Raw genomic sequence first — 288,358 nt, 5'->3', positions numbered from 1 at the left:
ACAGTTTTGAAATTCTACTCATCAAATCAGTCAGACACTAACAACAACAACAACGACAATATAAGAATTGTTACGTTTTGTTGTTCTATTTTGAGATAGTCTACCGTGATTCCGAATTAAAAACGATTATGAAATTCTTATATATTAAAATGCGATCTACGTGAATTTCATAAAAACTACATGATTGATACATAAAACTTCAGAAATAATCACTCACACGACAAGAGTGAGGTAAATAGTCTGGAACTCTAACAATTATAGAGCTTGGAAGCTCTATGGGTCGATCCAAATTACCGCATCAGCAAAAGAATCGAACTAATGTCGTAAGAATGGTAATTATAAAAAGTTAGCATTGAAAGTGTCGTTTGAAAAGAGGTGATGAAAAGTTTTTTGAAATAATACTACGATTCAAGATCTAAATTAAGATGAAGTGTGAATGCGTCTGAGCTATTGTGAACAATGTTGTTGTTTACGAAAAGCGAATGTCCGACTTTTTAACCGGCTTGGTAGACACCTAGGGGAGTTGGAAAACCCTGATCCCAAACCAATGGTGCACATGAGCTCCAGGATTATAAGGAAGCAAATGTTGTATGAACCTATTATTGGTCACCAACTACCATGGAACTGCATCTCGTAACGTTGCTCGACTGCCTTATAGATTAGACCCCTAGATCAAAGGCTCAGGAACTGGCTTCCTAAGAAAACCACCTGCGCAGGTTTGGTACCTCAGTCAGTACTCCAGCCCTCACACTAATCGAATGACGGAGTGTGGCACATATATATGTTTGTTGCCTCCTTGTACCAATGTTTATGTGTTTAAATAAATAAATCTTCCAACCCGTTTATGAACTAGTTGACATAACTCGTCGAGGTAGGCAGTTCATGCATCAGCACAAATTCATAATATGACATATTACTTAACAATACTATTCTCTCTCTTTGTTATATATAGATATTTATTTATTTACATTGTAGGATATCATCAGTCAGAAAAAGAGGAAAGGGAAAGCAAAGGATAATAGCAATAGTGATGATATGTTACAAGATGATGATGATGCTGATATAAGTATGCTTTTTTTAACATTATTGTCATATTCATCTTTGAAATATTAATACAGTGATGCTTTTAGTAATTATCACTTGCAAATATCCAATATTATAGAGTGAATTTTGCTATCAAATCTTAAACCTTATTGGGTATAGTTTAAACTTGATCAACAAATAATTCACTCATTACTACCACTAAACTAGAGTATTGTTCTTTTCAACGAAATCATTTACTTAAGCTGTATACTCATATATATAATTAGATGAAAAATATATCTATAGAAGGATAGAAAAAGTTACATCATAAATTGATTCGAAACTAAATATCAAATAAGGTTACGTACTAATCAAGGGATAAAGATGAAAATAACTGATGGGTCAGATAATTGTTCAATTGACAGATATAAAGAAAGAACGACAAACATAAATGGCATAATAATAATAATAATAATAATAATAATCAAGCAAACTTCAATGAGGTAATAATAATAACTGATTAGAGGTTAAAATTGTAAAACAATGATTTTAAAACATCAATAATAATCAAATAAAAGTGAAGAAAAGAGAAAAACCCGAAATATAACGATAAAGCAAATTAGGGTCAAGGAAGGATGAGAGATTGGACGAATCGTTTCTGCATGCAAAGTTCGTGGATTGCTAATGCTTCGGCGGTGCATTTGGTCAGTCTCTGTTATAACCTCTGTACATCCTTGGTGGTTCACCTTTATATATTTACTATCATAAGTTTTCATACATATTTGATATATGACTAGCAGTGGGATCCAGGATGCACTTTGTGTTCTATTTAGAACTCATCAGATGGATGCAACTTTAATCTTTACTAACACACCTCGATACCCGTTAAACACATGTTATAGTGGCTACTTAGAGTCAGTAGTTCAGTGAGTAACATATTAGTATTTAAAGTAAAAGACACAGAGCTCGAGTCTCTGTATGAACAGGGACACAGATTTAACAGACGCACCCAGTTGACGAGTCGCAAACGGTATGAAATAAAAGTCCTGAATTCAACTGCTTATCAAATACTGAATATATAATATATAACCTTGTTTAAGGAAACATACGATTGCCTGGTAACACAATCTCACTTCCGATATTTTCTCTTACTACCAGTGTGATAGCTGTGATTAACCATCAATTCACCTATCTGTATGTATATGCATATTCATTTATTATTATGAACGTTTCGCATAATTACATTTGTCGTGAATTTGCATATACGATCAGGTAGATAGATAATTTTTTTAAAAAAGATACATTAATCATTTCAAACACTTATCGGTTAAATTCATGAATTCTTATAGCATTGAATTATTCAAATTATAGTAATAAACAATAAAGTTATTTTCATTTAAACAAACCCTAATTGTTACACATCAATTCTATTTTTATATTACACTCTATAGTTGGATTCCATAAGATAGTAGTGAATGGAATCAAATTCTTTGAGATTCTATTAGATAGGGGTCAGAATTGAAGTTACTAAATATCATTATATGTGTATGTTTTGATATACTATATCGATTTTCTCTTATAAATCAACAATAAAAGAGAAAACAATATGAAAATTATAGCTAGTTTGGAAATATACGCGGACAACACAATTTTTGGTGTTCGAAGTAGGTATCCACTAGATAAGATGTCGCGGACTGATTAGAATTGAACTTGTTCACCATTGTATACTGGTTTAGTGATGTGCCTAATCACCGCTAACATAAATATAACTAACAAAACATGTCATCAGTGTATAAAATCATTGACTGTTAGTTTGAACCATGTTGATAGATGCAGACTACTTGGTTGGAATTGGCCAAATAAGGGTATTTAGTGTCTATAGATATTGAGTAACATAGTTCAGTTGCTTTCACTCTTTGTCTTCCTCTCGATCTTGAATTTTAGCATTCCTTCATACATACCGTTCCATTCCGGTCTTTTAGAATTATATTCTCGATGTTCAGGTTTTTTTTCACTACCATTTTTACTAAATCATTTCAAACTCATTTGATTATGACTGGCTGACACAGTATCCAATTACATGAGTGTGAATAATTTCATATATTCCCTCTCAATTTTTAAGTGTTATTATAACTATTATTATTGTCTTACTCCCTTCTTTTGGAGGGGGTGTTGTTTACGAATTTGAGAAGACGAAAAGCAAATGTCCGGCGCATATGTATTTGGTGCATCCTTGTACCAATGTTTATGTGTTTAAATAAATCAATTTTTATCGAAAATCATAATGTTAAGTGATCGTTTCGTTGGGGTTTTTTTTCATTATAAATCTTTAGTATTTCAATCTCTTAGTCCAAATAATACGGTTACATTTACCATCACAGATAAATAACCATCGTTTTTTTATTGTATAGACAATTCATTCCATCTGTGAATATCAAATACTATGTACACACATATGTACACAACTGCTTAATGAGAAAGATTTGTATGATGTACAACAGTTGGCTTTTTTTAAACTTGTAAATCACTGTCATTAGATTAATGTATTCTGATTACAGATGTTTTCATTGATGTAATCATCTTATGAGATAAATAATTATGAAATGTTAAAGTATACCATTCAGTACTATTCTCCTCCTACTGTATGGGAAACACATAAGTTTAGTTGAACCGTATGTTCATATTGTTTTGTTCTGGAATTGATAAATTCAAGAAAGCTCGTATGCTCATTTACATATATGAATTTCTGTGATTTAATATGTACTGTTGTGTTCATGTTTGTGTTAGAATGGGACTAGTATTGAGAAAATTGTGACTATTTTTTTATTGTTTCACTAGTAAGATAACTTAATTGTTGCGTTTCTTTACTTCGCTTATTGTAACCTTTTGGGGAGGGGCCTGTTAACTGTCACCATACGTTGTACTATACCTTAGTTGTTGCTAATTGACTATGTATGTGCCGTTTGCTTCGTCCTCTACCACTTATGGTATGGTTGTGTTCAGAGTATGATTTCTTATTTGGTGTGCTCTATGGTCAATCATTTCAAGTATATAATTGTATAGGTTTTGAGCTATGACTGAATTGGGTACAATAGAGAAATAATGAACTTTTTGCCTTCATCTTTTGATTGATCACTGGGTTAGAAGGAACTTGAAGACGAATAATTGCCAAGTTTTGTCTCTTATTCATTGGTCAGTACGTCAATTGATAAATAGAAAATCATTAGTCCTATGTTTCAATGCCAATGTTTATTATTAGAATAAAAGGTATTGATCACTTAGTTGATTTTATAGATTTCATTAAAATCATGAAACTCGATCATCTCCGTAACCTTATACTGAGACATTTTATAAATGCTGAATATTAAATCGAAGTTTCTAGTTAAGAAAAGGTGTAATCACACTTGTAAAGACTTAAAAATTAATCTAAAGTTTCCGTTTCATAAATAAAGATCATGGAGAAATTTATTTCGGTAGAGTTTCACCCTCGGAACTGGATGATTTAATTATGAAGCTTTAATTGCTCTTCTGGATAAAAAAGGACTTCAGGTGCTGATGTTGTTGTTCAGAAGAACTATTAAAACTTCACAATTAAACCACTCAGTCTAGAGAATGAAACCACCAAAATCGTAAATAGAATTTTGTGTTTTTTTGTAAGCTCTCATAGGAAAGGTTGTTTATTTTAACATCATGTTTGTTTGTTTGTACTTTTGATATTCACTAAAACTTCTAGTTTTTATGAGAAAACAAATTTGACAACAGCATTGATCATGGATTAACATCATCTGGAAGCTATTGCGTAATAGTATCGAGCGCTAGTGAACTGCCCTTTGTTTTACTCATCAATCAATGATTATTACCACTTTAGCGTTTAAATTTATAAATACGTTATTAGTATTCCACTTTTTTAGTTAACATATATATACTAAGACTTTGACAATTAATATAATCAGATGAAACACTTTTTCTTTCATCATAGGTGAATTACTTTCAATCCACGCATAAATCTACTTATTATCATAGTACGAAAACCTAGTTATAATTGACCACAGAAATGAGTTGTTCCACAATACTAACTAGTCCGTGAATACATTACGTATACAATAGTTTTAAGATATAACGAAAGAAGGAAATCAATAAATTGACCATCGTTTGTCTACGTTCACGTTAAATTGTTCATTAACATTTAGAAATAGGTCACCATATCTTATCACAATTAATCGAAATTAGTCTATCTATCACACGAGTATAAATTGATCCAATTATACATTTAAACACTATTACAAATCAACTTTGATTCTGTCGATTTTTATAAACCTACTCAAGGTAAAAGAGAAGAAGAGAAAAAAGACAACAAAAAAGAATTTGTAATTTATAGAAACCACCACCATATTAAATTGATAGAACTCTATAAAGAAAAAAAATTTGGAAAGGAAACAAATACTGGAAAGTACAATGGGCTAACTGGGAAAGAGAGAGAGAAAGAAAGCAAGAAAATTGACTGGAAATTTTCTAATCCATTCATTCAATCCCAAATAAATAACTACTAACAGCAATACATAAGCAAATTAAAATGGAAATCAGCTGTTTTTAACTATTTCTTTACTGGTTTCTGATTGGTTATTTCAATTTATATATGTAGATAGTATTACATATTGATTAGAATAGAATAAATGGTTATGATAATTTTTGTTGTTGTTTAAATATATATCGTTCATAGTAAATGTATGCATATTGACTAGTTCATTGTTTAGGAAATATGTCACTGTTCTATTTTTACATAATCTATCATTGATTACATTGATGAGTAACAGGATATAAAGTTTTATTGTGGTTGAATAAATAAAAATATTGAATGAATATTTAACACTATTCCTGAGTTGAGTATTTTAGACAACTCTCTCTGTGTTTAGTCATGTTGATTTGTGAAGAGTTAATCACATTTTATACTGTTATTAATTATTACGTCTAGTGTTATATGTTCACGAATAATAATGATAATTCAATCGATGTTTTGGTCTTGAATTACTATCTTCAGTCATTAAGCTTTAGGGCCGCGACTAAATCATTTAGGGCCATAAAGCTGGGTAACACAAGTTCGAATCACACAGGAAGCATCAGTTCCCTCAAAATCAGTACTATGTAAGAAAATACTCCTAAATTTTATTCACATTCAAATGTTTAAATGATTCCTAAATATTTGACTGAACAAGTATTCATAGTTGACAACCCCAGACTAAAACATATTATGTGCTCACTAGTGACTAGCTTCAAGAGGGAATTCTTAGAGTTCTATTGTGAAGCCCTGACCAGTGGAGTTCGGGTGTGTCAAGTGTGAGGCAGTTACCCATCGAAGATAATGGTAGATGGTGGCGCGACACTATGGATTGATCGGAGTTAGACATCAACTCCGATAGATACTTGCCCAGTGGTCTAGAGTTTAAGTGTTGGCGCACGAGACAGAAGGTTCTGGGTTCGACTCCCGTTTGTATGGTCATGCATTCCCAATGCTGAGGAGTCCCGTACTAGATCAAAACGAATGTCTGGTGCTTTCGCGTTTTCAATGGTGGTGTAACTTAGATATGTTCATGATTTCAACGACATTGTCATTGTTGTTTGATAAATGAATCAACCAATAAACGAATGACAAATCTCATTACTTATTATCAACATTATTTATAATGGTCATGTGCCATCTTGTTTTCATCAACGTATTCTGAAAAAAGATACAATATAATATTTCCATCATGGTTATTTGGTGAATTTGATAGATGCGGAAAGGAGAGTATTTCGTTTGTTGTGAGTATTAAAAAAAAAAAAAAACCAAAACCACAACATAACATTTATGTTTAAGAAGTGTTGTCAGTTTGCAATACTATTTCCAAGGTCTACGTCGACTTTAATTGATTATCTAGTCTTTGGTGGTGGTTAAATTTCATTGATGTGGCCACATATCTAGTCGTCGACTTCCTCAGACTACTGGTCACATTGCAGATTGATCAATAAAATCCGATGACCGAAATGGATAAAATTAGGCACTACTAAGTGCTCACTTTTTTATTAATACCTTTGCTATAGATCAGTCGCAATATTAATGGCTCTGGGGTAGCATTTCCAACTGGGATGTTGAGTTATATGGGTTCGAATCCGCTAAAAGCATTAATTACCTCGAAACTCCAGGTACTCCTTATTGTAGAGTTTCAACTGGCACAAAACTTAGATCCAATATTTTCTTCTGACTCTCTCAAACCACCTAAAAGGAGCCATGTTTTTGCATAATAAGTCTTCTCTTCATGATTTGTTATTTTCCAGATTTGATTTATTTAATTTTGACTGACATTATTAGGTTGTAGATCGGTAAACTTTGCTGAACACAGAACACTTGTAATACAGAAATTTAATTCAATTTCTGGATTCGTAACACCATGTGTATTATAGACCGAGTTGCAATAGTTACATAAGATCATCTGTAAAGACCAGTCAGATTCAAAAATTACACCAACTTCTGTAATCTCCTGAAAGTACTGCTAGTTACCAAATGTATCAAGAATATTCTTGTACTTCGCAGTTTCTGTCTCTACTTATTAACAAATCATTGATACGAATATGTCAATGTTCACGTGCATTACATATATTGCGTTATTTTTGTTATTGTTGAAAGTTTCATAAAAATGTTAACATAGTAACCTTTTGAAACCTCAAGTTTATTTATTTCAATTTTTAATCAAGGACTCGTTATTTGAAAGAGTTTAAATACTACCAGTGTGTATTGTTGTGCTTCCTATGAATTTAAACCACTTGACAAATACTACAATGTCACGTCTGATGGTTTTCACTATTCTACTGATTCATACTATGAAATTGATATTAGTCCAAGTTGATGAATACTGGAGATACATTCATCCATTCTCATATAATTATATATTGCTTTCCACAACTTCAAAGTTGTATGTGTATTTTCTAGAATTTTAATAGTAAAAACGTCGTATAATGCTTACATCTCACCCTAGAATTATTTGACTAATGACAGTTTTTCTAATGTATCGAAGTAGTCTTTTAATGTCCTCACATTCATTTTAATTTCACTATTTGTAATTCAGCACAACTTAAGGTGCCTGACGAAATCTCGGTAGGGATTCCGAAAGTTTGACTGACTTTTATTAACATGAGTCACTTGTGAAGCGTTAGCGAGATGTTTGTTATTGGGAGTACATATTTACTAGTCTATGACTTTCAGGTTTCTTGATAAACAGCGGCTAAATTCCTTGAAATTAATTAAATCATCATATTCACGCGTTTTGTTTTGATAATGTAACGTGAGTTTTTGTAACAAATATGTATGTAAGTGTTTTGGGTTTACCATACTGACAATAACTTGACTGTTATTTATAGTTTAATGGCATAAATAAAGTTAAGTAAATAGTGATTAATGATACTGTGATATTAACAAAATATTTGACCTGAATGAGGGCAGTCAATTCACAATATATAACACAATCACTATCAGTGATAACAATCTAGCATAATGTTATGTCCGAACATAGACTAAAGAAATGGTAACTCCCAGAACTAATTTATGGACTATATATATATATATATATATATATATATATATATATATATATATATATATATATATATATATATATATAATATGATTAGTAGTTGTTTATAGCATGATCATTAAACATTTTCCTAGTTCACTAGCTGCTCATACCCATTGGATAATTTCATTCACATATGTTCTCCTATTTAAAAACACTGATCATACCAATCCAATAATTTTTCTGGTTTATTTAGTATGTATGTAGCACGCAGTGTTGATGATGACAGTTAGCTAACTACCTGTCCTCCATTTATCCACGTTCATTTTAATTAAAACCTTTGCTTTTATTGAAATACTCAACTCATTATTAAGACAAGCTAAACCCACTGTATGTGGTTTAATTGTGGGTTCTAATCAACGTGTGGGAAGTAGCTTTAAAATATGATAACATCTTTCTCTTAGAATAAATTATTTCTAGACTAGACCCTTTAATGCTCTGGTGACTCCCAGAGTGGGAAGAGTCTGCCCTTCTCACTTGAAATGTTCCTATACAGCCATATGTTTATATCCTCTCCCAATAAACTCTTCACTGTTTTCTCTCAGAAGGGTGTTTTTGCAAAGTAAGAGGATAGAAAGCAGATACCTAGCGCCTAAACTAGACTTTTTAATACACAGAGTCTGTCTAGGGTAGATGGAAAACGCTGATTTCAAACCAATGCTGTACATGAACTCCAGAATCTTAAGGAAATGAGAGCGTATGTTTGATCGCCGGCTTCCATACGACTACTTCTCCTTATTCTGATCTGCCATTTTTAGGGCTAGACTTGTTAGTTAAAGATTCAGGAAGTGACTCTTTAAGAAAATCTTTTGCTTCGGTTCAGTCATCTGAGCATTATCCCAGAATGATGCACAGGTAGTTTTAAATAAGTTTTATAAGTATTACTGTAGTTTGTACTTGATAACTTTGAATAAATTGAGCACTAGGTAAATTGTTAGTAATCAATATAATTATATATTTTTTTAGATCTCAATCAGTAGAAGTTCTCATTTCTAACGTTTCGTAACTTAATGTAGGTCACTTATTCAGAGAATAAATAAATGACCAACTTGGACTATTTATTTAAATAACCGTATATCTAATTCTCTTTACTTCTCACACTAGTAAAAAACACGAGACATTTCACTAATATCACAGTTTTTCACATTCACTAAAATATAAACAAGTGTATGTATCTCAATAAAAATCATCTTTGACCGAAATGATATGTTATTAATATGACCAAACTTATTTTGATGGAACTAAAATTATTCTGCTTTGCTTCCTTTGTATCCTTTAAACTTTTATTAATTCAGTTTGAATGTTGACTGATTCTCTGAAGAAGCAAGGAGACGTCAGAAAATCAATTTATTATTATTACTGAATGTAAATAGAGTTAATTTATAAAAAGAAGCTAAACAGTGGGTTAGTAAGTGGTGAGTTTTATTACTGAGTGGTGGCTAGTGTCATGTTTATCTACTCTTTTAGTACTGTATTGAATCCTTGCAGTGTAAACACTAGTCTAAGTGATTTGATATTGTGTGTACTACATTGAGGGCATTAGTTTGTTGGAGGTAAACGTTAGTGACGTGTGCCAACAATCATGGAAGATCCCTTCTCACTCTGACTGCCTCCAACAACCCAACAGATAAGTTCATTTTTATTGTCTTCTGTCATCTCATCTCATTGTTCACAATACAGAGTTTAATGTTTAACTTATGGACACAAATCAAATTCTTCAATTTCTTTTAGTGAGGATCCAATTTTTTCCCCTATCTTTTAGTGAAATGAATAAAGTATATACATAATTTTGGTAAATAGTGACATACTCATTTTCATAGATGCGAATATAATTTTTGTGGCATTTGGTTATTCAAGGCCTTCAAAATACTGGTCGATTGTAGTAAAATCAATGTAATCGGTGAACAAAAACAAAAATGAACAATTAAAGTTACGAACTTCTATTGTCTGTCAATCAACTGTAAAGTATAATACTAATTGGATTCTTTTTTTCTAATCTTTTTGCACAATCAACTAACACGACTTCAATCACAAATATGTATAACTCAAATGTTTATTAGAAATTAAAGAATATTAATCGTATAGACATGTAACTTTAATTCGGGTAATATCAAGACTGTTCAGTTTACATCTTTATCACATTTGAACAACATAACACAATTCATTTTTAATTTTTCTACTTATTGCGTTTGTCTTATAAAATCAACTACTTCAGATAGTCCAAATTTGGAATACCTTTTATCAAGTTTTAAATAGAACAGCAATATAAACTTAATTCCAAATAATAGGCAGATATTTAATAATTCATGTCCTATAATCCTATTCATTAGTAATAAAACTATAATCGACTTTGAAAGAACTAGTAATCTAGATTATGTTGACTTGTCATATAGGTAATATTCAAATTATAGTGAAATTAATCTATCCTGTAACTCTAGATATGACATTTTTTGATAGATTTATTTTGAAACGTTTCAAATTCGACATGAATCCAGCTTCCTTGTTTCTTAACATTCATCATCAGAATATATCTGTAATCTTGTGGAACCTCATGTCCCCCAAATGCCCCAGTACAGTCGAGGGGCGAGAGAGTTACCTCTCCCCCTCGAAATACTCTGAAATGGCTACTGTTAAGGAAGTCCTACTGATTGCCTTCCCTGTAGGCGAGGGTATTGTTTACGAAATTGAGAGGACGATAAGCGAATGTTCAGCACTTTAACCGAGTTAGTGGATATGAAGAATTCTCCCAGAAGAGTTGGGACACCCTGGTCCCAAACTGATCGTGCACATGGCCTCCAGGATCCTGAGCAGAACAAAAGGCGTATGAACCTATTGTTAGTCACCGGCTACTATGGTACTGCATCTCATAACGTTGCTCTACTGCCTTATGGATTAGACTTCTAGGTCAAAAGTTTGGGGTGTGGGGCTCCCTATGAAAGCCACCTGCTTCGGTTTGGTCTCCCGGTCAGTATCCCAGCCCACACGCAAAATTAATAATAACTAGCGTGGCCCATATATATATTGATGCCCAATGTGTACCAAGGTATATGTATTTAAATAAAATAACGGATAGAAGAATCTCATATCCATTAAAAGATTTTATTCTTGCTATCTAATAAATCACTGCATATATATTGACTATAAGTAATCTATATCTCATCTATCACCTCCATTATATATTCAAATTGCTTTAATCCTCCGCTCTGTTAAACGATTTTATGTATCAAGTTGAGGAATGCAATCATCAATTCATGTAGAAATATACTTCTGTTATGTTTGTTAGCTTTTTGATTTATTCTATGAAGCAAATAAAAAGATTTCAATAATTTTAAAACTACACCATGATGTCAGATAAGCCATAATCTTTCTCCCTAAATCTCATGTAGAAGTTTTTTTTTAAAAGAGTATACTTGATATCAGTGTAAAGGGTTTGTGTATATTTTTTATTTCATAGTTTAGATGTGCTCACTGATGGCTAATTTCCGTCGGTAATTCTGGCAGTTCTAATGAGAAGTCTTTATAAGTAGAGTCCAACTATTTTGAATGTTATGGAGTTACCCACTAGTAATGGTATCGGGAGACGACTATTCAATATCTTAAACTGACTTAATTTAGACATTTAAGCCATTGAAGGTCGACTTAGTGGTCTAAAGCTTAAGCACTCCATTATAGACCGAAATATCCTGGCCTTGACCCCCAATGGGTTCATATATAAGCACTACCGAGTCATATGCTAGGACCAAACGACTGTCCAGTACTTCCTAATTCCCAATCGTTATCTAACTAAGATCAGTTCGTGATGTAAGCTATAATATTAATGTCACCGAGAGATCTTAAATTTAATTAAGAAACCTGATAATAAGTTGTTAATTATGATTGAAATTTGTCGACTCGTTTTCTAGTTGCATAAGTAAACACATAAAAACCAGTGATCCATAGAGGACAACGGATAGTTTAAGGTCTTTAACAGTACATACTCACTACCGTGTATGATTTCCTAGCTGATATCAATTCATAATGTAAATTCTACGTTCATCGTTTGTTTCACAAACCGTCGATTTTTGAATACTCCATGAGACTGCACGACTAACATAACTAGTTTTTATGACAATATGAAGAGTACTATTTTTTCTTCTGAAACACGTGTCTTCACAGGTAATGTCGACACAGAAGAAGATGATATCATCTTATCGGAAGATCCAATCTATTCAACAGATCATATTATGAATGTAAATTTGAAAGTGAGTGGGATTTTACTTTTAAATATAATGGAATTGTATATTTATGTGTCATAAATATGAGAAAACGTTTATTTTACTGGTTTCAAAGGTCACATAAATTTCATTACTTAAGTTATATTGATTGAAATAAGAAAATGTGTAATGAACCCTTTATTTTGTCAACAATCCGAAACACAAAACTCAACGATTGTGAGATTAACACGTAATCATTGTTGTTGACCTGTTAACTCAATTCCAGTAAAACATTAGAACGATGACATTAGGTTAACGGATTCAAAATCAACTGTGATATTGATTTTTTCCATTGTAGTCATCGTTTGGTGTATAGTTTATAGTTTACTTCTATGTAGGTATTATTATCAACAATAATCAGCTGTATAACCTTGAACTTGGCGTACACACTGTGTTCACCTGTTTATATATATATATATATATATAAAAGGGAAAAAGCAAGGTCTTCAAATACAACACGGAGAACACCAACCTAATCACACTTGGTGCAGGAACTCTGGAAGAAGTGAAAAGTTTCATGTACCTAAACAACATCGATGAACAAGGAGGATCTGATGCAAATGTGAAGTCACAATCGTCAGTACGAACGTTAAGTTAGTTCTACTGTACTGGGCTGAAACCTGGAGAACTACCATAACCATCATCGAAAAAGTACAAGTATTTATAAACAACTGTCTACTTAAGATGCTCAATATCCGTTGGCCGGATACCATCAGTAACAACCTATTGGGAGAGAAAACAAACGAGCTCCCAACTGAAGAAGAAATTAAGAAAAAACGCTGGAAGCGGATAAAACGTACATTGAGGAAATCACCAAACTGCATTACGAGGCAAGTGCTAACTTGGAATTGTGAAAGGTCACGGAAAAGAGGATGGTCTAAGAACACACTGCGTCAGGAATTGGAAGCAGATGTGAAAAGGATGAATAACAACTGGAGAGGATTGCCCAGGACATAGTCTGATGGAGAATGCTAGTGGGCGGCCTATGCTCCTTCACGAGGGGTATCAGGCGTGTGTTAAGATGATGAAAGTTTATTTACCTTGTAAAATCTTGCATTTTATCCTACAAAATTTGAACTTTTAGCTTACTTATTTATGTATACGTAAATGATGATTGAAATTGAGTCATAACAGAGCTTAGAAGTAAGCGACCTCTGATTTATCAACTCAACAACCTATAGTTGAAATTCGCGCTATCTATTACTAATCAAATTTGATCAGTTTGATTACAATTAGTACTTGGTTATGTACTGTGTAATTTCGGATACCTAGACCATTACGCATATCTGTTCTTAAATTATTATTCAGTTCTCATGAAATTGACAGAAAAAAACACAAACTGTTATATTTGTATTCGTTACAGATTGGTCGCAATTTATTTTATTATTACTAACTTATCAACCAGGTACAGTTCCGTATACTTGGCTTTGAACCAAGTACTACTACCACTGGGTTTCGCAAAATTAAATAGGTGCAGTGAGGTTCAAACTTGCTACTTAGTGGCTGAAAAATGGACGACATAGTTACTGAGCCACCAGGTATCACTAGATATTTGTTTCTTTCTAGTACGGGACTCCTTATCGGTGCACACTCAGAACTTTCAAGTCTGGAAGCGAATAAAAAACCACTGCAAAAATTTTATCGGCATCGAATTGTGCGAGCCCAACTTCAATCAATTTATGGTATGACGCAACGATTACATTTCAAATCGAACAATTCAATCTCAACCTAATAGTTTGAATGTATAAACGTTCTCCTCAACACCTGAGCATTCTAGGTTGGATCACTGATGGGGTTTTAAATGGACAACCATTGAGAAGATCCATATTCGGGTGAAACACTTATATTATGTTCACTAATTTTCAATAGTACTCTAAAAATGAGATCAGTCTGGTGATATTCTTATAACTTGTTCCGTATGTCTTATTAACGTACAACGTAATGATACCACCAATTAGAGAACAATGAATTATCGACCGGACCAATAACACATACGATCTGTACGAGCAGTCTAGAGTCTTTATCGGTCCTGATTCCCGTCTAGCTCTACTTGTTAAGTGCAGAACACCAATCTCAGCCTCTGCAATATGAATCATTTATTTCAAACATACTGGGTTTATATACAAAACTAAACAGACCACATTGTACCATAAAATAGAAAATAACATTTGTACAACATTTAGCCAAAAAATAGCTGTGACTGTGAGAGATAGTAATTGATAGACAGGACATAACTCAAGAATAGTAAATGATATAATAATAGTTCATAGGTCAAAATAAAGCTTAGAATAAGAAGAACACAAATATGAATAGTTTAATTATTTAACAATTATACAATAAGAAATATACGTATAGTATTGACCCATAAATGGATCTCAATGGTTACCATTCATTATTCTCATTAGGATATCACAGATACTAACACAGATTACAGCAACAACAACAAACAAAAAAAACCAACCTTGATTAAACCATTTCAACACTAATACTGTTATATTTATATAGAACTTGGTATATTTGCTTCTTTTTTTCTTCTCTCTCATAAGAGTTAATCAATAAAAGTTCCGCTTAAAAGAGAAAAAAACAAAAAAAAAAGATTATTAAAATTTAATTATATTTTTCTATAAATTTGTTCATAATTGTTTTATCTAGAAAAGAAAAAAAAAGCTTATTTTTATTGATTTTTTAGAAAATTATTCTTGTTGTTGTCCATATTAAAATGTTGATAGGTTTCTCTTTTTAAAAACTCCTAATGAACTTATTATGTAAGTGTAGAATATGTTAGATTATAGCTTGAATCTTTGTTGAATACATTCACTATAGTTAAAATGACTTGACAATCAATTAGAAAAATGTATATAAGACTCTTAGCCCTTAAATGCCCTGGTACAGTCGAGAGTGGAGAGAGCCAGTTCGACCTCCTCGAAATACTCTCATATAGTTATGCGTATTCAGCTACTGTCAAGGGAAGTCCTATTGACTGCCTTCTGTAGGCGAGGGTTTTGTTTGTGAAATTGAGAGGATGAAAAGTGAATGTTCAGTGTTTTAACCGATTTGTTGAATATGAATGTGATAAATGTTCTAATTGAATGCTAGATTTTGCTTCTTAAGCTTTTCTAGTAACCCCTAGGCTAAATATAAACGGCGATTTGAACATGAGAGAAAAGGCACGAAATATGTAAGAAACACTTTACTCCAAACGTTCGTTTATGTACAGAAAATCTAGGGTTTTTATAGTACCTTAGATGTCCTTGGGTTTCCCGAAAATTCTGGAATGCTACTAAACATAGTAGCAGTATGGGTAATCATCCAATCAGCAACTCGACATGGGACATTTTCACTTTCTAAATGTTTCTGTCAAAACTTCTAGTGAACACTGATACTTCTCAGTGTTTTCAGAGCCTTTCATGGCTTTTTTAAGGAGTTTTCTGGATCTCCCCAACAGAACGATCCACCTAGAGGAGTTGGAAAACTTTGATTCCAAACCAACGGTGAACATGGGCTCCAGGATCCTGAGCAGAGCAAAAGGCGTATGAATCCTTTATTGATCGGGCTGTGGCCTTTTAAGAAAACCACCTGCTTCGTTTGGGCACCCTGTCAGTATCCCAGCCCTCACACAAATTGAATGATTTATGTTGCGTATATTTATTTAGTGCCTCCTTGTACCAATGTTTATGTGTTGAAATAAATAAAATAAAAGACCTAGCTTATCTACTTTATTTATGAATTTGTAGATATTCACCCAACAATATCAATCTCTGGGTGCCTTGTCAATGTATTTTATTTTGAGTACTTCGATATTATTGTTAGTTCATATACATACATAAACAAGGCATAAGATAACACTGATACGCGCTACCTCCATAGCAACATGTGTAGTTGGAAAATCTACTTTTCATGGGCTGTATTTATATCATTCAAACCTAAACTAGCTAAGCTCATTTTAATATGTCCCTACCTGGATCACCATAGTAAATTGTGGATAAATAATGGGTTGTATATATTACAATTTCTAATTTATGAAATACGACTCTCCGGATATTCATAGTCTCTTTATACTCCGGATGACTGATTGGTAAAGTGTTCATTATGATCAGACTAGACCGTAAAATACATTATACTCAAAGATGAATTTTTCAACCTATACATGATTTCCGAAGTACATCAACTTTGACAGTAACTATAGCTCTTCGTCATATTCAATAGATTACTACGTCTAGAACTCTTGGAATTCCGGGATGACCTGTATAACATTTAGATTAGTCAGTGACTCTCTTATAACTGCCAATAAATCAGAACAAAAACAGTTCAAATATAGTAGCGGTACTATATAAACACAAAGTTACCGTATAAGATGTACAAAATACTTAGATTTTCTTATTCACACAGTCCAACTCGTACTTCAAAAAGTTGATACAATCAAAACTGCAAGTTATGAAGTAAACAAAACATCAAGAACCACAGAACTAATTGCTTGTCCAAGAGAAAAAAGACTACTGATAAACTAAAAACATAATTCTATCGTCAAATGATAGATCAATTCAATCAGCTTAAGCAGTAACAATCAAGCACAAAATGAATCAATATTACAGCCGCTAAAGTATATGGTTGGATTTTAAAAAAATTAATACAGTCAGTAAAAAAAGTCATATAATGGAAGTGTGATATATTGAGAAAATTGTAATTGGACATAGAAATTGATAATAATAATAATCTTGGCGAGACTATAATTTATGGATGAACCAATCAGTTATAAGATAATAGATCTCGGATTTCGGTGCGAGATTCACTCATCTATTTGGCTAAATAGAGTTTTAACATTATAGCTGATTTCAGTTCGTGATGAAAATCCTAAATCTTATTTCTAACTTTAACCATCAACTGTAAATCATAATTATAATTCCTCACACTGGTTTATAACCTTCATTTGGTCCTAGTTATTGAGTGGACACTATCAAGGTCACTTAAGCGTTGCTCAAAGGTCGTCCATAAATTATAAGTTCACCATAATCTTATCTAGAACCAAGAATCAATAGCGTACACAGAAATGATACGATCGAGAAGAGTAACTTTACATCAAAGTTAAAGCAAAACATGATTGTTACTTGGATTATATACATCAAGTATTCTATGAATCTATGCTTGAATTTGTTAAGTTTTAAGTAAAAATAAACTGATAATTTGAAATTAGGCATCATTTTTAAATGAACATCAATGATGCCCAAATTATTGACACTTGAATTTCAACATTCAAATATCAATAATATCACGAATTCTTAAAATTGATCTACTTTCTTTCTTTCTTTCTCTTTTTTCTTTTTTGTTAAAAAAAAAACAAAGGAATTTCTATGTAATTTCCTATCTGATTTATCTCACCAAATTTATTATAATGAATTTAGTCGATATCATACATCATTGGAGTTGACAACACTTCAACGAATTGGTATTTTACCTCAAAACAATGAATAAATAGAAGAGAGAGTGAGTGAATGAGTAAAGATGAAACGGGGGAAAAAGTGTTTTCAGAAATAACTATTTTTTTTTAATGCTTTTTCTTTAAACAAAAAAACTATTTGAATAATTGATGAATTCCTTAATTTGTTTATGATCAATTGGTGTTTCTATAATACAATATGAATCTGTTGTTCATCAATCAATCGTTGTTTATTGAATTATTGTAAGTTGTTGTTTATGTTTTATAAGAATAGTTAACGTATAAAAATTAAAATAGGCTTATTATAACTTGTTTGTTTAAAGTGATTTTCTGGAAATCTCTATATCAGAAATGTTATGCTATGTTTGAAGCGATTACGAGTTCACGTTGTCTGAGAATGGAACGAAGATTCTGTGACGAAAGACCAATAAGCTAGCTGTTCTGATGCGTCCCACCTCGGCTAACTAGAGAGAGAGAAATCGAAGTTCGAAACGGGGAAGTATATTCCGCAAGCACCAGTGACAACAACAAGCACAAATCAAACGTATATATATACAGCATAAAACTGTCCTTAGCAAGCGTTACAAAATAGCGTACTGAAAGACATAACAGACCAATGGCATCTAAGATTTTCCCAAGTAGGAAATACGATATGAAGGTGAAAAGAGCGCTTTTGGCACGAAAACAAAGAAAGTCAAATTTTCAAAATAAAATTACAAATATAAAGTATTTACCAAGTGAGTTCTGGGAACCTAACATACCCAACATGTTATAATATAAAAAGGAATAAGTCATTGAAAGAGTTGAGAAAAAGAGTTTAGAGTATTTGGGCGACATTTCATCACTTAGGTAGTAGTTCTCAAAAAGTTTAAAATCAAACATATAAATATACATAAAATGCTCAATGTTTTTCTTGCTATTTAGATCGTATATAACACATAGTTTAACCCTATTCGTAAATCCTGACACTTGAATCTTACCCCATGATCTTAACATTAAATGTTCAACCCTAACCAAGAATAATGTTAAAGGCTGCTAAAAATCTACACATGTCCTTATACATTTATGGAGGATAGATAATCTATACCTAACTGAATTCATTTCTGTCATTATTTACGATTTACAAATAGAATAACCTGTTGAAAACGTCAGTGGATTTATTTGTTGCTTGCATTATCATAATATTCTTGTATTTTCTGGAAATTGTTGGTTTACTGAAGCTTTATTTCCAATTTTTTCACAACTTCTCTAGTCTATGTAATAAGTTGGAACAGTTGCCAGTTGTCAACAGTATCTCGGTAACTCTTGTTTTTAATAGTCATCACTTTCCTCCGTTACTAAATTGACAATTAGTCCTTTTGCCTATCCCTACTTATTATTTTCGTATAAAAAAAAAAATCTAGAATGAGCCTGTGGATCGGTTGATACAAATGATGTTATCAGTATTTACCTTATTTCTTGAAGTCATGAAACCTAGATTTAGAGATTACTCATCTTGTATGATGTGTTTTTCCTACATCGAACTCTACTTGATGTCAGACTTGATGAACAATATTGTTCTTGTCATAATTTTGACGAATTTGTAATTGGTTCTTTTTTTTCGACCCTCTGTCCCTCATTCAATAGGATCATTTAGTCTGCTTAACTTACACCTCACGCCTGTTTAGATAGCTGATGCTGGTAATAGATTCGTAGGAAAGAGTAAAGATATTTTACTATCAATATGGTTTGTTTCCGTCCACCTAATCAAATACAATGTCTTATGTTCAATTGTTTATACTAGTCAATTAAATGAAGGTCAAATTTCTATTGAATTACAATTGTAAAATGTCGATAATCCTCTGCTATGTATTTTAGGTCAATAAAGTATTTATAAAACTTTGAAGATAAGGGGTTACTGAACTGTTTGTTTGTTGTCGAAATAATCGATTATTCACAAATCATTGTGAACTATTTGAAGGTTCTATGTTAGCTATTATAGAATATGGTTAACTTTCTCCAACTCTATTTTATTACGAAATAGAAGGATACGTCCACACAAAATGTTCTACATGTGGTTATAGAATCGGAGATATCATTTGATGTTATAAGATAAAACCTAATCATCTGATACTTAGATACAAACATATTGATTACTGATAAAACTATATGATATATGTATGGAGACAATTTGTGTGGTCGCGCTGGCTTACGGTTTTAGTTTTGCTTTTTTTTCTGTTTTATTTAACATTTATTGATTTTTTTTTATCATTAACTTATAATGATATTGTCGCCTTTAATTCAATAAATTCACCAATTTCATTCAATCATTGTATTCTTAATAGATTGTTTCCTCTTTCTAATTGTTGTCTCTAATTCCCCGCCTCCCCCCCTCTCCTATATTGTCGAAACTATCTAATGATTCATTTGTTAATCAATTATTATTATTATTCTTCAATCTAAATTATACTTTAAAAACTTCCCTCAATTAGACATATGCATGTTAATAGGGGAAAAACATTTTTTCTCCTCACATTAATTCATATGAATAATTAATTATTACTACTTTTGAAAATGAAATTATGGGAAGAAGAAAAAGAAAAGGAGATAAAATACGTGTCTGGGAATATTTTTCAGTTCAATATCGAGTGTACAATATCAAGTATTGTCAGACAGTTTCCTGTTTATTTTAGTAAGGTGAATGTTACATGTACAGTTAAAATTTACACTGAGGATTTTATTTCATACTTTCATTTTGTCTGTTTTCTTCAGTTGATCAGTTGAAATGCATTGAAATGGTGTATATTCATGAAGAAAAAGATGTATGTAGATTGTTTTAAGTAGTTAAAATGAAGTCCTTAGTGGGAATCATTCTTCCATTTGATTAATGAATGGAAAGAAAACTCCCAGAAATGCTTGATACTACATACTTGTCTGAACATTACTGAACGGATGATTATCTTCACAAAAATATTTATTCTATATTGTTGTTTTTTTTATTGAGATCATGAATCGATTGCTGTTAGACCATCATTAATAGCCTGTAAGCATTGGACGGTCGTTTCATCCTAGTATAGGACTACTCAATTGATGAGTCTTAAATTGTGAAAAACATTAAAATCATATCTTTTCACTGACCTTCATAATTTTGATTAATTACAAAAGGTGAAGATTATCATATTGATGAATCTAGTCGAACGTGGTATAGGATGGAATGTGTGCGTGTGCATATCCCGGCCGTTTCTACCTTGATGTGGTGTTCAGTCTTGCCTGTTGTGATGAACCAACCGAGCTATATTGGCTGGAACAATCGTTTCTCAGGGTCCTACCCTGTCAGACAGATCGTTCAAACAGCGGCAAGACTATAAGCAGCAAACCCAAGGTCTGAGGGCGAAGTCGTACTGCTGACTGTACAGAGGTGTGACGGCAGTAAAGTGTTTCCTTCAAACAACCAGCATAACAGCGATGCTGGGGTTAGAAAAGGTCGACCCTAAAAATGTACACCTTGCCTTATCCCACAGATATCCGTCTCCAGCGGTAAGGTCTTAACAAGTACAGAGCTAACACGAAAATTGCCCACAAAACGGTCGTGTGTGACCGACCTCAAGCAGTTGTCCTTTTGGCACTACAGTCACTCTCACAGGTCACTATGACCACCTTTAATCCAATTTCCTTTTCTGGTACCTTCAGAACTCTCCCACAATGTGGGCAACTGAGAAGTGATAACCGCTCTTACACCTCTAATAGCAGTGTGTATATGGCCTTCTCTCATATAATTTTTACTGTTCACTAGACTGTACATTTCATAACTTTTCTCAAACCTATGCTGACAACTTCTTTATAATGAAATTGACTTAAATTCATTTAAAAATGTAATTTATATGATTAGCTCTTTTAAGAGATAAAAACAAAACAATTAAAAGTTAAACAGACAAAAAAATGATGATAAGTATTATACAAAATATGTTTCACTGATCTCTAATAAAACAATATTGATCATTTATTAAATAAAAATCAAATAAACCAATCATAGATACATTAGATAAGATGAAAATGAAAAGAGAAGAATCCATAGAGAAATATATTCAGTAAAACCAGCCTGTTGTTTTGTTTGTTTGCTTTTTTCTAATCATAAATTGTAAAACATTGAGAAAATTAGATATATATGAGTTACAAACTGATATAATCTCTAATTGAATACTGTAAATTGAGTCATAGATTACGATTGGTATTAGAATCGTACATTTAAAGCAAAGTTGGTTCACTATCCTAGTTTTTTTTTACTTAACGTCATCTTAGATGTCCTTTTGAGGCACTATGCTCCCCTTATCTGGATTTTCATGTGTTGGGGATGTTAAATCCTCAGAACTCACTTGGTAAATGCTTTATTTTTGTAATTCTGTTTTAGAAATTTGAATTGTTTTGTTTTCGCGCTAAAAGCGCTCATTTTCACTTTCATATTTTATTTTCCACTTGGAAGGGACTTTAATGCTATTGGTTCGTTATCTCTTTTAGTATGCTATTTTGTACCGTTTTTTATGCTGTATATATACGCTTGATTTGCGCTTTTTTTCATGCTTCTGGCTGCTTGTGGAATATATTTCCTTCTTACGAACTTGGACTCTGATCGTAGGTGTCTTCTAAACACTGCTATCGTATCGTGAAACGACTGAGTGGTCAGTGCTGAGATTAAGCATGCGATACTTAGCATAAATTTTTAGTTGATGAGATACTGTATCTTCATCGACTTGAGGTTGTTAGGATATATGCTTAATCACGGTCTACCTCAACAGGCGTTGTTTACTGGTGTAGAAGTACGTTGGAAGGGAACTAGGGGCTCTAAAACAAGATATCATTTTATGGAGTCATTGGATATTCGTGGGAGCTACGTTCGTCGATGCAGACTAACTGGTTAGGGTCCGCACAACTATTGTGACCAGAGGTCGACATTGCCTGGAACTAGTGATCACGTAGATGCACATACTCTTCCTCTAGATCTTCGATCCTAATGTTCATCTATACGTACTTTTCTTCTCGAACCATACTTTAGTGTATAATTGTGCTCACGGTCAGTGCTATTACTATTATTTCGTGTCGCTTGCTATTCATCTTGCTTATTTCATTTCGTTTTGTTGATTTGGCTTAGGCATGTGCCGGGCTGAATGACAAAGGGCGCTGGATAGCCACCTTATCCTGGTTTTAAACTATTCAATAGTGCGTATTCATAAACACACTTAAAATCGAACCTACGACATATAGTTTAGCCAACACAAGGTCACATAGTCTCGGGTCATTAGTTCGAATTTTGAACTGCAACCAATTTTTTGACATAGTATAATCTTCATTCATTGTTTTCGGTAAATAGCTCGCTCGTTTTTGACTTAATTAGCTCTACAAATTATTTCTTACTAGAACCTTGTAGAATTCATATCGAAAGTAGTCATTAGTGTAAATACGATTAACAATTGCTGTCTAACTATGGCCAGTTGGCGATGTAAACTATAAAGTACATCAAACATTCTACGCCAATAAATATATGATTAGTGTTGAGAGTATTTATCCGAAAAATACACAAGGTCTCTGCAAAACAATCTCAAGTACAAATATTTCTTAAAAATAAGCGTTTAACATTTTCTGAATTCAGAAAAAATATCTACATTGTTTTTACATTATCATGGTGATTGGATATACAGTGGGAGTAAAACCCTCCAAAAAAATATGATCAAATATAACAAATAATAGTTGATTCCTGTAAACAACCGGCATTCCTAAAACCAGTTTGAAAATAAACGACCAACTGTCTAAATAAAAGAGAGTGAATAGAATTCTTATAACTATAGCTCTCTCAAATCTCTTGATGAATATTCAAGTTGAAAATAATGGTAAGTAGTGTTGGAAACGAACAGAACCTACGGACAAGCTGTATAGAAACTTTTTCAGACAAGGTAACCAGTGATATGTTGATACGATGATTAGGAAATAAAATTTAAGCTCGGTTACTCTAACAGATTTGTTTTGGTCGTTTTTATTTGTAAGAAAAACTAGAAAAGGGGACAAACATTCTTTACTAACAAACGCTTTTAAGCATATTATTCCGATATCCAATTTTGGCTCGATAGAAATACATGGAAAAGATTATAACCCTATTAGTTAGATTTGCAATGGACTGTACACTCAAAAATATCTGCCAAGACTTTCTGCAGTTTAAAAGTTGCATTTTAATTCAGAAATAGACTTTGTAATATCGTCTTCCGATGAAGAGAAATTCAAAAGAACAAATGGTATTCATTCAGCTACAGCGTAGGACCAGGCACATATATGCATCGGTTCAAGGTTCCATATCGCATTAGCACAGCAAGATAAACACTGGATTCATAGAAGTAGTTCATTCAATGATGATAATATTTAAAAGATAAGGATATAGTATACGAAAGAATTAATACGGAATATTCATTACCATTATTTGACTTTGTCGAGTGTTTCCTCGAAATTCTGAGTTCCAGGAAGTGATCTGTTTTGGAATCTCCTACCTAGATTCTAGTATGTAGATAAAATCAACGTTAATAAGACGTCACCTTATTTAAGATATTCTGTATATTGCACTTATCCAGTATGAAAGTCTATGGAGCGAAGGCACACTTGGCTAGTATGTTGCAATCTACGGTAGTGAACTTCGAAGAAAAGTTGAAAATGCTTCATACACTTGTCGACCTATTTGTACAAGACTAAAGAAGGCATTTTTTAAAAAACAATCGTCTACTTCATCATAACAAGAATTAAAGCTGTAGAGCTAATTACTGTCAGTTGAAATTGTGTAGATTTTCATTCTAAGGCCGCGTTGAACTACTATGCTACTTATCAATATCAAGACATTGGATCTCGAACAAATTACTCCATACATATATCTGTTCGTTGTTCACTGTCCTTTTGTCAGTTTAAAAAACTGTACACAATTATTTTATGGAAAACAGAAATAAGAATTAACAGGTCTTGGAAAATTACTGATTATCATATAACATTCTTATCACTATGCACTTTAGATTACTCACAGAGAAAACGTATCGAATGTAGATAAAGAATGAGTTATTATTTTTCGAATTAACTTGAAACACATGTACATTAAACAAATCTAAATTCTATGATACATTTATAATAGATATCAGTTGAAATAATTGAACAGCTTCTACGAGAAATTTTATTTAAGAGATCGTTATTATTAGTATTATTAACCAATAAATTAGAAAACCAGGCTACCCTTGTTATAAAACAGAATGAAGACAAGGTTTATTACATTGATTTCTTGTTTCTCGTATACACAGAATGAAAAAAAAAACCAAGATAAGTGGTAATAACCTTTCAGAAACAAATTAACATACAAGAAACGGAAACAAACAAGAAGAGTTGATATGCACAATTGATATCTAATAACACATGATATAAGAGACAAATTATAGAGATAAAGAAAACTTGGAAACAAAACGCTGATAATGGTGATAATATATGAATGTATATAAAATGATAATACTGTACGAAGTACCACAAATAAACGAATGAGAAAGAAGACAGAAATAAATATGAGAGTACATAAAGTATTAAATAGGGCAGGATAAGTTTCACACATTGGTATATTGAAGGTCAGAAAGAACACGGGGGCTATAAACAGCATGTTGTCATCAAGTAAATTGCTTTTGCATACATACATATTTTATATATAAATATATTGTAGGTGATTAGTAGATTTATATTTCTGCAAACAGTAAGGTTACAGTAAAAGGATCGGACATACATACATATGTATTCTGGAATGATACGGTTGAAATATGAACTATAAAGACTGACTGGAAAACTAGAACAATGACGTAGAATGAGAGAAATTCCGGTTTGAAACCATGTATATATATTATTTGAGCGCTATTTGTTTTTTATTGTTGTCTACAGGCTTTTAACAATTGAGCACAATTACTCACTTAACACAAAAGGACTATTAAAAGGGTTTTAGACAGTGGAAAATACAGTTATCATTGATACTTTAACCATGTACCGGATGATTGCATTCGACGAATTTTGGATCTGACAGCTGTAGCTGTTCTTGTTTCTTTCAATCGTGAAGAAGCTATACGAGATCGAACTTCACTAAGAGAAGGCAGTGTACCGCATACACCATTAGGTTTAGGATTTCCATGGAAGAACTCTTTAAAAAGTCGGCTAATTAATCTGGTCTCCCAATCTGCAAATAATCGACTACCTCCGATATCTTCTTGTCCACGTTTTCGGTTATTCTCATTGACATACTCAGGAATATTTCTAACGGAAGGAAAGACATTACAGGCTTCTTGACTAGGTCTCTGGGATGAAGAAAATTGATGATTATTGGATGTTTGTTGATTCGGACAATGATTCGGGAAGGTGTGATACCTAGGTTGGGGATCCGGAACAGCGTGTGTCTGATGCTGGTGCCGAAACTGACTTGTATGGGAAGGAAAGAATCGGACCATGGCTTGTTGTTCTTCGGGTGTAAATGGTAATCTAGTTAAGTAAGTTCGACCAGGAGGGGGAGTTAATTCACGATCATCGTCTATGTGAGAACGAACAGGAATGGGATAGGGTACATGAGACCGACCAGAGGCATCGCACACATTATTTAGATTCCAAGGAAGATGATTCACCCACCGTTGAATATGCATCATTCTCTCCTGACAAAAAATACAAGATTGGGCAAATGAAAAGAATGACATCCAAAACATATATTCTGATAACAAAGTGAAATACTCAATAGACAATGATCAGAAACATTAAAATGGTAAGGATATGAAGTCATTTATAGAGACTACGTGAAAAAGAAACATGTAGATATGATAACACAGTTAAGTAAGCCTGACACAACGTAACAAAACACAATCAACAGAAACAGTATGAAAACTTTGTATAAAGCTAGAAAATCCCGTCTAAGGTTAACACATTATTTTTGAGAAAAATGACTTATTTTTCAAAGCAAAACCAACATGTATCTGTGATACATACGAAGTAAGACGTTATAACAGATGGTATATGGAATAATTACGATGATTGCCCTTGCAATCTGTCGAAATGTGCTGGTACGGTGAAGGGTTGGGAAATTTCGCTCTCCCTCTCGAAATACTCTCACATAACCACGCATATACAGCCACTGACATGGTAGTCCTACTCATCGCCTTCTCGCAGCAGAGGCGTCGTTTGCGAAATTGGGAGGACGAAAAGCGAATGTTTGGAGCTTTAACCTGGTTGGTGGATATGGAGGTTCCACCTAAGGGAGTTGGAAAACCCTAATTCCCAAACAATGGTGCACATGAGTTCCAGGATCCTGACCTGAACAAAAGGTTGGATAAGAGAATTACGGGGTAGCAATCAGAGAATCGGATAAATGTTCTTGATTCATATAAACAGTTAAGCTTATAATAGATGTAAATAATAATCAAATGAATGAGGTGTAGTTCATATTGATAATGTTAATAATTCACTTAGTAATCCTAATTTGTCGGTTTGGGCACCCGGGCAGTATCACAGCCCACACACAAATTGATGAACTCTTTATGCCTATGGAAATTACCTTTCTCGCTTTGAAAAACAAACAATTGATTCAGATTATTATCATTACAATTATTGTCATTATTAATACTATTATTATTGCTACTATTATTGTCAGTATTGTTATTATTATTATTATTATTATTATTATTATTTTCCACATTATTCACCCTCTTTTATACTTATACAGCGGCTCGTCTTTGGTGGAAATTCGACTGTATCTAAACGCTCTCGAGTCACTGTCCGGTTGAAAATTGTATGTTACCACCGAATACGAGGACTGAAGCAGTTTTTCTGAAACCACGTGCACCATTCAAACTGGCTACCTTCAACGTTCGCACATTTATGCAGGTCGGACAACACATAGGGCTGGCTATGTCTTTAGAAAGTCTTAATATTGATGTTTGTTGTCTATCCGAGACCCGTATTCAAGACTCTGGCGAAGTACTACAAATTCGATCTCCATCTGTCGCTTCGAAAAGCTTGTTTTACGTGCGCTTATCCGGGGACCCTGTGGCATCTTCGTCTGGTATTGCTGGCGTTGGTGTCGCACTAAGCGCTAGAGCTGAGGCAGCACTAGTCGATTGGATCCCCATTAACAGTCGGTTATGTGCTGTTAGATTAGAAAATTCCATCAAAGTGAGAAGAAATCGGCGTGAGAAACGATGTCTTTTCGTCATCTCCGCCTATGCCCCGACAGATTGCAGCCCGGATGCAATCAAGGATGAGTTTTACCACCAGTTATCAGTTCTTCTCCAGAAAGTGCGTTCGACAGATATTGTAGTACTAGCCGGAGACTTGAATGCCCAGGTCGGGCGTCTAGGCACAGAAGAGAGTCGTTTAGGTGGCCGATGGGGACTCGTTGGTCGCAGGTCAGATAACGGGGACCGTCTACTGCAACTTTGCACAGACCACAACCTGTTTCTGGCTAGCACTAACTTTCGGCACAGTCATCGCCGATGTGCCACCTGGCGTCCTCCCTCTGCATCTCAAGCCTGGGCTCAGATTGATCACATTGCGATCAGCTACCGCTGGCGTGGTTGTGTACAAGATTGCCGCTCCTTTTGGAGTACCTATCTGGACTCTGACCATGCCTTGGTCTGCGCCAATCTTGCCTTACTTTTCAGTGGCCAACGAAGTGACCACCACCAAAAGATTGATGTTAGCAAGCTGGTTGCAACTTCTGTTGCAAGTAAGTATCGAACCGAGCTAGCCTCTAGGCTAGCTACCACTCCACCGAAAAGTATAGATGAGCATTGGTTGCAATTGCATGACGCCATGAAAATGGCGGGAACAGTCAGTTGTGGGTTTGCGAAACGTCCCGCTTTTAAGCACTGGGTTTCTCCAGGTTCCTTACAACTCATTGAAGCCCGTCGGTCTACTCCGGGTGACCGTGAGTTTGACCATAAACGAAGGATGTTACGTAAGGAAATTGGGCAAAGCTTGCGTAAGGACCGAGAAGCCTGGTGGTCGATACGTGCTAATGAGCTGGAAGCAGCAGCTGCATCTGGTAACTACCGGAAGCTCTTCCAGCTCATCCGAGCCACTGGCAGCAAGAAGTCTGGTGTGAGTGAAACAATCTGCGAGGATGATGGGATGCCAATCACTAACATCCATCGACGTCTTGGACGATGGGCAGAATTTTTCGAAGGGCAGTTCAACTGGCCTGCTGCTCCGGCAACATCGGTCAGACTGTCCTGCCCTCCATGGCCGGTGACGACTGATCCACCAAATGAGGAGGAAGTCCGCAAGGAACTCCAACTCTTGAAGCGTTACAAATCACCTGGCCCAGATGACTTACCTCCGGCTCTTTTTAAAGATGGTGGTGACTTTTTGACTAAGGAATTGACGACGTTGCTTACAAAGGTCTGGGAGCTCGAGAGTGTACCAACGTCATGGAATGAGTCGATAGTTGTCCCTATCTTTAAAAAGGGTTCACGTCGTTCCTGTAACAACTATCGGGGATAAGTTTACTTCCGATTGCGTCCAAGCTATTGGCTTCCGTCATTCTTCGTAGGTTGTTCAAAACCCGAGAAAGATTGACTCGCGAGGAGCAGGCTGGGTTTCGTTCTGGTCGAGGATGTATTGATCATATCTTCACCCTCCGCCAAATGTTAGAACACCGCCATACTTTTCAAAGGCCAACAATCGTAGTGTTTCTTGACATCAGAGCTGCCTTCGATTCGTTGGACAGGACTGTTCTCTGGGATTGTCTATTGAAGAAGGGTGTGCCTGAGAAGTTTATTAACATCCTAAAAGCCCTATATAAAAACACCTCAGGCAGAGTGAGGGCATACAACCACCTCTCTCCATTGTTCCATTCGAGCAGTGGGGTTAGGCAGGGTTGCCCAATCTCACCATTCCTCTTCAACTTTGCCATCGATGACATTCTGGAAACAGCTCTGATGAATGTAAGTAATGGTGGTGTGGATCTGTTGCCTGGAGAAAGACTTCTCGACCTTGAGTATGCGGACGATATTGTCTTACTGTGCGATAATGCCCAAGGCATGCAATCCGCACTTAATCAGTTGGCAATCAGTGTCCGTAGGTATGGTATGTGCTTTGCACCTTCGAAGTGCAAAGTACTTCTACAAGACTGGCAGGATTCTAATCCTGTACTCACCCTGAATGGTGAGCAGATAGACGTAGTTGAGAAGTTCGTGTATCTGGGTAGCTGCATAAGTGCTGGTGGGGATGCGAGTGATGAGATCAATGCACGAATAGTGAAAGCCAGAGCGGCTTATGCCAATCTGGGCCACCTTTGGCGCCTTCGTGATGTTAGTCTGGCTGTAAAAGGCCGGATCTACAACGCGTCGGTGAGAGCAGTTTTGCTCTATGCTTGTGAAACCTGGTCTCTCCAAGTTGAGGACGTTAGACGACTCTCTGTGTTCGATCATCGTTGTCTCCGAAGGATTGCTGACATTCAGTGGCAACACCATGTCAGTAATGCAGAGGTTCGACATCGTGTGTTCGGGAACAGAGATGATAATGCAATCGATGTCACCATCTTGAAACACCGACTTCGGTGGCTTGGACATGTTCTCCGAATGTCGTCCCAGAGAATTCCACGTGGTGCATTATTTGCCGACTCTGGGACTAGTTGGAAGAAGCGGAGAGGTGGTCAGTGCATGACATGGTGTCGTGGTATGAAAGAAAGCTGCAAAGGACTGGCTTCTGTTGGTCCTTCACGACTCCCTGGTTGGGGTCTGAGAGATGGTGCTACACAGTGGCTAGAGACGTTATCAGATATGGCTCAGAATAGAAGCCAGTGGCGATCCTGCTGTAACCTTCTTTTACTTTCTCCATAAAAAGTGGTTGTGTCTCCTTTACCTGAAAGATTTCTTCTGATTGTACCTTTTCGTTCCCTCGTTACTACCACACTACCTTACTCCAATCTCTTCGTCATTGTTCTCTTTTTCTTTTGCGCTCCTTAGTTTTTCTTTTCTACTTCTCTTCGAATTCTCATTGTTTTGTGTGGCGCATATATATTGGCGCTCTCTTGTACCAATATTCATGTGTTCAAATAATAAATAAATAAATTTCAGTTACAAACACATGACAATTGAAAACTATGGATACTGATTTCACACGGAGATCCCGGAAACTTTATAAATAAATGAACATGAACAAATAAAGATGGGATTTCTTTTCTAAGGATTTCACGATTATTATTAAACCATAAAGTGAAGTTTTTGGCATGATTATCTAGAAATATATCCGTAAATATCAGTTCTCGATAATCCAGTGTATTAATATCTAACAGTCAACACGTAAACTGGTTAATCTAAAAAGATTAAAAAACCCATCGTCAACACGAGAGAGCAAATACACTCAGAAGCGATCGAGAGTATAATATTCAACTACGTATATTTTTAATAAGTTCACACACACCAGCTAAATAAGGGATGGAAAATGATAATAAAAACTATCTAAGTAGAAAAGTGTGTCGACGGTGATAACTTCCTACATTAATCTATACAACAAAAACCGCAGACTTTTTTTCTAATTGATAATGAAAACAAACTCACCGATTCTTTAGGTTTTGGTGGGAGATAAATAGTGCACTGATCGTTAGTATCCAATGGGATGTTAGCTGTTGTCGTAATAGGGGGGATAGTACAATTTGCTGACAGTGCAGAAGCATCACGTTTACATCCAGTTGCAATTGGACCAAGTGGTTCTGTGAAAACTGGTAGATCCATATCCTGGTTTCCATTTGAACGTGAGTGACGAGGCATAGTGACGATTACAGGTGTAATGATATTTGAACAGTGATCTCCAGAGCTCAATTGATGACGACTTTGAGTGTCAACACTTTGACAAGTTGGAAATAATGCAAAATGAGAGTGGGTTAGTGACTGTTTGGGACTCAGTACTCTTCTGATTGGCACAGACAATCCAAAAACTTGTGCGAAATGTTGGGTTTGAGCAGATTGAGTAGAGGAGGATGGACAATAATCACCAGTGACTGCAAACCATGGTAAAGTAGGATTTTGAACCAGCTATGGAAAGAAAATTAAAAAAAAACGATAGTACGACAAGGGTAGTTGTAAGGAGGCACGAAACCAAAAAACATATGTGAATATCCTGATTTGTGACTGTCCTTGGTCAACAAAATGTATATTAACACTGTTTTTTGCAATCAAATACAATACAACACAAGATAGTGAAGTAAACATACATAATCATATAGTCACCTCTGGATTATGAACTACCAAAAAAGTGTCGGCAACCATGACATTTTCAGAAAGAGGAAGTTACAGTGATGTAAGTCACAAATGAAGTACTTGAGAATGAGGTGAAGCAGATAAACTTAGACTTCCCAATTGTAAATGACAAGAGCATTCAATACACCAAAATGAAAAACTTCTCAATTAAGGTTTTAGTTTCAGTAAACTTGTTGAGTAATAGTTACTAACAAGTAACTATACCAACCTTTATAGTTAGTCAGCCCAATCCACAAGTCTTCTTAGTTCTACCTCCCCTCAGTTTATCTAGAATAGCATGTTGATGTGGAACTAAAGACTGAAGATGATCAGTAAACCGATTTTTGACGCTAGCATCTCATATACGAACAGATGATAGTACAGGTATATACATAGAAGTCATCGACAAACACAGATATCGGTACATGTTTACTTGTGTTATTGTCAATTATTTGTTAAATTTGCATCGTATTATTTTATATTACGAAAGTTTATTATACAAACGTTCGATGAACCTTAAAATAGACTTCAGTAAACTGCAGTTGGAAATATCCAGTTTATTGGGGTTACGACCACGAGCAAAGGAAAACAGTCAGATAATTTAGGTTCCAGTAAGTTGTTTTAGGTAGTTTTCAGTTCACTGTAACAAATATATACATCAACAGCCCAGCCAAAAGCAAATATTTGCTTTAATTTTCATAATGTGTAATACACAACAAACTTCTTATACTAGTAATAGGGGATAATAGAACCATTATTCTTAGGAAAACGAGAAATAGAATACGGAAGTAAAATGATCGACATAAAGAACAAGACAAAGAATAAATACATTTATTTCATTGAGACAAGCTTCAAATGAATTTACCTACCCCTTAACCGCGAAATATAGATAACTTGTACAATAGGGAGATCTATAAGACCTCCATACGCGGCTCACACTAGCAGTCAACAACCTTTAGTTATTTATTTGTTCAAACACAAACACTGGTACAAGGAGTCACCAAATACATATGCGCCACATAAATCATTCGATTTGTGTGTGGGCCGTGATACTCCCCGGGTGCCCAGACCGAAGCAGGTGGTTTTCTTAGGGGGCCACACTCCGAGTCTTCGACCTAAATGTCTAATCCACAAGGCAGTGGAGCAACGTTACGAGATGCGGTACCATGGTAGCAGGTGACTAACAATAGGTTCATACGCCTTTTGTTCAGGTCAGGATCCTGGAACTCATGTGCACCATTGTTTGGGAATTAGGGTTTTCCAACTCCCTTAGGTGGAACCTCCATATCCACCAACCAGGTTAAAGCTCCAAACATTCGCTTTTCGTCCTCCCAATTTCGCAAACGACGCCTCTGCTGTGAGAAGGCAATAAGTAGGACTTCTCTGTCAGTGGCTGTATACGTGTGGTTATGTGAGAGTATTTCGAGAGGGAGAGCGGACTTTCCCGACTCTCGGCCGCACCAGGGTATTTCGACAGACTCCAAAGCCAGTTAAATGGTACGCTGCAGCTAAATCCGTAAAACCCATGTCTTATCCCAATAGTTGAATGATTCCCATATACAGAACTAGTCCGAACATTGTTTACTGTGTTGCATACGGCGTTTCGGATATACTTATAATCGAATACTTGTGATTTATATATTTTATCCACTTCAATCTTTCATATTGGTAGGGTAAAAGATAGATCACTTCTGTGAAATAAACGTTTGGTTAGCGGGGAGATAACTTGTCCAAAATAAGAAAAACTAGTTAATTATGTGAAAGTTCCTACAAGCCCCAAATATTGGGAAACCAGGCATACTCAATATACCATAGCACTTGTATATTACACGGAGATAGCACTAACAGCTGATTTGAAGAATAATCGACCCTGAGGAATCTATGTGCTAGTGCAGGGACTATATACAAGTTTGCATACTTGATGAACGTGGAAGTGTATAATATACCAACGACTTACATATGAGTTGAAAATGCCAAAAAGGCAATATGAATCAAATACAAAAGTAATACTTCCAGTGGAGACATCTTTAAAACAAAAGTTTTGGTCAACAAATAGAGGCCTAAATCCTAACTTGAATTCGAAACGAACCCATTATTTCACAACTGATGAAATACAAAGCTCGTTTGAAGTATAATAAAGTACTTCTTCAATACATTACACAAGAGAATGGGTGGATACATGAATCTGGACTTTAGTACTGAATCATTTTACATTTATTACTTGTCTAATTAAACGAACCCCTGAATACGATCTGAGGTTAAATAAAAATCATTCTTGTCATCTTGAAAACTAAAGTAACTGATGGGAGCATTTTAGAACTTATCACGAATATACTCAAACTGAGGAAGGAAATTAGCATTACAATACAAAAACTGGAAACGTAATCAAGAATCTAAATGTGAGAAAACACCAGTTCAGACTTCAAAACGAAAAATTTACAACCTTTTTGAGAACATTAAAGTCCTAATAACATAATAAAGATGAATCAGAAAACCAGTTTGGATAGAGTTCTAAAGCTTTAATGGAGAAGAATGTATTTTTAAAGTTTCAGTGAGTGAATTTGAAGTAAGTTCAACACTTCGCCTGTCAACCTAGTTCAAACATCATCAAGGAATTATAATCAAACATCAAAATTACCATTAGTGTCTCATATCAACTCGGCGCCCAAATATAGCGAAACTATTCGATCAAATTAAGACGGAAGTTCTCATATAGTCCTAAAAGCTGTTAGTCTTCACAAGTAAGATCAACAGCTTTATTCATTATGCAAAGGACCCTAACAATCTAATTCGCTGTTACGTAGTACACTACGCTTTATTCTTAAACGCTTACAACTGGCGGTGATAGAGTTCAGTGATACAAAATAGTTGGGAAACAGTATGTGTAATACTGTAGAAAACGACTTTTCTTCCCTTCTAGAAAACCGATCCAATATCCAAAAGTTTTACCAGCTTTACAGATTTTTACGATATTCCTTACTAGAACCACCGGAGATCGGGGTCATGTTTGGTTTTCGTTACGGAAATAGTACAGTTTGTCATCAATTTTACGACCACCCTACTGCATACCTAACATCAAAAGACAAAATCTCACCATTACTATTGACAACCAGCGAAAGTTGAGGGCCCCATGACAGGAACATGGAAACAACCAACGCTGTTGAGAGAAATGATGTCCAGCATGAAGAACTCAGTAATGGACTGAGGTAGTCCTCATTTTAAAAATTGATGAGATTATGCCCTCTCGAGCACAGTGTAGTTAATACTTGCAAAAACCAAAGCTTTAATCCAAAACACAGGGTCAAACAGCACGAAACAACAGGGAGCGTTGCTGATCGAATAGCTCAAACAAATCTGAGACATTCGGTCTTATAGTTAACATAATAGTTGTCAAAAGTTATGATAACCTTATGATAAAAATACACATCTGGAGTACCTAACTATTTCAGGGTTTAAGGTATCGTTCGAAACAGCTGGGTTTACGCGCTTTTTACAAAAGTTATGGAACGTCACGAATTCAACTTTTACTTAGCTAACTTTTTACTGAAATTATTAAGTTGTCTCAATCTCACATTCGTGGTTTTGCTTACTTTAGTTGGTTGCTGTCATTCTTAGCTTGGTCGGTTCTCTCCAGAGTTATATACTACACATATTTGATCATAAACTAAACAATGAGGCCATTTCTGGTTACGCGTTCAGCTTTCGTAAATGATGAAGACTAGTTTTTAGAGACTGAGAGCCATAGTAGGGAATTACCCGATAAAAAACCTGTTCATTTTAGTGAAGAGGGCCTGGATACTGAAGTAGGGATGAACAACGTCGAATATCAACGCGTCATGGGGGCGCATGGACTAGGACAAAGGAACTAAAATATCGAGAGGCTGACGGATTTGTGTGATTTCACGAGCATGGTTATAGATGATACTGTTTTTCACCTAAAAACGCACACACAAAGCTACACGGGTTCCGTCTGACTACTGTAGTGACTTACTTTTATGCGATTGGTTTAATGGAAACAATTATTATTATAACCAGTTGTACCACGGATTGTTTTACCATACTTGTTTGTTTGACTGTACCAAAACACATACATTCTTCCTTCCATTGATTGTGACTGCATGAATTCGGTTACGCTCAGTAACCACACATGTACTCCTTTGGCACTATCTCGGTATTCTTTGTATACCACAAGATCGCCAACAAATGAATCCCGACTACAGCCATCAACTGCCTTTTGATATTTGGCCTACAAGGGATCTTATCGGTTAACTGGCACGTAGTCTTCCTGTAGTGGTGATCATAATCAACCGCGACACAAAGAACTGAAACGTCAACAGGCCAGAGGGCTCTTGGACCCAAGAAACACTAGAATAAAGGGTGAATCCCTGTAGACAATCTGTACAAGATTCAAGGAAGTGAAAACCAGACTACAAACGTCTCTGACAGCTGAACAACTGTAAAGGAAAACGAGGGTTAGACTGTAAATACAGAAGTAAGCAAATGAGGGACAATGGCATCGAAACAGATTATTAGAGAATTCTGAAGAGCGCTTCAACTGGCCAGAACCACTGGATTCATCAGGCACTGGATCAGCATTTGAAGGCCCTTCCAGTGATAGCGCCTCATAAAAATGCTCTACATTCTCTTTGCAAATATTTAAGAGAAGCAAAAACTACCAACCAGCTAGAAGAGAGAACACTCTAAAAATATACCAAAGTAGATCTCGGAAACCAGAAGAAATACTGCTAACAGTAACTGGAACAGTTTTCAACTGTGCCGTTGAACTGAACAAATCTCTAGTAGACACCCAACTTAGTGATCACTAGGCTGGATTCCGTAAAGATCAATTGTGTGCCAACCAAATTGCTACACTGCGGATTCCCATCAAAAAATCCATTGAATGGAACTCGTCATTACACATCAACCTCCTTCACGATGTAAAAGCATTCGACAGCGTGTATAGGAAAACCCTGTGCAACTTCCTTCGACACTGTGGTGTACCTGGGACGATTGTCGTCATACGAAATTCATACGACGGACTACATTGCAAACTCGTGAATGGAGGACAGCTGATAGATGTATTCTAAGTGAAGACCAGTGTCGAACAAGGCTGTTTACTCTCACCTCTTCTTTTTCTTCTAGTGGTCGACTGAATTGTGAAAACAACCACATACCAGAGGAAGAACGATTAGCAGAGGGCAATAAAGATGCAACAGTGTAACTTTGACTTAGCATACGACTAAACCCTGATATTCCATACGTAACAACAAATTAAGATGGGGATAATTTGAGTAACGGTGGCTCATGAGTCAGTATGCCTTAACGTTCCTATGTTAAAAAACAAGATTTGAAGTGCAACACAACAAGTAACAACAAAATCACACAATATGGAGAAGTTCTTGAAGAGATGGAAATCTATAAATACCTGAGTAGCACCATTGAAAAGCATAAAAAGGAGAAACGAGGGCTGTATTCTAACTATTAAAGAACTTTTGGAACTCAGAAGAACTATCAGGCAGCAGAAAAATAAAATTAAAAGAAAAACATCCGGAGTATATTTGCTAGGTAAGGTATTATAGAACTTTTATACTTTTGCTTGAGTGCATGGATTTTAATGTAATTACGTCTCGTTCTACCAGAAGATATACAAGGAGAAAGACAAGAGTGAAGTGGAAGGTTAGTATCTGATAAAATAACACCTGCCAGGAGTTTGCATGACTTTAGATGTCTATCCACAACCATATTAATTATGACCTCGAAAGATTCACCACACATCTTGCTAACTGCCTTCAGCACTCTTCGCAATACAGCAAAGTCTTTTCTCAAAAGCCCGGGAAAGAATAATGGAGAACAGTAAAGAATAATAGGTAATATGTAAGAATTGACAAATTGTAAGAGTAAATGACGAGTAATCCCAAGAGCATGCAATCTCTTTATGTAGTGAGTCAGACGGAAAACCTTCTTCGATAACAATAAAACGCGAAGTGAGAAGGGTTAGTCGTGGAGAGAAGAGAGTTATTAGGTGTAGGAAAGATTTGATTGCGACCAACTTCGTCTTGTGTGCTGTTACGAGTATGAGGGCTGGTATCACTTCCCGGTTGCCCACACCGTGGAAGGGTATATTTTGAGGAGCCTGGAAAAGAAGGTAGATTAGGACCCAAGGGACAACCGCTTGAGGTCGGTCACGCACGGACGTTTTGTGTGTGAAGTTTTTAACGTGTTAGCTCCGTTCTTCAAAGGGCCTTACCACCGGAGACGGAGATCTTTCAGATAAGGTGAGATGTGACATATTTTATTATCTTCATCTTTCTTCACATTTTTGCTGTGAGATTAGATGAGAAGGATCTGTTAAACATAGTCGTGAAGGGATAACATAGGACGTCAGCACATTTTTTAAAAAGGTTTGGGATACCATCAGGTCCTAAACATTGGGATGAATTAAGCGATTGGAGATATCTTCGGACATCAGTTTCAGTGAAACTAGAAACCCAGCTATTCTTTAAACCTGTGGATGAAGGGGGCATCACATCAGGTGACTGACGTAAAAAAAGACTTATTTAAGTCACAAACATTCAGCTGGTTATTGCTCCTAATCTGTCCGTCACTTGTAAGTTCTTTAAAGAGTTTTCACATACTTGGAGAGTTTTTGCAAGACAAGAGTTTTTGAATAAACATACAGTTGAGACGTCTAATCTCTAGGTTTATCAGACCATTTAGCTTACGAACTTCATTAGAGTTTTTCCCCTTGTACATTTTTTCTTTCATCCTCCGTAGTCGTTTTAGTTGTCAAGATGTAAGTCGATCAAAACTTACAAAAATGGTTTCAGTGGGGCGAAAAGTATCAAAACAGAATTTAAGGTAACAGGTGACAACATCGGTAGTGATTTTCAGTGAGTCATCTGTAAATAATTCCCAGTTAGTCGTATGAAACATATTTTTCCGATTCCGGATATTTTCTTCTGGTTAATTCCTATATTCGACTTTCCTGGTTTGATGCAAGAGTGTACTCTTTCCATGCTTTCCATATACTTTAGGTAGAACACGAATTATACAGTGATCCGAGCTAGACAATTGAGCACGTTTACGAGTCACATATATACCCACATCATTAATGAAAACAAAGTCTAAATGAGCATCCAAACGAGTAGGAAAATCTACTACATTCTGGTGACCTAGTGACGTAAGGAAGCTACATTCACATGAATTGAAATCACTACATACAACTGAAAGTGAATCACTGAAAGCAGTAACAGCGAACTCAGTGAATTCAGCGAAAACAGACAGCGCAGATGATGTGCAGTCTGGAGTCACGTAGACATTGGTAACATAAACATATTTGTATTTATTCAGATGCTTCGGACGACACCTTAGAGTTAGACAGTCGATAAAGTCATTTTAAAACTTGAAACACGCAAACGAAGATCGACACCAGTTCACGTCTACAAACGTAGCTACACCGCCGCCACACCATTTTTATTGCTTGATCGATCCTGACGATAAATTTTGAAATCACGTAGTGAAACTAGGCAGTTGTCCTGTAGATCATTTAACCAGGATTCTTGAATTGTGGTGACACCACAATTACGATACATATTTTCACTTAGTAGGAATCGCAGATCATCCACTTGTTGATTAGTGATCGGCAGTTAGAATTTAGCAGCTCGGGAATCGACATATGATTAATGTTCATTTTCTTTAACGCATATTCCCAACCACCGCGGTTTCTTTTATAGTACTTTTTTGTAACTTGTGCAGCGAAAGGTTGTAGGCTTTCCATAAACGCGCCTGCATAGGTTATGCGATTAATGGACATAACGAGACGTTAGGACAAAATGAAAAAACAGATAACCTGTTGAAATAATTAGATGGCAGAAACAGGTAGCCTAGATATTCAAGCAAGCCGCCGGCTAATTGAGGGTGTTAAAAGTCTCAGTGAGGCTGTTGCCAGAATGTAAATGGGTCGGAGAACCAGGATCAGGTCACCACAACGACCGAGACCGAAGTCACAAAACAGGTCACAAATGTCCAGACAATCTGGGCAATTCCATTGGTATCACTGGAAATTTGGTGTCAGCTCAAGCAAGTGCATGCAATCATTCGCCTGGCCTAAATAGAATACCAAGAACATGGTAAACGAATAAGCCATACCCAGGTTTCGACGAATGAGGAGAGGCCCTTAAACAGTCGCTTGTTTTATGTTAGAGATAGAAACTCTGGCTTGAACATCTTGGCAGATACTGGCGCTGCTCTTAGTATCATCCTTTGAAATAAAACTGAGCTGGGTCGAGAAACATCCCCAGTTACACTTCAAGCTACCAATAAAACCAAAATTGCGACATTTGGGCGGAAAACTTTAACACTAAATTTCGGGTTCATGAGTCAATTCCCCTGGGTTTTCAATGTAACCGATTTAGATCTGGCAGCACTGAAGATGAACTTTCTGGAGAGATACAAATTTCCAGTTGACACTAAAAAAGGCTCTTAACACTGAAAGAAACTTAGAATTACACGAGAGGCAAATAAAGTTACATTTCATCTCTCAGCTTGATACAAACTCCTCCAGTAACAACTGCGAAATTCCAAGATATACTCGCGGAATTTCCAAAATTAACTAGACCAAACCCACAGCTTTCCAAACACAAATTACAAGCAAGTCATACTGTCAAAACCGAAGGTGCACCTGTGTTTGCAAGACCCAGGAGACAAGCACCAGATAAGCTCAAAATTTCTAGAGCTGAATTTGAGTACTTGCTACAACTGGGTATTATCAGTCCCTTTGATAGTCAATAGGAATCCCCTTTACATATGGTCTCAAAGAAAAAGGAAGGAGACTGGCGACCGTGTGGGAACTACAGGGCCCTCAACCAAAGAAATCGTACCAGATAGGTACCCAATACCGCATATCCAAGATTTCACAAACAGTTTACAGGGTATGAACATATTTACTTAAACTGACTTAGTCAGGGCATATCATAATATCCCGGTGGATCACGAAGTCATCCCTAAAACAGCTATTATTACACCTTTCGGCCTGTTCGAGTTTGTACGCATGCCATTCGGCCTGAGGAATGCAGCACAAAAAAATTCAAAGATTCATAGATAACCTACTTCCAGTTGCTCCATTTGCACGGGGGTATATAGACAATTTGCTTATTGCCAGCCTCGATTTACAATCACACGAACAGCATGTACGAGCAGTGTTAAAACGGCCGGATGAAAATGGAATGGACATGCATCAAAGTAAGTTTATTTTTGGTGTTCGATCTTCACAATTTCTTGGGCACACAATAAGCCCGAAAGGGATTACGCCTATCAAAGAAGAAGTGGAAAACATTAAAAAAATACCCCTTACATAGTTCTCTAACACAACTTAGAAGTTTCCTAGGTTTAATTAACTTTTATCGCAGATTCGTACCCGGTTGTGCACAGCTAATAAAACCCCTGACAAATTTACTTAAAGGGAAACCAAAAGAATTCAAGCTCACTTTTGAGGCTGTTGAGGCTATCAAACAGCTAAAAGATAAACTGGCCCAAGCATCTACGTTGATGTATCCGAATTCTCCTTCCTCACTTGCTTTGATGATGAACGATTCGGAAAAAAATAGTAGGCGGTGCCCTTAACCAACTGGTTAAAAAGCCTAATTGCTTTCTTCCCAAAAAGACTCCAGCAGAGACATGGTATTCTACCTTCGGGAGAGAAATTCTTGTAATCTATCTGGTCATTAGACATTTCCAAGACAAGGCAGGGAATTCATAGTTTTACGGACCACAAACCACTAACGAATGCATCGAAAGCGAGATTCGATAAATACTTACCTTGAGAAGTACAACACCTTGACTATATATCACACTTCACAAGTGATATCCGACATGTCAAAAGTCAGGAAAACCAGGAGGCAGATGCATTATCTCGACTAGAAATGAATGTGATACAACAGTCTACAGTAAACTTCGAGACATTGAGAGACAGACAAGAAGAGGATCAAGAATTACTAAACCTACCCACAACAAACAAGTCTAGTCTCAAACTAAGGCAGTTACCATCGCCTACTTACGGTATTCTAATTTACTGTGACACGATCGATGTAATGCCACAACCTTTTGTCCCAAAAGTATGTGAAAACTAATATTTAGTAACTTTCATTCTTTATCTCATCCTCGTGCAAAATATTCGGCTAAGCTAACCAGTGCCAGATACATATGGCCAAGTTTACAGGAGGATGTACACAAATGGGTTAGAGAGTGTTTGACATGCCAACAATTAAAGGTTAATTGTCACACAAATTCACCTCTAGGTGTTTTCTTGCAACCAGATGTTCGTTTTTCCCATGTGCACGCCAACTTAGTAAGCCCTTTATTGTGTATGAATGGTTTTAATTATCCGTTTACATGTACAGATCAGTTCACGAGATTCCCTAAAGCCATACCAATAATGGACATCACAGCTGAAACAGTGGTCCAGGTCTTCATGCAAGGGGGGAAAGCACGAGAAATCCATCGCTCTTCCGAAACCTGGATTTTCGAAAACCAGGTACCAAATATCGTAAGGGGATACACTTTGTGCATGCATATGTATATGAATTTCTTGAGTCTGGACTTACGCAGTCGTGCATGTGAGTATATACAAAGAGACAGTGCCGGGCTCGATCACAGAGAGTGAATATGACAGTCTGCTTCAGTCAAAAAGGCCTAACCAGGTTTGTGAACAAAAGAAGTGAATAGCAAATATTGGTAAAACGAGTGGTGACGATCTGCCTTTCCATAGGAGCGCGTATACTAATGTGTATGCCATAAGATGAGCAAAAACCTATGTGTTGCCAATATGGATGTACCCGTCTAAGGCACAACGGCCAGGAGCTGGAACAGTTTTCCCTCAAAAACACATACTAGTGACGTGGTGTGTTTGCTTTGAAGAACAGCACGTCTCAACGGAAGAGCCAACTTGACTTACCTTAAGAGGCTTAACCAAACTAATTGGATCTGGGTCGGTACCACACGTTTTAAACGATAAGTTTGTTAGTAACATCTCTTATTATTTTTTCACCTAGGGATGATCATCTTAGAGGGCCTTTTTAGAAAGTTGAGAAATCGAAACATTCGGCTCTTCTGAACTCTTCTTGCAACCAACAAGATTCCTGTCTAGCGATGTAGCTCCAGAAATCCTACTGGTTTGAGACAAACACAGGTGGATGCAGTCAAGACCTTAGCCACCCTTAGCTTTATCCAGAGACGATTTAGCGACTTTTCTTCAGAGCTATTTCAGGCAGTATTCAAAATTTACATCAGGCTACATCTAGAAACTTACGACGTTGCAGCACGTCTTCTCAAAATCAGAGCTGGGATTCTTTTGAACAAGTTCAAAAATGCATCGCTAGTGTGTTGAAGATTAGAAACAAATCATATTAAGGCCGTCTTAGTTACCCAATATCGTTTTTGTTAGTCCCTGGAAGAGTACGAGACGACCTGATAATGGCTTACCGAATACTAAGTGCTTCTGAGTACACGAACTGAGGATATACCACCTGAGTTTGACTAATGTACCTCAAGAAGCAGTTCAAGACGAATGGCATATCAGAAAGGCGGCTTCCAGACAATATAACACTTGTCTTTAATAGGAGCCAACTCCAACTAGAAGTTTCTCTCAGTAAATAGCTGTCAGAGGAGGCATGGTAGACAAGTATTCATAGATGGTTAATCATAATTCTCCTAACGTAATGTAACATTTAGATGTATTTGAATTATTGTGCGAGCTAGCTTTCCTCGAATCAGCGCAATTTAAGCCATAAAGGACTAGGTGAGCACAAACAAACGTATTGTACCCGGAATTCGAAACCAGATAGTCACCAAGTACAAAAAAATCAATAGTTCTTACAAACACCACAAGTAGCTGTACCTGTGGAGATATGACTGACAAGCTTATTTTGTAAGTAGTTTTTAATATTATTTGTATTTGTTTGTCAATTTTTCACTGTATGTACATTTATCATTAAATGACTGTACATGTTGTTTTAGTCAATGACCTTGAAGATACTTTCCGTTGAGCTACTACATAGCGTGACATATTCGTGCTGGTTAACAAATACATTACTACTCACGCATTCCTCGTTCTATCTTCATTTGTGATTGAGTTAATGGAAGTCTAAATCAAATACTATCTACATTTATAGACTATAATCGTAATATATCACATCCTACGTTGGACTATATCGCTAGAGAGTTCACCAACCCGCTCAGAGTCATCAAGCATTTATAATTGTGGATTCACATTACTGGACTTAATCAGAACACGCAACGTTTGGGCAATTTAAGTAACGTCCTTAATTATTATTGTATTTGTAACATTTAACTTGTATATATTAATATTACTATTGATTGTTATTAACTTTGTTGATACCTTTTGCGTTTATGTATTGTCTGGTCCACCACAATTATTTGTTGAGCCTCGATTATTTTTTTATAGACATTTACTATATATATCTACATAATTTATTATTATTATTAATTGGCACGACACCATTTTTTTGTTTTTGGCATTATGAACTCTCCTAATAAACTTATCGATATAGGTAGCCCATCAACCAACCCATTTCATTCATCACAGCCAGAAGATAATGTTTTAAACTCAATCATTGCTATTTCTGAACTAAGATTACCAACGTACGGTGTTAATAATCCCAGGATCTGGTTTGCACAGGTTGAGGCATTATTTTTGTCGAGAGGTATACGCTCGCAAGCGACAAAATATGCATACATCGTTGGAGCACTACCCATAGAAGTGGCAGCAGAAGTCGGAGACCTGATAGATAACGTACCAGAGACGGACCCCTATGACAAAATAAAAGCCGCAGTAATCCACCGTACTTCGCAGTCTGATGAAAAACGCTTACAGCAACTACTCATCGCATGCGAGTTAGGGGACAAAAGACCTTCACAGTTGCTTAGACATATGAGACAACTGGCAGGCTCCTACAAATTAGACGAGACGCTGCTTAAGCAAATGTGGTTACAAAGGTTACCACGTAATGTTAGACAAATTCTCAGTATTTCAGGAACTTCTGTCACTCTTGACGATTTAGCTGATATGGCTGATAAGATGATGGAAATATATCCCGATAGTCGGGGAATTAACGCAGTACAACCCTCTAGTAGAGACGCTATGAACCCTCCTCTTGACATTCAGCAACAAATAGCACACTTAACACAGCAGCTAGCATCACTGCAGGTGACTATTTCCACCATCCATTCTCGACGCCCCAGATCTACGTCCAGAAGGAGATCAGTATCCAGACATCGTCTTAGGTCACTTAAGCGGGCAGCCGGAATTTGTTGGTATCATTCGAATTATGGTGAGAAAGCACGTCGTTGCACAAAACCGTGCAACTTCATGACAAGCAAGCCAGACCATCAGGGAAACGAAGTGGCCAGACAGCAATAGCGGCAGCTGTTACTGGCCAACATGTCAGCCACCTCTTCCACATCAGGGATCGTATTTCTGGCTCAGACTTCTTAGTCGATACTGGAGCAGAAATCAGCATCATCCCACTCCATCTCTCACGCAGACAACATACGACAAGCACTAAATTGTCCTTAGTAGCGGCTAATGAATCAATTATCAAAACGTACGGTGAGCAATCACTTGTATTAGATCTCAGGCTCCGCAGAAGATTCACATGGGTATTCATAGTTGCTCAAGTCAAACGACCCATCCTCGGGGCCGATTTTCTTAGTGCGTACAACCTGTTAGTAGATATGACCAACAAGAGATTAATCGACGTAAACACACGTTTACAGGTAAATGGTACACTCTCCAACGACAACGAAATCCATGGTGTTCGAATAATGAAGCCTGTGAACAACGTTTTCAACGACATCCTGTCAGAATACGAGTGCATCACAAAATCAGATTATCAAAAGGAATGTAACCCACATCAGGTGCAACACCACATCATTACCACCAGCCCACCTATTAGCGCCAGGGCGAGGAGACTACCACCAAGCAAGTTGCAAGTAGCTAAAAGAGAATTCGAACATATGATGCAGCTTGGTATTATCAGACCATCCAACAGCCCATGGGCCTCGCCGTTACACATGGTACCAAAGAAGGACCAAGATTGGCGTCCGTGTGGTGACTATCGACGATTAAACAATCAAACCATTCCCGACAAGTACCCAATTCCGCATATACACGATTTTTCATTAAACCTACACGGTAAATGCATTTTTTCGAAGCTCGACCTGGTGCGAGCATATCACCAAATTCCAATGGCACCGGAAGACATTGAGAAAACAGCCATAATAACACCTTTTGGTTTGTTTGAGTTTCTAAGGATGCCATTCGGATTAAAAAACGCTGCGCAGACATTCCAACGCTTCATGGATAACGTAACAAGAGGCCTTGATTTCGTGTTTGCCTACATCGACGATGTTCTGATTGCAAGCTCATCTTTAGAAGAGCACATCCAACATGTCCACATCCTTTTTGATCGTTTTAAAAAACATGGCGTCGTCATCAATCCTTCGAAATGCATATTCGCAGTCCCAGCCTTAGAGTTTTTGGGACATTACATCGACTCACAAGGGATCAAACCACTTCAGACGAAAGTTGAAGATATTACTAACTACCCCGAACCAACCTCGGTTAAGTCATTACGACGCTTCCTCGGTATGTGTAATTTTTATCGCCGCTTCTTACCACGTTGTGCTGAAGTATTACAGCCATTAACCGATCTGTTGAAAGCCGACAAAAAAGGCACGAAGAGAGAGAAGAATCAAACATTCAACCTATTTCTTGATGCCAAAACAGCGTTTGAAAAAGCAAAGTCGATGATAGCTAATGCCACCATGCCACAACATCTAAATACTGACCCCACAACCCACTTAACTCTGTGTACGGATGCATCTCAAAAAGCCGTCGGGGCAATATTACAACAACAGGTAAACAATATGACTACTCCCATAGCGTTTTTCTCCAAAAGACTGTCACCAGCCCAGGAACGCTATAGTACTTTTGGACGGGAGTTACTTGCTATCTACTTAGCCGTTAAACACTTTAACTTCTTACTACAAGGACGAACTTTCACCATCATGACCGATCACAAACCTTTATGTTACTCATTCCACACATCGTACGACCGACGTTCACCTCGCGAAGCACGACAACTGGATTACATCTCCCAGTTTACGACAGATATCCAATTTGTCAAAGGACATACCAACGTCGTAGCTGACGCATTGTCACGTAAGGACGTAAATACCCTGTTACGTAAACAAGACATCGATCTAGAAACCATCGCAAAACTACAAACAGACGATGCAGATTTGAAGGCCTGCCAGGAGAAGTCTAACTTGAACCTTAAACCAGTACCCATCCCTTTCTCAAATACATCTATCATTTGCGATGTTTCAACGGGTAACAATCGCCCTTTTGTACCTCTAGCATGTCGTCGACAAGTATTTCGTCAACTGCATGACCTTTCTCACCCAGGAATCAGAGCCACAATCAAATCGGTTACTGAGCGTTTTGTGTGGCCAAAAATCAATTCAGATATAAAACGATGGACGCGAAGCTGCCTACAGTGTCAACGCTGCAAGATTCAGAAGCACACGATCAGTCCAGTTGGCAAGTATCCCCTGCCGGAAAAACGTTTTCAACATATCCACTTAGACATAGTTGGTCCATTGCCACCATCTAATTCATTCACGCACATTCTCACTGCGGTGGACAGGTTCACAAGATGGGCCATAGCATGCCCTATTGCTGATACTTCTGCAGAAACAGTAGCCGGCGTATTCCTTGACCGTTGGATAGCGAATTACGGAGTACCCTCTATCGCCACTACCGACCATGGTCCCCAGTTTCAGTCTATCTTATTTCAGGAATTCACAAGACTTCTGGGCGTAAACCACATCAAAACAACAGCCTATCACCCAGCAGCTAACGGCTTGGTCGAAAGATTTCACCGCCAATTGAAAAGCTCGCTGATGGCACAAGATGATACGACAAAATGGAGTGACGCATTACCACTTGTACTCCTGGGTATCCGTTCAACTATAAAGGAAGATATAAGTTGTACAGCCGCTGAGCTAGTTTACGGTACAACCCTTACATTACCAGGTCAACTAGTGGACCCAAACACTTTAACACCAACGGACCCAAGTCGTTTTGCTAGCCAACTGCTGCAAACCATGCAACGAATCAAAGCCATACCGCCTCGTGAACATAACAATCGAATACAACTCAACAGAAATCTAGAAACATGCAAATTTGTCTTTGTTCGAGTTGATGCTGTTAAAAAGCCATTGAAACAACCTTATGAAGGACCATATCAAGTAATTAAAAGAACGACCAAACACTTCATAATCAACAAGTGTGGAAAGAAAGAGACTATTGCTATCGATAGAATAAAGCCTGCTTTCTACGAAGCACAGCACGACAAAGAACATACTACTTCACTGAACCAACCCCGTCCAGCAACCACCACTACAGCAGACATGGAAGAAAAACTGAGTATCAAACCTACTTGCTTAACGCGCTCAGGCTGAGCTGTAAAAAACCCAAACGCTATGTACATTTCGCTGAATAAAAAAAATCTAAACAAACAATTACTGATGTACTATACCATTATACTCAACCGATTTTTCCCAACAAAATCTATGATTTTTTTTCTTTTTTTTACAGTGTACATAATTAACCATATTTTTTCCCCACAATTATTCGTTTTGTCACATTTTTTTATAAAAAAAATTTGTTACAATAATAAACGAGTAAACTCTATTTAATTATTCATTTGTTGTACACACACACAAAAAAAAATAAGCAGTTCATTTTTTTGGGTTCAGTAACAGTTCTGTACATTATTATCATTGTTAGCAAACCAAGATTTTAAATGACGGTATTCTCATTACTTTTGTTTGTCATGCTATGCCACATCACCGCTATTTTCACGCAATAACACACTGTATATAATTAACGTACATGTCATACGCATCTCCACATTGTTAATTGGTTATTATTGTAAATATTATTTTTTTTTTTGTATAAAATTTTTCTTATTGTTATTGTAACCAGTGTTACCTCCGGACACTCTGGGGGGAGCTATATGGAGATATGACTGACAAGCTTATTTTGTAAGTAGTTTTTAATATTATTTGTATTTGTTTGTCAATTTTTCACTGTATGTACATTTATCATTAAATGACTGTACATGTTGTTTTAGTCAATGACCTTGAAGATACTTTCCGTTGAGCTACTACATAGCGTGACATATTCGTGCTGGTTAACAAATACATTACTACTCACGCATTCCTCGTTCTATCTTCATTTGTGATTGAGTTAATGGAAGTCTAAATCAAATACTATCTACTGTAGCGGTAAATAAATCCCCAAAATAAATAGCTCTGTAAGTTTTCGACATTGGATGCTGACCATATGTTTTGGTGGACTCATCTAGCTGAAGGCGCTCGGTCAAGCATCCACACCAGATCACGTGTGGTAACGCCGTGCTCAACATCAACCGCAATCGCTAGCCAGATTAGATCAGAGAATTCCGATATATTGGTCATCGCCAAATATACTCTTCCGATCTCCTTGACTCTGTCTTTTGATTTCTCTGGGCGGGAACGAAATATATTAGAAGGTGTTACTGGTAGAAGCGTTGTCAAACACTGAATACCTGTGACATCATCATTGGTGAGACTGACGTGATCTGGTACACCTTGTTGCTACTGTGAGTCTGTTCCTTTTTGGGATTTTTATATATCATTGCCTTATTTTTTATTTTTTAAACATTGTGATTTTTTTTCGTGTTTTTTCTTGGATATATATATTTCCCCCTCGTTCATTATCGTACTTCATACTTCATCATGACTGAACAGACAGCCAAAGTACTCAAGCTTAAGACTTTGTCCCCACCTTCGTTTCAACTGATGCCTTTCTGGCCCGACAACATCGAAACCTGGTTCTGCCACGCAGAAGCCGACTTCCTTGAGCACGGCGTGATCGACACACGTGCACAATTCCTCGCAGTAGTCAAGGCACTACCGCGCGAATTCAAAAGGTACGTAACACCTAGTATGTTTACTAGTGATATTTCCGAACCTTACGAAATCTTGAAACGTTCGATTCTTAAACGAGGAGACCTAACCGATCGACAAAGGTTAGATCAACTCTTCAATAACATCGACCTGCAACACGGTTCTGCGACGGACATGTTGCAACGGATGAGAGAGGTTATAGGCTCAAGAACTTTCGACGAAGATCTATTCTTGTCAAAACTTCTACAACAGGTGCAAGCAGTTCTGGTCTCGTTTCAGAACAACGCCTTAGACGAGCTAGCTGCATCTGCCGACCGCATTTTAGAAATTACGAAATCTTCTACTACAGAGGTTTTTCAGTCAAAAAAGCCTCAAACGACTCAGAATGACATAACCGAGTTATGTCATACACTCACGCGTTATCTTAGTCTTCGTACCGACCGTAAGAGATCGCGCACACCACGTAGAGGCATTTCATGTAAGCGATCTGTCTCTAGACCACGTAAGACGGATAACCCCGACTGGTGCTGGTATCATAATCAGTATGGAAAGTCTTCCAGAAATTGCAGAAAACCCTGCAATTTTCCCAACACGAAACCGACTGACTTAAAAAACAACTCGGGAAACTTCCAAGCCGGCACGCGTTAACGGCAACCGTAGCCGGCGAACATAGCCGTCTGTTATACGTCACAGATGTGGCAACGAGAGTTCGCTACCTCGTCGACACTGGCGCAGAACTTAGCGTCCTCCCAGCGAATTCCAACGACCGACTTCACGAATTGACTCTAAACTTACAGGCGGCAAACGGAAAACCGATCGCTACGTATGGCAAAAGGTACGTTTACCTTAACGTGGGTTTACGCAAACCCATTCACTGGATCTTCGTTGTTGCTGATGTTTATGTGCCAATCATTGGTATGGATCTTCTACAACACCATAATCTGATCATCGACACGCGCAAACGGAGGCTAGTAGACGGAAACACTAATTTGTCCGTTTGCGTAACTTCTTTTACTGGTTGTAGAGTATCCCCAGTCACAGTTAAACATATGATAGACCCACTCTATCAACCACTACTCGATAAGTACCCTGGGATACAACAAACTCAACCGAAACTACCGTGTGTAACCAGCAACGTTACACATCACATCACGACTACAGGACCACCTGTATTCTCTAAAGCACGACGACTAGCTCCCAAAAAGCTAAGGTTAGCGAAAAACAAGTTCGACCATATGATAGACTTAGGAATCATACGACCGTCAAGTAGCCCATATGCATCTCCGTTGCACATGGTCCCTAAAAAGGACAGCAACGATTGGCGTCCAACTGGTGACTATCGGCGATTGAACGCGAAAACCATTCCCGATCGTTACCCGTTGCCTCACATTCACGATTTGACAGCTACCTTGAAAGGTACAACTGTCTTTTCGAAAATCGACTTGGTTAAAGCGTATAACCAAATCCCTATGGCTACTGACGACATACCGAAAACAGCTATCATAACTCCTTCGGACTCTATGAATTTTTGCGAATGCCTTTCGGTCTAAGAAATGCTGCTCAAACATTCCAAAGATTCATAGACGACGTTATTCGAGGTCTCAACTTCGTACACGCGTATGTTGACGACTGTCTAATCGCAAGCCCGGACAGAGAAACACATCTCAAGCATCTGGATCTTGTTTTCGAACGATTACAAAAACATGGCATTACTGTAAACGTTCAGAAATGCCAATTCGGAACCGACTCGTTAGACTTTCTGGGACACACTATAGATGCTCAAGGTATCCGACCCCTTAGAACCAAAGTGGCGGCCATTCTGGATTACCCAGAACCGACCACCGTCAAGCAATTACGCACGTTTAACGGCCTGGTAAGTTTCTATAGACGCTTCATACCGAGATGCGCATTACTTATGAAACCTCTGACCGACCAACCTCGTGGAGATGCGAAATCCATTAATTTAGACGACACCGCACGAAAAGCATTCTCCACAGTTAAGGAACTGATCGCTAAAGCAACAATGCTTGCACACCAGGACACCCGAGCACCCATTAGCATCGCAGTAGACGCATCCGAATCGGCAATCGGAGGAGTCTTACAACAATGGGTTAACAACTCCTGGCAACCCTTGACATTTTTCTCTAGAAGGTTGCTAGACACCGAATCGAGGTACAGCACATTCGGTAGGGAACTCCTAGCTACTTATTGTGCTGTACGGCATTTCCAACACTATATCGAAGGCCGTGAATTCACTCTTTTCACGGACCATAAACCGCTCACTTCCTCGTTAAGCTCTCCTTCAGACAAGTACTCTCCCCGTGAGTCTAGACAACTGGACTACATTTCGCAGTTTACTTCAGATATTCAACACATCTCTGGAGCAAACAATGTAGTTGCAGACGCCTTATCTCGTATAACTTCCTTGAACAGTTTCCAAGGAATCGACCTTCTTAAACTCGCTGAGCTTCAAAAAGAAGACAGTGATCTTCAGCACGAGTTATCGTCCACAACACTTAAACTACGCATCAAACAGATGGGAACAGGTAAGGAAACCTTACTTTGTGACACATCTACAGGTAGGGATCGCCCAATCGTGCTGAAACATTATCGACGCAATGTCTTCAACACATTGCACAAACTTTCTCATCCAGGTGTTCGTGCAACCATCAACCTTATAGCAGAACGGTTTTGCTGGCCTGGCATGAATAAAGACGTGAGGGAGTGGGCACGCTCCTGTGTAAGCTGCCAAAAATCTAAGGTTATCAGACACAATAAGTGTCTCCGAGGCTCATTTAAAACTCCCGATGCTCGTTTCGACCATGTTCACCTGGATTTAGTAGGACCTTTATCAGATTCAAATGGATACTCTTATCTCTTAACCTGCGTAGACCGTTTCACTCGATGGCCAGAAACAGTACCCATCAAGGATATCACTGCTGAAACAGTGGCCCGCACCTTCGTCGAACGATGGGTAGCAAATTTCGGCTGCCCTTCAACCATCACTACAGACCGCGGACGTCAGTTTGAATCTGATCTTTTCCGTCGTCTGACCACACTTTTAGGAACCACTCGCTTCCGAACGACTGCCTACCACCCACAAGCAAACGGGTTGGTAGAACGCTTTCACCGACAACTAAAAGCTTCACTGTCAGCTGCAAACGTTTCACAGTGGACCGACGCTCTTCCACTCGTCTTACTAGGTATCCGCAATGCAGTGAAAGCTGACATTGGATACACTGCGGCTCAACTCGTTTATGGAACGACACTTCGACTTCCAGGAGAATTCGTGGATCCTTCATCCTCTTCAATGAACATGGATCTAACCTCCTACACGAACAGGCTTACAAACGCAATGCGTTCAGTTAAACCTGCTTCCACTCGACCTCAATCAACTGATGTTTTCGTCCAACCTGACTTACGATATAGTACACACGTTTTCGTTCGTCGAGACTCGCATCGATGACCATTCGAATCAGCATACGAAGGACCCTTCAAAGTTCTTCAACGTGAATCTAAGTACTATATAGTCGATAAGAACGGAACAAACGATAGCATCAGCATCGATCGCTTAAAAGCAGCGTATTTAGAAGGAAATCCTATCTACGTGGATTTTCCTTCGATACAATCGAACGACACGACTCCGACACTTATAATACCTCATCCGACAACCAACACACACGATGATACTTCGACAGTATCCGAAAATAAACTTAAAACGACGCGTTCTGGAAGAAGGGTGAGATTTCCAGAACATTTAAACGACTATTGCACGTAAGGCACTTCTCGACATTTTATATTATTTTAAAAAAGAAACAATTTTAATATGCTTATATATTTTTATTTCTATTTAAAAAAAACAAAACAAAAAAAAACAATTTTTTTTAACGCTATTACGTGTTCATGAGTTTATTTTCCATTTTTTTTCCGCCGACATTGTGTTTTTACGCACATACGAGTGTATTTCGACATGCACTTACACTTTCTTTTTTCTTTTCCAGGACGGCTGGAAAAGAACGATGACGTTTATGAGGATCCGAAATTTTCATTGTACATTTTCTTTTTTTACTATGTTGTACCTCCGTCCCATATAGTAAGGAAAGACGACCAGACGCTGCTAAATTTAGTAAGCTATCAGAAGAGTGTTTACCAACGACAAACTTGTTGGGTTTAAACTTCTGGCTGGCCACGTCTTAGGGTGGTCACTGCCCCACTAAGGGGGGAGTGATCTGTAGCGGTAAATAAATCCCCAAAATAAATAGCTCTGTAAGTTTTCGACATTGGATGCTGACCATATGTTTTAGTGGACTCATCTAGCTGAAGGCGCTCGGTCAAGCATCCACACCAGATCACGTGTGGTAACGCCGTGCTCAACATCAACCGCAATCGCTAGCCAGATTAGATCAGAGAATTCCGATATATTGGTCATCGCCAAATATACTCTTCCGATCTCCTTGACTCTGTCTTTTGATTTCTCTGGGCGGGAACGAAATATATTAGAAGGTGTTACTGGTAGAAGCGTTGTCAAACACTGAATATCTGTGACATCATCACTACATTTATAGACTATAATCGTAATATATCACATCCTACGTTGGACTATATCGCTAGAGAGTTCACCAACCCGCTCAGAGTCATCAAGCATTTATAATTGTGGATTCACATTACTGGACTTAATCAGAACACGCAACGTTTGGGCAATTTAAGTAACGTCCTTAATTATTATTGTATTTGTAACATTTAACTTGTATATATTAATATTACTATTGATTGTTATTAACTTTGTTGATACCTTTTGCGTTTATATATTGTCTGGTCCACCACATACCTAACACATGTTTCGTACCTTCTCATTCCTGTCAACAATATCCCTATTATTATTATCATCATCATTATCGCCATCATTTTTGTCTCTACCATAATTACTACCACTATTATGAACCCTACTCACACGTTTGCGGAAAAATTGTATTTACGGATTCTGAGTTATCTTTTCTTTGCTTTCATACAATCTAGCTTTTTAACTCTTCAAGTCGCAAGTAGACAACCTTCTGTCCAGTAATGTAGCGGTTGCTTGTTTGAACAACCCTAGTGTCTTAGAACAAATAGATTCATTAAATCAAAGATATGTAAAATCCTAGTTGTCTATCATAAACTCTAGGATTAGCTCAATAAAAACTCTGAACATGTGTTATCGGCACTTTTCATTAATATGTTTACATTAATGCAGATCCTGTGGGTAACAGTTGGCTTGTGACCCCAGTTCCTTGCCATTGAATGATGAAGACAGAAAGTACATGGAAGTTTGTGTACAATGTGCAAGTAGTTGCGTTACTGTAGTTTTGGCTCAGCTTTCGAAGAGTAGGTATGGGCGGTCAATGTACATATATTTAATCCACAGTGCCCTGTTACACAGCGTGATTCATTTCTTTATTTGTATGCGTTTTGTTGGAGATTTAAAGCCATTTCCCTTGCTTCATATAGCGGTAAGACTATAATATGTGGACAACCTTGGAATGACGTTTTGTCTCAAACATTAAGGACTTCACTTTACTCTCAATTATTAAAAAAACAAAATTTGATCAGTAATGTCAAACTGTTTTAGTGGGGATGCAGTTCATTAGTATAGTGGATCAGTTACTCAAGTTTGAACCCTTATCTAGTTTCTAAGATTGTGTTGGTCAAGTAGTATCACTGGTTGCTACTTAGTATTTAGCTGGTGATTTTATGCAATAATGTGTGGCTATTTAGTTGCATTATACAAGCCTGAAAGTTTGTGTGCGCCTAATTGGATGATAAAGAGTTTGGTACAGCATTGGGACAGAAAGATAAAGGAAACAGATTTAGCTTGGTTTAACCTAGTGCACACTGATGCAACTAATCTATGTCTGTATATTTGTTATATTTACTGACAATTTCAGGACAATTTTGGTGCTTTGGTTCGTTGATTATAATAATGTACCAACCACTAAAATTGAAATCGAGGGACCACACCATTCGCAAAGTTTTCCCAGATTTCTGTAGTCATAAGAAATTTCGGTGAAACTCTACTTTATGGACGACCTTTGAACGAATTTTTAAGTGACCTTGAGAACATTAGCCAATCAGTAAAGAGTTAGTATAAAGTAAAAATATATTGTAAAAAAGTGATGAATTACAATGGATATTCTTCTTTTACATGATTTAAGAACTTGTTGAGGTTTGATAAAGGTTCAGAAGTTTTGAAATCATAGTGCATGCGGTATAAGAACTCGTCCATATGACTCCATAATAATCGTCCCCTGGAGCCGTGGTAGGGTCTTTAAAAATACTTCAGCCTAGACCACATGCCCTCAATGTTGTTTGTATGGACCCCCGTCGTTGGATCAACAAAATGACGTTTGTGCACCACAACATGATGCACAAAACCAAGTCTGGAGAGGCATCTATACGCTTTCCAATCATCGGTATAGCCGCAGCTAATGTTACTTGAGACTTTATGATCCAATTTGCAACGATTATCATGGTTTGTCTTAGCCTTAACCGTGACCGGGCAAAAAAAGTGCCAGTTCGAGCAGATTTTTTTCTCCAACATATAGTACAACGACATACAATGTCATCGCGGCAGTCTGCACATCGTGCTGCGGTCATTTAATTGCCGCAGTCACAGACACAGGAATTTCTTAACAGTGCCATCTGCTGTAGTCTCCCAACGATCACCAATTCTCTAAAATCTGCTGTAAAACGATCGAATGTGAGCATCTCGCACTGAACTTAGCGCCGTGACCTTGAAATTCCTTAAACGCTTCTGATTGGCTCGTCCATAAATTAGAGTCCTACCGAAATTTCCATTGCTTTTACTTATTAGAGGCTTCCATATATCCTAGGCCACCAAACAAATATATATTTAAGAACGGCTTTATTGCAAAGTGTTGATTAGTAAACCAGTTTCATTAGACAAGTGGAAACTTTTGTTTACACACGTAAAAAGTTTTATAGCTTTAAAATTGGCAGTCGTCTGCGTTATCGACTTCCTCAAAGGACAGCATTCACCATTTCTCCACCTGTCTCGGAAAGCATGGAAAACAAGACTATTAGTGTCAGTGAAAAGTCGGTATTTCGATACACCAGTTTGGTCCTAGCCATATTGTATTTTTTCATTTTTCAGTCGTTATCCATATTATTGGTGAAGGATAGTAATACCACACAGGTCCTCAAGTTAGAGCTCGTACCTGTGGCTTTTTACTTAAAAGGCATCAACACATATTTTACTTCATTTCTCTTTGATTTTACCACACGAGTCTTTAGATATTTTAGCGGGATACATATTAGATTAAAGCACGTTCCATGTAGTATAGTGTTGGGGCACGCTGCTTGGCTACTTCTTATCCAATGAGCGCTAGTGGATACTTAGAGAAGACTCCAGGATCTTTTCATGTAAAAATTATAAATATACTAACGTTTTTCTCATTGTGATTCCTACTTCATTTAACCCTTTCACTTGGGATATAATTACGTTCCTGTTCAATCGTGTTCTGATTTGGAGACTTATCGAGTGAAGTAGTGTCCGAGATTACTAAGCAATGAGAGTAGCTGGGTCGTAATAAGAGAATTACAACAAGATTTATTCCAAATAACCTTAAAAATATTTTATTGGGTAACCAAATTTTATTTAGTTTCAGGGATATATATTATCAGCCTCATAATATTTGTATTACATGTTCCAAAATTTACTGTAACTGGATAATAGGGTGTTTTGAATTGACGTATTCTAGTAACATCCAAGTTTGTAGTCCTAATTTTATTAATTTTAATCCTTAAACTAACTAATGACAATTTTATTCCAGAAAGTATCATGTATGTATACATGATTGGTAGAAAAGTAATATTAACTGAAGCGAAATCTGGTAAACGATCCAATCGCCAGATTAAGGAATGATTTTGTAAGGTTTTATTTTAGAAATGACGAGTTTTCTAGATTTCTTGAATATTTATATCTGTACACATCTAGTGCGTACCTTCTTAATTTACTGTTACTGTATATAGTAGTCGTAACTGGTTTCCTCTTATTCTTGGTTTACAGAAGTCTACTGAAACGTTTTTGGCAATATTTGATCTGAGATATGTTGTTTTGTGCTCTAGCTCTACAAGAGTCCTGTTCACATGGAACGTAATTTTTACTAAACATACCCAGAATTTATATATGTGATCATATTATCCCAAATTTTTCGATTCTGGGTTCTAGAAATGAAAGGTCATTCCAATTCAACGTTGCCTCCGGGATCAGTTCTAATACAGTCTGGTCAGGCCATTTCTCAGACTTCTGGCATAGCTGCTCTCCAAACTAACAGTGTCACAAGTGGTCCACAGAATCTCCAAGTGTGGACTCCGTCACCATCTGGAGCTATTACGGTTTCGGGTATCCCATCATCAAGGAGTTCTGCCAACTTGGTTACTCTCCCCTCTGGCCAGACTGTATTGATGGCCAATTTGGTAACAACGGCTACCACAGCACCGATTTCTCTTTCAACATCTTCAATTGCTAAACAACAAATCCAAGTTCCAACGGGTCTTCCACCTGGTGGGCCCATTGTCATATCTAATCCCAATTCTGCTGGTCCACTTGCTACACAGCTCACGAATCCCACTGTCATACAAGGTCCTAACGGTCAAATGTCAGTGGCATTACCAGGTGGCATAATAAGTAGCAATACATTAAACTCATTCAATAGTTCATCCACTGCCTTTGTTTCAAGCACATTGGGAAACATATCTACCGATCAACCTGTACATATCGCTCAGATTGTTGATAATCATTTGCGTCCAGGAACGGCTTGTTTCACAACAAATGCTGGCTTTCAGGGAATAACACCTATGAATCAAGTACTTTTGGACTCAACAAGTTTTAATCTTGGCAGTGCTCAAACACAAAACAAGTTGATTAATATGTCGTCCATCAGACCTCCTGGACTTGTGTCTTCTCCCATGCAACCAGTTCACCCTGGTAATTCGTTCGCTGCAGCTGGAAATATTCCTAGAGGTTTGTCTGTCAACCTTTCTTCTGACATCACAAATTCGCAGTCAAAACCATCAGTTTCTCAACCAGTCATTGTCTCTACTTCAAATTTGCCTGTTCAAGAAGCAGCTATATATCCAGTTCAAGAAGAATGCTCATCGGCAATGCAAAATGGTACTCCTACTTCGGGTCCAGTTACAACATCTGTGGTTGATGTTAGCTCAACTAACAATCCATCTATTTCAACTGCTGGAGTTACTGTCGTCGAAATACCTTGCTCACCTGAAAATGGTCAAACAAATCTCAACTCAAAGTGCATCACTGATGAGCAAACCAATTCCGTTTTCACATCAAGTTCCTTATCTGAGTTGTTAACTGAATTTGAACCTCATTTACAACTAGATCCTGATGTTGAAGAGGTATGTTACTAATTATTTTATTCCTTGCCTTTTACCTATACAAGACAGGAATATAACCATATTCTGATATTATGTCTTTCTAGTTAAAAATTTTAGTTGTTAAGTCTTCACCGTCGTTTTGTACAAAATCGTGAGCTTTTTAATTATTTTAAAAACACTGGATCAGTTCGTTTTGCCGACCTTAATTGTCCTCATTCGTTCTTAGTCTTTTTGACTTTGGTCAATGGATTAAGATGGCTGTAAAATGTATATCACATGTGTCCAGTTACCGTCTACCTCGTCGAGAAATGTTGGCTGATGTAAGAATAACTTGGAAAAAAGGTAGGAGGGTTTAGTATTGGTGAGTAGTAAGAGAACAAACACAGTTTAAAGAGTTCATATAATTCAGTTCCTTATCATTTCATTTCCTGAAACGGACAGGTCAATAAAAGACAATAACTAAGCACTCATACAGGTTCAAATTTTCTTGATGCTTCACCACTGTTTTTATTTGTGCTCATGTTATGATTTCTCTTATTACGACCCAGCTACTCTCATTGCTTAGTAATCTCGGACACTACTTCACTCGATAAGTCTCCAAATCAGAACACGATTGAACAGGAACGTAATTATATCCCAAGTGAAAGGGTTAAATGAAGTAGGAATCACAATGAGAAAAACGTTAGTATATTTATAATTTTTACATGAAAAGATCCTGGAGTCTTCTCTAAGTATCCACTAGCGCTCATTGGATAAGAAGTAGCCAAGCAGCGTGCCCCAACACTATACTACATGGAACGTGCTTTAATCCAATCTGTATGTCGCTAACAACTCTATTAGCCAACTGTAGCTGAAAAGTTACTAAGGCTACAAACCGTTTACACGATACTCAACCTTGGCTGATAATATCACGTAGATATATGTATGATCCAAGTTAGAAGTTAAATACTTTGTATGAAATACTTTCTAAATGCCTTTGTTGTGGGACTTGGAATCATGATATTCTCTTATGATACATTTCAAAGTTTTGAGTTATAACAAGTCTCTGATAATTATTGTTATCAATATTTATGTTCTCTCGTTAACCTTTAGAAATATTGTAGTGAAGTTGAAATGATACACCATTGATCCTGAAGTAGTATTTTCTGTGTTTATCGAGTAATATAGATTTTAGATTTTAGTAGTAAACCCACCAACATAATTTAGTGAAATCACTCTGTTGTTAGTACCTCCATATAAACTGTTATGAAGAACTCTTTCAAAAAAATATTAGATCAAAATACGCAAGCGAACAGTATTTTCGTTTAGATCTTCATCAGAATTTACTCTAATATATAGTAATCCATTTATATGCATATATGAAACGTAGTAAGTCAATCATAACAATTTATGAGTCAGTGATAATGAAAAGCATTAAATAACTAATCATAATAAGTAGAGAGTATAAGCATGATAGTAAATATAAGAACAGTATGACATGAACAAATATGTATCGACATAGGTAGTAGGCAAAAGCTTGAAAAAAAGGACTTACTAAAATGGTAATTATTAGAATTTATTTATCTGAACACATAAATATTGGTACAAAGGGTTACCGAATACATATGCACCACACAGGTTATTTGATTTATGTGAGGGCTAAGATACTCCCCGGGTGCCCAGACCGAAGCAGGTGGTTTTCTTAGGGGGCCACACTCCGAGTCTTCGACCTAAATGTCTAATCCACAAGGCAGTGGAGCAACGTTACGAGATGCGGTACCATGGTAGCAGGTGACTAACAGTAGGTTCATACGCCTTTTGTTCAGGTCAGGATCCTGGAACTCATGTGCACCATTGTTTGGGAATTAGGGTTTTCCAACTCCCTTAGGTGAAACCTCCATATCCACCAACCAGGTTAAAGCTCCAAACATTCGCTTTTCATCCTCTCAATTCCGCAAACGACGCCTCTGCTGCGAGAAGGCAATAAGTAGGACTTCTCTGTCAGTGGCTGTATACGTGTGGTTATGTGAGAGTATTTCGAGAGGGAGAGCGGACTTTCCCGACTCTCGGTCGTACCAGGGCATTTGCGGGCAATCATTATAATTACACAATAAGAAATGTATATGAATAATCAGATTAAACGTATGAGTAAGTACAATAAACATTTGAAAGTTAACAATTTTGTTTTTTTCTTAGATCAGTATTTTTTTGTGTTACCTTTTTATCCCACTTTCTTTCTCCGTAGGTTATAACTAATTTAGCTAATGAATTCATTGTAAATTGTGCAGAAAAAGCTCAACAACTTGCTTCACATAGGGGTATATCAAATGTTGAGGCAAAAGATGTTGTATTTTGTATGGGTAGGTTTTTGTTTTTTTTTTATAAATTTTAATATTTGTTATTATCATCTGATTGTATAGTTGGATTATATAATTCAACTATTTATAGTTTCCTAATATACAATTAATAATAACATACACTCTTAAATAGAGTGAGACTACAAGTATAGGGGTTGTGGAGATTATTAAGTTTTTGATTGAGATCATGAACCGATTGATGTTAGACCGCCGTTGGAAACCTGGAAGCACTGGATGGCCGTTTCATCCTATTGCAGGACTCCTCAGCAGTGCGCAACCATCCCGCTCGCGGGATTCCATGTTTCCAACGGTGGTCTAACATCAATCGGTTCATGATCTCAATCAAGAAAGACTTCTCGACCTTGAGTATGCGGATGATATTGTCTTACTGTGCGATAATGCCCAAGGCATGCAATCCGCACTTAATCAGTCGGCAATCAGTGTCCGTAGGTATGGTATGTGCTTTGCACCTTCGAAGTGCAAAGTACTTCTACAAGACTGGCAGGATTCTAATCCTGTACTCACCCTGAATGGTGAGCAGATAGAAGTAGTCGAGAAGTTCGTGTATCTGGGTAGCTGCATAAGTGCTGGTGGGGATGTGAGTGATGAGATCAATGCACGAATAGTGAAAGCCAGAGCGGCTTATGCCAATCTGGGCCATCTTTGGCGCCTTCGTGATGTTAGTCTGGCTGTAAAAGGCCGGATCTACAACGCGTCGGTGAGAGCAGTTTTGCTCTATGCTTGTGAAACCTGGTCTCTCCGAGTTGAGGACGTTAGACGACTCTCTGTGTTCGATCATCGTTGTCTCCGAAGGATTGCTGACATTCAGTGGCAACACCATGTCAGTAATGCAGAGGTTCGACATCGTGTGTTCGGGAACAGAGATGATAATGCAATCGATGTCACCATCTTGAAACACCGACTTCGGTGGCTTGGACATGTTCTCCGAATGTCGTCCCAGAGAATTCCACGTGGTGCATTATTTGCCGACTCTGGGACTAGTTGGAAGAAGCGGAGAGGTGGTCAGTGCATGACATGGTGTCGTGGTATGAAAGAAAGCTGCAAAGGACTGGCTTCTGTTGGTCCTTCACGACTCCCTGGTTGGGGTCTGAGAGATGGTGCTACACAGTAGCTAGAGACGTTATCAGATATGGCTCAGGATAGAAGCCAGTGGCGATCCTGCTGTAACCTTTTACTTTCTTCATAAAAAGTGGTTGTGCCTCCCTTAACTGAAAGATTTCTTCTGATTGTACCTTTCCGTTCCCTCATTATTACTATACTACCTTACACCAACCTCTTCGTTATTGTTCTTTTTTTCACGCTCCTCATCTTCTTTTCCTTCTCTTCAAATTCTCATTGTTTTGTGTGGCGCATATATATTGGCGCTCTCTTGTACCAATATTTATGTGTTCAAATAAATAAATAAATAACAAGTATTCTTATATGGTTAAATATGTGAAAAAAATCGTAAAAGACATTTGATAAAATGACGCTTTATGAAGATACAATTTAAGCTACTGAATTTGGTTTGAAGCTCATGGTTACAAAGTAGTTTTGAGTATGACAAAACCCTTTCAAAAACTAGTATACTACAGTGTTTGCCAAACTTCATGGATAATAATGTAGTATTTTTCAAATTATCAGAAAGAAAGTCACTGGAAGTTTTGATATTTGTTTGGGGATATTTAGTATATGGTAACACTGAATTTATTCATCTAATAACATAACAATATAAACAGTTGTACTTCAGAAAGTTTTGACTTCTCGAATACCCGTTTTGTTATAATAAGTCTGAATTAGCTGGGAAATAGATGTAGGATGATGGTATCCAAGAGTAGTTAGGAGTCATAACGAGTTCACGCAAGCTATATCTGCCGGATTCTTTGGTGTTCTTAGTATTTTTTCTACCTAAGATTGCAACATGTATCCAGTCGAAAGTGGGCGACCTCTCCATCGCTTGCTCGAACATCAACTAGCGACCAAACGCCATGATCTATCTTCGCATGTGGACAATTTTGAACATACATTCGACTAGGAAAATGTTGAAATCCTAAATAGAGGGAACAGTAAAAACACCAAAGAATTTTTAGAAGTTTGGTACTCATGTCAGTTAACAATTGACAAACATTTAAATTGATCCAATTTATCAACCAATCAAAAAATTGATGGACAACTATAGGACCAATAACCAGATCAAAGCGAGAGACAGTCAAAGTAAGGATGTAAACAATGGTAGATGAATAATCTAAAATAACCATTTAAGATTGAGGTTGACAGGACAGACTGTTAGTCATATGTGGAGAAATTGGAATACTTCACTTCTACCTGAAGTTTGTACTGATAATGCTGTTCAGCGGAACAATGTAAGCTCTACGATCAAAACATCCAGCTAAGAAAACGAATCCCTACCAATAAAATTTAACACACTTGCAAAATCCCGTTTAATTATAAGTATACATTCATAATTTAGCTTCTTTTCTTCTTCGTCCCAAGTTTAGAACGCGATTGGAATGTTATTGTCCCGGGTTTTGCTACTGAGGAACGAATTGTACGTAAAAGTTTCACAACTGAAGCACATAGACAGCGCTTAGCTTTAATTAAAAAACAAATTAAAAAAATGTGAATATATATATCTCTTTGTACATTCAAAATTCTCCTGTTTTTTACGTCTCCCCTCTGTATTACACTTATATTTATTTAATTCTGCCTTTTGTTGACTTTTACTTCTTTAGTGGGGAAAACTATTTCCTTTTTAAATAAAAAGATTATTCAACGTAAATTAAATTGTTTTATATCATGGTAATTATTATGTAGTTTATTTTGGGTGACAGATTTCATTTCTTTAAATTGATATGTTACAAAATACCTGATTGGTATTGAATTACTCTTATGTACCATGGTCTAATACGTTTTCCAAGCTAGAAAATACGATCAAAATTATTTGTATGAACCAGTTTTTGTTTTTCAAATCAACATTAAACAACTGTAAATTATCTTTAAATTAAATAAGATAATTTAGTAAATGTCAACAAATTGATGGTATTTTATTAACTGGATAACTAAGCGGGAAGTTTAGCATTTCATCCTACCCAATCATAAACAACGTAGAACCTAACACATGTGAATAAGTCAGTCATCTACAACGTGGGATCAGGCACATATATGCATCGGTTTAAGTTGTCACACCTCATTAACACAACAAGATGAGCACCAAAGTCATAGAAGTAGTTATTTCAATGGTAATAATATATAAAAGAAAGGTTGTGTATAAAAATATAATACAGGAAGAAAGAAAGGATAAAGTAATTCCAATCTCACGGTTTAAGGGAAGACAAGAAGTTTATACAACCACGCCATTGTGATGGATTCTGAGCCACGTCACCTAGAGCCTCCAACCATTGGTTACGATAGTCACGCGGACCCCAACCAAGTAGTCTGCATCTACCAACATGGCTCAGACTGGAAGTTAGTGACTTCAAGGACTGATGCCACATTTTGGCTTGGCTGCCCACATGTGAATTACCCTTAGTTGACACACCATATCGTGATATCGAGACGTTATCAAGATGAATACCAAAGTAGTAGAAATAGCAGTAACAATAGTAGTGAAAAAGATTACAAATGGACAAGATGATTGGAGAAGAACGAATACATGTGTGGGATAAAAAGATAATTTATCTAAAGCAAGACAAAGAGTGGGTGAATCTGTTCGATTTAGACCGTCGGTTGCGATGATTGCGTAGATCCTGATCATATAGTCCGCATCTGTCAACAGGGTTCAATCCAAATGACTTCATGGGTTAATGCCACGTGATTTGGGTATTTCTAACTCCTCAGCAAAGCCCATTTACAACCCCGCGAGGAATCGAACTCGAGGTTGAGACCTCAAGAGGAGTGCTTAACCTAAAGGTTAGACCGCTGAGTCGTTATCCACTAACTTACATTTCTAATTTTAATCAAACTTAGGTTTTGGTTGATTACCATTGATATTGTTTATCTCATACTCGACATGGTTGAAGTCTACTGGTCACAGCTCCTTCGGAGTTTACCTCTTGAAGTTAGTCACAACTAAGTACATAATATTTCTTACTATAGTGTTGCGAAGACTGTTGAATTCGACTCAGATTCGCCAATCTACATGATTTGTCCATTGAAATTAAATATTTCCCAACTCTTAATTATGTAAAAAAGTGGTAGCAGTTTGCTTCGTATTAATCTAGGAGTGGAATGTAATTTCTATGTTTTGTTCACTCTTCCTCGAAGTTATGGAGTAGTGACTTAGTGGTTAAGGTGTTCGATTTTCAGCAACCAGATCTCAGGTTCGAACGTTGACCCACCTAGTACGCTTTGGACAACTGGGTAATATCATTAACTCCTAATATTAGTGTAGCTCATAACCAAGTGAGTCAGCCCGCCTTATGATTGCCACCACACTATTTCAATTTCTTTGGTATACATCTTGCTAATTTCATCTCGTCGTGCCAATATGATATGGCAACTTGAGTTAACGTAAGCTGATCATGACTCGCTGACTTTTATAGTACTGTTAATATTACTCCCACTCCTTAATTTTGTACCTTGGTAATACTTTCCGTCCTACTGATGTGAAGTGTAGCAACTTAGACTGGCACTCGTCAGAAAAAGCATGCCAAGTACAGCTTGCCGTAAACTTGTTTAAAAAACGCAACATAAAATAAGTTTGTTCTTTCAGATATCCTTTCTATACAAAAGAAAAATGAAACAATAGAATATTCAAGTTATTTAGATGAAATTTTTTATAATTACCAGCTGTATGGCATATCAAGTATAAGTTTCCTTCATCAAAATGATTCATCTCGAAAGTCATAAAAGTTGACAACCAAAGGTAACGAACGTGAAGGTGTAAGAATAGTACGAATAATGACTATATGCCTCTTTATTTTAATGTAATTATCTGTATATGGTTCTCAATACAATGCATAATGATATTAGTTCAAGTGGATATTTTCCACCGTTGACGACTGTACTTTATTATGAATTCAGGCATTTAATTTTTTATAAATTTATTGCTTATTGAAACACATTCTCTACTTTAATTATTATCATTGGTACTACTACTGCCTCGTTGATTTCAACTTGCTGTGGTCACCTGGGACGACGTAAATTTGTATCCAGTTCTTGGAAAATAATCAAAGATGAGGGCGGAACTATTGAAGATAAGCTCTGAGATCAGTATGTTTGTTAAGTAGGAAAACGTTCAGAAGCACATCTGGATAGACGAGGTGGAGTCAAAATTGTTTTTTATAGTCAACGTTGACATTCACACACAGCAGGCTGTTCAATTCAAAAAATATATTCAATCATAGTCAACCCCAGCCATTCATAAAACTTACCTACTGGACATATATACGTACATCCAGTGAAAGCAATTCAGCGATCTAAGCTGAACATTACTCGACTGAAATTAGTAGGTAAATTGTTAGGAATTTAATTCATAGAAAGCAAGATACGTCAGGCTTTAGTTGAAAAACACCATTTAGCATCAAATCTCAATAAGAGTCATGTGTGAAAAAAGCATGATGAACTAATATGTCGGGGCCACGTTTTATCAAACTATGGTTATTAGGTCCACGAAGTGGTTTTTATTTACTGATCATCAAATAACGGCTAAAAAATGTTACACATTTCGAGATTATGACAACTAGTTAGTATTGATTAATAATACTGAGAATCTAGCACACGAACTGATACGTGATTACTAAACTTCGTTTAATTAGAGCGGTAGCTTAGTGAGTAGAACATTCAACTTCAACCACTGATCTAAAATTCGATTCAGCAGTACCACTAGACATGATATAGAATGCAAAGTTTGAAAGTGAGTTAGTAAATCCGAACATATATGAGTTGTAAGCACATGACACTAAACAAGTACTGAGGATTGAATCTTCATGTACGGAATAGATTAAGTTAGTGAAGACGAAACCACCATCTGTGAGCTGCGCTGTCCATTAGAATGCTCTACTTCCCCTAGTAAGATATAGTTTCTGAGTAGACTAGCGAATAAGAACAGGTTTTGCATATACGACTAACTTCGTCAATATACCAAAACAACAATCGTCACTAAGTGACTATTGAAAACCAACTAACTAGGATTTCCTGACCACTATATCTTTCGGTCTAGATGAAAACAGTAAAATCTCGAGTAATTCTAGACTTACTGGTTTAAACTAGAACACACCATGAAGCTGAACAGACTGCGAAAACCCTACACATGGACAACAGACACCCTAATTTTACGTGTAATGTTTATTGTAGAAATTTAGTACACATACAATGGCTTAGTGCATTATCACAAATCCCGAATAGCTCATGACACTACTAATAATAACAAAATCCAGAAATGAGCATCCAAACGTGTTTCACAGTTGATAATCTGTTACCTAGGTAATAAACCATGCAAGCTTCCATGGTTTCACTTGAATAAAAACCAACAGCAGAATACAAAGGCCTATAGCTCATTCTTCGGTTTAGACATTGTTAGGTATACTCCAAAAGATCAAAATGGATATAAAGTAGCAGTAGTACTTATATGACGATAATATACAATAAAGTGTAGTTAGTGTTACAAGTTCGGTAATCAAAAGCTGACTAGTTTGCTGCTCATTAGCGCTTCCAAAGTCACACTGGACCAGTGGATTCTGATGCATACGTATACCTAGGATGGACCCTGGGAGGACTATAAGCCAGACTCCGCCAGAAAATCCACCTGTTGGAACTAGTTAAGGCTAGAATATTTTTTGGAACTCAACAACAGACACAATGCTTTTATATTGAGTTATTGTAAGATGAGTAATCTTTAAAACACGACCACAAACTCACAGATCCATATTAAACAACTATCCTTTGACATCTACTGTATAAATGAAATGAAGATCGTACCATGGCAACCTGCAATATGGTTAAGATTTATTTACATACGTTGATTGAGAATATTGTGCAATCATTTCCAGATTAAACAATATGTAGTAGATGTTTACCCTATATTTGCAAGGCGAAGGTTAGTGCAATATATTTACAACATTAAATTGCACAAACATCCCCCTCACAAACATGGACCACAACACAAGCGGCTTGCCGCTTTTTCCTGCCGGTACATGTAAACAACATCAATGACCAGAGTTGCGAAGTCAACATGAAATTTTAATGTTTCGAAAACAAAATAAGTAGTTCGAAGACAATTAATGGATTTGACTTCACCTTGATGTTATTTATTCCGAAATATTGGATTTTTGATTTTCACATAGTGGCTTATAACTTGCCAAATGATGTTCAGATCTATAGTTGTGTTTAGCCAGTGGACTGTTCAAATGGTTTTGGACGGAATAGAAGAAGCTTTCGCTTAACAGGCTTCCTCATCTGATAGTATTGGATCACCGACACCTCCAGGTAGGTACCTAGGTATATTAAGGACAGAAGAAGAAAAGGAAATGAAAGTTTGTAAATTCTAGTAAGATACTGTCCTTAGTCCTTACGAATATGTCAAGTGTTTTCTTAAAAGACTCCTGAAGATTAGCTTGGACTAGCTCGACAGGCAGCGAATTTCCGCATCTGACTACTCTTAAGGAGTAGAAGTTGTTTCTACAGTCTGTTATGTTGTGTTGTCTCCAGTTTCTGGAGGTTATCCCCTAAGTTTGTGTTGAGACTAAGCTTAGGTAGCTGTTTAAGGGGATGTTCAGAAGTATTTAGGATACTATAAGCCATTACTAGATCACCTCTAAGATGTTTGTACTCTAATGGCTAGATGTTCAGTGGTAGGAGGCGCTGCTCATAAGGTTTCAATTCGAGTCCCGTTCCAGGGATCTGTCCCAGAGTCTATATGCGCCTCGGGAAAATCAAGTTTTAGACTGAACCACTAATACATTAGGCAATAGGTCGCTGATCTTTAGACAGTTCATTGAATAGCTCCGACTTCAAAGATGTCCAACAGCGATTAATGAATTACATACCATGGATAGGCTCGTGTGGCAGGGGTCTCACTCTGTTTATCCAAATTATCCCTATTAACAAAATTCGATAATTACCACACGACTGTTTTGTGCTGTCAATGAAGTGTCTACAACGGCTGTATACCATTTACGGGTGACTAACGTTTGGTATGAACCAGTAGATTAAACTTCGACGTATGTTTGGAAGTCACACTATCATCGTCCAACTTGAGTAGACCTTGATCGTTCACAAAGATCACCTACGTGAGTGATACAAGGTCGAATTTATATTGCATGTGTTTTGCAACCTCAAGACCAGCTCAGAAAAATCCTCTCCCCTGTGGCGTCAATGCCTCCTGAACTACAGCGTTATGTTTTTAAATGTTGATTGTTATGGTCGGAAAGTGTACCTAAGAAGGAGAGGCAGTCTGCAAATCCCAACAATAAAATCGCTCTGCAGAACCGGAGGACTGCTTGTTCTTTGGGATCCTTGTCCGAGCTTGTGGAAAATCCTCCTTATTACGTAGCTGTATGAAACTTGTAGTATGTTTTCTAGAAAATGTACGGCAAAACATTTTCTTTGGTAACAGAAGTTGTCGAGTAGTAACTATTATTTGACTTTCTTTAATACCCATAAAGTTAAAGTGGTCTCTAAGCCTTTCGTTGAAGGATTTAGCTGATGGTGCCATCAATATACGTTCCAGGATGGAATTCCATGACTTACTGATTAAAACCACAAAAACCTTTTACGCGTTTTTATGCAGGCTATTTTACGTTCTTTCATGGACGTTTTCTCAGGTGTCGTTTAGTACTTAAGCCTATCAATGGTTTATTCAAGTAGAAAAAGCTAAGAGTCATACGGTTCATCCCATTCATATCCCCGTAGTCTTCTTATACTACACTAGCTGCATATTAAGAACCTCCAGTAGAGCCCTTCAAGGTTTGTCTTCACTGTGATCAACCTCTAAGTCGCCCTTTTTTGAAGTTCTCAGAAGAGCAATATCTCTCTTAAGAAGTGGAATATACAGAAAGATTTTCCTAAGATAAATGTTGAAAACAGATTCGAATAACTCTAGAGTCAGACCGACTGTAGTAAAAATAAACCCGGAAAATGAGCATACTGTATTCATTTCAGAATACCGATAGGAAGTTAGTGATGGTCAGGTCATTTAACTGGTTGAACTATGATATTGGAATATCACATGAAGTCCATGGTGGGTGAATTTTCACTGCTGCATTTATTGTTATATAGGGGAAGGAGGCTATCAACAGTACGATTTTGTGTTTTACATAAATCTTCATGAAGATTCATGGCATCATGTTGTTTAAGTACCCCCTTCCAGATTCAACGATTACTTGGGTAAAAACGGATTTGAGAATCAAAAGAGTTAAGACGACTATTAATTGAATAATTGAGCCTTTTGGCACATCAATTGTTATAGTTGGCTAGTCTGATGGTAAACCACGACAACTTATAATAACCGTGTAGATGACCCAAAACCCACATCACCGTTGCGCCCGTAGAACTCTGTCTCTGTGATAGGATGTGGTAGTCAACCTCGATGAATGAACTGGACACGTCTAAGGTACCAGCATTCACCGTATAATCGTTTTCCAATGAGGTGATCTAACTTCTCTAATAAGTGACTAGGTTTGTATTACAATATGTACAAGGTTTAAGTGATGCTGAGAACCAGAGAAAATAGAGTAACTGAGAAGGCAGTTTCGGAGTGGACTTCAGTATTAGAGAGAACAAAGAAGTTAGATGGTAGTAATCAGGTTCTCCCCTTTGTGTACCGATATGACCATTCCATCTCTCCAGTCAGAAGGTAGTTTATCTTTGACTGGGACCACTTAGATGTAGTAGCAGGAGGGAAGCAATGATGGTTCACCCCTTCTTCGGATGCCATCTAAGCTTGTAGGTGTACTTAAGTCAGAACATCTTTCATGCTCTTTGATTTTAAGAGGTTCAAAATCCGCAAGCCAGAGTTAATGAACTGACACTACTGACCGAAAATATGTAAATTGGAATTCCTTAGCCGACAGTTCAAAAACCACATTTTAGGGGCTGTGAACTGCTTAGAAGTCCTGATTCAGAACATCATAACTGATGTGTGTTTTCTTATCTACAAAGTTTCGTAGAAACTTGCTGTCACTCTACAGATTTCTTTTATATAAAAATCGATGAGTCACTTCATCCCATTTGGCTTTCTGAGTATACACATACTTTTTACCACGACCAATCATCACTTTCATTGCTATGTGCTTATTGCTGATGAGATTACAAGTACAATACCTCAATCGGGAGGACGGAAGAACTGGTTTAATGTACACCTGTTGCAAAAGCGAGTGGTTATCTTATCTCAGTAGCTAAGTGGGTCACACGATGGTGTTTGAAGCTGGGTTGGAGTCCCCGAGTGAATATTAACCCTGAGATGCATGTTCATTCAGATGATGAGTCCCTAATAGAACGAACCTCCCACCCTGGATTCTAATGCTAACCACATCCCAACTATTCGATACTTTTTTTAGTTTCATGTTTCACTTGTCGGCATTCGTTTTTACTGATCACATTCAGATATTGCGTTATATTGTACTATTTACCAAGTAACTGACCATTAAGATTTTTTACTTACATATAGAGATGGTCTACCTCATTCCTGGCCTTAGACGATAATGGTTAGGAATCTATACTTACTTAGAATAGTCTATTAATCATGTAAGTGAGATATGTTCTCTGTAAATTATTTTATTTCGTTACATTAGTCATTCATTTCGATGTCCTGACTCACGAATAGTCTGAATTCCCTCACGGTCAGTTTAGAAGTTGATCAAGTTTGATATTATTAATAAGTTTTGCCTGATACTTCTACCATGTATACCATAATATAGACCAAAATGAATGCTGTAGCCCTCCTGATTGTAAATGTGAATAATCTGTGGGAAGATTATCTGTTCGCTGATGACCAATTTACATCAAAAAGTTTGGCGGTCAAAAAGATAGTACACATACAAAAGCATATAGGAGGCATTTAGGGGTGTTCAGAGGACAATTTGTGAGGAGCATATAAACATGAATTTTTTTCTTCATCAAATTCAAAACAGAATGAACAATAAGCAATCCGGAAAGACAATTTTACCCAGAAATTTGTTCTATTTTACATAGGAAATAACTAATTTATAAGCGAAATGGAATATTCTCATCCAAACTTAAAAATAAGAAGAAGTAGTTCAGTGAATTCCTTTATAAAGTTGTACATTCAAATGAATTCAAAACAAATTTTCATAATATCTAAACTATGAATTAAAAGTGATATTAGCAGTTTGATGAAATTAAATATTAAGATTTCATTTGGCTATTAATGTCATGTAGGATGTAGTAGGTCAATTCCATATTGTGAAGGATAAACTTTCCGATACAATTTCTATAAGTTTAGTTTTCTGTTGAAACAATAATTCTCATTTGAAGTCAAATGTCATTGTTTTTAGCATGAGGGTAATATTTGTTATACATTTATAAAAGTAGAGATATTATTCGTTATCTTTTTTGAGAGCTAAGTAAATATTCACGACAGAATTGAGTAAAAAATGAATTTGTTGGGTAGATCCAGAAAACTCCTCGAAAACATATGCCAAAAAAGGCTCTGAAAACTCTTAGAAGCATCTTATGCAATCAGCATTCACTATAAGTCTTGCCAGAAACATCTAGAAAGTGAAAAGTCACATGTTGAGTTTCTGATTGGATGATTATGTAGATCACCAACGTAGATGACCTATGTCGAAAATGATCGGAGGCCTACTCGAGTTAGACGTGAATGGTGTGACAAACTAGCTAACATCGAAGTCACACCTCGTGGTCAACACCTTACGTGGACTACCCCATTGACGTATCAAGGTACCATAGATGCTTTGAAGACTGTACAACACAGAGGAAGTTATTACAGAAATATATTAGTTAAAGTAGATACAAGCGAAAGTGAGACCACTGTCGCATGGGCCAGTCCATGGCATACGACTAACTGATGCGCGTTGGTTCTCCCTGACCTTGATGAGGATCGATGATTTGTTCGATAATCAATGCCCCAACTGCCGGATGATTTGGCTAGGGCTTAGTGACATTTCGCTGGCCCTACAATTATCTATACTGCTACTATGTTTAGTGCCGTTTCAGAATTTTCTGGAAACCCAAGGCCATCTAAAATACTATAAAAATCTTAGATTTTCGGTACATAAATGAACTTTGGAGTAAAGAGTTCTTTCCGTATTTCGTGCCTTTTCTTTCATGTTCAAGTCGCTGTGTAGATTTAGCCTGCGGGTTACTAGAACAGCTTAAGATCCGAATCTAGCGTTTAACTAGAAGACTTATCGGAATTCATCGACAAGAAAGACTCTTACTAGGATCGTTTTCTTTTGTTTTTATTCATTTATATCGTCTGCTTTATGAATGTTTAAAAAGTCATGTCATTAATTGCTTGATATTCATCCTAACTGTTAAAATTAACCCTTGATGCTTCGTTCATAATCTTCAGAATGACGTAATGACGTAATTTTTACTCATTCAATTGATACAATTCAAAAAGAGTTGGATAGCTTGTTTGAGGATTTTACAATTTCTGAAAAAATTCACTTCTCTTCCTTATAATAAACCAAAGTGATTAATAAACAGAACATTTTCCTATTATAAACTATTTTAGACTCATGAAAGAGCATAATTCAACGAATTGATGTTGGTTACAAATCAGAAAATCAGATATTCCATTGAGTTGCTTTATACTCAAGCTTTTATATGTAATTTTGGTGAATAATTCTAGATTTTGATCACTAAACATGCGAAACATGAGGAATAGTTTGCTTGGATACCTTTATATAGTTTCCAAACTGAAAAGAATTTGATATTATAAATGAAAATATTGAGGATGATTCTGTTGATAATTTCGTGAAAAATCTAATATCGTGTTGTTTAGTGTAAGTGACTCTGTTGATAACCAGAAGTTTCATATTGTAACAGAAATCAGTGGTTTCAATTCATTGAGTTACATGAATAATTCTAATAGTTATAAACTCATGATTCATTTATAACGTACTTTATTCTATCAAACACATCGACAAAATATATCACAAAATTCACTTCCTATTGTTTACTTCAATCTTTTCATTGATGCTGACAACTGAAATTGATTAATCTCTTATTGACATATATGCATACTGTACTCATTGCCTCGATATTGTCTTGAGTCATAAGCATTTTAAACAAAGATGGATAGTGGCTGGTGATGGAATGTAGGACACGTGTTTCATCCTATTTGAAATTCATCATCTGGATGTACCTGCATCTCAGAGTTGATGTTCACTCCACTTGAATTTCAACTTCACCAAACTACACGAGCTAGTGTCTATCAGTATTCAGTAGCTATGTGAATAATGTGCTAGTGTTTAAAGTGAAAGGTACTATATTTGAGTCTCAGAGTGTACATCAACTGTTGAATGTAAAAGTACATTCAACTGACGATTCATTCTAGTTGGGACTCATCAACTGGTGTACCTGTATGCCATAGTTGATATTCACTCTAGAACTTGAACTTCAAATCTTATCTTATTATCCACTTAGCTACTGAGTCTTGATAGCCACTTTATTGTGTATATCAACTCTGAGATGTAACTACATCCAGTTGACGAATCCTTAATAGGACAAGACACACGTCTTGGATTCCATGATTAGTTATTATTCAACTTAGGTTATATATCATACAATGTTTCATACATATATATTATTGAAATAGTTTTGATCAATAAAATGAGAAGTCAATCTATAATCTATCCTATAATTTAAGGATAATATGAACAAGTCATTACAATAGAATACTTAACCTATTATTTACTTTCTTTCATTCATTCATGAATTAACCAATAGAAATCAATCTTAATCTAAACATTTTGATTGGTTAATAATAACTATAAAAAAATAAATGGACTTTGTAACCCTAGTAACAAATTACATTTTATATCATCTTTAATTAAATAGGAAGTTGTTATGAGTGATTTTTATTTAAGAAAAAATGTTTAAATATAAAATTTATTATAATAAATTGAATGGATATTACATAATTTTAGGTATATTAATTATTCCAATTCTATTGATTTTATTACAAAGGTATAATATTATAAACATTATAAATCAATACATTAGATATTCTGTTCATAAATATGATGGAATACATGAAGTATTAAAGATTTATTCAACATTTTATGAATTAAAAAGGTAAGTAGTAGTAGTAGTAGTGGTGGTGGTAGTAGTATTAGTAGTAGTATTAGTGGTAGTAGTAGTAGTAGTAGTAGTAGTGGTGGTGGTAGTAGTATTAGTAGTAGTATTAGTGGTAGTAGTAGTAGTAGTAGTAGTAGTAGTAGTAGTAGCAGTAATAGTAATAGTGGTAGTGGTATGTTTTGTTATTTTTCACCATATGATATTATGTTTTTTTTCAGGGATTTAATGAATGGGAAACTGAAGTTGAACACTGAAAAAGTTAGTTTAATTCAATGTATATATATATATATATCATTAAAATTGATTAAGGATTGTAAATAAAAAGATGTTTAGTGTGATTTATTTAAGTTAACTATAAGAAATACGATAAGATGGATAGATAGTCCAAATAATATTCACTTTAAATTTGACTGTTATTCAGTCAATCAGTTAGTTAATTAGTTACTTACTTATGCTTGTTACTTCTAATGGGGCACAGGCCGCTGACCAACATTCTCCAACCAACTCTGTTCTGGGCCTTCCTTTCTAATTTTATCCAGTTGTTGTTCATTCTTCTCATATATGTCTCCATTTCTCGGTGTAATGTGTTCTTTGGTCTTCTTATTCTCCTTTGGTCTATAGAACTTCAAGTGAGGGCTTGTCTTGTGACGCGGTTGAGTGCTTTCCTTAATATGTGTGTTATCCACTTCTAGTGCTTGTTCCTGATTTCTTCCTCAACTGGAATCTGGTTTGTTCTCTCCCACAGTAGGTTGCTGCTGATGTGTCTGACCAATGGATCCGAAGTATTTTGTGTAGACAAAAAAACGCTAACCAATCAGTTAGTTTGTCTGTTATAATGAACAAAGTGTCTGATACAGATGTATGTTTGTTCACGTTGTCATATTTTATTAGCAAAACATGATGAAATGAAAAAACGGTGAATACCAGCAATGATAATAAAACGGATTCAGTGTTAAGGATATAATTTGAAAGGGCTGAACGAAAAAAAATTGTATAAACGAATAATGGAACTCAATACTTAAAGTAAAATAGAATGCGAATCCATCTAAGACATCATATTCATTGTCGTTCATTAGTGACCGTGTATAATTCTTGTACCCCGACTACGTGGTCTTCATCTATCAATAAGACTCAAACCAACTGTCGACGTCTTTATGGATTGATGCCATATTTTGTTTGAACCTCGAAGGCTTCCATCCAACTTATTTTTACAACATGTAAAATTGCCTATCATGGTAGACAATGATTAGGCATACGTAACACATGAAATTCTGTTAATTTGTTTATCTTTATGGTTAAATATTTGTAAACCAGTTATGTAAAGTTATTCAAAAGCATCTATATTTGTTTATTTCATATAACTCAGAAAGTGTTACATGTAAATAACAGGAAAATATAATAAGAATGATTCTTAAATGATAGTTAATTTTTATGATGACAGTTATAGGTCGTTAACAAACAATAATTATTTAAATCAAAATGTGTCCACAGATTCTTCGTCCTTGATTTATTAGTTGTCTATTATGTTAACATATTCAATCAATTTCAATATGTTGAATGATTATTAAGTTATGTCAGACAGAGGGTTTTATAGAGAATATATTTAATTGAAGCTAGACCACCATGAAAAGCCTGGAGCCACTGGATGACCGTTTCATCCTAGTATGGTACTCCTCAGCAGTGTGCATCCATGATCTCACTCGCGAATATGCAAATAAATAAGTAGGTCCTGGGTTCTAATCTCGTGAGGTGGGATCGTGGATACGCACTGCTGAGGAGTCCCACAATAGGATGAAACGGCCGTCCAGTGCTTTCACATTTCTCATAGTGGTCTAGCTTCAATTGACTCATGATCTCAAATATTGAAACTGCTATAGTATCCACAAAAACCCATTCTGATACAAATAAATAAATGTTATACAAACAAATATTTATTTTCAGAAGGGGTTTGTGGAGCTTTTAGAAATTTCACAGATTGAAATCATGAGTCAATTGAAGCTAGACCACCATGGAAAACCTGGAAGCACTGGACTGCCGTTTCGTCCTAGTATGGGACTCCTCAGCAGTGCGTATCCACGATCCCGAACCCTGCGAGATTCGACTATTCCAAATAGATTGATTTTCATTAGTTGTTTGACTTTTTCCATTGATGTTTAAAACTGTAATCGACCAGTCTCTTTCGCATATATGGAGTAAACATTAACTTTATGACATATTTACATCCAGCTGACGAGTCCTAAACGAAGTGAACCATTCATCCTCAGTTCCATTGGTAATAACCAACCAAATCTGATTATATTCTAAATAGTCTTATAAAAATTCATTTCTTTTTAGTTGACTTCATTTTCAAAGTTATTTACAAATTGAAGAAAAATCTCCTAAAAAGAATGAAACTTCCGTTTGATTAGGATTAGTGAGAAAAATATTCAACCTGTTTGCTTATCATACTCAGCTATTTCTATTGTTTAGTACTCTTGGACATTAGTTCACTCGACAAGTCCCCAAATCAGAATATGATTCAACAGGAAAGAGATTCATATTCTAAATAACAAGGTTAGATGGAAGTAAGAAGCACAATAGGAAAAACGTTAGTATATTTATAGTTTTTACATGAGAAGATTCTAGGGTGTTCTCCAAATATCGACTAACGCTGATTAGATAAGAATTAGCTAATACTGTTTTTTCCCCAGAAAATATATTGCTGATTTAATGTAGTCGATTCGTTTTACTAATATGAATCATGCCAGGACAACAACAATGAAATCAGAATAATTTAAATTCAGTAATATTTCATGGGTTCTCACCAACTGCTAAGAACCATATATGTAGTACGGTGTAACAATGAGGTGTGATTTTGAGATGATGGGGAAGATATGTAGTTCATGTGGATGATTTTGACGGAGTTTTGTTCTGTGAGCTGGATGGTTTGGTCATGCAGCTTCCATCGTTCTTCTAAACGACATCATTAACACTTCTATCTGAAGCTTGTGTCGATGATGTCTTTCAGAAGAATAATGAAAGCTCCACGATCAAACCATTCAGCTCCGAGAACAGAACTCCATCAAAATGAGGTATGATGTATAATGAAGTGGTCGACACTGATGACGAAAGAACTGAAGTAATAACTATATATATACTCATTACATAATTATTTTACTAAATATCTTCATTGCTTCTAATTAATATATTATTTAGATTAAAGAAATTGTAATTTATGGGAAAACAACAGTTCCTATCAATACTGAACTTCGAGGTTGTTTAGTATCGAATTGTGTCCTTCATGAGACTAAATGGCGTTCATATTATGCTGAAATGGTTATTATTACCAATGGTCATTTTCCAAATGTTAAAAACAATCAAAATCAAGTCTGGTTAGCATATCATTATGAAGCGCCTCCACATAGTCGTTTAAATAAGCTATTAGGTGAGAAAGTAAGTATATGTGTATATTTTGTAGTACTATATGTTAATCTACTGTATATTACATAATTTGAAATGATTTATAACAATTAGAATAGAACTAATTGAAGAAATTTTTGTTGTGACATTAAACCCAGCTAATTATCACTTCATTTATTCGCCAATTGAAAAATCTAACTAATGTGTTGAATCAATGACATTCGAGCGGTATGAGCAGCCTAGAGTCCTTATTGGCCCTTTGTTCTCCTAGCCTTTCTAGTTGAACTCATAACGCTAATAACAGCGTCCACTATACGTATCATTTGTTTCAAACATAGTTGATTGATATACCAGCCAAACAGATCGCATCACACTATAAAATAGGAAATAATATTTATACAAGATCAAACCAAAATGTGACTGTGAACGTGGGTGACTGTAATCAATAAACTGGGTATAACTTAAGAAAGGTAATTGTATAATAATAATCTATGGATCAAAATGGAGGTTATAATAAGATGAATATAGATATACATAATCTAGTTACTGATCACTTATACAATAGGAATATATATATATATATATAATATTAGTTCATTATTAGGTCTCGGAAGTTGCTCGTAATCTAATCTTCACTAGGATATAACAGAAACAACTTTCATAACTACACCGAATAGATTACACTAACTACATTTTTAAGTTATTTGAATGGTCAACTATTTTTTCTTAATAGTTAATAAAGAGAAATTTTCACAGATAAATCATATTGTAGTGAACGAGAATACAGATGAGGAAAACCGATTATATTCGGCACAAAATTACACAGTTATTTGATAAAATAGAAAAACCATACTTCAATACTTCATTTACAAAATGTTCATTAATTATTTTAGACTTCATTATTCCTTCATTTCCATACTAATTACTTTCTGTTCCTGTTCATTACTCTTCAATTTTGTCAACCTTCTTCTAACAAGCATTCGATTCGTGATTGACGTTATGTATTAGTTCTGTTGACATACATAACACACACCACAATATTATTTAAATTAATGAACAGAATTTAATGAAATTTCATTGTTGAACATAATAGTCGATTAGTTTATGGTTGTATTTATTGTGAACAATTGGAATTTTTGGACAGGTTCATTAATTACAAGCTTCAATTATAAGAAAAGGTAGAAACTGACCGAAAAAATATATTCAATTGTATATATATATGTTGAACAAATGCATAATTATGTGCATTAGATCAAAATATGACTATCATCTATTTTCAGATTGGGTGGTTTTGTGGAGATTGTAGTAATCTAATAGTAGATTAACTCCGATTAACTCCGCCTGTAGCTCTTCTAGAGTTACTGCCGGTCCCAAGCCCGGGTAAAGGAGGAGGGTTGGGCATGGGGTTAGCGTCCCCATCCCGTAGAAAACTAACTCGCTAAAAAAACGCTTACCAGAAAAAATAATTCAAACCATTTTAACTCTGCCCTGAGAGTTAGAAGGTCTTCATTTAGAAGAATTATGACGCTTCATGGTGAAAGCCGAATTCCTTCGGAAGCCACGAGGCCGATGCCCCTTCTAACAACCAGAGCAAAAATTTTTATAGGTACATGGAACGTTAGAACAATGTGGGAAACCGGGAAGACCAGCCAAATAGCAACGGAAATGAGGAGATACAACTTGGCAGTACTGGGAATCAGCGAAACCCACTGGACCCAAGCTGGACAGAAAAGGCTAGCTACGGGAGAGATGCTGCTATACTCCGGTCACGAAGAGGAAAATGCTCCACACACACAGGGAGTTGCTCTAATGCTGTCCAAAGTAGCACGAAATGCACTTGTAGGATGGGAATCCCACGGATCCAGAATCATCAAAGCATCATTCAAAACAAAGAAGGAGGGGATCTTAATGAATATTATCCAATGTTATGCACCCACCAATGATAGCAACGACGACATTAAAGATCAATTCTACGAGCGGCTGCAGTCAATCATAGAGAAATGCTCAAGAAAGGACCTCACCATTCTGATGGGAGATCTAAATGCCAAGGTCGGAATAGACAACACTGGATATGAAGATATTATGGGACGACATGGACTGGGAGAGAGGAACGAAAATGGAGAAAGATTTGCAAATTTGTGTGCATTCAACAAATTAGTCATAGGAGGCACAATATTTCCACACAAACGTATACACAAGGCTACATGGATCTCACCGGACCACACTACAGAGAACCAGGTAGATCATATTTGCATCAAAAAAAAATTCCGAAGGACAATGGAAGATGTGAGAACCAGGAGAGGAGCTGACGTAGCTTCAGATCACCACCTAGTTGTAGCCAATTTAAAACTGAAGCTAAAAAAGAACTGGACAAGTGGACAAACAGCAATACAAAGGTTCAATACAGCCTTCCTTCGAGATACTGACAAACTCAATGAATTCAAGATAGCTCTCAACAACAGATTCCAAGCCTTTCAAGATCTACTGAAGGAAGAAGAAACTACCATGGAGGACAACTGGAAAGGCATCAAAGAAACATTGACTTCAACGTGTCAAGAGGTTCCGGGCCTAAAGAAACACCATCATAAGGAATGGATCTCTATAGAAACACTGGACAAGATCAAAGAAAGGAAGAACAAGAAGACAGCAATTAACAACAGCCGAACACGAGCAGAGAAAGTCCAAGCACAAGCTGAATACATAGAAGCAAACAAGCAAGTGAAGAGGAGCATTAGAGCCGACAGGAAGAAATACGTGGAAGAATTAGCAACGACGGCAGAAAAAGCTGCTAGAGAAGGAAATATGAAACAGCTCTACGATACAACGAAGAAGCTATCAGGGAAATACAGTAAACCAGAGAGGCCGGTCAAAGACAAAGAAGGCAAGCCAATCACTGAAATTCAACAACAGCGAAACAGATGGGTAGAATACTTCGAGGAACTCCTGAATAGGCCGGCTCCAATGAATCCACCGAACATCGAAGCAGCACACACAGATCTTCCTATAGATGTCAACCCACCAACGACGGAAGAAATTAGAATGGCCGTCAGACAAATCAAGAACGGGAAAGCAGCAGGACCCGACAACATACCAGCTGAAGCACTGAAATCAGACGTCGAAGTAACCACAAGCATGCTTTACCCTCTATTCAAAAAGATTTGGGAGGAGGAACAAGTGCCAATGGACTGGAAAGAAGGACACCTCATCAAGATTCCAAAGAAAGGAGATCTGAGCAAATGTGAAAACTACAGAGGCATTACACTACTGTCAATACCAGGGAAAGTCTTCAACAGGGTGTTGCTGAACCGGATGAAGGATGCAGTAGATGCCCAACTTCGAGATCAACAAGCTGGATTCCGAAAGGATCGGTCGTGCACAGACCAAATTGCAATACTACGGATCATCGTCGAACAATCAGTTGAGTGGAACTCGTCACTATACATCAACTTCATTGATTATGAAAAGGCATTCGACAGTGTAGATAGGAGGACATTATGGAAACTTCTTCGACACTACGGAGTTCCTGAGAAGATTGTCAATATTATCCGGAACTCATACGACGGACTACAGTGCAAAGTAGTGCATGGAGGACAGCTGACAGATGCATTCCAAGTAAGGACCGGAGTCAGACAAGGCTGTTTACTCTCTCCCTTCCTCTTTCTTCTGGTGGTCGACTGGATTATGAAGACCTCGACATCTGAAGGAAAACACGGAATACAATGGACAGCTCAGAACCAATTAGACGATCTGGACTTCGCAGATGACCTAGCCCTCCTATCACGTACACGTGAACAGATTCAGATAAAGACAGCCAATGTAGCAGCAGTCTCTGCATCAGTAGGCCTCAGCATACACAAAGGGAAAACCAAGGTCCTCAAATTCAAAGCGGAGAACAGCAATCCAATCACCCTTGATGGCGAAACTCTGGAAGATGTAGAATCCTTCACATATCTGGGAAGCATCGTCGATAGACATGGAGGTTCAGATGCAGACGTAAAGGCGAGGATTGGCAAAGCAAGGGCCGCATTCCTACAATTGAAGAACATATGGAACTCAAAACAACTTTCAACCAATATCAAAGTGAGAATCTTCAATACGAACGTCAAGGCAATTCTACTGTATGGAGCTGAAACTTGGAGAACTACAACAACCACAATCAAGAAAGTACAAGTATTTATAAATAGCTGTCTACGCAAGATACTCAACATCCATTGGCCGGATACCATCAGCAATAGCCTTCTGTGGGAGAGAACAAACCAACTTCCAGCTGAAGAGGAAATTAGGAAAAGACGATGGAAATGGATAGGACATACATTACGCAAATCGTCAAACTGCATCACGAGGCAAGCTCTAACTTGGAATCCTGAAGGGAAGCGGAAAAGAGGAAGGCCAAAGAACACATTACGTCGGATAATAGAAGCAGATATGAAAAGGATGAATTACAACTGGAAGGAGCTGGAAAGGATTGCCCAGGACAGGGTTGGATGGAGAATGCTGGTGAGCGACCTATGCTCCTTCACGAGGAGTAACAGGTGTAAGTAAGTAAGTAAGTAAGTAATAGTCGATTAATGTAATATCGTGAATTGGTTAGACACTAACACCGTCGAATACTGGCTCAGTAGTCTAGAGGTTTGTTATAACTCGTGACTACCGATTAGTGAGCAGTGACTTATCGATCGGACCAATGACGCGTAAAACACGTGCGAGCAGCCTAGAGTCCTGATTGGTCCTGCTTTCCGTCTAGCTCAGCCAATTAAGTCTAGAACACAAGTCTCAGCCTCTACGATATGAATCATTTATTTCAAACATACTCTGTTTATATACCAATCAAGCAGACCACATCGTACCATAAAATATAAAATAACATTTGTACAATATTTGGTCAACAGGAAAATGACACGTGAAATAAATATTGACCAATAGGAAAATGATACCATTTCAAGTCCAAGGATAGCATTAGACTTAACAAGATAATTTTTCGGATATTCTTCTGAATATCCCAACAAGGTTAAGTGTTCGCACACGAGACTGAAGGTTCGAGTCCCGCACGCAAGATCATGGGAGCATATTGTTGATGAATCCCATAGTAAAACGAAAAGTCCATTGATTGCTTCCAGGTTTTCCATGGCGATCTAGCTTTGCTCAATTCATGTATTCAACTATCATTCATTTTATTTCACACAGTACACAGGGAATATTTCATCTTAATTCAAAATATTAAATTCAGAGAATTTTAATATACTATGATTATCAATAATATCCATTTATATGGTTGCATTAGTTAATTAGAAGGAAAACTACAATTAACTAAATACCATAATTGAATTTCACCTTTGATTATGACTAAGAAGATTTTTTGTGAAATAAGAAGATACTTGTTTTATAGAACTTACTCTGAAATGATAGAGAAGATTTGTAACTTGGGTGGATGATTTGGTTGTTGTGGAGTTCTCTTAGTTGAATAATTTAATGACGAAGCTTATATTTTCATCACGGGTAAGGATACTGGCGTTTAATTCATGTAGAAATGAGCGTTTTATCTACTTGATATTTATAAACGTCAATTCAGTTCGTTGTAATTCACAGTTTTCTAATAAAACTTCAGGTAATCCATCTTGAATCAAGTCACTTGTGAGTAAACTTTTATTATCATTATGGGTATTTGTGGAGATTGTAGTATTTCCACAGTTGAATTCACGAGTAGATCCAAGCTATATCACCACTGAAAACCTTAAAGAACTAGACGGTTGTTTCGTCCCAATGTGGGAATACTCAGCAGTGCGCATCCACGACCCTGCACTCAGGACTCAAACACACGACCTTCAGCCTCGTGCGCGAACAATTAACTTTCATATCACTGAGCTAACAACTTCAATTAATTCATGACCTTGCGCGATACTTCATCCATTATCATCATTCGTCCTTCTGTTCTTGTTCGCTATTGTAACAGGTTGACTTTCAATAATGTAGTTGATTGGTCTTTGCCATGTAGCTTGATATGTAAGACTTGCGTAGATCTATCTACTGACTGTCGATTGATCTCAATGTCATGTTTTCAGTTCTTTTAATTTTTCTGGTCTAGATTCTGGATAACTATTATATCATCTACCTTACATAACTTAACACCACCACCACCACAAACATCTCCTTGATCAGAACTATTTATTCTTTATTTATTTTACTTATGCAGGACCAAAAGACACTAAACTTAACTAACTATTGTTTACGACGCGGTTATTTGTGGGTTAGTGTATGCAAAGTGCTAGTATTTTTATTAGCTTTATTCAATATTATATTTTTGGAAAAATATGGAATTCTCACTGCAAAGTATTTCAACAGGTTTCCGTTTCTTATTTCTTGATCGATCCTGAAGATAAACATTAAGTGATCGCCGGTTAGATGTTAGCAGTTCGAGAATTGACGTCTGAATAATGTTCATTCTTTTCGATGCATATTGTCAGCAGTCACATGTCTCTGATTGTGCTCTTTCCTAACTTGTACAGAGAAAGATCGTTAACTTTTCACAAACGCACCTGGATAGGTTGTGCAATCAATTGACATAGTGATCTGTTCAAACAAAAAGACAGATCACCTATTGAAACATCTAGATGACAAGAACAGGTAGCCCAGATATTCAAGCAGACAGCCTAAATATTGTCCTGTTCTTTCTAACTTTCAATGGCTGTACAAATAGGGTTGTTCTTTCTGTGTAAAACTACATAATTCATAATTATTATGAGATAGTTTTCATCATACAAACTGAAGAATCAACAAAATCGTTTAAGCATTATTGACTACTAGAGTTAGTTGCACATTAATAGCACCGCATAATTATTGTGCCCCATCACTATTTGGCAGTAGTTCAAACTTTTGTACATTCGGATTTCAACCGAGCAATGTGAAGTATTTTGTTTGCTACAGGGACTAAAGTTTCCGAGTAAACCCGAGTGAGGACTACTGAGAAATACTAACTGAGAATGGAATAGTTGTTCAAAGGTTCCTGTTGTTCACAGGTTTTCCGTTTGAGGAGTGTTCTTAGCGATGGGAATTAGTTTCATCTTAAAATCATCCCCAAAATTCCTTCCATTAAATTAATATTTCTATTTTGGCGAAATCATAATTTATGGACTACGCTCGAGCAACGTTAAATTGGTCTTGTGAAAATTCACCTACTTAATAGGGTCAAAAGAGGCATTAGGATTGGGATTTAAAGTTAGAAGTCAGATCCAAGAATTAGAATTTCCATCTATGAGTTGACATAAGCTATAATGTTGAATTGTTATTTAGTCATATTGTAATGAACAAGAATAAATGTAGGAACAACCAGTCGTATTTAAATACAAAATTGCAGAATCTCTTGGTAAAATAATGAAAACCATATATGGAATACTTGATTCGCAAATTTACATCATTTGTCTATTACATTCTGTTTGATTCTTTCAGTTCACAATTCCCTTCTATTTCTCTTTCTATCCTCGTCACACTGATCTTCTTAGCCTTCCGCTGCCAGGTTTTCCACTTCCAAATGGTGTTACATACTACTGATATCTGTTAATATATACATATATATCATCCACCACAATATGGATGAGTAAATTTCATGCCAAAATCCAAGATTTAAGTCCCATTGATTCATTCATAGATTATAGTCTAACCCTATTTTTCCTACCGGTATATTAGATGATAGACGGTAGAATAAATGAAATATACACTTTAAAAGTTTGTTTTTCTTTCCATATATGTAATCATCCTAGTTTAATCAAATATCTCAAATTAGGTATCATTATCAAGGTTTGACTTGATATTTTCGAATAAATTGAGCATTGAGTAGATTATGTGACGGTGGACAAGATTTTTAGCTCAGGTGGATGATTTTGATAGAGTTTTGTCTTGTGAGCTGGATGGTTTGGTCGTAAAGTTTTCATCATCAGCACACACTTCAGATAGAAGTGCCGTAGATTGTTATATAAATAAAATAAATTAGTATGCTTAGAATATTCAAATGAGTAGAAAAATTAGATTTTCTAACGTTTCGTCACTTAATTGTGGCCACTTCTTCAGAGAATAAATAACCAAATCAATTAATATTTTAAAAGTTTAATTCATTGGATAATATAATTTCATTCATGTAAATACATTATGAATGATAACGTGATATATTACAATGTTGATGATGAATCATATCATGAATGAGTAAAGTAACAAAAGCGAAAAAGCCAAAAAGCCAAAACTAATCTGTTCTATTAAAAAAAATACAAACAAACAAACTATTCAATTTTCAATTGTAAATCATGTAACATTGAACATTGTAAGTTTTATAAATTAAGTAAACTTTAGACTTTATACTTATAATTATCTAAAGTTTATTTCATTTTTATGATAAAACGTCATATATCAATGATAATAACCTGTAGATCTAATATGTTCAATTATAGTTGATTATTTCTATAGTGAATCATTTGAAAATATCATATAAATATATAAATAGTAATTTTTAAATTTAAGTTTAATGAACAAAAATGAATGGTAGCTATTTGAGACTCGTCGGTTGAATGTACTTACATTCAACAGTTGATGTACACTCTGAGACTCAAATATAGTACCTTTCACTTTAAACACTAGCACATTATTCACATAGCTACTGAATACTGATAGACACTAGCTCGTGTAGTTTGGTGAAGTTGAAATTCAAGTGGAGTGAACATCAACTCTGAGATGCAGGTACATCCAGATGATGAATTTCAAATAGGATGAAACACGTGTCCTACATTCCATCACCAGCCACTATCCATCTTTGTTTAAAATGCTTATGACTCAAGACAATATCGAGGCAATGAGTACAGTATGCATATATGTCAATAAGAGATTAATCAATTTCAGTTGTCAGCATCAATGAAAAGATTGAAGTAAACAATAGGAAGTGAATTTTGTGATATATTTTGTCGATGTGCTTGATAGGATAAGGTACGTTATAAATGAATCATGAGTTTCCAAATATTAGAACTGATTATTGAACGATCGATGAGAGTTGATATCTCTCATCATCATCATCAATTTGGGAATTTTTATGCTTCTTTTCTAAGGAATCCATGATGTGAGTTTCTACTGTATAAATGACCAATCCATTTGGCATAATTTTTATGAAAACTGTAATAAGGATTCTATTGATCTACAGTGCCGAATAAATAATCGATGATGATTTGTACACATTCAAATGGAACTATTCATTGTAACAACGATTTTGTTTTGCTGAGACTTCACTTTCATACATACTTATTCCAGTTTTAATTGTACTATTAGAAGTGTACAGTCAATTCAAGATAAAATTCATTTTGCTGTTGTTTTTATTGTTCTGGTTGTTGTCAGTTCTCGTTTTCATAAACATAATAATAAATAAATATTGATCATTTTCTTTTTTTTCTAGATTAATTTCACCGCTACATATAGACTTGATTCAACAATACATTTACCATATGGAAAAGTTATAGAAAATCTAGAATATCATCAAAAGCTTAATGATAGTAGTAGTGATATTAGTAGTATTAGTAGTAGTAGTAGTATTGGGAATTTGTCTCAACCACGAAATATATCTGCATTGAAAAATAAAACTGTAGCATGGATTGTAAGTAATTGTCATCCGGAGAGTCCAAGAAATTTATACGCTTATGAATTATCAAAATATATCACTGTAAGTATCTTTAAAATTGATTTCTTGAAAACATTTATTCGATTTGGTTATAATATTCTATAAAAAGCGATTTTGTCATAGTGAATACTCTTTTTTAATTATCATATTATGTAAAACTATGAAACAAACCAATATGAACCAGTAGTAGTGATGTATGCTACTTATATCTATCGACAGACATAAGTAGTATATTAACACCAATCAAAAAATGGAATGCCTGCTAATAAAAAGTTAAGAAGATCGAATTGAACAGAACATAGATTTAAAGATGAAGTAATTGTAATAACAACAATAATGAATGATTGATGAAGTCTGTAAGAGATGAATAATGGATAATGTGCAAAGGAATTATGTACTTCATGATTTTCATGATTTTTGAAGATATTCTCTACTTTTATATTAAACAATAAATTAGTTTTGCCCATCTGATTGTTCATTCACAACGTCATTGTGTCTCAAGGTTATATCGAGGCAATCCGTACAGGATGCACATATCCTAATAAGAGACTGATCAGTTGTAGTCTTAAATAACAAATGAAAGATACAAGTGAAACAACACCAAGTGAATTTAGTATTGTGACATCTCTAAATAACTGTGAATAACTTTCGATAATTGATTGTTGTCTTTTAATTTCTCTTCAAGTATCATGTTTTTTTCCCATTAGGCATTATAATCTTCCTACTTTGGAATATTAAGACAAATTAATAATTAGATTTGAATGAGAAGATGTTTTTGACATTAATTATGAAAATAAGAAACACATATTCAATTGTATTTGATAACAGTAACTACATACTTAATCAAGACTTCTCAGTTTATATCACCATACTGACTTGTCTTAATCAATTTTGAGATTCATTTCACTGAATTTATTATTCCAATTTTGTATATCATGTAACTTACGAGTATCTTCATCTTGATAACTTCTCGATATCACGATATGGTGTGTCAACTAAGGGTAATTTACATGTGGGCAGCCAAACCAAAATGTGGCATCAGTGCTTGAAGTCACTAACTTCTAGTCTGAGCCATGTTGGTAGATGCAGACTACTTGGTTGGGGTCCGCGTGACTATCGTAACCAATGGTTGGAGGCTCTAGGTGACGTGGCTCAGAATCGATCACAATGGCGTCGGTGTATACACTTTCTGTCTTCCCTTAAACCGTGAGATTGAAATTGCTCAATATCTTTCTTTCTACGAACTAATTCTTTCTTCCTGTACTTAATCGGTATACGCAATCTTTCTTTTATATATTACCACCACTGAATTAAGTACTTCTATGAATCCGGTGTCCATCTTGTTGTGTTAATGAGGTATGACAACTTGGAACGATGCACATATATGTGCATCTATTCGATATTCACTGACCCAACTGTCGTATAATTTCACTATGGTTCAATGACATTTCACTAACCCTACAATCCTGAATATACTTTGATAACAATATATTTCAGTATTTTTCTTTTAATAATAACATTTCTCAATTATTATCATCCATTACTCATATCACTTACTCATTTATAAATAAAGGTTGATGTATACGGTAAATGTAGTCAAAGAAAATGTCAAGATTCAAAATGTCATAAAATGTTAAAAGAACAATACAAATTCTATTTAAGTTTTGAAAATTCTCTTTGTCAAGATTATATAACAGAAAAATTTTTTGAAAACGCTTTGATGTAAGTTCTTCACTTCATATACATCTTTTCAAATTGTTGTACACTTTTGAACAGTTTAATCTTTTCTGTATAAGTGGAATTATCTATGAAATCACTGGATTAGATACAATTGTTAAGTTCAGACATGATGAATGTGAGGCTGTTTCCATTGGAGAAGTTAGAAGATGGTTGAGTAATGTCGTGAATTGATTACGGTTGGATATGTAAATCATTAAATGTCAACTTGGTAATGTAAAGGTTAAGCGCCTTCCGCGAGACTTAATGGCATTGAGTTTGATCACTGGTGGTCTTGGGTTCATATTGATGATTTAAATCACGCTACCACGAAACAACTATCCAGTTGTTTCTGGCTTTCAGTAGTTTTTTAATTGACATCATTTCGTGATCTTAACCATAAAACTCAAAAATAACCACAAAGCCCCTGCATCAAAAGTCAAAAATTTTCCAGTATTACTCAAATATTTTTCAACAAGAGAATCTTTAAATCTTCTCAAATATGAAACCTTGGGATTTATTGTTGTAAATATCTTTTTCTGGTTTAATACTTCTGGTTAATTAATTAACAGTCCAGTGTATTATCCAGCATTTTCCTATGGAGACATATAATAGACAGGCACAATATATGATCAAAGATGGATAGTGGCCAATAGCAGAATCCAGGACGCGCGTTTCGTCCTATTTGGGACTCATCAGCTGGATGTACATGCATCCCACAGTTGATCTTCACTCTGGGACTCGAACCCACTACCGTTCGCTTCAAACGTCATCGCTTTATCCACTCAGCTACTGAGTCCTCATAGCCACTGGCAATATCTAGGCAATGTGCACAGTATGCAAATATACTAATAAGAGACTGATCAATTGCAGTCCTAACATCAATGGGAAGATTCAAGTAAACAATACTAAGTGAATAGTGTATGATTCTGTAAATTCTACATAAGTAAACATTATTATACTTTTAAAAAAGTACAGAAATAAAAATTTAATTAACAGGAAAGATTTTAAAATGGCAAGTAAGAACTATAAAAAGACAAATGAAATACAAATGTAAAGTTATACAACAAAATTTATCATCAGTATGGCGATTGGTGGATGTTGTAGTATTTCAGCAATTGGATTCACTAATCGATCTAAGCTAGACCACCATTGGAAAGCTGGAAGCATTGAATGAAGGGTCGCGCAAGATCATGAATCGATCGAAGTTAGACACTAAAACAGTTGAATGCCAGCTCAGTGTTTTAGAGGTTAAGTGTTCGCGCACAAGACCGAAGGTCGTGGGCTCGAGTTCTGAGTGAGGGATAGTGGATGTGCACTGCTGAGTATCCTCATATTCGAACAAGACGGCCATCTAGTGCTTTCAGGTTTCCAATGGTGGTCCAGCTTAGATAGACTCGAGAATTCAAGTGTTAAAATATTTTTGTTTAGAGGAAGATATTGTGAGTATATTTGAACTATTTTAGCTGATTTTTGGCAAAACTGGTTGATTTTTAAATGTCAGTTTCTGACACTTCATAAACTCAACAGGACAGAAATATTTTCTCTTACTCAGCACAAACCAGCATTTATTATGTCTGAGGATCGGTGTTATGTAATAAACTAAACGTACCTATATATTTTCCAAGCTAGTCCTAACGTTGTTCGCTTGAGTCCTTACGAGGTTAAAACTTCACAAACTAATGTATATGTACCAGCTAGATCTGCACTCCTTAGCTCATTACTGCTCAATTTGTGGTTTTAGTTTTTTTCAGAACGTTTTTGGTTCTTACATTCGATTAGGCGAACATACTAATCTTAAACATGGTTCTTTCATTTAAATGAACATTTCATATATAGAAGTTATTTGCAATTAATGAAAAACTACCTTATGGAGATTAAGAATCGATCTAAGTTAGAAAATTATTTAAAGCCTGGAATCACTGGATAACCATTTTGTCTTAGCGTAGAACTCTCCAACAGTGAAAACTCACAACCTTGTAACTAGGGATCTAAAGCAGAACCTTCGGTCTCGCATGCGAATGCTTTATCTCCCGACCGCCGAGTCAAGATCCAGTAGTGTACAAGTCCAACTTCAATTAATGGTCATTTGACATAAATCGGTTCGAGATCTCGAGAGAATTTAACGATCTCCACAACCCTATTGTATTAACATTTCATATCAATAAGTTCACAAGATATATATTTTACCAAAACTTGCAATAATGTTTTTAAAAAGTGTTTATATGTTTGTTATCACTATGCTTCTACGCTTATTCAATAGATTATTTCATATGGACTTTTTTGATTTTTAAGGAATGATGTTATACCAGTTGTAATGGGTGCATCAATTGAAGAATATAAGAGTGTAGCGCCACCGAATTCTTTTATACATGTTGATCAGTTTTCTAGTCCAAGACAATTAGCTGAATATTTACATTATCTAGACAAAAATCATACAGCATTTAATGAATATTTCATTTGGCAGAATAAATGGAAAGTATTATCATTTCCTGAACGACCAGAATGTGATTTTTGTTTATTGGCTAATGCTTTGCCTAGTCTCAAACCGTCTTGGTATAGTGATATTAATTCATGGTTTGACAAAAGTTGTCAAGAAAGGAAGCTGAAATGGAAAGGTATGCATATTTTTGGAGAGGGGCATGAGGTGAAATGTTATTCATTATTAAGTTTTTCTTTGGATTTTAATACAGCCTCTTTAAAAGTCTGTAAAATAATTTAGAAGTGGTAACTTTGGTTTGCCTTTTTTCTCACAGATTCGCTGGGAGAAACGTAGCTAAATAGGCTTTTGATCATTTAATATAACACCATTCTCAGAAACAAAGACTTCTACTAGAATAACAATATATCTATACAGATTTTTTGTACTAAGTCTGGAAAAACAACGCAATTCAATTTCAGTCGGAGTGAACGTAAAATTCCCCAGCGATACGGTAGACAATATACTTTATTTAAAGCGGAATGTTATCTGTTAATTGAAATTTACTCTTCAATATCCCAAAACTAGAACTGCACAATCAGGCTTCAGTGTTATTATTATAACTCAAGAAAGTCAAACATTCTTTAAGAGATTAGTTCATTTAAAAAAACGTACCGATAAAATCACTTTTTGATATCTCTGTAACGTAACACAGTTCACTAAAAATTACCCCTAGTAATACTGGGAAAAGAGATTGTAGTGAACAAGACCAAAATTACAGAACATCTTAGAAAAGTCTGAGAACCATACAATAAATACTTCATTTGCAAAATATCAGTCAGTCGGCTCAGACTTCAATGTTCATGCATATATATATATATATATACCTGACGTTTGTGCTGATGATGTCGTTCAGAAGAACGAGGAAAGCTCCACGATCAAACCATCCAGCTCGGAGAACAGAACTCCATCAAAAACATCCACCTGAGCTACAAATCTTCCCCACTATCTTCGACTGTCCATATTTTACACCCAGTAGTTCTAAGATCACTGAACCAATATATATATATGAGAATTAGTAACTGTTTATATTGCCATTGTCATGAAACAAGACAATGTAGAAAGTATCATATTAGTTAACTAACATGTTACATTATGTTAGTAAAGTAAATTTTTAATCAGCTTGTCCGCATTTCTTTAATTTGAGGACAAATTTCATCACATAATATCAATAATATTCGGAAAACTGTAGAAAATTGAAAAAGAACTAAACGAAAACTATTTTTTTGTATATAGAGTCTTCTTAATAGTGCCAATCTCATTTTAAATCAACTACCATCCAATGTTGAAGTAAAAAAATCCATCCACATTCTGAATGTGATTGGTTTTATAAGCAACTACTTCTCAATTACAAATTAAGATATTCGTATAGATAAAGACATTTAAAGATTACTTAGTTTTTTTTCTCTGATTTAAGTAATTTAGTATCAGAAGGGGTTTTGTGGAGATTGTAGTAATTTCAAAAGTTGAGATCATGAGTCAATTGAAGCTAGACCACCATGGAAAACCTGGAAGCACTGGACGGCCGTTTCGTTCTATTGTGGGACTCCTTAGCAGTGCACATCCACGACCTCGCCCCCTGAGGGACTCGAACCCAGGACTTATCAGTCTCTCACCAGGCGCTTAAACAACCAGGCCGCTGAGCCAACACTCAATGGTGTTGATGTCTAAATTCAGCTAATCCACGAAATTGAGTGACACATCCACCATTTTCATCAGTGAGTTACTATCTCATAACTGACCCGGTTGAACTCTATTGGTCACTGCTTCTCACTAGAACTCCAGGATATACCTCTTGAAACCAGTCACTAGTGAGCATATGGTGATTAGTATCAAAAGGGGTTTGGTGGAGATTATAGTAATTTATACAAAATTGATTCAGAGGTCTAGTTATTCTATCATATCTCGTTCATCAATGGATCTGAAACATTTAAGACGTCTTGTTAAGTTAGTTATAAAACAATTAAGTATTTGAATTTTTGGCATGATAACTAGTTATCCTATTTACTGTAAAAAATGTGTTTATATCCTTACTAATGTTAAAAACTAAGAAGGATCAATTTGTATTTTCGATCGCTTAAAATGTAGATCTATTTGTAAAATTACATTTGAAATCGAAAAGTCTCAAGCTGTATTGTTTTCTGATATATTTCATCCACTACAAAAGTTCTAGGTTTACATTGTATTCGAAATTATGTCGAAGAGCTAATGAATGAGTTCAGAAATCTCTGTCATTACATTATGGTTTCCAATTTTAATCAACTGGATTATTTGATTAAGTATTTTAGGGTTTCAATGGTTAAGATCATGAGTCAGTTGAAGCTAGACCACCATGGAAAACCTGGAAGCACTGGACGGCCGTTTCGTCCTATTGTGGGACTCCTCAGCAGTGCGCATCCACGACCTCGCCCCCTGCGAGATTCGAACCCAGGACCTACTGGTTTCGTGAGGTAGTAACTCATTGAAGACAATGGTGAATGTGTCGCTCGATTTCGTGGATTAGTTGAAGTTAGACATTAACACCGTTGGATGCCGGCTCAGTGGTCTAGTGGTTAAGTGCTCGGGCGCGAGACCAGTAGGTCCTGGGTTCGAATCTCGCAGGGGGCGAGGTCGTGGATGCGCACTGCTGAGGAGTCCCACAATAGGACGAAACGGCCGTCCAGTGCTTCCAGGTTTTCCATGGTGGTCTAGCTTCAACTGACTCATGATCTTAACCATTGAAATTACTACAATCTCCACAAAAACCCATTTGATATTTTAGGGTTTTTATTGATTCGAATTTACATGGTTAAAACAGTACCCATGTAATGTTTGTGTAACCTGGAATTCAAAGTTTCGAATACTTTACATAGTTTAGAATATTCTTACAATGATAGATTTGATTAAAATAATCTATTATTAGATAAATAGCTAAGATAAACATTCGGTTACACAATGATACTTCATTATTGATTCAACCCACTCACTATTTCTTACTTTAGTGTGAATACACACTTGTTCTTGATTATTGATCGGATATAATTAGGTCGAATGTAATTCATGATCAAGTATCGTGTTTTAGGGATAGTAAAATCATCAATTCAACTCTGATTTTCTCATTATAACAACACATATCAGTGAACAAGTATTGTTCTCAATTAAATCATTAGGTTTAACTCTACTATAAAACAGAATATTTATATGGATATACGAAAATATCAAATCAGCCAAGATAATTTATGAGTTCATGATAACAATGAAATGGATTGAATAATTGAACATGATAGGTAAAAAAATACAGATCGATAGTAAATAGGCAGGTATAATAGTAGTGATAAGAAATAATAACAATTCGATGTAACAATTTTAACATAGAAACTAAATCAACGACCTGGATATGTAGACTTTAAAATAATCGTCATTAAAAACCATTAAAATCACATAATAACTGTGTGAACTATAATATACGTAATGAACGAGAACATATAGGGATGATCAATTGTAATCCAATACGAAATTACAGAATCTTTCAGTAAAATATAAGAACCATACACTGAATATTTCATTGGCGAATTTCCATCATTTGTCCTTCACATTCTATATGATTCTTCCAGTTCACAATTCCTTTGTATTTCTGTTTCTATTTTCTTCAAATTGACCCTCATAGAATTCTACTGTCATGCATTCCTCTTCTGATTAGTGTTACAAACTACTGATATCGGTCGACATAAGTAGCATACATCACATATGCGTCAGAACTGATATTAAAATATAATAAAAAATCATGTTAGTGAACTAGTAAAGAAATCATCTCCCTGCCTGGAATGAACAGTAAAAGTACAGTTAAATCAAACATATACTCTCTCAATTCTAGTTGTTTATAATTTTATGTTGCTTCATAAACAGTAGTATAGAAGAGATTAGGAAATAATTCTGAAAACTTAAAATAACTGAATACTTACAGTGAAAATATCGAAGTTTAAGTTGTAATATTCTTATTCAAAACAAAATAAAAGTCTATGAACTGCGATTTGTAATGATTGGGAAGCATGTTTATTGAGAAAGGCAGCACATGAAAAATAGATTTGATCATTCAGTCATATCGAGAATGACTGATCAATTGCAGTCCTAAATAACAATGGGAAGATACGAGTAAACAATACCAAGGGAATTTGAAACTTCACCCCATTGCACAAGAGAGTGGCTATCAGGACTCAGTAGCTAAGTGGATAAAGTGATGGCGTTTGAAGCGAATGGTACTGAGTTGGAGTCCGAAAGTGAACGTCAGCTCTGAAATGCATGTATATCCAGCTGACGAGTCCAAAATAGGACGAGACGCGCATCAGACTGCATTCCACTGTTAGCCACTATCCATCTTTGCTTATATCAGTTACCTAGTTTGGGAAAATTTCGTCGACTTGTGGATCTATCTATTATATCATGCTGTTTATTATAAATAGGCTTGGAAAATATTTCTTGAATTTCTTATTGAGGAACCATAATACATTGTTTGTACTATTATCGTAGACTTCAGTTATCATATCTGCTCACTGAATTAAATCTTGTTTCAACATTCATTACACAAGTAAACAAATATTTCAGTTTCCATTTACTTATACGTTCTTGGATTAGATCCCTTTTGGAATTGTTGATATCTAGTAGTGCCTAGTTCTTTTATAGGATGAAACAGTTGTCCGATGCTACCTAACTTTCAATGAGTGACCAACATAGGTCTATTCGTGGTAACTACAAGATTCAAGAATTAAGTGTAAAATATCGATTTTGTACAAATGCAAAAATTGTGTCAGCTATGTCGTTTAAGCTGAAGTTGAGGTATAAAAACAGAATATCAACGAGGAAAAACTGAAACAAAAAGTAAAATTAGACTGATATGAGAAGTGAATTCATGTATTTTGAGTATAATAGAGTCAATAACACTTTATTTTGATTGAAGTCAAATCAAATAACATTGGACATTTGTTCAATGTTTAGAATACTGTTTCATTTTCATGTAGTCATGTATTCTACAAGGCAAATATTCATATGAAAACTAAACAAAAACTACCACATGATAGTAAAGGATTGATTATGAAAAATAATGAAGATCACTTTTTACACTAAACTTTGAATATTTTTTCAGTGACTTTTCAACATAACCTAAGTATCTCTATAATACTAAGTATTAAGAAATCTGAAAAATAATCTTCATGATATATTAGAAGTTAAGTCTGCTCAATCAGTCAAAAACAACTACGGAAAGCTGATTATGATGTTGGATCTAACTGTCTGTAGAACTTGGAAATTAAACCAAAATTTAAAATGCATTCAACAGTGTTCTACATTTTAAATATTAAAGACTTGAACACACATTCAATGACGGATGATTATATTCGGCGCCTAAACATTGATGCACAGTACCATGAGGCTAATATGTTTGAACCCTCTTTACTTTAATTTTCAACGTAAGTCTTATAGGATGCTTAGAATCAGCTATACCACAATAATAATCACTTCAATTATTTTTTTCTGAATTAAAGAGATTTAAATACCTTGTTATGTGTGTGAAAACTTAGTCAGTTACTATATTAACGAGATTCTTTTATGTCACAAACAACTTGGGTTCTAATGTTTACTTAAGCTTGTTTAATAATGAAAATTATAATCAAAACGTTGTTTCTCATATGAAACTCATTTATCTATAAAAGAAATTAACTTACCTTGTTTTCTCAATGTTTATAACATTCTCTAGTAATCTTAATGTTTGAATAATCAGCATCTTATTAATTTAATAGTTGAATTCAGGAGTCAATTGTAGCTAGACCACCATTGAAAAAGTAGAAGCACTTGATGGCCGTCTAGTCCTACTACGAAGAGTCTCATACTAGGACGAAACGGCGCAATATGAAAAATATTAGTAGATTGTGTCAACCAAGTATTGGCTAGCGCTGATTGGTTGAGAATTAGCCAATCAGCGTGCAGCAACGCAATCATGCATTAGGGATGCATTAATCCAATCTATAACCCGTTAACAAACGGCCGTCCAGTGCTTCTAGGTTTTCAATGGTGATCTAGCTTCAATTGACTCATGAATTCAACTATTAAATTACTATAATATACACAAACCCCTCTCTGATTATTATTAACTGTTTACCTAAAACAACATACTTATATAACCATACAACAGTCTACAGCTTCCTTAATTACCTTATTACTGGTATAATGATTCGTGTAACCATGAGTACTGGAAACAATTTTAGGTTAGTAACAATACACTACCTCTTATTCATACATTTTTGTTTTAACAGTTAGACAATTTACAATTATTACAACTCAGATAAGTTATATTTTAACATTTTTGTTTGTTTTTTTTCAAATTTTATAGGAAGCCAAAAAGATTTCTCTGCAGCTATTTGGTTTTCTTATTTAAAACAAAATAAGAACCCTGTAACTACATTGACCAGTTCATAAATGAAATAAGAATCATGGAAGAAAATGTTTATGATCGACCAATGATATCTCATGAAGAAATATGTTATGAAGGTGTGGTGGTGGGAAAATAAAAGATTTCCAGTTTTGTTCTTTATTACTTCCCTTTTTTGTATGGTCTGTAGATTGTTTTTTTTACTGGTATAAAAATAAAAAAATACTTAAATGACTATACTTGAGATGTTTTTATAAGTTTCGAAAAATCTGTAGATTCAAACAAGGGAAAATGTTTGGATTTCTTAACAAAGATAGATACTGGCTAACAATGGAATGCAGGAGGCGTGTCTCGTCCTATTCGGGTCTCGTCAGTTGGTTGTATCTGCATCTCAGGATTGATGTACACTTTAAGACTCTAACCCAGTATCGTTCACTTCAAACGCCATCGTGTTATTCACTTAATTACTGAGTCCTGATAGCCAATTGCTTGTGCAATAGGGTGAAGTTTAAATTCACTTTGTTTATAATGCTTGTGAATTGAGGCAATATCAAGGCAATGAGCACAGTATGCACATATGATAATAAGAGAATGATCAATTGTACTTCTAAACATCAATGGGAAGATTCAAATAAACAATATCATGTTTAGATTTCTGTTATAATTACTTCCCATTGAACGACTGATTAGAGTTAACTGGATAATGAGTCACATTTCAATTGATGTTCATTGTCTCACAACATAGATCAAAGTAATCTTATAACTAAACAGAAGATTTATATCTCATTAAACCAAGTACTTATGAGCTTCTGATTGAAAACATCAGATTAAATAGATTATTGAAATTTCATTGTTTGGGTGAGAAAATTGTTGGGGCTTAGGATCCGTTTATATTTCCAAGAATAATTTTGACGAACATTTTCATATTCAACTTCACGACCTACTTATTAATGGTATAAATTATCGCAAACATGTGAAACAGATTGTTTGGTTACTTTTATATCGTTTCCAAATCGAAAAGGATTTGGTAGTATAAATGAAGATGTTGAGGATGATTCTGTTGATAGTTTTCTGACAAAACCTAATATCGTGTTGCTTAGAGTAAGTGACTCTGTTGATCATCAGAATTCTCAAGTTATATGAGAAATCGATGGGTTCAATTCATTCAGGTACATAGATAATTCCCAATTTATACTTAAACTATCATCATATATCAAACTACATTTCCCATGTGATAAATTATACATTTGAAGCTCATGTCGATTTCCTTGTCCTCGGTGCTACAAACACTAGAATTTTGGTAATGTATGATCGAAGAATGTAATGAATGGTAGTTTGCTTAGCCAGACTAGTAAATAGTCTAACAGGTATTAGATGAGTTATATATTTTCCTACCTTTATTATTACTGTGATTGTTGTCGGCTGTCGGCATGGCAATATACCTACTTCCTAGTCATGCCAGTCACGTGTTCTTGATCTGAGTTTTGTTGAGATCCTGTAAAATAGACACTGGGAGGGTATCTAGTGTAGATATTCGTCTCAGTTGTGTAATGAAGAAAATAGCGTTATTCCATTTGGATAAATAATTAACGTATGTAAAGTCTGTAATTCATTAAATGCTAAAACATTTGAGTGGTTGTTGATCTAATTAAACTAGTTTAAATGAGAGAATTGATTTAATGGCACTTACCGCTGTCTAAATGGTTTGAATAATTTTTTCTCATTAGCGTATTTTTTAGTGAGTTAGTTTTTCTAAGGGATGGGGTCGCTAACCCCATGCCCAACCCTCCTCCTTTATCCGGGCTTGGGAGCCCCAGAGTGGCTCCAGGCGGAAGAAGACCAAAGAACACATTACGCCAAGGAATGAAGACAGACATGAGAAAAATGAACAAAAATAGGATATAACTGGAAAGGAATGCCTAAGATAGAGTGGATTGGAGAATGCTAGTTGACGGCCTATGATCCACTGGGAGTAACAGGCGTAAATAAGTAAGTGAGTAAATAACCGCTATCTAAAGTAATACTTAATATTGGACACACAAATTGGATATTTTGACTTAGATAACTTTTATTTCTTTCTCATGGATACAAGTCATATAGAATCTGTAATTTGTGAATGAGATTGATTTTTTCTTCATTGTTTTCCTAGTGATATTCATTTATCGTATGTAATTAGTTTCCTGCCCCATAAAATAATGTATCTAATTCATGTTTACGATATTTGTACAAACATAAAATTATACTAAATAATGAATACAGAAAGTTGATTGTTGAATTGGCACATAACTAAGTAAATACTACAGTTTGTTTACATGATCAAAGTTACCAAAGTTTTTTTTTTATTGTTTATTTATTTAAATAATAAATAAATTTAGTCTTAGTTTCATCAACCTATTTGCAGATTGTTTTACTTTGGACTGTATTGAATCTTTGAATAATTGGTGCCTATAAATTAAGTTTACATTTTTTACTTTTAGTAGAGAGTACTATGAAATGTTAAAGTGAATGAAATTCGGTAAACATCACATGGATGTAGTGTTTATTACATTTGATAGTCATATTTACTTAAATTGTACTATTAAAACTATCATCCAGAAAATATAAGTGTTTATTAACAGTGACCTATGTAAAATATTTCGGATCCCATTAATCAAACACAATCAGCAACAATCTACTGTGGGAGAGAACAAACCAGATTTTAGCGGAGGAACAATTCAGGAAGAAGCGCTGGAAGTGAATAAGACACATATTGTAGAAAGCACCCAACTGCGTCACAGGGCAAGCCCTCACTTGGAATTCTAAAGGCCAAAGGAGAAGATAAAGACCAAAGAACACGTTACACCGAGAAATGGAGATAGACATGAGAAGAATGAACAACAATCAGAGAGCTCAGAAAAGGGTGGGTTGGAGAATGCTGGTCGGCGGCCTATGATCCACTGTGAGTAACAGGCACAAGTAAGTAAGTAAGTAGGAAAGGAAGGAAGGAAGTATGTATGTGAGATGATGAAAAGAAAAGTCAATTTTCGATTGATTTGCTCATTATGAACTTAGTTCAAGATTACTTCCGTTTTGATTCAATGTAATGATTACTCAATGTAGTATTTGTTTTCTTTTCTCGTATGATATTTTATTCTGTATAATATACGATATTCTTGTATTCCATTGACATGAACTATGCTCTATATGTGATTTGTGATAACTGAGTATTTTATATATGTGATTTTATCCTAATTATGAATCAAAGTGTGTGTACAATCAATATACAAAATGAGTGTATTTTCGACTAGAGTCGTTGTCGTCGTCATAGTGCTTTGGGTTAATAAATCATCACTTATACCAGTCTTTATGTTCTTACTTTCACGTCGTGGGAATTGCAGAGGTCTCTCTTTCCGAGTATAAGTGATAAGCGTTTCCAACGTAACAATCGGCGACGATCAGATACAAAATGTAGCCTTAAAAGAGCCGAGACAATAAGCATTCAAACGACTAATTTTAACAGTATGTATGTATGTATGTATGTATGTATGTATGTATGTATGTATGTATGTATGTATGTATGTATGTATGTATGTATGTATGTATGTATGTATGTATGTATGTATGTATGTATGTATGTATGTATGTATGTATGTATGTATGTATGTATGTATGTATGTATGTATGTATGTATGTATGTATGTATGTATGTATGTATGTATGTATGTATGTATGTAATATACTTAAATCTCAGTATATTATCTCAATACCTCAATAGGATCATTGCAGTATATTATTACCTTCTAGACCACTGAGACGGTGATTTCCTTAATGTATGTTCGATCCATTTCCAACGTCTTTTCCTAATTTCCTCTTCAGTCGAAACCTGGTTTATCCTCTCCCACAGTATACAATTGCTGATGTTATCTTGCGTAGACAATTGTTTATAAATACTTGTACCTTTTTGACGATGGCTGTAGTATTTCTCCAAGTTTTAGCATCATACAGTAGAACTGTCTCAACGTTCGTATTGAAGATTTTGACTTTGATAGTGGTTACAGTTGGTTTGAGTTCCATATATTTTTCAATTGTAGGATTGTTGATTTTTAAATGTCTTCAGAAAACAGTTAGTTGAGTTCTGGTGGACAGATAATTGATTCCACTATATCAAGAATGCACTTGGTGACTCAGGTACTGAACAATTATTTATTAACCATTCCTTTTGCTACTAAGTACGCTATTGTGTTCTAAAGAAACTGGTACATGTACAGAATAAGCCGTACCATTTGAAGAATTTTATAATTTGGTATGATTTGTTTTCTTTCTTAAATAAGAAACGATTTATTCAACCACTGACTTTATGCTTTGATGTAAATAAATACCATTGATTCAGGGAGGCTGTAGTTAGATCTAATCAAATGAACTATTGTTCGTTATACTTCTATGTTCAAACCAAATACTGCGAATTTGGTGGTTAAACTTTCGTCGATTAAAACACATTTTACTGGCATGGACAATTTGGATTAGCCATCTTTAACGTTTGGATGCTCATGATATATTGTTGTTGATGTCTTACCTCTTTGAATGCAGTTTTAACTTGAACTCATGATCATTTACTGTGTAAAACCTACTATTTATAAGTTTTTATGTAGCCCGAGAAGCTATTGTAGATTTCTCGTATTCGCTTACCTCAAACAGCCCTTTTCGTTACATCTTATAGGGTATTTATAAATGGGATACTGACATTGATGTTGTACACTCATACATTCTGTTTCCTATGTTTGGTAGTTTTCTTATATCCATATATTTATCATCATGTCCTATTGTCTGTTGGATAATACGACTAAAATGTTTTTTGAAAAAAGTCAACACGAACGACAAGTGACTTTCGATTCCCCAACAAACTACTCGTTAGAAGGTTAAGTCACGATAGAATGTTATACCTCAGTTTAATATTGATTAATAATTGATATACACTCTGTTGGTCATATTGTTTATTCCCTTTAAAAGCCTTTTACCCCGAAGCGTCGTCTGAATGATTATTATTGTAAGATCCATTTTGAATGTTTTGAGTGTGGAAATCCCTCCATGTACACATTTGCAGTTTGTTCCTATTGATTCCTTTAGTTATACATTTTTGTTGGTCTGTTTGATTCCATTTGAGTTTGAAACAGGGAAATATCTCAAAAATTATTCTATTAAGTCTAATGTTATTCTGGGACTTGAGATGGTATCATTTTCCTATTGGTCAATATTTATTTTACGTGTTATTTTCCTATTGGTCAGTACTTATTCCACGTGACATTTTCCTGTTGGCCAAATATTGTACAAATGTTACTTTCTATTTTATGGTTCAATGTGGTCTGCTTGATTGGTATATAAACAGAGTATGCTTGAAATATAACGATTCATATTGCAGAGGCTGAGACACGTGTTCTGGACTTAACTGACTGTGCTAGAAAGAAAGCAGGGTCAATCAGAACTCTAGACTGCTCATACGGTTTTACTTGTCATTGATCCGATCAATAAGTCACTGCTCCATAATCAGCGGTCACCCGTTATAACAGTAAGCAACCAAGGTGAGTAATGTTGTAATCGGATGACAGTCTTCAAGGCAGAGAAACAAAAACCATAAGGTGCAGAGGCTAAGTGAAAACGTTTATAATGACGTGCATTCAAACTCAAACAGGTGTACAAAGGGCTTAATAACGTCCTACATAAGCAAGTGAAACAAAATGAACATTCAGTAAAAGACATATTAAGCCTTCGAACGTGGCAACTACAACGGAATTTATTCCTCTTGTAAGTCTTGTAACTAACAATCTCGATGACGGTGAATGAACATTTTCACTATTCCTGATGGCTTACTGACAAATAACTTTCCATGATGAAGTAGTTTTATCTCACGGCACTGTAGCGGTAAATAAATCCCCAATATAAATAGCTCTAAGTTTTCGACATTGGATGCTGACCATATGTTTTAGTGGACTCATCTAGCTGAAGGCGCTCGGTCATGCATCCGCACCCGATCACGTGTGGTAACGCCGTGCTCAATATATACCGCAATCGCTAGCCAGATTAGATCAGAGAATTCCGATATATTGGTAATCGCCAAATACACTATTCTGATCTCCTTGACCCTGTCTTTTGATTTCTCTGGGTGGGAACGAAATATATTAGAAGGTGTTACTTGTAGAAGCGTTGTCAAACACTGAATACCTGTGTCATCTTCATTGGTGAGACTGACGTGATCTGGTACACCTTATTGCTACTGTGAGTCTGTTCCTTTTTGGGATTTTTTATAGATCATTGCCATATTTTTTATTTTTTAAACATTGTGATGTTTTTTCGTATATTTTCTTGGATATATATTTTTTTCCCCTCGTTCATTATCGTACTTCATATTTCATCATGACTGAACAGACAACCAAAGTACTCAAGCTTAAGACTTTGTCCCCACCTTCGTTTCAACTGATGCCTTTCTGGCCCGACAATATCGAAGCCTGGTTCTGCTACGCAGAAGCCGACTTCCTTGAGCACGGCGTGATCGACACACGTGCACAATTCCTCGCAGTAGTCAAGGCACTACCGCGCGAATTCAAAAGGTACGTAACACCTAGTATGTTTACTAGTGATATTTCCGAACCTTACGAAATCTTGAAACGTTCGATTCTTAAACGAGGAGACCTAACCGATCGACAAAGGTTAGATCAACTCTTCAATAACATCGACCTGCAACACGGTTCTGCGACGGACATGTTGCAACAGATGAGAGAGGTTATAGGTCCAAGAACTTTCGACGAAGATCTATTCTTGTCAAAACTTCTACAACAGGTGCAAGCAGTTCTGGTCTCGTTCCAGAACAACGCCTTAGACGAGCTAGCTGCATCTGCCGACCGCATTTTAGAAATTACGAAATCTTCTACTACAGAGGTTTTTCAGTCAAAAAAGCCTCAAACGACTCAGAATGACATAACCGAGTTATGTCATACACTCACGCGTTATCTTAGTCTTCGTACCGACCGTAAGAGATCGCGCACACCACGTAGAGGCATTTCATGTAAGCGATCTGTCCCTAGACCACGTAAGACGGATAACCCCGACTGGTGCTGGTATCATAATCAGTATGGAAAGTCTTCCAGAAATTGCAGAAAACCCTGCAATTTTCCCAACACGAAACCGACTGACTTAAAAACAACTCGGGAAACTTCCAAGCCGGCACGCGTTAACGGCAACCGTAGCCGGCGAACATAGCCGTCTGTTATACGTCACAGATGTGACAACGAGAGTTCGCTACCTCGTCGACACTGGCGCAGAAGTTAGCGTCCTCCCAGAGAATTCCAACGACCGACTTCACGAATTGACTCTAAACTTACAGGCGGCAAACGGAAAACCGATCGCTACGTATGGCAAAAGGTACGTTTACCTTAACGTGGGTTTACGCAAACCCATTCACTGGATCTTCGTTGTTGCTGATGTTTCTATGCCAATCATTGGTATGGATCTTCTACAACACCATAATCTGATCATCGACACGCGCAAACGGAGGCTAGTAGACGGAAACACTAATTTGTCCGTTTGCGTAACTTCTTTTACTGGTTGTAGAGTATCCCCAGTCACAGTTAAACATATGATAGACCCACTCTATCAACCACTACTCGATAAGTACCCTGGGATACAGCAAACTCAACCGGAACTACCGTGTGTAACCAGCAACGTTACACATCACATCACGACTACAGGACCACCTGTATTCTCTAAAGCACGACGACTAGCTCCCAAAAAGCTAAGGTTAGCGAAAAACGAGTTCGACCATATGATAGACTTAGGAATCATACGACCGTCAAGTAGCCCATATGCATCTCCGTTGCACATGGTCCCTAAAAAGGACAGCAACGATTGGCGTCCAACTGGTGACTATCGGCGATTGAACGCGAAAACCATTCCCGATCGTTACCCGTTGCCTCACATTCACGATTTGACAGCTACCTCGAAAGGTACAACTGTCTTTTCGAAAATCGACTTGGTTAAAGCGTATAACCAAATCCCTATGGCTACTGACGACATACCGAAAACAGCTATCATAACTCCTTTCGGACTCTATGAATTTTTGCGAATGCCTTTCGGTCTAAGGAACGCTGCTCAAACATTCCAAAGATTCATAGACGACGTTATTCGAGGTCTCAACTTCGTATACGCGTATGTTGACGACTGTCTAATCGCAAGTCCGGACAGAGAAACACATCTCAAGCATCTGGATCTTGTTTTCGAACGACTTCAAAAACATGGCATTACTGTAAACGTTCAGAAATGCCAAATTGGAACCGACTCATTGAACTTCCTAGGACACACTATAGATGCTCAAGGCATTCGACCCCTTAGGACCAAAGTGGCGGCCATTCTGGATTACCCAGAACCGACCACCGTCAAGCGATTACGCACGTTTAACGGCCTGGTAAGTTTCTATAGACGCTTCATACCGAGATGCGCATTACTTATGAAACCTCTGACCGACCAACTTCGTGGAAATGCGAAATCCATCAATTTGGACGACACCGCACGAAAAGCATTCTCCACAATTAAGGAACTGATTGCTAAAGCAACAATGTTTGCACATCAGGACACTCAAGCACCCATTAGCATCGCAGTAGACGCATCCGCCTCAGCAATCGGAGGAGTCTTACAACAATGGGTTAACAACTCCTGGCAACCCTTAGCATTTTTCTCTAGACGGTTACTAGACACCGAATCGAGGTACAGCACATTCGGTAGGGAACTCCTAGCTATGTATTGTGCTGTACGACATTTCCAACACTACATCGAAGGTCGTGAATTCACTCTTTTCACGGACCATAAACCGCTCACTTCCTCGTTAAGCTCTCCTTCAGACAAGTACTCTCCCCGTGAGTCTAGACAACTGGACTACATTTCGCAGTTTACTTCAGACATTCAACGCATCTCTGGAGCAAACAATGTAGTTGCAGACGCCTTATCTCGCATAACTTCCTTGAACAGTTTCCAAGGAATCGACCTTCTTAAACTCGCTGAGCTTCAAAAAGAAGACAGTGATCTTCAGCATGAGTTGTCGTCTAAAACCCTCAAGTTACGCATCAAACATATCAGAACAGGTAAGGAAACCTTACTTTGTGACACATCTACAGGTAGGGATCGCCCAATCGTGCTGAAACATTATCGACGCAATGTCTTCAACACATTGCACAAACTTTCTCATCCTGGTGTTCGTGCAACCATCAAGCTTATAGCAGAACGGTTTTGCTGGCCTGGCATGAATAAAGACGTGAGGGAGTGGGCCCGCTCCTGTGTAAGCTGCCAAAAATCTAAGGTTATCAGACACAATAAGTGTCTCCGAGGCTCATTTAAAACTCCCGATGCTCGTTTCGACCATGTTCACCTGGATTTAGTAGGACCTTTATCAGATTCAAATGGATACTCTTATCTCTTAACCTGCGTAGACCGTTTCACTCGATGGCCAGAAACAGTACCCATCAAGGATATCACTGCTGAAACAGTGGCCCGCACCTTCGTCGAACGATGGGTAGCAAATTTCGGCTGCCCTTCAACCATCACTACAGACCGCGGACGTCAGTTTGAATCTGATCTTTTCCGTCGTCTGACCACACTTTTAGGAACCACTCGCTTCCGAACGACTGCCTACCACCCACAAGCAAACGGGTTGGTAGAACGCTTTCACCGACAACTAAAAGCTTCACTGTCAGCTGCAAACGTTTCACAGTGGACCGACGCTCTTCCACTCGTCTTACTAGGTATCCGCAATGCAGTGAAAGCCGACATTGGATACACTGCGGCTCAACTCGTTTATGGAACGACACTTCGACTTCCAGGAGAATTCGTGGATCCTTCATCCTCTTCAATGAACATGGATCTAACCTCCTACACGAACAGGCTTACAAACGCAATGCGTTCAGTTAAACCTGCTTCCATTCGACCACAATCAACTGATGTTTTCTTTCAACCTGACTTACGATATAGTACACACGTTTTCGTTCGTCGAGACTCGCATCGATGACCATTCGAATCAGCATACGAAGGACCCTTCAAAGTTCTTCAACGTGAATCTAAGTACTATATAGTCGATAAGAACGGAACAAACGATAGCATCAGCATCGATCGCTTAAAAGCAGCGTATTTAGAAGGAAATCCTATTCACGTCGACTTTCCGTCGGTACAATCGCACAACACGACTCCTACACTCATAATTCCTCAACCAACAACCAACACTAGCGATGATACTCCGAATGTATCTGAAAATAAACCTAAAACGACGCATTCTGGAAGAAGAGTAAGATTTCCAGAACATTTAAACGACTACTGCACGTAAGGCACTACTCGACATTTTATATTATCTCGATCTTTCTTTTTACGATATATAATATTTTAAAAAAACGAAACAATTTTGATATGCTTATATATTTTTATTTTTATTTAGAAACAGACAAACAAAAAAACAATATTTTTTCAACACTATTACGTTTTTTGAGTTTATTTTCCATTTTTTTCGCTGTGTTTTTACGCACATACGAGTGTATTTCGACATGCACTTACACTTTCTTTTTTCTTTTCCAGGACGGCTGGAAAAGAACGATGCAGTTTACGAGGAGTCGAAATTTTCGTTGTAACTTTTTCTTTTTTACTATGTTGTACCTCGGTCCCATATAGTAAGGAAAGACGACCAGACGCTGCTAAACTTAGTAAGCTATCAGAAGAGTGTTTACCAACGACAAACTCGTTGGGTTTAAACTTCTGGCTGGCCACGTCTTAGGGTGGTCACTGCCCCACTAAGGGGGGAGTGATCTGTAGCGGTAAATAAATCCCCAATATAAATAGCTCTGTAAGTTTTCGACATTGGATGCTGACCATATGTTTTAGTGGACTCATCTAGCTGAAGGCGCTCGGTCAGGCATCCGCACCCGATCACGTGTGGTAACGCCGTGCTCAATATATACCGCAATCGCTAGCCAGATTAGATCAGAGAATTCCGATATATTGGTAATCGCCAAATACACTATTCTGATCTCCTTGACCCTGTCTTTTGATTTCTCTGGGTGGGAACGAAATATATTAGAAGGTGTTACTTGTAGAAGCGTTGTCAAACACTGAATACCTGTGTCATCTTCAGCACCATTATATTAGTAAATATTGAAGTATAAGTTTAAAAGTGAAACGGTCTCGCACTTATAAATAAATTAGGCTGATTGTTGTATTTTCATTTCAAAATATGTTGAGACTTATCACTTCGAAAATTAGTAGAAATCCTTATAAATGGAACTAATTTCTCACCCATCACTAGATTCACGAAGAATTAGAAGTCCGAAAACAAATTTTAGTCGAATCCGAAACATCTTTAAGCAAAGGGTTCTTACTTAAGTTCATCAGTCTGGTTAGAATGTTCGCTTTATCACTTAGAATAAGTGAGCTGTAACCAATAGTAATGTCTATTTTTAAACAGCGTGCAAAAGACGTAACTAAAGCCTTTAATCATTATTTTTACAAAGGACACTGAATAACTAAATTCTACGCCCCATATAAATGTAATTTTTTTGTTTTTATTTGTTCGAACAGTTTGTTCGCACAATCTGACGACTTTTTGTGTTATCGCGTGTTTCGGGTTGTGTAATCGATTTTAGGCATTATTTAAATAATTAAAGTTTCAGTTGTTGGATTTCCTAAATTTTGCGCTTATAATCTATCTTTCTGTTACCAACTGTCTTATCTACTCCTCTTAGGTACATCTTAACGATATATCATAGTGAGTTGTACTCGAGTTGAGTCATGACTTATTCGTAAATTTCTCACGCTTCGCCCTTAGACAAAACTTCAATCATAAGAAGATTTTGACTACTGTCCAATTAAGATTGGGGATGTACACTGGAATATAATGGAGGGGTTTGCAGAATAATAAGTCCAGCTTATGCAGGTTTCAAGAGAATCCTTTATATAGTCGGCTAAATGCATGTTTAACCATTAATGTGTGTTGTCAAAAAATGGTAGATGTTTACATCCCTTCATCAACAACACTGGGTTAATCATATACAAGTTAGTCTGAGACCCAAGAAAATGTCAAATTCACTAGGACCAGTGCAGCTGAGTGGCTTGACTAACCGTTTTGCGTAGAAATAGAACTGTGCCTTAACGCTATTAAACAGAAGAAGATAAATCAGCTGGCTTGCAGTAGCTCGTGAAGAAGATATTGGGTTCTATACGTGTAAAATACCATAATAAAACTAGTATTTGTGGCTATTGTTTAATCTTGTTTTATCTGAACTAGTTCTTCGGGATTTACGTCTGCAACAATAGAAATAGTCATTTTAAATCGTCATGGTTCATTTAGTTTTCTAACCAGTGGTCTAACACGGCGAAGTTTGAGGTCTGTTATTGAATATACGTTGACCTGTATGTCATCGTAACGGCCAAGCATAAATCAAACGTGACATCTTTTATTCGCGTACACTGAAAATGTTCATGTACTGGCTAAGCTATCAAGTTTTACACATAATCTGTATAGATATATATAAGGATATCACAGTGTAATTTTTATAAGTACAGAAGCACTAGATTCTTAATAGAGAGATCACTTGGGTACTCTTACAACTTGCATCATATGATCAAAAATATAAAATTCAGTAGTAGATGCAACAACATAGCTAAGCGAAAAGATGTTCATGTTCTTATTTAATTTTTTAAAGTTGGGAAAAGATCTCCATCAGGTCATCTGAACGTTGTTGGTGTTTGTGCATAATAGTTTTTGACAGCTTACGAAAACCCAATGATTGCAAGATCATATTTTTTTCTCAACTTTCCCTTACTTTTCTAATGACCAGTTTTCTATTTCTTTTTTGTTTTAGGGTAGTAAAGAATAATTGTTATCTTGTCGTGCTCTTTGTGCAATTTATCTTTATGCTAAGGTGGCCCTGTTGTTTTGCACTCAGTTTTAAAGAAAAAAGTTTATGAAATTAATTGGAAACCTTGCCTTTATAATAGTTATTGAAAACACCAAGTGAACGCTGAAGACACTAAACGAGTTAGAGAGTCCCAGTGTAGAATTAAATCACAATATTCAATAAAAACTCTCAGACAGTTGATTTTTGATGAAGTGCTCAAACCAAAGTCATGCCGTGCCACATAGTACCAGTCAACCAAGTCCCGATCAACAATGGATTGTGAACCAAGAGAAGAAAATAATTCAGTTGGTCCAAAACATAAATGTATGTTAACAATAATCTTTAATACCGTAACGTGTATCAAGGTGTGAAAATAGCTCCATCAAAGAATAACTGCTGAATGCGTATTTTTATTGAACATTCTCTGCTCAATCACCTACTATTTCCAACATTTTTTGCATACTTTATATTTGCAAGCCTTATTTTTATTGGTCGTCATCCTCCAATTACTTATGCTTGATATATATCACTAACATTTTCTTATCCCACTTGCGTTATCTATTCTATCATCGTTACTGGTTATCATCCATTTCATGGACCTAATGAAACATAACCAGGTTTTTAATTAAATTAGTTTTTCGCTATCAATGCAATCTAGGACTACTGTTTGGTCCTATTTATGACTAGTCAGCTGAACATTTTTGCATTCCGGTGTCAATTTTCAAACTGAAACTCGAACTCAGTATCTTTTTCTTCAAACGCACATATGCTGATGGACACTGGTTAAATGCACTTCTTAGTGCTAACAACGACAAAAACTCGTACCACTAAATATATAATAACTACGGCTGTTTTTGGCTTTCCATTCAGTCCGCACGGGGATTTCGCTCCATTTGATGGTTTGGTTGTATTATTTATTTTCATTGTTTACCTATCCTTGTAATGTTCGGATTAATTAGGATTCTTTGTGTTTGGTAAACTTTCCTTGATAGGAAGCTATATAACTGAAAGTACTAACACTATCTCTTGATTGTTTCTATTTTTGTACTGTCAGGCTTCTAATTTTTTAAATATACTTATAGTATTTGGAATTTTTCACCTAGACTTGTTTGAATAACTATCAGTTTGCTTCATTTACATTCTATAAAACCGCGTGTCACTTTTGCGCTCCTCGATAGCACCAAAGAAATTTTGTAATTGTCTTATATTTTTATGAAGTGTTAACTAAACGGTTAATATATAAAGGTTCTTTCATGACGTAGTAGAAAGTATAATCCGTTTCTTACGAAAGAACATTGTTTAAAAAGGTGATGTGAGTAATGCTTTTACATTGTTTGCAAACATTCTTCGAATATATATTCCGGAAAGTTGGTCAAGTGGTTTTTACAGGGCCATATGTTTAGTTTGGTGTTACTCCCTACATTGACCTTAAATTCCTGCTGGATTAGGACTGAACTGATAGAAACTAAAGTAGTTTATTTAAAAAATCAGCTGTATTTACGAAGCGAATACTACATCTCTGTGAGAGTAGTTATGCCCTATACTTTTGAAAACTAGCTCTTCCGAACTAAAAATGTTTGGTGACTATTTGATCATCGTCATTTTCAAAGGATCGCTCTCGTTAGGTGGCAATGCAATCTTATTAATACCGAGGTTCGAGATTACATGTTTATGTGTAGTGATTATAATTCACTAGATGTCACAATTCTGAAACACCAAATCCAGTTTCTTGGACATGTTTTACAGGTATCATGCAGGTGGCTTCCAAACAGTCTGTCGTTTACCGACCCTGGTACAGAGTCATTGGTCAGTTTATGAAATGGTGCCGGAGTGTGAAATGTAGCATTGGCATCCATTGGTTCACCACGACTCTCCAGTTGGGGTCACGAAAATTGTGCAACTCGCTGGTTTGATACGTCATTAGGCATGAATCAGAATAAAAACCACTGGCGATCATACTGTAGTTTTCTGTTAGAATTTTCATAGCAATTAAACGATCTTTCTTAACTGAAATTTTTTTCTTCTATGCCTTTAAACGAACTTTAGCTCTTATAAAATTTCATTTGTGTTCATTAGTTTATTGAGTGAACTACTCAATTTTTTACAGTATTGTAGATTTACTAGTATAGTATATTCTTTTTGACGTTTTAGTGTACCAGGATTAATGTGCTTTGAATAAAAAACTGACAATTAGACTTTCATAGGGAAGTTTACCAGTTCATTACTTAAGATTCTGTCAAAATGTATTAGCCGGTCAAATGTGGTTACTAATCAATAAATATAACCGGACCGTCGTGAAGAAACATCATGATACTATATGGTATTTCATTCTTGCTTTAGAAACAAATCTTAATTTTCTTCATTGATGTCTTCTCTTATTACTTGTGACGGATATCAAATACATATTAAGAGACCATATTGAATAAAAAAAAACTAGGTTTCCCCCTGATATTTTTAAATAAGATAAGTTTTCTCGAATTTAGATTCGCAACCTATTAGTACATGTATCGTATATCGAATATTGTCTGGTTTCAATTTTAACTTAAAGACGCGTTGAATGTAGACTTTCATCATAGTTTCAGGTCACATATTAATCCTACTTTATATCAAAATATATCAAATAAAATTAACACATTAAACTTGGACAGTAATTATTGATCGCTTATGTCTTTTAAATTAACTGTAGAAAAAAATTATCTTAAATTCATATGCAATAATTTCGTTGAGGTTGACAATTAAACTGTAGTAGTTTGATACTGGAACAGTATGCTAAAAATTACTTAGTTATTTTCCAGGCACAAAAGAACTATATATATCCATGCATCTTTAGTTACTCTTATAATAATATATATCCAATTATACCTACAAATATTAGATTTTTTAGGGAATGTATGAGTTGGCCATTTTCATTTAGTTAAGGGTTAAGCTGTTATATGAGCTTTTTTGTTGCAAACTAAATTCATTTATGAGTAAGAGATTGTGGAGATTGGTAAATTCTATTGAAACTATGAATCAGTCTAAGTTAGACGGCCATTCAAAACCTGCGATTACAAGACACCCGTTTCGTCTCATCATGGGACTCCTTAGCAGCGCACATCCACTATCCCGCACGAGGGGACTGAACCCAGGACCTTCGGTCTCGTGCTCTAACGCTTAACCTGAGTCGGCGTCCAACGTTGTTAATGTCCAACTTTAACCAATCCAAGACATGGCCCGACCATTTCCCATTGTCTCCAGTGGATAACTACCTCACACCCAAAACGGATTAGTTCCATCAGTCACTGACTAGGACTCCAGAAACTTCTTTTCAAAGCCATTCAGTAGGAAGCACATGATAATTACTAGCGGGGGATTGTGGAAGTTAAGAGTTCACACTCAAGAGCTAAGGTTCTGGTTTCGATTCCCGCGTCCCATACTAGGACGAAACAACCGTCAAGTGCTTCCAGGCTTTAAATGGTGGTCTAACTTAGATCAGCTCATGATTTCAATAAAGTTTGTTACTTTTATCATTTTACAGAAGAAAATAAAAAATGCTGAAAGTGAAAGGGATTTAATTTTGAGAATTATAGCTCACTTACAAACTCAAGAGGGACTTGCTACTGACAGTAAGTATTTTTATGCTATATTCTAAATTTTTAGTGGGATTATCTATTATACAGCACACAAATTGTTTAGAGTAACATATTCTGTCGACGATTCGTTTATTATCTGAGATGACATTTATTACGCTTCTTGGCTGCCTAATTATTCCAACAATTCTCATCCAAACGTAATGTACTATTTTTTTACTTTCATCGGTTTGCCGGCATTTAGATGTTTTGAGCCCGACCGTTGTTGCTACCTTGACGTGGTGGTCGGGCTTGCCTATCGTGATGAAGCAACCGAGCTATACTGGCTGGAACAACCGTTCCTCAAGGTCCTACCATGTCAGACAGGTCGGTTGAAGAGCGGTAAGACTAAAAGCAACAAACCCAAGGTCGGAAGGCGAAGTCGTACTGCTGACTGTACAGAGGTGTGACAGCAGTAAGGTGTTTCCTTCAGACAACCAGCATGACAGCGATGCTGCCTTCCCACAAGGAGGGGTGGGGTTAAAAAAGGTCGACCCTAAAAATGCTCACCTCACGGATTTCCGTCTTCGGCGGTAAGGCCCTTTGAAGAACGGAGCTAACACGTCAAAAACCTCCCACGAAAAGGCCGTGCGCGACCGGCCTCAAGCAGTTGTCCCTTGGGCACTGCGGTCACGCTCTCAGGTCACTGAGACCGCCTCTAATCCAATTTCCTTTTCAGGTACCTCCAGAAGAACCCTTCCACGGTGTGGGCAACCGGGAAGTGATAACCGCCCTCATACCTCTAACAGCACCCAAGATCACCGTATTCATAATCAACCTTCCTCTTCAATTCCTATTATTCCTCCTACATCGACTTTAAACCCTAAACTTCCTCCTTCGGCTTCCCCCTCAAGTGTCACCATAGCCAACGATTCTAGTGCTCAAAGCTCTGTCCCAGGTCTACTGAAACCTCGCTCCAAACTACACATTGGAGCTTTCAACGTACGCACTCTATGTCAAATCGGTCAGCAGGCTTCCTTGGCTAAAACCCTAGAGTGTCTTTCCATTGATGTATGTTGTGTCTCCGAAACACGCATACAGGATCCCAGTGTGGTCATTCACTTGACCTCACCTCGGCAAAACGGAGAGCCAACGAGATACACCCTACGTGTATCTGGTGACCCGATGGCCAGTTCTCGTGGACTGGCAGGTGTAGGCATAGCACTAAGCATGAGGGCGGAACAAGCACTGCTAGGGTGGATCTCCGTCAACAGTCGTCTATGTGCTGTTCGGCTAAACGGCTCCGTAAGAACTCGGAAGGATAGGGACACATGTCGTTGCCTTTTCGTCGTTTCTGCCTACGCTCCCATTGACTGCAGCTCAGATGATGTGAAAGATGAATTTTACAGAAAGCTGTCCGAACTTCTTCAGAAAGCTAAACGCTCAGACATAGTACTCGTAGGGGGTGACTTTAATGCTCAGATAGGTAGTTTAAACCAAACAGAAAGGCATTTAGGTGGATATTTTAGCATTCCGGCACAGCGAACAGATAATGGTGACCGTCTGCTGCAACTGTGCTCAGACTGACTGACTGAGATGTTTTGAAACTAGAATGCACGTAATATTACGAGCGAAAATAATTGTGAATTTTACTTGTGATGTTACTTTTACTATTTATAGGTAAAGGCAATGTTTTTACAACTAATGATATTTTCCTTAAGCTTGTTTGAACACATGTCACTCTTACTTACTTACTTATTTACTTACGCCTGTTACTCACAATGGAGCATAGGCCGCCGACCAGCATTCTCCAACCCACTCTGTCCTGAGCCTTCTTTTCTAGTTCCATCCAATTCTTGTTCATTTTTCTCATGTCTATTTCCATTTCCCGACGTAATGTGTTCTTTGGTCTTCCTCTTCTCCTTTGGCCTTGAGGATTCCATGTGAGGGCTTGTCTTGTGACGCAGTTGGGTGCTTTCCTCAATGTGTGTCCTATCCACTTGCAGCGCTTCTTCCTTATTTCTTCCTCCGCTGGGATCTGGTTTGTTCTCTCCCACAGTAGGTTGTTGCTAATAGTGTCCGGCCAACGGATCCGAAGTATTTTACGTAGACAACTGTTAATAAACACCTGTATTTTCTGGATGATGACTTTCGTCGTTCTCCAGGTTTCTGCCCCATACAGTAGAACTGTCTCGACATTTGTATTGAAAATCCTGACCTTGGTGTTGGTTGACAGTTGCTTTGAGTTCCAGATGTTCCTCAGTTGTAAATATGCTACTCTTGTTTTGCCGATCTGTGCCTTCACATCTACATCAGATCCACCCTGTTCATCAATGATGCTGCCCAAATACGTAAAGGTTTTTACATCTTCCAAATCTTCTCCGTCAATTGTGATTAGATTGGTGCATTCTGTGTTGTATCGGAGAATCCCGCTTTTCCCTCTGTGTATATTGAGACCTACTGCTGCTGAGGCTGCTGCCACACTGTTCGTCTTCTCCTGCATTTGTTGTTGCGTTTGGGATAGAAGGGCCAGATCATCTGCGAAGTCTAGATCGTCCAACTGCATCCTAGATGTCCATTGTATCTCATGCTTCCCTTCAGACGTTAACGTCTTCATTATCCAGTCGATCACCAGGAGAAAGAGAAAGGGTGAGAATAAGCAACCTTGCCTAACACCGGTCTTCACTTCGAACGACTTTGTCAACTGTCCTCCATGCACGATTTTGCAGTGTAATCCATCGTAGGAATTCTGTATGATGTTGACTATCTTCTGAAGCACGCCGTAGTGTCGAAGAAGTTTCCATAGTGTTATTCTGTCCACGCTATCAAATGCCTTTTCGTAGTCAATAAAGTTGATGTAGAGTGATGAATTCCATTCAGTTGATTGTTCCACAATGATCCGTAGAGTTGCGATTTGGCCTGTACACGATCTATCTTTACGGAATCCTGCCTGTTGGTCACGAAGTTGGGCGTCTACGCGGTCCTTCATCCTGTTTAACAATACCCTGTTGAAGACTTTTCCCGGTATTGAGAGAAGAGTAATGCCCCTGTAGTTATCACACTTGCTGAGATCGCCTTTCTTCGGTATTTTGATCAGAAGTCCTTCTTTCCAGTCTTTTGGTACTTGTTCCTCATCCCAAATCTTATTGAAGAGAATGTGGAGTATCCTTGCAGTTGCCGCTACGTCTGCTTTTAGTGCCCCTGCTGGAATGTTGTCTGGTCCTGATGTCCCTCTTAGCATCTCAATTTTGAAAATGTTTGAATAAGTTTCGTAATGAATAGATTACACCAACATCAGAACTGTCTTCTTTTATCATTGGCTGAAAGTTTTAAAACTAAATTGGATATAACACCATATGCTAGATCAGTGCAAGCGACTTACAGAAATCCACAAACTTATGTTTCTTCCTCGTTGACAAAACAATACTAGTTTACAGTTTTAAACGAACACGTATTCGAACTCACATCAACTCGTTCCACAACCGATGTCATCAATTTGCTATACGGTCTGCCAGTAACCTCTCATAAAATTTTAGTTGATTACTCTATCCTGTTTATTTTCAGTAATTATTGTCATATTGTGTAATCATTATTTTTGCTTAAACCATATTGATCAATATGAATATCAAGTTAGGAAACTTTGCATTGGCTTGAGAGTAGACGCACAATCTTGTTGAGTGTATTGTCTCGCACGAAACCTTGGTCCATAACAATCTACCAGTGGACTACAATCATTCGATATCAAAAGTAGTGCATCTTAATGTCGGTTAACTTAGGTTAGTGGTTACATTGTGAAGTCAATTAACAGGATTTGGTTAGCGCTTAAGTCTAGACTGTGTAGCATGGATTACAGGTAAGTAGACACAGCGTATATCCAAGTAATGAAACAGTATTGTGGTTCGCATTTCCATTCATTTACGAACTTTAATGAAATCCCTAATCATTAGTTTTACAAGTTGACTTTTTAAATAGAATTTTTGAATGTTTAGGGTTTCATCAGACTTGTGAAATCTATACGTTATGGGTGTATTTTACATTAATGTCATTCAAATTCATTACTCCAGTTATTATTATATTTAAATGGTGAGTTACCCTTAATCTCTTTATTTATAAAAACACCTTCAAAAGATGATATTATAAATCTCAGGAAGTAACTAACTGTTGTGACGGGACGAGTATTGGAATAGTTAGGACTACTTTTGAATTATTATTAATATTTGCATCATAATTAGTAGCTAACTGAATTATTGCATTTCTGTTTTCCTTGTTCGAAGCTTTCGCTGGACCTATCAACTGTCGTTATGTATTTTGCTACTTCTTAATTATTGTTAATTACGTACTATTTGCTTCACTCTCTGCGTCCTATAGCATGATTTTGTTCAAAGTATGGTTTCTTGTTTGCTATACCGTGCTAAGCTGGGTAATTGAAATATATTAATAGGAGTCTGGCTACAGACTTTTCTAACTCGAGGCTGAGGATAGAGAAAAGTGAGTGGATAGATAGACCAATATGGATAAATCCTGCACTAACACAAAGTTAATTACGCCGATCACAACGCGTCACTACTCAAGATTTAGAACGGCAGGCTATAGTTGGAATAGAAGATGCGAGGTAGAAAAGTTGTGGTCGGAATACTGATTGGTAAATTTAGCACGCGGCATCGACTACTATTTCGAAACATATTATTTACAATGCAAGAGTAATTAGTTAATTTAAAACATTACCAATAACATTGCAAAACAGAAAACTCTAAATATTGATACAATATAAATTATTTTGGTTTTTCTCAGGTAACAAATATTCCAGTCATGAATCATATCCAGTGAACGGAATTAAGTCCTTATGTGCTGAGAATATGGGGAAGCAAAACTCGTGTGAAAAAGTTGAGCACAATGACAAAAACGTAAGTACATTCTTTTCTTTGTAACAATACAAAAATAGATTATCAATGCAGGATCAGTTCAATACAACACTTTTCTCAGAAGTAGACTGGAGTTTTTAAGTAGATGCAATAATTTGGTTGTTGTTATTATTATTATTATTATTGTGAATTATAACATTTTGACTTTTGCATTTGAAAAGTTCGATTACTAAGCTTTAGATAAGCTAACTAACAAACTTTCTATACTAAGCCTATTATCTTTATATAAACGAAAGAGTGGCCTGCTTCAACATCTGGGCTACCTATTTCTGGCATCTAGATATTTCAACAAGTGCGTTTCTAAAAAGTGTACAATCTTTCGTTGTAAAAGTTACAAAAGGCCCAATCTGATATATCGTGGTTTCTGGCATTATGCAATGAAAATAATGTACACTATTTAGATATCAATTGACTGGAATGCTAACTTCTAACTGGCGACCACTCAACATTTATTGTCAGGATCGACCAAGAAGTAAGAAACGAAAACCTGTTGAAATACTTTGTGCTTCTATATTGTACCAAAAATATAATACTGAATAGATCCACTAATAATAATAAAATAAATATATTCCTTTCTAACTTATCATTAAAACTGGTTAAATTTATTGTATTCCCGTTTCTTTCATCTGGTTATTCTCTACCTCTCTCAGTACCTTTTTGTACTATTTCGAGTGACTAATTTATTTCATGATAATTCTAGGAATACTACAAAAATTAACATGTTAGGCAAATTATATCGAATCTCTGAAATGTAAATGAAATTCTTTAAAGAATGCTTTCATTGTAAAGGATTTAGAGGTCATATACATTTAATTCTGTTCTCATCATTTACTTGTCTCTATTTATAAAATAAACTGACTATCAGAAAAATATCATAAATACGAAATATGTAATGTTGTAGTTATAGTCAACAAACATTCTAAAACACAGATAAAGTAGTATAATTTATTTTAGTCAATGCTTTCCAGAGGTTTTATATTTCCAGGACTTAGCATAACTCTTGTAAGTTCTGCATTTTCGTTATTTTATCACCAACATATTCCTTTTGAACCCAGGACCTATAGGTCTCGCGCGCGAACGCTTAGCCATTAGACCACTGAGCTGGCATCCAACGGTGTTAATGTCTAACTTGAACCAATCCACGAAATTGCGCCACCGTCACCATTGTCTTCAGTGAGCTGATATCTCACAACAGATCTGGTTGAACTCCACGACTTCTCACTAGAACTCCAGGAGTGTCTCTTGAAGTCAGTCACTAGTGAGCAGATGATTATTATCAGAAGGGGCTTTGTGGAGACTTTAGAAATTTCACTAGTTAAAATCATGAGTCAATTGAAGCTAGACCACCGTAGAAAACCTGGAAGCACTGAGCGGCCGTTTCGTCCTAGTATGTGACTCCTCAGCAGTGTGCATTCACGATCCCGCTCCCCGCGAGATTCGAACCCAGGACCTATCAGTCTCGCCCGCGAGCGCTTAACCATTAGACCACCGGGTACTTTTTAATTAATCAGAACCTGAAAATAACTCATAAATGAATAAATCGATACAAAATACGGTTCAAAAAGAATGCTTCATAGATGGAACAGTACAGTGTCTCCAAGTAATGATACAACGAAGTCTTGAATTCCGTGCCTTATTAAATTCAGGTTTTATATTCCCAGGACTTAGCATAACTCTTGTAAGTTCTACATTTTCGTTATTTTATCACCACCATATTCCTTTTGCTTAAGTACTCTGTATCACTGAATAAAATTAATCCCTTGATCCTATTTTTTACTATGTAGGCTCTGTGCAAATTGGGCAATCTTTCTGAGGGAATTCATTCAAAGTGTATCAGATGCAATAATGCTCCAAACAATTCTAAACAATCGCGACGTAATTCAAATTCAGTCAGTCCTCCAGAAAAATGTGGTGCAGTGGAGCTTCATAACATTGAAAAATTTATTAACGTTGTGTAAGTTACACATGTAATTAGACTAAATAATGACTATTTTCAATGAAAAACGATCGTAATTCTAGGTTACCATTTTAGTATGGTTTCATGAACTCAGTGTCTAAAAGTTTAAGCATATATTTTTGGTCAACATATTCCACGTAAAAATACTTAACAATGACAAATTCATTGAGCTTGGATTTTCTATATACCAAGTTATCAAATGGAGAATCAATCTTTTTCAGTATAATATTCCTTACAGTCAATTCAATTCTTGTAGATGATGTTGCATTTGTCGTTTACTTGTGTGTCATTCCATCGACATTGATTCCGAAAAGTTTCACAACCACATATCACAGGACGATCTGTTACTTGGTTTGCGAGATTGACTTTCCGGTGGTCTGTTGATTCGGTAGATAACTCTTGTTGAAATTTCTGGACAACCATTTTTACGGAAGCCAGAGAAAAAGTGAATTTCTTCGGGTTTTTTGTGTATTTAGGTTCTACATTTTGCTTTAGCTCTTTTGAATAATGTCTGTACGTAGATTTTTTTGTATGTTGTTACTGTCAACAAAGCAAAACGGTTAACATCAATAAACTGACAAATGACGACAACAGAACCTACGAAGTAAATCAATTGCAAACAAAACCTTCAAAACAAATCGACCTAGTACTTTGGTATAACTAGAAAAACCACTTCTACACAAATTAGACATTGATGATTTTGCCCAGAACTACGATGAAAGTTTTAAATAAGCCTAAGCCAGGGATCTCGGAGAACACCGCATCATCAAAAATGTCCATCTGAACTTCAAATCTTCATCTTTCCGAAGTTTGCTACTAGCGATTTCAGGACAGAAACTTTATTAAGCGTGTTTCATACATTTTCGATCAATCAGCGCTAGTTGAGGTGACCACAAAATTTGTGCGGTTGTGTATACATTAACATTTTTAAAAATCATCATATTTCAATTTCTTGTTTTTATTTGCGACCTGTCGTGTTGAAGTGAAGTGTTCAAGAATACTAGGCCGTAGAAAAAGACTTAATAACTAGTTACCACAAATGATGGGTTATTATTGAATATCTTTAACTCAAAAAGTCTTGGGTTAATATTTTTGCACAAATTTAATTAGATTTATAACTAATTAGAACAGAAATAAATTCCACCCAGAACACATTAATGCTGCTTGCTACTTCCATTTGCATAGGCTGATTCGAAAGCTTCAAACTTTGGCTGATCATTGTCGCAAATCTTTACAAACATGTTTATATCTCCACCAAAATGGTTGTATGAATCCTGCTCATCAACCTGAAACGCCAACTTGGACTAATGTACCTAATTTCTTTCCAAGAGGTTGTCCATGTATAAATTCCAGTTTAAATGATGGACTACTTATGCGTAATTCTAATCGCGATACAACTGCCACTACCCTTTATAAAGTCAAAGAGCCAGTCAAAGATGTAAGTTTTTATTACAAACTGACTAAGTATTTATGGAATCACTTATTGCATATTGAAAAACTGAAAATCTAATTTATCTTCCTTAACTTCTACCATCATCAGTGCATTTGTTTATTATTTTTAATAACTATAATTGATTAAAGATACTTCTTTCTAAGGAAGAATTATATTCCAGCAATATCATTATTGCATAGTCAATGTATACGTATAGTAGTTTGACCATAAAATATTTGTGAGGTCTGTCCAATTTTATATCTACATTACGAAATAATCTTGTCTAGACCGCCACTAGGAACCAAAAAGCACAAGATATTTATATCTTCCTAATATGAGACTCCATAGTAGAGTGCACCCAACGCTCCTTTTGGAATCGAGCTCAAGATTTAATGTTTTGCAGCGTGCATACACAGTTTAGATTCCATGGTTCATAAGTTACACTTTATTCCATTTGAGACGTCACGAGACCATCGTTCAATGCCATTAGTGAGTAACTGTCTCACACTCGAAATGGGTGAACTCCATTGGTCATAGCTTCTTACTAAAACTACTAGAATCACCTCTCGAAATTAGTTACTCGTTAACACATGATTATTATCAGTCTAAGCAGTCTGTAGAGATTGTTGAATTTCGTAGTGCTCATCGCTGGCAGAGTTTTAATTTTAAGATAAATTTCACTTGTCCTCATCTGTTAAATATTTCTAATATATTGTTTGTATCATTTGTAATATTCATAGTTGTGTATTCAATGGCGTATTATTTACTATAGGGGATTCCATTGATCATTATTAAAGTAACTCAATCATGAGTTATCTATCTTGTCCAACTAAATATTAAATCTTGTAGTCACTAAAATGTTGTAATTCTGTTGTCTTGTAATTTACCTCAGTAGAGCTGACATGACTTTTATGTACGATATTTCAGGAACACTCTTGTAAAACTTTATTGAATAATTCGATTTCGATGAATCCAATATTTAATTCTAAGTCTCAAAATTATCAAGCTGTTGAACGTGGAACAAATGCTAAACCATGTAAAAAGATTTTGAATGCTAATAAATTAACATTTACAAGTAATAAATATTGTAGTGGAAAATGTTATCACTGTAAAGAAAATCAGTTGAGAACACCTGTGATACGCGAAGTGATTGACCATACGGCACCAATGAGAAAAATAGAATGGAGATAACAATAACATTTGTATATGCTTAATCTTTTAAGATATAATAAAAAACCAAATATTTTTTCGAAGAAATATATTTGCGACACTTGTGTTTTCCTTGACTTTGTATTTTCTTTCTACCATCAACCTATTTAGTTATTAAACGTTGACTTTGTCAGTTGTCGAAGCTACTTATCAGTGTTTTCTTATGTTACAAACATGCATGTAAGAAACATCCCCTCAATTATATTGATTATTTTAAGAAAAGTTGTTTTCGTACCACAATAGGACGTAACGGCCGTCCAGTGCTTCCAGGTTTTCAATGGTGGTCTAGCTTCAATTGACTCATGATCTTAACTATTGAAGTTACTATAATATCCACAAAACCCCTTCTGACACTAAAAATGTAATGTAGTTAGAAATTTTGTTTGTTACTTTTTATTCAGGTGAATAATTTACTTGGTCAGAATTCATCAACAACTTTTTTGTGAGTTACTGATTAAGTATCATATTTCATAATTTGTTAATGGAGACTGCCGTTTAGGACTCCATTTCGACTTTTATTTGGCATATGACTGATAAAATCATTAAATGGTAGTACAGTAAAGAAATCGGCGAGACTATAATATATGGACCAGCCAATCAGGTGTAAGATAACAGGTCTCGAATTTTGGCGCGAAACTCACCGATCCATTTAGGTAAATAGTTTTGTCGTTATAGCTTATGTCAGTTCGTGATGAAAACCCTAAATATAATTCTTAACCTTAATCATCAGTAAATCATAGTTCTAATTCCTTACATTGGTTTATAACCCTCATTCGCTCTTAGTTATTAGGTAGACACTCTCAAGGTATAGTTGAGATCTTGACATTAGTAATTTCGGCACAAAATTCAAAGTCTTTGTCGCCTACCTTTGTTACTTTCTCAATATGTTGTTTGTTAATTTAACTGAAATTTTACGGCAACACTTATAGTGACTTTAGTCACATACAATGTGTTATGATGTGCAGTGTCCTCGTATACACAAGCCCCCGAGCGGCTACCGAAAGAGAAGGCTAAGAGTGAAGACGGGAGCTTATTAGAGTAAACCGATTTACATACATAAGCGCTCATTTGTATACATATTATATCTACTGAGAAAATGGGACCGTTTCTCGGCCAATAGGATGCACTTGGCACTTAGGATATTTCTGATTGGGACAACACAGCCTTCTCATTTGGTGAAATTTGATTGGGCTACTATATCATTAATGAAACTGTAAACCTAAATGGTAGTTGTTTCGAAGATGCTTCGTTCAAGCAATACAGCTGTATATCGAAAGTAACAGTATGAGTATTACCGATTTGAGGTAGTTCAACTTTAAATGACAAACCTTTCTAAATAGCAGTCATTACAACCACAGTGTTTTCGTTTACATCACGAAGTCAGTTAAAATCGTATGAACGATTATAATCAACCGTTAAGGTCTCTATAGTCTACTACGCGTTTTATTCCTTAAGAAATAATATATTAATGCAAATCCGATGAAAATATGCACTGTGTTATTACCTTTAACCCACCAAGGTAATTCAGTCATCAAGTGTATCCAGAGTGAAGCATAACAAATGATAATTACACCAGTTTTTTCAAACAAAATATCTGTACAAATCAAACCATATATACAAGAAATCTTTATTCACTTTCTTTAATATCTTTAGGTTCAGCGTCCCACAACCAAACAAAATCACCACCTGCTGTAAGTAGTTTACTTTGTTTAGGATGTGGTGACACTGAATGAATCATAAAATTTACTGATTTAGCCGTTTCAATGATCAATTCACTAACTGATTCTGGGTTGTGTGGAGATAAAACACCCCATGCATTGCTACCAGGTTGATGATCTAGTGTATGAATCGGTGCATCCGAACGTATGAAATCCCATACAAAAACAAGACCATCTTTTTCTGAACCACTGATTATATGACGATCTAAATTCATCAGAGCACTATCCATTCTGTAAAAAAAGAAATGAAACAAATTATGAAGATCGATTACCATAACTTGTATTAATCTAAATAAATGAATATTAATTTAATAGTACATCTCAACTAAACTTAAACTGTACTCCCGATAACTTTTGACACAGCCTCAAAACCATTGAGAAGGCGAGAGTCAGCCAAATGTATATTCTCCATTTCAGTCGACAATAGTACATGAAGAAATGTGTGTGTGTATTTATGCACTGTTTTACGCAGTCCTTCAGAATCAACTATTCAAAGGTGCAAGATTTGTGGCACCTAGTTCAGTAGTAATGCGCAGTATAAAAACCCATTTATATTACCTTTGAACAATTCAAACTGAAATATTGCACGACTAAGAATCTATCCAATTAAAGCGCCAGTCATAAACTTATAGCTTTCAATATACCCTAAGACGTAATTTCTCTTCAACCGAATTCAGGAAATAAACGGCTTATCAAAATTTGCTAATGAGATGATTAGCAAAGGAGCTGCTAAAACTGAGACCTACGTTTTCTAAAGAATACACTCTTTGGGATCTGATCAGTTACTTACTTACTTACTTACGCCTGTTACTCCTAATGGAGCATAGGCCGCCGACCAGCATTCTCCAACCCACTCTGTCCTGAGCCTTCTTTTCTAGTTCCATCCAATTCTTGTTCATTTTTCTCATGTCTATTTCCATTTCCCGACGTAATGTGTTCTTTGGTCTTCCTCTTCTCCTTTGGCCTTGAGGATTCCATGTGAGGGCTTGTCTTGTGACGCAGTTGGGTGCTTTCCTCAATGTGTGTCCTATCCACTTGCAGCGCTTCTTCCTTATTTCTTCCTCCGCTGGGATCTGGTTTGTTCTCTCCCACAGTAGGTTGTTGCTAATAGTGTCCGGCCAACGGATCCGAAGTATTTTACGTAGACAACTGTTAATAAACACCTGTATTTTCTGGATGATGACTTTCGTCGTTCTCCAGGTTTCTGCCCCATACAGTAGAACTGTCTCGACATTTGTATTGAAAATCCTGACCTTGGTGTTGGTTGACAGTTGCTTTGAGTTCCAGATGTTCCTCAGTTGTAAATATGCTACTCTTGTTTTGCCGATCTGTGCCTTCACATCTACATCAGATCCACCCTGTTCATCAATGATGCTGCCCAAATACGTAAAGGTTTTTACATCTTCCAAATCTTCTCCGTCAATTGTGATTAGATTGGTGCATTCTGTGTTGTATCGGAGAATCCCGCTTTTCCCTCTGTGTATATTGAGACCTACTGCTGCTGAGGCTGCTGCCACACTGTTCGTCTTCTCCTGCATTTGTTGTTGCGTTTGGGATAGAAGGGCCAGATCATCTGCGAAGTCTAGATCGTCCAACTGCATCCTAGATGTCCATTGTATCTCATGCTTCCCTTCAGACGTTAACGTCTTCATTATCCAGTCGATCACCAGGAGAAAGAGAAAGGGTGAGAATAAGCAACCTTGCCTAACACCGGTCTTCACTTCGAACGACTTTGTCAACTGTCCTCCATGCACGATTTTGCAGTGTAATCCATCGTAGGAATTCTGTATGATGTTGACTATCTTCTGAAGCACGCCGTAGTGTCGAAGAAGTTTCCATAGTGTTATTCTGTCCACGCTATCAAATGCCTTTTCGTAGTCAATAAAGTTGATGTAGAGTGATGAATTCCATTCAATTGATTGTTCCACAATGATCCGTAGAGTTGCGATTTGGCCTGTACACGATCTATCTTTACGGAATCCTGCCTGTTGGTCACGAAGTTGGGCGTCTACGCGGTCCTTCATCCTGTTTAACAATACCCTGTTGAAGACTTTTCCCGGTATTGAGAGAAGAGTGATGCCCCTGTAGTTATCACACTTGCTGAGATCGCCTTTCTTCGGTATTTTGATCAGAAGTCCTTCTTTCCAGTCTTTTGGTACTTGTTCCTCATCCCAAATCTTATTGAAGAGAATGTGGAGTATCCTTGCAGTTGCCGCTACGTCTGCTTTTAGTGCCTCTGCTGGGATGTTGTCCGGTCCTGCTGCTTTGCCACTCTTGATTTACCTGATGGCCATGCTGATTTCTTCAATTGTTGGTGGGCCAACATTGATTGGGAGGTCCGTGGGTGCTGCTTGGATGTTGGGTGGGTTCAGTGGATCTGATCAGTTACTAAAAGATAAGTTATTTCACAACTGTTTCAGACTCCCAGTCATGACAATCCATGCAACCTAGGTGATATGCAACTTTGGATACTATCAGCTTATGTAGACATTTAATAAACTGTTTTATAACTTGTAACTTATGTGAAACTAGGAGAATAGCATAACAAACCTTAGATCATGAAACTGAGCAATGTTAACTATAGTCCCGTTAATTTGGCAAGAATGGATGTTAGAATAACGCAAACAGATAAGTCTTGGAATTTCTTAAGGGCTGCGTAAGGAAACTGATGGTTTAGCAAACACTATGATTTTTGGTTTGGTTAGTGTCACTTGACGAAACTTCATATATTAAGAAACACATTACTTAGCCTCAATCAGATTTATAATTTTAGTATGGTTTTATTACTAAGTTTTCATAGCACAGCCAGAAAATATTGAGATGTAGGTTTAAAATCATTAAATATTTCATTATTGAATATCATGATGAGTCTTGAACTTTTTCGCAAATAAATATACAAACAATAAACAGGCAACTTTTCTGGAAAGAATGATCTTACTTGTATGTTTGATTAGTATGTCCTGTGTATCTGTTAAGAAGTTCACCGGTTAACGCGTCGAATAAACGTAAAGTTGAATCTTGTGTACCAACTAAAAAGCATTGACAATCTATGGTAATTGAAACCGATGTAACTGGGTATCCAACATAGTCTTCAGTCATTTCACCTACAGCATTTTATACCGCCCAGTCAACAAAGATAAAGGATATTAAGCATAAATAGGAAAATATCATTTATATCGTGAAAAATTATTCATGAATTGATACATGACCATTTGATAAATTTAAGCAAGCCCATCAACTGTGGTTGCACTATTTACTATTCCTAATTTGTTGCCAGTCAATTAGTCACAGCCACTTTTGGTCCGTTCATACATAATTGTTATATTTCATTCTATAGTTTGATGAGATCCGGTATAGCCGTAGAGGTTGATTGCTACTCAAGGCAAGGGATAGAGAGGAGCTTGCGAACAACAGGGAAATGTGAACTTAGCTGTCGAGGAAACAGTAGACTTGAAATAGAGCAAATCAAAATTAGGATTCTGAATAATGACTTGGCATGTAACATTGATACGCGGTGCCAAGACATAATAACATTCAGTTGCATTCATGAATTAACTTGAGGTAGTAAGTATGCAGATAGGGAGGATAAAGAGGAAGGTATCTGCTAGGTTTTCTGAACACCATCCTAGAAACCAATAGCAGTAATGTCTTCACTATTATAGTAGCCAGGTGCCTGATGGACAGTGGATATCAGTAAAGTATACAAAATAATAAACAAATAGCCATCGCCCGTTATACCCAATTTCGCAAATGTAGTTCACTAAATATTTCCGACATGACCCATATGTACGTAGGAAAAACGCAATAGTCCTTTAATTGACACGGTAATTGTAATCATATAATTTATATCACACATTATCTTATTAGTGTCTATACATAAATTTGAGTTTGATACTGATCATGTTGAATAATCCTGTCATAATTTAGTATTTCCTCTGCGATTATTTAAACTTTTAAAATTTGATTATGGATAAATAATAACGTCACCTCCATTATGTATTACTATTCTATCAACATTTAAATTTGAAACGATCTTAACTAAGGTTATTCAGATACACTTTGGATCCTATTCCTCTTATTACAACTTTCGATTCCGTCTCGAACAACTATCTGTGATGTGTTAGTGAAAAATAAACACCTTTTGCTTGTTTACTAAGGGATTGTGAAATCGGATCGTAAAACAGGAGAGCAGTTGTATTGCTCTAGTCCGAGTATGATTAGCTCACCCGGATTGTCTGTTTAGTACAAAATTGTCCCGAGAGTAACACTAAGTGATTATTTGTTCAGAATGCAGTTTCTCACACTTGGCAGGAAAATCATTCGTCCATTCGGCTAAATAGCGTTTTAGCACTATTACTGATGTCAATTCGTGACGAAAACCCCGAATCTAATTCCTAACCCTAACCACCAACTGTAAATCATAATCCTAATTCCTCACACTAATATAAAATCCTCATTTAACTCTAGTAAGTAGGTGGACATTCTAAGGTCATTTTAGAGCTGATCAAAGGTCGTCCATAAACTGCAGTCTCATCGGTTACTAGTAAAATCTTATTCGCACTTGAGAAACCTATGATCATAAAGTTATCAGTCTACTGTCGGTGTGAAAAGTTATGTTCAATCGGTTGAGAATGAATTTCATAATCTTCATTTAGTTAATTTTATAAATAATACAAAATAATGTTCCTTCAAGAAGAAAACAAATGTACCGCGTATAAAGAAGTTTGCCACAGTGATAACTTTTTTAAAAAAAATAGATTTTCACTAACCTCGTCGAATATCATAAATCCGAACACATCGATCAACAGAACCAGTAACAATTTGATGTCGACGAAATGCACAACATGTAACACTATCACGTGCCTCATGGATAGTCTACAAAAGAAGCGAAAAAAATGATAAAACAGTACGGGAATCAATGATAAATGAAAAATGCATAAATCAGTCAAAAGAAGGGATAATAATAATAATAAAATAATTGAGTAGTTCAAGTTGCTAGCACTAGATAGAACATGTGATACACAATCGATCGATAATCCGGCCACTTGATGAAGAACTAGATAAGATTACACACATGGATTGATTGACATACATACAATGGAGGGTGGAGGGAGTTTGTAAACTCAAAAATGGAATGAACATCATAACATGGGATAACCTCTTGAATTTATTATAGTCCAATATGTCTGTCTACAATCTTGATAATCACATGTTAATTTGATTGGATAAATCGTTAATTTATTGATTGAGATCATGAACCCATTAATGTTAGACCACCATTGAAAACCTGGAAGCAATGCTAGAAAAGCAGAATAGGATAAACACACAGAGAATGACGTAATTTTCACTGAAGAAATACAGTTGACAAGACATTGCATTTTCTCTTAATTTCATTCAACAACTTATTACATGTTTGGGTATCATTGATTCGTTTCAAAGACTGATATTCCATTATTGGAATAAATGAGACTTAATAGTTGGAAGTGGAATGCTAAACTATTGAGCCACTCCAATTCATATTTAAATGAAATATCCTACTTCCAAATAAAATCAACGAATAAAATACGGTGGATCTGATGCTAATGTGAAGGCGCGGATCGGCAAAGCGAGAGCAGCATATCTTCAATTTAAAAACATCTGAAACTCAAAACAATTGTCTATCAACCAACACCAAAGTCAGAATTTTCAATACAAATTTCAAGATAGTTCTACTGTATGGAGCGAAAACTTGGAGAACTACAAAAACCATCATCCAGAAGATACAAGTATTTACTTCGGATCCGTTGGCCAGACACTATCAACAACAACCTATCGTGGGAGAGATCAAATTAGATCCCAGCGGAGTAAAAAATCAGGAAGAAGCGCTTGAAGTGAATAGGATACACATTGAGGAAAGCACCCAACTGCATCACAAGGCAAGCCCTCACATGGAATCCTCAAGGCCAAAGGAAAAGAGGAAGACTAAAGCACACAATACGCAGAGAAATGGAGACGGATATGAGAAGAATGAACAACAACCGGATAAAACTAGAAAGGAAGGCCCAGAACAGAGTTAGTTGGGGAATGCTGGTCGGCGGCCTATGCTCTATTGGGAGTAACAGGCGAAAGTAAGTAGTAATATATATATATATATATATATATATATCAATTAGGGAACCGAGATTTTAAGGAAATGGAGTCTTGAGACGAGTTATTAAAAATGAAATTTACTGTGCTTTATCACAGGCAAAAATAACGAACAGAAAACCAATGCAAAGTGATGAGCACTTATTGTTTGGAACAATTTAGTTATATTGTATTGGTAAATGGTACTTAATGAGCCCATAGTTTGGATTTACTCAACAAAATGGCGGAAAGTAAACACTGTGATACTCTATTTGATTGCTAAAGAATAATCAATATATTATCTCTATCTAGACGTTCGTGTTGATCAAATCATTGGGACTAGGTCTCAACATGACACCAAGTCTAAGTTGATGCCAAATATCAGAAAAATTATAAGCGGTTAGGTAGACCAGATAATGTTAAGATGATAGAGTGTACGTATCGGTATATGTAAGCGAAAGTTCAATACAAGGAAATTGAATCGCATCCGTAAAGACAGCAAATAATTTATATAGATACACTAGTTTAAATGAAAACCTTTTTCGTCATATGTAGTGGACTTTGAAAAAAAACAATTTGATTATAGTCAAGTTTGAATCACTATACTGACATAATAGCCTCTTGATCAGGCTAAAAAATCCAACAGATATCTTTTATCTCTATTTGATCCTACTGATGGAGTGTTTGTTGCGTGTTTGGCTTCCGTTGTATCTACTATTTTAAATTATAATCGTTTTAATCAAGAACACCTACCTGAACTGGATAAGGAGTACGTGCTCTGGCATCCCAAACTAGAACCATCCCATCTACACCAGTAGACAATAAAATTGGACTAGGGTCTAATGAATCGGAATTGTGAAACGGTGCAATGAATAAAACAGAATTTACACGACCAGCATGACGACGCCATCGACGAACTGATTGTCCTGTAGAAACATCCCATAATATAACTAAACAGTCTGCTCCACCTGAACCAAGTTGGCTATTATCTTTCCCTGCCTACATTGTTAAAAAGCAAAGTATTGATGAAAAATGAGTTAACATCCAAATGGGAAATAAATGTAATCGTCCATAGAATGCATTTACGCTTCTGATCACTATTGAAGTACAGATTCCTATCCCTGGTTGTGAGTCCAGACGTTTAATGTGGAGGCTAGATTAAAAATCTGACTATCCAAAGCAAATTACATGAAGTAGTGAGGTCTAAGTATGTGATATCTGACTCCAGTTAAATCGTATGCTGATTATTGTCGAAACATAACATGCCACCAACCCTCGTATACAATTATCGACTTAACTCACGTTAGAGACTAATAGAACAAAATAAGCCAAATACAAGAGTGGATTTTGAATACGTGTATTTCGCACACTCATTGACTCGGACACAATCAGACAATCGCAGCAAAGAAAAACGGATTGGAGAAGGCGAGTGAGCTAACTGGTTTTGATTACGCGTGACTCAATATTTATATTCAGACTAAAATAAGTTGCAGACATATAATGTCAACGCTAAATAATTGACGCACATAAGATCATATAAAAACAGTCAAGGTCAATAGGAGAATAATTGACAAGGCCAAAATGTGGCTTGACAAGAATGAAAAGATGAGTCTGTCCAGAAGCTGGAATGGCCTATGGGGGCTTGACATAGTGCCAGCCTTTACAAGCTGATATGACAGGTGGTGGACTTTAGTGAAAGTGATCCACAAAATTGATTTTCCCCAATCGCTCATATTATTTTATCCCGTATATAAAGGCATTATTTTAACAGAAAAAAACATCACCTTGGTTGGTGGTCTTATCTTCTAGCATCTGTTTGACCAAGAGCTAACATCGATAATTCGTTCTCACGAGCATTTATACCTCGGTAACTCCGTGTCATCTCATTTTATCGATCGAGTAGCATTCTTTCTTTTTATCTTAAAAATCGGAAACTCATTCATCAAATTTTATTCCATAATAAGTCCAGATCAGTAAACTACTGACCTGTTGGTGAGGATCTATTAGGATAGTGATTCATTAAATGATACGGCGATAAAATTGGTTTTAGAGAGGTTTCGGAATACCTTAAGGAATGACAATGATAGATATTATTTACATATCACTAGGGTGTTGTGTGATCTAGTTTCTTTTGACTAAACGTCAAGACACTAATACACAATCGTTTCATACATATGCTTCCTAGGTACCCAATGCGAAATTTTTTACCCAGTATAAAAACCTATTGAGCTTGGTGGACACATATTACGCGAGATAGTCCATAGACTGTAGTCACGAACTACAGATCAAAAGTATAATGTTTCATTTACTATCCAGCAATTTATGTGTGAATATAATGAAGTGATTTTGGAGAAAGTGTAATAATTTGCTTGTGAAGACCAACTGGATTCAAAAATATTTTGATTAACGACCGTTGCATTTTACTGTCAAACACCTAAGCAAAAAAACCCAATCGAATTTTACTACATCATAACAAGAATTAAGAATGAGCGATTTAGATCACGATAAACCAAAAAGCGAAATCTAGTAGGGAAAACACCAGTTTATATAGAATTTACATATAAAGCTCGTAGTGCTTGGTCGATTCGTCTCCCAGCTCTGATTGACTGAAAATGGATTAATTAATATATTCCGATCTGGATCAGACCAAAGTAGGCAATATTCAGGATTTCGTCCCAGACTGGTACCAGTCGAGAAATCAGTGCTTTGGTGGCTTTCCATACTTGCATAACCGGTCTTTTAAACAGGATGATAAACAAATTGCTCGTTTAACGTTTCAATTGTTAGAATTCAGAAATTACAGTAGGTGCGACTCAAAATACGGTAGAAAAACCTATGTACGGTTATTGAGTTACCAAAGTACCCTCATTTGTGTGTGCACAAAAAAAGGAGTAAATCTATGTAATAAGAGCTCACCTGGACATCAGAAACTTCCCCACCATGCCCTGCATAAGTCTTTAATAAACGAAAATTATAAGGATTCCATAGTTTTATCGTTTTGTCCCCACCAGCTGTCATACAATAATTCCCATCTGCATTAAAACGTGCTGCACGTACAGCTGACTGATGACAATGAATACGACAGTATGGTTGAGTAGGTAATCCTAATGTCTTGTAACTACCATCATCTTCAGAAGACATCACCCTGTTAGTGGAGAAAAGGGAAAATAAAATAGAATTTAGAACAAAACCAGCTCCTCCCCACATATAGATGAAGTAAAGTAGCCAGCTTTCAAAGGTACTCAGAGAAGCTATTGCCCTCTTATAAAACAATCAACAATGACAGTACCCATCGTTTATTGAAGTTATTGATAACCACAGTTGAACAAATTCACCGCGTCGACAGTACGTAAACTAATTATTTAATGTTGCAATCACAATGAATGATTGTTAAGATATACACCTAACTCTATGACTGATCAAAGCTGGGAATACTTATTCATTCGCGTTAATTATTTATTGAAACGAGAGTCATTGGCGTGATATGTATTAAAGATAGTTTTTATCATCAAAGAAGCAAATATCAAGTGAACTTTCATCTCGAAAGAACAAATAAACCTTAAATTTTAAGAATACTGCTCATTAACATTTTTCGATACAAACTGCATTTTTTTAACCATTCCATACTGATTACAATACTGAAGATAACAGGCCACCAGTTTCTTAACGACCTAAACATAAACTGCGAAAAGAGGAGTGGAAGGTCATCTACCAATCTGTTATAATGTCATTTACGAAGCAGTTTGTTATGGTCGACATTTCTATTTGTAGCGAAATCAACAGTCATACAGTATTAACTCACATGAACCAGTTGAAAATGTACTACGATTAAGAGATTCACAATACCAGCACTCCCCAGTAATACTCTTATTAACAGAGTTTTCATGTCTTAACACTAATCATCTCAAGACAGAACTTACATACTTATATGACTAATGTTTATGAACCATAAGGACTTTACATTATATAAATGTTATTCATACGGATCGCCTATTTATAACAAGTGTGTGATACATTGAAGCACATATAAATATCCCACAGGCATCTATCTTCATTCTTGAAATAAATGTTGGTTCCTATGAGATTTTTACCCACAATAAGTAACATGAATCAACATCAATGGTTAAGTAGATAAGGAATTTAATTCTTTTAAAATTGAGGGAACATTATGCCAGATCGTATTGTCAATATCGATTTGCAAAAAATAATATCGATCGGGTTTGATTAACCAAATTATAGTCATAATTGTTTTGATCCATGAATGTTGGTAGGTATTTATTCCACAAGAAAAAAACAACTGAGTTATGTAACCATACGATATATTTTACCATAAAAAATCTAATTCGTAGAGAATAGACAATCAGAACAGAAAGAAATGTATCAGTACGTTTGCCTAATTCACGATGATAGATTTTTAGTAACACCAAAGATGTTGACGAGACTAGAACAAGCCAAAGAAATTTTTTGGACAACTACAGGCTGAAAACATGAATAATTGGAAAACATCACTGGAAATGCAGTTCCATAGAAATGCTTTTTTATATATCGTATTCCACAGATGCTCAAAATATTGGGCGAATAGAGAAATCATTCACTGATCTATTGGAGCTGTAGTGAACGAAGATTCAGGTACGGCAAACCAATTCATTATTTTATGCAAAATCACACAGTGCCTTTTCAAAATATGAAAATCATACAATGAATATATCCTTGGTACAACTTCATTCAGTTACTCTTTACATAGTTCATCATTCTTTTAATTCTGTTGTTAAACCGATTGCTCCCCATTTTCCTTCCTGTTTTCTTTATTTCAATCTTCTGCATGTAAGCATTCCACTTGTCATTGCTGTTACATATTACTTATATCTCTCCACATAAGAGGCGCACACCACAGAGCTGTAGTTGGACAAATATTTTTGGGAGTAAAATGTGATAGGACTATTTATTCATATCGAAACATAACTCACTGAAAGACAAATTATGTTGACAAGTCAGGTTTAGATTAATGTCTTTTAACCGCATAAATAATAAATGGTGTTTCTGTTCCGTCTTTAAAAATGTTCGCAAATTCATATGGAACTGCATAGAAAGGATGTAAGATACAGTAAATCCAGGAAATTAAATTTGTTGAGAAATATCCAATCAGAACAAAATGGATTTCCAAAACGATTTGCACCTTTCCTTAAGTTGTAATAATCAACCCAAGGAACAATATGCTACTATGTTTACCTAAAAGTGCCAAAGAATATGTATATACACCATCAAAGATCTAATAACTTGTCGTAGAACGTAATAACAGTACACACTATATCCCAAGTACCAAAGTATATCAGATTGCGGAACGCTCTCTCATACACTAAACAGTGACAAACTATCCTAATTCTTTAAACTGCCAACGTTGTACTACTACCAAGTTTACTACTTACAAAGAGTTCGTTTTGACAGATATTCAATCATAATCATCATATATAGGAAGCTGACATATGTGAATGAAACTATTGATTTATACTTTACATTTAAAAGCCAAGAGTACGCAATTTTAGACCAAAAAGGACCAACAATTATGAGATGTGACCATATATTTGCCGTTAGGTTATTATCATAAAATCGCATGGAATAGAAGCACGCATTTAATGAATCAAATATATTTAACTATCAACCACTGAATTGACAATTAATCTATACTCAACAATTTACAAATATCTGAACTTCCTAGTATTAATTGTTTTTACACAATAGTTGTAGCATCACAGTTAAAGGGGATAAATAAGCCTGTGTCAATTAGTCAGTAACAACGTAGAACTTCATACGTTCGTAAATCAGTTCGAGTTGCCATACCACATTAGCACAGAGATGCAGTTGTCGAATCAAATCCCGTAATGGTAGAGGTAGTTAGAGTATAAGCAGTAATCCGAAAGATTAGGGTTTGAAGATGGTATCCAAGGTGTATAATCCAGTGAAATAAATTTGGAAAGAGGAAAAAAGGGACATGAAGAATTCAGAAGATTAGGGTTGGGTAGAAACACAAAGAGTGTATGCACCTGCGCTATTGCAAACGATTTTGCGCCATGTCATTCAGGGTCTCTAGCCATCGGTTGTTAACATTTAGTGGTCCCCAAACGGGTAGTTTACACCTAACAACATGGCTTAGCTCACTTGTCAGTGACTTCATGGATTTGTGCCATGTTTTGGTCTGACTATTCATCATTATACATTTTTAATTGTGTTGTGTTTTATTTCATAAATAAGCATACACAACCATTTCTCTCTGAGATTCATTCAATTAATGACAAATACACTTTAAACATTTATCTACACAATTTATGGTTACTATAATCATTATTATGTTAATTTCTAAGCTACTTAGGAGTCATAGAATAAGACAGTGAAACACTTGTTCAATACTCAATTTTGTTTAAAATATATACATATGTATTTACGGTAAAAATTACCAGTCACGTTTATCTCAATATATGTATTCATATATCTATATATATATACCTTGGGCAGCATCATTGATTAACAGGGTGGATCTGATGCAGATGTGAAGGCACAGATCCGCAAAGCAAGAGTAGCATATTTACAACTGGAAGACGTCTGGAACTCAAAACAACTTTCTGTCAACCAACACCAAGGTCAGGATTTCCAATACAAATGTCGAGACAGTTCTACTGTATGGGGCAGAAACCTGGAGAACGACGAAAGTCATCATCCAGAAAATGCAGGTGTTTATTAACAGTTGTCTACGCAAAATACTTCAGATCCGTTGGCCGGACACTATTAGCAACAACCTACTGTGGGAGAGAACAAACCAGATCCCAGCGGAGGAAGAAATAAGGAAGAAGCGCTGCAAGTGGATAGGACACACATTGAGGAAAGCACCCAACTGCGTCACAAGACAAGCCCTCACATGGAATCCTCAAGGCCAAAGGAGAAGAGGAAGACCAAAGAACACATTACGTCGGGAAATGGAAATAGACATGAGAAAAATGAACAAGAATTGGATGGAACTAGAAAAGAAGGCTCAGGACAGAGTGGGTTGGAGAATGCTGGTCGGCGGCCTATGCTCCATTAGGAGTAACAGGCGTAAGTATATATATATATATATATATATATATATATATATATACCGATTGCTTTGCATGGTTTCCTATTTTTCTATAACTCAAGTCAGTGGATAAAGATATATATTGAAAAATATTTGCATAACTTTATAAATAAATGTAAAACAGAAAGAAAAAAATTACATAAGTATGTCAAAATAGTCTTTATTGTTTAAATAACAATAAAAAACATAATCACATACATATTTATTATTGACAATGAATAATCTAAACTGAAATCACTTTGTTATGAAACACCATTCAACACCTTTAAACGATCCATTATTTCTTCTGTGAAAATATAAATATGAAATAAAAACAAAAGTTGAAAGTTAACTTAATATTCAGCTACAAAACATTTTATAAGGGGAAAAAATCCAGAAATTTTAGGCTTAGTTACTACTACTAACCATATGAGTCTTAATATCATTACTTATTAATTCATTGAGTAGTTTGTCCCTAGGATGTATTAACCGCACTTAGCAATCAAATTCCAATCGGTTTTCAACCGGTAGAATAAATCTTTGAACTTTGCTTATGATTTAAATCGGTATGGACAACCAGTTAATATTTTATTGACCATTACATACACAATTAAGATGCTACTCAAACCTGATTAAGTACACTCGTAGTCGGTGAATAAGCTTAAAATCTATTCAGAAGTGACTGGTTTCATTAATACTTCATTTGATATTAGTCCTTTTTAATAAACACAAATTGGTCTTCAGATCATTTATTTTGTTAATAAGCAAAATAGAAGTTAAACAAACTTACATATTTAAAAATTAGCATTTTTGAAACCAAATCAATAAGAAGAGTTTCCAACTGAAATAACCATTTTCCATTAGAGACGAATAATTCAATTTTGAAAACTAAGAAAAACAGTCCGCCTAGAAGAGCTCTAGTGATAATAAACTTAATCAGTCAAAAAGTATCTTTTACAAATCTGTACAAAAAAAGTAATTTGTTTTAAACCTCAAGTTCACTAAGTACTCATAGTACAGTTAGCGTCAAATGCACTTGGTTGGGTAAAAAGGATTAAAGTTTGCAAAAGAAGGATCTCTAAGTGAATAGCTAGAGAATGTGATTAATTCATATGTTGCGATTTGGAGTTTATAACGATGTTTCAAGCATAATACAATTGACCTCCTATTCAAAGACTCATTTATTGATTTAGAGTACGTAGATGACATAGTTCAGTGTGGGAAAGAGGCTCTCATAAGACTGTTCTTTGAACACCTCGATTAAAAAAACACAAATGTTTTGGATGAGACTCTTCCCATCTTCGTAGAGAATGTTGTTTGACGACTGGTCAGTATCAGCTTAGTTTAATCATAGTCTCGTCAGCCCCAGTGGTGGTTTCATGACTGGAAAAATCTCAATACGAACTCAAAAACTTGCTTATTTTTCTGCGAATATTGAGGCGAAAGTATATTGAGTTGTTATTTGGCAACTATCTTACGAGAGTTAGTCCGTTAAAACTATCGTATATTGATGATTTAAAGGGATTTTTAAGAATGCAACTTTTGTGGACAAGTTATAAAATACAGAAAAAGTAATAAAATCTCAGAGGGATATTAATTTTATCACTATTAGTGAATGTGTTAGGGGCACCTATGGCAAAATTAGGATGCGAATTATAGTACCGTAGCCCAGCTAGACCCCACCTTTTCACCTCAACTCTAACAATTTATTTCATAAGAATATCACTGTCCGATTCCTTCAAAATACAAACATGGTCAGAATCATGATTTCCAGCAACAAGGTACCCACAATAGTGTTTTGAATTCGCGATAATACTTAAAACATGAGTAATTTTAATTCTGATGGGTCGCTAATGGCTGTCCGCTTAGTACGGTTTTACCGTTAACTATTTATCAACGCAATATTGTGCGCATTTTCAGTTTTTATAGTAATGGATGATGAACATCACTTGAAGTATTCTACGTTTAATCGATTTGAATCCCTTCTTCTCTACTGCCATCTATCAAGGTTAGAATATTGAGGTAAACGAAGTAACCATAATAGTAATTAACAACAGCCAAACAAGAGCACAGAAAATCAAGACACAAGCCGAATATACTGAAGCAAACAAATAAGTGAAGAAGAGCATTAGGACTGAAAAGTATAAATTCGTGGAAGACCTAGAAAAGACAACAGAAGAAACTGTAAGAGAAAGGAATATGAGACAATCATAAGGTACAACGAAGAAACTAGAGGGAAATATAGCAAACCAGAGAGACCAGTCAACAACAAAGAAAGCAAGGAAATTTTTGAGACTCAAGAACAGCGGAACGGGTGAGTAAAGCACTCTGAAGAACTCCTGAATAGACCAATCCCATCGAACCTACAAGACATCGAAGCAGCACGCACAGACCTTCCTATAAATGTCATCCCACCAACGACCGAAGAAGTCAGGATGACTGTCAGACAAATCAAGAGTAGGAAAGAAGCAGAACCTGACAATATACCGACTGAAGCACTTAAGTCAGACAAAGAAGTACCTGCAAACATGCAAACATGAGCAAGTATGAAAAATATAGAAGCACCGAAATACCATTCCCAACAGTGCCGTTGAACCAAACGAGGATTCAGTAGACACTCGATTTCGAGATCAACAGGGTAGATTTCGTGAGGATTAATCGATTACAGACCAAATCGCAACACTACGGATCATCGTTAAACAATCAGCTGAATGGAATTCGTCACTAGACATCAACTTTCTTGAATATGAGAAAGCATTCGACAGTGTAAATAGGAGAACTTCGTGTAACCTTCATTGACACTATGGTGTACATGAGAAGAACGTTGGCATCATACGGAATTCATACGACAGACTACAGTGCAAAGTGATGCATAAAGGACAACTGACAGACACATTCCAAGTGAGGGCCGGTTTCAGACAAGGTTGCTTACTCTCTACTTTTTCTTTCTTCGGGTGGTCGACTGCATTATAAAGACCACAAAATCTCAGGGGAAGCACGGAATACAGTGGACAGCTTGCATGCAGCTAGACGATGTGGAATTTGCAGATGACCTAGCTCTTCTATCTCACACACATCAACAAATGCCGGTCACGCCAGCTAATGTAGCAGTGACCTCTGTATCAGTAGGCCTCAACGCAAGATCCTAAAATACAACGTAGAGAGCACCAACTCAACTACATTCAACGAAGAAACTCTGAACGATGTCGAAGCTTTCTCATATTTAGAAGGCATCATCGATAAACAGGAGGGGCTGATGTAGATATGAAGGTATGGATTGGATAAACAAGAACAGCATTCCTAGAATTTAAGATTATACGGAACTCAAAACAACTGTTAGCCAACATCAAAGCCAGAATCTTCAATGCAAACATCAAGATAGTTTTATTGTAGGAAACTGAAATGTGGAGCACTACCACAACCACCAGAAAAGTTACAGGAATTAATAAGGTTATTTACCCAGAATACGCAGAAGGCAATCCCTAACTTAGAATCCTGACGACAAAAGGAAAAGAGGCAAACAAAAGGGCTCACTACACTAGGAATCGGAGACAGATATCAAAAGAATGAATAGCAATTGGCAACAACTGGAAAGGAGAGACCCGGACAGACTTGGTTGAAGAATCCTGATAGACGGCCTATGCTCCACTATGGGTAACAGGCGTAAGAAGTAACTTAACACTGGTTTTTATAAATATGATTACTACAGATTATAACATTAGAAGACTTACGTGTGTTATGATGAATCCAATTGAGTGAGTGCATATGACAATTCAGAATACGCGTAATTTGATTCATAATATCCCCGTTATTTGACGAAGTTAGTTTATTATTACCATTAATCATAGTATTCTCCTTAGTGGTATTCGTAGAAGTTGTACTACTATCCGATGAATTGAAACCAGTAGTAACATTCGTTGTAGTGGTGTTTGTTTGATCGGCTATTTCACGTAAATCAGTCAATAGTTGACCTAATTCTAAGTCGACATTTGTAGCCAATTGAAATATAGCTTCACGTTCATAATCCGAATGTAACTGACCGGGTGGTAATTCATTCACTGCACGTTCTAGTGGTTCTAGTAAACTTTCCAATTCACGTTGTTGACCCTCAATAAAATCTAATTCCTATAATAAACAAAAAATGGAAAAAACGACAACGGTAACGATCCACCACATACATCAATTTGTAAAATAAACATATATGTGTAACTGTATTTCATTGAAGATGTCTACGCTTGAATTATGACTGATTTCAACTAGTCAGTCAGGCATAAGTAACGTAAAGAATATGGCACCTATGTGTATTGCCAGAAGTTGACATAACATAGCGCAGTAAAAGGAAATTATCAAGACTAATTCTAAGGTAGTAAAGTAGCAGGAATGTCGATGTCAGCAGAAAAGAATTATGAATAGATAATATGATTCGACAAGGAGAAATGAATCCGGAAAATAAAAGGCGTAAAATAGTTTTAAAACTCAAAATTTAAGGGAAGATAGAGTGAATGCACGTGATCAATTGGGACTGACTCTGAACCATGCCATCCAAAGTCTCTAATCTTAGTCATTAGTTATAATAATCCTCAGCAACCAACCAAGTCTGAACCTACTTCATAGTCTGTTCAACAGTAAATGAATGCATGATCCCACATCTTGGTTTGTCTTATTCACAGATTTATTTCAACCTACTCATACACTTGTTAATAATACGCGCTGAGATTGACATTAGCTGGACATACGTAGTATACACCCCATCCTCCAACAAATCGTTAATCTATGTTTCTTAAGAAAAGAATACTAATTTGTACTCTTTATTAATAATTTTACATTTTAGCCAAAGCTGGATTGTGTTTGATGATTAAAGCTGTATTTTATGAGCACACATATTTCACAGCTCTCATTACGTTACAGCAAAAGTAGTAATGGTGTAACCAACCGGGAGATTAAAAACCTAATATTCTACATCCAATGAAACAGAATCAGAGACATAGACGATTGATGATGTATACTATGGTAACCAAAGCAGTGGACCATCACATTGATTTTAATGACAGGTATTTGCAAAACCACAACGGTAGATGCATGAAAACATATCTTACCGGTCAAGTAATTCAGCTTTTAATCATGAAACTACATATTTGATAGGAACTGATGGTAATTATTAAATGTCGTTTACCTATTTCTCTGCTTTATTTTGCTACATTTCAAAAACAAAAGTCAAATTGTATTCGGGTTATTTTGGTGCCTCGGAGCAACACCTGAAATCAATCAATGAGACAAAGCTGTTGAAACGAACCAGCTTTTGCCGATATTTGACTGTAGACTGTCGTCTAATTTACTGTTTTTACAGGAAACTGAACCTTAATTAAAACTAATTCGATAAAAAACATCTGTTACGTACTGATAACTATTTAGACAGTTTTAGTTTGAATATACAGAAGTTTCACGGATGAGTTTTTAAAGCCCATTTGGATGTATAAACATCCCATGCTTTCATGAACACGTAATGTAACTGTACACAAGCGTTTGAGAAGAGACGATCTTCTATGGCTTCCTCACAAATATAAGTAGAGGTGATACTAGTGTTGAGAATGAGTTGGTGTTACGGAGTATCACGATATATAAGTCCCCTAAAAATACTACACAATTAGTTTCTTTTATGAATTTGAACAAAGAAAAAAAACATCAGTGTCAATTCCAAAATCACATGCGGGCGTGATTTACAACAAAAGGGAATATATGAAAATACAATATACAGATAGTCTAAAGTGTAATAGTTGTTTACTACAAACACAACAAACTGTGATCAATGCCTCAAGATTTCAGGCAACACGGTTCAGAATTGTTCGCAAACACGAAAATGTATTCACAGTTTATTGTCCTCCCGATCCTGAATTTTAAATATTCCTTCATACATACTCTTTGACCATGTTTTTAAGCGATATTCCTAATGTTTAATCTTTCCCAATACCATTAATATTATATTTTTTTGATTTGTTTGCTATTCATTTTGCCATTTTCATTTCTTTAAGCTAATGTGGTAAGGCGACTTGGTCCAACGAACATCTATGTTGATGACTGACTGACATACACAATTCGGTTTAACATTAAATGACTTTATGGATTGGTATTAAATCATGGTTTGGTGGCTCATCGGATTTCCTTAAGTCTAGTTCACAGTCAGGCAGGACTACATGTTGAGGAAAGAAAAACAAAATTCTAAGTAAAAAACATTTACCTGCTCGAGACGACTCTGTTCACATTGACACATTTCTACCTTTTTGTACATAGCTGTTATATTTTCTGCATTACAAATCAAAGTTTGATCCCATTGATTAATACGATCTGCTTCATCGAAGAAATATCTTTCTTGTTCCTCAAGCTCAAGAGTCCATTTATTGACCAATTCTTCTAACTGGTTATAAGTAAGAGTTTGAGAGGATGTGACGGATACACTAGATGTGGTAGTGGCAGATGGAATAGAAGTAGTTGCTGTTGCGATGGTAGCGCATAATGATGTAGTTATTGCTGCTGCAGTCGTCGCTGTTTCACCCAGTGTTCGAGTTGCAATCCCCAATGATGACGTTCCGAACCCAGAAGCCGCTGTTGATTTAGCCAATGTGGAGAGACTAGGGTTCCCAAAGTTGTAAGGTGCCACTGCTATTGTTGCTGCTGTTGATGTTAACGCTGAAGATGATAGTGAAGCGGAAGATACACCAAAACCAATACTACTAGGTATGGCCGGCTGACTTGCATTGACATTTACAATAGAGGCCGTGGAAGCCCCAGTAGACACAGTCGTCGAAGAAAAAGTGCCAAAACTGATTGGACAAGGAGTTACTGCACTTTGAGTGGTAACAGCGGTAGTAAGTCCGAAAGTGAATGGACTTCCAACATTACTAGTCGTAGTAGCCGGTTTTAAGAGGTTAGGTAAAGGATTAGTTGATGGCTGACTGAGAGCAGATTGTGAGGCTGATGTGACATTTGAGTTTGTTCCCAAACCATTGATGGTGGAAATACCGAAAGTAGATACCGTTGTAGATGGCTTTGCTAAGCTAGCGAATGATGACAAACCAAAAGCATTTGAAGTGGTTGCGACTGTACCGAATCCAGTAGATGTCAAGGACAGAGAAGAAGTGTTCTGAAGGAGTGAAGTGCTACATACAGCAGTATTTGAATTCGATGAAACAACCGGAGAAAATAATGATGTTGTAGTTGTGCTAACTCCAAATGTTGGTTTTGTTCCAGCAGATGCTCCGAAAGGAGACGACCCGAATGCAAAAGCACTAGTGGTTGGTGGCTTTCCAAATGAAAATCCTGCAACATGACAAAATAAAAACCACTGAATATTTAGAGACAAATTGTACACTGGTATGGCCGAGAGCGGGGTGGGTTTGCCCTCCCTCTCGAAATACTCTCACACGGTCACGCGTATACAGCCTCTGCCAGGGAAGTCCTACTCATTGCCTTCTCGTGGCATTACTGTTGTTTACGAAAATGAGAGGACGAAAAGCGAATGTCCGGTGCTTTAACCGGATTCCAAATCAGTGGTGCACATGGGCTCCAGTATCCTGCGGGAACAAATGGCGTATGAACCAATCGTTGGTCACCGGCTACCATGGGACTGCATCTCCTCACGATGCTCCACTGCCTTGTGGGTTAGACCATTACGTCAAAGGCTCGGGGTGTGGCCCCCTAAGATGACCACCTGCTTCGGTTTGGGCACCCGGGCAGTATCACAGCGCACACACAATTAATGAACTGAACTGTCTATGATCAAGGAAACTAATATAGAACATAACCAGTGTTTGTGCTGAAAAGATTTAATTTTCCTATTTTACTACTGATAATAGTATTATACTGCACCGCTACCTTTTGGTTTGCTTCCGCTGTAACGTGAGCCGTGGCAACTGTGACTGATTCGTGGCATTATACACAACATTTAGTTACTTTATGCGGAGGTATATATGACTATCACACTTGCTGGACTAGTATAAAGTGAGGCCTGAGTTTGCAAGCGAGATTATAATTTATGGACGAACCAATCAGATATAAGATAGCAGGTCTGGGCGCAAAATTCACTATCCAATTTGGTTAAATAGAGTCCTGGCACTAGAGTTGATGTCAGTTCGTGATGAAAACACTAAGTTTAATTCCTAACCTTAATCACAAACTGTAAATCATAATTCTGATTTCTCACTGGTTTATAACCCTCATTTGGTCCTACCTTTCAGGTGGGCACTCAAGGTCACTTGAGCGTCGCCCGAAAGTCGTCCGTAAATAATAGTCTCAAAGAAATGTGCCTTTTGATAAAGTATTTACAACCTGCGGCCCGGCATTGGTAGCTGAGACTGACTGAATTGAACACAGCCAAAAATCGAATAATTCCACTCATAAATTGCAAGAGTGAGAAACAAAGGCGATTACGTATAAGTGTCGACTATGTGCGAATATTAGCGAAAAGTGGGCAATTTGTCGTGAATCTACGTGAAAAGTAGATAATTCAGAGACATTTCAAACAAGAACAGGGGAGGGGTCTTATAATACTTCAACATAACAAGCAAAAGAAAACCCTTTGGCTCTTTCACCCATTGTTTTTCCTTATCTTCTAACAGAATGTCGTTTTTATTTCCCATTTATTGGTTGCTTGAGATTATAAAACGAATGGCGGCAATTGATTAGTACAGTGGCAAAACATTGGCTCCAACAAGATGAACTACTGTACAAAGTTTTATTTTCGTGTAAACTTAAAAATCCTACCGTTTTTTTGTTCGTGGCGATAGACACCAAATATATAAACAGACGTCCTAAGCGAAGAGTAACAAACCTGACATATTTAAACGTTTAAAGCCGCTTGAAATCTCAAGGCCAATTCAATATTGTTTCATGAGCTAGTGTAAACCGTTAGTTTTCTTTGAAGTACTGATTTACTCAACGATGTCGCGTCAACCAAGATTATCGTAGACCAGAATATCGGTCATGTGTGTGTTCACATAGTCAGTGAGATTATAATTTTTTATCAAAAAATTAGGTTATGCTGTGAATTTTTTCTGTGATTGTAATTTTTACTCACCATGTCGTACTGAATCACATGGGACACATGCCTCACATTCCGGAATAACATATGAACTTACGGAAAGCTGAATAATAGTCGTCGTTGTTTTGAAGTAGACCGTCAGTGAGTAATGAAGAAAGGTTTGATGCTAAGTCTTGACCTAACAGCTGTACTTTACCCTGTGTATTGACGCCCAAAGGACCGTAGTCTTCCGTTTTGAAATAGTATTTTATGTCTTTTTTAGGTACTATTTATTAGCCTATAATATGCTTTCTTGAATTTAAAGGATTAATTACCTATAGTCAGCAATCTTAAATAACGTATCTGTTCAAATGAAACAATAATCACAACACCTTAGTTTAGTACGCTTGTTTATCGTATAATCCGGCTTAGTCAATTTATTAATGGCACTTTAAGGAAGTGAAGAACCTAGTGACTGAAGTTGCTTAACTTTTCACTTTCGTTAGTGTTTTTAAGCGACGAAATTAGAAAGCTATTCGTAAGAGATTCTGTAGTGTGACCGGCTCCCGGAATCTGAGGTTTAAAAACCTACAGCCTGTGGAGTGAATGAGGAATCGAGCAGATGTTATAGTGGTGTATGATGTTTATCATACTCACCCTCTCGCTGGCATATCTCTTAATCATTTCGTTAATAAATTTCATGTAGGACAGTAGTGATTTTTTACCTATAGTACTAACTTACACCTTTCTGAAAACGACAGAGAAACTATGATAACTCCCACATCAGCCTGCATTAAATTAGAATATTGATCCAGTTCTGTTCACCCACAAAGACAAAATTACGTTAGATGTTGTTATTTTTGTGCATCATAATATGTTTAGTTTGGAAAAGGGTGATGACTATGTTTGACGTGTGTTTGTAAACTACACTTCTGACTTTAGCCGTAATTTAGGATCACTACTATTAAACACTTCTCCCGAAGTTAACGCTGATAGCTGAATAACCAAGTGTATGTGTTTTTAGTCTCCTGGACGAGAGCAACAGACGATTCTTGTAAGAGAAGTGTTGTACGTCTTAAATGCAAAAGGCCGTGGGTAAATATTCTAAATAATTTTGAGTGCTGACACTTTAATTTTATCAGACACTAACTCTTCTTGTATATCTTCCCGTGAAGCAAGACGCAAGTACATTATAATACATAAATGAATGCAAAATAATAGAAGCTGTACTATGCGGTACTTGGTATATACTATGCTCTATACAGGTCGTAACAGCTGACCTTAACTTTAATTTATATCCACGAAGATGCTGTTAAACGACAGTTTTATAAGTTCTTCCTAGCTTAAAAACATTAGATTTAGTTTACTTATTAAATTACTTCACGTACATATGTGCACGCAGTTTAGTTTTATAACCACATTCCTTATTCATAAGTTACTTGTTTTACCCTTTGGTTTTAGAAATTCGTGAATGGACACCGGATGTAAATGCTTATTGTATATACCTTTATTAATGAAATTATTCTTGAATAAATCCACGAATCCGATTCTATATTTATTTATCAAGTTAGCTTTCATAAGAAATCCATGAAGTACAAGCTTATTATCAGCTAATGCATGTGTAATAACTGACACTTAAAAGTAGTACACAATATATTTGTTTCCCTTTTGTGAGCATTCTACTTAAATGAGTGCCACAGATCCAAGCCCCTGCATAGATTACCATACAAAACAGATTGTTGCGCTCCTAGCTTCCTCACAACCCATATCAGCCATCATGGTGAGTTACAGTGGTCAGTGGATAGACACGCGTAATATATATCCTAACAATCTCCGTCGGTAAATATGCCATGTTTACGGAGTACTCTGGGTTTAATCTCACAATTTCTAGCTCGAATGCCTCATAATATCCGAGCAATACCTCGAATACACTTGTAATGAAATATTTGTTACCTAAGAGCTTTCTATATGGTACAATACACAGATCTTCGCGTCCGCTCAAATTATTAATGAATATACGTCGAAATTCCCGTTAAATGTTTCGCAACCCTTTTAGAAAGTAGAACATATAATAGTTGAAAAATCGGAATCAAATAGTAATATATAGTAGATGCACATTAACTGACTACCTGAATTACAGAATAGGTATATGAGCTTAGCAGGTGTATTCAATAAGACTTTAATGTCGAGTGTGAGAGAAAAAGTGAACTTACTATGTGTGGAGTAATTCTAGCGTCACAATGAGTGTTATCGAAATTGACAGTATTCCAGGGCTCGCTCACCACTGAAACTCCAAGAGTGTCATACAAGAGTATGATTCGAATAGAGGAAGGCTAATATCTCCAGGCTGTTAAACATTACTATAACCTTATACCGTTTAATTGCTTCACTATTTGCAGACTTCCGGAAGAGGAACAATGTTGAAAGTAGGTAAATTACGACAAATGGCGACCGATAACATAAACGTTTGTGAGACATTTTTTACGGTATGGATGGTTGTGCACTATCTTAAATTGGGCTATTCTCAACCGGGTGACGTCATATCGCAAGAAAAACGTGAAAATGACAACAGTTATTTACTTTTTCGCTCTCTATCCATTGTCCTCCTGCTCCCCTTGCGTCAGAATAACGGACCTATACAACATATTTAAAGCGTTTCTCCAGCTCTCCATCGTTCAGCATGCTTTCAAACACCACTAAATGCGTTCGATTCATCTAATGTTGTTGTATAGTTTATTTCAAATAACTAACTCTCTGCAAGAGAACGATAGTATCCCCAACTAGTTCTTAGCTTGTCATGTATATAGATATCATAAACCTATCGAATATATCACTAATATAAACATTTGGACAATGAGTATTACTTCGACCAATCGACGGTGGAGAGTTATCCCTAATATCAAAGAGAATCACAAGTCTGAAATCGTTTCCTCTCATATTTCTCCATAAGAAACACTTAGAAACGAGTATATGCGCATTCAGAAAACCTCAGATGGCAAAAACATTTACCTTGGGTGAACTAACACTCTGGGGTCTGATATCCACAAGAAAACACTCAAATCAAAGCAGATTTAACATTTTATCACATAAAACATTTTAGGATACTGAAAGGAATGCACTGTAATGAGTAGTATTGGCAGAATCCTAGAAAACAAAATTTCTTCGAAAAAATGAGCGCCAAAATTTATAGCATCAAATAAACCACACAATGTTGGGACATTAAAAGACCAAATCATGTGGTGACCTTAAAAACCAGCGCAAACACGTTAAACGAAGCAAGACATCCACAATCGTCTATGTAGATAGTTGAAATAATCAACCGCCTCTATTCTGATTGGTCTCTAAGGGGACTATCAAAATTACGAACCGGAGTTGAGTGTTCCTCGGTGTCTCCTTGCACTGGCTTCTTGTCATTTCAGTACGGTATTTGTTATGTCTAGTGAGATGTTATCTAGCCACCCGACTAAATTAATTCTGGTCAGTTTGGTAGTCATTTTTGGGTTAGTGTATCTTGTACATGAGTAAATTTGTCTCAAAGCAGCAGGGTTCCTCGATATCTGCAGCCATCACATTATCTGGTTGAAGGTTGGTTGGTTGAAATGTGAAAACAATAAAAAATAAGGCTATCCACCGAGGCTGCTGTGATCACTTCCTCTGAGAGAGCATTCCAAAGGGGGTCTTTGCACTTTGACGTGGAATATTTCGACGGTTTTCTTGAGAATCATGTTAATGATGTTCTGGCAGTATGATCTCATTGGGGTGGTCCGGCGTACTTAAAATATATGGTCATTTATCGGTAAATAATCTGAGTTTGAGGGTTTACGGTCCCTCGTATATCTTGCAGCGTCACTCACATATTTAAAGTGTTCTAAACTTTTAATGCCGTGGCAAGCCGCTCATGTGATAGAGTGCTGAAGTCGTATTGAAGTAGTATTTCATTATAACCCAGGTGTAGTCACCTGTATTATCACATCCTTTTGGATGTTAGGACCTGTGGGGGTCAACATATTTCTTCAATCAAATATTTCGGCCCGTCCACACTGAAGCAACATTCTCATAAATCTGTTGTCTCGATTAATTCATTAATGTATGGTGTTACAGATTTGAATTGAATATTAATATATATTGTCACTTCACCTCCTGTTTTAGGTACCCTATAAAATCGGAAAAGTGGCATGTCTTGAAAGCTTGTAGCAATTTCGATTAGTTGGTTGAGGGTTGACTGAAAACATCTTAATAATGTCATCACGGTATAGCTCAAATACATCCTTGCTCCCTTATTTTGTGCATCATCATATTTCCAATTATTCCATGCTGAATGTTGAAATCCAAATTCAAAAAGAGAACCTTGATGTCCACCTATTCTGTTTCGCTAAGTGAAAAACCTATTCGACCACTACCTTGACTCCTTCCATAGATATAATGGGGGATATCTACCAGCCTGAAAAGCTCAACCCTTCGCCCGTTATGTCGGGTTATAGCCATGTTTCAGTGGGGACTGTAATCTTAAAATTCAACTGAAAGCACATGTTTCTGATTTCTTCAAGTTTACTCTTTAATACTCTTACGTTGCCATAGAGGCACTTGGTGCTCCTCAACAGCACATTGTGTCTTCTAGTTCTTAAGCAGATTAATGTCCAAGGTGTTCTGGTCAATTCTTAGCGAACTGAGCACTGCATGTTTTTGCCTGAATAGCCTGTCTCATTAGCATGATCGCGATCTCCGTGTTTTCACAGGAGTTTGTTGATCAAGGTCAATTAAAACCACGGTGTATGTGACTGCGCATTTCTGTTGGTGCATTGCCGATCTGAGTCGACTTTAACAACGTCTGATATGGCTAACGAGATGGTTTTTCGAGATTTACCAATTCTGAAGGGCTTCAGCTAAGTTTCTGAAACTCACAAAGATAAGACGGTGGGGCTTAAAAGTCGTGGGGTGTATAGAATGAGGTGGCTTAAATGCGTTGATTGTTGTAGTGGTCTGTAAGCTTATACTGCATGATTTCCGACGCTACTGTTGCATTTCGTGTTCATGAGCTACATCCCGACTACCACCCACTAGCTCAGACGCTCTGTAAACTACCATGCCAGTTGGTCCTACGGTGTTTGCCGATCTTTTTGAAGCATCATTGAAACTCCTATGAAGTATGCCGAATGCAATGTTACGCTCAGTGGACAGGTTTACTCTTTGCTACGTTATGGCCTTTACACAGGCGACACAACTAGGCTGAAGTGATACCGGTTAACAGCATTTTATGGTACTTGTCCAACTGTTCTTTATCAAAGGCTGCGCTGCTTTCTAATAAGCTACTTTCCACCTCTGGAACATCAAATGAAATCAGGGTCTTTGTCTATCTACTTTGTTCCTGAATTTTAGTATTTTAGTACCTATTCTTTGGTTATATCTCTTCTCAACGCTCACTCATTTCTCCTTACTGTTAACAGATGCTGAAGTATTATCAACACTCAGGTGGTTCCGTTAATATATGAGCATATATTTTGGCTCATAAAGTCGCATGTTTGGCTGAGCTTATGTTCGAATAATTCAGTGTACTAGTAGGGATAATAGTGGTCATTTTCGACAGGGTCATGTTTCTGTATTTTAAGTTCCGTCTGCGTAATTTCTGTACACTGTTGGTAAACGTATCAGAAACATGTATAGAGGTGATTAAGCATAACCCCTCAGTACGGTCTAGACACTACTGCATCACAGTGACAATGGATGCAGCCACTACATGAATCACATTCAGATGGCGAGTTACCAGTTTTAACGAGCGACGAGCATGAGATAAAATCATAGTTTCTATTCCGTTTCTTTACACTACTAGCCTTCATCAGGTCGGTTTATGGCGCCCTTTTCTACTATTTCTTTGTTGCTTGCTAGTCTTACATGAAGTATGGACATGTGTAGAAGTGTGCTACTGGTTACTTAGTGAGAGAGTCAGCATCGGTGTTTGGGTTAAGTGGTAAACATTGTACAAATTACTGGAAGAATGTTTTATGGTGCCATCTGTGTTATGTCCTTATGCCCCGGGAAGATATCACGTGACATAACGCCAGTCAGGACACTGACTTATTGACCATACTATTGACGAATAAACCAGTACGAGTAGCCTAAATTCAACCCTGAATCTTGTTGGTCCACCGAGATAGTAGCTTTTTGCTTAACCCAGCCGATTCAGTCCAGAACACCGCTATCAGCCACCTCAATACGGTTCAAGCATTTCAGACATACTTGGTTTTCATACAAACAAACCAGGCCACATCGTATTATAAAATGGGGAACAACAATTACACGGAATCAGGTCGAAATATGGTTGTAAGCGTGAGATACTGTGACTAATAAATCAAGAATAACTTAAGAATAGTAAATCGTATAATCGTAATCAGTCGGTCAAATAGAATTCTATAGTGTAAGGAACATGAATATGCATATAATATGGTTACTTGACAGTTACACAAAAATATACATAATAACAGTCCACAAATAGATCATAGTGGTTACTATTTACTTATCTTTCTTCCGGACATAACGATCTTGGGCTTTCTTGTGACCCTTTTGCTTGATTCGAGGATTATCGAATTGTTGCCAAACTCTAGATTACGATCACTAATTTTGCTAGTCGTTCTTGTTGTGATAGTCTAAGCGTTAGTGGCGACGCTATTCTGTGAATACTAATCAAGGAATTAAAGGGCAAATCATGAGACAATTCAATGGAAAAGCGAGCTCTCCAAAAGTTTCGAAGGAGAGTAAATAATAGTTATAGGTAAATATGTACTATACGGATATAAAACCTGAGAAACACGTAAAAACTGTAGCGTTACTTTCGACCATCATACCAAACAACTTAACATGCATCCGGTTACTTGTCCGTAAATCTTAAGTTTACATAAAAATAAATTTGTGTACACTATTATTGAAGCAACCAGGTGGAGCACTTGATAAAACAGCTAAACCTGTCGCCCCGTGGCTAAACATTGGCACAAATATGGTCGAGTGTTTCGTCATGATTGTCTAACAGCAAGCAGAAGCTACAGTTCTTATACTTGGAAGCGTTGAAACATTTCAACTTGGAATTAAAAAGTGGATAGTTCCGGTTACTGGCGAGAGGTCAACGAGGGCTGCAGTTAAACTCGACTCGAATTCGTAGTTGTGGCAGGCTGCTTAGCAGCCAATCAGAACGGAGAGTGAATTTTCATATCCGCCATCTTGTAAGCGACAGCGGTTGGCCTTCTTCTTTCTGTGTTTTTGCTCTTTTTGTGTAGCTGCATAATTTAATCTTTCAGTGGACTGAAATTCCGTACTTAATGTAATACTTTAAGTGTCGGTGCAAATTTTAATTGAATCAGCTTTTCTTTCTCGGTTTTTGTCGCCGCTACTCAAGTCAATACATTTCTTGTCTTATATAAAATGTGATTTCTTTTCGCTTTGAGTGATATTTTGTATTTTGTTAGTTTTTTAGCCGAAATGAGTGTTGCTGCCGCCTGGGCCCAGGCTCTAACTGTCCGCATGTTATTTCCTAACTGTCGTTTATGATTCTATCGGGAGCAATCAAAGAAGTCGGTCTCCTGTTTGTTATTTTATCCAGTAATATAAAGGCCCTTATACCATCAACGAGTCAAATACTGAACGTCTAGTAGTAATGGATGTCAGTAATATTTTCGAAAACCCAGGGGCCTGACAACCATGGGCCAAGTCAGGGATGTTATCGACAGATTTCAGAGGGTTTTTATAAAAGTATACCATATAGTAGTAATAGGTGGCTTGGACTCATTACGTTGAGTGTAAAATTAAGCCCACCATTGAAAACCCGAAAATCCGCTACCAGTATGCAGTGTATGTTTGCTGTTTTGGCCATAAAACGAAAGCTGGAGGGTCATTGTCAGAGAGTGAAATCTTAATTAGCTGCCATTATGCTCACTTTTTCATAGATCAAAGTTTACCGGTTGCGAAGTCATGTTGCTTTTGTGGTATGATTTCAACAAGTACATAATACCTTCGTCTAAGGTGATCCACAAACACCCTTTTGATGAATAGTAACTGCAAATTTCCTCTTCCCTGGTCGAATTACTTTTGGACAGTTGTCTTCCAGTTTGAGTGCTTCGTACGCCCTAGGGAACTCGGTTTCGATAACATTCATAGTATCAGTATGACTCTCTCAAACAGTAAGTCTACATGTTCCTTTAAAATAGATATTCGTTTTTCTATATGTACCCGTTAAACTGATATCCGTATTCTGTATTTCAGGTAAACGATGAAGACAAGCCGCTCCAGGTGCATCTGCTGTATAGTGTCATTTTACTCCAATTTTTAACTGTTATGTCTTACTTTTGAAAAATAAAATTGTTGCATTCAGTAAATACAGACTTGTTCTCTTTGATGGAGATCAGGGAGGTCATGGAATGTTTAATAGGACTGAAAATCTGAGTGCGCAGACTGACGTGCGGTACCATACAGGTTACTCTTCAGTTACTAATATTCTGTTAATCTGGGTAGGGGCATTGCTTGATTATCATAGGGCATTTGAGCAAGCAACTATGAGATTAGACACAGAGACGGTCGGGATATTTATAGCGCGCGTCCACCCATCAACTGCCGTGACACATCATGGTGGCTAGAATAGGTCGTAAGAAGTCATGAGTCCGTATGTTTAGTTACTACTACTAACCATATGAGTCTTAATATCATTACTTATTAATTCATTGAGTAGTTTGTCCCTAGGATGTATTAACCGCACTTAGCAATCAAATTCCAATCGGTTTTCAACCGGTAGAATAAATCTTTGAACTTTGCTTATGATTTAAATCGGTATGGACAACCAGTTAATATTTTATTGACCATTACATACACAATTAAGATGCTACTCAAACCTGATTAAGTACACTCGTAGTCGGTGAATAAGCTTAAAATCTATTCAGAAGTGACTGGTTTCATTAATACTTCATTTGATATTAGTCCTTTTTAATAAACACAAATTGGTCTTCAGATCATTTATTTTGTTAATAAGCAAAATAGAAGTTAAACAAACTTACATATTTAAAAATTAGCATTTTTGAAACCAAATCAATAAGAAGAGTTTCCAACTGAAATAACCATTTTCCATTAGAGACGAATAATTCAATTTTGAAAACTAAGAAAAACAGTCCGCCTAGAAGAGCTCTAGTGATAATAAACTTAATCAGTCAAAAAGTATCTTTTACAAATCTGTACAAAAAAAGTAATTTGTTTTAAACCTCAAGTTCACTAAGTACTCATAGTACAGTTAGCGTCAAATGCACTTGGTTGGGTAAAAAGGATTAAAGTTTGCAAAAGGATCTCTAAGTGAATAGCTAGAGAATGTGATTAATTCATATGTTGCGATTTGGAGTTTATAACGATGTTTCAAGCATAATACAATTGACCTCCTATTCAAAGACTCATTTATTGATTTAGAGTACGTAGATGACATAGTTCAGTGTGGGAAAGAGGCTCTCATAAGACTGTTCTTTGAACACCTCGATTAAAAAAACACAAATGTTTTGGATGAGACTCTTCCCATCTTCGTAGAGAATGTTATTTGACGACTGGTCAGTATCAGCTTAGTTTAATCATAGTCTCGTCAGCCCCAGTGGTGGTTTCATGACTGGAAAAATCTCAATACGAACTCAAAAAACTTGCTTATTTTTCTGCGAATATTGAGGCGAAAGTATATTGAGTTGTTATTTGGCAACTATCTTACGAGAGTTAGTCCGTTAAAACTATCGTATATTGATGATTTAAAGGGATTTTTAAGAATGCAACTTTTGTGGACAAGTTATAAAATACAGAAAAAGTAATAAAATCTCAGAGGGATATTAATTTTATCACTATTAGTGAATGTGTTAGGGCACCTATGGCAAAATTAGGATGCGAATTATAGTACCGTAGCCCAGCTAGACCCCACCTTTTCACCTCAACTCTAACAATTTATTTCATAAGAATATCACTGTCCGATTCCTTCAAAATACAAACATGGTCAGAATCATGATTTCCAGCAACAAGGTACCCACAATAGTGTTTTGAATTCGCGATAATACTTAAAACATGAGTAATTTTAATTCTGATGGGTCGCTAATGGCTGTCCGCTTAGTACGGTTTTACCGTTAACTATTTATCAACGCAATATTGTGCGCATTTTCAGTTTTTATAGTAATGGATGATGAACATCACTTGAAGTATTCTACGTTTAATCGATTTGAATCCCTTCTTCTCTACTGCCATCTATCAAGGTTAGAATATTGAGGTAAACGAAGTAACCATAATAGTAATTAACAACAGCCAAACAAGAGCACAGAAAATCAAGACACAAGCCGAATATACTGAAGCAAACAAATAAGTGAAGAAGAGCATTAGGACTGAAAAGTATAAATTCGTGGAAGACCTAGAAAAGACAACAGAAGAAACTGTAAGAGAAAGGAATATGAGACAATCATAAGGTACAACGAAGAAACTAGAGGGAAATATAGCAAACCAGAGAGACCAGTCAACAACAAAGAAAGCAAGGAAATTTTTGAGACTCAAGAACAGCGGAACGGGTGAGTAAAGCACTCTGAAGAACTCCTGAATAGACCAATCCCATCGAACCTACAAGACATCGAAGCAGCACGCACAGACCTTCCTATAAATGTCATCCCACCAACGACCGAAGAAGTCAGGATGACTGTCAGACAAATCAAGAGTAGGAAAGAAGCAGAACCTGACAATATACCGACTGAAGCACTTAAGTCAGACAAAGAAGTACCTGCAAACATGCAAACATGAGCAAGTATGAAAAATATAGAAGCACCGAAATACCATTCCCAACAGTGCCGTTGAACCAAACGAGGATTCAGTAGACACTCGATTTCGAGATCAACAGGGTAGATTTCGTGAGGATTAATCGATTACAGACCAAATCGCAACACTACGGATCATCGTTAAACAATCAGCTGAATGGAATTCGTCACTAGACATCAACTTTCTTGAATATGAGAAAGCATTCGACAGTGTAAATAGGAGAACTTCGTGTAACCTTCATTGACACTATGGTGTACATGAGAAGAACGTTGGCATCATACGGAATTCATACGACAGACTACAGTGCAAAGTGATGCATAAAGGACAACTGACAGACACATTCCAAGTGAGGGCCGGTTTCAGACAAGGTTGCTTACTCTCTACTTTTTCTTTCTTCGGGTGGTCGACTGCATTATAAAGACCACAAAATCTCAGGGAAGCACGGAATACAGTGGACAGCTTGCATGCAGCTAGACGATGTGGAATTTGCAGATGACCTAGCTCTTCTATCTCACACACATCAACAAATGCCGGTCACGCCAGCTAATGTAGCAGTGACCTCTGTATCAGTAGGCCTCAACGCAAGATCCTAAAATACAACGTAGAGAGCACCAACTCAACTACATTCAACGAAGTAACTCTGAACGATGTCGAAGCTTTCTCATATTTAGAAGGCATCATCGATAAACAGGGAGGGGCTGATGTAGATATGAAGGTATGGATTGGATAAACAAGAACAGCATTCCTAGAATTTAAGATTATACGGAACTCAAAACAACTGTTAGCCAACATCAAAGCCAGAATCTTCAATGCAAACATCAAGATAGTTTTATTGTAGGAAACTGAAATGTGGAGCACTACCACAACCACCAGAAAAGTTACAGGAATTAATAAGGTTATTTACCCAGAATACGCAGAAGGCAATCCCTAACTTAGAATCCTGACGACAAAAGGAAAAGAGGCAAACAAAAGGGCTCACTACACTAGGAATCGGAGACAGATATCAAAAGAATGAATAGCAATTGGCAACAACTGGAAAGGAGAGACCCGGACAGACTTGGTTGAAGAATCCTGATAGACGGCCTATGCTCCACTATGGGTAACAGGCGTAAGAAGTAACTTAACACTGGTTTTTATAAATATGATTACTACAGATTATAACATTAGAAGACTTACGTGTGTTATGATGAATCCAATTGAGTGAGTGCATATGACAATTCAGAATACGCGTAATTTGATTCATAATATCCCCGTTATTTGACGAAGTTAGTTTATTATTACCATTAATCATAGTATTCTCCTTAGTGGTATTCGTAGAAGTTGTACTACTATCCGATGAATTGAAACCAGTAGTAACATTCGTTGTAGTGGTGTTTGTTTGATCGGCTATTTCACGTAAATCAGTCAATAGTTGACCTAATTCTAAGTCGACATTTGTAGCCAATTGAAATATAGCTTCACGTTCATAATCCGAATGTAACTGACCGGGTGGTAATTCATTCACTGCACGTTCTAGTGGTTCTAGTAAACTTTCCAATTCACGTTGTTGACCCTCAATAAAATCTAATTCCTATAATAAACAAAAAATGGAAAAAACGACAACGGTAACGATCCACCACATACATCAATTTGTAAAATAAACATATATGTGTAACTGTATTTCATTGAAGATGTCTACGCTTGAATTATGACTGATTTCAACTAGTCAGTCAGGCATAAGTAACGTAAAGAATATGGCACCTATGTGTATTGCCAGAAGTTGACATAACATAGCGCAGTAAAAGGAAATTATCAAGACTAATTCTAAGGTAGTAAAGTAGCAGGAATGTCGATGTCAGCAGAAAAGAATTATGAATAGATAATATGATTCGACAAGGAGAAATGAATCCGGAAAATAAAAGGCGTAAAATAGTTTTAAAACTCAAAATTTAAGGGAAGATAGAGTGAATGCACGTGATCAATTGGGACTGACTCTGAACCATGCCATCCAAAGTCTCTAATCTTAGTCATTAGTTATAATAATCCTCAGCAACCAACCAAGTCTGAACCTACTTCATAGTCTGTTCAACAGTAAATGAATGCATGATCCCACATCTTGGTTTGTCTTATTCACAGATTTATTTCAACCTACTCATACACTTGTTAATAATACGCGCTGAGATTGACATTAGCTGGACATACGTAGTATACACCCCATCCTCCAACAAATCGTTAATCTATGTTTCTTAAGAAAAGAATACTAATTTGTACTCTTTATTAATAATTTTACATTTTAGCCAAAGCTGGATTGTGTTTGATGATTAAAGCTGTATTTTATGAGCACACATATTTCACAGCTCTACGTTACAGCAAAAGTAGTAATGGTGTAACCAACCGGGAGATTAAAAACCTAATATTCTACATCCAATGAAACAGAATCAGAGACATAGACGATTGATGATGTATACTATGGTAACCAAAGCAGTGGACCATCACATTGATTTTAATGACAGGTATTTGCAAAACCACAACGGTAGATGCATGAAAACATATCTTACCGGTCAAGTAATTCAGCTTTTAATCATGAAACTACATATTTGATAGGAACTGATGGTAATTATTAAATGTCGTTTACCTATTTCTCTGCTTTATTTTGCTACATTTCAAAAACAAAAGTCAAATTGTATTCGGGTTATTTTGGTGCCTCGGAGCAACACCTGAAATCAATCAATGAGACAAAGCTGTTGAAACGAACCAGCTTTTGCCGATATTTGACTGTAGACTGTCGTCTAATTTACTGTTTTTACAGGAAACTGAACCTTAATTAAAACTAATTCGATAAAAACATCTGTTACGTACTGATAACTATTTAGACAGTTTTAGTTTGAATATACAGAAGTTTCACGGATGAGTTTTTAAAGCCCATTTGGATGTATAAACATCCCATGCTTTCATGAACACGTAATGTAACTGTACACAAGCGTTTGAGAAGAGACGATCTTCTATGGCTTCCTCACAAATATAAGTAGAGGTGATACTAGTGTTGAGAATGAGTTGGTGTTACGGAGTATCACGATATATAAGTCCCCTAAAAATACTACACAATTAGTTTCTTTTATGAATTTGAACAAAGAAAAAAACATCAGTGTCAATTCCAAAATCACATGCGGGCGTGATTTACAACAAAAGGGAATATATGAAAATACAATATACAGATAGTCTAAAGTGTAATAGTTGTTTACTACAAACACAACAAACTGTGATCAATGCCTCAAGATTTCAGGCAACACGGTTCAGAATTGTTCGCAAACACGAAAATGTATTCACAGTTTATTGTCCTCCCGATCCTGAATTTTAAATATTCCTTCATACATACTCTTTGACCATGTTTTTAAGCGATATTCCTAATGTTTAATCTTTCCCAATACCATTAATATTATATTTTTTGATTTGTTTGCTATTCATTTTGCCATTTTCATTTCTTTAAGCTAATGTGGTAAGGCGACTTGGTCCAACGAACATCTATGTTGATGACTGACTGACATACACAATTCGGTTTAACATTAAATGACTTTATGGATTGGTATTAAATCATGGTTTGGTGGCTCATCGGATTTCCTTAAGTCTAGTTCACAGTCAGGCAGGACTACATGTTGAGGAAAGAAAAACAAAATTCTAAGTAAAAAACATTTACCTGCTCGAGACGACTCTGTTCACATTGACACATTTCTACCTTTTTGTACATAGCTGTTATATTTTCTGCATTACAAATCAAAGTTTGATCCCATTGATTAATACGATCTGCTTCATCGAAGAAATATCTTTCTTGCAAAAGGCCGTGGGTAAATATTCTAAATAATTTTGAGTGCTGACACTTTAATTTTATCAGACACTAACTCTTCTTGTATATCTTCCCGTGAAGCAAGACGCAAGTACATTATAATACATAAATGAATGCAAAATAATAGAAGCTGTACTATGCGGTACTTGGTATATACTATGCTCTATACAGGTCGTAACAGCTGACCTTAACTTTAATTTATATCCACGAAGATGCTGTTAAACGACATGACAAAATAAAAACCACTGAATATTTAGAGACAAATTGTACACTGGTATGGCAAGAGTCCATTTATTGACACAACATTTAGTTACTTTATGCGGAGGTATAATTCTTCTAACTGGTTATAAGTAAGAGTTTGAGAGGATGTGACGGATACACTAGATGTGGTAGTGGCAGATGGAATAGAAGTAGTTGCTGTTGCGATGGTAGCGCATAATGATGTCGTTGTTTTGAAGTAGACCGTCAGTGAGTAATGAAGAAAGGTTTGATGCTAGTAACAGCTGTACTTTACCCTGTATTATAATATGCTTTCTTGAATTTAAAGGATTAATTACCTATAGTCAGCAATCTTAAATAACGTATCTGCTGAAGAACCTAGTGACTGCAGTACAGCCTGTGGAGTGAATGAGGAATCGTTTCTGAAAACGCTCATAATATGTTTAGTTTGGAAAAGGGTGATGACTATGTTTGACGTGTGTTTGTAAACTACACTTCTGACTTTAGCCGTAATTTAGGATCACTACTATTAAACACTTCTCCCGAAGTTAACAGCTGAATAACCAAGTTATGTGTTTTTAGTCTCCTGGACGAGAGCAACAGACGATTCTTGTAAGAGAAGTGTTGTACGTCTTAAATGCAAAAGGCCGTGGGTAAATATTCTAAATAATTTTGAGTGCTGACACTTTAATTTTATCAGACACTAACTCTTCTTGTATATCTTCCCGTGAAGCAAGACGCAAGTACATTATAATACATAAATGAATGCAAAATGATAGAAGCTGTACTATGCGGTACTTGGTATATACTATGCTCTAGACAGGTCGTAACAGCTGACCTTAACTTTAATTTATATCCACGAAGATGCTGTTAAACGACAGTTTTATAAGTTCTTCCTAGCTTAAAAACATTAGATTTAGTTTACTTATTAAATTACTTCACGTACATATGTGCACGCAGTTTAGTTTTATAACCACATTCCTTATTCATAAGTTACTTGTTTTACCCTTTGGTTTTAGAAATTCGTGAATGGACACCGGATGTAAATGCTTATTGTATATACCTTTATTAATGAAATTATTCTTGAATAAATCCACGAATCCGATTCTATATTTATTTATCAAGTTAGCTTTCATAAGAAATCCATGAAGTACAAGCTTATTATCAGCTAATGCATGTGTAATAACTGACACTTAAAAGTAGTACACAATATATTTGTTTCCCTTTTGTGAGCATTCTACTTAAATGAGTGCCACAGATCCAAGCCCCTGCATAGATTACCATACAAAACAGATTGTTGCGCTCCTAGCTTCCTCACAACCCATATCAGCCATCATGGTGAGTTACAGTGGTCAGTGGATAGACACGCGTAATATATATCCTAACAATCTCCGTCGGTAAATATGCCATGTTTACGGAGTACTCTGGGTTTAATCTCACAATTTCTAGCTCGAATGCCTCATAATATCCGAGCAATACCTCGAATACACTTGTAATGAAATATTTGTTACCTAAGAGCTTTCTATATGGTACAATACACAGATCTTCGCGTCCGCTCAAATTATTAATGAATATACGTCGAAATTCCCGTTAAATGTTTCGCAACCCTTTTAGAAAGTAGAACATATAATAGTTGAAAAATCGGAATCAAATAGTAATATATAGTAGATGCACATTAACTGACTACCTGAATTACAGAATAGGTATATGAGCTTAGCAGGTGTATTCAATAAGACTTTAATGTCGAGTGTGAGAGAAAAAGTGAACTTACTATGTGTGGAGTAATTCTAGCGTCACAATGAGTGTTATCGAAATTGACAGTATTCCAGGGCTCGCTCACCACTGAAACTCCAAGAGTGTCATACAAGAGTATGATTCGAATAGAGGAAGGCTAATATCTCCAGGCTGTTAAACATTACTATAACCTTATACCGTTTAATTGCTTCACTATTTGCAGACTTCCGGAAGAGGAACAATGTTGAAAGTAGGTAAATTACGACAAATGGCGACCGATAACATAAACGTTTGTGAGACATTTTTTACGGTATGGATGGTTGTGCACTATCTTAAATTGGGCTATTCTCAACCGGGTGACGTCATATCGCAAGAAAAACGTGAAAATGACAACAGTTATTTACTTTTTCGCTCTCTATCCATTGTCCTCCTGCTCCCCTTGCGTCAGAATAACGGACCTATACAACATATTTAAAGCGTTTCTCCAGCTCTCCATCGTTCAGCATGCTTTCAAACACCACTAAATGCGTTCGATTCATCTAATGTTGTTGTATAGTTTATTTCAAATAACTAACTCTCTGCAAGAGAACGATAGTATCCCCAACTAGTTCTTAGCTTGTCATGTATATAGATATCATAAACCTATCGAATATATCACTAATATAAACATTTGGACAATGAGTATTACTTCGACCAATCGACGGTGGAGAGTTATCCCTAATATCAAAGAGAATCACAAGTCTGAAATCGTTTCCTCTCATATTTCTCCATAAGAAACACTTAGAAACGAGTATATGCGCATTCAGAAAACCTCAGATGGCAAAAACATTTACCTTGGGTGAACTAACACTCTGGGGTCTGATATCCACAAGAAAACACTCAAATCAAAGCAGATTTAACATTTTATCACATAAAACATTTTAGGATACTGAAAGGAATGCACTGTAATGAGTAGTATTGGCAGAATCCTAGAAAACAAAATTTCTTCGAAAAAATGAGCGCCAAAATTTATAGCATCAAATAAACCACACAATGTTGGGACATTAAAAGACCAAATCATGTGGTGACCTTAAAAACCAGCGCAAACACGTTAAACGAAGCAAGACATCCACAATCGTCTATGTAGATAGTTGAAATAATCAACCGCCTCTATTCTGATTGGTCTCTAAGGGGACTATCAAAATTACGAACCGGAGTTGAGTGTTCCTCGGTGTCTCCTTGCACTGGCTTCTTGTCATTTCAGTACGGTATTTGTTATGTCTAGTGAGATGTTATCTAGCCACCCGACTAAATTAATTCTGGTCAGTTTGGTAGTCATTTTTGGGTTAGTGTATCTTGTACATGAGTAAATTTGTCTCAAAGCAGCAGGGTTCCTCGATATCTGCAGCCATCACATTATCTGGTTGAAGGTTGGTTGGTTGAAATGTGAAAACAATAAAAAATAAGGCTATCCACCGAGGCTGCTGTGATCACTTCCTCTGAGAGAGCATTCCAAAGGGGGTCTTTGCACTTTGACGTGGAATATTTCGACGGTTTTCTTGAGAATCATGTTAATGATGTTCTGGCAGTATGATCTCATTGGGGTGGTCCGGCGTACTTAAAATATATGGTCATTTATCGGTAAATAATCTGAGTTTGAGGGTTTACGGTCCCTCGTATATCTTGCAGCGTCACTCACATATTTAAAGTGTTCTAAACTTTTAATGCCGTGGCAAGCCGCTCATGTGATAGAGTGCTGAAGTCGTATTGAAGTAGTATTTCATTATAACCCAGGTGTAGTCACCTGTATTATCACATCCTTTTGGATGTTAGGACCTGTGGGGGTCAACATATTTCTTCAATCAAATATTTCGGCCCGTCCACACTGAAGCAACATTCTCATAAATCTGTTGTCTCGATTAATTCATTAATGTATGGTGTTACAGATTTGAATTGAATATTAATATATATTGTCACTTCACCTCCTGTTTTAGGTACCCTATAAAATCGGAAAAGTGGCATGTCTTGAAAGCTTGTAGCAATTTCGATTAGTTGGTTGAGGGTTGACTGAAAACATCTTAATAATGTCATCACGGTATAGCTCAAATACATCCTTGCTCCCTTATTTTGTGCATCATCATATTTCCAATTATTCCATGCTGAATGTTGAAATCCAAATTCAAAAAGAGAACCTTGATGTCCACCTATTCTGTTTCGCTAAGTGAAAAACCTATTCGACCACTACCTTGACTCCTTCCATAGATATAATGGGGGATATCTACCAGCCTGAAAAGCTCAACCCTTCGCCCGTTATGTCGGGTTATAGCCATGTTTCAGTGGGGACTGTAATCTTAAAATTCAACTGAAAGCACATGTTTCTGATTTCTTCAAGTTTACTCTTTAATACTCTTACGTTGCCATAGAGGCACTTGGTGCTCCTCAACAGCACATTGTGTCTTCTAGTTCTTAAGCAGATTAATGTCCAAGGTGTTCTGGTCAATTCTTAGCGAACTGAGCACTGCATGTTTTTGCCTGAATAGCCTGTCTCATTAGCATGATCGCGATCTCCGTGTTTTCACAGGAGTTTGTTGATCAAGGTCAATTAAAACCACGGTGTATGTGACTGCGCATTTCTGTTGGTGCATTGCCGATCTGAGTCGACTTTAACAACGTCTGATATGGCTAACGAGATGGTTTTTCGAGATTTACCAATTCTGAAGGGCTTCAGCTAAGTTTCTGAAACTCACAAAGATAAGACGGTGGGGCTTAAAAGTCGTGGGGTGTATAGAATGAGGTGGCTTAAATGCGTTGATTGTTGTAGTGGTCTGTAAGCTTATACTGCATGATTTCCGACGCTACTGTTGCATTTCGTGTTCATGAGCTACATCCCGACTACCACCCACTAGCTCAGACGCTCTGTAAACTACCATGCCAGTTGGTCCTACGGTGTTTGCCGATCTTTTTGAAGCATCATTGAAACTCCTTCTATGAAGTATGCCGAATGCAATGTTACGCTCAGTGGACAGGTTTACTCTTTGCTACGTTATGGCCTTTACACAGGCGACACAACTAGGCTGAAGTGATACCGGTTAACAGCATTTTATGGTACTTGTCCAACTGTTCTTTATCAAAGGCTGCGCTGCTTTCTAATAAGCTACTTTCCACCTCTGGAACATCAAATGAAATCAGGGTCTTTGTCTATCTACTTTGTTCCTGAATTTTAGTATTTTAGTACCTATTCTTTGGTTATATCTCTTCTCAACGCTCACTCATTTCTCCTTACTGTTAACAGATGCTGAAGTATTATCAACACTCAGGTGGTTCCGTTAATATATGAGCATATATTTTGGCTCATAAAGTCGCATGTTTGGCTGAGCTTATGTTCGAATAATTCAGTGTACTAGTAGGGATAATAGTGGTCATTTTCGACAGGGTCATGTTTCTGTATTTTAAGTTCCGTCTGCGTAATTTCTGTACACTGTTGGTAAACGTATCAGAAACATGTATAGAGGTGATTAAGCATAACCCCTCAGTACGGTCTAGACACTACTGCATCACAGTGACAATGGATGCAGCCACTACATGAATCACATTCAGATGGCGAGTTACCAGTTTTAACGAGCGACGAGCATGAGATAAAATTATAGTTTCTATTCCGTTTCTTTACACTACTAGCCTTCATCAGGTCGGTTTATGGCGCCCTTTTCTACTATTTCTTTGTTGCTTGCTAGTCTTACATGAAGTATGGACATGTGTAGAAGTGTGCTACTGGTTACTTAGTGAGAGAGTCAGCATCGGTGTTTGGGTTAAGTGGTAAACATTGTACAAATTACTGGAAGAATGTTTTATGGTGCCATCTGTGTTATGTCCTTATGCCCCGGGAAGATATCACGTGACATAACGCCAGTCAGGACACTGACTTATTGACCATACTATTGACGAATAAACCAGTACGAGTAGCCTAAATTCAACCCTGAATCTTGTTGGTCCACCGAGATAGTAGCTTTTTGCTTAACCCAGCCGATTCAGTCCAGAACACCGCTATCAGCCACCTCAATACGGTTCAAGCATTTCAGACATACTTGGTTTTCATACAAACAAACCAGGCCACATCGTATTATAAAATGGGGAACAACAATTACACGGAATCAGGTCGAAATATGGTTGTAAGCGTGAGATACTGTGACTAATAAATCAAGAATAACTTAAGAATAGTAAATCGTATAATCGTAATCAGTCGGTCAAATAGAATTCTATAGTGTAAGGAACATGAATATGCATATAATATGGTTACTTGACAGTTACACAAAAAATATACATAATAACAGTCCACAAATAGATCATAGTGGTTACTATTTACTTATCTTTCTTCCGGACATAACGATCTTGGGCTTTCTTGTGACCCTTTTGCTTGATTCGAGGATTATCGAATTGTTGCCAAACTCTAGATTACGATCACTAATTTTGCTAGTCGTTCTTGTTGTGATAGTCTAAGCGTTAGTGGCGACGCTATTCTGTGAATACTAATCAAGGAATTAAAGGGCAAATCATGAGACAATTCAATGGAAAAGCGAGCTCTCCAAAAGTTTCGAAGGAGAGTAAATAATAGTTATAGGTAAATATGTACTATACGGATATAAAACCTGAGAAACACGTAAAAACTGTAGCGTTACTTTCGACCATCATACCAAACAACTTAACATGCATCCGGTTACTTGTCCGTAAATCTTAAGTTTACATAAAAATAAATTTGTGTACACTATTATTGAAGCAACCAGGTGGAGCACTTGATAAAACAGCTAAACCTGTCGCCCCGTGGCTAAACATTGGCACAAATATGGTCGAGTGTTTCGTCATGATTGTCTAACAGCAAGCAGAAGCTACAGTTCTTATACTTGGAAGCGTTGAAACATTTCAACTTGGAATTAAAAAGTGGATAGTTCCGGTTACTGGCGAGAGGTCAACGAGGGCTGCAGTTAAACTCGACTCGAATTCGTAGTTGTGGCAGGCTGCTTAGCAGCCAATCAGAACGGAGAGTGAATTTTCATATCCGCCATCTTGTAAGCGACAGCGGTTGGCCTTCTTCTTTCTGTGTTTTTTGCTCTTTTTGTGTAGCTGCATAATTTAATCTTTCAGTGGACTGAAATTCCGTACTTAATGTAATACTTTAAGTGTCGGTGCAAATTTTAATTGAATCAGCTTTTCTTTCTCGGTTTTTGTCGCCGCTACTCAAGTCAATACATTTCTTGTCTTATATAAAATGTGATTTCTTTTCGCTTTGAGTGATATTTTGTATTTTGTTAGTTTTTTAGCCGAAATGAGTGTTGCTGCCGCCTGGGCCCAGGCTCTAACTGTCCGCATGTTATTTCCTAACTGTCGTTTATGATTCTATCGGGAGCAATCAAAGAAGTCGGTCTCCTGTTTGTTATTTTATCCAGTAATATAAAGGCCCTTATACCATCAACGAGTCAAATACTGAACGTCTAGTAGTAATGGATGTCAGTAATATTTTCGAAAACCCAGGGGCCTGACAACCATGGGCCAAGTCAGGGATGTTATCGACAGATTTCAGAGGGTTTTTATAAAAAGTATACCATATAGTAGTAATAGGTGGCTTGGACTCATTACGTTGAGTGTAAAATTAAGCCCACCATTGAAAACCCGAAAATCCGCTACCAGTATGCAGTGTATGTTTGCTGTTTTGGCCATAAAACGAAAGCTGGAGGGTCATTGTCAGAGAGTGAAATCTTAATTAGCTGCCATTATGCTCACTTTTTCATAGATCAAAGTTTACCGGTTGCGAAGTCATGTTGCTTTTGTGGTATGATTTCAACAAGTACATAATACCTTCGTCTAAGGTGATCCACAAACACCCTTTTGATGAATAGTAACTGCAAATTTCCTCTTCCCTGGTCGAATTACTTTTGGACAGTTGTCTTCCAGTTTGAGTGCTTCGTACGCCCTAGGGAACTCGGTTTCGATAACATTCATAGTATCAGTATGACTCTCTCAAACAGTAAGTCTACATGTTCCTTTAAAATAGATATTCGTTTTTCTATATGTACCCGTTAAACTGATATCCGTATTCTGTATTTCAGGTAAACGATGAAGACAAGCCGCTCCAGGTGCATCTGCTGTATAGTGTCATTTTACTCCAATTTTTAACTGTTATGTCTTACTTTTGAAAAATAAAATTGTTGCATTCAGTAAATACAGACTTGTTCTCTTTGATGGAGATCAGGGAGGTCATGGAATGTTTAATAGGACTGAAAATCTGAGTGCGCAGACTGACGTGCGGTACCATACAGGTTACTCTTCAGTTACTAATATTCTGTTAATCTGGGTAGGGGCATTGCTTGATTATCATAGGGCATTTGAGCAAGCAACTATGAGATTAGACACAGAGACGGTCGGGATATTTATAGCGCGCGTCCACCCATCAACTGCCGTGACACATCATGGTGGCTAGAATAGGTCGTAAGAAGTCATGAGTCCGTATGTTTTCCAGGAAAATAACGAATATGTGTACTGTATCACTTAAATTTATTACGTGTGAACTAGGTGAAGAGAGGCACGTGTTTCACAAATTTCTTACTACGGGTAATTTTATAAAACAAACTAGCATTCAATTTACAAATTTATTCAGGAAGATTCACTAACGATGTGATGTCAGACAAAATTTTGCAACAAATTTCAATCTGAAACTCGCATTGTAATGTTGATCTGTAGTCTTTGATAATTTTTTAAACGAAAGGATCAAAGAAGTAACTCATAGATATTGGAAGTGGTTATGAGACTAAAGCGCACGTTCAACATGCTTTTAATAAGCTCTGGAGAGGCTGCTGTTAGTTGAGTCTTCTGTAAAGTTTCATCTTATCATAGTTCGAACGACGAAACGGTTTTAAGGCCTGTGAAGGCTCACTCCTATTTCATTCTAAATGAAGAAACAGGAATGGCTTTAGTCAAGAAATATGTCACAGGTAAATGAACAAATTACATGTTTTTAAGTAAAAAGCATGGATAACTGCTATTTACCCCGAGTTCATTGATATCAGTATAAGATCGTGTCATCTACTACAACTTGTGCAAAGTGTAGTATGCGTTAGTACCGTATTGTACAGAATTTATTATTTTGCTCCCATTTAAGTATTTCAATGCAACTGCGTTTGATTTTACGGAAAGATATACAAGTAGAGTTAGTGCCTAGTAAACTAAAATTCCCAGTTATCAAAAAGATTTTTGATGTTCTTCCTCAGCCAGATGTATTCAATTAAGACGCAGAACACTCCTCATCCAGGACTCTATACTGTTGATTTTCAGAAAAGTAAAAACACAGACACTTATTTATCCTGTTATCGATGTTAACGCTGAAAAAATTATTTAATGACAGTGATCTTGAAATACAGTCGGAGTTAGAAGTACAGTTTACAAATAAACAGCAAACATACCCATCAGGTTTTTTTTCAAAATGAACTCTATCCTATACTACATGACAACAACAGCGTCAAAGACACTTTTCTTCCTGTTTTCAAGCAGATTGATTTAAATCAGTACACTCAATAATAGTAAGCTGATATGGGAATCGCTGCAGTCTGTTAAGTTATTACAATGGATCCATGTGACTACTATCTTACGTGTAACTTATTAACGAAATGAATTAGAGATATGTTAGGGCTAGCGGGGGTATGATAAATATGACACATCAGTATAACATCCTTGTGATTTCTCCTGTTCTGCACAAATTCCAAGCTCACAACTTCACCTTCCTGTAGCTATATACGCTGTAATGCATATACAATTTTACACTGATCGTATTCTGGTTGCGACGATTAGGTATGCCAACGATAACGAGTGAGCAGTTCTACTTAATAAACTGACCTCCTTTATTACATGCTTCAAGCAATATACTTAGTAGTAGTGTGGCGGTAAATGAATCCTTAAAATCAGTAGCCCTGTGAGTCTTAGACACTTGATGCTGACTGCATTAGTTTTAATTGACTCACTTAGCTGAAGGCTCTCGGTCACGCATCCGCACCAGATTACGATCGTGAACGCCGCTCTCGACTTCTCCTGCAACTGCTAGACGCTTCAGATCAATTACATCCGGATATATTGACAACTTATGAGATGTATCTTCGAACCTTTTCGCTTCTGACTTTTGATTTCACCAGGTGGGCACGGTTCAGTTACAGGTGTTACTGGTTAAAGTGGTGTCAAACTACAAATACTTGTTGCATCAGTACACTTGAAATAAATTGATTATACGATAACTAAGAATATCAAATTAAGCAGGTGTCATAATTATTGTTTCATTTGCACAGACATGTTACTGAAGTAGTCAAATGTAGATAATTAAGCCTATAAACACAAAAAACGACTGACCTAACAAAGTAAAAGCGATATTGTTTTGAGACTGAAAACAACAGTTTGCAGCACTGTAAATCTTTCTCCAGTAACATTATTCCTTGAAGGTCTATTTAAAAAAACAACGATGTGATTAAACTCATTATGATTTACGATATCATTCCAGCATGCGATGCATGTCCGACGTAACGCATTCGGACTTGGCAAATGAAAAGTAAAGCCATAGAGAAATTCACAGCATAATCTAGCTTTTCAATATAAAATGCGTAATAGCATGACAGATTAAATGACTACATGAACGTAAACATAACCGTTATTCCGCTTGGCGATACATGTCTACGTGACAGCATTGAGTATAAAACCACTCATCAACGAGTCCAAGTCAAAATTACAGAGCGCGTTTATCCAGTATTCAATATCTTTGTGATGAGTTACCACAAAAATCAAATAATCTCCTAAGGCTTGTCACGTAGTTTTAGGCAGTGGTTCGTGATTGTTGGTTTTTGATTTTCATACTCTTGAATTTCAATTTCTCATTGGCGCACAGTTTTTATCAAATATAATTGACAAGAGCTTGTGGCCATGTATTTCCTTCATTTTTCGTCTGAGACGTCCATAAGAAATAGGAGGTAAGATCTCTTTTGTATCCTCAACTGAAGGCTTCTGGCCAACACGCCTGGTTAATGCATCAAGCACTGGTCTCCACACACTGTCGCAAAGACTTAACACCAACAACACGTAAAATTACAAAGAAAGAAATTCTTGAAAGCTTCGCTGCAAGAAACAAAGAGTAAGAAGATACGAATCCTCGACTAAATTGGGTGATTCGCTATTGTTATTTCGAATAGTTCTTCATTCAAATGGGATTTCTATAGTTGTTTGGTTAGCTGCCGTCGCTCAACAGATACACTCAAGCAATACTGCTCACCAACATTGAGCTACCAAGTATTCGTTTTCAGCACCAGTGATGATCCATTACTTCAGGTGTGCAGTAACAGATAAACGCAAGTTCGAAACCGTCCAAACCGGCCCATGCTACGACACGGATATACCAGACCTAGCTATACACCATAACCTTTAATATCTAGGACACAACTAGTTATTTGGAGTAAGCCTAATATCGGCATATTCCAAACATAAAGCAGTCAGACAAATTCAATCTTGAACTACATATATAAGCGAACAATATTGTTTTCAGTTAGATACTCATCAGGCTTTACTCAAATATACAGTAATATTTATATGCATATACAAAATTATTAAACCAATCAAGGTAGTTTATGAGTCAATGATAACGATGGAAAATGTTACATAATAAGTGAAAAGTACAAATTGATAGTGTAATGACAGGTGTACTAGTTTTTGATAAGAATAATAAATGCTTAAATCAATGTTACATAATCGGAAATAGGTCAATGATCAGAAAAATATACAGTGGGATAAAATTTGTAAAAATTATAAGATTACACAATAATTACCACTGGAAACAAAACCAAAATTTATGGATTATATTAACATGGTAGTGAAAAGTAGATCAGAAAAATTAGAGGCAAAACTAATTCAGTAATTGGAATCTCATAAACCTGAAAGAAAAGTTCCTATTGATACTGAGACGTAAATTCATAACTTTTCTGATGTTATGTTGGACATAGTGCAATTAGAGGCTTTGTCGCTCGGTCCTAGATTTTGAGACTAAAGAAATAAAATAAATCAACTGGTTACAGATGTGAAGTTTGAAAATCCATTTACACAAACAACAGATTTGGTGCCTACTTCTCCCGATGAACTCACGAGGTTCAAGACCACGTTGGTGGACATCTGCCAACAATGAAAAAATAGTAAATGTACTGTGAAAACTCCACTCACTAAACAGCACCGAGATGATTTACATATGCTTGGGAAAGACAACTCTCTCATCATAAGCAAGCCGGACAAAGGAAGAAGGCTAGTTCTAATGAATTAAGCCGATTACACTGATGAAATGAACTCGATTTCGAGTGACACGACTAAATTTCATAAACCCAACGACATGAAAAACATAAATATGAAGGCAGAAAAATTGCTGACTCACTTAATAAATTAAAAAAATAAAGTAGTACTTTTTCCAAACACACATGATTCACTTAAACCCACTGGGTCGAACACACTGCGACTATATGGTTTACCGAAAGTTCACAAGACAGGTCTTCCTCTTCGCCCAGTTTAAGATATGTATAATTCGCCTTATCAAAAAACTTCAGAGTGGCTAGTTCGAATCCTAGATCCCTTCATCAAGCCAATACACACATTTCTCAAGCTTTGTACCTCTTCATTATAAGAGAAACTTAGTCAAATGTCTGGCAAAAAGAGCTACTGAGGTATGCTCAGTCGATACAATTGATAAGAAATGAGAGCTCATTCATAATATGTTGATTGAAATTGGTTGTCCACAGGGTTTCCTAAAGAAACACTTACGTTTAACAGATAAGTGACATCAACGGCTAGTAATAAACCTGTTTTCTTGAAGCTGCAATTCACTGGAGATATAGGTGGTGATGTATTACGTGATAGACTGACTAGAGCAGTGAAGAGAACGTTTAATGCAGCCAACCTCTGTCTATCGTATTCGACCCGAACTATGATGATTCCCCAACCAAAGGATAAGTTACCTGGTTATACCACATCTATGTGTATCGACGAATTCAGCTGCTCCTTTGGAGAAAGCTATATTGGGCACACTACCAGGCAACTGGACCAAAGAGTTAGTGAACACCTCCCTTCGTGGTTTGGAAAAAGTAATATCAAGACAATACGCAGCTCGGTTTCATCAAACTTGATCGATAGCGGTCATGTAGTGGACAAAAACAAGTCATTTCAAGTTATGTATCGTATTCCTACTAGTTTCCCTTATGGTGTTCTACCTCGTCTCTTATACATAGGAGAAGCTATAGGAATTTCAGCCAGCAATCCAAGTCTGTGTCTTCGTGAGAAATTTGTAACACCCTTATCTCTCCCTTGGCCTTATTAAATGAATTTATTTATTATTATTTTCCATACTCTTTACTCGTTTATTTTTCTCCACACCCTCCTAAGCTTTTCTCTCTCTCAAATGTAGGCCTCACGGTCTAATTATCTGAACACTTCTTATTACGTCATCTTATAATTTTTACAAATTTTATCCCACTGTATATTTTTCTGATCATTGACCTATTTCCGATTATGTAACATTGATTTAAGCATTTATTATTCTTATCAAAAACTAGTACACCTGTCATTACACTATCAATTTGTACTTTTCACTTATTATGTAACATTTTCCATCGTTATCATTGACTCATAAACTACCTTGATTGGTTTAATAATTTTGTATATGCATATAAATATTACTGTATATTTGAGTAAAGCCTGATGAGTATCTAACTGAAAACAATATTGTTCGCTTATATGTGTTGTTCTAAATTTACAATATAGGAACTTTTCAAATTCAGTTTAAATAGAAATTTATTAGCGATAACGACTTCACGTGAAAACAATATTCGACACTTATTTAGCGCACTTCACTCACCAACTAGGTAGATATAGTTTTTTTAAAGGATAAAGCAGTTTCTTTAATTATGCGGTCAGACAACCTGAAACTATGAAAGAAGGTCCTAGTTTAAATGGTTTGCGTACGACAAATTTCACAATTCAAACGGATCGAGATTCATGGAAGGAAATCAATGTTCACCACACAACTGATCAAGAATCTAAATCTAGTTTCCCCTGCTACGGTCTAATTAACTATCGAACTGCTCGGTACTGACAAGTTAAATTTCGGAATAAGTTTTTTTGGAACATATCCTACCAAAATGACAGACAACAAGTGTCACTTGAAGGAGTTCAAGATGACCGGTAATGAGATCCAAAATCTGTGGTCACATTGAGATTTACATTTTCTTCTGCCTTTGAGTTTAGAAAATGTTGTCCTTTGGAAAAACACCATAAGGCTTCTTATTGTGCCATAACTGAAGCCTTTGAGGACCTTGTTTGATATGAGAACCACGAAGCCTCTCAAATCATTGCTAGATCCGACTCGACAACGATCTCAAACTAACCACTAATCTGGGATACTTGATAGAAGAATTTGACTTGTACGAAAATTTAACTCTGGTTAAAAGAAACGAGCTTCTAGATCAGATTACATATTTACGACAAGCTAAACAAGCATCTGGTTCATAAAAATGCCACTATGACATTGGATATGTATTGAGTGTTGAATGAGGTTGTTATCAGATATGCGACACTGACAAATTTTGAAATAAACGTTATTTAGCCATAAACTCAACACAATGACATGGTTTTTTGAAATCAATTTGACTAACTTTAGCCTGGCGGCTTTCTTGAATTCAGCGATTTGTCCTAAAAAGCATGTAGTGAATTCTTCTGATTGGGAATCCTAACTCGCATCTTATATTTTGTAATGAACAATAACAAAACACACTCATAATGATGCATTTCTCCCCATAATATGTCTTTAGAAAGTATGGAATGTAATGATACGTGTGGAGTGTTTCCCCCTAGAAAGATGTGTTCAGATCAAAACGCTGAGCTTTTCTCGCTGGAGGAGCTTGGACAGATACTTAGTTTATGCTCTTATAGTCAGGATCTCGGGGTCGTTAATCAGGAACTGGATTTGCTGGATGATATATGTACGAGTTATATGGCGGATAAAATTGCCGGACTTACAAATGGACAACAACTTACCTCCTGTAATTTTGCACGTGTTGCGGATTTTACACCCGGTACTCACTCCATTTTTATTCCACATCCGAGAGAAAATAAAATTGTGCAAGATGCTCAGGTTTCTGAGGAATGTAAATTACCACCTAAGAATGAAGCTGTTCCTTCCTGCCAGGAAATCGTACTAGATGCTAAACGAGAGGCTTCTGTTTTGCAACAAGTATCAAGACTCCATAAAAAGGGCCTGTGGTCGTCTGATCGTTTACCAAAAGTTATGGAGCCGAAATGTGGAAGACTTCACTACACGCATCTCCTAAATGAGGCGATTTGGTTGTCAGTTGATTTTCATGAAGAAACAAAGTGGAAGAAATATACGGCAAGTAAGGTAAGTAGTTTACACTTCATATTTCTTGTGCAAACGCTTGATTGATATGAATCCATCCGTATTAGTATTTTTTTGTCGTTTGTCTCAATAATTGTTATCGATTACCTATAGATCTGATGAGCGTTGTCGACATAATTGTCAGTATGAATAAATTGCGTACAACTTATCGTGTTTTTAATCGATTAGGGGATCACTGATAATGTTTTCATGTTTTAATTGCCTTTCAGAATATCGTCTAATTAAATAGTTCAACATAATACATGTTCACTACATCTCAGTAAAATGATAGCTATCAAGTGATCCAAGCCGAGATTATATTTTTGAGATCATAAACTATATTTTTTAGTACACAGATCAACTAGTAATACTTATGCATTTGTGTAATTACAAGTTCTTAGCGTTCTTATGACCACCAGAATAAAAAGTCGTCCCCATGTTGGAAGATTTATACTGTTTCCCAGTCCATATATTTCTACCGGATGTTTTTTTGACACATGGCTCTTTTGTCACTGGAATATAAGTTTCGGTCTTTGTAGAGAAGCTATCCACGATAACTGAATAAACTAAAATCCAGATTGATTTCTTTGTGTTCATGATTATTGTGACATAATACAATTCTCTCTAGCCACTTGCGTACAGTCTCTCCTGAACATTACCTGCTTCCCTACCTATCATTATATAAGCTAGGTCACATGTTATTTTCACGTAAACGCTGTTTGATTACTTACGGACTAAAAAGTATTTGGCAATTTGAACTTCGGTTGTGAAAAAAGTGCAATACACTTTTCACCGTACGATATTTAGACGTATTAGAACACTCGTCCTTTGTAACTGAGTATAACGTATTTTCTTGGTTGGCTGTTTTAGCATTTATGCATACAACAGTTTGATTAGAAACCTTTCAATCACACTTTCCACTGAAATATATTTTCTGCGCTTTTATTCAAAGGGATGTTTTTTAATAAATTCCTTGTTGAAAAAATGACGAGTTTAATCGTTTTTTCGCTCGCTTTTCTTAGTGATTACGTTTGTCTCTTTTTTAATTTAGCTGGCTCGAGCCGCGCAACTTTACCTTATTACGCGCCATGAATGGAATCGACAGCTTTTGTGTTTTGAAGAGCAGCTAAGAATGGGAAATGCTGCTCGTGTGGCAAAGATGATCAAGGATTGGTGGGGCAATGTAGGCCAAGTAAGTCAACTCTTGTTTTACATCCATCAGCACAAAGAGACGTCCAGTCGTCAGCTCATTCATTTCATCATAAATTATCCTATCCAGTTTTGTACGTAGTCGCATTAGAAGTTACTTAGTGTAGTTGATGGTCTATGTGGACGCCGTGATGGGCTTACGTATCTGACTTCTCATCCATGTTCTAGGCTCACATTAAATGACAAATATCATGCACCAGTAATTTTACAGGATCAAAATGAATATCAGAAATAAGCGTTTTAATTATTAAAAGGTTTCTAGACAAAAAACGATAACCAAAACTTTGGGTATTTTGTTTTCAAGACGACCGATAATTGTTTATTCTTCAGATTTACGGACTTTTACATATTTTGTGTTACGTCACTATGTTACATTTGTTCGTTTTTTTTGCTTATTTGTCCTAATTGTAATATTGTAAGTTTAACATGCATAACAGTATTATACAAAGTTTATAAGAAGTCTATGAGAAAGGACAAAAACTCTTGTGATAATCACAGTGAAATCTTGACTAATGTAGTATCTAACTTGTTAGCCTCTCAAACCGTCCAACACTTGTCTGATGCTCGTAAGTCAAACTCGAAAAAAAGGCTGGTTTCATACCTGGATGTGGTTGTTGATTAAATATTCGTTTTCCGTTAGGTCTTATAATGTAGACGTACTTACCGACGTCCGACAATAGTCACATTTCTTGACTCGAGAGTAGCATTGAGTTCAGTAAACCAAGAAGTTTTGTGAGGATGCTTGTCATTAAAAGGTATACCGAAGATGTACATAAACCTGATGGCTGAATTATTTTCTAGTGATTAACTCACTTTTTATTTCGCTTCAGGACTTGGATCTTGTAAGTTTAAAAACTTCACAGAGACGTTGGGATTATGCCTATAAAGTGAACCAACATTCTATAGCTCACTTCTCTGATATGGGTCCAAGCTGGTTAGCTTCTGTAAATTTTGACCTAGAAGATGCAGGTTTCCACGAATCTTCAGATACGTCACATAATCTGGATGATGAAAGAATCATGCAATATATTGGCGGCGATGGAGATATTGATGATAAAGATTGGAAGCCAGATATAGAAGATGAAAGCTCTACTGGACCACATAGTTGTAGCCGGTCAACTAGCAGTAGTCTGGCAGCCAGTTTTGTGGATGATAGTGATATGAGTGGTTTTGGAGTCGCTGTTTATTCACCTAGCGATCCTTTATCTCCAGAAATCAACTTGACTTCGTGTACCAGAGCTTGCAATCAAGTTAGCAAACATCATGGATCAGACAGAAGACGAAAGAGTCAAAGCGAGCATTCATACACTTCCGACTGTGGACATTGGGAAGATGCTTCTGAAGAGACTCATGACATTACTTCAGAAGCTAGGGTAAATTCAAATTCACCAGAGTCCTGCGACCAAAGTGTTGAAAGTAATGAGGTGCAAGGTTTAATATCTGACATGGAAGTTCCATTGAATCGCTTTCTTGAACCCTATATCGATCAAGGATGGTGCATCAAAAATAGAGTCACATCTAGGTCTGGATATCGTTCTTCAGATTCGGATATTTCAAACTGTGAACGTGATTGTTGCTCCTTCGATATGGTTTCTCATGTAAGCTAACTTTAGTTTGTGATAGGTTTATAGTCTTCTAAAGGTAGAAATAATCAGGTCTAGAATTATTTCTTTTTTAATTTCCTCTATTTTCAAGGTTCAGTGTATGCGAATACTTCTAAATCTCCATAAAAAAACAGTAAGTAGTTTAAACAGCTAAAATCGCGGGCAACTACCAACCTTCTTATCACATAATGTGTGGAACTCTCCGTACAAACTCGACTTCAGCAACAAAGTACTTTTATCTTTTTATTCAATTAGTATGTCTGACCACTCATTTTGATGCTTAATCTTGGTTGGAATAGCAGTAGGTTAGGAACAACCTAAGAAGGGTTAAATCAGGATATCTTTGGATGTATCACGATCATTTGTCCCTTAAGGCATCATTGTGTTTTGCGCGACAGATGCCACATCAGGTAGCCACAGTTTTGTGCCTGACACTCTGGGAGTATGATTATATGAAATTATTGTAAATAGATTGTGACGAAATCTCAGCACGGATTCAGAGAGCTCATTTGGCTATTACCGACTTACGTCACCTATGGCGAAGGTGAGATATCCGTCTATCAATTAAGGGACGAGTATACTGCGCGGCAGTTCGTTCTGTTCTACTTTACGGATGCGAAACGTGGTCATTGAGAGTAGAAGATACTCGTAAGCTACTAGTATTTGACTACAGATGCCTTAGAAATATTGCTGGCGTCTGCTGGGATCATCGGGTATGTAATAGTGAGATTAGACGCAAGGCATTAGAGAATGATGGTAAATGAGTTGATGAGGTTGTGAATCTTCATCGACTGAGATGGTTGGGCCACGTGTTACGTATGCCTGAACACCGATTACCACGACGCGCAATGCTGACTAGTTTTGGGAATGGTTGTAAGAAAGTTAGGGGTGACCAAACCAAAATGTGGCATCAGTGCTTGAAGTCACAAACTTCAAGTCTTAGCCATGTTGATAGATGCAGACTACTTGGTTGGTGTCCGCGTGACTTTCGTAACCAATGTCTGGAGACTGTGGATGACATGGCTCAGAATCGATCACAATGGCGTAGGTGTATACACTCTGTCTTCTCTTAAACCATGAGATTGAAATTGCTTTATATCTTTCTTTCTACGAACTAATTCTTTCTTCCTGTACTCAATCCGTATACGCAATCTTTCTTTTATATATTACCACCACTGAATTAAGTACTTCTATGAGTCCGGTGTTCATGTTGTTGTGCTAATGAGGTATTGCAACCTGGACCGATGCATGTATGTGCCTGGCCCTAAGTTGTAACTGACTGACTGATGTATCATCGATTGGAAGTAGGACGCCTGCCAGCAGAAGATTGAATTAAAGAGAATGGGGAGCGGCAAAAGAGTAATTGTAATATCAACAAGATCAGAAGAATCATGAAGTACGTACATGACAAATGAATGAATGTGTACAAATGACATATTTAATGTATAGTTTTCACGTCTTACGAAGGCCCTTTGTAATTTCACGTTGAACGAAAATTGATTTACCGTATGTGAATTCCCGTTTACTACAATATAACTAACCGATTAAATTTCTAGATATCAACTTTTGCTCAGACAGACTAACAGTAATAATTTTTGCAACTATCTTCGTACATTATTGAAACTACAAATGTTTGGTATCGTATTGGATTGTTACATAGTTATTAATAGTTTCCTTGTCTTGTCGTCCAACATTCACCAGTGACTATCGCCAGGATACAGTTGTAAAAGCTTTCTATCTGAATTTCTTAACTGAATATAACATTCAAGCATTTAACGATTTGTCTGGGTATTAATTCTTAAAAAAAAGCACTTATCAAATTTCTCTCATGGTCAGCTCATGTATGTGATCCAATTTTTTGGCGTGGGGTTAGTGCTTCTCGATTCACTTGAGATTTAACATCTTAGCTGCATTGCTTAAGGATGTAGACATGAGTTTCTGAAGAATCATAGGGTTTTAAAGCCACAGACAACTTGATATGTATCAAAAAACAAGAATAGTTTTATTTGGTACATACGAGGGAAATATTAACTGTTCGTTCATTTCACGATGCAATGGACGCTACAGTTTGTTTTATGCAACAACTTTAACGAGTACATTGCAAAAATCAGAAAATAGTTTACGTTGTTTACATGAAAACTAATTCATGTTTGTATTGTTAGTTATGAAGACATTATGACTTTTATATTTTATCATTAGCATGTTCAGAAAGAAATATCACTTCTTCAGAATGAAGCGGACATGCCTTTACATCAAATACTTCCTAGTGGTTACATAGATTTCCTTTCCAAAATTGATGAGCAAAAATGTTCTACTGTGTATAATCAACTTGATTCACAAAGTAATCATCATATGAATGGATCATCCAAAATTGGTAACAAAACAGATGGGAATGATGGTAATTCTTTATCTGCCACAAATAATACTTTATGCTTGGATAATGGTGATGGGGATCTCATGCAACTTGATTCGGTTAGCTCTAAATCTTCTGGAGTTTCATCTTTGACAGATCATAACCACAGTGAGTGTGACAACTTACCGTCATCGAAAAGTTCATTTCATATGAATTCCCGTACAGTTCTTGCACCCTGGTATTCTTCCCCCCCGCCTTCTACACCTAGTCGATTGGCAGACCTACATGCAGCAGCACTAGAATTACTCCCCCTAAAATTAGTATCAATGGCAAGTACTGGTTCATCTCGTCTTATTCCCGAAGTCTGTACTCTTCCCTATAGTCCAACGCTTCGAATCCCTTGTCTTCCAACTCCTAGTCTTGGTGAGTTTGATTAAAAGCTTTTTCAACATTATTAAGTAGAATTTTATGTAACACTAGCTGGTTTGAGAGTAGGGTAGTTTTACTACTCGCTCTTCCGTTAATAATATGAAAATAATCTGATGAAAAGCAGCTGTAACAAAATTATTATTTACCATACATTTGAATTAATCTTCTTTACTTGTTCAGCTTTTGTGTTTGAAAAATGTTTTTATTAAGAAGCATTTAGACTCTCATTGCTCTTAACTTCTTTTATAACAACTTATTGATAGACCATTTCATGCCTTTGTCAAATAAACCTATTCTTTATTGGGATATCCAATTTAGTTCCCTGTTTATGAATTGTACAATTTCATTGTAGTAACCAGGTTTCCAACTTATTTTTAGGATCATTTGAAAATTTATTTTCATCTGCTTTGTTCTTTCAGGTGCGGCTGTCACCTGGATGCGACATGCTTTTGCACGATGTGTTCCAGTGCTCTTATTAACTAATAGTCATTTGTCTGGTGATGCTGAGTTAGCTGTGGCTGCACATCTCGGACAACTTTCAGTCGTTGATCCTCGACATTATTTACTTTCAGAATCGTCTGGTGAAATTTGTAATAATACAGTCACGGGTGTGTGGGGTCCTCATTTAATCGTAACTCCATGTTTATGCCTGCCGGCTTGGCGGAGGCGTTTACAAATGTGGTGCCCTGGTTTTCGTGTTGTATGTTTGGGTCTTGGTCGCAGAAGTGAACGATGTGGTACTGGGCATCGCCTTCGTGACAGTGTAGCTCGAGGTTCTGTAAATATTTGTTTGATTAGTTATACTGCTTTACGCTTAAAACCTAGTCGTTTCACACGGATTCAGTGGAGTTCAGTCATTTTTGACCAGGTGAGATATCAGTCTGGTGATGAATATTGTTTATTATTCAATCAAATATTTACAACTTTTGTGAATTATAATTTCTGGCTGTTTTTGCTCAATAGGTGTATGTTGTGAAATCAATCTTAAATGTGTGTATTTAAGTGATAAATTGCATTTAACTTAATAATATATTCTTTGAAATTGAGTGGACCAAATATTCCATTAATTATATGAACTAGTCAGTGAGTCAAATGTAAATACTGGAAATGAATATGAATACATATACCAGAATGGGCGGTTTATGGAGATCGTATTAATTTTATGGTTGAATTCATGAGTCGATTTAAAGCTAGGTCACCGTGCAAAACCTTGAAGGACTAGACAGCCATTTCGTCCTTGTATGTGACTCATTAACCATGTGTTATAAGACAGTTACTCACTGAAGACAATGGTGGATGGTCGCACAATATCATGTATTGCTTGAAGCTAGACATTAACATCGTCGGATGCCGGCTCATTGGTCCAGAGGTTAAATGTTCGCGCGCGAAGCCGAAATCAAGCAATTGAATATACAGGATAGCTATTTATGAGTAAAAATAGACGGATAAAAGTAACTCATCGGCGTTGTGTTCATGAGGGCAAAAGTTTTAAAACTTTGGCAACGTATTTTAAAATACACAAACATGCATCTTTTCTAAAAATAATTACAACGTTATCAGTATAATCGTCTTGCATTAAATTAGTTTAATGATAAATTGTTATGTCCCGACAAGAATAATGAATAATAACTTATAAGATCCATTTATGGACCAGTACTAAACGTATATTTCTATTTTATAATTATTAAGTAAGTAAACTATGCATATTCATATTCCCTTTATTATAAGCTTTATCTTGACCGATAAACTATTATTATACGTTTTACCGTTCTTGAGTTATACCCAGTATATTAATTACTACCTCCCTCATTCACAACCACATCTGGCTAATTCTTGTACAAATGTTGTCTTATATTTTATTGGTACGTTGTGGTCTGTTTGATTGGTATATAGACTCAGTATGTTTGAAATATAATGATTCATATCGCAGAGGCTCGGATTGGTGTTCTGGACTTAACTGGCTAGGCTTGATAGGAAGCAGGACTAATCAGGACTCTAGGCTGCTCGCACGTGTTTTGTGCGTCCTTGGTTCGATCGGTTATTCACTGCTCTCTAATCGGCGGTCAAAAGTTATAACATAAATATTGAATGATGCTTAAACTACATTTAAACATTGGGATTTTGAATTTCAATGTCAAATGTCTGATGAAAATTGACAGGAATAACGCATCAATCCAATTTTCGATATAATTTTAGGTAACATTATAGCATTTTATAGTACCGAATTCCCTAGTCTCACTCCACCAACGTTTTTAGGTTGGCCAGTTCTATCATTAGTCCTTGCACAAACCGTGTTTCTCAAAACCGAGTAAATAAACCTGTTGTCCAGATACAACGGAGCGAATAGTATGAAATTACAACTTTTGGAGCTATGATACGAAGGATTATTATTCATATTTTTGAACTTTCGTTTGACCTAGATATTGTTGTCACGTCTTATCTTTTTAAATTTAACATCAATTGATTATTTCTATATTACCACTGTTCAAGTCATATATGAATAAGCTATGTATATAGTGCGATTTCTTAATTGTGTTGCCTTGTGGTCAGGTATTTCATGTAATATTATTATGAGTTTTGAGTCATGATTGGATTGAATACAATAGAGAATTAATTTACTTTCTATCTTCGTTTTCTGATTAGACATTGGGCTAGACAGAACTCGAAGCCCAGTAAGCGTTAAAGTTTTGTTAGCTGTTCATTGATTGATGTGTCGATTGGTAAATAGATCATCGGTCCTACTGTCAGTATTAATAGATTAATCGATACTCAGACTACATATCATACAAATCTGCTCATATAATTATAGTACAACCACATGTACCCTAATAAAATACATGAAAGCTGTTCATCTTTTTTCCTGTCAAACCAATTTGGATTTAGCTACTAGTGAATAAATGCGGTTAGAGAACTGCTTCGGTAGTTTACAAAACTAATTTACAGTTTATCTATTTAATGCACACAGTAAGGCATCAAAAAGAATGTCTCACACCTACAATTCGATAATATTGTAAAGAGAAATAGAAGGATAGGGCAATATAATCAACAAACAAATGAACAAGACTAGGGTCATCTTTCAAATATTGCACCAGAGGTCAGGATTTTGTCTGGGGCTTTCGGTAATATATATCCATATATGCCTAGGTTTGTATAAATGAATGAATGACTCGGTAGTAAATAATGAGTAGTTTGGGTTAAAAACTTTCATTCAGTTAGCAACATCAGTCAATACTTAGTATAGACAAGTACAAAATTTAGCAATTTAATTTGGCTGGACGACTAAAAATATTTCAACCAATAAGGAAACAGTTTATGAGCAATCAATGAAATAAATGAGACTGCAATAAAAACCAGTTACTCATAAGTAACATAAAGCGAAATATGTTTAGAAAGTGTACATGGACGGGTCAGTATACCCATTTCCAAAGCTTCACACCTCTGCAATATAAAATAAATTTGGTTAAGTGTCTCAACCACAGAATCAAGGTATTATGTTCTGAAGACAGTGTGGAGGAAGAAATAGTTATACTAAAGAACACATTACGTAATAATGGCTATCCGGATAATTTCGTCAAAAAATACCTCGTACAAAGTATTAAAAAGAGAAGACATTGCGACACGGTCAGTAAAAAGACCTTATATCTGAAACTTGACTTTAAAGGCGACATAGCGGGTGATATTCTAACACGTCGACTCAAAAGATCTGTCGAGAGGACGTTTCATGCCGCCAAGTTACACATAACTTTCTCGACTAAACCAGTACTCACACAACTAATCAAGGATAAGTTACCGAAGATGGGCTCCTCCATGTGTGTATACCAATTCAACTGCTCCTGTGGAGCTAGTTACATAGGCCGTACTCAGAGGGCTTTATCCTTGCGTGTTCGTGAACATGTACCGGCATGGTTGGGAAAAGGAGTCACCAAATCGATTAATAGCACCATCCTTTCTCACTTGGTAGATAGTGAACATCATATTAAAATAGAGGAAGCTTTCTCTGTTTTATATCAAGTTCCAAAATATCTACCTCAAGGAGCTAGATTACGACTGCTTTACACAGCCGAAGCCATCTGGATCAACTCCAGAAGACCTAATTTATGCATCCAGAAAAAATATATCCAGCCTCTATGTTTACCCTGGCCTACGACTGGATCACCACATACCTAGACTGAATATTATAAACCTCTTACCCCTTCCTTCCTTCCTTCACTTTTATTTATTTTCCTTATTATCATTATTTGTCATTATCTATATCTTAATCTTCATATCCATCATTCCCAATTTGTTGACCGTAATTACCTTGATAACACCCCCCTTATTACATATTATATTCACACAACAATATTATTATTATTATCTCAGTTGACAAAATTATTTTCAATTTTGCAATAGTACTATTATATTATCTTATTGTGACTGAACAATTTACTGACCTTTATTGAATGACCTTTCTAATTTGTAAATATTACAATTTTTTCTTTTTGAAGTATATATATATATCGTAACAGATGCAAACGTTCACCATTTTTAACACATAACATTGTCAAACTCATTAAAACATGCCTTACTTTTGGCCTTTGTAAAATATTATAATTATGGACTTATAACTGTAGAGCCTGATGATGAAGTTATTGAAAATAATTATTCGCTCAAATATTCTTCGTTTTTGAGTAACATAATTGTTATACACAAATGTTACAAGTAGTAATTAACCTAAGGTACAAATCGGTTAAAAAGAACCAATCGAAAAAAATTTCTTTAATCATAAACGAATTATCTCACTTTTATGAAAGATTCGATATAAAATCCTAGGAGGGTCACCATTTACTTATATTCTGTGCCATGTCTCATAACGTCTCAAGCCATTGTTATGTAATTTTTGGGAGATTCCGACCGTGAAGTTGTGAAGAACCGATTGATACCAGGTTTATATAGCTATCTTTCATAGCATGTGGTATGTTACAGACTGACTACCTTTCTGCCTTTTCCATCTGGCCCCAGCATAGGCAAATAATGCTCAAGGCTATCATTCTCCAAAAGTGACCAATTTTTAAGATAACGACACTCATTGAATTATCATCACTGCACTCAATACACACGTTCCCAAACGTCAGAGTTACTAACTTAGTATTACCATTGGCCTCAGGTGCTCTAGTACGACCGACGATGGGGAGGGTTAGCTCTCCCTCTCTAAGTGCTTTCATATGACCACGCGTATACAGCCGCTGCCAGGGAAATCCTACTCCCTGCCTTCTCGTGGCGGGAGTGTTGTTTAGGAAATTGGGAGGATAAAAAGCGAATGTTTTACTCCTTAACCGGGTCGGTGGATGTAGGGACTCACCTAGGGTAGTTGGACAACCCTGAATCCAAACCAATAGTGCACATGTGCTCCATGATCCTGAGGGCACAAATGGCGTATGGGTCAATTGTTTGTCACCGGCTATCAGGACTGCGTCTCTTAATGTTGCTCGACTGCCTAGTGGATCAGACCTTTAGGTCAAAGGCTCCGGGCGTTGTCATTTAAGGAAACCACCTGATTCGATCTGGGCACCCGGGCAACTTTATTTGCAGTTTAAGTAAGTCGTTTAGTTTAGGGTTAGCTGACTGATTTTATCCCCACCCCATAGGATCGATCTCTCTGTGTGTGACAGAACACAAATTAATTAATGAATGTAATCAAATCTTACCTGCTTCGGCCTGGGCACCTGGGCAGTATCACAGCCCACACACAAATCAAGTGACTTGTTTGACGCATATGTATTCAATGCTCCTTTGTACCAATATTTATGTGTTGAAATAAATAAATGAATATTACCATTGAGTGTGAGCAGTCCTCCAGAGACAATAATGACCGAACATAGTCGCTGGATAACCACATCTCAAAGGAGCAAGGTTTCACAACGCACGATGTGGAACTGCTTTCAACTACTTGTTATAACCCCAACCTTTTACAGCTAGATTGTAGTCTAGATGGAATGAAATGACGAACCAGAAGGGGATAAGCTACTTGAACATTATGTTGATTGGTCTTATTTGCCACAGCACCACCTGGACTCACTTAAGGAATTTATGTTTCTCCATTACATTTTCTACCGGTTTAAATAGTTTAATCATATTTTATTTTTGTTTCCCATTCACAGATTCACCATATTATCTTACAGTCTTACAAATCCATTAGTCTGGTTCATTCAGATTCTACTAGTCATCAACCAGCTATCAGTAAGGCGAGTTCTCGGGATCACGACACCGAAAACGCACCAGTTTATTGTGAAACTGATAGTTTCCTTGATAATGTAAGGGAGGATGTTAATACTAAGATGGCGATAGACCGTTGGTCATTTCCCAATTCATCAAAAACACTAATTCACCGAAAGTCAGAATGGTTTGATTTGATATTGAACAGATTAGGCCGAAATGGTCATCGTATATTGATTAGTTCATCTTCTGATATTATTTATCATAAACATAGTCCCCATCTACTTGATCTTAGTAAACTGCTGTTGTTGAATAATTTACCAACTGAGGAAAACTATGGTTCTTGGCTTAACGATTTCTTTCAAACTGTTAGTCTTCCATCACGTCAGGGTCGCTCGCCTAGTTTGTTAACAAAACCATCGAAGAAACAACTTTTAAAGGTGAGTAGTACGTACTTGGTATATAAATGTATACTATTAATGAATCTTTAACTCAAAGGTCAAATTACTAGACTTTCAGTATTTGTGTCCCATATTCGAAACACGTTTCGGGGAATTCTTTTTCCTAATAATTGCCATTCATCGGCTGAACATTAATTTTCACGACTAGTCACTCAGTCACAATCAACACAAAAGCTAGCAAAGACATGCGTTGGCTCAAGCTATCATACCGCATTATCGAGAAATAAAATTAACGAGAATCGCAAGAAAGATAGAAATAATGTGATAGTAATGACAATTGGAAAGATCGACCACTAAGAATATGATATGAAAAGATAGAAGAAAGAAAAGGATGTATATTGCAAATCAAAATTGGGGGGAATGTGAAGATTGGATCGAAATGTGCCATTGTAACCGATTCTGACTTATATTACCTAACTTCTCCAAATACTAATCTCGGTTATCACACATACCTCAATCACGTTTTCTGTACACGTCAACACGGCTCAGACCCACATTCATTAATTTCATGGACTGACACTGTGTCGTGTTCGCCGTCACTAGTTATTTCAGTGACTGTAATCCAACTTATCCATACCGTGAGGTGTAATGTTTGTTTACATCAATAGCTTTCTAAAACAGTGGTTGTATCTATTTAAACTAATAATACAATCAATCTGTGGGATTCTGTTTAATGACAGTTGGTTGTCGGATGCAATCACTTGCAACCAAACTAGAGTTCATGTCGTTTTATGTAAGTGCGTATTGACAGTCTATTTCAAAAAAATAATACAGTTCCATTCAAATAAAGCTTATTTGACACAAAAATTGGTAAGAGCACCACATGAAAGGGAAGAGGGAAGATCATTTACTAATAACAGGAATAGAAATATTAAGGGATAGTTTAAATATAGATTCAAGGTAGATAGATTCAACTTATTTAAAATAGAGATTTTAGATAATGTTCAATCGTGTCTCAACCCAGTAAGTTTTGGAGTCAATAAGATTTCATCCAAAAAATCTCGACAAATCAAGAGACACTAAGAGTACATAATTATCGTGTAGTAAACTGGTCTAGTCTCTGCTGCTATCATCCACTTCTATTGATTGCAAACAGTACTTAGATGACCTGTAAAACGCTTGGCATTAAGTAGATTTATGTCACTGAATTCTATTTTTCAGGTTGATATCACCGGTTAAATAATAGTTGCAGTTATTCCCAAACACACGTTACCAAACCATAGTATGACTTACAATGTATCGGCACGTAGTGATGATCAAATACACTTAACTGTTTAATAACATTGGTTTAAAATGATCTAAGTTGATTAGGCGAAGTAAAGCATACCCATTACTAGTTATTTTTAATATTTGGTTCAATAGAGCGGTTGTCTAGTGGTTAGGTCGTTTGACTTTCAACTACTTATTCTCGAGTTGAAGTCCCGTTCCACCTATTTCGGCCTGGGTATCCGCCTAGTATCATTCGACCCCATCAATTGTATCAGTTTTAATATTAAAACTGGGAAAAGTTTCTGGAAGGATAAACAGTTGACTAGTGTTAACAGGTTAATTTTTTAGTTGGGTAAGTTCAAATAATTCCTCTTGCAGATGTCACTGAATGTCGCTCACGTTCCTCTCCCACTTTTCTCTTTGTACTACTGAATATAGTTGAATTTTGTTTTTCTCTTATGTTCTTCGACCGATCAGTTTTTAGATCCGTTCGTCATACGTTTCGACGACGAAGACGAATGGGACTCACTTATCAATGATGAAGTTATTGAATGCCGTATGTCCTCTGTACAACAGAAACTTCATGATAAAATATTGAGTACAAAAGCGTAAGTTATTGTTTATTCTATCGTGTTACATTTTTGTTTTATGATATATCATTATTGTCCGGTTCAGGTAAACTGTTGTGCTGATGATCAGAATAACCTGATTCAACTCATTTACCAGATACAGATTTGTGTACTTGGTCTCGATCCGTAATAAGTATGAGGGCTGATGATACTTCTCTCTTACTGCTATGTTTATAAATTGCTTGGATTTGTATCGACGTAAATTTTATGGTTCAGATTTTTAGATTCAACATATTTTTTAATGTTGTTATTGTACACTCATTTTACTGAGTGTTTACTCAAATAATCAGTTTTTTTACATTTTGTTTTACAGTGCTGAGAATGCTCTGAAAACTGGAAATCTATTAGATCTCTTACAAACAGTTTCAGTTGCTGTGCGTGCTTGCAATCATCCTTCTTTAGCTGGAACTCATCCAAGATCCTCACGAATGTTTAGACATACATTGGATAATTTACAAGCTGGGGTTCATGCTGTACATGGTCCGTATGTATTCAAATCTCTACAAAAGATATGCGATTCAAATAATCACTACTATTCCAATTGTGGTCTTATGTTTAGCACTCCAGAGTCAGTTTTGTTGGGTGTTAAATTACTTCGACATGCTGAATTATCTGACATAACTTCCCAATTCTTCAATTTGTTCGAAGCTCTCAAACCATCTGCTTATATCCGCAGTCGTATCGCCAATCTTACGCCTCAATTCAGCCAGTTATTATCACCATCAATTAATCATCAAATGTTGAGTAATAACAGAAATGTCACTATTTCGGAAATTGTTTCAAACTCAGTGGATTTTTCGCCAGAATCTCATATTCCAAATGGAAATCTGGAAAGTAATTACTTCAAGCAGGGAAATCAGTTAACAAATGGTTTTCCTCAGTCTCAACATTTGAACTCTAAAAACTGTGTTGATCCAGACATTGAAATTGTAAGTATACCTCAGAGACAGAAACGACAAAGAAGTTCCGTTGTCGATCAGAATTCAGTTTATTCCAAACGACGTCGAGTGGAAGAGTACGGTTCTCGTCTTCCTTTTCTTGATTACACTGATATAGGATCTACTAGTTATCATAAGAGCTCCGACTGGTCGTCGAGTCACTTGAGTCTTAGTAGTGACCCATATATGGCCCATTCTGATCAGTTTAGAAGTACAACAAGTAAGTTACTTACCGGTTACTTTTTGTTTTGTTATTTCTATTGTCATGTATGCTTTAACGAAGTTGTTATGCCCATGACGTTCACATACCGTTGCTAGTCTTGAACACTCTTTTTGATGATTCGCTTCAAAGTTGGTCCCAATGGTATGCTAACGCCTTCTTTGTTTATCCTGCTCTATATTTTTAGTATTTTATTCCTTTATACCTTTTTAAATTTTTCTTTTTCTCAGACTTGTAATCATTTTAAACCTTGACTACACCTAAAAACAATTATAACTAGGTTAGTATATAAGATCATATGACACACTGTAACAGCTAGTAATTATGTTTGACTGTTCAAATCTCGGTAAATAATGTGTATTCTGAATCCGTAAGGGACAATTTAAACTACTTTAGTGGCCCTGTATTTAACTCCAATTAGGTTGTATGATGATTGTTATCGAAATATACATGTAGCCAACCCTGATGTATAATTATCGACTTAAGTTGCGTTAGACATTAACGGAATAAAATAAGCCAAATACGAGAATGCATTTTGAATCCATATATTTTGAACATCATTGATCCAGAGAGAATCAGAGAATCTAGGTGAATAAAGTAAAGCTAGGAAAACAAAACGAAGTGACGCGTAGAGGAGAAGGTGAATGAGCGAACCCGTTTCGATTAAGCGTGACTCGATATCTATATTCAAACAAGAATAAGTTACAGGCAGACAAGTGATGAATAGGGCAAGCATTTGACACATATACGACCATATAAAAGCCGTCAGAGTTAATAGGCGAATAATTGACAAGTTGAAAATGTAGTTTGAGAAGAGTGAATAAATTAGTCTGTCCAGAAGCTAGAATAGCCTGTGAATTTGATATAGTACCAGCCACTACACCACTACTAAGGCGTGTCGACCAAACTAAGTTAGATTGTCAAATTTTTCTTTTGATTGAGATAATGGGTCAATCAGTGTTAAACTACTGTTGAAAACCTTGAAGCACTGAACGGTCGTTTCATCCTAGTACGCGACTCCTCAGCAGTGCTCATCCTCAATCACTCACACGGGATTCAAACCCAGGACCTTCGATCTCGCGCGCTTAACCTCTAAACCATTGAGACGGCATCCAACGGTGTTAACGTTTAACATCAATTGATTCATGACATTACGCGATCATCCTACCATTATATTTAGTGGGTAACTGCCTCACGCTCGACAGGGATTAGCTCCACCGATCACAGCTTCTTCTTAAAACTCCGAGAATTACCTCTTGAATCTAGTCTATTTCCTGTAAATTATTTCATGTAATCCAAATTACTTCGTGTAAAAAGACAGTTTGTATATTTTCATTTTGTATAAAGGTTATGCAATCTTCTAGAAAAATTAATGTACTTTCTAGACTAATCTTATGATACTTCTCGTGTTATGTAAATTTTATTATTTTCTTTTATTTGAACACATAAATATTGGTACAAGAGGGCACCAAATACATATGCACCACAGAAAACAATGAGAATTTGAAGAGAAGGAAAAAAAGTAAGGAGCGTAAAAAAAGAACAATAACGTACAGATTAGTGTAAGGTAGTGTAATAATAATAATGAGGGAAACGAAAAGGTACAATCAGAAGAAATCTTTCAGTTAAGGGAGAAGCAACCACTTTTTATGAAGAAAGTAAAAGAAGGTTACAGCAGGATCGCCATTGGTTTCTATTCTGAGCCATATCTGATAACGTCTCTAGCCACTGTGTCGCACCATCTCTTGGACGCCAGCTAGGGAGTCGTGAAGGACCAACAGAAGCCAGTCCTTTGCAGCTTTCTTTCATACCACGACACCATGTCATACACTGACCACTTCTCCGCTTCTTCCAACCAATCTTAACGTCGGCAAATAATTCACGACGTTGAACGTGTTATATAAAGAAGTTTTGTAATTTAGTAAATAAACAGAATTACATTTAGATGTTTGCATATTTACGTACATTGTTCATGAAAAGATTTAGTTCATAGTTAACATACTTGTTCATCCATTTATTTCTTTAAAGATAAACATATTTTAGCTTTGTTCGTATTTTATGAAACCCTTTTTTGTCTACAACATATTTTAAATATCGTTTTGTAAGTTTTTCCATTTAAGAATTTCTTGTATCTATGGATAAATTTGTTGTAGCTACCTTTCTTTTTGAAAAAAAAGAGAGAAAATTTAAGATGACAGATTATGGCTTCGTGGGGAAAACTACATTTAAGTATATTTTCATTTTATACCGTGACATTTCATTATCTATATCTATATATGTATATGTATATATTTCAGATATGTCTAATAATCTCTCTCATACTGTCAATCATAACAATTCCTACAACTCAAATGATCATTTAAACAATAATAATAACACCAACAGTGATAATCATTTAAATGTAAGTTTATTTCATCATTTTTAGTATGATTTTGTGTTCAATATTTTCTAGTTGTATCTATGCATGTTAGTTTGTACGGTATATACACGTGAAGTAAACTAACATTGACATTAGTTTTGTCCAATTTTTGGTTGATGTTTTCACAGGTAGGAAAAAATACCAATATATTGATTTTCGGATAAATTACTTCATAACAAAATTTCTCCATTCCTTAATTTCTCTTCTTCTCAGTTTAATAATAACAATCTATGTATCGAATATGGATCTTCTTCATTTTACTTATAGCATGTGGGTATAGAAATATTATGAACTCCGTGTTATCTTACAGTTTAATACTTGTTTCTTCTTTTTAAAATATTCATTCTTTGCTAATTTTGTTTTGGTTTTTACTTTGTTTACCTAAAATGCACCACTACTAAATCATATGACCAATGTTTAGTAATGGGACTCATTTTGTCAACAGTGTTTATAACGTAAAAACCTGTTTATATGAATGGGTATAAAGCGGTAGCTTAGTGGTTAAGACATTTGATTTTCAGCCGTTATTTTAAAATACCTGCTTTGTCACCTTGGAAATGTTTTAAAAATGTCATCTCAAAGTCTCACACATCAAGTATTAATTTCCAAAGTTGAGACTGGATGGAAAAGGTGCAGAGGTGCTCATTTTGTGACATTGTGTTGTTGTGGTAAGAAAGAGAGCTGTATACGACTGGAACCTATCATCACACCTCAACTCCCTGGTTTGAGTTCTAAAGGTGTTACAACTCAGTGGCTTAGTATTTTAATTTAAGTGACTCGAAGTAAAAACCAGTGGTGACCCCTCAGTAATTTGCTACTATTTCCTTTAAAAAGGGGAGAAAACTCCATTAACCGAATAAAGTTATTATTGATTGTATTTTTAAGTGAGATTTACATCCTACTACATAGTATTCTTGTAATTTTTATTGTTATCAACTCTCTTCATCGATTCACAATGTCACTGTTTATTCTGTATAATGATGATCACATATTAAGGTTCCATTTGTCCCGCAATACTTGCGAATTGATGAACAGTTAAACTATCCCAATACGAATTATTCTATTCTGGACTCGATAATAGCAACTGGTACACAACACGTCAACAAATGACTGGCAAGACAAAATAGCGAAGTGTAGAAATAACTTAATACTCAATCAGAACAATTTGACATAGTACAACTCTGTATGTGTAGTGACAGGAACATGATCATTCATCAAACAAAAAGTTAACGAACTAAAGGTAGTGGCAACTAATCAGAATTGAGCTAAGGTCGTGCGAAGAAAATTGATTGCAAAAACACTAGCGGTTGCTGTTACTAGTAAGACTTTGACATTAACAAAAACCGAGTAATCCTGTGATCGTCTTGGCAGTCGCCTATACAATTTTGATTTCCGATTGTTCCGGACTTTATGTGAATAAATGAGTAAAATAAGACAGTTTACCGCTTTATGCACTGGTTTATCTATCCGTGTATTATTATTATTATTATCGTCATCCTTAAACGTAACAGTGTTCAACTTGATAACTTGCCCTATGGTGAAGTAAGAGACATTAAGGCATTATTACTTCTTTAATTATTGTGTTGTTAATTTTCTAGGAGAATGCATATCCTTGGCTAATAGATAATCATCGTAAATGTACTCAGTTAATTGATTTTGCTGATTGGTGTTCCCAGGATACATGTGATCTTCTACGCTTAGATTTATTATCTGATAATACTACTTCAGATTTCAATGCTTATTCGAAAAATTCACAATTTAAGTCTTACAGTGTTTACTCTTATAAGAAAGAATCCGATATATGGAATATTGTTTTAAATCAATTTTCACAATGGAATAATTTTACGAGGTAACATTTTACTAATTTTGTTATACTCATCATGTATTTGTATGTGTATATTAGGTTAGAAGATTGAATTAGTCAAGTTTATAAAGAACTTACAACTTATGTTTAAATCATAACATATCCTCCCTTTCATATTCTTTATTTATTACTACCATTTTGTGGTTCGTCAATCTGACTCCGCGAATTAGATCATATGATGATGGTAGCAAACTATACATCTCGGTCACCCTCGTACATAATTATCAACATAATTCGCCTTAGAGAATAACGGAATAAGATAAGTCAAATACGAGGATGAATTTTGAATATGTCCATTTCGTAAACTCGTTGATCTGGATGGATAATCAGAGAAACGATGCGGAGAAGGCCAGTCAGTCAGTCAGCTACAACGTAGGACCAGGCACATATATGCATCGGTCCAGGTTGCCATACCGCATTAGCACAGCAAGATGAACACTGGATTCATAGGAGTGTTTAGGTCAAATGTGGTAGTATATAGGAGAAAGATTGCATATAAGGATACAGTACAGGAAGAAGGCCAGTGAGCCAACTCGATTCGATCAAGCGTGACTCAATATTTATAACCAAAAATAAGCAACAAATATATGACGAGTAGGCTAAACAGTGCACATGCATATATAAAAAAGTCAATATTAATCAATGAATAATTAACAAGATCAAAATGTAACTCAAAAAGAATGGATAAGCTGGTTTGTCTAGAAGCTAGAATAACCCATGTGAGCTTGGCATAGCACCAGATACTACACCATCAGCATTGGCTTTTAGGAGGTAATATTTTTGATTTTGGAAGATTTTCAATACTGCTATGATAGTTCATTCCGATAGTTTACATAATTGAATTCTTTGTTTTTTATTGTTTACTTTGATGTCTGTAGTCATTCAAGTAAGGAGATGGATGAGTGGATAGAAAACCTTTAATCTATGCTTTTATTGTACATTTGTCAAGGTGGAGTGCTAAATAGTAAACTTTTCAGCAATATAACTAGTTCATTAACATTGTTAATAAATAGCGATTTTTGACTAACAATAAACGTTTAATTTGCTTATTAAATCACCATTCTATTCACATTTGAAGTTACGCTTCCATAATAGATGTATTTCGATAGATTTTCTAAATCAGAGTATAGAATTATTCATTCTCAGTATTTTAACTCAGTTTTGTTTTGTGATATATACATGTATATATTCGTAGAAGTAACACTGTTCTACTAAATCATTAATCGGCTGATTTAACACAAATCCTTTTTTATTTCATTTCAGTGCACTGTGTACGCGACCGCGTGTGATTGCCTCGCCTGCCCGACTAATATCTCGTGCAGGACCTATTAATCCTTTGCTATTGTTTGACAAAAAGAAAACAACATTATTGTCCAACCTATATTGTCCACAATCATCTTGGTCATTTTCTATGTATTCATCAATTTTGCGTATAAGTCATACTTTCTATCCTCTAACAGAACAAGCACGTTGGTTGACACCTTCATGCTGTTCAAAGATTGGATTTCATTCCTCATTGTTGTCGTCATTTAGCGGCAACTCGAAATCATCTATCAGTCAGTTGTTACTAGAATCAGGTAAATACATGTATAATCACTGTGATATTATGTAACTATTACGTTACTCAGCTACTCGATGAGTTCTTTCATTAAATGTGGAAATGGAAATTTTCACTATACTGAAATATATATGAATCCATGCTGTGTTTATGCACTATTATAGTTAAACTGTGGTTTCATTGTATTGTTCAATAGGAAAGATTCGTTGATAGAAGTGAACAAATTTTATCCATACGATTACTGTTGCAGTTAGGCGGATTTGTATTCATTTAATTTCTAACTACAGGAAAATTCGTTACAAATAAGTAGCAAACGCTGTTTAGACGTGACTGCAACTCATATATATATTAGGAGATTTTGATACGTAATGCACAAAGCTTTGCAATGATGCAGAAAATGCTCTTGTATCACATAGACCAAATCAACAAATACATATAATAAACTATGCTTTTTATGTAATGGTTGTTGATTATCAGCCGACTTCCCTAACTGTTATAGTACCTAGTGCGAATTTAAAATCTGTCCTTCAAACAGTTGAAAATCTAGTGCTTAAGCTAATAACTCAAATTTTAGACTGGTATTAAATGCTAAAATACAATACACTGTCAGTAATGTAACTGGGAAACGATCACGCTGTTGTATTGAACTCTTCAACTGACCGACCGAATAATTTAGAACATGTTGTAAAAGTGACGCATATGATGATATTAAACTTGTTTACAAGGTAAGCGGTTCAAGTTTAGTACAGGTATTGCGATTAGTCATTTTTGAACATTTTTAAGTAGTTGTGTATTCATTCGGTAATAAGATCTTAAATCAATAGTTTGACAATATATATTGCTCTGTCTAGTATGTTGAAATTTATACACAAATATGTTAATTGCATGCAAATGATTTAGCATACAGTTATGCAACAACACTGAAGCACACAATAGAAAAGAATGGAAAACTGTTGTTTATATGAAAACCGTAACTGTTTAAAAAGAATCTAAATATGTAATACAACACTTCTTTGTACATAACTTACAGCATGACTTTAGGAGAACTTGTGACAATTTAACACAGTTACCTGGATAAAATAAGATGATGCACTGTCAGCCAACTAAAATTCGGTTGATCTAACTGTATATCACGATGACATCTTGGTAGGTTTAATAAACTCCTCTATCGCAACGCATTAATTTTATCCTTTCAACCAATTTGCCACTAGAGATTGGTAATAAAAGAAACTTGTCTTATGCTTTCACGGTCACGTACTGGTCAGTGTGTGTTTTTAGGGGGGAAACAGTTACAAATAATCATAACTGCCTTTTTTCAATCGGTTACCATTTGGTCGTCATAGATTTAATTTTTCATTAACCTGACACACATAGACGTGCAAGTGTGTATCCGTGCTATATTATTAAACCGCATATATAATAGATGCAACTCAGGAACAGTGAATATGCTTGTTGACCTGATGTGAGATCTGTTTTGGTTGTTATGTATGTGTGTTTGCGCAAATTCTAAACGTTTTTCCTTCATAGTTCTTCATATGTACCGAATCCATAATCGTTTGCTTCGTCATTGTAATTGTTCTGTTCTCTTCTTGTTTCAGGTAAATTTTATAATTTACATCAGAAATTAACCAAATTGCTTGGTGTAAAGTCTAATAGTACTAATACTACTACTAATAGTAATAATAATCTTGAAAAACGTCCACGTTGTATATATTTCATAGCGCATCAAACAGCTTTTCTCGATTTATTGGAAGCTTATTTATCAGCATCATCTTGGCGTTTATTTCATCGTGTACGTATTCCATCAAATTATAAATCAGTTAATGCTAATACATGGTCACTAATTGATTGTATTAATAGTTGGCCTCAAGGTACAATTGGTCCACTACTAGTACTAATACATGCACGAAGTCCAACTACATCATTAATTAGTTTACGAGCTGATTCAAATGTACACATTATCATATGTGATGTTGATTGGCGAGTAGAAGTCACAGATAATTTGAAAGCCATGTAAGTATGTTTGAAATCCACTTTTTTAGTTTACCAGGTTTTTTATTCACTTGCTAAGATATTCATAGCTCTCTAGTATTTATTCACAGACATGTGCCTTTGGAGGTTCGCTGATGTGCTTTCAGACTATGAGGTTAACACTGTTGAGTTCAGACTCAGAGTAATAAATAAAAATAGCCAGTCAGCTGGCAAAGGACTGAACCTTCATTGACATCAGTGGTTGGGACATGCACCGTGTATGCTCAACCACCGTCTACCTCTCTGCACAATTTTAGCTGGTGTAGGGATGAATTGTAAGGAAACTAAGGATGGTCTAACTAAAGTTCGGCATTATTCCATGAAATTATCTTCCGTTGTACTAAGTTGTGTAGGTAGGTGCAGATTACCTAGTTGGAGTTCACGTGATTATCGTAATTGACAGTCGAAGATGTCTGGTGAATCGTTTGCAGTGGTGCAGATTGGTTCACTTTTTGTCTTCCCGTAGTTCTTGAGTGGTAATATAATCGCATGCCTTTTATTCTGCGAACTCGGTCTTCTTAAGAGCATATTTTCTGCACTTAATGCTTTATACTACTATTAACGCTGTTACTACTGCCATTCTGATATTTGCCTCGATAATTTTATCTTTCTCTGTTGATCTAGTCTAACAACTTGAACCGATCTCATCTGTGCAACATATACGACTGACTGAGTAACTAAGAATTGCTAGCAGCTGTTTACCAGTTAGTCTGAAACTGTATTTGACTAAAAGTTTCAATTTAAATGGTTTAAGCATTTAAGTCCAGCCATTTAAAATTTGAGTAGTTGGACATCATACAATAATTGTGATTTATTTCTGTGGGGTTCTTTAGTGAAGTGTATTTTCATTTAGTTCATTATATAGTTATAATTTCGACGTCCATCTTCATTGGTGGGTTTAAGCTGATATATATAACCTTTTACCACACTTGACACCAAATGCTTTTTCGTCCCGAAAATTCTATCCAAAGGCATCATTTCAGAACTATCAACTGGGGCAGAATTTTAAGTTCTGCCTTATAATATCACGTTTTGTGAATAACTCTCCCTCGAAGCCCCACACCAAATAATTGTGTGCATCCCTACAGAATTTCCGTTGTCATTATTACTAATAGTATCAGCAGTAGACCTGTTCAGTGTTTATTTATTTGATTTATCTCTCAAACGTTCGAAATATATATTAAATCCGATTTACTGATGACGACATATCTAGTGTACCTTTCAGTTATCTTGTTCGGTTCGTAACTATTCCACATCCTTTGTGAATATGTAAATGAATTATGTCACAAAAATATGAAATTATATTTGATCGACCTCAATTAGACAGCTATGAAAGACCAATAAGCACTGGATGACTATTTCGCCCTGGTAGTGACCCTTCACCACTCGCTATCCTAGCAGAGATCAAACTCATGATTTACATATCTCACGACAAGCGCTTAATCTTTAGATCATATTACATGTTTAACTTCGATTGCTTTACAACATTGTGAGAGCATTAATCAGTAACTAACATACACTCGAAATGGCTGAACTCCACCACTCCTAGCTTCTCTCATTAAAACTTCTGGAGTGATCTCTCAAAATTAGTCACTGGTACGGTCAAGGGTAGATAGAGTTAGCTTTCCCTCTCTAAGTGCTCTCATATGGTCACGCGTATACAGCCGCTGCCAGGGGAATCCTACTTACTGCTTCTCGTGGCGGGAATGTTTAGGAAATTGGGAGGACAAAAAGCGAACGTTTTACTCTTTAACCGGGTCGGTGGATGTAGGGACTCACCTAGGGTAGTTGGACAACCCTGAATCCAAACCAATATTGCACACGTGCTCCATGATCTTGAGGGCACAAATGGCGTATGGGTCAATTGTTTGTCACCGGCTACTATAGGACTGCATCTCTTAATGTTGCTCGATTGCCTTGTGAATCAGACCTTTAGATCAAAGGCTCCGGGCGTTGTCATTTAAGGAAACCACCTGATTTGATCTAGGCACCCGGACAGTATCACAGCCCACACACAAATCAAGTGACTTGTTTGACGCATATGTATTCAGTGATCCTTTGTACCAATATTTATGTGTTCAATTAAATAAATAACTTATTTATATAATCAGTTCGTAAAGATATTTGAATGTCATAGTTTACACCAATGATTAATTTTGAGTTTTTAAGATGAATTTCAATTAGACATATTCTCTTAATGAAACATTTCTAATGAGTCTTTAATTATTTTCATTTATAGTATTCATAGTTGGATATTGAATGGTTTGTCATTTTATCCTTCACCTTCTTCGTCGTTATCATCTATTTGTTTCAACAATGATAAAAAACAAAAAATCAATATTTCTCGTTTATTATCAACTAATGATTATAATTATTCTACACATCGTATTAGTGTAGAAGCATGTCTATTACGTGGTGTAGCATGTCGTCTATTACCTAGAGCTGTATTTCATGCACATTCAACAACACATGTTAATTGTCGTTCATTATTATTTGCAAGAGTTCAACCAAATGTTGTCAATGAATTATTATCTGGTATAATACAAATAATAAAATTATCAAATAGTCAATTATTTATCCAACAAAAAATTAAATCAAATGAATATGAACATTTAGATTTATTTAATGATCGTAATTTTTTTGGATCTATTCATAAACATGATACATTATCACATTCATCAACATCATCTATTGCTTCATCATTTTCATATATTGGACAAGAAAATCGTTTAAATGAATCATTAATTAATAATGAAAAAATAATTAATGAAGATGATGATATATTATTATTTCATGAAAGAGAACCATTAAGTGAACTTTTAGTAAGTAGTTGAATTAATTAATTTCTGTTAATATTATTATTGCTATTATCATTATCAATAATAATAATAATAATAATAATAATAATAATAATAATAATAATAATAATAATATGGGGGAGTCCTTTGGTGGGTTATAATCTGTGTCGGTTGCAACAGTTATCTACTACTGTTAATGGATGAAGGGTTACGCAAGGTTGTGGATTGATTGTGGATGCCGCCTTAGTGGTTTAGAGGTTAATAGTTCGCGTGTGAAACAGCGGATTCTAGGTTCAAGTCCAGTGTGTGGAATCGTCGATGCTTACTGCTGAGCAGTCACATACTAGAATGGAACGGCCGTCCAGTGGTTCTTGGCTTTTCATAGTAGTCTATCTTAAATTGACCATTAAATTAATAAAATCCCTACAAACTCCCATTCTGATAATAATCATCATGTACCCGCTAGTGACTGATTTCAAGATGTATTTCCTGGAGTTCTAGTGAGTAGTCGTGATCGGTGGAGTCCAATCTGTGTCGAGTGTAAGGCAGTTACCCACTGAAGATAATGGCAGGTGGTCATGTAATACCATGAATCGGTTGATTTTAGACATTAACACCATTGAATACCGGCTCAATGGCCTAGGGGTTGTATTTGCGCACGAAACTGGAGGTCTTGGGTGCGTACTGCTGAGTATTTTCATACTAAGACGAAACGACTGTCCATTGCTTCCAGGTTTTCAATGGTGGTCTAAGATTGATCCATTCATGAATTCAACTACTAAAATAGTGTAATTAGCGTAATAAGTAAATGAACTATGGTGCTTTCGAATACAATAGTTTTATAATATGAAATAATATCAAACTTTACCAGTAGTGATAATGTCATCCTACCAGTCACTGGAATTCAATCATAAGTGATAATACAAACGTGGCTACATTGGCCGAATTTCTTTTTGAATGTCAATTAAATCTTACTTCAATTATTGAGTACACTGAAGAGTAATCTGTCGACTTTGCCACTGGATGACAACCAAAATACCACCGTGATCGATTACTTAAGGTAGTATTTTAGTGTTTGCACATCTCAGTAGTGATCTTGTACCAAAGTGTAGTTCAGCTTACTTTGTCTAAAAACCTTTCGATTTTTTGGACAAAATGTATTAAAAAGCCATAACCATCTCGAAATTTATATTTAGGTCTCAAACAGTTAAATTCCTTGTTTAAGTCTATCATATTTGAGCTTTTGATTGTTTTATTTTTCTCCAATTAATGCATTTCATTGAAGCTTCATCAAGCATTGGAACTTTTTGAAGACCCAATCGATACACAAGCATGGTGTTGTACAAATGCTGAAGAATTAGCCATTGTCAATGAATTTGTTTCTGAAGATGATGATAATGTAACAGATGATTTTCATTATTTGATCGGTGATGGTGAAGCTGACTTAGAAGATGATTTGAATTATAAAATTTCTGATGAATTGGATACAAATTTTGTACAGTTATCAGATTACAATGAACGGAAATCTTATCAAGATTGTCTAATGAAACAGTTAGGTTACACCGATTTAATTAGTTGGGAAGTTGCTAATTATGAATTGTTATCTCGTATATCACTACTTGAAAATCAATTAGACAGTGAATCGAATCATGATTGGTTAAGTTATCATAATCATCCTTCTCCTGTTAATCATAATGATGACAATTCTCTAGTTGATCGAAATGAACAACAGCACTCACAACATATTAAATCATCTACTCCCGATGTAATATCTTCTTACTCTCAACTTCCAGTGAGTTCGACTTATTATAAACTTTTATGCTATAAATTGTTCCAAGAACACTTTTTCGAGGAAGGATATCTAAGTTATTTCATCTTATAATGTAGAAAAGCTTATAGATATTCGACTATATTATGTCTCCGACAAATTGTTGCAAATAATAGTAAATCTGTGGAGTGAATGAACAATTTTGGGGCTAGAGGTCCTTTGTATAAGATATGTAGACCAATTATTGATTGTTGTTGTTATGGATGCAGAATAATATACCAATCATTATCATGTTAAGTCTAATGATGTCCTTGGACCTTAAATAGACATTCCCTATTGGCCATTATTTATTTCACTCGTTAAATATTGTACAGATGTTGTTTTCTATTTTTATGGTACGATGTGGTCTGTTTGGTTGGTATATTCTCAGCATACCTAACAGTTGTGAAATTGCATCATTGTACAGGTTCAAGAACACGTTGTTCAGAATGCGATACTGTGTGATCAATGATTTGAAATTTCATTTCACAATCATTTTTATTCAGAAAAGGTTTTAGTTTAACCATTTAATAAATGCTCTTAAATGTGTTCCTTGAAGGTGTGGTAAATTTTAGAAAGATCTTGATTATGCGATTAATCGGGATGAGGTTATCAGTAGCACTATATCTTCAGCTTATCGTATTTTAAAGAATTGTGCCTAGTTATTGATCAACTTGATTTCTTGTTGTTGTTGTTTTGCACACAATAAAACTGAATGTAATTAATGAATAAAAGTATTTCTAAAGGTCGATATCTTGTGACGTTTGTGCATCATATGTTTTTGTATGCGTATAATAGACAGATATACCTTTTAAATGGTGTTATGTATATTAGGTAACGTACCTACTTTTATGTAACTAATGCAACAGGGACTGTCTGTCAATTGCATATTAGTTTATGATCTCTCACAGTTTCGAATTTAAAAAATGAGAATTCCGTTTTGAAGGCATATTTAAAATCTAACCGTCTTCATAGTGTCACTTTAATTTATGACTACGGATTCAGAAAGCTAATTCGGCTTTTGGCGACTTATGTCACTTGTGATGTAGGCGAGATATTTATCTCACGACCAAGTTGCGAGTTTATTGTGAAATAGTTCGTTCTGTTCTACTTTATGACTGTGAAATACTTTTTAAGGTGGTGGATATTCGTAGGTTACTACTTTTTACTCATAGGTGCCTTTGAAGCTTCGCTCGTGTATTTTGGGACAAGCGAGTTAGCAATGTTGAGGTTAAAAACAGGGTTCTGTGTAAAGATGGCTAATCGATTGATAAGATAGTCAGTCTTTGTTGACTGAGATGACCGGGACCTATATTACTTATGCTCAACCGCTGTATACCTCACTATGCGATGTTTACTGGTGTAGGAGTAGGTTGAGAAGAATTCAGAAGTGATCAAACCTGAGCGTCGGATTAATCTGTAAATTAAACTGTTGAAATGAACCGTGTAATTTATTTCAGTCTACCTGGATGGAGTTCGCGTAATTGTCTTAACCAGGGATTAAAGACTGTGTGATACGGTTCGGAATCGGTTGCGCTAGCACAGATGCATTCTACGTTTTGTCTGAAAATACTCATACCATTTGTTTGTTCTTATTAAACCATGTTGTTTATGACTAATTGTGTTTACTAGTACTGACATTTCTACCTCTTATACTGTTCTGATATCGTAATAATTTTATCTCACTTTAATTGATCTCTTGTTGGAACTTGACTCGATGCAAATGTGTTTCAAATTCTACATTGCATGTGACTAACAGACTTCTATTTATAATATGAAATTTGCGGATGATTCATTTGTATTCGAAATATACCACTGTAATTTTCTAAGTTTATTTCTTCAAATTTATAATGATTTATAAAAAGGTATAAATGACGAGATGGCAAGATCTTTTCTCATGTTTTTATCATTATTATAATAAATAATTTATTTATTATTTAACACATAAATATTGGTACAAGGAAGTACCAAATACATATGCACCACACAGATCTCATTTGATGTGTGTGAGGGCTGTGATACTGCCCGGGTGCCCAAACCGAAGCAGGTGGTTTTCTTAGGGGGCCACTCCCCGAGCCTTCGACCTGAAGTTCTGATCCACAAGGCAGTGGAGCATCGTAAGGAGATGCAGTCCCATGGAAGCCGGTGACCAACGATTGGTTCATACGCCATTTGTTCCCTCAGGATACTGGAGCCCATGTGCACCATTGGTTTGGGATCCGTTTAAAGCACCGGACATTCGCTTTTCGTCCTCACATTTTCGTAAACAACACCCGCGCCACGAGAATCAGTGAGTAGGACTTTCCTGGCAGAGGCTATATACGCGTGACCATGTGAGGGCATTTCTAGAGGGAGGGCGGACTCTCCCCACTCTCTGCCATACCATTTGGGGGCATGATAAATAATAAAAAATATTTTACACTTTATCATTCAAATTTTTTTAATAAATCTGATAATTATTGCATACCATCATTTTTCTAGATTTGGTGTCCTTTTGAATCATATCTAAAAAATTTACATTCAACATCGGATACTAATGAGTCAATGATAATGGTTGCTAAAGATGAATCTAATCATCTTTTAACATCTAATGAAGATTATTATTTATATTCAAATGATGATTGGGCTTCAGATAGTGTTGGATTTAATTTCGGTTATGAAAGTGTTCCAATGACTGAAAGTGAACTACCTCCTTTGATTATACCAACACCATCTCCGGTTATTCAAAACAACAATATTATTATTAATAATAATATTGTTGATAGAAAGACAGGAAGACGTCGTCCTATTATGAATCATTCATCTTTATCATCATTATCTTCTAGACCATTAAATGATAATAATAATAGTATTGGTCATGTTACATCATCATCAACTCATCGTAATGGGTCTCGATTGAATAAAAGAAATCTTAAAAGACGAGCATTAACTAGTCCAACAAATTCACTTCCTCGTAAAAACAATTCATCATCAACTGCTTCTTACTATAATACCTTTGATGAATCATCAACTACACATATTACAACAAATACGGGTTCAAATTTAGGTAAGTGTAAGTATTATGTAATTAGTAGAGACAATTCACATTGTGTATGCAATTAATCAGTAATTAGGTATATATTGAGGATAAGGGAAGATTTAGATTACCATACAAAACAATTTGTTATGTCAAGTTTTAATTCATGCTAATTTTTATTCTAGTCATATGTTTCCGAAGTCTTACATTTTTAATGACTGATTATTGCGTTAAACCACATTAGTTAGTGTATGAGTTTTTAAAGTCCAACAATCGTTTTCTTTTCAAAGAACAGTAGATAATTTTTAGTTTCTTCATACTTTTGATTTAGAAATTTGTGAATGACTTCATTGATTTTCATTATGTTGATTAACATTGAAATCATAATTATATAATAATTGATAATAGTATACCATTACTATTTTAGTGTTCAGATTAAATTTTTTGCATTGATATTTAGAGATGTAACTGACACATCAATAATGGTTCTTGTTATTTATTTGAACACATAAACATTGGTACAAGGGGGCATCAAATATATATGTGCCATACAATAAAAATGAGGCCAGTAGTAGTTACTATTGATTTGTATGAGGGATGAGTTACTTTTCGGGTGCCCAAACCAAAGCAGATGGTTTTTTTAAGAGCCGTCCCCCAAGCCTTTAATCTAATGGTCTAATCCACAAGACAATGGAGCAACGTCAGGAGATGCAGTCTCATGGTAGCCTGTGACTAATAATTGGTGTTGGTTGTATAGGAATTTCTAAAACATTTCCACGAATTTCTAAATCTATTCAGGTCCATCGGAACAGTGTGACACCTGAAATTATCAGTAACTATCTTAGAGAAAGAGAAAGATAGCTGTGAATATGAAGTTTTGAATCACTTGTGATAATCTGTTATAAAATGTATTGTCTAATCGTAAAAGAAAATAATCATATTTTCTACTTTATATATATATATATATATATATATATATATATATATATATATATCACCCATTTTTAGCTTTTAATGTGATTTGCTTATATTTAACTCATTGTGCATCCCATGAATTGTAATTTGTTTTATATGATTAGTGTGTTTTACCCAAATAACCTTTTAGTCACCTTCATACATGAACAAAATTTCTTTTGTTTTTAGCTTCTATCGAAAATGAAGCTCGAAGTCAAGATGGTCGAATGATTGGTCTACAACAATCACATACACGCGACCTTTCGTCTACCGGAGTCACTATTTCATCAACATGTTCCACTGGAAATAATACAGTATCTCTTTCTCCTATTTCATCCAGTACAAATATATATACAAATAATTCAATTGTTCTATCATTACATTCTTCTATAGTTAATGTTAGTGGAAATTCGGCTACTTTAAAACTACATATCCCACGGGCATCTTATAATAAAGCAGTTACTAATGCTCGTATTCATCGACTTCGTCGTATAAATAACACAAATATCGGATCAAGTTCAGATGTTGCTACGGTTGCAGCAGTAGCTTCTTTAGCCGCTGGTGCCCACTTACTTCAACAGCAACAGCATGTGAATACTGTATCCAGTGGATATTCTGATCATAATCATCAACATTTATCAAATACTGTTATGGCAGCAGCTGCCTTCAATAGTTCATGGAATTCAGTCTTGAATAATCCATCTATTCTAGCTCGTTATGGATATACACATCATGTTGGATCAGTAAATAATTTACCTGGACGACATATTTCATCACTTCAAAATTATATGGTATATATCATATGTAAATTTTGTGTTTTATAAAACTATTTATTGCATTATCTATGTGTTATGTATAAGTTTTAAGTCCACTGGTGATAATCTCCTCTAGAACCGTAAGATTTCAATTGCATTTCTGATTAAAATTAAACATGAAGCCAATAACTGAATTGATTCGATTCATCCCGCTGACGAGTCCCAAGTGGGAAGAAACGCGCGTCCTGAATTCCACTGTTAACCACCATCCTTATTTGCTTATAATGAATTGACTTACTTGTTTAGAGTTTGATATTTTATTCATTATTCTGTCAAAGATATTAAGTATTGTTTATTTCATCAATAAGTGCTTAATATTACTGATCGTTTTGTTGTATACAATTTTTAAATTAGCTTGTCACTTACGGGTAATTGAAATTGTAATGGTCAGCTATATTCTATTTTTATAACATAACTGATTTCAATTTTTCAAATATTGTTCAATTATTAATTGTGATTACTTTCTAAGAATACAGGTATAATTGATTAAAAGAAAAGAGAGATTGAAATGATTTAGAAGATTTCTTTTTAGCTTAGATTGCATACTTTTAGGTTGTATTCTCTAAGTATAGTGAACAAAACACGGGTGGGGATAATCGAATGTATTTAACACAAAATTACAGGACTTGTTAATAAAATCTAACAATCATAAAGTAAATGCTTAATTTGCAAAATGTCCACCAATTTTCTCAAAATGACTCAGACTTTATTATTCTTGCATTTCCATACAAATTGCATTCTGTTCCTCTTGTCTCTGCTGCCAGACTTTCTGTTCACAACTAACATCGTATACTACTTATGTCGATATAAGTAGCACACATCACATAAACACAGTAATTTAATGTAGTGATTTCACATAAATTAGTATCTACTGATGTTGTTTAGAATAACAATGAAGATTTGATAGAGAACACCACATTTCTAATTGAAATGATTAATTCTCAAGATTTAGGTTTTCTTTTTTATCATTGTTGTTGGATGAATTCAATCTCTTCTATTATTTTCATCTTGTCATTTCAATCACATCATGTCAATATAACGTATATCATCTGTGCTTGACTATTTCTGGATATTATCTATCTGTTTGTCTCCCTGATCCTTTCATTAACATACCAGTGTTAATTCCTGAAGTTGTTTTGTATTCGAAATCCTTTTTTTTTATCGTGCTTTATTGTAATTTTGTTTTTGTCGTGGTTCTCTTTTTAAAAGTTGAACAATTTTACGAACCTGTTCATTTTTATTTTGGTGACAAATGGAATGTAACTTAAGATAATGTTTTTCTCCTGTTTATTCATGTCAGTTAATCCAGTTATCGATTATCGAATGGTCATTGTTGCTTATAGGAAACTTTCTTAGCTCTGTATCAAATGTGCTAGAAGTCTCAGAAAAAGCGAATTAAGCCATGTAAAATCCCAATTCATTAGATTTCTAAGGCGTTTACATTTGTCAAAGTGCCGTCAGAGAAGAAGCGTTTCATGTACAAGTAATCTAAGTATAATATACAAAAGGAAAATACGACAAACCAAGTAATAACTACCAGTGTATTCAATTGGTCAATGTCAGGCAACAGACTGGAACAGACACTATACTCACTAAATATGGAGATTGGTACAAAGAAACTAATGGACAGTAAATCCACAAAGAATGAAGATAAATCAGTAAAACTATTGTGGAAATACAGTTTTAGTGATAAATGAATTAAAAGTCAGGAAGTCATGTTAATGTTTAACGCGAAAAAACAAATTTTATAAACTGCACGTTCAAAATTGATTGATAACGATGTAAGCTACTGAATCTCAGTAAGTAATATGTATAATTAACATCGAAACTCTGAGTTAAAGGTAAAAAGAATAAGTGTTTTCAATGGACTGTCAAACTATTTCACTGTTTCTCTTAAATACCACACCCTCCCCATATAAATCCTTGTGTTTTTCTTAAATTAATGCCTATAACTTCAATTTGTTGTTAATTTGTGTGCCTACCAAGTGTGTATCACAAAATCATCTCTATTGGTTTTTGCTTCTAATTCTCTCATAGCAAACAACTAATAATTCTCAGTGTCACCCATTGAAATATCCTGTCGGAGGTGGTGGTGGCAGTAGTGGGGCAACATCAATTCTATCTGTAAATAACAATTCATCATCATCAACTAATAACACAGGTCAGTTAAATAATGTAACACAAATGGCTAATCAGTTATATGTTGGTAAACCTCCTGATTGGTTGATTTATGAAGAAGCAGCATTATATTTAGTAAGTTGTTGTTGTGACATTTTTCGTTGCTTTCAATTGTTTGTTCTAAAAGCATATTTGTCACCACATTGTTAATAATGGTATTCTTTTTGTTTGAACAAAATATTATTTTTTACTGTCTTCCATGAATAACTCTATATTATATGAATAAACTAATTAATCAGGTTTAATTTATATTTAAAGGAAAAGGAATTTACATTTAGAAATACCGGTTAGATTGGAATTTAAAAGTATTTAAATTATAAATTGTAGTGAACGAGAACACAAGCGGGAACAATCGAGTGTTTTTGAACACAGAAGTACAGTACATCTTGATAAAATCTGAGAACCATACAATGAATACTTAATTTGCAAAATGTCAATCCATTGTCTCAAAATTGACTGTTCCTTTTGCAAAAATCAGTCAGTCGTCTCAGATTTTACTGTTACTGCATTTCCATACCAATTGTTTTCTGTTCCCATCCCTTCCTCCTCGATTTTCTTGACCTTCTGCTTCCAGACATTCTATTCCTGATTAGCCTTTTTATACTACTCATGTCGATGTAAGTAGAATACACCACAAAACGACAAATGCTCTTATAAACAACTGTGATAATCTCCAAGAGTTTGATAATCGGAGTTCACTAAGTAATTCTAAAAGTGAAAAATAAGCGAATTTAGTTAATTTTAAATTATATTAACATTGAAGATGAACTGGTACAAGATATACGTTGTTCGGAAAAAATGAAGCGAATTAAAAAAAAAGACGAGAGATTAATCAAAAGAATGGATTAATGTGGTAGTCATTTTATATATCAGGAGAATTTTGAAAGTAATCAGAAGGAGTATATTTTCGAAAGAACGTTAAGAAAAAGAGAATTCAGTGAGAAAAATTTTCTTTTCGATGAAATCATTTACTTAAGCTGTACATTCATATATATAATTATATGGAAAATATATATCTATAGAAGGATAGAAGAGATTGCATCATAAATTGGTTGGAAACTAAATATCAAATGAGGTTACGTACTAATCAAGGGGTAAAGATGAAAATAACTGATGGGTCAGATAATTGTTCAATTGACAGATATAAAGGAAAAACGACAAACATAAATGGCATAATAATAATAATAATGAAGTAAACTTGTATAATGTAATAATAATAATAACCGATTAGTGGTTAAAATATTTTATGCACTACTAAAGCATTTTCATATCTGGGTCCCACTGAGTAGAAAGAGTGATTTAATTCATTCTTTATCCTCAAGGATCAGGCAAATCTGTTCCACTGACACAATAGATGAGACACTATTTCAACTTCGGCAGACTCTCATTAGAAATGGTTATCCACCGTGATTCGTCGATAGCAACTTAACACCTAGACTTCATGATGAAAAAGCATCGACAGTACAGAAGAAAACCTTCTTTATGAATATGGATTTTAAAGTTGATACGGCTGCTGAAATCTTAAATAAACGGACCTCAAAATCCCTGAATAAAACGTTCTATTCAGCTAAGCTCCGTATTGTGTTGGGGTGATCCAGAAAACTTCTCGCAAAAGACAAGAAAGGCTCAAGAAACAGTAAGAAGCAGTTTATCCAATCAGTGTTCACTAGAATTTTAGCCAGAAACATCAAGAAAGTGAAAAGCCAAATGTCGAGTTTCTGACTGACTGATTACTATACTGCTACTTTGTTTATTAGCATTTCAGAATTTTCGGGAAACCCAAGGACATCTAAAATACTATAAAATTCCTATATTTTCTGTATTAAAACGAACTTTGGAGTAAAGTGCTTCTCGCATATTTTGAGCCTTTTCTCTCGTATTCAGGTCGCTGTGTAGTTCTAGCTTGGGGGTTACGAGAATAGCTTAGGAACCGAATATAGCGTCCAGTTAGCAAGACTTATCAATTGTTTTCTTAAGCCGACCTACTATTCATGAATGTGTTAAGGATAAACTTCCGCTTTGGGCCACATCAATGTGTATCTATAAATTTTACTTGCTCGTGTGGGGCAAATTACATAGGCTGCACAAAGCAATCACTTTCCAAATGCATCTCAGAACACTATCCGAGATGGCTTTTAAAAGGAGAATGTAAAACAATTACTAGTTCTATACAGGAGCATTTAATTAACTATGGACACATCGCTCCAAAGGATTCTTCTTTTAAAGTAATCTACAGAGTCAAAGGAATTGGATCGAAGGGCAATCGAATCAATAGTTTATGCACTGTTGAGACATCGGCAATCCACGAACTCAAGCCCAAACTTTGCGTTCAGAAACAATTCTTCCAGCCTCTCATCCTTCCTTCGCTCTGATTCTATTTATTTATATGTTTCGGGTTTTTTTCCTTTCCTATTCACTTTTATTTGATTATTACTGAATTTTTTTAAATTACTTTTTTGCATTTTAACTACTAGTCAGTTATTATTATTACCTTATACAAGTTTGCTTCATTATTATTATTATGCCATTTATCTTTGTCGTTCTTTCTTTATATCTGTCAATTGAACAATTATCTGACCTATCAGTTATTTTCATCTTGCAGTACCAACGTAGTAACATCAAAATTTCGTCCATAAAATCAAATATAAATTACTATAGTCTTGTTTATGTAGATGAGGCATCCGTATTTTTAAGTATAAAGATAATAGAGTGCAAATTATATTTCAAACATATTTTCTAAATTCTCAGAAATTATTATTATTTATTATTTGAACACATAGATATTGGTACAAGGAGGTACCAAATACATATGCACCACACAAATCTCATTTGATGTGTGTGAGGGCTGTGATACTGCCCGGGTGCCCAAACCGAAGCAGGTGGTGTTCTTAGGGGGTCACACCCTGAGCCTTCGACCTGAAGTTCTGATACACAAGGCAGTGGAACATCGTAAAGAAATGCAGTCCCATGGAATCCGGTGACCAACGATTAGTTCATACGCCATTTGTATCTTCAGGATCGTGGGGCTCAAGTGCATCATTGGTTTGGAATCAGGGTTTTCCAATTCCCCTAGGTAGACTGTCCATGTCCACCAACCGGGTTAAAGCATCCTCCCAATTTCGTAAACAACACCTCAGCCTCGAGAAGGTAGTGAGTAGGATTTCCCTGGGAGAGGCTATATACGCGTGAACATATGAGAGCATTTCGAGAGGGAGAGCAGAATCTCTCCCATCTCGGTCGTACCAGAAAACGTGAAAACTAATAACTACTAATAAAACACAATCGACTTTAACTCAATATAAATCAATCAGAAGCGTTTTATGTCTCAGATAGCACTATAGATCCCAAAACACTCCTACATTATTTATGATCAAATCACAATAATTGAAATTGATAAGATATAGTACAACTAACTATTCTTACTGATTAAAAAAATAAATAGAAGTTTAATTTACTCTTCTTTATCATTTCATGTACTGTATACCAGAATGAAGTATATTTAACTGGGTTTTTTTTTCGTTTATTATATTTGAATGTAATTTTGCCAGTGTGTTTAACACAACAACATAGATACATACATTAATTCATTCATTTGTTTATAGAAGGTCAATTCAATTTGGTGAAAAATTTGTTTGTTTGTTTTTTCATATAAAGTACTGATTCATTTGCACATTTAATCTTTTATTCTTTTTTAAGTGTATCACAAAGTTACAAGAATTGAACTTTGAAATTAATAATCCAAATTCTAATCTGTCTACATCTACACCAAATTATCGTTTTGCTGAATTCTTCTTAAATAACTATCTACCTAATCGAAGTTATCGTGGTGCTAGACAATGTTTATTAGTTCACTTTAAAATGCAAAATGTTGTATCGTCTGCAAATATAACTACATCATCATCAACACTGTCTAATAATAATAGTAGTGGAATAAATGGAGGAGCATGTTCATTAAATAATCCTTTTACATTTAATCCAGATGATTTATCACATTCAATTTCAGGTAAGTATTTTCTTTTTCTTTTTTTATCTAGAGGACAGCTGGTCCAGATTGATTGAATCGAGAGGTCTTTAAGCATGCTGGTTCAATTTTAGCGATTAGGTTGACTAATGTTTTAGCCAAAATCTGGGAGTTGGACGTTATCCCATCTGACTGGTCAAAATCACTTATCGTCCTAATATATAATAGAGGGTTAAAATCATCCTGTGACAACCATAGAGGGATTAGTTTGACTAATATTACATCTAAAATACTAGTCTCGATAATTATCGGACGCCTAACTAAGACTCGTGAACTGCAAACACGAGAGAATCAAGCTGGCTTCAGACCTGGTCGTGGCTGCATACTCACCATTCGTCAAGTTCTATAACACAAACATAATTATCGGCGTCTGACAATGGTGGTCTTTCTTGAGTTGAAAGCAGTATTTGACTCTGTAGACTGAGAGGTCCTGTGACAGTGTCTGCCATTGAAAGGCGTACCTCAGAACTACATAAACCTTGTAAAGACTCTTTACCCGAACACTACTACTCGAGTCAGAGCTTATGGCGAACTGTCATCTACTTTTGCAACCTCAAGTGGTGTCCGTCAAGACTGTCCACTTTCTCCATTTTTGTTTAACTTCATCATAGACATACTGATGGAAATAACCTTCTCCTTGACTGAATTCTCGGGTATTGATCTCCTTCCAGGAGGTCCACTTATCGACTTAGAATATACAGATTACACAGTCCTGTTTGGTGAAGACACTGATAAAATACAGAGTCTTCGGGTAGCACTGAGCAACAATGCCAGAATACGCTTCTCCCCCTCTAAATGCAAGTTTTTGCTCCACAACTGGTCTGCGTCAACAAAAGAACTAACGATAAGGAGTGAAATAGTCGAACGCGTCCACAACTTCACTTATCTTGGAAGTCTCATCAGCCGTAATCGGTCAGTGTCTGACGAAATCTCAGCACGCATTCAGAAAGCTCGTTCGGCCTTTACCAACTTACGTCACCTATGACGAAGGTGAGATATCCGTCTATCAATTAAGGGACGAGTTTACTGCGCGGCAGCTCGTTCTGTTCTACTTTACGGATGCGAAACGTGGTCATTGAGAGTAGAAGATACTCGTAAGTTACTAGTATGTGACCACAGATGCCTTAGAAATATTGCTGGCGTCTGCTGGGATCATCGGGTATGTAATAGTGAGATTAGACGCAAGGCATTAGAGAATGATGGTAAATGAGTTGATGAGGTTGTGAATCTTCATCGACTGAGATGGTTGGGTCACGTGTTACGTATGCCTGAACACCGATTACCACGACGTGCAATGCTAACCGGTGTTAGGGATGGTTGGCAGAAAGTTGGGGTGACCAAACCAAAACGTGGCATCAGTGCTTGAAATTGCTTTATATCTTTCTTTCTACGAACTAATTCTTTCTTCCTGTACTCAATCCGTATACGCAATCTTTCTTTTATATATTACCACCACTGAATTAGGTACTTCTATGAGTCCGGTGTTCATGTTGTTGTGTTAATGTGGTATGTCGAGTTGGACCGATGTATGTATGTGCCTGGTCCTACGTTGTAGCTGAGTGACTAGAGGTTTAATTTAATCCTTCTGAATTTTTGTCGAGAGTTTTCTGTTTATGTTTTTGATAAATAACACTAGAGCTACCGTATGCGAGCGAGCGAGAGAGTGAGTGATATATTAAAATGAGATAGTGTTTACAGCTTCACTGGTTAATCATTAAATTAGTCGTCAATGATTATTTCCAAAGGAGTGTAAGTTAAAATGTCTTTGATCTAATTAAAATATTCATAGATTAGGTATCCATACAATAACACAAATCTTCATACAATTCGATGTTAGAATGCTTAGTTACTTCCTAACTTTCTTTAAATCGAACTTCAATTATTATTCGCTGAATGGTGTTAGTCAGTCATTTTATTTAGGCCATACGGTATACTTCGGTTTTGAAAGTAATAATCGACTGATGGTAATTCGAGCAACACTCATATAAATTAAACGTTTTATGTCTATAAATATGGAGCTTTCATTAATATTTAATCGAAAATAAATGATTTTTTATACAATTAAGCACAACATCTTAATCCGTTGTCATTTAAAACCTAACTGTCCACTTCAACTCAAAATTGATCAAGAATGCAGTACAGACATGTTCTATGTATACCATTTTATGAAAATTGACAGGTTTACGGAAATACATGAGGTTATAAACACTCAAATATTTCTCCACATTCACTGACCAATCACATGACCGGACATACAAGCATCGCTGTTAGTTGGTATTCTGAGCTCTGCCTTACGGTTCCTGAACCACTGAGTAACACCATGTCTAGGACCTCAACGTGGGAGCTGTAATGAACCGATAGATTCCAGTTGTATATGGTTATCCTTCATACCACGACGATATATTTTAAATATCTGGTTTTTCTTTCCGATCACAATGTCGACAAATATGATGAAGATAAAACTACATGTTAACGAGTGAATGTTTAATCAATTACTCTCTTATTATTTTATTTTTAAGGATATGTACATACTTCAGTGATTACACTTCTCACTTTTTTAGTCTGTATGAATCTGATTAACCGCTGGATCATGGGATTATTTGATGGTTTTTGGTCAAATCTACTAATTTTTATTTTCATCTTTGTAATTTGTCTACAAAATAATATGTAAAGTTAATATTAATATTCATTTAAATCTCTTATTCTCTCTATACGTATTTCATTCACAGTGAATCCAATTTCTAGCTTACATCATCATGGTCCTAGTAGTCGAAAAGTAAAAAATAAGATGAAAAGTGCCGCTGTAGCTGCAGCTGCCGCCGCCGCCGCCGCTGCAGCTGTCACATCTTCGCCTGTTATTCCTGGTAGTGTCGGTGGAGCTTCTCAATTCTGCAATAACGTAAGTGGAGCGTCAGGATCCATGTTTGGTGTTGGAGGTGGTAGTGTCGGAGGCGGTGGAAATCCAAGTGGTGCCGTTGCTGGTGGTAGTACTGCTACATCAGCCGCATCTGTGGCTGCTGCTCTGAATCGATGCAGAGGTTATCTATTTTATCAGGTAAATATCCATGTTTTGATTATATACGTTAGTAGTACAATCTTTCATGTGTTGATTTTAAGGTTTGTTATTCAGAAATTGGGATTATTTATTTTAAAATAGTGATAACATTTATTATTATACTTTTATGAGATGGAAACGAAATGAAATTGTCATGAGCTACAGACTGTTATATCGGAAGAAAACTAAGTGAATGGTAACTCCCAGGAATTTTTTATCGACATATATATGTATATTCTTGTTGTATAATTATTCAGTAAGTAGATTAATTATCTGTTTGATTCTTTTATCATATTCTTTCAGCTGACCATTCAACTACTATTATACAAATTACTCTTCCTGATTTATTGCCAAATTTATTATTTACAGTCTCCCTTACTAAAAGCCGCTTTTGACTTGATCTTGTGTAATTGTTCTTTTATTATTTTATGGTGTGATGCAGTCTGGTCTGTGTATGTCTGAATTTTATTATTCACACAATGGAGAATGATTATTATGTTCTGGACTCAGTGGGTAGTGGAATGTGTGAAGTTACTGTATTGAGGACTAATGAGGATTTAGAGTTGATTCAGGGCTACTGGTGCTGATTGGCATATCATTGGTTAACACAGGGACAAGGTAATAGAAATCGGTATCCCGACTAATGGTGTTGTCACGTATTATTTGATGGGGCCATAAGTCATAACATAGACATTAGTGTTTCAGAAAGAAGAGAGACTGCAAATGAAATATTTATTGGATTGTTTTCTATATCATTACATTTGTGGCTTTGTAAGCTTTTTTCACATGGTTTACCAAAATATCTTGTTGATGTTTCCCAAATATTCATCAACGGTGCAATTCACATTTATCTATTATTTTCTATAGTGTTCTTGTCATTATTTAAACTGTTACTGGGTTTCATTTTCAACGCGGATAAATTTCTGTAATTAATTTATCATTATCATTACTGACTATGTGGGCTTCAACTATTTGAACTTTTGATAAGAGTTTGTAAATTATGGGAATGTCAGCTTTTCTCTCGACGACATTAACAAGCATTTGTGATTAGAGAACCAGTCAGTCAGTCAGTCAGTCAGTCATTATTCACAACGTAGAATCTGACACGGGTGTGACTGACGTCACATCAACACAATGTGAGGAACTCACTATGTTTTAAAGGATAGGCTAGAAAGTAATATCATAAATAGTATTAGTCTAAGTGAGAGAATGCTTAAAAAACGACTCAAACATTAATGTAGTCAAACCAACCACAGTATAATATCACGCGACGCATCGCATTCTTTGAATACGCAATATTCAATCGATGGATTCTTCTATAAGTTGAAACAGCTGAAATACTGTTCCCAACTATTTTGCTGATATTGAAATACTATTGTTTTAAAACTCAAAAGCGCTAACTACACTACTTTTATGACGGGGTTACTTATTTCGTTGTTGATAAAATAAAACTGGACTGAATGAGATGTCCGAATAAGTAATTTACCCAAGGGACCTACAAAAGTGTATCGGATTATTCGCATCGGTAATCGTTTCCAGAATGCATTATTATGGATAACTGTAGATGAACTAAAGAAATTTAATATATATGTCAGGAGACCTATTTTTGTAATCTTTCTCCCGTTTAATTTATTCATGGATTTCGTTCTAAAATACCCCAATTGAAATATGCAGTTTGAACCATCTAGTAACAGTAATTGAACTTGTGAGAATATTCTTGGATGAGCTAAATTCCTCTGGATAACCTTCCATATTAGTAAATTGATTGCAATGTTTCTGTGTTCAGTTGACTTGACTGAAATACATTGAATTTGGATGATCGGTTACGTAGCGTGAAACTCATCTGGTCGATCAGTACTAAGTAGTACTGAATCAATTTGAAGTTTTTAAATAGACGCTATCGAATATAAAATATTAAGCATAATAGTAGTGACTATCTGTTAGGCTTCAATAGTTAGATCTTTGTTTTTTTTATCATGTTTTCTAGCCATGAAAGCATTCAACTTGTTCCATACAGTCAGGTTTGACCAGGTGAATAGTGTCATTAACTATAAATTAGAAAACAAGTGTGTAACTCACAATTCTATACCAAAAATGTACTTATTGTGTTAACTTCCAAATATCTTACCTTTTTCGTTTGTTCATAAATCCTTTATGTAGCATTTACAAGCATGGTTCAATTTAATGTTATCATTTGACCGCAACGATACCAATCATACTAATATTACTACTGACTCCAGTAACAATATATCAGCGCATTTATCGCCAATCATTCATACTTTGAAGTTTGCTGAAGATAGTCAAGCATCATTTTTACGCAAAGCTATTCGAGATACATTATCTGTACCGTCTGTCCAAATCCCTCCTATTTATCGTTCATCTGGATCACGTAGAACTTGTGTTGTTGGTTGTGGTAGTAACAATAGTAACAGTAGTGCTAGTGGAGGAGGAAATGTAGGAAATACATCATCGTCATTATCATCAACTGCCTCATCAGCTCTAGGATATCATCCGAATACAAATACTAATGCTAGTGGTAGTGGTTCTGGTACATCCACTACACATTATAATATTCATAACTCTGGACAACTTTCCTCTCACAGTCTAACAGGTCATTCCACTATGTCTAATACTCCTGCTTTATTAACACATCATCGTTATCGTCATCATATGACATATGATCATGGTCAAAGTCAAAATTCCAATATTACTACTGCTGATCTAAGTTCAGCTTCTGGGTCAAGCACAGGTGTTGTTCATAGTGGTCCAATTATTCAGAAGAATCCCACACATATTGCTGCACTTCAAGTCAGTTTTATGTTTTGTGCAGATTTACAGATCAATTTTGTTTCCTTTTTAGACCTATCTACCTGTAATTAATGAGTCTTTTATGATCTTTTAAATTCAGTTACAAAAGTTGTCTAGTTCTCTACATTTTGCTATAAAGCATCAATGAGAATATAGATTTTTTTCTCGAAAGCCTACTGATATGAAGCGATGTTAACGTGTTCGTGTTTGATGTAGATTTTCCATAGTTAGGTGTGTTTTGCTTACCTAATTCACTCTAATTAATTAGATTTCTGTCATATTATACGGTTGTCCGAGTACTGATGCTAATATATAAACTTGCTATAGGTGGACCGAGACCAGCCACTTGAGTGGGAAAGGAGCTTTATTAAGTAAAACCCGATTGGTAATATGTATATACACTCGTTCCTAAATGTACATCTTTCTCCCTTAGAAAATAAAGTCATGTTTTTAACCTATGATATGCTTTTGTTTAGAAAAAGAAGCCAAATTTTGACCAATGGCGTGAGCTTAACTTAAGTCATGTGTCTGGTCGATCTGTAGTGAACAAGAGTACCAGTGGGGATAATCGAATGTATTTGACACAAAATCTAACAATCAAATAGTAAATGCTTAATTTGCAAAATGTCCATTAATTGTCTCAAAATGACTCAGACTTCATTGTTCTTGCATTTTCATACAAATTGCATCCTGTTTCCATTCTCTACTGTTCGATCCTCTTGTCTCTCTGCTGCCAAACATTCTGTTCACGAGTAACGTCATGTACTACTTATGTCGATATAAGTAGCACACACCACAGATCCAGCTAGTATATGTTATACATAATTGATTTATAAGTAGTAATGTTGTTTGCGTTGAAATTATATATATATATATATATATATATATATATATATATATATATATATATATATATATAGACTAAACTTAATAAATAGTATGAGGGGATTTCTTTCGTTTCTCTGAACTATCATGTTTGTCTTGTGACATCAATTAATACCAGTACAACTGTAATTTCTCACAAATCATCATCTGATAATTAATGATTTTGTAATCACTTTTTCGAATTGGACCATAATCTCTTCAACAATGTATTTATCTGAAGCTTTCTTGTACAGTTGACTATCAATGTTGGGTCAACTGTAAATAATCTATCTCTCCTATATTATGAAATATTTTTAGAATATAATGAAATGATATATTAAGCGATCTTCTACTACTCTAACTAATAGTTAACGGAAATTTATTTTATTTCATTTAAACAAAAACTGATACAATTAGGTACCAACTCCATATGTGTCACACAAATCAAATGATTTGTGTGAGGGACGGAATACTGCCTGGGTGCCAAAACAGAAACTGGTGGTTTTCTTAGTGGGCCACTCCCCTCAGCCTTTGACCTAGAAGTTTAATCCACAACGCAGTGGAGCAATGTTAAAAGATACAGTCCTATGGTAGCCAATGACCAACAATAGGTTCATACACTATTTGTTTCACTAAAGATTTCAATTCAAACATCTAAAGTTATTCACCATTATCTGCTATAAAAATGACAGATGAAAAATCAAACGAACATTAAAATTTAAGACTTAAAATGTAATCTTTCACAAAGATCACACTCAAATATACATGAAACACATCGACTTATTGAATAGAAAAATAACCATAAGTTCTGAACTTAACACATTACTTGAACAATTAAAAGAAAAACAAGAGGCAGATAACCTCAGTCCTTATTTCTTGCGTTGATGAAAGCTTTTGTTGTAGAGATGTTTAAGAAAGCTAATGAATCTTCTTTTTTTTCTAAAACTTAAAGGAGTAATTCTCAACGATTAGATTTACAATATAATTAATGTAATACCTAAATAATTTAAAGCTTCTATGTATATTTTTCTGTTATCAATAATAAACAAAAAATCAATGAATAGGAACACAATATCAATCCAGATACCCTAATTACACCTGCAATGGTAATTAAAAATAAAGAAGAACGTGAAGCTCGTCAACGTGCTGAAACCTTATCAACTGCTAATCAACTTAACTTGTCGACTACTACTATTTCTTCTTCTTCATCATTATCAACTAATTGTCATATTACTAATTCAAATTCAACAACTTCCACAGTTGGAATGTTTCAAGGGGATAATACGTCAGATTCAACGAATTCACAACAAACTGAAAATGTTTGTCTACATTCTCACACATCACATCCATCATCATTATCAGCATCATCAACATCATTATCGGATCATGTATATAAAACATCTACGTATACATATTCTGGTCTTACTAGTAGTAGTGAATCGTCAATATCCACATTTAATCTTCTTGGTTGTTCAACTACTTCTAGTTCTCTACCTACAACTTCATCATTTTCAAATGGACGAGCAAATGCACAATTGTCTTTTGCACATAATCTGTCCCATCGAGGAAGTAGTGTTATGGTATGTTTTCTTTCTTCTGTGTTGAATGTTTTATTTAAAAAATTGTTATGACCTTGGATGTCTGACTTTTCGATCACACGACTTATCTACCAATCCGAATACGACTTATACGAATCTTCGCACTAGGCCAACCAATGACGTTCAACCGGTGTGGGCAGTTTAGTGTCCTTATTGGTCCTATGTCCTACGAGCCCTTCCACTTGAGTCCAGAACAAGATACCAGCTTCCGAATCAGAGCAGATCGTTTATTCCAGGCATACTTAGTTTATATATCAATCACACAGACCGCAACGTACCATAAAATAGGAAATAATATTTGTACACAAATAAGCCCAAAAAGTGGCTGTGAATGTGGGAGGCAGTAGTTAATAAACTGAACATAACTTAAGAACCGTAAATCGTACAATAATAAATTATAGGTCAAAATAAAGCTTATCATAAAAGGAATATAAATATACATAGTGTAATTGTTGAGTAGTTATACAACAAGAATATTTATAGAATATTAGTCCATGAATAGACCTTGGAATTTACCTGTAATTTAATCTTCACCGGATATAACAAAAATAAACGCATTTTATCATTATATATGAAACAGTTGATCATCAACCACACCAAAACATAACATCAGTCCATTGACAATTCGATTGAGCCATATGAATAGGTATAGACTACCTGGTTGGTGTTTATGTGATTATCGTAACTAATGGTTAGTGACTTTTAGTGAAATGTCTGAAAATCGTTTGCAATGGCGCAGGTTCATCCATCGATTGTCTTCCCCTAACTTATGAGCATCTGAATTTTTCATAACTTTTTGTTTTTATCTCAATAATGTATACTTTTTCTTTGAATCGTATCCTCGATGCTTAATTTTTTCAATCACCACTCATACTGTTACTATCCCTACTATTCTGGGATTTGGCCTGACGATTTCCTCTCTCTGTGTTAATGGAGTAATGCAACTTCAATCGATGTACATACGTACTAGTTTCTACGTTGCGACTAATTGATTCTTCGATAACAGATGACGGATGTGATCCATAGAGATTAATTTTAGTTCGGCTTTTTATTTTTTCTTGATCACTACATTTATTTGCTTACTCTCAGACATCTATATTTGTGTGTATTACCTTCACACACACTGAACATTTATTTTTAAAATCACTTATATATATATATATATATATATATATATATATATATATATATATATATATATATATATATATATATATATATATATATATATATATATATATATTCGTAACTTGGTAATTCCATATTCTGCTTTTTTTTCCACATGAAGTTACCAATTCGTTCTGGATTCTGTCCTAATACCGTTACACCGTCAGGTTCCGTTTTATCATTTACCAATCAACAGCAACAACCACATCGTTTAGTTGGTACACAGAATACTTCATCATCATCAATTGGTCATTATCAATTTCAACCTCGGCAAACATTATTAAATTCTTCAGTTGGTCGTCTTACCCATTTAACTTCGGGTTCATCAATCGTTAGTACACCTCATCTAACTGGTACTCATCATGTAATACCGTCAGGAGCAGTTGCATCAGTATCATCATCATCATCATTAACAGATGATAGTGGAAGTACACGAAGTGTGGATTTGAATTCTGGTAGTATTTTAATTCCTGGCAACTGGCGTACAGCAACGAATCCACGTTCACTTAACGTCCAAGTAAGTTTATCTAGTTTTCACTCTATAAATTTAATTAAATTCTGGTAACCATCATTTCTATTCATTTTGATAATTGGGATAATTTCATTTACCTTTTTATATTATTCAACATAGAAAGTACTGAGTAATTTTATTGAGGTCGCAGACCAGCTTAAGCTAGTTAAACAACTATTGGAAACCAGAAAATACTGAACAGCTGTTTCACTCTAATATCAAACTCCTCATCCACGGTCTCAATAACACTCAGCAATCTCCACTAACCACTACAGTGAATATCATCTTATAATCACTAGTGACTAATTTCAAGAAATGATTCCTGGAGTCCTAGTGAATAGTCGTGACCATGTTGGATATGAGGTAGCTATTCACTGAAGACAATGATATATAATTGCATAATATTGCGAATAATTAGAGGTTAGATACGTAAACCATAGTATGGTATCCCAATAGCCTAAACATTAAACGTTCGCCGCGAAATCTGAATCTCCTGACGTCTATTTCTGGTGGGATCGCGCGTACGCACTACTGAAGTCAAATTTTAAAATAATAAAGCTGTCCAGTGCTTTCTGATTTTCAATGGCTCTCCAACTTTGATTGGTTCGTGTACTCAATAACATTTAAGGATTTCCACAAATTCTTATACTGATGACTACGTCTTATTTTACGAAAATAATTCTGTCTTTTCCGTCAGTCAACGAATGGTTATTATTATTCCAAATAAATATTAACTTTTATCATTTCATTCATCATATAGACAATTGTTTCATCCACACCTACCGTTCTTCGACGTTCTGCTACATTTACCGGCATTGGTTTAAGTAATCAATCAACCAGTGGACTTCAAACTTGTCGATTGAATCCTACATTGTCTAATATTTCACAAAGTCTATCAACCACTCCATTCACTGGTACATATCTAAACACACAAGTTACAAAAATTCCGAATTCCACTTCTTCAACAGGACAATCTAGCTTTTATATACATCAACGTCCACAATTTCTGTCTAGTACACAAACATCTGGTTCCTCATCTGGACATAGTGTTCTTGCTACACCATCGAATATTGCTGTAATTCCTGGTGCATCAAATAATTATTCATCATCTGTTACACATATACCTCAAATTCTTCGTCCTAGAAATAATTCTGTAAGTTATAAATTGTTTTCATAAACAAATTTATCATTATTCATGGTTCAATAAGTATTTTCTATGAATAGTTTGATAGAAATTAGGCACTAAATATATAAATGTTATTATTTAGTTTCGTATATTCTGCATGGTTTCTTTATCATTGTTTATTGTTTTTCTATCTTTTCAGCTTCGTGGTTCAATTGTTCAACCAACATTTGTACGAACATTCTCAACTGCCGGTGTTAGTGGTACAAGTGGTTCAGTTATACCTGTTGCAGTAACACAACATGGAACTCGTTTATCACCGAATGTAGTTGGTGGTGTATCTACAACAAGTATGTTTCTTGGACGTGTCGCTACACTAAATGTTTCTTCAAATAATCCATCCGTTTCTAGCATTCTTAATGCTTCACGTACTGGAACACAACGTAGTGTATCACCAACTGTTTTTCAGTCATTACGAACATGTATTTCAGGTGGTGCTGTAAATTCTGTTGGAAATGAACAACATTCATCATCACAGAGTAACAACAACAACAACAGTGGTATTAGTGGTGGCAGTAGTAAATAATAAATTGAAATATTACCATCTTTTTGACCTAAACTAAAAGAGGGTAACACTTAATTATTTATTTATCCATTGTACATTAATAACTCTCATGCAGTCATTCATTTCCGTTATATTAATTGTTTATATATATATGTATAGATGGGTATCATATTTCGAATTAAAGTGTAACCTAATAACCAGTGATCAGTGAAGAATCCGTACTTTTTTTCTTGATTATCTGAGGAAAATACAGTTAGAGTTATTGTTGTGGTTTCTCTCTTTCGCTCTCTAATTATACAACCTAGAAAAATAACATTGAACTATTATCTAAACGTCATATTGTATTTACTATGTATTTATGTTCACTTTCACAAACACACACACACACACATGTCAACATGACTTGTTTATGGCTCTCATTCTATTTCTTTGTTATTTCCTCTTAATTCTATATGATTTCTTGATCATATATGTTATAAAGTCCATATGTATATCCTCTGGTTTATAGTATCAATTATTTTCATTGTTATTCTTTCCATTTCTTTCATTGTGCAAAGTTCTGTTCCATACATTGTTAAATTGTATCAGCATTTTTGTTTGTTCGCTTAGCCCATTGTAAAAATATATGTATATGTAAACTGCAAGTTTCTTGTTTAGTTGCTGTTATAATTCTCTCTTATTACAACTCAGCTATTCCTGTTGCTTAGTAGTCTTGGACACTAATTCACTCGACGAAGTCTCCAAATCAGAACACGACTGAACAGGAAAGAAATTATATTCTAAATAACAAGGGTAGATGAAAGTAAGAAACACAATAAGAGATTCGTTAGTATATTTATAGTTTTAACATGAGAAGATTCTAGAGTGTTCTCCAAGTATCGACTAGCGCTGATTGGATAATAATTAACCAATCAACGCAATCATGCATTGAGCATGTTTTAATCCAATCTATGTCCCGCTAACAGTTGTACTATTTTTTTCTAGAATCGTTGTGAGATTATAAAGGTTAAGAAAAAAAGCGTCTTTGATTTGTCTAATTTCATAGTTTCACAGGTTGAAATCATGAGTCAGTTGAAGCTAGACCACCACTGAAAACCTGGATGCACTGGACGGCCGTTTCGTCCTAGTATGGGACTCCTCAGCAGTGCGCATCCACGAACCCACTCCCCGCGGGATTCGAACCCACTGGCTTCGCACGCGAGCACTTAACCATTAGACCACTGAGCCGGCATCCAACGGTGTTAACGTCTAACTTCAACCAATCCACGAAACGGCCGTCCAGTGCATCCAGGTTTTCAATGGTGGTCTAGCTTCAACTGACTCATGATTTCAACCTGTGAAATTTCCTAAAATCTCCACAAAACTCATTCTGATAATAATTTCATAGTTGTTAAACCGTTTAAATTAATACTTTTGAATTTGTTGACGGGTACATGATTTTGTTCAAGGTTTGACTTAATTATACGACTAACACATATTATTAGTCGGACTCGGACTTAATGAATATGAGATACATATAATTTTATTCTTGAATGAGTTTCTGTACATATCTCGATTCAGGTTAGCTAATAAAGCCTCCTATGCGTCCCTCTCCTTCTCACTCTTATAGGTGATTAATCTTGTTTATAGGAAGCGTATATATTAGTATCAGAATCGGACGACCGTGCAACACAACAAAATTCAATTCTTAGTAAAAAACATTTCGACATATAATTTTAATAGTCGAATTCATGAGTCGATCTAAGCTAGATTACCATTGAAAACCTGGAAGCGCTGGGTGGGCGTTTCTTCCTAGTTTTGAACTTTTCAGTAATGCACATCCACGACTCCTCACGCGGGATTCGGACCCACGAATCCTTATTCTGATTTCTACATGTATCGGTATGACTTGTATAATTAGCGATGTTTCATCTAGCCTTCAGAAAGTGGTGAGCATACATTGTTTTCAATAAAACAAAACATGCACTCATATTTTACATGGTTAAATTAGTCTAAAATAGATGAATTGTAAAAGAAATCCCAGGAAAATGTTTTAGTGCTAAACTGAAATGATTGGTAATGTTTTTCCCTTGAAATTTCAAGCATTCAAATACAATCCTAATCAATCAGTGTGAACACCCACATTCAAATCTGAAAGTAGTTTTGACTACCTTGTAGGTCATTAGTAGGGGTTCTGACTTAAGGCCATCTACCGGTTTTTCAAGAATTATGGTTAGTTTTTTGACATAATTTTTTTTAAAATTATTGCTACATAACATCAGTAACTCGAGTTTGAATTTATTCGCATTGAAGGTTAATTCTCTATGGCCATAAACAATGTTGGTGAATATTTATCATCATTTACAAGTTCTCCTTTGAAGAGTTAAGAGGGCAGAAACATGACAGAATCATTGTTGTTACCCTGAATAATTCATGCGTAAAATTTGTGACGTATTTTAGTATTCTTACCTTACTAAATCATCTGTTCTTCAGTAAATTGGTAAATAAAATTATTTATTTACTAGTTTACTAAAAAACAAAATAGAGTAAAAACAAAGCTGATTGATCCACATGTTATTTATCATTAAGCATGTAATATAATGAGCATTTGATGTAATGAAAACCCCTTTTTGATATAAATCAACATATGCTCACTAGTGACGGTCTCCAAGAGGTATTTCCTGGAGCTCTAGTGAGAAGCAGTGACCAGTGAAGTTCAACCGAATCTGTTGTGAGATAGTAACTCACTGAAGACAATGGTGTATGTATCGCTCAATTTGGTGGATTGGTTGAAGTTAGACATTAACACTGTTGGATGCTGGCTCAGTGGTCTAATGATTAAGCGCTCGCGCGCGAGACTGATAAGACCTGGGTTGGAATCTCACGAGATGGGATCGTGGATGCGCTGTTGAGGAGTCCCACAGTAGGACGAAACGGCCAGTTGAACACATTAATGTTAGTACAAATGGGCACCGAGAACATATGCGCCACAATTCACATGATTTGTGCGTGGGCTGTGATAATCCCCGTGAGTGCCCAAACCGAAGCAGGTGGTTTTCTTAGGTGGCTATACCCGGAGCCTTCGACCTAAAGTTTTGATCCACAAAGCAGTAGAGCAACGTCAGGAGATGTAGTTCTTTGGTAGCCGTTGACCAATAACTAGTTCGTACGCCGTTTGTTTCCTTAAGATACTGAGTCCCATGTACACCATTGGTTTGGAATCAGGGTTTTCTGACTCCCCTAGATGGGTCCCCTATATGCACCGACCCGGTTAAAGTGCCGGTTACTCGCTCTTCGTCCTCTCAATTTTGTAAGCAACAGTAATGCCGCGAGAAGACAGCAAGAAGACGGTGTATGGAACGAATGTTATACCCTTGAAAAATTTCACTCCCCATTTTGACGCTTGCCTTTACTGATATGGGCCTTCTCGATGCTCGCGCATATTGATGTGACTCTTTTGATAGTTCACCTGTTGCTCGCTCTCTTATTAATGAACACCTCAGTAAAGTATGTCCACCTCCAAAAATGTTTGTTTTCAGATCACGGAGCTTTAAAATGCAAATGTAAACCTGATAAATATCTTGTAAGCTTAATTCATTTATAATTTGTATTGTATTATTTTTCACGTGTATAAGCGCTTCTTGATTATTTACTCGTAAATCTTCGTAAAATACTTTGAAAGTTCAATGTCTATGATTAGAAACACTGAGTCAGTTATAATCAGTGTAGAGCGAAAATGTTCTTTAGCGCAAGTCGTAATATCACATTAGCACAAGGAGATGAGATTAATAAGATAAATGGCAAAGAAGTCAGAAGAATGTAGTATCAACAATAAAGAAAAAAACATTGAGAACATAAATCAGACAGCCAGAATGAAAAGGCATATAGAAAAGTCTTCTGGAACTCAAAATTTAGAGTAAGGTAAGGTGTGAATGCATCTATGCCATTATGACCGATTCTGAGCCAACTCATTTAACTAGTGATCTTAGTTGTTTGGTAACTGATCAAGTTTGCTACATTTACCAACATGGCTCTGACTAACAGTCAATAACTGTATAGAGTGGTGCCACGTCTTAGATTACATTGTCTCTAAATTTCTTCGAACACTAGCTAATATTACCGGTCGAAGTAAGTGGTTGTTAGGCATAGGTAAATCATGTCTCAACCATCTCAGTTGATAAAGATTTACATTATCACCAATCGATTTATCATCTATGTGTAACCACAGCATCTCCTAGTTGGTTGCTTTACAACAAGCGACTAGTACTTCAAAGACACTTATTTTAAAATACCTGCAGTCATCTACACATGACTTCTGCTTTCATAGACCATGTTACACCTTCATAAGTGAATACAGAGTTGGCTAAAGACATTCGGACATTTTCAATCCATCATGAGTTTCGCCAGATATGAATGTAGTAGGGCTGATGAGGCATTTAAGATAAGTTGACGCACTCGATTACTTGACCATCAATTATTTAGATCAGCTCTGAAGCAACGACTGAATAAATGAATGTCTAAATAGACTATCAACGTTTAAACGTTTAGAGAAACATTTCAAAAATATGGGTTCTTTATTTCTAATCTAGATAATATAAAAATCAACTTTGGTGATGAAATAGATTTTCTAGCCTCCATTCATACAATCTAGCTCTGAAATTTAAGACTGAATTACATTTGTAGTTCCATGTTAAAAGAGTTCTCTGTTGGTGCAAATCGGACAGGTAGTCACGATTAAAATAATGTAATTTTAAGAAAACCGAGTATAGCGAAGATAAAACAAACCTTGATCATGATCAAACTGTTAGTGATCCATGCTTGTAACGGACTAAGTTAATTTTATAGATAAAGAAAACAATCACAAGTAAATAAGAACACGACAAACTGAATGTTTTAGGTGAATTCAAAGTAAACAATGAAATCTGACAAACCAGGCAGCCTTTTTTGATTATCCTTAGAATTGAGTAAGGTATGTATACGTATTAAAGTAAGAGTCAAACATTTGAGTAATGAACTGAAGTCTAGTACATGTGTTGATTGTTAATACTTCAATAAGAATAGTTTCATGATTTTATGGAAACTGTAACGGTTTATCTGGATTTATGTTGTAACCCAGTATACTACTGAAGTTACTTTTAAGTAGATACGTAATATATAATATAATATATTATATACATATGATTTAATGGGAAGAGTTATAAATAAGTGAAGACATACAAATAATCATAATTTTTTTGTCATAGCAACAATTAAACGCTTCCCAGTTGAACGAACATAAATGTTAACAACAAAATTCATGCAATCTGTTATTCAGGTAACTGAAGTAGTCTAGACAGGACAGAACATTAACACAGACAAGGGGCTAATTTATTTGAAGAACTGAAGTGTGGAAAAAAAGTGTGTGCTCGTGGGGGGGGGTTAAAACAGGATAAGAATTTTAAGTAGAGTAAAATAAATTTATTTGTAGTAGAATCAATATGAACATCATTTCATTATGTAGCTAAACTGTTGGAGCATAATACTTTTTTCATTATTATTATTGATCATAGGACTTGCGTATTGGCTAAGATACAGTTCGAGCGCTCAAACATAAAAAAGGACTTTTCTTAGAGGGGCAATTCTAGAGCCTTTGTACTACAATTTCAATCTATAGGATGATGTAGAGACGTCAAAAGATGCAACTTCATAGTGGCAAGTTACCACAAAAGATCCAAACTATATTCGTTCTGATTCCTATATACATGAGTGCCATGCTGTCAGGGTTATCAAACTAACCCACGTGAGTATTTGGAACCTATCAGTCCTCTCTGAACACCAATATTTTTGCTTTGGCTTTCCAAATTTCGTAAAAAACAACTCTGAATACGAAGATTGTGAGCAGGATTTCTCTGAGCACGTCTAAGACGTGCGGTCGCATGATGACGTTACGACAAAGACAGTTGACAACCCTAACCCTCAGCAGTATGAAGAAAATCGGAGACACATTATATTATGCCGAATTTAAACTTAACAAATTTTCAATATTTCATCACATATTGAAAGATATTTTGTACCAAGGCACTTATAGTCAAGTGAAGTTCTAACAATCGTACCATTTCCTCTAAAATGAAGCACATAAGTACCCCACTTATGTTAACTGCCAAAAAGCAGAAATCATATTATGAATCAAATCCCATCAAGGCTTTTCCATACTACTGAAGAAAAACTAATACAAAATTGGACAGTAGTGAACAGTACGTTTAAAAAAATATTGATTAATTACTGAGAAAGCTAATTATTTAACCCTAGTCTAAACTTACTTACGCCTGTTACTTCTCGTGAATGAGCATAAGCCGCTCACCAGCATTCTCCATCTAACCCTGTCCTGGTTTTTCTTTTGTGTGTATTGAGGCCCACTGATGCAGAGACTGCTGCTGAACTAGTTGTCAAAATCTGCATTTGTTCGCGTGTATGGGATAGGTGGGTTAGGTCATCTGCGAAGTCCAAATCATCTAATTTGTTCTGAGCTGTACAATTTATTCCATTTTTTCCCACAGATGTCGAGGTCTTCATAATCCAGTGCATCACCAGAAGACGGAGAAAAGGGAGAGCAGAGAGCCTAATTGAAAGATACAATCAAAATAATAAGTAATCAAGTGATTGTTTGAAGGTAGACATTCATACCGTTGAATGCCGGGCAAATTAGTGGTATGGAGCTTAAGTACTTGCAAGCAAGACAGAACATCCTGGGTTCAAGTCCCACCAGTGGAATCGTCGATGCGCACTTCTGAGGAATCCCATACTAGTAAGGAATAGACCGTCAAATACTTCCACGTTTTCAGTCGTATTCCAGCTTAGATTGACTCGTCAATTCAATTGTCAATTGACAGAATTACCAATCACAATAATATTAACCACAAAATCCCATCAACTACTTTACAGAATGGGAGAAGTTACCTAAAATGCAAAATAAATCATAATAATATACAAGCCGATATAAAATGATAGTTTACAATAAAATTCATTATCATAAGTCCATTCTATTTTATTCTAATCTATGCCAATCTGTTTTTCTTCATTAAATATCTACACTCTAATTTACTTATTGAATTACTGGAATTCCTAACTTCTTAACCTAATAGAAATATGAAAAGAAAATGGAACAAAACAAATTTACTTTAAGTACGTGCCACTATCATAAGGAAGATAGTCTATGAGAAACAATAGATAGTTTCATTTTTGTTTGTTGTTGTTGTTTGTTTTGTCATAATGAGACAGTATTCTCATATATCAGGTTCCGAAGGTCAATCTATTGTTCATTCGCCCACGTAACGTAATCATATTTGGTGGTTTATTATTATTATTATTATTATTATTTTCAAGATAAATTTCTACAGAAATATTCATCTTAATTCTCTTTATATGACATTCTAACGTTGATCAGTGTTGATTTCTTACATGCAATCGTCACCTCCTCTAAATTGGTTTCTTCTCAGTCAACTTAGTAATTTCATGAAAGCAATTGTCAGATTGTTTAGTGATTGATTCTTGGTAAGTGTGATGCGGAGTGGTCGATCGATGCTGAGACATGCTTCCTATTTGCCGGACAAACTTGCTACTTGAGTGAGAATACAAGTGGTGAATAGGGAAGTGTTTAGTATATTGCTGTGATCTGACTCCAATTAGAACGTATGCTGATTGTTGTAGAAATATACATGCCTTCAATCCTCGTATATAACTATCGACTCAATTCACGTTGGACAATAACGGAATAAAGCAAGTCAAATACGAGAATGCATTTTGAATTGATATATTTCGAACACTCATTGATGCAGACAGACAATCAGAGAAACGGAGTGAAGAGAGCGAAGTGAACAAGACGAGACGAGACTAGACGAAACGGAACGGAACGAAATGAAGCGAAACGAAGTGAGGCGTAGAGGAGAAGGTGAGTGAGCGAACTCGTTTCGATTAGGCGTGACTCAATATTTATATTCAGACAAGAATAATGGATATCAGACTGACACGTGATGAATAGGGTAAGCAATGAGCACATATACGATCATATAAGGGTTGTCAGAAATTACTTCCTAATGCTTGTTACCCTCACTGGTGCATAGGCTGCCGACCAACATTCTCCAACTCACTCTATCCTGATCCTTCTTTTCTAGTTCTATCCAATTCTTGTTCATTCTTCTCATGTATGCCTTCATTTCTTGGCGTTATGTGTTCTTTAGTCTTTCTCTTCTTATTTTTCCTTGAGGATTCTAAGTGAACGCTTATGACGCAGTCGTGTGCTTTCCTCAATGTCTATCCTATCGACTTCCAGCTCTTCTTTCTGATTTCTTCCTCCTCTGGAATCTGGTTTGATCTCTCTCACGGTAGGTTGTTGCTGATAATGTCTGACCAACGGATTCGAAGTATTTTGCGTAGACAACTGTTAATAAACACTTGTATCTTCTGGATGATGGGTTTCGTAGTTCTCCAAGTTTCCACCTTATACTACAGATTGTCTTGACCTTTGTATTGAAAATTCTGATTTTGGTGTTGGTTGATAGACAGTTGTTTTGAGTTTCAGATATTCTTCACTTGTAGATGTGCTGCTTTTGTTTCGCCGACTCGCGCCTTCACATCTGTATCAGATCCACCGTGCTCATCAATGATGCTGCCCAGCTATGTAAAGGTTTTTACATCCTCCAAAGCTTCTCCGTCAAGTATGATTTGATTGATGCATGTCCTGTTGTATCCATTTGTGTAGGTTGAGACCTACTGTTGCTAAAGCTGCAGCTGCGATAGAAGAGCCAGATCACCTGTGAATTCTAGATCGTCCAGCTGCATCCTAGATGTACACTGTATACAGTGCTTCATCCCAGATGTTAACGTCTTCATAATCCAGTCGCTCACAAAGAAAAAGAGAGAGGATGACAGTAAGCAACCTTGTGTAACGCTGGCAATTACTTCAAATGAGTTTGTAAGCTGTCCTCAATGTACGATTTAGCAGTTTAATTCATCGTAAGAATTCCGTATGATGTTGACTATCTTCTCAGGCACGTGATTCAGTATTTATATTCAGGAAAGAATAAGTTACAGACAGACGTCAGTATGATGATAGTGATGATGATGATCATATTTCGACTCTCACCGACCACTTCGCACAGTGTTTTCAGACTTTCTTAGTGGAACAGAAAACTGAAAACACAAACGTCTTTCAGATATTATGGTTAACTGATTAGTTCACTACTCAGCTGTCAATAAGAAACGGCTCGTTTGGATCATCCAAATTCTTACACGTGTCAAATTTATTCACTATTCGTTTGTACATGCGAACAATGAACAAATCACGTGATAGATTTCAATGAAATAAACTGTCACCTGACAAAAGTCTGAACAGTAATGAACAACTCCAGACCGATCGTTCCACAACATGGAAGTTGTAATGCAATTTCACAGTGCTTATATCTGAATGTTGGAGAGTGGTGTAGACGTCAAATTTTAACTTACTGATATTGACTTGTTCCGTAAACTACCATTTTTGATAGAGCACTGTATTGATCATGTAATATAAAGTGCAACATTCACAATGTCTTACCGATGACATCCAACCAGTCAGCATAGATAATGAAAAATACCATGCGTCCTCATCATCATTATCATCGTCACCATTAAATTGTAATTTGTAATTATTACCTTATGTGTGAATTGAATTACAACGCTTATGAAGGCATATGATTTGGCAATGAACAAGATAAACACGGTCAATTCACTTACGCTATCATTAACATTCCACACTAATTTGTGATTTGATTATGTCAATTTTAAACTAAATTATGGTATTTGTTTAGTTAATAAACTCAAATAAACAAATTTCATCAAAGCAATTTGCATTCATTCATCTATTCATTCAATAATTAGTCTTGGAAATCTAAAAGTCTACTCCAGGTCAACTTACTCTGGCTTCATTTACATTCCTTGTGTATGTTAGAATGTCCCAGTGTAATTACTCTATGGTCATACACTACCATTGAATATTCAAGAGTAATAATCAGTCTGAAATGTAGTTGAAGATTTCTGGTAAGATTTATAATTGAAGAAATTGAAATTCAAGATTTGATGTAGGGAAGCACATCTGACTGAATTATATAAATGTATCGTTTCAACAATACTGTCCATCATGGATGGATTGATGGTGCCGTCACCATTCCTAATGATGAAACGAATGGTTCATTCATCATCAGAATGACTACTCACATGATATGAAAATTCTCACTTTTAACAAAAGCGTATTCTTTCAATGGAACAAGACTGAATTAGTTTAGTGTGAAATGAGTAGTTACACAAACAGTGAAATAGAGTTCCTTTTAACCAACAACTCACACATCTAACACTCATGGCACTGCTAATGAATGCCAATCAGTTTATAGTTGTGAATATGATCAGATCATGTTTATGCACTAATCACCATTTAATAATTCCAATGTACCATAATTATTTTCACCAGTAACTATCTGCAGCACAACTTAGCACAAGGTGAATAATCTCAATTTAGTCAACTATGAATGCACACAATCTGTCCGATTATAATAATTAATGCCTAACACATTGCAACAAGTAGTTGCATGTTTCCCTGATGACAACAATCATCTGTATTTCATTTCATACAATAAATCCTTGTGAATTATCAAGCAACGTAATCGAGTGAAGAACTTGAGTAAATAACACTAGAATACCGTTATTCCTGTAATACAATCAGTGGAACAATGTTTCTTGATAATTCGACTCATAATTCGACTTTCTATCAGGTCGATAGATGACGAGACATCTGAGTGTTGATGAACTCCGAATAGGTTCAATTGTTTTTCATTCTTCATCTATTCATAATTACAATTGAGTGAGTTGAATCAAGTCTCGATTTTGTCTCCACAATCTTCATCAATGATGAGTAAATCTTTGTCAGATCACACAATCGAGTCGTCTCCAATACAATATTCCAGAGTCATCATCCTCTTTACTCACAAATATTCCTTCAGTGTCCTCAATTCAACTGCATTACAATAAACTGGGCACCCGGGCACCATCACAGCCCTCACACATATCAAAAGAGATTTGTGTGGTGCATATGTATTTGGTGCCTCTTTGTATTAATATCTATGTGTTAAAATGTGAATTACGATGAAGCCTTTCACACAATTCACTACTCTGTGATCAAATATCCATCTCATCATGCTCATTGACAATATCCTTATTATTTCGAACTGATTAAACGAAGTGACTTCTTTGTGACAATGAAATACAATGAATTCAACATATTCTTCAAGCAATCTCATTCTCGATTTCCTCCTATAGAATTATTATCATAATTCGACTTTCTATCAAGTCGATAGTTGATTGGTTAACGCGACGAGACATCTGGTTGGATGATCAACTGTATGCTTCACTCTATATAATCTCAGTAATTTCTTCTTCATTGTGAATAAATTATTTGACAACGTTGAAATGACTACACGTGATTACAAAAGTGACTGCATAATTGTAAGTTTTCAAATTGTTTTCACTATCTGTTTACCTGTGTTTTCAATTAGTTTGATGATAGTTATGAAGGATATTCAGCGAAGAATTTCACTTTACCAGAAATCTATGAAAAACATATTTCAACCATTTTGGTTCCAAGTGGAATGATTGAGAATCGTTTGGAAAGAATGTCTATTGATATACTGAGTGATTATGAGAAATCTGGTGTACAATCTGTCTACGTGATTTGTATATTGAAAGGAGGTTTCAAATTTGCTTCCGACTTATTCAAAGCATTACAAGAGTATTCATTTACACGTCGAAATTACATAAAAGTTAGTATTGACTTCGTCGCTGCAAGTACATACGTTGTAAGTAGTAATGACATTTTGTGAATTAATGTCTATCAATTTATTCAGGATGATTCAGTAGGTCATGATACCAAAATCACTCCGTGTACAAATATGGAGAAGTTCAGAGATAAGGTAGGTTGAGCGGAAATGGAGAGAATTTATCATGATCATTTGGTTGTTCTGTATAGGATGTACTCATTGTGGAAGATATGGTTGACACGGGCACAAGTTTAAACGAACTGGAGAGATTTGTGAAGAAATACGAACCGAAATCTGTTCGTTCAGCATGGTATGTTGTGTTGATGTTGTTCTCTTATTTTGTATTATCACCGAATGCATTCGAAGTGAGTGTTATGTGTATGTTGAGTTGGATGTTAACAGGTTGAACAAGTGGATTCATTGTCTAGTAGATCTTTTATACATTTAATTCGAAAGACACTGAATGTGTAGAAATCAATTGTTTATCTTGATAGTAAGTACTACTGATGTGGTGTGACAGATTTGTGAGTTTATTTGTGTGCATTTAGTAAATAATCGATAATGGTTGTCACGTACACTAGAATCGTTGAAATGCGCGGTATCTTTGAGACACAGTGTAAAGAGAGATAAATGTCGTCGTATTTCACATTGATTCCAACGTGTTATGATTGAACACTGAATCACGTAAACAGTCAGTAGGATGCTTTAAGTACTGGATCGATCGACTGCTGATACTCAACAGCTTGACCTAATTTGTATGCATTTTCACATTGACAATCACTAAACCAATTACTTTGATTTTAATAGTTGTGCAATAACATGTGTTGATGTCATTTTTCAATTGAATCACAGTTTACTGGTCAAAAGAATAGCCGAGGTTCCTGGGTATAAACCAACCTGTAAGTCTTCAATACTGAAATTGTTCGTAACAGAACTATCATTGTATTTGTGCAAATGTTAATTTGTTTGTATCTCTACTTATGCGTATTATGGCTGACTAGATTAGTGTTCAAGTGTATGTAAATTGAATCGTTCTAGGTTCGAAGATGTGAGTCATCGAATGAAGATCTGATCTTGTCAGAATCATTTCAATAGTACAACAGAATCTGTTGGAGATAGACGTTGTGAGCTAATTCATTGAACAAGTATTCATAGAGTCAGAGTGGGACATCATCCACTGGTTTATTGTTAGATGGAACCCGATCATCACTGAACAACAAAGAACTACTGTGTTTTTGGCCGGTTGTGTAATAATACCTATTGACCGTGTTCCAGTTCCATTTCTAAAGAAAATTTATTCACAGTGTTCCTGATCACTGATAACACATCCAACCAGAAATATAGCAACCGTGTAAGAGAATTCAACAGTCAATTCTTTCCTCACAAGTTATTTTGATCTCTGTTAAAATTAAACCAAGTGTATATTTGAGTCACTCAAAACCACATTAAGTGGTTCATTCAGAGATCAATTGTCACGACGTGCAAAGTAAAACTGTGTAACACGAGTGTAGTCTACTTTTGATCAGACACGCATCATTACTCGTCATTTTAACGTATTCCATCAAACTGATTCGTATCAAATGGCATTTTGTAGATGTTGGCTTCGAAGTACCGAATGTATTCATAGTTGGTTATGGTATCGACTACAACGATCGCTTCCGTGAATTGCCAGTAAGTGAATTGGACGAATGGATAATTTGTTGTTTTCCCATTTATGTTTGTTATTATATGTGGAACGATCAAGTTGGTTGTGTGGAGTAACATGTGTTGGAGATTGATGAGTGGGCATGAATGTGAGCGAGTTATTACGTTGGCCAACAAGAAAACGGACAATGTATCACTTGAATGAATGAATGAATGAGATGAGATGAGTCAAATTTGCTTTCACATTGTTCAGAGAAGATATAAATATTGTTCACTTTTTCTCCTTTGATTATTTCCTCTCCTCTCAAGCATGTCTGTGCAGTGAACGATGAAGGTAAACGTGAATTCCTTGGCCAAGGTTAACATCTCTCTCGAGCTTCGTTTAACCGTGTATTAACCGAGAAAATAATCAGATTTGTGTCGAACGTTCCATCTTTAAATGTCATCACGTATACATTAAAGAAAATGTATATTTTATACAGAAGAGAATTTATTTTGTACTATTTTTGCAAAAATATTTGTTTTTTGACAGATGTACTTTGGTCTTTTGAATTTATTTCCTAATTAGTTCAGTATGTCTAATTTACACAAAGACTATTATGATTGAGAAGCCTACTAGTTCCCATTTTGCTTTCAACTGCCCATTTAGCTAAATATTTGCAAAACAGTTCATGCTGCGCTTAATCATACAAATAAAACATCTTACGATGTTCAATAAATACTCCCACTGAGACATTGAATATTCAAGTTTTGCGAAGAAATATTTCGTCTCAATTAGTTCTTCATCAAGACTCTATACTAATATGTAGGTTTGACAAATGAGTAGAAAACCGATATCAATTAGATGATTTCGAGTCAATTTAACAATGTAACAGTCAGTTAGTAACCATACAGTGTGTTCATATTCACGCAAATATCTATTTTATGAAACGTGGAAAATATTCAGCATTAACAGCGAACCTCACTAGAAATCACTCTGAGACCATAATTCATGGACGAACTTTGAGCGACGCTAAAACGACCTTGAGAATGTCCACTTACATACTAAGGCAATATGAGGGTTGTAAGCCAGTGTGAGGAATTAGGATTAATATTTACAGTTGATAGAACCAAACCTTATTGACCTCATATCTGATGTCGCTGATCCTCACCATCTAGTCAGCTCTAGTGGACTCTCTACTCAATGCGGGAAATATGCTTTAAATAGAGTCAAACTAACTGTAACTTGGGAATATGAGGACCCAACGTTATTTCGTGGGGAGGATGAAGTCATAAAATTTGAAGCTGGATCTCAACACAGAGTCTTCAAAAAAGAAGGGCAGGTGATATGATGGAAAGAAAAGTCAATTTTCGATTGATTTTCTCATTATGAGTTTTGTTCAATAATACTTCCATTCTGATTCAATGTGATGATTACCCGGTCTAGTATTTGTTTTGTTTCTCTCGTATGATATTTTATTATATATAATATACGATATTCTTGTATTCCATTGACATGAACTATGCTCTATATGTGATTTGTTATAACTGATGTGATTTGATCCTAATTATTATTCAAAATGGATGTACAATCATTATATAACTGAGTGTATTTTCTACTAGAATAGTCGTCGTCGTCGTCGTCGAGTTTTGGGGTTAATAACTCACCAACTATACCAGTCTTTGTGTTTTTACTTTCGTGTCGTGGGAATTGCAGAGGTGCCTCGTTCCGAGTATAAGTGATAAGCGTTTCCGACATAACAATCAGCGACGATCAGATACAAAAAGTAGCATTGAAAGAGCCTAGACAATAAGCATTCAAGCGACAAATTATAACAATCAGCTGAACAGACATCTGAGCAAACCGTTAGTTGTATGGTTTTGTCGGCAACAATTCAGTGGTGATTATACGCGAAGGTATGCCAAATAGTGGGATCGTAGGTTTACAAAAGTAGACGATTAATGTGCATTACACTTGTCTAGACAACATGTTTTGTTTGGGTAAGGTTACTACTTAACAGATCATGGAGTAATAATAGTCTGTGATGTGTAGTAGTCGAATGGGATTCGTGTACGTAATCTTTGTAGTGGATTGGTCTACCAATCCGTTCAATAAGTGTGTAGTATCAGAATTTCCGAGTGAGTACTGGTTGTGAGAGTATAATTTTGCTATGAATTTCATTTCATGCTCTAATTTTCACTTCATCAAATATCTTAATTCGGAAATCTGAGACAAGCCACAGTGACGTATTTATAGAAGACATGGATAGCTTCAGATGATTGACACACAATTGCCAGTGAAATTCTTGTTCTTATATGTTTGAAAATTACTCAATAAATGAACAAGAAGTGCCCGAAAATACTTGATTCTGTTATTTTATTGAGCGCTACAAGGGTATGGTTACGCTCACAAGTTCGAATTCACTAAAATCTTAAACAGTAGTAAAGATGTTGCAAGTAATAAGGTTCTGAAAACGTTGTTTTTCGCAACACTTTTATAATCGAGCATCCCAAAGCCAGTCTAACCAGAATTCAGGGATGGAGGAGTTCAAATATATATTTACAAAAAAGTCGAATTGTCGAGAAACATATGATCAAAGCTGACTAGTTATTGATAGGGATGCATGGCCCGGTATACGTAATAGTGATCTGGTGCGGACGAGTGATCGAGTGCCTTTTGTCAGGGTGTGTCCAAGAAAACTAATGAAGTCAGTATTATTTATTTACCACTACATTATTCATATTATGTACACCGAAATAAATTGATTAAATTACATTAACTGCAAAAACCATTAACTGAAACAAAGTCGATATGTACAATACTAACACATCTTACACAGGGAATGATGTAAGGAAAAATAACAGGATCGTAAGTGTTCATATCAGGAAACAGCTCAATATGTTCCTAGTTCTATATTACTTTACACTTCACTTCATTTCAATTCAGATCATAATAATACAATAAAATTCAGTATTATTATCTCGATTTACTATTTTTATTCTTCTGATTTCCCAAAAATACCTGATACTACACACTTATTGAACGGATTGGTAGACCAATCCACTACAAAGTTACGTACACGAATCCCATTCGACTACTACACATCACAGACTATTATTACTCCATGATCTGTTAAGTAGTAACCTTACCCAAACAAAACATGTTGTCTAGACAAGTGTAATGCACATTAATCGTCTACTTTTGTAAACCTACGATCCCACTGATTTGGCATACCTTCGCGTATAATCACCACTGAATTGTTGCCGACAAAACCATACAACTAACGGTTTGCTCAGATGTCTGTTCAGCTGATTGTTATAATTTGTCGCTTGAATGCTTATTGTCTAGGCTCTTTCAATGCTACTTTTTGTATCTGATCGTCGCTGATTGTTATGTCGGAAACGCTTATCACTTATACTCGGAACGAGGCACCTCTGCAATTCCCACGACACGAAAGTAAAAACACAAAGACTGGTATAGTTGGTGAGTTATTAACCCCAAAACTCGACGACGACGACGACGACTATTCTAGTAGAAAATACACTCAGTTATATAATGATTGTACATCCATTTTGAATAATAATTAGGATCAAATCACATCAGTTATAACAAATCACATATAGAGCATAGTTCATGTCAATGGAATACAAGAATATCGTATATTATATATAATAAAATATCATACGAGAGAAACAAAACAAATACTAGACCGGGTAATCATCACATTGAATCAGAATGGAAGTATTATTGAACAAAACTCATAATGAGAAAATCAATCGAAAATTGACTTTTCTTTCCATCATATCACCTGCCCTTCTTTTTTGAAGACTCTGTGTTGAGATCCAGCTTCAAATTTTATGACTTCATCCTCCCCACGAAATAACGTTGGGTCCTCATATTCCCAAGTTACAGTTAGTTTGACTCTATTTAAAGCATATTTCCCGCATTGAGTAGAGAGTCCACTAGAGCTGACTAGATGGTGAGGATCAGCGACATCAGATATGAGGTCAATAAGGTTTGGTTCTATCAACTGTAAATATTAATCCTAATTCCTCACACTGGCTTACAACCCTCATATTGCCTTAGTATGTAAGTGGACATTCTCAAGGTCGTTTTAGCGTCGCTCAAAGTTCGTCCATGAATTATGGTCTCAGAGTGATTTCTAGTGAGGTTCGCTGTTAATGCTGAATATTTTCCACGTTTCATAAAATAGATATTTGCGTGAATATGAACACACTGTATGGTTACTAACTGACTGTTACATTGTTAAATTGACTCGAAATCATCTAATTGATATCGGTTTTCTACTCATTTGTCAAACCTACATATTAGTATAGAGTCTTGATGAAGAACTAATTGAGACGAAATATTTCTTCGCAAAACTTGAATATTCAATGTCTCAGTGGGAGTATTTATTGAACATCGTAAGATGTTTTATTTGTATGATTAAGCGCAGCATGAACTGTTTTGCAAATATTTAGCTAAATGGGCAGTTGAAAGCAAAATGGGAACTAGTAGGCTTCTCAATCATAATAGTCTTTGTGTAAATTAGACATACTGAACTAATTAGGAAATAAATTCAAAAGACCAAAGTACATCTGTCAAAAAACAAATATTTTTGCAAAAATAGTACAAAATAAATTCTCTTCTGTATAAAATATACATTTTCTTTAATGTATACGTGATGACATTTAAAGATGGAACGTTCGACACAAATCTGATTATTTTCTCGGTTAATACACGGTTAAACGAAGCTCGAGAGAGATGTTAACCTTGGCCAAGGAATTCACGTTTACCTTCATCGTTCACTGCACAGACATGCTTGAGAGGAGAGGAAATAATCAAAGGAGAAAAAGTGAACAATATTTATATCTTCTCTGAACAATGTGAAAGCAAATTTGACTCATCTCATCTCATCTCATTCATTCATTCATTCAAGTGATACATTGTCCGTTTTCTTGTTGGCCAACGTAATAACTCGCTCACATTCATGCCCACTCATCAATCTCCAACACATGTTACTCCACACAACCAACTTGATCGTTCCACATATAATAACAAACATAAATGGGAAAACAACAAATTATCCATTCGTCCAATTCACTTACTGGCAATTCACGGAAGCGATCGTTGTAGTCGATACCATAACCAACTATGAATACATTCGGTACTTCGAAGCCAACATCTACAAAATGCCATTTGATACGAATCAGTTTGATGGAATACGTTAAAATGACGAGTAATGATGCGTGTCTGATCAAAAGTAGACTACACTCGTGTTACACAGTTTTACTTTGCACGTCGTGACAATTGATCTCTGAATGAACCACTTAATGTGGTTTTGAGTGACTCAAATATACACTTGGTTTAATTTTAACAGAGATCAAAATAACTTGTGAGGAAAGAATTGACTGTTGAATTCTCTTACACGGTTGCTATATTTCTGGTTGGATGTGTTATCAGTGATCAGGAACACTGTGAATAAATTTTCTTTAGAAATGGAACTGGAACACGGTCAATAGGTATTATTACACAACCGGCCAAAAACACAGTAGTTCTTTGTTGTTCAGTGATGATCGGGTTCCATCTAACAATAAACCAGTGGATGATGTCCCACTCTGACTCTATGAATACTTGTTCAATGAATTAGCTCACAACGTCTATCTCCAACAGATTCTGTTGTACTATTGAAATGATTCTGACAAGATCAGATCTTCATTCGATGACTCACATCTTCGAACCTAGAACGATTCAATTTACATACACTTGAACACTAATCTAGTCAGCCATAATACGCATAAGTAGAGATACAAACAAATTAACATTTGCACAAATACAATGATAGTTCTGTTACGAACAATTTCAGTATTGAAGACTTACAGGTTGGTTTATACCCAGGAACCTCGGCTATTCTTTTGACCAGTAAACTGTGATTCAATTGAAAATGACATCAACACATGTTATTGCACAACTATTAAAATCAAAGTAATTGGTTTAGTGATTGTCAATGTGAAAATGCATACAAATTAGGTCAAGCTGTTGAGTATCAGCAGTCGATCGATCCAGTACTTAAAGCATCCTACTGACTGTTTACGTGATTCAGTGTTCAATCATAACACGTTGGAATCAATGTGAAATACGACGACATTTATCTCTCTTTACACTGTGTCTCAAAGATACCGCGCATTTCAACGATTCTAGTGTACGTGACAACCATTATCGATTATTTACTAAATGCACACAAATAAACTCACAAATCTGTCACACCACATCAGTAGTACTTACTATCAAGATAAACAATTGATTTCTACACATTCAGTGTCTTTCGAATTAAATGTATAAAAGATCTACTAGACAATGAATCCACTTGTTCAACCTGTTAACATCCAACTCAACATACACATAACACTCACTTCGAATGCATTCGGTGATAATACAAAATAAGAGAACAACATCAACACAACATACCATGCTGAACGAACAGATTTCGGTTCGTATTTCTTCACAAATCTCTCCAGTTCGTTTAAACTTGTGCCCGTGTCAACCATATCTTCCACAATGAGTACATCCTATACAGAACAACCAAATGATCATGATAAATTCTCTCCATTTCCGCTCAACCTACCTTATCTCTGAACTTCTCCATATTTGTACACGGAGTGATTTTGGTATCATGACCTACTGAATCATCCTGAATAAATTGATAGACATTAATTCACAAAATGTCATTACTACTTACAACGTATGTACTTGCAGCGACGAAGTCAATACTAACTTTTATGTAATTTCGACGTGTAAATGAATACTCTTGTAATGCTTTGAATAAGTCGGAAGCAAATTTGAAACCTCCTTTCAATATACAAATCACGTAGACAGATTGTACACCAGATTTCTCATAATCACTCAGTATATCAATAGACATTCTTTCCAAACGATTCTCAATCATTCCACTTGGAACCAAAATGGTTGAAATATGTTTTTCATAGATTTCTGGTAAAGTGAAATTCTTCGCTGAATATCCTTCATAACTATCATCAAACTAATTGAAAACACAGGTAAACAGATAGTGAAAACAATTTGAAAACTTACAATTATGCAGTCACTTTTGTAATCACGTGTAGTCATTTCAACGTTGTCAAATAATTTATTCACAATGAAGAAGAAATTACTGAGATTATATAGAGTGAAGCATACAGTTGATCATCCAACCAGATGTCTCGTCGCGTTAACCAATCAACTATCGACTTGATAGAAAGTCGAATTATGATAATAATTCTATAGGAGGAAATCGAGAATGAGATTGCTTGAAGAATATGTTGAATTCATTGTATTTCATTGTCACAAAGAAGTCACTTCGTTTAATCAGTTCGAAATAATAAGGATATTGTCAATGAGCATGATGAGATGGATATTTGATCACAGAGTAGTGAATTGTGTGAAAGGCTTCATCGTAATTCACATTTTAACACATAGATATTAATACAAAGAGGCACCAAATACATATGCACCACACAAATCTCTTTTGATATGTGTGAGGGCTGTGATGGTGCCCGGGTGCCCAGTTTATTGTAATGCAGTTGAATTGAGGACACTGAAGGAATATTTGTGAGTAAAGAGGATGATGACTCTGGAATATTGTATTGGAGACGACTCGATTGTGTGATCTGACAAAGATTTACTCATCATTGATGAAGATTGTGGAGACAAAATCGAGACTTGATTCAACTCACTCAATTGTAATTATGAATAGATGAAGAATGAAAACAATTGAACCTATTCGGAGTTCATCAACACTCAGATGTCTCGTCATCTATCGACCTGATAGAAAGTCGAATTATGAGTCGAATTATCAAGAAACATTGTTCCACTGATTGTATTACAGGAATAACGGTATTCTAGTGTTATTTACTCAAGTTCTTCACTCGATTACGTTGCTTGATAATTCACAAGGATTTATTGTATGAAATGAAATACAGATGATTGTTGTCATCAGGGAAACATGCAACTACTTGTTGCAATGTGTTAGGCATTAATTATTATAATCGGACAGATTGTGTGCATTCATAGTTGACTAAATTGAGATTATTCACCTTGTGCTAAGTTGTGCTGCAGATAGTTACTGGTGAAAATAATTATGGTACATTGGAATTATTAAATGGTGATTAGTGCATAAACATGATCTGATCATATTCACAACTATAAACTGATTGGCATTCATTAGCAGTGCCATGAGTGTTAGATGTGTGAGTTGTTGGTTAAAAGGAACTCTATTTCACTGTTTGTGTAACTACTCATTTCACACTAAACTAATTCAGTCTTGTTCCATTGAAAGAATACGCTTTTGTTAAAAGTGAGAATTTTCATATCATGTGAGTAGTCATTCTGATGATGAATGAACCATTCGTTTCATCATTAGGAATGGTGACGGCACCATCAATCCATCCATGATGGACAGTATTGTTGAAACGATACATTTATATAATTCAGTCAGATGTGCTTCCCTACATCAAATCTTGAATTTCAATTTCTTCAATTATAAATCTTACCAGAAATCTTCAACTACATTTCAGACTGATTATTACTCTTGAATATTCAATGGTAGTGTATGACCATAGAGTAATTACACTGGGACATTCTAACATACACAAGGAATGTAAATGAAGCCAGAGTAAGTTGACCTGGAGTAGACTTTTAGATTTCCAAGACTAATTATTGAATGAATAGATGAATGAATGCAAATTGCTTTGATGAAATTTGTTTATTTGAGTTTATTAACTAAACAAATACCATAATTTAGTTTAAAATTGACATAATCAAATCACAAATTAGTGTGGAATGTTAATGATAGCGTAAGTGAATTGACCGTGTTTATCTTGTTCATTGCCAAATCATATGCCTTCATAAGCGTTGTAATTCAATTCACACATAAGGTAATAATTACAAATTACAATTTAATGGTGACGATGATAATGATGATGAGGACGCATGGTATTTTTCATTATCTATGCTGACTGGTTGGATGTCATCGGTAAGACATTGTGAATGTTGCACTTTATATTACATGATCAATACAGTGCTCTATCAAAAATGGTAGTTTACGGAACAAGTCAATATCAGTAAGTTAAAATTTGACGTCTACACCACTCTCCAACATTCAGATATAAGCACTGTGAAATTGCATTACAACTTCCATGTTGTGGAACGATCGGTCTGGAGTTGTTCATTACTGTTCAGACTTTTGTCAGGTGACAGTTTATTTCATTGAAATCTATCACGTGATTTGTTCATTGTTCGCATGTACAAACGAATAGTGAATAAATTTGACACGTGTAAGAATTTGGATGATCCAAACGAGCCGTTTCTTATTGACAGCTGAGTAGTGAACTAATCAGTTAACCATAATATCTGAAAGACGTTTGTATTTTCAGTTTTCTGTTCCACTAAGAAAGTCTGAAAACACTGTGCGAAGTGGTCGGTGAGAGTCGAAATATGATCATCATCATCACTATCATCATACTGACGTCTGTCTGTAACTTATTCTTTCCTGAATATAAATACTGAATCACGTGCCTGAGAAGATAGTCAACATCATACGGAATTCTTACGATGAATTAAACTGCTAAATCGTACATTGAGGACAGCTTACAAACTCATTTGAAGTAATTGCCAGCGTTACACAAGGTTGCTTACTGTCATCCTCTCTCTTTTTCTTTGTGAGCGACTGGATTATGAAGACGTTAACATCTGGGATGAAGCACTGTATACAGTGTACATCTAGGATGCAGCTGGACGATCTAGAATTCACAGGTGATCTGGCTCTTCTATCGCAGCTGCAGCTTTAGCAACAGTAGGTCTCAACCTACACAAATGGATACAACAGGACATGCACCAATCAAATCATACTTGACGGAGAAGCTTTGGAGGATGTAAAACCTTTACATAGCTGGGCAGCATCATTGATGAGCACGGTGGATCTGATACAGATGTGAAGGCGCGAGTCGGCGAAACAAAAGCAGCACATCTACAAGTGAAGAATATCTGAAACTCAAAACAACTGTCTATCAACCAACACCAAAATCAGAATTTTCAATACAAAGGTCAAGACAATCTATAGTATAAGGTGGAAACTTGGAGAACTACGAAACCCATCATCCAGAAGATACAAGTGTTTATTAACAGTTGTCTACGCAAAATACTTCGAATCCGTTGGTCAGACATTATCAGCAACAACCTACCGTGAGAGAGATCAAACCAGATTCCAGAGGAGGAAGAAATCAGAAAGAAGAGCTGGAAGTCGATAGGATAGACATTGAGGAAAGCACACGACTGCGTCATAAGCGTTCACTTAGAATCCTCAAGGAAAAATAAGAAGAGAAAGACTAAAGAACACATAACGCCAAGAAATGAAGGCATACATGAGAAGAATGAACAAGAATTGGATAGAACTAGAAAAGAAGGATCAGGATAGAGTGAGTTGGAGAATGTTGGTCGGCAGCCTATGCACCAGTGAGGGTAACATGCATTAGGAAGTAATTTCTGACAACCCTTATATGATCGTTTATGTGCTCATTGCTTACCCTATTCATCACGTGTCAGTCTGATATCCATTATTCTTGTCTGAATATAAATATTGAGTCACGCCTAATCGAAACGAGTTCGCTCACTCACCTTCTCCTCTACGCCTCACTTCGTTTCGCTTCATTTCGTTCCGTTCCGTTTCGTCTAGTCTCGTCTCGTCTTGTTCACTTCGCTCTCTTCACTCCGTTTCTCTGATTGTCTGTCTGCATCAATGAGTGTTCGAAATATATCAATTCAAAATGCATTCTCGTATTTGACTTGCTTTATTCCGTTATTGTCCAACGTGAATTGAGTCGATAGTTATATACGAGGATTGAAGGCATGTATATTTCTACAACAATCAGCATACGTTCTAATTGGAGTCAGATCACAGCAATATACTAAACACTTCCCTATTCACCACTTGTATTCTCACTCAAGTAGCAAGTTTGTCCGGCAAATAGGAAGCATGTCTCAGCATCGATCGACCACTCCGCATCACACTTACCAAGAATCAATCACTAAACAATCTGACAATTGCTTTCATGAAATTACTAAGTTAACTGAGAAGAAACCAATTTAGAGGAGGTGACGATTGCATGTAAGAAATCAACACTGATCAACGTTAGAATGTCATATAAAGAGAATTAAGATGAATATTTCTGTAGAAATTTATCTTGAAAATAATAATAATAATAATAATAATAAACCACCAAATATGATTACGTTACGTGGGCGAATGAACAATAGATTGACCTTCGGAACCTGATATATGAGAATACTGTCTCATTATGACAAAACAAACAACAACAACAAACAAAAATGAAACTATCTATTGTTTCTCATAGACTATCTTCCTTATGATAGTGGCACGTACTTAAAGTAAATTTGTTTTGTTCCATTTTCTTTTCATATTTCTATTAGGTTAAGAAGTTAGGAATTCCAGTAATTCAATAAGTAAATTAGAGTGTAGATATTTAATGAAGAAAAACAGATTGGCATAGATTAGAATAAAATAGAATGGACTTATGATAATGAATTTTATTGTAAACTATCATTTTATATCGGCTTGTATATTATTATGATTTATTTTGCATTTTAGGTAACTTCTCCCATTCTGTAAAGTAGTTGATGGGATTTTGTGGTTAATATTATTGTGATTGGTAATTCTGTCAATTGACAATTGAATTGACGAGTCAATCTAAGCTGGAATACGACTGAAAACGTGGAAGTATTTGACGGTCTATTCCTTACTAGTATGGGATTCCTCAGAAGTGCGCATCGACGATTCCACTGGTGGGACTTGAACCCAGGATGTTCTGTTTTGCTTGCGAGTACTTAACTTCCATATCACTTTTTTGCCCGACATTCAATGGTGTGAATGTCCAACTTTGAAACTTCGACGAAACTTCACCATCGTCCATCATTGTCTTCACTGAGCTATTATCTTACAGAAGACTCAGCTGAACTCCACTGGTAACGGCTTCTCACTAGAACTTCAGGAAATTCCTCCTGGAGACCGTCACCAGTGAGCATATGATCGTGGATACTAGGACGAAACGGTCGTTCAGTGCTTGCAGGTTTGCCACAGTGGTCTAGTTTCAATTCACTCATGAATTCAACTATTTAATAAGATGAGTGTCAATATAAGAAGCTGGTAAAATCGACAATAAATATCTACTCGTAAATTACAGATCATGTTGCTTCTCAAAGATAAGTGTGAACAGTTATACTAGTCAATAAATTATAAATACGAAGTAAAAAATATTTGTAGGTCCTGGGTTCGAATCTCGTGAGGCAGAATCGTGGATGCGCATTGCTGAGGAGTCCCATACTAGGGCGAGACGTCCATCAAGTGCTTCCACGTTCGCCCTGGTGGTCTAGTTTCATTTGACTCATGAATTCAACTATTAAATTATTATAATATCCACCAAACCCCTCTCAGAGAAGTTCTACTCACAATCTTCCTGCTCAGAGTTATTTAAATTTGGCATAGTATAATTAGTTTTAAATTGACACAAATCACAAATTAGTGTGGCATGTTGATGATAGCGTAAATGAATTGACTGTAGTTATGTTGTTTATTGCTAAATCTTATGCGTTCATATGTGTTGTACTTTAATTTTTTTGTTCAGAGATATGGCAATATTAGTACTTATGTTTAAGATTAGACACTTTAGGGGAGCAAAGACCTCCTCCTTAATTCGCCATTGAGGCCAGTTCTGAGCAATACCTTCCAGTGTTTTTCAGTTTTAATGCATTCTTTTAATTTCTGCTTGCAGCTCTCTATGCAAAGCCTTCTTCGATCTTCCTTTTTCCCTTTTTCCTTCAAGGTTCTATGTTGGACTTGCTTTATAATTTAGATATTTATTTACTTATTCATTTTATTGAATACATAAATATTGGTACAAAGGGGCACCAATTAGATATACACCACACAATAACAATGCGAATGGGAAGAGATAGGGGTGTAAAATTCGTATTAGAAAAAGGGGAACAAAAAGGAACAGAAATTAGTGTATGGTAGTATAATAATAATAATAATAATAATAATAATAATAATAATAATAATAATAATAATATAGAGGCAGTTCAGTTAGCGAAGGTACAACCAGAAAGAATTCTTCTTTTAAGTAAAGAAGTTACATCCATTTTTTATGAAGGACGTTGAAGTACTTTACAGCAGGATTGCCACTGGCTTCTATTCTAAGCAATATCTGATAACGTCTCCAGACACTGTTTACCATCTCTAGGAACCCAGCCAGGGAGACGTGGAGGACCAACAGATGACAGCTCTTTGCAACTTTCTTTCATACCACGACTCCATGTCATACACTACCCACCTCTTCGCTTTTTCCAACCAGTCATAGCATCGTCAAATAATGCACGACGTTGAATTCTCTGGGATGACATTCGTAGAACATGTCCAAGTCACCGAAGTCGATGTTTCAAGATAGTGACATCAACTGAATTATCGCCTCTGTGCTCAAACACACGATGTCGAACCTCTGCATTACTAACATGGTGTTGCCACTGGATGTCAGCAATCCTTCGGAAACAAAGATGATCAAACACAGAGTGTCGTCTAACATCCTGAACTTGGAGAGACCAGGTTTCACAAGTATAGAGCAGAACTGCTTCCACTGATCTTTTACAGACAGACTAACATCACGAAGGCGCCTATGATGGTCCAGATTGCCATAAGCCGCTCTGGCTTTCACTATACGTGAATCGATCTCATCACTCACGCCACCACCAGTATTTATGTAGCTACCTAGATACACGAACTTCGCAGTTACACCGTCCTTCAATAGACAATCCCAGAGAACAGTCCTGTCCAATAAATTGAAGGTAGTCCTGGTGTCAAGAAACACTACGAGTTTTGGCCTGTGATAAGTATGACGGTGTTCTAACATTTGGCGGGGGTGAAGATATGATCAATACATCATCGACCAGAACGAAACCCAGCCTGCTCCTCACGAGTCAATCTTTCTCGGGTTTCGAACAACCTACGAGGTATGACGGAAGCCAATAGCTTGGACGCAATCGGAAGTAGACTTATCCTCCGATAGTTGTTACAGGAACGACTTGAACCCTTTTAAAGATAGGGAAAACTATCGACTCATTCCATAATGTTGGAAGACTCTCTAACTTCCAAATCTTTGTAAACAACGTCGTCAATTACTTAGTCAAAAAGTCACCACCATCTTTAAAAAGAGCCGGAAGTAAGTCGTCTGAACCTGGTGATTTGTAGCACTACGAGAGTTGGAGTTGCTCGCGGACTTCGACCTCATTTGGTGGACCAGTCGTCACAGGCCATGGGGAGCAGGACAGTCTGATCGATGTTGTCGGAGCAGCAGGCCAGTTGAACTGCCCTTCGAAGAGTTCTGCCCATTGTCCAAAACGTCGATTGTTTCACTCACACCAGACTTCTTGCTGCCAGTGGCTCGGATGAGTTGGAAGAGATTACGGTAATTACCAGATGCAGCTGCTGCTTCCAGCTCATTAGCACACTCCGACCACCAGGCTTCTCGGTCCTTACGCAAGCCCTGCCCGACTTCATCACACAACAGCCTTTGTTTGTGGCCAAACTCACGGTCACCCGGAGTAGACCGATGGACTTCAATGAGTTGTAAGGAACCAGAAGAAACCCAGTGCTTGTAAGCGGGACGTTTCGCGAAGCCGCAAGCGGCTTTGCTCGCCATTTTCATGGCGTCGTGAAGTTGCAACCAATGCTCATCTATACTTTTCCGTGGAATGGTAGCTAGCCTAGAAGCTAGCTCGGTTCGATACTTACTAACAACAGAAGTTGCAAACAATTTGCTGACATCAATCCGTTGGGGGCGGTCACTTCGTTGGCCACTGAAAAGTAAGGTAAGATTGGCGCAGACCAAGGCATGGTCAGAGTCCAGGTAGGTACTCCAAAAGGAGCGGCAGTCTTGTACACAACCACACCAGCGGTAGCTGATCTTGATGTGATCAATCTGAATCTAGGCTTGAGATACAGAGGGAGGACGCCAGGTGGCACATCGGCGATGACTGTGCCGGAAGTTAGTGCTAGCCAGAAACAGGTTGTAGTCTGTGCATAGTTGCAGTAGATGGTCTCCGTTGTCTGTCTTGCGACCAACAAGTCCCCACCGGCCACCTAAACGACTCTCTTCTGTGCCTAGACGCCTGACCTAAGCATTCAAGTCTCAGGCTAGTACCAAAATATCTGTCAAACTCACTTTCTGGAGAAGAACAGTTAACCGGTGGTAGAATTCATCATTGATTGCATCCGGGCTGCAATCTGTAGGAGTATAGGCGGAGATGACGAAAAGACATCGTTCCTCACGCCGATTTCTTCTCACTTTGATGGAACTTTCTAATCTAACAGCACATAACCGACTGTTAATGGGGATCCAATCGACTAGTGCTGCCTCAGCTCGAGCGCTTAGTGAGACAGCAACGCCAGCAAGACCAGACGAAGATGCCACAGGGTCCCCGGATAAGCGCACGTAAAACAAGCTTTTGAAGCGACAGATGGAGAGTGGATTTGTAGTACTTCGCCAGAGTCTTAAATATGGGTCTCGGACAGACAACAAACGTCGATATTAAGACTTTCCAAAGACATAGCCAGCCCTATCTGTTGTCCAATCTGTATTAGTGTGCTAACGTTGAAGGAAGCCAGTTTGAATGGTGCACGTGGTTTCAGAAAGACTATCAATATTCGTACTCGGTGAAAGCACTCAACTTTTGACCAGGCAGTGACTCGAGATCGCTTGGATAGAACAGGGTTCCGACCACAGGCGAGCTGCTGCCTAAGTTGAAAAATGAGGATACGAAAAGTGAGAATAAAAGAGAGTAGATAATTGATGTAGCGTATAAAAAGATAAAAATAAAAATGAATATTGTCAAATGAATATGAATTGTCCGAAGTCTAAATGAAGCGAAAAACAGTATTTCCAGTAATTATTGTCATTTCACTTTATTTGTGTGTGATCTGTGATACTACCTGGGCACCCAGAATGAGTCAGGTGGTTTTCTTAGGGGGCCACACCCGGAGCCTTCGACCTCAAGGTCTAGTTCACAAGACAATGGAGCAGCTTCATACAGTGGAAACGTTTTAACATATGTACTGAAGATTCAGACTTCGATTTTAGCTGACAGTTGTATTACGAACATTACTAAGGAGAATACTATGATTAGTGGTAATAATAAACTAACTTCGTCAAATAACGGGGATATTATGAATCAAATTACGCGTATTCTGAATTGTCATATGCACTCACTCAATTGGATTCATCATAACACACGTAAGTCTTCTAATGTTATAATCTGTAGTAATCATATTTATAAAAACCAGTGTTAAGTTACTTCTTACGCCTGTTACCCATAGTGGAGCATAGGCCGTCTATCAGGATTCTTCAACCAAGTCTGTCCGGGTCTCTCCTTTCCAGTTGTTGCCAATTGCTATTCATTCTTTTGATATCTGTCTCCGATTCCTAGTGTAGTGAGCCCTTTTGTTTGCCTCTTTTCCTTTTGTCGTCAGGATTCTAAGTTAGGGATTGCCTTCTGCGTATTCTGGGTAAATAACCTTATCAATTCCTGTAACTTTTCTGGTGGTTGTGGTAGTGCTCCACATTTCAGTTTCCTACAATAAAACTATCTTGATGTTTGCATTGAAGATTCTGGCTTTGATGTTGGCTAACAGTTGTTTTGAGTTCCGTATAATCTTAAATTCTAGGAATGCTGTTCTTGTTTATCCAATCCATACCTTCATATCTACATCAGCCCCTCCCTGTTTATCGATGATGCCTTCTAAATATGAGAAAGCTTCGACATCGTTCAGAGTTTCTTAGTTGAATGTAGTTGAGTTGATGCTCTCTACGTTGTATTTTAGGATCTTGCGTTGAGGCCTACTGATAAAGAGGTCACTGCTACATTAGCTGGCGTGACCGGCATTTGTTGATGTGTGTGAGATAGAAGAGCTAGGTCATCTGCAAATTCCACATCGTCTAGCTGCATGCAAGCTGTCCACTGTATTCCGTGCTTCCCCTGAGATTTTGTGGTCTTTATAATGCAGTCGACCACCCGAAGAAAGAAAAAGTAGAGAGTAAGCAACCTTGTCTGAAACCGGCCCTCACTTGGAATGTGTCTGTCAGTTGTCCTTTATGCATCACTTTGCACTGTAGTCTGTCGTATGAATTCCGTATGATGCCAACGTTCTTCTCATGTACACCATAGTGTCAATGAAGGTTACACGAAGTTCTCCTATTTACACTGTCGAATGCTTTCTCATATTCAAGAAAGTTGATGTCTAGTGACGAATTCCATTCAGCTGATTGTTTAACGATGATCCGTAGTGTTGCGATTTGGTCTGTAATCGATTAATCCTCACGAAATCTACCCTGTTGATCTCGAAATCGAGTGTCTACTGAATCCTCGTTTGGTTCAACGGCACTGTTGGGAATGGTATTTCGGTGCTTCTATATTTTTCATACTTGCTCATGTTTGCATGTTTGCAGGTACTTCTTTGTCTGACTTAAGTGCTTCAGTCGGTATATTGTCAGGTTCTGCTTCTTTCCTACTCTTGATTTGTCTGACAGTCATCCTGACTTCTTCGGTCGTTGGTGGGATGACATTTATAGGAAGGTCTGTGCGTGCTGCTTCGATGTCTTGTAGGTCCGATGGGATTGGTCTATTCAGGAGTTCTTCAGAGTGCTTTACTCACCCGTTCCGCTGTTCTTGAGTCTCAAAGATTTCCTTGCTTTCTCTGTTGTTGACTGGTCTCTCTGGTTTGCTATATTTCCCTCTAGTTTCTTCGTTGCAACACATGGTTTCTCATATTCCCTTCTCATGCAGCTTTTTCCACTACCATTGCTAGGTCTTTTACGTATTTCTGCTCGTCGGCTTTAATGTTCCTTTTCATTTATTTGTTTGCTTCTAAGTATTCGCACTGTGCATTGGCTTTCTCGTTATCACCCATTCCAACCTTGATGTTTAGGTCTCCCTTCAGGATGGTCAGTTTCTCTCCTGGTCACTTCCCTACGAACAACTTCAGCCTCTCATAAAATCGATTTTTATCGTCTTTACTGCTATCATTGGTGGGTGCATAACATTGGATAGCATACAACGTGATTTCCACCTTCTTTGTCTCAGTTCAACTACCTTACTGTGCAAAGCATTTAGTTCTTCGTGACCAGAGTGCAACAGCATCTCACTCGAATCTATACCTTTTGTCCAACTTAGTTCCATTGGGTTTCACCAGCCTCGTGTCTTCAGAAGAATCACCGGGGCTTGGGATTGGCAGTAACTCTAGAAGAGCTATACGTATAGTTACACGACATCAGGACCATAAAATTTCTGTTATTTCATTATTTCCATTAGAAGATATGATTATTGTTTGAGAAAGAATCTTTCCTAAATGACAATTCTTTACTTTCGATGAGTAATTTAAACCTATTACTAACTGATCATTTTCATGTTACACTTGAAAGAATACATTTTAACATATTTTTTTGCGCTTCAAATTAGTATTACTTATGATCATATTGATATTATCTATTTCAGAGTTGTTTCATGATGTTTGATCATGTTTTCCTTGTAGTAAACTATGCATTTGAAACTCATATCATTTTCATTATGCTCGTTGTCACAATTTTGTAAAGGTTGGAAGTTAAGCAAAATCTCCAAAGCTTTATAGGATCTATGACCTGAAATTCAAATGACCCTGAACAGGAATCATTGGATTTAAACGGAAAATGGATTCAATGTCACTTATTACTATCTGCAGCAATAATTCAGATTTATTGTAGAAGTCAATTACTAGTCCAAGAAGGGAACTCTGAGCAAGAAGATTGTGAGTAGAACTTCTCTGAGAGGGGTTTGGTGGATATTATAATAATTTAATAGTTGAATTCATGAGTCAAATGAAACTAGACCACCAGGGCGAACCTGGAAGCACTTGATGGACGTCTCGCCCTAGTATGGGACTCCTCAGCAATGCGCATCCACGATTCTGCCTCACGAGATTCGAACCCAGGACCTACAAATATTTTTTACTTCGTATTTATAATTTATTGACTAGTATAACTGTTCACACTTATCTTTGAGAAGCAACATGATCTGTAATTTACGAGTAGATATTTATTGTCGATTTTACCAGCTTCTTATATTGACACTCATCTTATTAAATAGTTGAATTCATGAGTGAATTGAAACTAGACCACTGTGGCAAACCTGCAAGCACTGAACGACCGTTTCGTCCTAGTATCCACGATCATATGCTCACTGGTGACGGTCTCCAGGAGGAATTTCCTGAAGTTCTAGTGAGAAGCCGTTACCAGTGGAGTTCAGCTGAGTCTTCTGTAAGATAATAGCTCAGTGAAGACAATGATGGACGATGGTGAAGTTTCGTCGAAGTTTCAAAGTTGGACATTCACACCATTGAATGTCGGGCAAAAAGTGATATGGAAGTTAAGTACTCGCAAGCAAAACAGAACATCCTGGGTTCAAGTCCCACCAGTGGAATCGTCGATGCGCACTTCTGAGGAATCCCATACTAGTAAGGAATAGACCGTCAAATACTTCCACGTTTTCAGTCGTATTCCAGCTTAGATTGACTCGTCAATTCAATTGTCAATTGACAGAATTACCAATCACAATAATATTAACCACAAAATCCCATCAACTACTTTACAGAATGGGAGAAGTTACCTAAAATGCAAAATAAATCATAATAATATACAAGCCGATATAAAATGATAGTTTACAATAAAATTCATTATCATAAGTCCATTCTATTTTATTCTAATCTATGCCAATCTGTTTTTCTTCATTAAATATCTACACTCTAATTTACTTATTGAATTACTGGAATTCCTAACTTCTTAACCTAATAGAAATATGAAAAGAAAATGGAACAAAACAAATTTACTTTAAGTACGTGCCACTATCATAAGGAAGATAGTCTATGAGAAACAATAGATAGTTTCATTTTTGTTTGTTGTTGTTGTTTGTTTTGTCATAATGAGACAGTATTCTCATATATCAGGTTCCGAAGGTCAATCTATTGTTCATTCGCCCACGTAACGTAATCATATTTGGTGGTTTATTATTATTATTATTATTATTATTATTTTCAAGATAAATTTCTACAGAAATATTCATCTTAATTCTCTTTATATGACATTCTAACGTTGATCAGTGTTGATTTCTTACATGCAATCGTCACCTCCTCTAAATTGGTTTCTTCTCAGTTAACTTAGTAATTTCATGAAAGCAATTGTCAGATTGTTTAGTGATTGATTCTTGGTAAGTGTGATGCGGAGTGGTCGATCGATGCTGAGACATGCTTCCTATTTGCCGGACAAACTTGCTACTTGAGTGAGAATACAAGTGGTGAATAGGGAAGTGTTTAGTATATTGCTGTGATCTGACTCCAATTAGAACGTATGCTGATTGTTGTAGAAATATACATGCCTTCAATCCTCGTATATAACTATCGACTCAATTCACGTTGGACAATAACGGAATAAAGCAAGTCAAATACGAGAATGCATTTTGAATTGATATATTTCGAACACTCATTGATGCAGACAGACAATCAGAGAAACGGAGTGAAGAGAGCGAAGTGAACAAGACGAGACGAGACTAGACGAAACGGAACGGAACGAAATGAAGCGAAACGAAGTGAGGCGTAGAGGAGAAGGTGAGTGAGCGAACTCGTTTCGATTAGGCGTGACGCAATATTTATATTCAGACAAGAATAATGGATATCAGACTGACACGTGATGAATAGGGTAAGCAATGAGCACATTTATGATCATATAAGAACAGTCCAGTATAATAAGCGAATAACTGATGTGGTGAAAATGTGGTTTGAGAGGGTTTTATGAATTGATCTGTTCAGCAGCTAGAATAACGCATGTGTGCTGGGCACAGTACCAGCCACTACAAGTCGAAACCGTCAATGTGATGAACGGACGAAATCGACTTCCAACGTCCTTTACCACACAATCTCAGATAGTGTGATAGCCCACCCATCTCGAAGAGTCTGTGTGGTTGACTTCTACGAGTAGAATTGTGTACAAAATTCACTCGACCAAACCCAGTCTCCTCAAGCACTTCAAGCTAATTGCGGCCGAAAATGATTTCCGTTTCAATAATGTATCCATTCGGAATTCTATCAAACTAGACTTATTCGATTGATGAAAGTAAGGGAAACGACTTCTTCTATGAAATATCTGGTTGAATGTTTTAACGCATTGCTCAAAACTACATGTGAATGATCGGACAGCTATGGTCAATAATGGATATCATGCGGTCCACTGATCAATACACACGATCATTACTCCATTCATTCATCCATTCCTTCGCTTATTAAGTCAGGTTAATCAGAAATCGCAACAGACATGGAGAAGTCTCGTTCACTAAAGATTTGCTCATATCGAGTATGAAAACCAGTCGGCAATATGCAATACACTTTGTGTTCCAGTGAGTAGAATAGTACTCACTTCAAATCACGGGTTATTTCCATCAACCATCAGATCGATATAATATTCCTTGACATGATGAAACGTACGAGAACCACCTCACTTACTCTAGAATGATCAGAGCTGGAGCGAATCCCTCACTTCATTTGTGTCTGGTAGCTGCTCCCACTATCATATAACAACATTTGAATCACAGATTTCACAATGTCCAGAAATGGAGATTGTGGTTGTGGAAAGAGAACTTATCTATTGCTTGAAAATGTGGAGAAATGTGATCAGCCAAGCCTGTTTTAGAAAGTGATAAAAATCAAGTCGTCTACATATAACGAAATATCAATATGAACAACCAAGTAAGCAATCAGACGGTTGAAGACTTCATTATGATAATGATGAATTTATGGAAATAGAAATTTAAAAGTATTGACGTCTTCCAGGCGTTATGTTTTATTGAGTCTTTCGATATTCATTTGTCAATACGTAATGGCTCGTTTGGAGCATCCAAATTCTTACATTTGTCAAATTTATTCGCTGGTCCTCTGAATTCATGCGAACAATCAACGATAAAAGATTCTCATGATTCATTTCTTTATATTATTTGAACACATAAATATTGGTACAAAGGAGCACCGAATACATATGCGCAATTCAAGTCACTTGATTTGTGTGTGGACTATGATAGTGCCCAGATCGAATCAGGTGGTTTTCTTAGAGAGCTACATCCAGAGCCTTAATCAGCGGGAAAGACTTCCCTGGATGTGGCTGTTTACGCGTGTCCATATGAGAGAATTTCGAGAGTGAGAACGGACTCACTCCACCGTCGGCCGTACCAAGACAACTGGATGCAATTCACATGATAGATTACAATGAAATAAACGGTCACCTGACAAAAGTCTGAACAGTAATGAACAACTCCAGACCGATCGTTCCACAACATGGAAGTTGTAATGCAATTTCACAGTGCTTATATCTGAATGTTGGAGAGTGGTGTAGACGTCAAATTTTAACTTACTGATATTGACTTGTTCCGTAAACTACCATTTTTGATAGAGCACTGTATTGATCATGTAATATAAAGTGCAACATTCACAATGTCTTACCGATGACATCCAACCAGTCAGCATAGATAATGAAAAATACCATGCGTCCTCATCATCATTATCATCGTCACCATTAAATTGTAATTTGTAATTATTACCTTATGTGTGAATTGAATTACAACGCTTATGAAGGCATATGATTTGGCAATGAACAAGATAAACACGGTCAATTCACTTACGCTATCATTAACATTCCACACTAATTTGTGATTTGATTATGTCAATTTTAAACTAAATTATGGTATTTGTTTAGTTAATAAACTCAAATAAACAAATTTCATCAAAGCAATTTGCATTCATTCATCTATTCATTCAATAATTAGTCTTGGAAATCTAAAAGTCTACTCCAGGTCAACTTACTCTGGCTTCATTTACATTCCTTGTGTATGTTAGAATGTCCCAGTGTAATTACTCTATGGTCATACACTACCATTGAATATTCAAGAGTAATAATCAGTCTGAAATGTAGTTGAAGATTTCTGGTAAGATTTATAATTGAAGAAATTGAAATTCAAGATTTGATGTAGGGAAGCACATCTGACTGAATTATATAAATGTATCGTTTCAACAATACTGTCCATCATGGATGGATTGATGGTGCCGTCACCATTCCTAATGATGAAACGAATGGTTCATTCATCATCAGAATGACTACTCACATGATATGAAAATTCTCACTTTTAACAAAAGCGTATTCTTTCAATGGAACAAGACTGAATTAGTTTAGTGTGAAATGAGTAGTTACACAAACAGTGAAATAGAGTTCCTTTTAACCAACAACTCACACATCTAACACTCATGGCACTGCTAATGAATGCCAATCAGTTTATAGTTGTGAATATGATCAGATCATGTTTATGCACTAATCACCATTTAATAATTCCAATGTACCATAATTATTTTCACCAGTAACTATCTGCAGCACAACTTAGCACAAGGTGAATAATCTCAATTTAGTCAACTATGAATGCACACAATCTGTCCGATTATAATAATTAATGCCTAACACATTGCAACAAGTAGTTGCATGTTTCCCTGATGACAACAATCATCTGTATTTCATTTCATACAATAAATCCTTGTGAATTATCAAGCAACGTAATCGAGTGAAGAACTTGAGTAAATAACACTAGAATACCGTTATTCCTGTAATACAATCAGTGGAACAATGTTTCCTGATAACCTTGTATCCTATATTATCACCATGCGAATCGCTAAAATACAATGCTTACCCACAATCATGTTCATTTTTTATTATGTATATAGCAATGAAGTACAATGAATTCAACGGATTCTCCTAGCAATCTCGTTCTCGATTTCCTCCTATAGAATTATTATCATAATTCGACTTTCTATCAAGTCGATAGTTGATTGGTTAACGCGACGAGACATCTGGTTGGATGATCAACTGTATGCTTCACTCTATATAATCTCAGTAATTTCTTCTTCATTGTGAATAAATTATTTAATAGCACTGAAATGAATTCCCGTGAATACAAGAAGGATTGCATAATTGTAAGTCTTCAAAATGTCTTGATTATCTGTTTGCCTGTGTTTTCAATTAGTTTGATGATAGTTATGAAGGATATTCAGCGAAGAATTTCACTTTACCAGAAATCTATGAAAAACATATTTCAACCATTTTAATTCCGGGTGGAATGGTTCGAAGTCGTTTGGAAAGAATGTCTATTGATATATTGGATGATTATGAGAAATCTGGTGTACAATCTGTCTACGTGATTTGTATATTGAAAGGAGGTTTCAAATTTGCTTCTGAAATATGGAAAACGTTACAAAAGTATTCATTTACGCGTGAAAATTACATAAGGGTTAGTATTGACTTCGTCGCTGCAAGTACATACGTTGTAAGTAGTAATGACATTTTGTGAATTAATGTCTATCAATTTATTCAGGATGATTCAGTAGGTCATGATACCAAAATCACTCCGTGTACAAATATGGAGAAGTTCAGAGATAAGGTAGGTTGAGCGGAAATGGAGAGAATTTATCATGATCATTTGGTTGTTCTGTATAGGATGTACTCATTGTGGAAGATATGGTTGACACGGGCACAAGTTTAAACGAACTGGAGAGATTTAGAAGAAATACGAACCGAAATCTGTTCGTTCAGCATGGTATGTTGTGTTGATGTTGTTCTCTTATTTTGTATTATCACCGAATGCATTCGAAGTGAGTGTTATGTGTATGTTGAGTTGGATGTTAACAGGTTGAACAAGTGGATTCATTGTCTAGTAGATCTTTTATACATTTAATTCGAAAGACACTGAATGTGTAGAAATCAATTGTTTATCTTGATAGTAAGTACTACTGATGTGGTGTGACAGATTTGTGAAAGATCAATGTCACTGTATTTCACATTGATTCCAACTTGTTATGATTGAACACTAAGTCAATTATATAGGTGTACTGTATACTTTGTATATAAGTTCTACTGTGTTTTGCTAGTAAAACTGATGTTCAATAATCTTTATTTTTCAAACGTTCATGGTTTTTCTGAATAATAGTTTATTACTCAAAAGAATTACGAATCCCATTGAAGAAATACCACCAAATAGTTCATTTTCCTGTTTATCTCTTTGGTATGTATTATCCTTGTTTGTTTTGTTGTCATTAAATAAATATTTAATAGTTTTCATATACAACTATGTTGATCGTTATTATTGTTATTAGTTAAACTTACAATAACATCATGTTTAAATGGCTTTTTTATATCTAAATAATAGTTTTTCTAGTAAAAAACAAACAATAACTTTTCCTGGATATAAACCAACCTGTAAGTCTTCAATACTGAAATTGTTCGTAACAGAACTATCATTGTATTTGTGCAAATGTTAATTTGTTTGTATCTCTACTTATGCGTATTATGGCTGACTAGATTAGTGTTCAAGTGTATGTAAATTGAATCGTTCTAGGTTCGAAGATGTGAGTCATCGAATGAAGATCTGATCTTGTCAGAATCATTTCAATAGTACAACAGAATCTGTTGGAGATAGACGTTGTGAGCTAATTCATTGAACAAGTATTCATAGAGTCAGAGTGGGACATCATCCACTGGTTTATTGTTAGATGGAACCCGATCATCACTGAACAACAAAGAACTACTGTGTTTTTGGCCGGTTGTGTAATAATACCTATTGACCGTGTTCCAGTTCCATTTCTAAAGAAAATTTATTCACAGTGTTCCTGATCACTGATAACACATCCAACCAGAAATATAGCAACCGTGTAAGAGAATTCAACAGTCAATTCTTTCCTCACAAGTTATTTTGATCTCTGTTAAAATTAAACCAAGTGTATATTTGAGTCACTCAAAACCACATTAAGTGGTTCATTCAGAGATCAATTGTCACGACGTGCAAAGTAAAACTGTGTAACACGAGTGTAGTCTACTTTTGATCAGACACGCATCATTACTCGTCATTTTAACGTATTCCATCAAACTGATTCGTATCAAATGGCATTTTGTAGATGTTGGCTTCGAAGTACCGAATGTATTCATAGTTGGTTATGGTATCGACTACAACGATCGCTTCCGTGAATTGCCAGTAAGTGAATTGGACGAATGGATAATTTGTTGTTTTCCCATTTATGTTTGTTATTATATGTGGAACGATCAAGTTGGTTGTGTGGAGTAACATGTGTTGGAGATTGATGAGTGGACATGAATGTGAGCGAGTTATTACGTTGGCCAACAAGAAAACGGACAATGTATCACTTGAATGAATGAATGAATGAGATGAGATGAGATGAGTCAAATTTGCTTTCACATTGTTCAGAGAAGATATAAATATTGTTCACTTTTTCTCCTTTGATTATTTCCTCTCCTCTCAAGCATGTCTGTGCAGTGAACGATGAAGGTAAACGTGAATTCCTTGGCCAAGGTTAACATCTCTCTCGAGCTTCGTTTAACCGTGTATTAACCGAGAAAATAATCAGATTTGTGTCGAACGTTCCATCTTTAAATGTCATCACGTATACATTAAAGAAAATGTATATTTTATACAGAAGAGAATTTATTTTGTACTATTTTTGCAAAAATATTTGTTTTTTGACAGATACACTTTGGTTTTTTTATTTTTTTTTTCTGAATGTTGCATTTCTTGATTACGCATGAGCACGTAGCCTGAAATTTTGTATGGGTCATTTAACTTCTCAGATTTCATTATTTAGTCGTGATTTCAGAAGTGAATCTGTTGATACGTTGAGATTTATTTTGGGTCAATATGTATTTTGATTCTCATCAAAAATTTTTTTGTTTCTTTAAGAGTTAAATATGGATTGTGTTTAGGACTGAACCGGTATCTGAATGCTGACTAGTCACTATTTAACCTGTTTTATATTTGTAAGTTAGGGAATAATAACAAGAATGTCTTTGCTAATGTTTGTCTTGATGTTAATGTTGAAGATGTTTAGGGTGACGATCGGTTATCGAGTCTATAATAGGGAAGAAACTTATAGATACATTTGAAATTATACTATTCAATGTGGTCAGACATACCCATGTTATTTTAAATGAAACTGGATTCACCTGTAAATTACAACTCACTAGGATTATATTTAAATAAGAAAGAAGTGTTTTCCATGCTTTCTATAAATGCATCACTAAGGCTTGTCTCAGACTTCCGAATGAAGATATTTGATGAAGTGAAAATGAGAGCATGAAATGAAATTCATAGCAAAAATTATTCTCTCACAAGCAGTACTCACTCAATAAATGAACGGGAAATTTCCAAATAATACTTGATACTACACACTTATTGAACGGATTGGTAGACCAATCCACTGCAAAGTTACGTACATGAATCCCATCCGACTACTACACATCACAGGCCTTACCTAAACAAAACATGTTGTTTAGACAAGTGTAATACACATTAATCGTCTACTTTTGTAAATCTACGATCCCGTATAATCACCACTGAATTGTTGCCGACAAAACCATACAACTAACGGTTTGCTCAGATGTCTGTTCAGCTGATAAGCCGAATTCAACTTAGAGAGTTGACTACAAACTTCAAATATTCATCACTTTACCAGTCATTTTGAATATTCTAAATCAATTTGTTTTTTGACTGACTAAACCAAAGGATATTGTGGTTGAGATATTGACATGATTTAGTTCTACAGTTCATTGTTCATTGGTTGTGACGAGACATCTCAATTCCCCATAGTTAGCCCTCATCAGTTTGATACTACACGTCGACAACAAAGATGGAACACAATGACAACTGTCTCGACATTAGTCCTCTCTCAGGTCCTCTCTAGTGAGTTTTATTATTTCCAAGCATCTGTTCGAGTGACCGGTCCAGTCTCCCACAAAGCCCGAAAATTCTGTAGGTCCGTGCCAATCACCGTATTGATTGTCAGAAGGAGCGTCGGTTTCGTGGTTTCCGCAAAGTCACGTCTTTTACCATCAGGTGTCTTCCATGTGGAGATATTTCAGCTCTCAAGAGAGCGTTCTAGTGGATTAATCGGTTTACTCTGACTAACCATTTCAATGATGTTCATTTTCGTGAGATACGGTTGATAATCTTGAACTAAGTTCTCCCTTACCTGGTCTCAGGACCACTTGTAACTCTAGAAGGGCTCTAGCCTGACTTACATGGTCTAGTAGAGAACAGTGGTGATTCGTGCTTTGTTAGTGATTATAAGCGGAGTAACATAAGGACCACTTCTAGCCGCTACACTTTACTTCAGCTCCACTACTTGACAGATACTTTGAAAGGTATAGTCGTCGTCAAAGAACAATAAAACTAGTCTAGTATGGCTGATGAAGACATTCTTGGCATTCTAATTCTGCCCGGTCTTCTTGGATTTTTCCCATGTCTACACTCAGCGAATTTGTAAGTTTTGTCGATGCACTGTTTATATAAAACCTCCCAACACAAAGCTTGTGTGGCTCATATAATTCAAAGTGAAAGAGTTACCTTAAGGACGTGACATATGCAAAGTAGTCAGATAGCCTAACTTGTGAGATTTCTGTAGTAAGACGTGATTAAAAAATTTGAAAGTGAAGGGAATGCTCCCAAAATTTAGTCCTATAGGAACTACTGACAAACATGAGACAGTGAAAAGGGCAGCTGGCAGGTTTAAATAACGGCGTAATCTCTGTGACCAGTCGCAGCCAGAATTAAGGACGCAAAGAATGAAAGTCATCAGAGTTTAAATGACATTCATTTCGCGTACTAAATAGGAAAAATTAATCATAAACTTTGGAAATGTTCGTTTACAGTAATCAGTTTCGAAGCCGTGCTCATACTTACTAACGTTATGCAGCAACATATGGGGCGCCTTACATTATGCGCTCAAAATGGTTGGGAATGAAAATATTTCAGTACAGAAGAGCAGTGTAATAAAGTTGGTATACCTATCCGTGAAGTAAATCCACTTTTTGGTGTTCAATTTAAGTAAAATACTTAACTTTTTTCGTTTCGAGATTGTAAAATGTGATTGATAGACGAATCCACCAATAATAAGGGAAACGCCCACCACCACATCAACTCCTTTTGACCTTGTACGACTGTATCTCTTTATTAACCAATCACAGTTTAATGTTCATTGTAAAACAATATTGGCTTGTTGACTCATTTTTCTTATTCTCTGGCTACTGTTCGGTATGTTATTTGTCTCTGTTTTTCCCTGTATTAATAGACCGTACTGTTTGTTTGTACACTAACGATGTTAATTTATGTTTTAGAAACAGATAAAGTTTATATAGCCAAATAGCTTACTTGTTCTGACTTTGGCCAAACCAAGACTCTGTTTTCGACGATCTAGAGAATAGTTTAGAATTAAACCTGTAGGAAATTGCTTCCTACAGAGATGGTGGAGAATTCTATATTGTACCAAAAAGATAATATTGAATAAAGCCATTAATAATAATAATAATTTTTAGCTCAGGTGGGTGATTTTGATGGAGATTTCATGCCAGTTTTAAGGTCAATAAAAGCGAATGAGCATAGAGGTCTTCAGGACGAGCTGTGAACCACATGTGAAGAGATTCGGACACATCCCTTCTACCTGACATGTGTACTGATTTTTCGTTTCGTTCAGTAGTTGAATACTGCATATAAGAGTATAATAGTCATTTAAGAACTTATCGCTAATTTTAACTTTCAACTCGTCTACTTTTCTCCTCCACCAATGTAGGATGAGATACACTGTTGCCTTGAAAGGGGATAAATGTTTAATGATTTAAATGACTGCCTTAAAGTCTTTGGTAAGAATACATTCTTATATTCACGAACGAGACAATAAACGATCAGAAAGGTGCCCGAAATTACTAGATTTCGCACTTTTGTTGTGCATTGGGGAGACTGCTTGGTACCACACATTTGATATAGCATAAAAAATAATCAAATGAGGAAGCAAATGTCAGAAGAGTGAACAGGTTTTGCTTAATGATTTACGCAGAATACCTTTGACGAACTGAGTTCGTTAGAACTAGAAAAATGTAGTTGCATAATTTCAAGAAGAATGATTTTGACCGAATGATGAATGAGTGCTGTTGTGAGGATTCTTATGCGTTCATTATTGCCGTACTTGGTCATATTCGACAGTTAGACATAGCCCATTCTCTCGTAGAAGATATATTCACAATACCTTCAATGTGTCAAAAAGCTTGTCCGGTCGCGTAACTTATGAAGAACCTTACAAAATTCCAGATCGTTAACCATTGGACCATGTCACTGACTAAAAGTAAAAAGAAGGACTGCAGGATCGATTGGATGAGGGTGCAGTAGTTGGAAGCTCACTCTCTGGAACAATTGACATCAACACCATTGAAGTGAGTGACAATGAATGGCAGTGCCTTTACATGTAACACCCTTATAGCCGCAGCATACCAACCCAGTCAAATCGGAAGTCAAGAATGAAGATGTTCAAAGACACATCTGGAATGCTAGCGATACATCGGGAAGCGTTTGGTCATAGATGGCTAGAGTTGCAAGGGATGTGTAGCACAGCGTACCCGCTCGTGATCTCGTGCGGATGCGTGACCGAACGCCTTCAGCTAGGTGTTGCCAGTAAAACTAATGAGGTCAGCATCAATGTTGGAGACTCACAGAGATATTTATTTTGGGAATTTACTTACCACTACGTCACTAGAACACACCAGGAAGTTTTTCAGTTAATAACAAACGGACAAAATCAATGAGTTCTGACAGAACAATGAGATCACAATAAGACTACATGGTTTAATTTCTCAAGGCCTTTGAATTTCAAATCAACGTTATTTTAGTTTCATTTATCAGCATAACAGGAACCCGAGTGACTATAATAATCTTGATATGCAAACACAAACAAACACTCAACTTGGGGACAACAGTAGCTAAAACATCAATGGTATCACCACCAGATATGTGTCTACCATAATTTTATTGATTCATCTGTTTCGGTGCACAGAGGTACATCATCCTAACCTCGACCAAACAACACAGTATTTAGAGTCGCTGGAAGCGCAAGTAATTTAAACGAAAATATCTGTAATCCACCGAACAATTGTCAGCAGTACTAACAAACCAGTTTGATTTATAGCGTCTTTCATTCTGTCACGTCAAAAACATCCCTCAACGACCTATATTCATGAGAATAATCAGCAATAAATATCATTTCACTGTGTTAGAAGTGCAATGTTCCATCTTCCCATATGATTTTGATAGAAAGCAGATGAAGAAGGGCTAACAGAACTGGTAAGTTATGACTAAATAAGTAATACATGTTTGTAAAATCCCAATGAGTGGAAAAATTATATTTTCTGACCTTTCGTTACTTAGTGTAAGCCACATCTTCAGAGACCAAACAACTGTAGTGACTTATTTTTATCACGAGAACACGATTGGTTCAGTGGAAACAATTATTATTATAACCAATTGTACCAGTGACTGTTTAATGTGCTCTTTGTTTGACTGTGCTAAAAACATCCATTATACTTACTTCGATTGTGACCTCGCGCGAACCCAGTCACGCCCAGTAGCCAAGCTTTTATCCTGGCACGACCTCGGTATTCTTTCGATACCACGAGATCGCCAGCAAATATATCTCGACTTGCTCCATTAACTGCCTTCTGATATTTGGCTTCCGGGGGATTTTATGGATATCCTGGTACGCGTTCCTTTGTAGTGGTGTTCATAGTCAATTTCGACTCGACGCCACACAACACAACCGAAGTAAAGTTAATCCAAGTTTAATTAGTACGACGGAGCAACACGTTGAGATATTACAAATATATTATTTATTTATAACAATCTACCCAATGCTCAATTTATTCGAAATTACCAGATCAAACCTTTGTAATGATACCTACGGTAAACTATGATTTTGATATTCAGAAAAGTATACAAGTTAAAACAAGAGATATGTGCACATAAAATTTGATTTTTTTAATAAAAGCACATAATCTACGGGAGTTTTAATCAAAAGACGAATAAAACATCAAGTCTATATTTAAAACGACTGTTGTGGTTAGTGACGAGTAGAGAAATTGAAGCACTATGATACAAATAATTTATTCCAAAACATGTTCTGACGTAAAAAATGTAAATTTATCCAGCAAACCAGACGAAATACTCTAGAAAAACTTTATATTGACAGCTTTCATTAAACAAGTAACAGATATCCATATACTTGTTAATGATAAATTTAAGATAAACGTATTTAAGTGCCTAAGCGTAATAAATCCATGAAAAGTCAAACAATAACCTGGAGCAAACTTCAATAACTGTGTATTTACATCGTTATGATGCTTAGTTAGCTTAGATGAAGAAAATTAATTAAAACTGACATTCCTGCAGAAAAGAGAACTACTAAGACCAATTCACACTCAACAGACAAGAGGTGAGCGACAAGCGTATACGTTACAAACGTTGATGTTGGGCAATCAAAATCCTCCACGGAGCTGGCTGGTGAAGATTTCAAAAGCACAACGACATGTGACACGTTTTAATTAGCTTTACTCTGATCTCTAAAATTCTAAATACCTACTGAACTCACTCTGTGGTAATAAGCTTTCAGGAAAACGTGAAAACTACATACCGTGGTGTTCTTAGTTCTTTCCACTCCATTGGGTCAATCGTACCTACTCACTTACGCCTGCTACCCATTGCGGAGTTTCATAAGCCGTCCACCAGCATTCTCCATCCTAACCTTTCACGAGCAGTCCCTCCCAGTTGTTTCCAGTCACTATTCGTCCTTTTCATGTCTGCTTCTAATTTTCGACCCAGTGTGTTCTTCGACCTCCCACTTCTCCGTTTCCCTTCAGGATTCTAAGTTAGCACACGACCGGTGATGCAGTTTAGTGGTTTTCTCAATGTATGTCCTACCCACTTCAAGGGTCTTTTCCACTTCAGCTGGAAGCTGGTTTGTTTGCTCCCACAGTGAGCTATTGCTGAAGATGTCCGGTCAAGGAACATTGAGTATCTTGCACTGGCAAGTTTTTGTAACTATTCATACCTTTGTGATAATGGCTGTAGTAGTGCTCCAACTGCAGCTCCATCATGTTCTACTGGCTAAACTAAACCTATTACAGTCGTCATATCGAAGAACTAGAGAAGATTTTATCACGGTTTTCCAATTATGTAGTGATAAATTTATACCTTATATGCCTTCATTTTTCTCATCTTTCAAAACAGAGCATTCACGAGGAAACTGCAAAAATAGTTCACAAGACCAGAACAACTTACTTATCAGCTGACAAACGACGTTCCCATCGAATCATCAGCGAGTGGAATTCATTATCTGTCGACTCTTTCAAATGAAAGTTGGATCAATTGAGAGACCATCATTGCCAAGAATAACACAGGTCATCTTGCCTCCTGCTCTATCCAAACTGAAACTGAATGTCCCCATTCAATTAGTACTGTCACTACTAAATGGTTTTTTTGTTTTTAGGTTCAAAAAAGAATCGCAACATGCTGTTAACAAAGATGCTCTCCCAATACATAGGCACGTGTTTCAAAAAGGGCACTGATTTTGCAGTTGTTGTGATTATCCTTGCTGTTGCATCAAAAGCATTCTTGGTTTATATCAAAGTACTTTGGTTAAGTTTTGAAATCTTGCTAAGGTTTTTCTTGCGGTACCCTATTACTCATTGACTGACACGTGTGTTCATACTGTGAGCGTAATTTGTTTTACACCATAATCTGACTAAAATGGTTGGTAGTGCTCACAAATGTGGACGACCAAACTGTATGTTCCCTGTGGAGGAAGGAATGCAGTGTGATGAATGCAAAAAGTGGTTCCATAAGATGTGCACCCGTTTAACTCCCACCGCATACAAAAGATTTTCGAAGCCTAACTCATATTGGCTTTGAATGTTTTGCTGTGCAAATAAGACGTTACTAATCCAGGAGACTATGAGCCTATTGGCTTTGGCCTGTAAAAAGAACTATGGCGCATGCGCTGATAACACGAGCACTGACAGTGACGAATGTGTCGGTGTGGTACCTGCTGTTACGAGAAAACTCAAACACCCGACTTTGACTGACGGAAAAGTGAAATCTCAGTTAACATTAACGAGGGGGGGAGAACTACCACCTGACACTGATAGTGGTAACCATGCTCCTCTGAAGATCTAGATAAAACCCTCACAGCTCCAAATAGTCCCAGTGTCCTGAAGGGTGAAAAATGGACCACAGTACATAGAAAATGAAACGAAAAGAAAACATCTGTAGGCAGTACTCAAGTGGTTAGCGAGTCATTGGTGGACTCGCACTGCGAGTCACAAAATGCACTACCAAAATCTGATAGTAAGAGAGGAACCCACCCTAGCGTGGCTGAGAAGAAGAATCTGATGTCGTCGAATATTATTGTGAGCAAAGTGCTGGAGTCAAACGACCCTGATCCCAAAATTAGACACGCGCATGATTTAGAGAAGCTGGGAGAATATATTCGTAGAATCTTACCAGATAACTCTAGAGGAGTTATCAGTTGAAGAAGTATGGTCTGTATTTAAAGGTAAGCTTTGTATAGTTACGTCCCCGCTCATACCATACCTGGTACTGCCAAGACCGAACAACAGTCCACCATGGATAACTAAAACAGTCAGGAAACGTCTTAGAAAAAGCAAGAAGCACTGGAATATGTTCATCTCTACTGGCCTAGAACAATACAGATCCAGTTATTGTAAGATTAGGAATGCCTTTAAAGAGTTGATAAGTAAGACTAGACGATCATATGAAAAACAATTGGACAGGGATTCCAAATATAGTCTGGAACGGTTATTCTCGTACATAAAATGCGAACTCAGAGAAGCGATGGAATTCCATCACTTTCGATACAAGAAAATCCATTAATCTTGGCAGAAAATGATACCGAAAAGGCTGAAGCTTTATCGGAATATTTCAGTAAAGTGTTTTCTATCGGTAATGAGGAACGACCAACGATTCATCATGACCGTTACGGCTCGCTGATGGATCCTGTAGTCATTGAGGAAGGTACTGTTTTAACGCTACTTCAGCATCTCAAACCTGATAAGTCCAGTGGTCCTGATGATATTTATCCTAGGATTATGAAAGCCCTATCAGATGTAATTGCTCAACCATTAGCGATACTGTTTGACGTGTCTCTAAGGCAGTCCAGACCGCCCAGAGACTGAAAATACGCGATAATAAGTCCGGTGTGTAAGGCTGGGAGTAGGAATTTAGTTAGTAACTATAGACCCGTTAGCTTAACTAGTGTAGTTGTAACACTGATGGAGAAAATCATTTGGATATCTGTTATGAATTATGCTTAAGGGCAAAATCTTTTCTCCAGGGCACAACATGGTTTTCGAAAAGGCCTATCTTGCTTGACAAATCTTCTCATTGCACCAGAAAATTGGGCTGCGGCAAAGGATCGGAATGCTCCTGTGGATGTGATTTTCATAGATCTAAGTAAAGCCTTTGATAAGGCTTCCCACTCTGATCTTAAATTCAAACTAGAACGTTTTGGAGTCCATTATACAGTCGTGGATTGGATAAGTAACTTTCTCCATGACAGGAAACAAAGGGTAAGGGTTAATGGGGCTCTCTCCTCGTGGGTACCTGTAAAAAGTGGGGTTCCCCAAGGTACAATCCTAGGTCCTCTTCTCTTTTCACTTTATGTAAATGAATTGCCAACTGTAGCAAAATCATCCGTTCTACTCTTCGCTGATGACATAAAGATTTGGAGACCCATACATAGTATGTTGGATAGAATAGTATTACAGGACGATCTTAGCTCATTGGTGGCATGGTTAGACAGGTGGTCACTAGAAGTTAATCCTAATAAAAATGTAGTGATGCAGTTAAATAACTCTGATGAATCGTATCACTATACACTACGTGGTTTAGTGCTACCCAAAGCAAGAAACTATAAAGATTTAGGAGTCATATCAAGCAATGATCTCAAAGCCACTAGTCACTGTAAGGCTGCTGCTTCAAAAGGCTATAGGGCATTATGGTCAATTCGTAGGTATTTCCAGTATTTAGACGATGAAATGTTTAGATTACTATACCCGATTTATGTGCGACCACATTTAGAATACGGGATTCAAGCAGCGTGTCCTTGTTTCAAGTACGAAGCAGATATGCTGGAAAGAGTCCAAAGACGAGGTACTAAGATGGTACAAGGTCTATCGGGCCTATATTATGAAGACAGACTGAGACACCTTAACTTATTTCCGTTATCTTACCGTAGAATACAGGGTGATCTAATATTGGCTTATCATATACTGAACGATGACTTTGGTATTAACATGCCTTATTTTTTACTTCCTTCTAGGACTAATCGTTTGAGAGGACATTCGAAGAAAGTTCAAAAACCGAGATCAAATCGTTTACGTCTGGAGTTTCGTTTCTCGCACCGAGTAGTGAATTACTTTGATTCTCTACCGGGACACGTAATATCAGCACCTTCTGTAGATATATTCAAAACGATATTGGACCTCCACAGTATTACAAACTGCAAGGATTAATATAGATCGGTAGACCTCCTATCCTTATTACTGAAGACTGAAGTTGTTTGCCCTTCAACGTTCGATTCTTGTACTTGCAGATACTGAACATAGAATATTATTTAAGGCACCTCTTTCGTTTGTGTGGTTGTGGTGATGATTCGTTCGACGGCTGTCAACTTTATAAAAAGTATAACTGTTTAGCGAATTATGTTTTTTTAAAGGTTGCCATAAAACTGTCCCATATATTTATTTTAAGCCATGTGCAAACCATTCTACTAATCCAGAATATGTAAATGCAACCGAGCCTTACGAAGTATTCAGATCCCGTTTCGTGAATGCATTTGATGATCCAAAAATTGACGGTTGGGAGGCTAGATCATGGATGCAGAAACTTCATCTAGAAGACGCCGTTCCGCCCCCAGAAGTGGTGATTAGTGGCCTTAAGGCTTGTAGACGCATCAACGACATCGCTCTGGCTATAAGGTTTATTGAATGTGTGAAGGTAGGTTGTTCTATCGCATTTCGATTGTTCCTTAGTTTAAGTGCCACGTTGCCAAAGGTGCTTGGGAGTGGCTTCAAAAAGAGATTGAACCCACAATGAAACAACTCGGTTTGCCAACTTTAGGACAACTTGGATATGACGAACCTGAGTTGGCTCTAATTGACTATGACGATTAATAGCATTGTATAATCCAGAGAAAAATACATAGAGTTGTTCTGTTGGAACTATTATCCCTTTATCACACATGATAGCTGATGTGGTTCTGATCTGTTAGTAAATTCAATATGACCATTTCTAACATTTCAGTCAATGGGTAGTAAATAGTGAGTTTTAGCTCCTACCGACCAAATACACTCCTGCTCGCAAGTACTTGTTTTGTCAGCTGAAAATTTTATTTTTAATCATCTCACGTACCCCTGTCATAAGCTCTTGTGATCTGAAAGAGTAACACGGCAGTAGATCAAATGACAGCGTTGAAATTATATCTTCAATAAGAAAATTGTCATGGGTTTTTGATTACCAGTTACTCGAGTAAGTCCGTCCTATTAATCCGAAGTGACTTTTTATTAGAAGTTTTATAAGCAGTAACAGCTGGTCGCCAGTATTCCTAACATGTTAGGAGCTACCTCAGTTCTCCACTTCTTTCTGTTAAAAATAGATATGTGAAGAATCAATAGAACATTGTCTGTTACATAAGATCACATTTTAATGGGATATGTAGACACCGTCCTACAACGTCAATTAACAAAGTATGCATTTTAAATAATTCATGGGAAAAGACAAGTTTTTACACATTGTGTTCACCCCTGTGATAAAATTGTATTTGGTCTCTTATGTGTAGTCGTGAAAATACTGCAATCGATCTTTAGAAATCAGAAAACCTTACTCGCCAGTCAGGGTCATAACTCCGAAATGTACGTCTAGATGAAATTACTAATGCATGATTCATCAGTCATCATATGCTTACCTTGATTCTCTTGGATGCTTATCTGTCTTGCAGAAGATGCTCGTAAAAAGTTGTCATCTTTTCTTAAATCACGACTCTGAGGAACGCAACGTATTGTGCGACTGGTTGTCTTCTATCAAGCATTACGCTCTAGCTGTAGCAAAACGAGAAAGTACAATAAATTCGTGACATACACATTTTCGAATAATGACTGCCTCAGCCACGGCGGTGGTTTGCTTTGAAGAAGTACTCATCTGCTAACGTTTAAGTAGGAAGGTTTAGTGACCGGATGGGTAACTTCCAAAAACACTGGCATTTTAAGTTTTCTGCAGAACTTGCTTCAAAACCCAACTTCTATATATACAGTGCGGATTTACTGTACTAAAGACCATTTGTAAAGGTGATACTATTAATCCAAGGCTAAAAGGTGGGTGGTTTGCTTGTGTTTACCGTGCTATATGTTTTCCAACGTTAACTACACATTCATCTAATGGTCCCATTGCAATTCGTCTTATCAATGTTATTTCTGGTTATTGCATTTGGCATCTCATTCCGGTCGATCTTTTAAGCCAACTGATCTTTTCGTATCCGTGCAAAAATTTGTCACCCAATGAGGACTCGTAGTTCCTCTTTAGTTGATGTTAAGTGCAGTGATCAACATAGTCGACTAACTCTTTGTTATGCCGAAGATAAACACAAACCAGTAGAGACGCACTATAATTAAAAGGCAAGAAACTAGTCTTCTCAGCATACAATACCAGGTATCTTTTGTCGTCGTCCAAGCACAAGTCGTTTACATTTTAATATGTATTTACTTGCTGAATCGGTTTCCAAAAGAATACTGTTTTGATTCGTTAAAAAGTAATCGGTCAAATACTCGATTTCGCGTTTCTAATTAAACATATTGTTATTGTTGCTGGAGCAGCTCGTGAAAATGTGAAACCTAATGCTCTTCCTATGATGATATTCTGATTCTGTCAAAGCTGCACAATCTCTTATGTAGATGCTCATTAGCGTAACGAAGTTTTTGGTTCACCAACTCGGTATACTTTAACGTTCATAGATAGTTTAAAACTATGTCTTGCAGGCCATCAAATCATTTGTTTCTCTTGTGTGCGTCAAATATTTTTGCAAACGGGCTGTATAGTACTTCGTAGCGCTCTCCCAGTGGCAAACTCAAATCGATTCTCTATTGATGAAGATGGTTTTCCACTCCTTATGTTTATCGGATTATTTGACACTAATTGATTCCAATGCCAAATAAATATATAATCCATAATCCTTTAGTGTGTTGTCCGACTACTCACCCTTATGTATGTCAGTCAGTCAGCTACAACGTAGGACCAGGCACACATGCATCGGTCCAAGTTGCCACACCTCATTAGCACAACAAGATGGACACCGAATTTATAGAAGTGGTTAATCTAATGGTGGTAATATATAAAAGAAAGATTACATATAAGGACACAATACAGGAAGAAAGAATTAGTTCGTAGAAAGAAAGATATAAAGCAATTTCAATCTCATGGTTTAAGGGAAGACAGAGTGTGTACACCTACACCATTGAGATCGATTCTGAGCCATGTCACCCACAGTCTCCATACATTGGTTACGAAAGTCACGCGGACACCAACTAAGTAGTCTGCATTTATCAACATGGCTAAGACTTGAAGTTTGTGACTTCAAGCACTGATGCCACATTTTGGTTTGGCCGCCCCTAACTTTCTTCTAACCATTCCCAACACTAGTCAGCGTTGAGCGTAGTGGTAATCGGTGTTCATGCATACGTAACACATGACCCAACCATCTCAGTCGATGAAGATTCACAACCGAGTTACCATCATTCCCTAATACCCTGCATCCGAACCTCACTATTACTTACCCTGTGATCCCAGCAGATGCGAGAAATATTTGTGAGGCGTCTGTGGTCAAATACTAGTAACTTACGAGTATCTTCTACCGTTCATTAGTGGCCACGTTTCGCAGTCGTAAAGTAGAACAGAACGAGCTGTTGCTCAGCATACTCGTTCACTAATTGATAGACGGATATCTCTCCTTCGTCATAGGTGACGTAAGTTGGTAAAGGCCAAACGAGCTTTATGAATGCGTGCTGAGATTTCGTCAGACACTGACCGATTAGGGCTGATGATACTTCGAATATAAGTGAAGTTGTGGACGCGTTCGACTACTTCACTCCTTATTGTTAGTTCTGTTGTTGACGCAGACCAGTTCTGAAGCAAAAATTTCATTTAGAGGGAGGGGAGCGCATTCCAAACATTCTGGCATTGTCGCTCAGTGCTACCCGAAGACTCTGTATTTTATCAGTGTCTTCACCAAACAGGACTGTGTGATCTGTATATTCTAAGTCGATAAGCGGACCTTCTGGAAGGAGATGAATGCCCAAGAATTCAGTCGAGGAGTAGGTTATTTCCATCAGTATGTCTATGATGAAGTTAAAAAAATGGAGATGGACAGCCTGTTGGCCGATTTAAAGCAGGGTGCGTACGTTGAAGGCTCTAATGTGTAGCTTGGAGCGAGGTTTCAGTAGACCTGGGAGTGTTTTGCGCACTAGAATCGTTGGCTATGGTGACACTTGAGGATGAAGTTTGGTGTAGAAATTCGATGTAGGAAAAATAAAAGGGATTGAAGAGGGAGGTTGATTATGAATACAGTGATCTTGAGCGCTGTTAGAGGTATGAAGGCAGTTATCACTTCCCGACCACCCACACCGTGGAATGGTTCTCCTGGAGGTACTTGAAAAGGAAATTGGGTTAGACGTGATCTTAATGATTTGAGAGCGTGACCGCAATACACAAGGGACAACTGCTTGAGGTCAGTCACACTCAACCTTTTTGTGAGTAATTGTTGGGACCTTACCACCGGAGACGGATATCCGTGGGATAAGGTGAGGTGTGTATTTTTAGGGTCGACCTTTTCTAACCCCTTTTTGTGGGAAGGCAGCATCGCTGTTATGCTGGTTGTCTGAAGGAAACATTTTATGCCGTCACACCTCTGTGAATTCAACAGTATGACTTGTCCCTCGGACCTTGGGTTTGCTGCTTCTAGTCTTACCGCTCTTCAGCCGATCTGCCTGACTGTCGTGGTAGGAACTGTCATTGAGGAACTATTGTTCCAGCCAGTATAGCTCGGTTGCGTCATCACGATAGGCGAACCCGACCACCACGTCAAGGTAGCAGCAACGATCGGGCTCTATGTATGTGTTCACACAAGGATGTGAATTGATGAGTACAGTGGGATGTGAGACAGACTAAAAGCATCTATTAACATCAGTATGAAAGTCGTTTCATACCAAAACCAAAAACCCTTTATAACTTCTTTGCGAAGAAAAGAGCCTATATTTATTTACCATTTAGAGGAGAGTTAAACATCATAATTTTCTAACACTGAAAGCAGCGATGGAGAACATAAATTGCGCTGCTAAACTGGCTGTTTTTGAAAAAAGACTCCATGATTTCACACAAGCATAGGCACCGTACAGACGGCTATGCCATACCTGGTTTTTAGGCAACAATCAATTTAGCAGCGTTATATGTCTTTTCTGTGGCTGTGTACAAAAGCGATTCGACACCTTTAATCACGCCTGGTAATTTTTTAAGGCATCTTACGGTATATGAGGGTGTGACGAATTACTATTCTTTACATATATTAGTTTTTCTCTTCTTTATTTATAATTATCACTATTCGAACTTTTATTTAATTGACTTTCATTAGTTTTAACATATAAACTCCTCGTTAATTATATTTATTGCCAGATTGTTCTGAATATATAGCGCAAATACATCACATTTTCCAGATCATCTCCACCTTCCTACTGTCCTGTCAAAAGAAATTTGAATGGAAACCACAATGCCTTAAAATAGGACTAGAAATAAAGGGTTGCACTATTACTTGAGGCTTATTATTCCACATTCTGTTCTCATCTGAAATCAGGAATTCCGAAAATAACCTTTTAAACACGGGAACTACCTCATAATATTACTACATTTTCTTATTTATTATTATAAAATTTTACCCTATATACTTCGAAACCTGACTTTCGACCAGTGAATCATGGGTCAACCTGCCGAGGTCTAGACTATCAACCGGGAGACATTTAATGTGATTTGTAATCTAAAACATGAATCTGTGCGTGGTGTCTGAGCTCTTGGTTATTCTTATCATATTTTAAAATTAGAGGAAGCTAAAGATATTTGATAGGTCGATGTATTCTAAACAAGTCATATACTGTTTTACGACTTGGATTAGAAATACAAGCTTGGGCACACTGTTATAAGTCGATTATTCGCGTAGTCAGGTTCTTTTCTGATATCTCTGTCGGTCTGTATGATCTACATTAAGATCGGTTCGACCTTTGAGATAAAGCTCCTTACATGCTTTCGGGCTTACTCTTAAGGAGCTATTTGTGATAGGCATTATAAAACACATATTGCAACTGAACGTGACTGGTAATTCATGTCTGTCTCAGTTTTACATTCTAGCGACATGCTTTACGAATGTGTTACTATTGCTTCTTTGATCTTTCATACTCTTAGTTTATTCTAGGAAGCACGAAAATCATATAGCCATGGATTATTGCGTAGCCTGGAAACATGGCTGTTAGCGACTACTCAAGATTTGCGTGAACTGTGTGGATACTATGCTTAGTCTAAAGGATTAATGCGTTTAATGACTAGTTATCGTCCTTGTAATTCATGCAACGAAACTCCCGATTGTCGGTTTGAAGGTCGTAGGAAAAGCTAGTTTTTCTGGTTAGGGTCCGAAATAGTTCTAGAGAGAAGCCGTGATCAGTAGAGTCCAACCCATTTCGAATGTGAGACAGTTATCCGCCTCAGGGAATGTATGAAGGGTCTTGCAAGATCATTAATTGATTAAGGTTAACACTGTTAGATGCCGACTCAGTGGTCAAGAGGTTAAGCCTTCGCACGCGAGACTAGAGGTCCTCAGTGCGGGTTCGTGGAGTCCCACCCTAAAACGAAACAGCTATCCAGGTTTTCATTGGTGGTATAACATTGAACGATTTATGAATGAAGTGGTATAGTTTTAAGTAACTTATACTGATTTTTAAGTTTTGGAGGTTCGTTTAATGGATTATCAGATTTTATTTTGGGTCGATGTTGAGTTAATTAAGTAGACCTATCTTAATACTCTATGATACCATTAGGCTACTTATGTGAATCTCGCTTAGTATATACACCCTTAATATAGTTAGTTTTACGTCAGTATTGAGTACATTTAATAACTGAAATTGACAAATTTACTAGTTATTTTATTTCAAACAGTGCTTAGTAGGAGATTTAACTTTCCATATGTTCTGTACCATCAGTCTGCTGAAAAAAATTTCTCCAGCATAACAACAGCCTACTATTCAGTAGGCAGTTTGTCTGTTTTATAGTTCTACCAGTTTTCCGTTAAGGTTTTATGGATTGATGGTTGTTATTTTCTCTCATGTTTAATAACCTTTGACCACCGCACTTCGCTTGACTTGCAATTAATCAATACAAGAGTGATTTTGTAATATGATATCTTTCAAGGAATCGGAAAATAGGATCCATAATAACAAAAACAAGAGTTAATGTAAAATTTATTTAAAGAACTTCTTATGTTCTCATGATTTATTAATCCATTAACTCCGGTTGGTTTGAAAGGGAACTAATAATCGTATTCAAAGTTTTGCTTACAGTCATTAGGATTCTATCCTGCAGTCAAATAATTTATGCATTACCCTTGTTAGCAGGACATGGATTGAGTTATAGGACGTTCCACACAGAATTAGGTTAAGGCACATTGATTACTCCATTTTTAACCAGTCAGCATTCGTGGGTAAATGTTGGAGACTTCCTGTGCAGAAAGTGTAAATACACTACCACTTTTCTTATTTTGATATCAACTTGCTTAACTTGCTGTTTTGTTTTGGACTACAAATACGGTCCTTTCCAAGCTGTATCCTAATTTAAAGACCGGTCGAGTGAAGTAATTTCTGGAGAATACTAGACAGTAGAAGTTAGTGGGTGGAATAACCAATACTTTAAAAACCTGAGTTTTACATAAACAGCTCTTCTCAGTCAGTCATGTATTGTCCTATAAGATACTGTTGAAATAGTCACTGTATAGAAATGTCGAAGTACTTACATTCACAGCCTGTACTATTTCCTTTGAAGTTTATTTCATATCTGTTCAAAAGCGCTAATAATTTTTATTAACTTATGGCTCCTTGGTATGCCAGATCGCTAAGTGTTCATAGCGTCTGGTGTGATTTGAATGATGAAATATCAGTGACTTCATCTAGTGATATGGTTGTTATATACAGAGTTCTATGTTTAACTAAGTGTTTACTAATTAGAATACCAGCAGGATTAGAATCCTGCCAGTCTTGTAGAAGTGCTTTGCACTTCGTAGGTGCAAAGCACATAACATACTTACGGACACTGATTGCCAAC

At 36.2% G+C, this 288,358-nt stretch overlaps 10 protein-coding genes across 14 annotated transcripts in view; 7 read left to right on the top strand and 3 right to left on the bottom strand.

Annotated features, from left to right (window-relative positions):
- Positions 1 to 18,980, top strand: part of IPO9 (Importin 9) — a 66,811-nt gene extending 47,831 nt beyond the window's left edge. The window contains exons 21-23 of one of the 3 annotated variants that reach the window (XM_051216368.1): positions 976 to 1,066; positions 12,783 to 12,868; positions 18,221 to 18,980. In XM_051216368.1, the coding sequence (XP_051066955.1) occupies positions 976 to 1,066; positions 12,783 to 12,868; positions 18,221 to 18,349 (306 nt within the window). In that variant the 3' untranslated portion in view covers positions 18,350 to 18,980. Of the gene's footprint in view, positions 1 to 975; positions 5,699 to 9,922 lie in introns of those variants that run through there. The other 2 variants (XM_051216369.1, XM_051216370.1) reach the window with 2 other exon arrangements.
- Positions 18,981 to 24,767: 5,787 nt separating this feature from the next.
- Positions 24,768 to 36,846, bottom strand: MS3_00008029 (uncharacterized protein). 2 transcript variants are annotated; one of them, XM_051216367.1, is made up of 3 exons: positions 35,658 to 36,846; positions 31,886 to 32,359; positions 24,768 to 26,986 (listed from the first exon to the last, which is right to left on the bottom strand). In XM_051216367.1, exons 1-3 carry the CDS (start codon positions 35,658 to 35,660, stop codon positions 26,312 to 26,314), a joined length of 1,152 nt encoding a protein of 383 aa, XP_051066953.1. In that variant the 5' UTR covers positions 35,661 to 36,846; the 3' UTR covers positions 24,768 to 26,311. The 2 variants fall into 2 exon arrangements, with proteins under 2 accessions (XP_051066953.1, XP_051066952.1); XM_051216366.1 differs by having other exon boundaries at positions 31,886 to 36,846.
- A 19,072-nt stretch (positions 36,847 to 55,918) lies between these two features.
- FUT9_7 (Alpha-(1,3)-fucosyltransferase 9) lies at positions 55,919 to 100,532 on the top strand. Of its 2 annotated transcripts, XM_051216362.1 has the most exons (8): positions 76,298 to 76,440; positions 76,477 to 76,548; positions 76,770 to 76,809; positions 79,747 to 79,983; positions 89,375 to 89,638; positions 91,170 to 91,318; positions 93,608 to 93,930; positions 100,153 to 100,532. In XM_051216362.1, the coding sequence occupies exons 1-8, from the start codon at positions 76,346 to 76,348 to the stop codon at positions 100,236 to 100,238; spliced, it is 1,266 nt and encodes a 421-aa protein (XP_051066950.1). In that variant the 5' UTR covers positions 76,298 to 76,345; the 3' UTR covers positions 100,239 to 100,532. The 2 variants fall into 2 exon arrangements, with proteins under 2 accessions (XP_051066951.1, XP_051066950.1); XM_051216363.1 differs by lacking the exons at positions 76,298 to 76,440; positions 76,477 to 76,548; positions 76,770 to 76,809; ... (3 more) ...; positions 93,608 to 93,930; positions 100,153 to 100,532 and adding exons at positions 55,919 to 60,010; positions 62,214 to 62,328; positions 64,824 to 66,868.
- Positions 100,533 to 111,784: 11,252 nt separating this feature from the next.
- On the top strand, positions 111,785 to 126,232 carry FUT9_10 (Alpha-(1,3)-fucosyltransferase 9). The gene is made up of 7 exons (XM_051219383.1): positions 111,785 to 111,814; positions 113,052 to 113,411; positions 116,605 to 116,692; positions 121,427 to 121,539; positions 123,342 to 123,511; positions 124,700 to 124,952; positions 125,874 to 126,232. Exons 2-7 carry the CDS (start codon positions 113,295 to 113,297, stop codon positions 126,135 to 126,137), a joined length of 1,005 nt encoding a protein of 334 aa, XP_051066949.1. The 5' UTR covers positions 111,785 to 111,814; positions 113,052 to 113,294; the 3' UTR covers positions 126,138 to 126,232.
- Positions 126,233 to 127,782: 1,550 nt separating this feature from the next.
- NUP62CL (Nucleoporin-62 C-terminal-like protein) lies at positions 127,783 to 164,578 on the bottom strand (the record flags this gene model as incomplete). The annotated part of the gene is made up of 10 exons (XM_051219382.1): positions 127,783 to 128,104; positions 130,812 to 130,977; positions 132,643 to 132,748; positions 134,732 to 134,977; positions 136,895 to 137,123; positions 137,768 to 137,873; positions 144,797 to 145,190; positions 147,301 to 148,379; positions 162,049 to 162,442; positions 164,546 to 164,578. The coding sequence occupies 10 exons, from the start codon at positions 164,576 to 164,578 to the stop codon at positions 127,783 to 127,785; spliced, it is 3,075 nt and encodes a 1,024-aa protein (XP_051066948.1).
- Positions 164,579 to 179,251: 14,673 nt separating this feature from the next.
- On the top strand, positions 179,252 to 189,963 carry MS3_00008024 (uncharacterized protein). The gene is made up of 5 exons (XM_051216361.1): positions 179,252 to 180,071; positions 181,120 to 181,260; positions 182,108 to 183,110; positions 185,081 to 185,657; positions 186,083 to 189,963. The coding sequence occupies exons 1-3, from the start codon at positions 179,475 to 179,477 to the stop codon at positions 182,882 to 182,884; spliced, it is 1,515 nt and encodes a 504-aa protein (XP_051066947.1). The 5' UTR covers positions 179,252 to 179,474; the 3' UTR covers positions 182,885 to 183,110; positions 185,081 to 185,657; positions 186,083 to 189,963.
- Positions 189,964 to 237,859: 47,896 nt separating this feature from the next.
- Positions 237,860 to 242,304, top strand: MS3_00000492 (uncharacterized protein; the record flags this gene model as incomplete). Its single annotated transcript, XM_051208236.1, has 3 exons — positions 237,860 to 237,976; positions 241,769 to 241,954; positions 242,005 to 242,304. Coding segments are annotated over exons 2-3 (336 nt in total), but the record flags the coding sequence as incomplete, so codon positions are not given.
- Positions 242,305 to 250,628: 8,324 nt separating this feature from the next.
- On the bottom strand, positions 250,629 to 254,986 carry MS3_00000491 (uncharacterized protein; the record flags this gene model as incomplete). The annotated part of the gene is made up of 3 exons (XM_051208235.1): positions 254,955 to 254,986; positions 250,979 to 251,164; positions 250,629 to 250,928 (listed from the first exon to the last, which is right to left on the bottom strand). Coding segments are annotated over exons 2-3 (336 nt in total), but the record flags the coding sequence as incomplete, so codon positions are not given.
- Positions 254,987 to 267,906: 12,920 nt separating this feature from the next.
- MS3_00000490 (uncharacterized protein) lies at positions 267,907 to 268,586 on the top strand. Its single transcript, XM_051208234.1, has 3 exons — positions 267,907 to 268,034; positions 268,085 to 268,384; positions 268,433 to 268,586. Exons 1-3 carry the CDS (start codon positions 267,999 to 268,001, stop codon positions 268,505 to 268,507), a joined length of 411 nt encoding a protein of 136 aa, XP_051066944.1. The 5' UTR covers positions 267,907 to 267,998; the 3' UTR covers positions 268,508 to 268,586.
- Positions 268,587 to 280,151: 11,565 nt separating this feature from the next.
- COX5A_1 (Cytochrome c oxidase subunit 5A) lies at positions 280,152 to 285,881 on the top strand. Its single transcript, XM_051208233.1, has 6 exons — positions 280,152 to 280,639; positions 280,674 to 280,954; positions 280,990 to 281,485; positions 281,528 to 281,868; positions 281,907 to 282,327; positions 285,674 to 285,881. Exons 1-3 carry the CDS (start codon positions 280,606 to 280,608, stop codon positions 281,128 to 281,130), a joined length of 456 nt encoding a protein of 151 aa, XP_051066943.1. The 5' UTR covers positions 280,152 to 280,605; the 3' UTR covers positions 281,131 to 281,485; positions 281,528 to 281,868; positions 281,907 to 282,327; positions 285,674 to 285,881.
- Positions 285,882 to 288,358: the final 2,477 nt, after the last annotated feature.

The sequence above is a fragment of the Schistosoma haematobium genome, chromosome 4, assembly GCF_000699445.3.
Source record: "Schistosoma haematobium chromosome 4, whole genome shotgun sequence".
NCBI lineage: Eukaryota > Metazoa > Platyhelminthes > Trematoda > Strigeidida > Schistosomatidae > Schistosoma > Schistosoma haematobium.
Note: the sequence above shows the minus strand (reverse complement) of the source record. Positions and strands in the feature narration are given on the sequence as shown.

What these genes read in the sequence shown, in the direction of transcription:
- COX5A_1 (XM_051208233.1), top strand. Translation starts at nt 280,606, where the DNA reads ATGATTCGTTCGACGGCTGTCAACTTTATAAAAA. An exon ending in GGCTGTCAACTTTATAAAAA is followed by an intron (nt 280,640 to 280,673) that starts GTATAACTGTTT and finishes GTTTTTTTAAAG; the next exon opens with GTTGCCATAAAACTGTCCCA. An exon ending in GGTTTATTGAATGTGTGAAG is followed by an intron (nt 280,955 to 280,989) that starts GTAGGTTGTTCT and finishes ATTGTTCCTTAG; the next exon opens with TTTAAGTGCCACGTTGCCAA.
- MS3_00000490 (XM_051208234.1), top strand. Translation starts at nt 267,999, where the DNA reads ATGAATTCCCGTGAATACAAGAAGGATTGCATAATT. An exon ending in ACAAGAAGGATTGCATAATT is followed by an intron (nt 268,035 to 268,084) that starts GTAAGTCTTCAA and finishes GTTTTCAATTAG; the next exon opens with TTTGATGATAGTTATGAAGG. An exon ending in TCGCTGCAAGTACATACGTT is followed by an intron (nt 268,385 to 268,432) that starts GTAAGTAGTAAT and finishes CAATTTATTCAG; the next exon opens with GATGATTCAGTAGGTCATGA.
- FUT9_7 (XM_051216363.1), top strand. Translation starts at nt 58,823, where the DNA reads ATGAAAGGTCATTCCAATTCAACGTTGCCTCCGGGATCAGTTCTAATA. An exon ending in TAGATCCTGATGTTGAAGAG is followed by an intron (nt 60,011 to 62,213) that starts GTATGTTACTAA and finishes CTTTCTCCGTAG; the next exon opens with GTTATAACTAATTTAGCTAA. An exon ending in AGATGTTGTATTTTGTATGG is followed by an intron (nt 62,329 to 64,823) that starts GTAGGTTTTTGT and finishes TCCCAAGTTTAG; the next exon opens with AACGCGATTGGAATGTTATT.
- MS3_00008024 (XM_051216361.1), top strand. Translation starts at nt 179,475, where the DNA reads ATGTCTTTAGAAAGTATGGAATGTAATGATACGTGTGGAGTGTTTCCC. An exon ending in AGAAATATACGGCAAGTAAG is followed by an intron (nt 180,072 to 181,119) that starts GTAAGTAGTTTA and finishes TTTTTAATTTAG; the next exon opens with CTGGCTCGAGCCGCGCAACT. An exon ending in GGTGGGGCAATGTAGGCCAA is followed by an intron (nt 181,261 to 182,107) that starts GTAAGTCAACTC and finishes ATTTCGCTTCAG; the next exon opens with GACTTGGATCTTGTAAGTTT.
- MS3_00008029 (XM_051216367.1), bottom strand. An exon ending in CACCAAAACCTAAAGAATCG is followed by an intron (nt 26,987 to 31,885) that starts GTGAGTTTGTTT and finishes ATTTTTTGTCAG; the next exon opens with GAGAGAATGATGCATATTCA.
- FUT9_10 (XM_051219383.1), top strand. Translation starts at nt 113,295, where the DNA reads ATGAAGTGCTCAAACCAAAGTCATGCCGTGCCACATAGTACCAGTCAA. An exon ending in AGAGGGACTTGCTACTGACA is followed by an intron (nt 116,693 to 121,426) that starts GTAAGTATTTTT and finishes GGTTTTTCTCAG; the next exon opens with GTAACAAATATTCCAGTCAT. An exon ending in GAAAAATTTATTAACGTTGT is followed by an intron (nt 123,512 to 124,699) that starts GTAAGTTACACA and finishes CCATTTGCATAG; the next exon opens with GCTGATTCGAAAGCTTCAAA.